This window comes from Lepus europaeus, chromosome 4, assembly GCF_033115175.1.
Source record: "Lepus europaeus isolate LE1 chromosome 4, mLepTim1.pri, whole genome shotgun sequence".
In the NCBI taxonomy this organism is placed as follows: Eukaryota; Metazoa; Chordata; class Mammalia; order Lagomorpha; family Leporidae; genus Lepus; species Lepus europaeus.
In genome coordinates this window covers 40664045-40952402 of record NC_084830.1, presented here as the reverse complement: position 1 = coordinate 40952402, position 288358 = coordinate 40664045, and the positions used below count along the sequence as shown (strand labels likewise).

The window sequence follows — 288358 nt, the reverse complement described above, 5'->3', positions numbered from 1 at the left end:
AACGTAAAGGGGAAATTCAACAGAATTCCCTGAGAACGTAGAAGGCCAAGCAAGCAGTGTTTGCAGTTCCATTTTTTCCCTTTTAAAATTCTACAGGAAAGCCGCCCAAAGACTGCAGCACATTTAGGATCACAACACATTTTAGGTGTGATTTCATGCCCCCTGATATCTGCTACTAATTGTCAGCTATCTTTGACCCATTCCCAAAATGGGAGCAGAAGCATTTTAAAATCTCATTTCTATACTGCTAAAGCAGTAAACTAACTAAATAAATAAATATATAAATAAATAAATCAGACATTTCCGGAGGCCGAAAACTATGAAGGGAGCCAGTGATGAGAGTTTGAGTTTTAATGGCTCACATGGAGAAAACAGTCCAGAGCCCACACAAAGGGAAAAATCGAATCTTATCTTTGCATCAGACTAGCACCCCCAAAAGGTGACACCAATGGTGGGAGAGTTAACCCCCATCCCCCAAATAAAAGATGTGCCGCAGAGGCAGGTGGTGGGGAAGCTTGCCTGGGCTCTTGCCTTCCTTCCTCAAGCACTAAGTCTTACTTCTCCTTTAAGAATTCCCAACCACAGGTTCACCCTCTCATAGGTTTGGGGCTACACTCTCCCCTTCTGTGCAGCCAGACAAACCCAAGCTGCGGGTGTATTTTAATGTACTTCCTGATGCATCCTTAGGGCTGCCGAGGGCCTGGAAATAGCACTGCCAGCTCCTGTGGGGAGATGTGCTCTGGATTCCGGCCTCCTAGAATGAAGTGCTGGGGCAACTGTTTGGCCAAGCAGTTGACAACCGCATCCTATCCTGCAGTGCCCAGGTTCAGTTCCCAGCTCTGGCTCCTGACTCTGGCAAGCACCAGTGATGACTCCAGTAGTTGGGTTCCTGGTACCCACATGGGAGACCTGGGTGGAGTTCCAAGCTCCTGACTCCTGACCTGGACACAATTTGGGGCATTTGGGGAATAACTCAGCAGGTGGAAGACCCAATCTTGCTTTCTAATAAATAAATAAATTTGAAAAATAAAAAAAAGAGTTCAAAGTTCAGTAAGGTTTCACACAGACATGCACCAGGGAAGTAATTCTCTGGAAGGAATCAGCCCAGGAACAAATAAATAAAGACCACAAAGATCACAGATATGGAAATAATCATACGCTGAATATAAAGTCAGAATATGTAATGTATGTAAAGAAATAAGATTGAGGGGCCGGCGCCGTGGCTCACTTGGCTAATCCTCTGCCTGTGGCACCGTCATCCCATATGGGCACCAGGTTCTAGTCCCAGTTACTCCTCTTCCAGTCCAGCTCTCTGCTGTGGCCCAGGAGGGCAGTGGAGGATGGCCCAAGTGCTTGGGTGCCTGCACCCGCATGGGAGACCAGGAGGAAGCACCTGGCTCCTGGCTTCGGATTGGTGCAGTGCGTTGGCCGTGATGGCCATTTGGGGGGTGAACCAATGGAAGGAAGACCTTTCTCTCTGTCTCTCTCTCTCTCTCTCTCTCACTGTCTAACTCTGCCTGTCAAATAAGTTTAAAAAAAAAAAGAAAGAAAGAAAAGAAAACAAGATTGAAGTGATGGTAATGGGTAATGGGGTAATGGGACAAGAGCTTTAAAATGATGGAACTGAAAAGAGGAAATAGAGGTTCTCGACCTACCAAACGTACAGCTGAATTCAGGAATCCTTTAGAAAGCTTGAGCCACCATTTGGACACAGAGGAAGAGGAAATTGTTAAGCTGAAAGGTGCAGTTGAGGAAACTAGAGTCTAGGGTCCTTATCTTAACAGCTAATTCAGACAGGGGACTGTGTACCCAGGACAACGGGACATTATTGTAAGTGATGAAAAGATGACCGCAGACTGTGGCAAAGATGGCTAGAGGCCAAACAAAACTCTGCTTGTCCCCTTGTCCAGAGCACAGGGGCGGGGGCCGGCGTTTTGGCACAGCAGGTGTAGCCACTCCTTGTGACGCTGGCATCCCATATGGGAGTGGGGGTCTGAGTCCCTGCTGCTCTGCCTCATCTCCAGCTCCCTGCTAATGCACCTGGGAAGGCTGTGGAAGATGGCTCAAGTCCCGAGGTCCCTGCCACCCACAGGGGAGACCCAGAAGAAGTTGCTGGCTTCTGGCTTCAGATCAGCCCAGCTCCGGCTGTTGCAGCCATCTAGGGAGTGAACCATCGGATGGAAGACCTCTCTCTCTCTCTCTCTCTTCCCACTCCCCTCTAAAATAAAGAGTTGTCTCCAGCTTGCAGGTGTAGATGCTGATACAACTATAGGAGAGGGCAGAGGTACCAGCGGGAGCAGCCGGAAGTGCGAGGTTACCCAAGAGAGATCAACAGCTCTGAAGGGACGCGGGTGAGAAGGAAGCCCCGGGGAGTAGCACGAGGGGCAGCAGCCTACGTTCCGGCATCACTGCATGGAGAAGAACCACCTGACAACCAGGAACACTCGCCTCACACTGTCGTGAGAGCAGAAACAAACTGCTGCTTTGTTGGAGCCATCATACAACCTGGGGCTGGTTTCACAAGAGGATTTCAAAAAGCTTGTGGAAAATGGAATTAAAAGACAAGTTGGTTTTGGTGCAAAAAAACAGCTGAGATCGTGTGATGAGGAGTCTTCAAAAAGATCATGGAAACACATGTTATGAAAAGTATGCAAATATTTGCACCAAAATGAACCTCTTTTAATTCTATTTTTACGGAAACTTTTTCTTCAATAAAGATTTATTTCTTTAAAAGACAGAGAGAGAGAGAGAGAGAAAAAAAATCTTCCATTGCTGCTTTGCTCCCTAAATAGCCATGGCTGAGCCACACCGAAGCCAGGAGCCAGGAGCTCCATCCAGGTCCCTGACGTGAGTGGCAGGGACCCAAACACTTGGGCCATCTTTCACTGTTTTCCCAGGCACATTAGCAGGGAACTGGACCAGAAACAGAACAGCTGGGATTCAAAACAGCACTTGGATGTGGGAGGCTGGCGTCGCGAGCAGCAGCGTAGCCCACTGCTGCACAACACAGGCCCCCTCCACACACCTCCTCAAGTCCCCTCCTGTGTCACAGCCTGGACTATCCTGACTCAAACACGGTGAGAACGTAGGAAGTTTCTATGATGGCAGAGGGCATGGGAACCTACAGAGAGCAAAGCAGAGGCAGCATGGCGAGCTCCCAGATGGAGCTGGAGGCTTCCCGGTTCCCAAGGCCCCGGGAGGACATTCAGCTGCTAATAATACCATCTGCTTGCAGGGAGAACATGGACAGGACACAAATGCAGCGCCGCTGTTTTTGATGGGGATTTCACACCCGCCCGGATAACCGTACCCGGGGCTTGACTCTTTCGCAGAATGTAGGTACCAATAAGTAGCACAAACCCAGCCTGGTTACTACGAGACCGTGTGTATTAAAAGTCAGCTCCCCCAATGCAGCTTTCAGCCAGGCCCCCCTCCTGCCTGCTAGGAACTAGCAGTTTGCATTGGAGAAAAGTCTACAATGGATGTCAAAATTAAAAACTCATGCTCTCTCTGACCCAGAAATTGAATCAAGAATTGATGTTGCTGGCGCCGTGGCTTAACAAGCTAATCCTCCGCCTTGCGGCGCCAGCACACCAGGTTCTAGTCCCAGTCGGGGTTCCGGATTCTGTCCCGGTTGCCCCTCTTCCAGGCCAGCTCTCTGCTATGGCCCGGGAAGGCAGTGAAGGATGGCCCAAGTCCTTGGGCCCTGCACCCCATAGGAGACCAGGAGAAGCACCTGGCTCCTGGCTTCGGATCAGCGAGATGCGCCGGCCGCAGCGGCCATTGGAGGGTGAACCAACGGCAAAAAGGAAGACCTTTCTCTCTGTCTCTCTCTCACTATCCACTCTGCCTGTCAAAAAAAAAAAAAAAAAATTGATGTTACAGATCTACCTCTCTATGTACACACTTTACCAAGGAATTGTATTGTAATATTTTTCCAGGAGAAGCCTACAAAGCATTCTCAGCATGTGTTAAGACAGGGCTGGTTAAATGAATTATAGTGCAGCCATGTATTAAAATACAAAGCAGCCATTACCAAAAGTAAGGCATTATGGAAAATCACTATGGTGGTTTCCCCAAAAACTAAACGTAGGAGACCTGTATGATCCAGTAATTCCACTTCAGATGTACACCCAGAAGAAGAGAGGTACGGACTCAGATATTTGCACATGTTGCATTTATAACGGCATTGTTCACAAGAGCCAGAAGGTGGAAGCAACCCCAGTATTCACAAATAGACGTATGGATAAACAAAACGTGATAATACAATGGAAGATTATTCGGACTAAGAAAGGAAGGCAATTCTTAAGTATGCTACAATGTGGATGAACCTCGAAGACATTACGCTAGTAAAATAAAAGTCACCAGAAGACAGATACTGTGTGATTCCACCTAGATGAGGTACTTAAAATGCACACACACACACACACACGTGGTTGTATAGGATGAAGTATCCAGGAAAGAACCCACAGGCCCAGGTAGGGAACTGGCTGAGGTATCAGGAGTCACTATTAAATACATATCTTGGGGTTGGCGCTGTGGCATAGTAGGTAAAGCCACCATCTGCAGTGCCGGCATCCCATGTGGGCACCAGTTCTAGTCCCGGCTGCTCCTCTTCCAATCCAGCTCTCTGCTGTGGCCTGGGAAAGCAGTAGAAGATAACCCAAGTCCTTGGGCCCCTGCACCTGTGTGGGAGACCCAGAAGAAACTCCTTGCTCCTGGCTTCGGATAGGCACAGCGCCAGGTGTTGCGGCCATTTGGGGAGTGAACCCGTGGATTGAAGACCCCCTCCCCACCCCCTCCTACCCTTCTGTCTGTGTGTAACTCTGACTTTCAAATAAATAAATAAATCTTTTAAAAAATATATGTATCTTTGTAAGACTTTGAACTATGTGCAGGTATGAAGGATTCAAACATTATTAAAGTCTAATTTTAGCAACACCTTGTGCAGTACCTTGCAGCGCTGGTAGCATCTGGTACAGCAGAGGAGAGAGAGATCAGCTATGCTGACGAAATAAATCAAATAGAGAGAGAGACAGGGGAACCCGTGCTGCTTCTGAAACAGGGCAAATAAATCAAGTTGGCCCCCTGGGAACGACTTTTGGGCAGGCACAGGCATCTCCGGATGATTGATTGGGACTAGGCAGGCATGGGCTCGGGGGCTGGACCTGCTCTAGGGGGCACAGTGGGGCCCTTGGAGGCAGTCCAGCAGGGGAATGGCAGGACGAAAGGGAAGGGCACCAGGGGTTGGCCTCCAGCGCGGGCGCAGGCGTGGGCAGTCGCCTGGGGCTCGGCAGGCTGGGAATAGCACGGAGGAAGCTGGGATAAAGGGGGACAATGAGGGCAGCAGAGTGTGCAGAACGGGCCTGGGGCCAGCGGAAGAGGCAGGTGCAGAAGCAGGTGGAGGGAGACAGTGGAGGACAGGAGGCCGGTTCTTTTTCATCCGAAATCACCCCTCCCCTCTGGAGAGTAGGCGGCTGCAGACCCACCTAGGGAGGCTGTTAAACAATACAGGTTCCCGGGTCCCATCCTGGATCTACTACGTCAGAACTGGAGTGGCAGGAGAGTCAGCCATAATGCACGTGCTTAGAGCTCCTGCACTGCCTGCCCCTGAGGGAGGGCAGGTTTCACTTGTCTCCCTGCTTCTCTGTCCCTCTCTTCCCCAAGACAGTCAAAGTGACCTTTTTTTTTTTCCTTAAAGATTTATTTATTTATTTACTTGAAAGAGTTACAGAGAGGGGGGGGGTCTTCAATCCACTGGTTCACTCCCCAGATGGCCAGGAGCTTCTCTGGGTCTCTCATGTGGGTGCAGGGGCCCACATCTTCTACTGCTTTCCCAGGCCACAGCAGAGAGCTGGATCGAAAGTGGAGCAGCCGGGTCTCGAACCAGTGCCCATCTGAGATGCCGGCACTTCAAGCCAGGGCTTTAACCTGCTGTGCCACAGTGCCAGGCCCCAAAGTGACCTTTTAAAGCTCACGTGAAACATGTCACTCATCTGCTCGAAGCTTTCCCTGTCTTCCCCTCCCCTGCGGTGTAGCATCTTCAATCCTTTCCACAACCCCATATTCTGCTCCCAGCTCCCAGCCCCCAGCTCCCCTATCCCACCCACAATGCACTGGTCTTTAGCACCAGCCTCCCTGCTGTTTCTTGACGGAGGACAGAAGGAACCAAGCATGCTCCGGACTTGGCCCATGCCATGCCTTCTGCACAATGGCTGCTTGCCCACATGCCCCTACACCTTGTCCTCTGACTTCCTGCAGCTCTGTGTCTGTCCCCTCACCACACAGGGGCTCTCGGTTACTCGTCTAAAGCCACATCACCAGCTTCAACACTGCCAGGACTCTCATCTGGCTTTATTTTGGTTCGCGGCACTTGTGACCCTGACATTGTGTGTGTATGAGTTATCTCCCCACACTCAAGCGGAAGCTCCATGGGAGCTGAAACTTTGTTTTGCTCATGGCCACATCCTGGTATCTGGAATACACACCCATATTAGTGCGTTAGTGACATCATAAATGTTTGTTGATTGAATATAAGTGCTTATGCTCTCCCCAAGTGAATCTTGGGCAGCCACTCTGGGGTACAAACTACCAGAGTAGCTATTCTGATGTAAATTCTCAAATATTAAAGTGTAGCCTGTCTCTGCCTATCACAGTTTCCATTGCACATAGGGAGCAGAGAGTACCCGAGTCTGTCCTTTGAAAGCTCAGTGGCCAGCTCTGGGCTCATCAGGGAGTGCAACTTCTGTTCCTTTTGGCCTTCTCTAGGGTTCCCCAAGGCAACCACACATGCCCCGTCCTCATCTGGGTGGCAGCGTGCCTGCCCTGCAGCCCTGGGATGGGAGGTGTGCCACTGCCACCTCCCCTGAGGACACACCAAGGGTTTGCAGCAGACTTCAGAGCTGGCCAAATGCTACTTTCCTGGGTAGTGAAACTCATCTCTGGAGGTTTGTTAGTCTTAGAACTTAGACGACATCCCAGAAGTAACCAAGCAAGGCATGGAGTCATGCTGGATGGCGGTTATGGGGAGAACGAGGTAAATACTGTGTGTGCAAGGAGCTTCATGGTTTATGAAAGACTTGCACATCTCATCCTCCCTCGACCCTCTTAACAGGGTGCAGGCATCAGGGCCTCACTTTGCACCAAAGAAATGGGCTCACAGAAGTAGTCTTCTCCAAAGCGACTCTGCTGGTGAACGAGAGTGTTGAGACTTAACATCTTCTCCATTCAAGGGTTCATACCCCAGATGGCCACAATGGCCAGGACTGAGCCTGCCAAAGCCAGGAGCTTCATTTGGGTCTCCCACATGGGTGGCAGAGGATCAAACACTTGGGCCATCTTCTGCTGCTTTCCTAGGCCATTAGCAGGGAGCTGGATCAGAAGTGGAGCAGCCAGGACATACACTGGCCCCTTTATGGCATGCCAGCATCACAGGAAGTAGCTTTACCCACTACACCACAGTGCTGGCCCCAGAGCACCATGATTCTCAAAGAAGAAATTGAGGTGGGCAGATTGAAGAGTGCTTTCCCAGTTAACAAAATAAAGTAGAAGCAAAAGTGAGCTTTGAACTGAGTTCTAGCTAACTCCAGAGCCAACCTCTTAGCCACAACTTTGTATTTCCTCTACTGAACAGAGTCATAAAGACAAACCATTCAAGTTGCCCAGAAAAGTCCCTCTCTGAACTTCCTCCGTGTCTGAAGTCTTGACCACCTGCCCTTCCCTAGTTCTGTCTTCACACTAAAGTGTAGCTGATCATTTCTAAAGACAGCCGGGCACCTCCATTCATTTCACATCGCATCCATAAGCAAAGTCAGCTGCCATCTCATCTCATTATGTTCCTCTCACTAACAAGTCCCACCCTGCTCTTCCAGGTTCATTCTTGTAGCTTCACCCCTCTCAGCCCCCATTCGCCACCACGGTGTTCACAATCTTCTCTCTCCTTCCACAAGGCCCTTCCCACAGAAGGTGCCCTGGGCTGCCTGCTCCACCTGCCAGATGCGCACTCGCCTCCTTTTAGATGGGGGATGTCTGTTGTGGTCCCCTTGCGACTTTTTTTCAGCACTGCACATTCAGCAAATGGAGAATTTGTCTTATTCACAAGTCTCTGGGCCCGAGGACCCCCACCCTAAGAACTGCACCAAAGGAACCGCACTCAAAAAGCTCTTCACATTTGAACTTGACTTACACATCATGCTCCTAGACTTTCCAAGAATGCCATAAAGGAACGTGATAGATATAATTTTGCCTGTGGGGGAGACATTAACTGCTTTGTCCACAGGGCTGGCTGTGGTAGATATTATCTGAAGATCACCATCATTGATTCTCTCTCCACTTGTATGCACATCCCATTCCATCAAAGTGTAGAGTTCATTTCCCCTCTCCTTGGGGTGCCTTCCTATGGAAGCTCAAGCCGCATGGAAAAGCCACGTGGAGACCAACTGAAGTGTCCTGGTTGACAGTCTCAGCCAAGAGCCAGTGACAGGCAGCTACAAGTGAGCTGTCTTGGATGTTCCAGCCCAGATGACTCTACCACGGCTACCACCACATGCAGAAGAATCTTCAAGTTGAGTCTAGTCAACCCCAAAAGTTTTGGGAGATAAGATAACTTTTAAGCTCCCAAATGTTGCAATGGGTTGCGATAGAGCAATAGATAACTACAACAAGCCACAATGCCTAGAACAGTAGAGAGAACACAGTAGAAATTCAGGATTCAGTTGATAATGAGTGACAGTGCCTTCCGACTTGCAAAACCCTTTCTGAGAAAAGGCTTCCAATGCCCCCGTCTCCCCAGCCAAGCTAATTAGGCCAGATATAAACAGCTGACCTCACCGCAGATCCCAGAACACACAAAGGGCAGAGCTTTGGGAATAGGCAAGAGTGACAACTACAGCTATCAGAGCCTCTAGTGATGATTTTTAATGTGAGTTACACAGCATAAGTGGGTAAGTGGTGGTAGAGTGAAGGGTTGCAATCCACATTCACATAAGCAAAAGCCATGAAGTTGCATTGCTCAGGGAGCCATCAAGGTTAGAGGTAAAAGAATCCACGAAGCAGCAAAGCACAAGGCACAGAGCTGAGATCAGAGGGAGAACAAGCAGGGAGCCGGTCATCTCGAGAAGTGGCAGGGGTGCCTGAGAGTGGCCGAGATACTGTAATGGTAGAGTAGAAGAGTAGAGAGCGAGAGATTTTGCTTCTTAGAGGAAAACCAACTAGGTCAGTTGCTGAAACTAAATTGTATTCTGAAGGAGCAGTTCCTCTTGTGAAAGTCCCAGACATGCAACCGCTCTGTCTTCATTGCTTCCCGTGTAGTCACACAAGGAAACCTGTGCGTGCCAGGGTTCTTTACAGCCTCGAAGGGTCTTTACTGACCTGAAAGGAGGTCTACATCTGTCTGTTACACAGAGCGTGGATGCATGAAGCTTTTTCTTGGAAACTCTGAGATACCAAGAAATGCTCTTGAAGCCCTATGTGCCCGAGAACACTCGATGCATGCTTTGTAGCAGTCAGGACTACACCATATTGTGCTATAATCACAAGTCCCCCACATCTGTATGGCTTACTTCTCTCAAAAACTCTGCTTCCTGTCTGGATAAGCATCTCAGGCAGCTGTCCATCCTCCATGATGGTTCGATGCCACCCTATCAACTTGCACTTTCATGATAAGCAGTGTATAGCAAGCATTCTTGGAACAACTCTCTCACTGACATTGACCTTAACCTGCCAATGGCTGCTCTCTTCAAACACCCATGACCCTTCTCAGGAGCATGCTTACAGAGAACACTGGCGATGGTAGAGCACTGTCCCGCCCAGAAGCAGCTTTCAATGCACAACAGGTAGGAAACTGGTCGATAGGTACCCCAGTCTCAGCTGGAACAACTGTCTCCAAGAGCTCCAAGTCTAGTAGCCAACAGGTTACTGGCTTTCTGATGCACCCTTGGTTGGCTCCCTTGCCTTACCTGCCTGCCTTTGTTGCTATTTCCTCCCAAACTACTCACTTCCAGGTCATCTTTTTTTATGGCTACTGATGTCTATTGTACCAGATGTTAACCCCCCTGTAGCAAAGTTATTAAGACAGTTGGAAATAGTGACTCTTCATAGCAAAGGTGTAACAAAAGCAAATGTTAAGAGAAGTAAAAGATAGAAAATAATTCCAAAGAAAGTATCCAGTAAACATGTAAGCAATCTGAAGATGTAGTGAAATATATGTCAAGTGATTGCATTTCGGCTCAGCCCTCTGCAGGGGATGGGACTAGTGTTGTACAGTAAGGCCACTGAGAAACCCAAATGAGGTGGGGGAAGAGGAGCCTCAACATGGCTTCCCCAAATACCACATGAGCTAAATTCTGAAAGGTTATTGTGTTTTTCAGTGAGGTACTTGGAATTTTGAAATGATTTTTGTGAGGTAACATATTTTTAATTTCCATGAGAGTCAAAGGCTTGGTGCTCCACTAAATAGAGTTCAACAACCAAAGAGTACAAAGACCCTAGTGGGGCGGGAATAAAGGCAAGGGCTACAAAACAATAATCAAACAGAAAGGTGTGGAGAACCAAGGCCTTTCCCAAGCCAAGAGGTAGGGGAAGAGCGCCGAGGAGAATTGCATCCACTACTTTTTCATTAAACATTTATTTATTTATTTGAAAGTCAGAATTACACACAGAGAGAAGGAGAGGCAGAGAGAGAGAGAGAAAGAGAGAGAGAGGTCTTCCATCCGCTTGTTCACTCCCCAGTTGGCTACAACAGCTAGAGCTGAGCCAACCTGAAGCCAGGAGCTTCTTCCAGATCTTGCCATGTGGGTGCTGGAGCCCAAGGACTTGGGCCATCTTGTACTGCTTTCCCAGGCCATAGCAGAGAGCTGGATCAGAAGTGCAGCAGCCAGGACTCGGACCAGTACCCATATGGGATGGCAGCACTGCAGGCGGTGGCTTTACCCGCTACACCACAGTGCCAGCCCCTGCATTCACTATTAAAAGTCCCCATCCAGAAGTAACACAAGTCACTTTGGTCAAAGCGAGTCATCTGTCCGCGTCTGGCTCTAGGACAGTCCACTCGTCCCCACTGTCAGACTGGCTGGGACCAGACGTTGGCGACTCTACCTCTGTGCGTAGAGAGAACAGAAGGAATTCAGCACTCTCGCCCATGACTTCTTTACCTTGACTGAAGTTGTCTTTGATCCCAGAAGGGCTCCCTTCGGGAATGTGATTCTCCCCACCTTAGAGACAGAGCATGCGTATTTCGGGGCACAGGACAGTAAGGTGATCCAGTGTTGCAGTGGATTCATTTCTAAGAGGATTCATTCTGAGAGGAGGAGCGTGGTGGGGGCAAGAGGCACGGAGTCACCACACAGACCCCGGGAGGGAGTCGGGGGAAAGCAGGCCTGAGGCGAGCAGCCCGCAGACTCGTTTATTTCAGTTGCTACAGCTGCTTATATAGCCAAGGCAGCCAATTTGGTCAAGGGGTGGTCTATGCCCTAACCAATCACAGCCTGTTGCCAGGTAGGCTCCAAAGCCATCCAATCACAGCCTGTTGCCAGGTAGGCTCCAAAGCCATCCAATCACAGCCTGTTGCCAGTCAGGCTCTGTTGCCAGGCAGTTTCTGAAACCATCCAATCATGGCCTGTTGTCAGTCAGGCTCTGTTGTCATGTGGTTTCCAAAGCCATCCAATCACGGCCTGTTGCCAGGCAGTTTCTGTTGTCAGCGGCCATCTTGGCATGACCTTCTCACCTTCTCATTCCACCACAATCCAGCAGCTGGAAGGGTGACCATAGGTGTCAAACATGAGCATAACTCAACACAGAGCCAGGCAGCCTGCCCACAGCTGCAGGAGTGCGGTGCTGGGGTAAAGGCACACCATGTAATGGCTGCTGTGCTGCTGAAGAACCAGAGTGACTCCATTTTTAAACAATAAAAAAAGCAGCCTCCGTTTCCCATAGCAGACCCGGGTCCTTGTAAAAGCAGGCATTCAGGCACTCCAGAGATATCAAAGCTTACCAGGGACAGCAAGCTTGGTAGACCAAGGACAGCACAGTAGAGATTGCTGAACAAAGTAACTCCCTGTACCCAGAGCTCCCGTGCTGTAAGCCCCCGCTGTAACTCCCTGTACCCAAAGCTTCCGTGCTGTATGTAACTCTTTTTCCTGCTGACGTAGCCCTTTTTTCCTTTAAAAACTCTCCCAAACAAAGACCGGGGCCTCACTCCTTCCTCCGCTGTGCCGGTTGGTTGGATGGGGGTCCCTGTCGTGGCTTGTACTCCCGAATAAACCTTGCTTTTGCAGTTCGGTGTGATGGACTCTCTGGGGGTCTCTGCGTGGATCTAACGATCTGGGCACAACATATTTTTTGGTGCCCAACACTGCCACCCTCAGTGCAAGCCGAGGAGAGCCCGCCTCTCAGCAGCCCCCGTGACTCCACTCCTTGGTGGCCAGCACCAGACGAATGGCTGTGGAGGTGCAGGAATGAAAGCCTCAGTTCCCGGGCAGGCACACTCTTCACCGAGAAGTGCGAAGACACACCATGCAAACAGGAGAGCTGGGAGATGTGCAAGTCCAAGGCTTAAGAAAAACACGTTACAGTGCTTCCCTCCCCTTCACCGCAGAACTTCTTGAATGCATGTCTAAAGGCATCCATTTCCTACTGCTGTTCTAACAAATGACCATGAACACATTGGCTTTCACCAAAACGTCTCCTTCCACCCTTGGGTCAGTCAGAAGTCCAAGGGCAGGCTCGCTGAACTGCAGGTGAGGTAGCACCCAAGCTGCTGCTGCTTTTTTTTTTTTTTTCTTTCGGAGGCTCTCTGGCAGAACCCACTTCCTGCCCTTTTCCAACGTCTGCAGGCTGCCTCCATTCTTTGGTTCCTGGTCTTGTCCTCACATCTCCAAAGCCAGCAGCACGGCAGGCTTCGAACCTCCTCTGTCATCCCTTTCCTCTCTAAATGCACCGGAAAAGCTGCTCTCCTTTGCAAGACTGGTGTGGTTAGATGTGACCCACCCAGATAATCCAGGATAAGCTCCCCGTGCCTTTAACCACATAGCAAGGTGCATTTTGCCAGGTCAAGTAACCTGTTCACAGCGCCTGGGGAGTAGGAGGTGGATATCTTGGGGTGGTCACTATTCTTCCTATCAAAACACATTAAAAAATTGTGTAAACCCTCACTTTGGTGAACAGCACATTCAGAGTGTAAAGAACAGTTGGCAGAGATGCACACACAGACAGAGCGGCTCCAGATGGAGGAAAACATCCTTGCTAACAATGAAGGGAATGTACATGTCAAACAACTTTGATGCCATCGTATTCCTTATAAGCTAGCAAAAATAAATAACCAGGCTAGAGATCCACTGTGCATGTAGCTTCTGGGAGATAAACAGTTGACGAGGCTGGAAACCGTTCCAGCCTTTCTGACTGCAAGCAGCTTGGCGATAGGTAGAAAGATGTTCACATCTTTTTTTTTTTTTTTTCAAATATCTCATATTTAGGGCTGTTGACCTAAGGAAATGACCACAAAAAGAAAATTTTAGAAGCCATTGATCTAAACAAGCCTTCACAGTTGCATAATTTGTAATAGAGAGAAACTGGAGACAACCCAAATGTCCCAAAATAGAGCTCTGGATGAGCTAACTGTGGCATATTTACAAGATGGACTGTGCCATCATCATTAAAAAGACAGCTTTATGGATTGTGTTGACTCTGGGTTATGTGGGCCTGAAATATTATTAATAAAAGAGCACAGGACAAATGGCAAGTGCATAGCTATTTCAACCACAGAAAAATAAATAGGCTTATACTGTTGTTGATAAAATAAAGACGATGTGGATGTAACAATTTAATGTTGAGGATCTTCTAGAGCATCAAATAGCCAACTTTTTAAAAGGTGAAGGAGAGATTGTGGCAACTGATTTTTTAAAAAGTGATTTAAGGCCAAGTGAAATGTAAACATGCATGTTCATGTATATGAGATGTGTTTATTAAATTGACAGGCACCTACAGTGTATGCATCCAGTGAGGAAAACAGAAGAATAACGGAGGGCACCTGGGCTTAATGAGCATCCAAGAAACCAAAGGGGCATAGGGATTACAGCCCATGCAATCTATTGTTTGTGGAAAATGGAATTAAAAGATAAGTTTATTTCAGTGCAAAAAAGCCTGAAACCCAGGATAGTTTTTTTTTTCATAATACACATCTGCTGTGAATTTTTGAAGATCCCTCATATAAAAGAATTTTTTGTCCAATTCTGTGGAAAAGACTTTACATTTTTAAATTGTGTTTTTAGAAATACTAAATTTTATAAGTACTTGCTAACATTTTGTGAAACATTTTTTAATAGAATTAGGCATTAGGTAATAGTGTGAGATTATTGATGTTTGTTTAAAATGCTGATTGGGGGTATAGGGGCTGGTATTGTGGCATAATGCGTTAAGCCACTTCCTGCGATGCCTGCATTCCATTTGGGCACTGGTTGGAGACTGGCTACTCTGCTTCTGATCCAGCTCCCTGCTAATGCACCTGGGAAAGCAGTGGAAGACGGCCAAGTGCTTGGGGACACACATGCACATGGGAGACCCAGATAAAGCTCCTGGCTGCTGGCTTTGGTCTGGCCCAGCCCTAACCATTGTGGTCCTTATGAAGAATGAGCCAGTGGATGGAAGATCTCTCTCTCTCTCTCTGCAACTCTGCCTTTCAAATAAACAATAAAATCTTTTTTTAAAATGCTGATTTTGGGGGCTGGTGTTGTGGTGCAGTGGGTTAAGCTGCCGACTGTGACACTGGCATCCCATATGGGCGCTGGTTCAAGTCCCAGCTGTTCCACTTCCCATCCAGCTCCCTGCTAATGCACCTGGGAAGGCAGCAGAAGATGGCCCAAGTTTCTTGGGCCCCTGCACCCATGTGAGAGACCCCCAAAGAAGCTCCAGGCTTCTCTATGGCACAATCCTGGCCATTGTGACCATTTGGGGAGTGAACCAGTGGATAGAAGAATCTCTCTCTTCAGAAAAAAAAATGTTGCTTTCTTACTACTGTTTTTTAAAAATGCTCTTTTAAAACACTGGGACTATATAGAAAAGAACAAAGAAGAAAGTACAATGTATCACCTAAAGTCCTAAGAAATAATTATTGTTGACGTTTTATAAGCATCATGTTAGCCAGACTCATCTGGTCACGGTTCAACCAGAGAATCTGTAGGAGACATATGAGGGGACTTCAAAAATTCACCGAAAATTCAAATTCCCTTTTAACCCCATTTCCCCATGGACATTATAAAGCCCCCTTGTGTATTAATAGATTCATTGCACAGAATTGGTTTCACAACCCTGGGGCTGGCTACACAAGTCTGACGTCGGCAGGACAGGCCACCACGAAGGGTGGGGCTAAGGAACTCTGGGGCACAAGTGGAAGCAGCTGGATTTGGGCAGAATTTCTTCTTCAGGAAAACCCCAGCTCTACTCGTAGAGGCCTTTGAGCTGAATCAAGCCCACCCAGGTTACCCAAGAAAGCGTCCCTTACTTAAAGCCAATTGATTAGGACTTTAATCTTATCTAAAGAGATACCTTCACAGCAATGATGAGCATTTGATTGAGTAACTGGGAGTTTAGCCCAATGAAGAGGACATGTCAAAGGACCATCCACCCTGTGTCAACATGATCCTCAAATACACCTCCTCAAGCCATACTTAATCTCCAAATAAAGATAACAACCATCATACTTCTGCCTAGTGTGTACAACTCAAATCAAATTAATACTTTCCCAAATCAATGGATGCCATGTCCTCACCTTTCTCCTGTGATATGCTGCAACTTAAATATTGGATAAAAAGTTAACTATTGGTAATACAGTTTATGTTAGATGATAAGGGGATAAAAGTGAGAATATCTTATTATATAAACATTCATCGGAACATAAAGAAGAAACACAACTACAGTCCTCATTTTTGCAACTGGTACTTATGACTACAGTCCTCCCTTTGTCCTTAGCAAGCACCTCAGCTGAGCATGGTTCTTTACATGGTGGACTGATCCAAGCCTGCACTCCTAAAGGATCTAGGATATTAGTTTTCCACTGACTTTAATGACAGGCATGGTAGTACTAGGGTGTTCAGAGGAATGTCCGGTATTCCAGACACACTCCTCCTTACTTCTGCTATGAAGCAGGGGCCAAGTTTTCACTGGTAGTCCAGATCATCACCCTGGCCTGTAGAGGAATTCTTCTTTCTCTGCTGAGTCAGAGGCACGAGGAGCCCAGAGTGGCCAAGCAGCAATCTCAACCTCCAGGTCAAACAACCACTGTTGTGTATGTTAGTAAAATGGTGCCGTCTTATCTGCAGCACCATCTATGCCCCAGATGCCATCTTGGGCTCTGGCCCCTGTTGTCACCCTGCATAGTCAGCTTCGGTCCTAAACCCAATGGCCCAACCACAAGCATCAGCTCCACCCCGACCATAATAGGATTCACCGCTCCCACTTCCATACCCCCTTCGAGAGCATAACAGGACCTGCTTCCCACACACGTGCTCTCTCTCCTGATCTCTCTCGACTCTCCTCTCTCTCTTCTTCTTCACTCTTTCCCTCTGGCCTGTTGGGTTTCCCCTACCTGACAATAAACCTTTCCCTTAACTCTGGTGTTTGGTGTGTTTGGTGGTGATCTTACAGTACATCTTGATAGGAAGAGTTCACCCTTTGGAACTAAAGCCTCCAGCTCAGCAGAGCTTAAGGAAGTAGGGATGGGAAGCAAACATTTTGCTAGAAGACAATTAGACATTTCTATTTCTCCCCCTTTGACTCCCATTCACTAGCTCTAGCTATGAGAGAAACAGCACCACAATGGCCATGCTGGTGTGGAGTATATACAACAACTTGGAGAACACTGTCCCTACCCTGTCAGGTGCTGCCACTGGCCAGTGCCACAATTGAGCCTTCAAAAGGCCATTCCTCCATCATACCAAGCCAACCAACGAGATGGAGAAAGTGGTAGCCAAATGGTGGTAAATGGTTACCAAAGGCAAGGTAGACTGAGTACTGTAACAGGTACAGAGTCAAGGCGGTAACCAGGAAAGTCTGACTTGCTGAGACTTGCACCTTTGGTGGGCTGAACCTGGTGTCCCATGCTGCTAATGGGGATGAGGGAATGACTGTCAATGGGTACAGGGTTTCTCTTGGGGTGATAAAAATGTCTCCAAGTTAGACAGTGTTATGGCTGCAAAACTTAGTGAATATACTAAAAATTATTGAATTATACATCCTAAAGGAGTAGACTTTATGGTATGAAATTCATGGTATTTGATAATTTATAATGTCTCTACTCTTTAAAATATGCATTCAAATGCATATGTTGTAGAAAGATTTGAAAGTCCATATAATACCAAAACAAAAATTATGTAAAATTCAAAAATGGACAAATGGAAGAGAGAAATACAATTTCAACTTTCAAAAGACTAGTGCTTTGGTACTTAACATCTACCTACTAAGAACAATACACATTAAAGCCATGACCTGCCTACTACAAGGATTAAATATTTATAGATGATCCTTCCCAAGATGTATACAGATGGGGTAAACTGCCTGCTAGCCTTCCACCCTCCTAAACATTCAGTATAGTTAACGGAGAAGATTCCAACAGCGGTCATATCTCAGGAAGAAAAACCTGTGCCTAGGCTGGTTCTGGAAGTGGATGCTGAACCGTGGCTGACCCAGTAGAGAAGATTGAGCCCAGAAATATCAATGGCGCTGACTCTGGTCACACGGCTTTGATAAGAACATCTTGCCTCTCGTGTAGCCTGTTACTAACATACGATGTCCAGCAGTGTCCGTCATGTGTACTCATTGACCCTACGCATGTGCTTCCGTCTCTAGGGGAAGCCATTGAGCAGGTCCCTCCTGCTTCTCCATAACCTAGCCCACCTGGCAGCCCCTGGGGGTGAAGGAACTTCAGCCAGGCTTTCCAAGGGTCATTCTTGAAATAATCTCACAGCATTTCTCACGGAGAGGGCCATGCCCAGGGCCGGGTCACCTCAAGGGCCCTCCTGAAGTCTTCCTTGAAGACCAAAATGGGACTTTCTGGGGCTCCAGAGGCTTTTCTCTCCAGAGAGGCTGAACCATGGCTCCCTGGGATCACTACTCTCTTAGGGCCCTCCCCCTCACTTTCTTCCTCCAGCCAGCAATGCCTTGTGGGAGGCAGCTCTTTAGAGAGAGCCTGCCTGATTGATTTATTTTGATTTCCACCGAGACTACTGTGCTCATGGTTTTGTTTTTTGATTCATTCCCCCTGCACTTCTGCGATACCAAAGCATCTGAGAAGTTCAAGAACATGGTCCTTGTGTCTGTTTAAACAGTGCTTTGTTTCTGAAGGGCCAGCTTAAGTGCAGGAGGAACTACCTGGCTTCCCATCCTAAGAAATCTTCAGGAGAGCTGGTTCCATTTGATAGAACACAAAAGGTGGGCGGGGTAGGTGGCTGGAAAAAGCCAAACCTCCAGGCTTCCAAGCCCTGTTTTCCAGCGTGCACATCCCACTCCGTGCTTTAAATAGCTGCTCTTTGCTGCTTCCACATCCTCGTGATCAGTCCCTGTCAGTGGGAACTGCATTGTGAATTCACACCTGGAATTCCTCAGTTCTGTGACCAGATGAGTGCCTGGACCCTAAAAGATCCAGCTGAAGGAAGTCCAAAGAGCAGAGAGGGAGATAAAATGAAGTGAGAACCAGGGGTTGAGGGGCAGTTTTCTTAGCATCACACAAGGCCTACTGTGAGTTCAACATTCAATACCTTGCATAAAGTTCATCAGTGGACTCCGGGGGCCTCAGCGTCACGCTGGTCCCATGGAATTTACAAGGCACTGTGTTCAGGGTAGGGGTCTGGTTCTACTCAGTCTGAGGGGCCCAGAGGTTGGGCTGTGTTGCACCCAAATCCCCTGAAGACGACTTTTTTGTCACACTCATACATGTCTGTGTGTGTGTGTGCACATGCATACACATATATACCCCCAAACAACCCCAGGATGGGTCCCGATACAGAGAGACAGCCAGAGTGATTTGAAAAGTTCCCTAGGTTACTCTGCTAGATGATCTTATCTGCAACCCAGCCATTGCCCTGGCTGAACACAAAAAAAGCCACAGGAAATCCTTTCCTGCTTGCCCAAAAATGCTGCCTCCCTCAACGTACCAGTTAAAACAGTGAGCACAACTTGAACTGGTTTAAGACAAGGGAAGGTAGTGACTCACTTCAGTGTGGCTCAGGTGCAACACCCAGGACTCATATCCAGGATATGATCCCATTCCCTCTCTGTCCTCAGCGTTGGTTCCAATTTCTGGCCCCATGTGATCGTGGCAGTTTGAGCAACTCCATGCTCTCTCCTTCATGTCTGGCAGGGAGACAGCATGTGTTTCCCCCGGGGTTTCTGCTGACTATTGCATTGCACGTCATTAGCTCAGTCTGAATGAGTCACCATGCCCAAGAGCAGGCAGCCTCACAGCACGTGGTTTTGGTAGCGATCCCCCAGGTTCTTCCTCGAAGGGCTTTACTTAGATCACTAGGAAGGGGAGAAAGGAGCCGACACAGATTTCTCCAAGGCTTCCTATTCTGAGGTTGACACTCAGCAACTCAGCATACCCTGAGTGTTCCCTGGTGGAGGGGGAGCACATGGAGAGAAGGCAGTAGACGGAATCCAGGCCCATGCTTGCTCACAGTGGGCACCCTGGGTTCAGAACCAAGTCAGTCTGAATGGCCCAGGGTTTTCTGGAACGGATTCTATGGAACTCCACCCAGACCTCCTCTTCAGGGCCAATGTATTTATTCCTCAGAATGTCAGCCACTAACAGCTCGCAGCTGCACCCCTCACTGAACATCATCTTCACCCCACAAAGTTATATCTTGCTCCAAATTATGCCCCTTGCGGCTGGCACTGTGGTGTAGTGGGTAAAGCCACCGCCTGTAGTGCCAGCAACCAATATGAGTGCTGGTTCAAGTCCCGGCTGCTCCACTTCTGATCCAGTTCTCTGCTATGGCCTGGGAAAGCAGTAGAAGATGGCCCAAGTGCTTGGGCCCCTGCACCCACGTGGGAGACCTGGAAGAAGCTCCTGGCTCCTGGCTGTTGTGGCCAACTTAGGAGTGAACCAGTGGATGGAAGATTCTCTCTTCTCTCTCTCTGCCTCTCTGTAACTCTGCCTTTCAAATAAATAAATCTTAAAAAAATAATTATGCCCCTTTCTGGAGGGCAGCCCATAGCCCTGACTGGTTGAGGCAAGGCTTTGAAGTCCAGGCCCTTTTGCCTCCATGTGACCCAACTATGGAAGACTTCCTCATCTCTAGGTCTCCTTATAAGGTGCTGCAACCACATTGCTGGTCAGCTTCTCACTCTGTCCAATCCTGCCTTCATCATGTCCTTACAGGAACACATCCAAAAAGCAACCCTTTCAAAAAAAATCCTTCTGCACATAATTCTGTTTTATATTCTGTTTCCAGGGGAATCCAATATAAGAGCTAAATCTTCCACTCGTCCTAAGAAAGTAAATACAATGGAAAAGAAAAGAAGGAATCACTTTAATTTCAGGTTAGCACTGGGTGCAGCTGGACTTTCGTTTTGATTTTAGACAACTTTGTTAGTTTTGAAGAGAAATATTGTGCATGGGGCCTGGAATAGCATAGCTGCCTCTACCAGCTCTTCTTTCACATTTTAGACACTCACAAGTGCTTTCCAGACAGCTAAGAAGTGCTACGTGGAACATTCCAGAAACCAAGTGCTTCTAGACAGCAAAAGGAGAGGTGAGAAGGCAGAGGGTTTTGTAATTCACATGAGTTTTATTACATTAAACTCAAAGAATACTGTGTATGGCCACAAGACATTGATTTCATGGCTGTCTTTTCCCTAGTCGGTTTTATGGCAGCAAATGGAAGTGGATAGGGTATCAGTCAGGATAGGCGAGGTTGTATCCTGACAATAAATGGCTCTCAACACTCCATGGCTTAGGAGTACTTATTCTACGTATCCAGGGAGGGTCGGTTGCTGCTGGGATCCCATTAATTTTCAACTGGGGACTCAGGCTAAGGGAGCAGGCTCAGTCGGGAACACCGCCAGTCATGGTGGGATTGTGAACTATTTATGCTGGTTCTTAGCAGTTTCTGCTCAAAAGTGGCCCACAAAGCAAATCACACAGCCGCTCCCAAGTTCAACTGGTAGGAAGGTTGTGGAGGAGGGCAGAGACTGCAAATTGGAAATTCAGCACCACATTGAACATGCGTGGCTCCCTACCACCATGGACAGTTCCCATGGTTCACAGAGGACCTCTGCCGCAGAGAATCCCCACAGTCCTGGGACAAGTGTATTTTCTACAACCCAGAAACTCCACGCAAATGTGACCACATTTGTACTCATCGAGAGGTGCACCGTTCTGGGGTAAATAACTGATTTTTATCATCTTCCCAAGTAAAAGCAACATTTGAGTCATGGAAAGACACCTGCAACTTCTAATAATACAGATATACTTGAGCTAAAAAGGCTTTCCAATTTATAAGCATTTCAGTAGAATTAGAGTTTCCATAGCCTAAGGCAGACCCACATATATATTTTTTCTGACACTGGAAGATAGATAGATAGATAGATAGATAGATCTTCCAGTGTCAGAAAAATGCCTAAAAGGTGAATCTGACAAGAAGAGGAACATGAAGATCTTTGCCCATGATCCTGTCTTGGCCTTGTCCACTAGAATCAAGGTTCAGCTCCGTCTGCAGCGCTGGCACAATTTGCTTAGCAGCTTCTGGCCTTCGGAGTCCAGCACACTGAGTCTGCACCCTGTCTGCCATTCCCCAGGCTGGAACCTTCAGCAATCTAATCTCCCTGAGCCTGTATCTCCCCATCTGTGAAACGTAGACGGCCATGGCCTTTATTCACGCAGATGGAAGATCTCTCTCCCTCTCCCTCTCCCTCTCCCTCTCCCTCTCCCTCTCCCTCTCCCTCTCCCTCCCTCTCCGCCTCTCCCTCTCCGCCTCTCCCTCTCCGCCTCTCCCCTCTCTGTGTAACTCTATCAAATAAATAAATAAATCTTTAAAAAAACGAATTAACTGTAAAACTTGTTCTCAAACAGTACTTTATACTTTGTGTGTGTATATGTATGCAAATTGGTGAAATCTTTACTTAATACAGAGTTGGTTTTCTGCACATAAATTTAGTTAAAAATGGGCCGGCGCCGTGGCTCAACAGGCTAATCCTCCGCCTTGCGGCGCTGGCACACCAGGTTCTAGTCCCAGTCGGGGCACCGGATTCTGTCCCGGTTGCCCCTCTTTCAGGCCAGCTCTCTGCTGTGGCCAGGGAGTGCAGTGGAGGATGGCCCCAAGTGCTTGGGCCCTGCATCCCATGGGAGACCAGGAGAAGCACCTGGCTCTTGCCGCGGCGGCCATTGGAGGGTGAATCAACAGCAAAGGAAGACCTTTCTCTCTCTCTCTCTCTCTCTCTCTCACTGTCCACTCTGCCTGTCAAAAAAATTTTTTTTAAAGTTAATTAAAAATGAATCTTAATGAAGAATGGGATGGGAGAGGGAGTAGGAAGTGGGAGGGAAGGTACAGGGGGAACTGCTATATTCCTAAAGTTGAATCTATGAAATTTGTATTCATTAAATAAAAGTTTTCTTTAAAAAGAAGAAGAAGATGGTGGCCCCTTGGGCCCCTGCACCTTCATGGAAGACCTGGAAGAAGCTCCTGGCTCCTGGCTTTGGATCAGCTCAGCTCTGGCCACTGTGGTCACTTGGGGAATGAACCAGTGGATGGAAGACCTCTCTCTCTCTCTCTCTCTCTCTCTCTCTGTCTCTACCTCTCTGTGTAACTGTCTTTCAAATAAATAAAATAAATCTTTTTTTAAAAGATTTATTTCTCATTTGAAAGGCTAAGGTAGAGAACGAGCCAGGATCTTTACCTGGGTCTCCCACATGGGTGGCAGGAGCCCAAGAACTTGAGAATCTTCTGCTGCCTTCCCAGGTACATGAGCAGGAATCTAGATTGAAAGCAGAGCAGCCAGGAATGGAACCAGGACTCGAACTGGCACTCATATGGGATACCAGCATTGCTGGCAGCAACTTAACTCCCTGCACCTCACACACCAGCACCAACAGCACACATTTCTGACTTCACAGCGCCTGTGGTCAGCAGTCTGGGCCCTCTTCAAGGCTGCAATCGTGGCATCAACAGCACTGGATTCTCATCCACAGGCTCAGCTAAAGAAGGGTCCACTGCTGGCTCCTGAATGGAAGCTCTGCTCACCTCCTAAAAGCCCCTCACTTCTTCAATTTTAGCGAAAGAGAAGGTCTCTACAGTGAGTCTGCTAGTAAGTTTGTCTTATGGGATGGATGCTGTGGTGCAGCAGGTTAAAGCCAGTTTGAGTCCCGGCTGCTCCACTTCCCATCCAGCTCCCCGTTAATGTGCATAGGAAAGCAGCAGAAGATGGCCCAAGTCCTTAGGCCCCTGCACCCATGTGGGAGACCCAGAAGAAGCTCCTGGCTCCTGGCTTCAGATCAGCTCAACTCCGGCCATTGCAGCCATTTGGGGAGTGAACCATCAGATGGAACCATCTCTCTCTATCTCTACTTCTCTCTTTCAAATAAATAAAATAAATCTGAAAAAGACTGTATTATATAATGTAGCATTATCGGAACAGTGACACTCCACACCTTCATCATATTCTAGGTTGGAAGCAAGTCCAGAGTCTTACCAACACCGAAGGCAGGTATTCCCCAAAACCATGAGTGCCAGGAGTTGGAAATTATGGGTGCTATCTTAGAGTCCACCACATAGCCTGACAATAAATGTCAGCTACTGCTAGATACACAAAAAAGCTGTTGATTACTACATTGAAAAATGTGGAACAAAATATTGGCCATCATCTGTGAAATACAAGCTCAATATGGCGGAAGTATACTATGTCAAGTACTTGAGGTAGTTGAACCACCAAACCAGGAGGGGCAGCTTAAAATTCTTTGGCTCTACTAATGCTTTCAGATTGCAAAACCCATACAGGCATCAGAAAATTGACCCAAATGTAATAATTATAGGAGTTATTAAAGTAGCACAATAATAGTAATCTAAAAGCAGTTCTTTTTAAGCTCCAATTTCATGACCACAGCTTTCACCTCCTCTCCTTGTAACTGGAATCAAATCTCTTCTTTCCATTCCCTCCTTCCTTGAGGACAATGTCAGATGTTAAAGCTCCACTCTCCAGTTCTGTCCCATCATTGTCCCTGGTTTCAACGAAGACTAAGCAAATTCTCCATTCAATATGCTGGCTTCAGAAATCCCTGGACACTCACTCCAACCATCTTTATCTATGGCTCTTCTCTGTATTCTGACCGTGTCTCAAAAATCCTCATCCCATCTTCCCTCAGCAAGGCGTTTGACGCTTTCTGCTCTGTCACACCTTCAATCCAATCTCATCCACTTTCTCCCTCACCCAGGCTTCCAAAGTCTGGATCTCTGCTTTATCTCCTACATCACAGTCTTCCTGTGTCCATGTGTTTGCAAAACAAGCCAGATCCACCTTTTCAAACCCTCTCGCCATTTGACTTTGTTTTATTTTTACTTTTATACTATCACAAAAACAGGTGCACATGGACCGATTCATGTCCATCCTGCCATATGCAGTTCCAATGCCCACTCCTCTCTGTCCTGCAATGGCCCTGGAAGACTGATCCCTGTGGACTGCATCTTCCAGGGGCCCCAGTCAGCTGCCTTCTGGTGGATTCTGATCATGGGAAACACGAATGAGAGATTGGTGGGTGAGCAAAACAGAGAAGTCAAGTCACTACCTAGCACCACACACCCACCCGAGCTCTGACACTGAGACTCTAACATGAAAAATAGGAAAGCCTACCCAGCCTCTTCTCATCTACAAACCAAAAGCCTAGAATCACTAACTGTGCAGTGTCCAATTCTCTAGCTTTCGTGGAGTAAGTGCAGGTACACTGCAGCTGAGGAGCAAGCAAAAGACATTTCTGGGCCCAGACACTATCTCAACACAATTAAAGTCTCTACCACTGGGTGAGGAGCAGAAAACTCCCTCCCACACAAGATCTGCCAAACACACAGGACAGAGTTTGGTTTCTGTGAGGAGGAGAGGCAGGATGACTGAGAGACTCTCCACCCTAAAACCCTCTCACAGAAGACCTAAGACCAGGGCTATACCAGATACCAGAGAAAACACCCTGACCTTTGCCACCAGACTCGCAAGTGCCAAGGAAGAAAGCAACAATAGTCTACCACCAAGGGCGAGGTAAGGGCGTGGGGAGACCCTTCTGTGGAACAGGTGCACGGGGATTTGGAAAGCTCAGGATGAAGGAAAACTCTCTGGCACCATTCTAGAAAGGTTCACACCAGGGGCTTTTGAAGTTGGTGGTAGACAGAACATAACCACGGCAACAGCAGCACCCAAATCCAGCTCAGCTCCTCCCGACTCAACTGACTCATCCTCTCTCACGCACCAGCACCACATACACACACTAATAGCCTCACGGAAGAAATTGCGTACCCATTTCTAGGCACAGCTATGACAGACCTTATGCTCTAGTATTCTGTGTACAATGGACAGCATTCAATAAAAAACCATAAGGCCCACAAGTACACCCACCCAAAAACAAGGAAAAACACACACCGCTGACAGACAAATCAACAGTCCCAGACTAAGAGATGACCCAGGTGTTGGAACCATCAAACAGAGGATATAAATTTAATGTGATGTACATGCTAAATGCTCCAGTGAAAGACTGGATAACATGCACGAAATGTCAGCATGGAGAAAATTCAAGAAGAAACACTTAGAAATTTTAACACACCATAACAAAGGTGAAGAATATTTTCTGTGGTATCGTCAGTAGAACTGATTCAGGCCGGCGCCGTGGCTCAACAGGCTAATCCTCCGCCTTGTGGCGCCGGCACACCGGGTTCTAGTCCCGGTTGGGGCACTGGATTCTATCCCGGTTGCCCCTCTTCCAGGCCAGCTCTCTGCTATGGCCCAGGAAGGCAGTGGAGGATGGCCCAAGTCCTTGAGCCCTGCACCCGCTTGGGAGACCAGGAGAAGCACCTGGCTCCTGGCTTAGGGTCAGCGCAATGCGCCGGCCACAGCGGGCACTGGAGGGTGAACCAACGGCAAAAAGGAAGACCTTTCTCTCTGTCTCTCTCTCTCACTATCCACTCTGCCTGTCAAAAAAAAAAAAAAAAACAAAAAAAACACTGATTCAGTTGAGGAAAAGGGGGAAAAAAGAGCTTAAAGGTAAGTCAGTGACAATTACCTACACAGAAATGTGAGAAGGAAAAAAATGAAACAACGGAACAGAGCATCCAAGGCCAGTGGTCTAGCAGACATGTAATTAAATACCCTGAAGGAGAAGAGAACAAGAATGGAAACGCTTTAAGAGAATGACTGGGGCTGGGACGGCGCTGTGGCACAGCAGGTTAAAGCCCTGGCCTGAAGTGCTGGGATGCTGGTTCGAGACCCAGCTGCTCCACTTCCATCCAGCTCTCTGCTATGGACTGGGAAAGCAGTAGAAAATGGCCCAAGTCCTTGGGCCCCCATACCCACGTGGGAGACCCAGAAGAAGCACCTGGCTTCGGATTAGCTCAGCTCCAGCCATTGCGGCCAATTGGGGGGTGAACCAATGGATGGAAGACTCTCTCTCTCTCCTTCTTTATCTCTCTCTCTCTCTCTCTGCCTCTACTATCTCTGTGTGACTCTGACTTTCAAATAAATAAATATTTTTTTAAAAAGAGAATGAGAATTTTCCAAAATTGATGAAATACGTCAAATCATAGATCTAAAAATCTCAGGGAACCCAAAGAAGATAGACATCTCTCCAAAAGGACAGAGATGCATCATATTGAAATATCAATATGCAAACCACAAAGAGGATATTGAAGGCGGCCAGAGAAAAAGAACAGAATGCACGCAGAGAAACCAAGGTACATTACAGAGAGGTCTTGCCAGACCCCATGCAGGCCAAAAGACAACGGAGACATCTTTAAAGTGCTTAGAGGGGGTAGGCTCTAACTCAGATTTTTACAAGGAGCAAAAATAACTTTCAAACATGGAAGTAAAGAGTTACACAAAGAAACAAAAGCAATCCTGAACACTAAGCGTTAAAAACAAGAAAGAGGCAATCTCTTCCAGCAAAAAGATCATAGAACCTAAACAAGAAGCTACAGTCATGAAAAAGAACTTGACTATGATGTTGCAAGTGACAGGAAAGCTAATGAGTTGATCTGAAAGGTGTCTGCCTCCGTAGACTACCCAGTGAGTGGACGGGAGTGTAGCTTTGGAGTTTAGGAGAGAGAAGGGGCATCTGGGAATCACTGCCATGCGCCTGGGGTGAGCAGTGAACGCGACAGAAACAAGAACTCACTCTGTAAGGGTGACAGAGGAGAAAGAAGCGATCCAGAGCTGGAGCTGCTGTCGAACTCTCCAGAGCTGAGGAGCAAGAGGAGGGCCAGATGAGAGGGCGAGGAGGGCTAACAGTAACTGAGCCTTTAGTCCAGCCAGGCATCGTCCTAGGCACATGACATTCTTATCCTTACCAGTAGTGCTTGGTCCTCCCAAGCAGGTGCTTTAGCCCACACAACAAATGCAGAAACTGAGGCACAGAAGTTGAACGATCCCCCCAGGGCCACAGAACAGGTGGTAGGACCAGGATCCCAAGCCAGAGGTTTGTCCCTTCCCCCTCCTCACCATGTAGCCACCAAGAAGGCAGGCGTGAAGCACCACTGTATTGAGAAGCAGTCCCCTGTCAACCCCGGCAGAAGTCTAAAACCTGGAGAGGAACCAGACACCCCCGACAGAGGTTCCTGATGGAGGACTTCTGGCCTGGCCCGTCCACGAGATACAGGCACTTACGTCCACAGAACGCGTCCAGTCCAGACCCCGGCTCCACACCTGGCTTTCTTCTAAATGACCATGCTAATGCTAAGCCCGTATTTTTCTCATCCACTCGCATAGGTACATACCTCCAGAATTCCCTGACGGAAGAGTACAAGTTACCTAACCCTAGCAGGATGGCATGAGTCATAGAACTTTTAAAAATAGCCTAAGGTATTTCTTTAGTCAGGAGCATAATTTCTCTTGCTCATAGAGAGCAGCATGTGGCTCTGAAACACCGGTTATGAACAGCCAGGGGAGAGTTTACAAGGGGGAAAAGTAAATGATAATAAATTCAGAGTCTGGTCGGTGGCAGGAGGGACAGTCTCTCCACAATGCTCTAACTCAGAAATATTATTTTCTGCCAGAGATGATAGGATCACTGGCTGCGAGCGCAGAACTGCAGAATAAACAGAGGTTCGGCTTGTGTGTCTGTTTTCAGCAGTCCGCAAGGGGAGACGGAGGGCGGGTGTTTCACATACCAGAAATGAGGATGTAGCTTTTAGAGCGTTAGAACAGGGAGCTGAGCTTCTGACAGAGCAGAATTTAAAACTCTCCGGGGTCTATTTTAAACACAGCTACGTCTGAATTGACTAACAGTTTAGGACCCGTTATTACCTCCTATACCAGTCATGTTTTATGGCTTCTCATAATTATTTCAACTCTATTTCACAGTTCTTGAAGGTCACAAACACACGGTAAGTTTATAGATCACACGAGTAAAAATAGGTTCTCTCAATAAAACAACCTGCCACCACAGGAGTCCTTTCTGTGCTACTCTGCACCACATGGCAAAGCGCTTGACCACCTGGCAGAGCAGAGCTCAGTGCATCTGAGACCTTATCTCCATCTGATTAATTATAGATATTTAGCTCCTGAACGTCAAGACCATACTGAATCCTTTAGCTTTTCTTATCAGCAAATAGAAACAGAAAGCAATTCACAAATAGTGCTGAAATCAAGGATTGGAGTGTCTCCTCCAAAACTTCCCTATAAAGACAGATTTCCTTCTGGAAGGCAGACTCATGCTTGTTTACTGCCTTTCTTTGCCAAGAAGGAGCTGTATTACTGTGCTTCCAGGGAAGAGAGGGTTAGGGAAAGGCAATCAACATAAACTGTGGGGCCTGCGCTGTGGCGTAGCAGGTAAAACCGCCGCCTGCTGTGCCAGCATCCCATATGGGCACCGGTTCGAGACCCGGCTGCTCCACTTCCCATCCAGCTCTCTGCTGTGGCCTGGGAAAGCAGTGGAAGATGACCCAAGTCCTTGGGCCCCTGCACCATGGGAGACCCAGAAGGAGCTCCTGGCTCCTGGCCCTGGATCGGTGCAGCTCCGCCGCTGTGGCCATCTGGGGAGTGATCCAGCAGATGGAAGACCTCTCTCTCTCGCTCTCTCTGCCTCTCCTTCTCTGTGTAACTCTTTCAAGTAAATAAATAAATGTAAAACAACAACAACAACAACAGTGAGTCAGCCTCTCTACAAGTCCAAGACAGGGACTCCCTGCTCATTCAATGGCTGGAGCCCTGGGATGGTCACCCCAGACCCAACTGCCACTATCAGGGCTCTGAATTTTTGATATGCTGGATAATAGAAATATTTTCTCTATCTGTCTTGATGGATGAAAGTTTGGGAAACACCGCTTTAGAGTTCTGGGTCTAGCTATTTGTCTTTCATGGGCAGGTGCCTAGGAAAATCCTTCAGAGGCTCTTCAGAGGGCAAAATTTAGAAGATGATGTTTAATGAAAGCAAGCTCAGCCTGGAAAGCCCAGAGCCAAGAGAAGGCAAAGCCAGAGCACCTGCAAAAGAGCACATCACAGCATGACTGCAAACATCTCACAACACCTCAGGAGATACTCAGGCACCAGAGACGTAACAGGCCAACGTGAACTCTTCAATTTGGAAGAACAGGACTTGGAAAACTGGGCTAGAATCCGATTTGAAATCAGTCCATCTCAGCTAGAAGACTTTTGCCAAAATCCTGAGAAGGAGCTGGAAGTTGAGCGAGAACACACCTGCCATGTGCATTACATTCATCATTGACATGGAAGTCAACGCTCTTTTTGTTTTAGCATACTATACATCACTCACCCATAGGTATATTTCTGCTCTCAGCTGGTTCTCTTTGTTGCTTCTAGAGACTAGAGCCTTGAAATACATCTTCATTAACCAGTCCAGAGTAGTGAGCTTTGGGAAGACGCAGCCAAGCACCTGGGCTGCATGTTTTCCGTAAGTGTCAGACCCTCGCCAGCAAGGGTCCAACGCAGTCACGACACGGTCACTGTTCATCGGTTCTCAAGGAACTTTCACTCATGGGGACAGAAGGAAAGTGGGGAGAGGAGAAAAGAGGAGGAGGTGCTGTGGCGGCCGCTCCCCACCCAGATCTCAATGTCCCTTTATATCCCAAGTCCCGTGGAGCATGTGCTCCACAGCCAATAGCAGTTCTCTTATGCTAATGTCGTCCAATCCGATGAAAGGGCACGTGTAGCCTCAGATCGAAAGTTCATCTGTTTCACCTGTTTCTTCCTAGTTGTTTATAGAGTCCATCCTGCCTCAACTTCATCTGTTTCACCTGGTTCCTCCTAGTTGTTAATGCAGAGTCCATTCTGTTTCATCTGTTTCACCTGGTTGTTTTCGTAGGACTTGTGGTCGACCGATTGCTGTAAGCTATGTAGATAAAAAAATGAGGAGGTTCCCACAGGTGGCCAGCCTGCGGTTCCCCACACATAAGGACTTCCCCAAGCCAGATTAGTTGCATTCCCAGTACTTAGCAAGGGATTTCAGGGTTCCTTTGCCTGCAGCTGATAGCAAAGGAGCTATCTAGTTTTTTTTCCAGACTTTCCCCCAAACCCTGGCCCTGGCAGGACTGTTATTGATCTGCTGGATGGTGGCATGCGCTATGCTCTCTGTGATGTTAGTGTCAGCTTCCAGTTCCCAGAGGACCCCTCTTCACTCTCCCAGCAGCCTCGACCAGCTCTTTCCAGAGTCTTGAATGCATCTCCCATCCTGCACTCCCTATAATCCTTGACTGCTAGTAACCTTCCAACATAAAGAAGCCCCAGGGGCCGGCACTGTGGCGTAGTGGGCTAAGCCACTGCCATGACGCCAGAATCCCATAAGGGTGCCGATTTCCCTGCTAATGGCCTAGGAAAAGCAGTGGAAGGTAGCCCAAATGGGAGACCCAGATAAAGCTCCTGGCTCCTGGCTTTGGCCTGGCCCAGCTCTGGCCTTGAAGCCATTAAGGGAGTGAAGCAGTAGATGGAAGATCTCTCTGTAGCTCTTTCAAATTAATAAATAAATCATAAAAATAAATAAAAGCCCTACTATTATATATGAATTAAACCTGTTACTTCTTCTCAGAGAATTTTGTTCTGATCTATAACAGAAGTCCATTCTGTCAAACCCACTCAACATTTTAGAATCTCTCCTTTCCTCCCTCTTTTATATGTTAAATGGTCTCAAATTGAATTATAATTAAGATAAAATTTTATTTTTGCCATCCACTGACTTAACTAACTCCCCGCCCCCTGGATGATAGCGTGGTAGGTACAGAGGCCTGTTCTGCTCACTCTTAGATTACACACTCTGGGGCCGGCGCTATGGTGTAGCAGGTAAAGCCCCCACCTGCAGTGCCAGCAGCCCCTATGGGCACCAGTTCAAGTCCCAGCTGCTCAACTTCCGATCCAGCTCTCTGCAAAAGCAGTAGAGGATGGCCCGAATCTATCAGGTCAGGGAACCAGAAGCAGCTCCTGGTGCCTGGTTTTGGATCTGGACAGCTTCAGCCTTTGCAGCCATGTGGGGGAATGAATTAGCAGAGGGAAGACCTCTCTGTCTCTCTAACTCTGCCTTTCAAATAAATAAATAAATCTTTAAAAAAAAAATTTACAAACTCTCCTGAGGTCCACAAATGGCAAATACAGACCAGTTGTGATTTCAATATTTAGTCCAAACTTCAAACCCGATTTAGCATTAGATATACCAATTACACCTTTCTCCTTCAGTTCAAACCTACTTTCTCAGGGTAGCAAAAAGCTATGTGGTTGGGTTTGTCTCAGGACCATTGTGCACAGTTGGGCAAGCTGGACGCTGGACAGCTCCAAGAGAGTGGGGGAAGGCCACCACTCTCATTCACGGACCCCTCCCTAATTGTCACAAGCGGCTATTTGGTGGGGCACGTCTCGGCTTCTTCCCGCCTCGCCCGCTGCTCCTGAGTCTAACCGCGGGGCAGAGGCCTGGCGTCAGACACAGGAAACAGCTTCCAGGGTCCAGTGCCTCCCTCAGCTAGATGCGCACTCTCTGGGCTGGCTAACAGGCAAGGAGGCTTTGTGTGTGCTCATGCGCAGGGCTAGGGGCCGGCCTAGAGATTCGGCGAGGGTTTCCCTGCCGCTCGGCTGCAGAACCGCAACACGGGTGACGCCAGCTCTCCTCTGTCCAGCAGCTGTCATTTTGCTGGCGATTCGCCCACACATACTCACACTTCCGGGGTGCCTTTCCCTCGGGCCAAAGCCCCCCTGGTCAGAACTCGGGCAGGTTTGGGTCAGCTCTTTCTCCCTGGTCCAGGGAAATCTTTGCAAGTCGACCCCAGCATCCCCTGCGGCCACAGCGCTCGAGGATTCTCCATTGTGGACACAGATACCCCTTTGGTTTTTCAACTGCCAGGAGCGCACACGAGGTCTCCAGAGTCTCCCCTGGCAGTCCCTGCCCCACCCCGGAGGATTGGGGGGCTCACAACAGGACAACGTGTTGCTCCAAAGAAATTCATCCCTTTAGATTCAACAGGAAGACAGCTTTGTGGCTCATGGAGGAGGAAGCTCTGTCCAGAAGCCCAAGGGACCCCTGGGCAGCCAGGCTGAAGGTTGGCCTGGGATGCTCCCAGACACCCACTACACTCCTGGCCCAGAATTTACCTGGGCTAAAGAACCAAGTGTTAAATATATCAAGTTTGCCTGCCTGTGATGCTCTGGCTAGGACCTGTAGAACGGTCTTGTTCCAGAGCTTAGGGAGAAAGGTTCCAGTGTTTCACCACTGTGGTCTCACCAGCTGCGGGTGAGACTCCTATCTGTGAGGATCAGAGGGTGAGGAGAGGGGAAAGGCACAGAAGGGAGAGATGCCTATAATTTACTCCTGTTAACCTCACTCGGACCATAACCAACCTTAGACTTTTAAAAGCCAAGTTACCAAGCAGGATTTAGAGTTAAAACTGATTACCAGGGCCTGCACTGTGGTGCAGTGAGTTAAGACACCCGCAGAGCCAGCATCCCGTAAGAGCACCAGTTCGAGACCTGACTGCTCTGCTTCCAACCCAGCTCCCCGCTAATGCACCTGGGAAGGCAGCAGCTAACAGCTCAAGTGCTCAAATCCCTCATGGGAGACCCAGAATGAATTCCTGGTTCCTGGCGTCAGCCTGGAGCAGCCCCAGCTGTTGCCGGCATCTGGGGAATGAGTCAGCAGCTGGAAGATCTGTCTCTTGGCTCTGCCTCTCTGCACTTCAAATAAAATGAAATGAAAATACAGTTTGTGGACAAATGGAATTAAAACATAGTTTATGTAGGTGCAAAAAGTTTCTGGAATCTGTGCATGGCTTTTGATGCTATGTGTTTTCCATGAACTCTCCAAATACCCTTTGATGCATGGATTTCAAAACTTTGGGGATCAAAATAAACACCCTTTAGTCACATTTCTCTGCAAACATTTTGAAGTAACCTTGTAAATGGAGGAGCCCAGATTCTGCTCCTCTCTGTCTGTATGACCACAGTATCTCGACTGGCCACTATTTTGTTACTCTGCGTAACTCCCACCTCAATACTCTTTTTGACACACCACACACTTTAACCCTAGTCCCTGCCAAGTGCGCCTGTCAACACCTCCATCTGAGCCCTGGCCGTGCATCCCTGCCCCTTCAGCCAGAAGAGGGGCATCAGCCAACCTGCCCCTTCCCAGCCCAGCCCCTCGGCACGAGCGCACAGTCCCACCATCTCCCAGGAAGCTCTCTGGGAAAGATGTGGGCTACAGGATGGAATAAACCCTGTAATTTATTCCTGTCACAGGAAACTTGAATATTAGCTGAAATCACAACAGGAAACCAGTCACTCGGGAGTAATGCAATCAAACAGTCTGCTCAGTCCAAACATACCTGCCGAAGGGAAAACCATCCCAGCTGGCATCCAGTCTCAAGAAATCACCGAGTTCTCTGCATCGCGGGCTGGAGCGCCTGACGTCATGTTTTCAGGACAAAGGCTGGCTTGAGTGCTAAGCATGTCTAACGTGGTCCCAGGGGAAAGGCAGCAGCACCGAGGTCCCACCACAGTGGCCCTCGGCCCAGGAAGGAAGGGTGCCACCTTTGAGATGATATGCACACAGGGGCTGGCGCTGTGGCATAGTGGGTAAAGCTGCCACCTGCAGTGCCAGCATCCCATATGGGCACCAGTTCGAGTCCCATCTGTTCCACTTCCGATCCAGCTCTCTGCTATGGCCTGGGAAAGCAAAAGATGACCCAAGTCCTTAGGCCCCTGAACCCGCATGGGAGACCCCATAGAAGCTCCTGGCTCCTGGCTCTGAATTGGCACAGCTCCAGCCGTTGTGGCCAATAGGGGAGTGAACCAGTAGATGGAAGACCTTTCTCTCTCTGCCTCTCCTTCTCTCTGTATAATTCTTTCAAATAAAATAATTAACTCTTTTTAAAAAAAGGAAATGTGTACAACAACAGCAGCAAAGGATATTAAGCCTGCATAGATAATTAAGGAGAACTGAATTTCACTTGCTCCTAATGCTGTAGGCAGAGGAAAGCTCTCTTGTTTGTTAAGGAAGCGTAAGAAAGTATTTCCAGCTAGATACTAGAAACTAAGATCACTTAGAAATTTATGCTAAAAAATGGCCAGGGGCCAGCATTGTGGCATAGCAAGTAAAGCTGCTGCCTGCAACACCAGCATCTCATATGAGCAACGGTTTGTGTCCCAGCTGCTCCATTTTTGATCCAGTTTCCTGCTAATCACCTGAAAAAAGCAGTGGCAGATGGTCTAAGTGCTTGGGCCCCTGAACCCATGTGGGAGACCCAGAAGAAGCTCCTGATTCCTGGCTTTGGCCTGGCTCAGCCCTGGTCATTGGGCCATGTGAGGACTGAACCAGCAGATGGAAGATATCTGTCTCTCTCTCTCTCTCTCTCTCTCTCTCTCTCTCTCTCTGTGTGTGTGTGTGTGTGTGTCCCTCTCAATCTGTAACTCTGAGTTTCAAATAAATTGCACAGCTGGTCTGCAAGATGAAATAAAGACACAATGAAGAAATCAATCATTAAAGCTGACATAGCAGGAAGCCAATAGCTCAGCCCTAAAGAACTGTTGACATTAAGGTCTCTCTAAGCTAGCGGGACCATTCCAGCGTAGAGTTGGGATGTTAACGCTAGGTAGAAACTTTGGTGCAATAGCACTCACCGTGAGTTTGGGTGCTATGTTATGTGTTCTGCGTGTTTATGCAACAAGTCCATGCTGTTTTTCTTCCCAGCTCAGAGAGAGAAGCTGAAGCACAAAGAAGGCAGGTAACTTGCCACAGTCTCCCAACTGGGAAGTAGTAGCACCAGAATTCGAACCCAACAAAGCCTGTGCTTGTCCACACCTCCCAATGCAGGGTCCCGCATTCCAGCTCCTTTCTGTGGGTTGCACGGGAAGCACAGGCCCAGGGTTTAGAAGATACAGCATCACTGACTGACGCCCCCGGCTCACTGGAAACCTGGGCCCCAGATCTGGAATGTGAAAATGCCCCAACCTGTCTTGTCACCTAACTAAGACAGATGGCTTTGTTTGGGTGTCCAGGACCAGAGGAATTCACTGTGGCACAGCAGCCAGGGATAAGTACATGGCCCCCACCCTCAGCTCCTGGGCCGCAGGGTGAGTGCCACGCGTCTGCCATTTCTCACCATCCCCTCTTCACCGAACAAAGCAAACACAAAGACCTCAGACGAATCTGACCAGCTCAGGCCTCCAGGTACCCACAGAGAAGTGCGGTTTTTGCCAGTTGTTTCATAACAACTTAGGATCCATCCAGGCAAAGGGGCTCTTCCGGTTCCCACTGGTACCCAAATGCAGGTGACACGGCCAGCCTAGACTTTGATCTCAGCACAGCCAGCCAGGGATGCAACTGCCCCAGGGCTCATGCTGGGGGCGTGCATTCTACAGGGCTGAGCGTGGATGTCCTCTGTATGCAGAGGCCTTGCTCCTGCCCAAAACCTTCCTTCTTTAAAATCTACCTCCTACGTTCCTGCAATGAGGGAACAGTCCCTGGGCCGAGACACCAGTGGCTCAAGGGCTCCACCTTGCGGAAGTCTGGGAAATGAGGCCTCGCCAGACGTTTTCTGCATTTCCCAGAGCAGGTGCACCTGAGGAAGCCCAAGGGCAGACAGGGGCTACAGGGGACCCGTGGAGCAGCCAGGTGACATTGTCTCCCTTCCCCAACCTGCCTTTCGCTGCACTATGCCCCAGGGAGGGCAGCAAGCCACAACGGTCCCTGGTTTTCTCCCAGGTCTATGCCAGGCACAAGGAGTTTGGTGCCTCTCAGCTCTACAATTGACAAGACGCTGAAATAATTCTTCCCCTTCAGATAACTAGAAGCAATCAGTTTTGCTAAATTCCCTCATCAGGCCCTCCCCTGCCCAGGGCGACAGACGTGCCTGCCACCCTGCTAGCCCTCTGGCCCTCGCCCGTGGGGCAGGAGCTGCTCCTGCAGCTGCCAGCTCTCACCACCCCCTCCCCAGGCTGCCAGCACTCTGAGGTGGGTTGGGATCCTATACACATCAGAGCCGCCCCAGCATCTTGTTTGGAGGATTCTGGGGAAAGCCATGAGCTTTGCTATTGATTCGAACTGGAACAGAATCCTGGCCCCATCGGTCTCACTCTAAGGGAGGAGTGGCAGCCCTCTGAAGCTACCTCGCATCTGAGGGAAACGTCCTATGGACTCCGCTTGTTTAGTGAGTCCACTCTGCTCCAAGGATGAAGGTCAACTCTGCCTGGTCTATGGCTTCATCACCAGCAGCTAGCACAGTGCCCGGCACCCAGCAGACACAGATGTGGAGGGAAGGAGGGAAACAAGTATATTCCCAGTAGGATTACCCAGAGCCTTAAATGAGAGGACGCGTACACAGGTGGCTCACATGGGCCCTGAATGACGGTTCCAGCTCCAGCTTCTGATTACATGAAACCAGGCTTCACGATTCAGCTAGTTACGACCGTCATTCCTCGTTGAAGATTCCCTGGGCGCCGCTGCTCGTCACGCAGGACAGGGCGCGACAGGAGTAAACAGTGGGCTCCCTCCCTGAAAGTTGCTCGGCTGGGGCCGGCGCTCTGGCACAACGGGCTAAGCCTCTGCCTGCGGCACCAGCATCCCATATGGGTACCAGTTCTAGTCCTGGCTGCTCCTCTTCCAATCCAGGTCTCTGCTATGGCCTGGGAAAGCAGTGGAAGATGGCCCAAGTCCTTGGGCCCCTGCACCCGCATGGGAGACCCGGAAGAAGCTCCTGGCTCCTGGCTTTGGATCAGCCCAGCTGTAGCCATTGTGGCTATTTGGGGAGTGAACCAGCGGATGGAAGATCTCTCTCTGTCTCTCCCTCTCACTGTATGTAACTCTACCTCTCAAATAAATAAAATCTTTAAAAAAAAAAAGTTGCTCAGTTACCATTTCAATAGAGTGTGTGCGACAATGGTCACAAGCACAGGGGGTCATGAGTACAGAGACGAGCCAGGAGAGAAGGCAGGGGAGAAAGCAGGGGAGACCTCTGGGAGGGAAAACGTCTTAGCAAGTTGAAGCCCTGAGGCCCGTTGGCAGAACTGGGGCTCTGGAGCTGAGTGTGTACACCTATGGGACAGGCTTGGAAGAGACTTTTAGTGGCCTCCCAGAGATGGGAACGCGGATCGCATCTGCAAGATGCCTTCAGCTGGTTAGACCCCTGTCTCTCAGAGATCCAACAAAGCATAGTCCAAGTCCTCTGAGACGTTAGGCTCCAAACCCTGAGACCCACACCAAACAGCATAAACTAGAGGCCAGTGCTGCCTCGAGGCTGGAGTTGACGTAGATTCAAGCGAGCGTCACTGTCTCATGCCAGCATGGACCACAGAGATCCCAGAGGGAGAGCAAGGCTGGGGGCATCCAGGCTGTGGGCACCTCACTCCTCAGTAACGATGCTGCCCCTTGGGGACTCGCACTTCAGCTACGCTGCCCTGTCCTCCAGACAGTCTCTCTCCCTGAAGACCTCAGGGGTCACCCGCGGTGCAAAATCCCGATGTCCTCATCACCCAGGGACTCTGCCACTGTGCCTCAACTGCCTTCTCCCATCCTTGTCCACCCCCACACACACACAACATGTTCCAGGTCCCGAATTCCCATGTGCGGCATCTCCTCTGAGCACCACAATGCCCTCTCCTTCCGGACACCTGTTCAAGGACCCACCCCCTCCATCAGTCAGTATGAAATAATATACTGAAGTATCTGAGGCAGATGAACTTGATAAAACAATGAGGTTTGTTTTGGCTTACGGTTTTAGAGGTGCACAGTTGGGAGGTCAAGGGCCTCATCTGGTGATGGCTGGCAGGGCCCCAAGGCAGTCAAAGCATCACAGGGCAAGAGAGAAGGAGTGCACACGTGTGTGTGTGCTGGGCCCTCTCTCCTTATAAGCCACCTGGATTCCAGGAAGGCTCCGCCCACCTCTAAACATGGTGTTTAGTCATATGGGCGCCAGTCCCTGACCCGGCTGCTCCACTTCCAATCCAGCTCCCTGCTAATATGCCTGGGAAACAGAAGATGTCCCAAGTGCCCGGGCCTCTATACCCTTGTGGGAGACACAGGAGAGGCTCTGGGCTCCTGGCTTTGGCCTGGCCCACCCCAAGCTGATACAGCCATTTGGGGAGTGAACCAGCAGATGGAAGATCTCTCTCCCCATCTCTCCCTTTCTCTTTCAAATAAATAAATAAATCTTTTTAAAAATGGTGGGAGGACGCTTCCACCCTCTTAATACTTTGGACAGAAGACTCTGAGGTCTAACTTCCTGCATGACTGGGGAAACAAATCACATTTAAACCACAGCAAACCCCCACCCCACTTCTAACCCAGTGCCCGCAGTCCTCGAATTGCTACTTCCTCCCAATCCATGAGCATCTCTGTATGCCTTAGTATTCAGCCCAGAGTCCATAATTCATCACGGGACCACTAGTAACACTCAGATCAGTAACCAGAACTGCTCCTCATCCGCACCCTAACCCCACATAGACAATTCCAGGGAAACCCCCAGCCCTGGTCTGCCTGGAACAACCCAGTTTTTTCCAGCTTTCACAGCCCCACAGCCACAGCTGCTAGAGAAGTCATAAACAAGGTCAACTGGGTCCATTGTGATCTCCGTCTTCCACGCCTTCTCCCCTCTGCCCCTACACCCACTCTCCAAGGAGTTCAGTCCCAGAAATGGAGGCAGCAGAGGCATGTCTACGTCAGTGCACCAGGCACAGACGTACCCCTCCCACCGGCTTCCTCCTGTTACCTGGAAAACACCCTTCCACCTGTGCTAATGCCCTCACCTGCTCAGGAGGCGTCCATTGCCTGCTCACACCTCTGCTCGGATCTTCACCAAGGCTAGGTACATCTCAGTGAACCCTTACTTGAAGAGATTTGCACAGTCCCAAACTCTTACTTTGGGGCCCTCCAATCAGCCTGCTTTGCCAGCCCTGCTGGATACTGAATTTCTGGAGTCTCTCAGCTCCCTTTTGGTTTTTCTTGCAAGCCAGCCCATTCTTTCTTGGGCTCATTTCTTTCTCGTAATACCTTGATGAGAGCCTCAGTGATTTCCAACCTCTTCATGACAGATGTTCCCCCTCGGATCCGCTCTCCACCCAGGCCAGGAGGTCTACATGTAGGGATTGCTCACATCTGCCTTGCCTAATGGGGATCCCTGGAAGGACAGGGGAAAGAAGACGCTGAGGTATTTATTCCCTAGCTCCTTCTCAGCAAAGCTGCCCCGAGCTTGCTGCTTCCCTCTGACTGAAGCATGCTATGCGGCCACCCTCTCCACAAGTCTCTTCTGGTTGAAGGAACTGCTCCTTAGATCTTAACTCACTGAATGTAGGTACAGGGCCAGCCCTGAGCCTGTAGCCCAGTGTACTACCCCGTCTCTACAGTTCCCTGCTCAGAGATCCCAGACTGTCCTCTGAACCCCTCTCATCTAATTAATTGCTATCCTGATAAACACATGAATATTCTGAATTTTTTCTAGTCACTTTTCCTTCTAGTCCTTCCCCCCCCCCTTTTTTTTTTTTACTTTAAGGGACCAATTTATTTTAACTAGGGTCCTTGAGGTTGCAAATCTTTCAGAGATATCTCTCAGAGATCTTCCACATGCTGGTTCACTCCCCACAAATGGCCACAGCAGCTGGGGCCAAGCCAGCTGAAGCCAGGAGGCAAGTACTCCATCTGGGACTGCCAGGCACATTAACAGGGAGCTGGAATGAAGTGGAGCAACCAGGATTTGAACCGGTGCCCATATGGGATCCCTGCATTGCAGGTGGCCCCTCAAATAAATTTATTTTTAAATATTAAAAAAATATATGTATGTTGCTTTCTATTTCCAATCTTAGGTTCTTGATTTGGGGTCCCTCGATTGTCAAATTTTTCTGCTGACTCTGAGACTATCTCTGTGTGTCCAAAATCCTACAAAGAAGATGATCATCATATCCCTGGGGAATGAGGGTACAGACTGAGAAGAGGAAATGTGGAGAAGTGATTGTGGAGAACTGACAGCAGGACTGTCAGTGTAAAGTAGGCCATCAGGAACTCAGAGGCTCCGAGCTGCCTTATTGCTGGACTTCTCCTCCAACAGCACTTGGCTGCTGGAGTCCAACTATGGAAAAGCTGGACTGCCACATTCCAGAGTTGGGGATTTTCCTACACACAGTAAAATGCAGGTGCAAGAGTGTAGGATATTGATTTAAGTGCTATTACTAGTAGACAAAAAGAGACACAGACTCATAGATTGGGAGAAAGTAGGAGGACTAGGGGTCCTGATGGAGCCAAAGATTCATGGTACAGGGAAGGGTTGAACAAAACTGTACAAGTGTGTGTTTATCTGCACACATACATAGCAAATACTTGTAGGCAGACACTTCAAAAAGTTCTTCGAAGGGCCAGCGCTGTGGCATAGCAGGTAAAGCCACTGCCTGTAGTGCCGGCACCCCATATGGGCACCGATTTGAGTCCTGGCTGCTCCACTTCTGATCCAGCTCCCAGTTGATGGCCTGGGAAGGCAGCAGAGGATGGCCCAAGTCCTTGGGCCCCTGCACCTGCGTGAAGACCTGAAGGAGGCTCCTGGCTCCTGGCTCCAGATTGGCCCAGCTCCAGCCACTGCAGCCAGGTGGGGAGTGAACCAGCAGATAGAAGATTTCTCTCTCCCCCTCCCCTGTCTATAACTCTCAACTAAATAAATATACCTTTTAAAAAAAAGTTCATGGAGGGGCAGACATTTGGCCTGGCAGTAAAGATGCCACTTGAGACACCTGTAGTCCCAGCTCCACTCCCAATTCCAGCTTCCTGCTTGCCAATGCACATCCCAGAAGCAGCAGGTAAGGGCTCCAGTGGTGGCTCCCTGGTGCCCAAGAGAGCCCTGGATTCAGTTCCTAACTCCTGACTTCCACCTGGTCCAGTCCCCCAGCTTGCTCTTGCTCTCTCTCTCTCTCTCTCTCTCTCTATATATATATATATATATACATATATACAATATATATTTATATATAATCTGTCCTTTGGATACATGAAAAGAAAAAAATCATACAAAAACAAAAGTAAAGATAAGGGTTTTTTTTTTTTCATATAAAAAAATTTTAGGGGCCATCATTGTAGTGTAATGGGTTAAACAGCTGCCTTGGATAGTAACTCTGCCTTTCAAATAAATAAATCTTTAAAAAAATTTAAATACATGCATAGTTTTTTCATAACAAATTTTACAAGAGCATTTTAAAGACCCCTTATATATACATTTTTTGATTATGGTAGCTCCCATACTTTTAAGAAACATTTTTGCTCAACGAGGACATAGAAAAAAATGATGTAGCTATGAAATAGTTTATTTCAATATATTAAGCCAAAAATAACAAAACAACTCCTTTCTTTGGATGAAACCCAAATTCTGTACAAGCAAAGTAGGCTTGACTAATTAGATATTTTAACAAAAAAAGCATTTAGCTACATCACACCTAAAAAAGCTTTTCACATATACAGTAGATACCAAATGATTTTGTTAAATAACCAGACATTTGGAAAAATCAAAATGTTGCCTCAAAAGAGTTAAGTACACAAGGTAACAATATTGGGAATCTTTCCTGCACCTAAGAATAAAAAGCCACTCTCAGCCCTCCATTTTTCACACACATCTTCTTTAACAGAACATCTGTATTTGAAAGACTAATTTCTTTCTTCTAAGGCCTCAGGAATATCAGATCCTCCTTCAGATCAGTAGCTGTTTACAAAACAGCAGAACCATTTAAAGGGAAAAGGAAAAAAGAAAAACAAAACATAACAAAAATAGAATAAAAGGAAATGGTGAGGAACCAAGACAACAGATTTCACTTCTGTGTCACCACCCAAGATTCTGCTGGGGAAGATTCCCTGAGGCGGCTGACAGGTCCCTCGGCCGGGTTCAAAACACAATCCCTGCCTATAGGACTGCTGGGCCCTCACGCAGCCCATCCTAGCAGCGTCATCATGGAAAACCAGCTGGGACAGGCAGCCTCCAGCTTCACCTACTAAAAGGAAATGTGGGAATTCTATGACAGTGATTGCTAGAGTGTAAAAATGCAAAATTCTGGATATTAAATAAGTTGTTACACATGTAAACTGCCATGTCTTCTCAATCATCACCTTCTCCATGCACAAAGGAAAAATAAAGCAGAAAGCCCTAGATGCTCCAAAATGCGACAACTATAAAAGTTTCATATATCAGGATCTGGCTAGGATCAGCTTACACTGCAAGAATAATTATTATTGTATATAATTGGACAGAAAAACCCAGCACTGTATCAAGCTACTTTCCCAAGTCCTTCCAGGCCATAATTCTATGAGCTACAATAGAAAAATCTTAGCAAATGGAGTCTATCATGGAACTGTAAGTTCTTATATTTCTATATAATTAACTTAACCTTAGTTACTATAGCAATGATTTAAATATGAGTGCTTTAAAAAGAGAAAACAGTTGTACACATGCTTTTTTTTTCTTTACCTATGAGATAATATTAAAAAGAGATTCCACAGCTGATTAAGAACTAAGAATTACAGTGTCAAACATCATAAATAAATGTGCAGCCTGGAAGCCCAGAAAAGGTAGAGAATACTAAACATAACAAACCAGTGTATTAAAATCCAGTATTTTATATTAAGACATCTTCATCCAAATGCAGTTAGGTTTATCACTACTATAAATAAGCTTCACATTAAGGCACCTGTCATTATCTATGAGACAGATTTAGATTCAAAACAAAAGGAATATGCTCTGTAAAATTTTTCTTCCATTGTGACATTATTACAGACATTGGCAGAGTTGTTTTTTTTTTTTTTTAACATGCTTCTTTTTTTTTTTTATTTGAAAGACAGAGCAAGAAAGATTGACAGACAAATACATCTACCGTCCACTGGTTCATTCACCAAATGCCCACAACAGTCAGGGCTGGACCAGGCCAAAGCCAGGAGCCAGGAACTCAATCCAGCTCTCTAATATGCATGGCAGCAATCTAAGTACTTAAGCCATCATCTGCCGCCCTCCCAGAATAGGCAGTAGCAGGAAGCTGGATCGGAAGCAGAGCAGGGACCTGAACCAGGCGCTCTGATATGGGATGTAGGTATTCTAAGCAGCACCGTAACTGCTGTGCCAAACGCCTGCCCTTGGATATCATCAATTTTAAATGTTAAGTTTTTGTATGGCAGTAGATAAATATCTTCGAACTTATCACCTGGATATAATTCAAAAAGTTTCTGTGTATTTTGATACTTTAAAGTTTCATATACATTAATGCTGATACTATATGATATTCTAATTAATGAGAGAATAGCCAAAAATCAAATCAAGATGGATGGCAAAGAACTAACTAGATAAGACATGACAATCTCAACACAAAATTATACAGCAGGGGCAGTAACTACGAGATCCTGGCCAAGTCCTCTAACTTCTGTGAGCCTCACTCTCTCCATCTGTGATACTGCAACAAGAGCTGTTCTTCAGGTTCATAAGGCTATTGTGAGAGAAAGTGAGATGTAAAAACACCAGCTTAACCGGGAAGCCCTGAACACACAGACGGTGCAATCATACACCAAACAGTGCTGGTGTCTGATATTTTCTCTAATAACTAGGTAGGCTCGCCTTTTGCATTCACTTGAGAATTCCCAGTTTTGATCAATTAGATAATTGCAGAATGAATGAAAAACAAAAACAAAAACAAAAACAAAAAAAAACAAAAAAAAACAAAAAAAACCTCACACCAAGAGAAAACCTCTACATTTTAACTTCCAGAACTTTATAAAGTAGAGTTTGCTGCGAGTGGGGAATCAGTGCTTAATGGGACCTCATCATACTTCCTAAAATTAAAGGGGGACAGACTTCTCAGAAACCTTGGTTCCCGGCCTCCCCTCAGTCTCTTCGAGAGACCCCTGTCACCCTTACCATCTGCTACCCTGCAACGTGCATCGTTCCACTAGAAAAACTCTCTTGGGCCAACAGTGTGGCATAGGGGATAAAGCCACCGCCTGCAGTGAGGGCATCCCACAAAGACACCAGTTTGAGTCCTGACTGTTCCACTTCTGATCCAGCTCCCTGCTTAACAGCCTGGGAAAAGCAACAGAAGATGGCCAAAGTACTTGGGTCCCTGCTATCTACATGGGAGGCCTGGAAGAAGCTCCTGGTTCCTAGCTTCAGCCTGGCCCAGCCTTGGTCATTTGGCCATCTGGGGAGTGAACCAGAGGATGGAAGATCTCTCTCTCTCTCTCTCCCTCTCTCTTTCTCTCTATAACTCTTTCATGTAAATAAATAAATCTTTTAAAAAAATAAAAAGAAAAACTCTCTTATAACAGTATAAAAGAGTTTTAAGGAGATAAACTAAGAAACAAAGCCAAAGCCAATCACAGGCACATTCCTCGGCTTGGCACAAAATTTGGAACAGTTTAATAACCCCTGCCGTGTTCTTTCTTTCTTGGTCCATAAGCCCTTCCTCTATGTATAATGGGTGCCTGACCAGCATTCCCCATCCTATGTTCTGAACAGCATCAGCAGGATAAGATGTTAACAGGTGAAAAGCATATCCGTGTTAAGAAAGTCTGGAATATGCAGGTTGACATATGTTTACTGCAGAATTTCTCAGTCTTTAATGTACTAATTGTACATTGAACTGGAATGGCGCACATAGCATTTGCCAAACTCATTTGACCACTAAATTCCTTTATTTCCCACTAAGTATCCAGAAGGGCTAATAGCTCTGAGAATACTCTTTAGGAAACACTATTCTAGCCGATGCATCCCGGGTCTAAACATCGCAGAGCTAAATCTGCCAATAGTGAACATTTATCATTTCCGAAGAATTATTTTGTTTATAAGGCCAATTGCCACGAAAACCTTATGGATTCTTTGAAAGCATCCTTCCCAAAACAACAGAGAACTAAATTTCCTTCTGGGAAATTCAAAGAAGTTATTTCTCACATTAATGAGAATACCATCCTTTTAAGGAAATTCTTATACTCTTCTCCCAAATATTGAAAATGCAAAAGTCCGCTAAATCTTAGATCTTAGACCTAGAATCACAACTACTTTAAGGAGATAAGAGCACTTTGTCACAACATTACTGTAACTAACACTATTAGTCACCACAATAATGAGAAATGGTGGTGGTTGTGGTATTTTTCCAACTTAATTCTCATATCCACATTGCACATTTAGGACCTCCTATTAGACCCATTTAAAAGATAAAAACACTGAGGTTTACAGAAAAACTGACTTGCCAAGGGTCACACAAAGGAATAAGGACAGGATTTCAAATGCGTATCTGACCCTTCACCCCATGCTGTCAATCACCATACAATGCCATCTTATATTCCGGTGAATACAGGTCACATCCTTGCTGTCACACAGGAAGATCACAAGTGTCTGGATATAAAGCAAACATGACTGAAGTTTGGTTTGGATTTTCTTTTTAAGCAAATCCCCACCCCCTTACGGGAGATATTTCAGGTTTGGTGGGGGAGGGGGGGGGGGAAGCAGAGGGAACCAGAGTTCTGTTTACCAATGATGGATTCAGAGTTTTAAAATAGGAGAGGGTTTTAAAAATCTGCGTCTAAGGTGAAGACATTATCTGTGGTTTCCGCCATAACTGCAAAACGCTGATACTCTGAAACTCGTTTCTCAAAGAAATTTGTTTTCCCTTCTAAAGAAATGTTTTCCATGAAATCAAAAGGATTTTCTGCCTGGAAAACCTGAAAAGAAAAGAGAGATTATTGGACAATCTAAAGAAGCCAAAACGTATCCCACAAGGAGAACAAAGACCACAAAACACGGAGCTCGGTCTCCTGACACCTATCTGGTCACCTACAGGCCTGCATCAGGCCTTCCTGGCACTCAAGGTGGATGTAGTCTACATGACACGGTCACCTACACGGTCACCCCCACAAGAAGCTACACTAGCATCTCGGGTCCTCGAAGAAACAGAATGAAGAGCATTTTGTCAAGAAAAGAAATATTTAATATTAGCCAAACGAAAATGTTTTCACACCGTAAGAAATCCACTAGACCACAGAGACTACATGCATTTTTCATGTTTATTATTATTGGGTAGTCACGGATCTATAATATCGCAAAACATTGAACTACTGACAATGTTCTGTGCTCCTAAATATGCTTCCTCGCTCCCTGGAGAATAATCAACAAACGGTCACTAAGGGGCATGATCATGCTGCCCAGAGTGACCACGTGTCTCCAAACAAATCCAACAAGCTTTCTTACTGCTTCTGGACTCCAGCCGCAGATCTGACGGTACCGCTTGATGGAAACTGTGGAATATTTCAGTGATTAACAGAGGGGCACTGAAAGAGATCTGCTGAATTTACGAGGATCCCAGCAGGAATTATGAACACTCCAGCTAAGAATCTGCTCTAATAACCTGATCTTTAAAATCGCAGAAGATCCAAACAGACACTCCTTCAACGAAGATATACTCACACACAAAGTCAACAGGCACATGAAAAGCTGCTTAATAGTGTTAGCCAGGAGGGAAATGCAAAAGCAAGATCAAATTGTGACGCCACGTACACCCACTGTGGCTATAACAGCTGTCGGTACGAATGTGAAGTTGGGGCCTTCACACACCAGTGGCACTGGAAAATTGTGCAGCCACTTTGGAAGAGTCTGCCTGTTCTTCTAATGATTAAACATGGAGTTACTATATGACCCTGCAATTTCAACTTAGATACGTGCTCAAGAAAAATGAAAACAGCTGCCCACACAAAAACTTGGACACTGAAGTTCATAGCAGCATTATTCATAATAGCTTAAAAGTGGAAATAACCCAAATGTCCAGCAATTGATGAATGCATAAATAAATTTTGGTAGACCCATACAAGAGAATATTATTTAGCCAAAAAAAAAAAAAAAATACTGGGGCTGGGGCCGTCACTGTGGTATAGAGAGTAAAGCTGCTGACTGCGCTGCAGGCATCCCATATGGGTGCCAGTCTATGTCTCGCTTGCTCCACTTCCGATCTAGCTCCCTGGTAATGGGCCTGTGCAGCCACATGGCCTAGTTTTGGCCTGGCCCAGCCCCAGCCACCGCAGCTATTTCAGGAGTACAACAGCAGATGGAAGATCTCTCTGCTGTCTCTGTCTCTCTCTCTCTTAAAAAAATACTAAAACATGTAACAATGTGAATGAGCCCTGAAAACATACTCAAGAAGGAAGAAAGCCACAAAAGACAATGTTATTATATGATTCCTTTTTTTTTTTTTTTTTTTTTTTTTTTTTTTTTTGACAGACAGAGTGGACAGTGAGAGAGAGAGACAGAGAGGAAGGTCTTCCTTTGCCATTGGTTCACCCTCCAATGGCTGCTGCGGCTGGCGCACTGCCGTGCCGATGCATAAGGCAGGAGCCAGGTGCTTCTCCTGGTCTCCCATGGGGTGCAGGGCCCAAGCACTTGGGCCATCCTCCACTGCACTCCCTGGCCACAGCAGAGAGCTGGCCTGGAAGAGGGGCAACCGGGACAGAATCCGGCGCCCCAACCGGGACTAGAACCTGGGGTGCTGGCGCCGCAAGGCGGAGGATTAGCCTATTGAGCCGCAGAGCTGGCCTATATGATTCCATTTTTATGAAATGGAAAATATAAAGACCAGGCAAATCCATAGAGACAAAAATTAGATTAGTGGCTTCCCAGGGACGGGAGGAGTGAAGGGAAAAGAGGAGTGAGTGACAACAGAGAATTTCCTTTCAGAGTGATAAAAATATTCAGAAACAGTTGGTTTACTATGTTCAACAACTTTGTGAACTTTTGTAAAAACCAATGAACTGTACAATTTTACTGGGCAAATTGCATCCTATGTGATTTATTTCTTAATAAAGCTTTAAATATAGGGGCCGGAGCTGTGGTGTAGTGGGTAAAGCTGCCATCTGCAGTGCTGGCATCCCATATGGGTGCTGGTTCGAGTCCCGACTGCTCCACTTCCAATCCAGCACTCTGCTATGGCCTGGGAAAGCAGTGCAAGATGGCTCAAGTCCTTGGGCCCCTGCACCCATGTGGGAGACCTGGAAGAAGCTCCTGGCTCCTGGCTTTGGATCAGCACAGTTCTGGCCGTTGCAGCCATTTGGGGAGTAAACCAGCAGATGGAAGACCTATCTTTTTCTGTCTCTCTCTGCCTCTATTTCTCTCTCTGTGTAACTCCGATTTTCAAATAAATAAATAACTCTTTAAAAAAGCTTTAAATATATATGACTATCTCCAAAAGGAAAAGTTCATACACTGTATATGGCGGAGTTCTGGAACTCAGTGAAATTGTTAGAAACTATGTGTTAAGAAAGACTGAAAATCTGAACTACATTTTACAAGATACAATGGAAAGAGCTCTGGGCCAATAGCCATAGAGTCACTGGATTTCGGAACAGTGGATCTTCCAGAAAAATCAGATCCCAATCATGTGCAGCACAGGCAAGGAAATCAAGAGCAAATTGAATTAAGTAGCTTGTGCCTGAAACATAAGAGCACTCAAATGTACAGTGACTAATCTCAAAGCCAAAGAGAAGCTGATGACATCACTAATGCGACTCCTATTTAAGAATCTGTAAAATTTGAATAATCTGTTTAGTGAAACATATCATAGCAATAATTCTTTTTTTTTTTTTGACAGGCAGTGGATAGTGAGAGAGAGACAGAGAGAAAGGTCTTCCTTTTTGCCGTTGGTTCACCCTCCAATGGCCGCTGCAGCCGGCGCATCGCGCTGATCCGAAGCCAGGAGCCAGGCGCTTCTCCTGGTCTCCCATGCGGGTGCAGGGCCCAAGCACTTGGGCCATCCTCCACTGCACTCCCGGGCCATAGCAGAGAGCTGGCCTGGAAGAGGGGCAGCCGGGATAGAATCCAGCGCCCTGACCGGGACTAGAACCCGGTGTGCCGGCGCTGCAAGGCAGAGGATTAGCCTGTTAAGCCACGGCGCTGGCCTGATTCTTTTCCTAGCTCCTTGGGTTCAAAGTTCAGTTCAAATATTTTAAATTGCCATGTTTTCTTTTTTTTTAACACATTTATTTATTTACTTATTTACTTGAGAGGTCAGAACTTCAGTCAGAGAGAGGAAGAGACAGAGAGAAAGGTCTTCCATCTGCTGGTTCACTCCCCAAACAGCTGCAATAGCTGGAGCTGGGCCAATCTGAAGCCAGGAGTCAGGAGCTTCTTTCAGGCCTCCCACATGGGTGCAGGGCCATCTTCTATTGCTTTCCCAGGCCACAGCAGAGAGTTGGATCAATCCTGTCTTGTTTTCTTACACACACATTCAAGGCCATAAATTGCTGAGGATCTCTCTAACTGTATTCTAAAGGTTCTGATATATAGTAAGGCCACTGTAATTTAGTTTATATTTTCAATAAGTTATATTTTATTTTTAAGCTCATTTGAAAGGTTTTCTCAACTTCTAAGTAGTCTAAATTTGGCAATTTTGCTATGAATTTCTAATTTTATGACATTAAAATAAACCTTTTAAAAATAATAAAAAGTAATAAATAAATAAGTAAAAAATTAATGTTAAAAATTATATGTAAAAAAGTACTGCAAATGCTTTTAGTAAAATATATTTTAGGGGCATTACCTGGCTATAACATTTAATCAGTAGTAACACAGTTATAAAAATCTTACCTTTGAGAATCCAAGTTCCATGAGTAACCTGTCAGCTACAAACTCAATGTACTGCTTCATCAAAATACAGTTCATTCCAATGAGGCCAACCGGCAAGGCTTCTGTTAAAAACTCCTGAAAGGTAAAGAAAAACAGAGCAAAGTATAGAGATAAAAAAATCATAAGTATGCATTTTCCAAATAGAAAGATTGTGCTTTTATTTTCTAAGACACTGATCTTGTTCAAGGAAAGCACTATGGATAAACTGTTTCGATGTGGCTTAAAAATATATGGGATATTACTATGCATATTCTTTCACGTTCTCAAAGAGCCAAAATAAATAGAAACTACCCAATTACTGGATTTTTAAAAATAGTGCATGTAGGACCTGGATTCATTTTTTTTCAGTAGAAAAAGATGTTTTATCTTGAAAAATTTACAAAGATTCACCAAAGTTCATCAGCATGGGGAACATCACTAAGGAAAGGAGTTGAGAAAGTTCAATCAACAAAGATAGGACCAAAATAAACAAACAAAAAAAAGCAGATCTGGGGGCTGGGAGGTAAATGAAACTCCAACTACCCTGAAAGACAGTGATAAAGTGTTAATAGAGGAAAAATAAAACCATATTAATTATTTGGATTTAGTTTTTAAAACAATTAAAGATTCCAAAATATATCTTATGCCATTCCCCCTACCAATATGAAAAACTATGCAGTAAATGTTAAACTATGCAGTGTTTAAAAAAAATATTCTATTTCCAAACTAGTTCTTTAGAATGATTAAAAACACAACCTGAGTAGAGCACCTAGCCCTTTCTAGTCACTAATCCAGTTATTTATTTGTTCTTCTTTTATTAAAAAGATTTATTTATTTATTTGAAAGGCAGAGCTATAGAGAGGCAGAGAGAGAGAAAGAGAAAGAGAATCTTCCATCTGTTGGTTCATTCTCCAATTGGCCAAAAAGCCGGAGCTACACTGATCTGAAGCCAGGAGCCAGGAGCTTCTTCCAGGTCTCCCATGTGAGTGCAGGGGCCCATCGTGGACTTGGGCCATCTTCTATTGTTTTCCTAGGCCATAGAAGAGAGCTGGATGGGAAGTGGAGCAGCTGGGTCTCAAATTGGCGCCCATATGGGATGCTGGCACTGCAGGCAGCGGCTTTACCACTACACCATAGCGCCAGCCCCTACTTATTTGTTCTATAAACATTTTGTGCATGCTTCAGCTAGGTACCTGTTAGGTTACTGAGAATACAAAATAAACAAAAATATCACTGCCCTCTATTAACTAAAAACCTAAAAATGTAAAGATACAATAAAGTTTGTTATGGCATGAAATTTAGATCAACAAGACAGAAAAATAGGCCTGGAACAGATTTTAGTGTACTTAAAACCTTAGTATAATCATAAAATAGACTGACTTATAAAAATTCTCTCAAAAATAAATAAATAAAATATAAAGTTTGGGAAAAAAGGCTGACTTACAAACCAAATTATAAACTGACTTACAGTAACTGCAATACATCATGTATTGGTACTATCAAGGCTAACCACATAAAATTGCCAGTTTCCCCTTTAGTTTCCTCATGGAAAAATAACCCTGCTTGCTCACTGCCCCAACCTGCAAGCAGCAGGCCCACGAGTTTCAGTACCCATCTGGACTTTCACAGAGGTGTCAGCATCGAAAGCTACCAGTTTGTGGTACTGTCATCTGGTATATGCAAGGTACTGGCACCATCTTCATCAGGCAATGGCCTGGATGCGAGGCCACCAGAAAGAAGGCCCAAAGGAAGGTGTTCCTAATTCAGTTCCCTGTGGTACTTTGCTCCTGGGCTCCAGCCCCAAAGCACCAATGACAGTGAGGCTGAGTGTCCTCAGCTCTTGTGAGACTATCGAATGGCCTCGCAGGACTTCCATGGCACTTACTCACATTGTACAAGGTGTGGGTAGCTTCCACACGACAGTCGTGGGATCCAGCTACCAAAAAGGACCAAGGGGCCGGGGCCATGGCCCAGCGGATAAAGCTGAAGCCTGTGGCGCCAGCATCCCATATGGACGCCGGTTCAAGTCCCAGCTGCTTCACTTCCGATCCAGCTCTCTGCTATGGCCTGGGAAAGCAGCAGAAGATGGTCCAAGTGCTTGGGCTTCTGCAACCACCTGGGAGACTGGAAGAAGCTCCTGGCTCCTGGCTTTGGACTGGCACAGCTCTGGCCAATGCAGCCAGTTGGGGAGTGAGCCAGGGGATGCAAGACCTTTCTCTCTCCGCCTCTCAAATAAATAAATAAATAAATCAGGAGGGAGGGAAGGGGGGGGGGGGAGGGAAGAAGGGAGGAAGGAAGAAAGGAAGGAAAAGGCCAAACTCCACCCAAAGAGGAGGAGGCAGCGATGGAGTCTGAGCCAGATGGGGAGGTGGAATGCGACCTGAGCAGCATGGAACTCACCGAGGAGCTGCGCCACACTTCCACCGAGCAGCACAGAGAAGAGCGATGGCGCAGCAGCAGCCAGTCCCGGCACGCACAGACGACTACATGCGCACCAACCACTAACTACGCAACAACCCATGGGTCGGTAGGGTCCCCAACCAAGAGGCCTGGCAAACGGCGCCAGGCCGCAATGCAGCTCCTGTACCAGGGCCCACCGCCAAAATCCGAGCCATGGAGCCTGCGGTGCCACTGAGCAGGAAGCTGCCTGAGCACCGGCCCCGCAGTCCCCGCACGTTCTGAGCCCCGGCCGCAGGGATCCCAGGGAATGCTTTCTGAACAGGGTTCCCCAGTCTCACCCCCTTCCTTTGGAGTAGCCTCTCTTCCACTCAGCTTCTAGACATTCTCGGGGAAAGAGGCATTAGGCTGAGTGCAAGCCGGTTCACCAAAGACCCCGCGGGCCATCAGCGGGGGGCTGTAACCCCAAGGGAGTCAGCAGGAGTATACTGTGGCCAACTGGAGAACTGTTCTCTCCACATAAAGCAATACTTCTACATAACAAGGACTTTTGACATTGTCCTTAACTGTATTCCATTCATTAAAGGGCTTGCCCAGAAAAAAATAAAATAAAATTGCTACAAAATGACAATTACCTGATTAACCTAACACAATGGTACAAATATCAGGGGAAAAACAAACAAAAACATGTTACCTGCAGGGACTTTTCTGCTTACCTGCTCAATTTCGACAGCATCAACGATGATCTCTCTGACCCTCTCTTCTGAAGGCTTATTTACTAAGTACTGAAACATCAGACAAGCAAAGTCACAGTGAAGCCCCTAAAACAGAAAACAAATGGCACTGCCAATGAACTTTTAACCATCCATTTGCACACAATCATGTATAGAACATTATAAAAATTTGTTTCTAGGAATGTGTCATAGAATTTCTTAAAATGAAAGAAGAATTAATAGGGTTAAGAACTTATTTTCTTCAAATATCATTAAATGCCAACCCAATGCCAACAAATCTTGGTTCACCAATATTAAAGAAGAATTAATTTACAAACAAAAACCTACAAACAAAAGCATTTTGAAAAGGAAAACAAAGAAAGAAGAGCCAAAATAAAAACTCATCAATTTTTTAAAAGATTTATTTATTTATTTTTTGAAACTCAGAGTTACAGAGAGAAAAAGAGTGAGTTCTTCCATTCACTGGTTCACTTCTCAGACGGCCACAACAGCCAGCACTGGGCCAGGCTAAAGCAAGGAGCCAGGCGCTTCACCCAGGTCTCACACATGGGTGGCAGAGGCCCAAACACTTGGGCTATCTTCTACTTCTCCCAGGCCATTAGTAGGGAGTTGGATCAGAAGTGGAGCAGCAGGGACATGAACCAGCACCCTGGTAGGATGCCGGTAACCCAGGTGGCAGCTTTACTCATTATACCACAATGCGGGTCCCAAAAACTCATCAATTTTTAAATGCCAAAAAAATTAAAGAATGACTGACAAATATTAGGTAGTATTAAAAGGACAGAGATTTTTTTAAAAGGTCAGAGATTTTAAAAAGATAATATTTATATTAAATAAGAATAGCTCAAGATAAAAATGAATTCAGCACCATCTGAATCCATACACAACAGAAATGGCATCGCAGACAACTCAGCCACAAAGACCCCTGAGAAAAACACAGTGATGCAAATTTAATGAATGCTACAGAACATTAAGTATAGAAAACAGGCCAGGCAGATTCAACCTACGGTAACCAGGTCTCCAAAGCATAGAACAGATGATATAAAGCAGAAAATCAAAAGGACAGAAGAAAATTTTCAAAAATTCAAAACAAAAAAGATAATGAGGCCAGATATAAGGTGATGGGATCCCCAAGAAAATTAACATAGACTCACATCATGGTAGAGTTAATTAATATTTCTGAACTACAAAGAAAAACAAATCCTTTTATAGGTAACCAAAGGGAGGAGTGCAGGAAGTTCAGTTTAAAGGATCACAAGTCAGAATTACTTGGGTTTTTCTAAATGAATTAACAAAAACCAAAAGAGGATTCAAAGAGAAGATCCTCAAATTAAAGATTGTATTGAAAAGATTATTTACCTAAAATTCATTTTAAAGTAACTCTCTTTGAACAGCTAATCCAAAAAAGTTTACTAATGAACCATTTTTCCAAGATTTGTCCCCAGGGTACACTTCAAATTACCAATGGCAGAATGTCAAACAAAGCGCTGAAAGATGTCAAAGAAAGTATTGATTAGAATCAACAGAGAGGAGCCAGTGCTGTGGCGCAGCAGGTAAAGCCACCGCCTGCAGTGCCGGCATTCCCATATGGCCGCCGGTTCAAGTCCCAGCTGCTCCACTTCTGATCCAGCTCTCTGCTATGGCCTGGAAAGCAGTAGAAGATGGCCCAACGCCTTGGGCACTTGCACCTGCGTGAGAGACCCAGTGGAAGCTCCTGGTTCTGGATCAGCACAGCTCCAGCTGTTGCAACCAAAGTGAACCAGTGGATGGAAGATCTCTCTCTCTTTCTCTCTCTCTCTCTCTCTCTCTCTCTCTATCTGCCTCTCCTCTCTCTGTGTAACTCTTGACTTTCAAATAAATAAATAAATCTTTAAAAGAAAAAAAAAAAAAGAATCAACAGAGAGCTACCTAATCCACAGAAAAGGTAGGCATGAATCATTGTTAAATCAATAAATGAATAAAATTAATTTAAGTTTTAAAGAAATTTCAATCAAAACCTCAGTAAGATTGTTTTTGATTCAAAAATCAAACTGGAATAATAATTGAGCAGAACCTTGTAGGAATACTTTAAAAAGGAAAGTTTTGAAATTTATCCTAATAATTATTAAACATGAAACTACAGCAATTAAAATAGTTTGTTACAGCACAAAATATGACAGGCCACGAGGCAGGAGAAATAGCATGTAACAGATTTTAGAACAGTAAGACTTTCACATGGAATAAAGAGGACAGTCCAGGGGCCAGTGTGGTGGTGCAATGGGTTAAGCCTCTGCCTGCAAAGCCAGTACACATATGGCCACCAGTTTGAGTCTTGGCTGCTCCATTTCCAATCCAGCTCCCTGATAATGCACCAGGAAAAGCAACAAAAGATGGCCCAAGTTTTTGGGCCTCTGCACCAACATGGGAGACCTGGATGGAGTTTCTGGCTCCTGGCTTCAGCTTGGCCCAGTGCTGGCTGTTGAAGCCACTTGGGGAGTGAACCAGCATATGGAAGATCTGTGTGTGTGTACATGTGTATGTGTGTCCCTCTCTCTTAGAAATAAGTTGAGGAGTCAAGATCATTAGTACAATCAATGTGAACTGATTGGCTGTAATGGGCTAAACCAATGAGAACAGAAAGGTAAGTTAGACCAAGTCTCTGCTCTGAGGAGCACAGGATCTAGCACAGAGGAGAGCGAGCGAAATGCAATATATAGAATGGGCTAACGAGAGTTTTCATTTTCAATTAGAAACATAAAGGAAAGAGTGGGGAATTTTATCTACTTGTGTCTGAAGAGTTCTGAATTGCCTTTTGTGGGGAAAAGTGAAGGGAAGACAGGAAGGGCACGCGGCAGCAAGCGTGCTGTGCACTGGATGTGTTCTGTCTGCCACGGTTCATGTGCTGGAGGCTGGATGCCCGGTGTGGTGATGTGCAGGTGGTGGAACCTTTGAGAGATGCGGCCTAGTGGAAGGTAATTAGGTCATGGAGTTCCCACACTCATGAATGGATTAGTGCTGTCTGGAGAAGTGGGTCAGGTCTCTGTGACTGAAACAGTTAACTAAAGAGCAGGCTGTGAAACTGTAAAGCCATCCTGCGTGCTTGGCTTCCTCTGCACGTGGCGGTTCCCTTTCTGCTCCTCCACCAAGCCAGGGAGGTCCTTGCTGCAGGGTGGTACCAGGCTGTGTGGACTTCCCAGGCACCAAAATCATAAGCCAAATAAACCTCTTGTAATATATATTACTCGACCTTGAATGTTCTGTTATAGCAACACAAAATGGATTAAGACAGGAAACAATATTTAGTTATTGATGGATGTGGCTGAAAAAGAAAAGAAGTGGAGCCAGTGCACCGGGTAAAGCCACCTCCTGTTAGGCTGGCATCCCATATGAGTGCTGGTGCATATCCTGGCTGCTCCACTTCCAAATTAATGGCCTGAGAAAAGCAGCAGCAGATGGCCCAAGTGCTGGGGCCTCTGACATCCACATGGCAAACCTGGATGAAGTTCCTGGCTTCTGGCTTTGGCCTGGTCCAGCCCTAGCCATTGTGGCCATCTGGGGAGTGAACCAGCAGATGAAGATCTGTCTGTCCCTTTCTCTGTAACTCTTTCAAATACATAAATAAATATTTCCTTTTTTAAAAAAAAAAAAGGACCAATCTATTTTTCTTTCTTTCTTTCTTTTTTTTTTTTTTAGAAACATTCTATTTAGTAAGTACAAATTATATGAGTACATCTTTAGGAATACAGTGATTCTTCCCACCATACCTGCCCTCCTAGCCCTACTTCCTCCTCCCTTTCCCATTTACAGTCTCATTCTCCATTCATTTCCAATTAACTTTATACACAGAAGACCAACCCTATACTAAGTAAAGATTTCAACTATTTGCATGCATACACACACACACACAAATATAAAAACTGCTTGAGAACAAGTTTTACAGTTAAATCTCATAGTATGACTCACTGAGGACAGAGGTCCTGCATGGGGAGTAAGTGCACAGTGATTTCTGTTGTTGGTTTGTCAATTAACACTCCTATGTATGATAACAGTGACCACCCGAGGCTCTTGTCATGAGCTGCCTAGGCTATGGAAGCCTTTTGAGTCCACAAACTCTGTCAGTATTTAGACAGGGCCATACGCAAAGTGGAAGTTCTCTCTTGCCTTCAGAGAAAAGTACATCCTTCTTTGATGGCCCCTTCTTTCCGCTGGGGTCTCAGAGAGATCCTTCCTGGAGGACATTTTTTTTTTTTTTTGGCCACAGTATCTTGGCTTTCCATGAAAGAACCAATCTAAAATGACTCCCAGATTTCAAACTGGATGACTGGATAAAAGAATAATCCCAAGAGACAGGGAAAACAGAAGGAAAAACATGTCTTGGGTTTTACATGGTAAGTTTGATTTCTGAAATACTAGATTTCTTAGGCCTTCCAGGAGAAAAAGTCTAACATGCACTTGGATATACCAATATGGATTTGGAGTTCAGGAAAGAATACCTGGGATAAAGACAAATTTGGGTGGGCCAGCACTGTGACATAACAGGTAAAGCCTCTGCCTGAAGTGCTGGCATCCTATATGGGCACCAGTTCATGTCATAGCTGCTCCACTTCCAGCTCCCTGCTAATGGCCTGGGAAAAGCAGTGGAAGATGGTCCTAGTGCTTGGGCCCCTGCACCCACGTGGGAGACCCAGAGGAAGCTCCTGGCTCCTGACTTTGGCCCGGCCCAGCCCCAGCCACTGCAGCCATTTGGGGAGTGATCCAGTGGATGAAAAATCAATCTCTCTCTCTCTCTCTCCCTCTCCCTCTCCCTCTCCCTTTCCCTCTCTGTGACTCTGACTTTCAAGTAGATAAATAAATCTTTTCTTTTTTTGAAGAAAGACAAATTTGGGAAAGTTGTGAGCATTTAGATAGCAGTTCATTCCATGGGAATAAATAAGATCAGCCAGAAGGTTACACACAGAACAGGAGTGAGGCCAAGGCAGGAATCCAGGAGTACACAGAGAGAGAAGGGTGAGCAGAGGAGACTAAGGAAGAATGGGAAGAGACACAGGAGGAAAATGCAGTGTCTTCAACTTTCTTTTAATTACCAGGATACTTGTATCACCATAAGCATTTTCCAGGGGAAAGATAAATAAATGAACATGAAATATGAATTCAAACATAACAATAACAGAAAAAACACTTCACCCTTACTTCATCTCTGCTGATGAGTTCATTGGAAAAAGTGAGTCCAGGCATCAGACCTCTCTTCTTTAGCCAGAATATAGCAGCAAAAGATCCCGAGAAGAAAATCCCTTCTACAGCAGCAAAGGCCACCACCCTTTCCCCTGGGAGACATGAAATAGTTGCACTTTCTGAAATATCATATATGACAGACATTTGCAGGTTTATAGAGCTTCAGCTTTATTTGCACAATACCACAGCTATTTTGCTAAGAAACAAAATTAGTAAGTTAGTTCCATGGCCAAGAGTCTTCAGAGGAGGCACCGTTCCACCTCTCCCTAACACAGCGGGAAGTGGAGTCCTGGAGACTCGGTGTCTGGGTAACGAATGGCCCTGCATACGCGATGAAAGAAGAGGCTAGCCTGTGTACCACACATGCCTGTGGCTGCAAGGACATACATCTGTGTGTGCATACATACTGTGGGTAAGAGTGGAAAGTAGAAGACAGACTTTACCACAAATGTCTGCTTCTGGGAGGAGGGAAGGTTGCTAAGACTGATTTTTAGAGTCCTATGGTACCCTACAGACTAACTGAAAACATTTAAAAAATATTGCCATGCATCTATAATTGAAAAAATAGATAAACCCAAGCAAAGACATCTATTGGATAAAATGTCTCATCATATAAACAAAAAATGATTGTCTCCTGCTAAACATAGAACGGCCGACTTGAAAGGTTACTCACTGTTAGGAGAACTTAGTAGAAGCCCATCCCCTAAAATGTCTACACTGGCATCATATCTGAACTGCTATCTTTATTAGATGATTATAGTTTAACCCAAAAGTATTTGCATGGCCCTGATGTCACCACACCACACATGCCCAAGATTAGTAGTTTTACTTCTATACATGTAAAAGGAGAGAGTCGGTCTGTATAAGACTGTGAGATAGGCCGGTGCCACGGCTCACTAGGCTAATCCTCCGCCTTGCGGTGCCGGCACACCGGGTTCTAGTCCTGGTTGGGGCTCCAATCCTGTCCTGGTTGCCCCTCTTCCAGGCCAGCTCTCTGCTGTGGCCAGGGAGTGCAGTGGAGGATGGCCCAAGTCCTTGGGCCCTGCACCCCATAGGAGACCAGGAGAAGCACCTGGCTCCTACCATCGGATCAGCACGGTGCGCCGGCCGCAGCGCGCCTACCGCGGCGGCCATTGGAGGGTGAACCAAAGGCAAAAGGAAGACCTTTCTCTCTGTCTCTCTCTCACTGTCCACTCTGCCTGTCAAAAAAAAAAAAAAAGACTGTGAGATAAAGACAGCTTAGTGTGTAAGAGCTACAAACCCTTCACAGATGACATGGAAGTTTGTATCTCAGTAACTGCAGGAACTTAACAAATGTGCCCTGAAGGGGCACAATGGAAACTATACAGTAAGAACTAAACGATAAAAGACATTAAAATCCATTTCTATGGAAACTATAAAATTTTGACGCAGAAACTGAATATAGTTTCTAGAACAAGTATAATTAATTATATTTAAATTTAAAAAGGAAGATGACTAAGTTTAACTATTTCTGGTTATCTCTGAGTAATGCTTTGATTTGTCCTTCTTTTCCCTGATTATTTTAAACCATATCAGATACATAGATTATATCAAATACTTAGTCATTCAAATTGTCTATTAATAGCCAGAAATATAATAAGAATGTTTTATCAACTTAACGTATACCTTACTCTGTTTTCATTTTACTAATAAAACAGTGGATAGTTATAACTGATACATTTCTTGACATGACGGTTATATTCTAGATAATTATCTGTAAGGTAACTAGACTATAATTAAAATAGAAATATTGTGAGAAGCGGAAAAATGCTATTTTAATTGTTCTATGCATTCATGTGAATATTAAACAACAAAAATCATGACAAATAGTTATGGAAGGCTATTCTTTGTTGGAGAGGGTTAAAGAATTACTAAGGGGTAATTTTACACATTTTTTGAGAATAATCCTATATGTGAACTAAAAACAGACTTAAAGTTAACTCATCTAAAAACCATAATAAACGTAATGGTCTCATGACTTGTTTTAGAAAAGGGAAAGATGCACTTTTAAGATACAGCTGCTCTTCACGATGCAAGGCACGAACATTGCATAACAGGTTTTTGGGTTTTTTTTTGCGTTTTCAAATGCAGTTTCATTACATATGGAAAGGTTCAATCTATATAATTGTTTTAAGCTTCTTTAAGGATATTTTAAAATGAAACAGAATGTCTGAATTTTTAAAAACTATGCAAGTATATAATTAAAAATTTTTAGCTCTACAGAGATTGAATCTTCCTGTCACATATACACTTTAAAACAACTAATACTTTTTTCAATGCATATTGTTGGGTTCTCTTTAGCTAAAAACTAAAGAATTCTGGGAGCCTGGATGCAAGGCAAGAGCAGTTGCTTTACTGGATCCTACTTGGTGTAGGAGACGCGGAGAAGTCACCAAAACCGAGAGGCAGAGCCCTAAGCCAGATGCAAGAGCTGCCTTCGTCAGTCCGAGGACAAAGATCTGGCCCCGGAAGGCTGCAGGTGGCCGGACAAAGATCTGGCCCTGGAAGGCTGCAGGTGGCCGGACAAAGATCTGGCCCCGGAAGGCTGCAGGTGGCCGGGGAGGTTCGAGTCTGCTCCTGCTGGGCTGCTTAAAGGAATTATAAACGGCCAAGCGGCCAAGCGAGGTGGTATTTCCACGCTACTGGCGGTGCCACCCCCAATGCGCTCCTCACTCCTTTCCCTTCCCCTTCGTACTCTGTTCCCACATATCCCACTCCCCTAGGTCACTACTTAGAGCGCGTTCTTTCCTCTGAGACCCTGAGTCGGAACCCTCAGCCAGTGTGCCTGGGGACGAAGCAGCAGGAAGGCTAACTGAAGCCCGGTGGCTGCTCGCTGCCTGCGCTCTACCTGTCCTCTCTCTCTTCACCTTGACTTTCTCGGGTGCTGTCACGGAACACCTGCCTCCCGTGCCCCATCGTGGTTTCCCACCAGTGCCCAGCCATGCGAACATTTTCAACACTGGCCTATTTCCCTTCTTTTTTTTTTCTCTCGAGCCCATTTTCCCCAAAGTGTGCTTCCCAAATCATTTATCTGCAAGAGAACCAGTTTAGTGGAAACTGCAGATTCTTCAGCCCCACCTGGATTCTCCAGGGTTTTTCCACAAATTCTCTGGATGATTTTTTTAAAATTTATTTATTTTTATTTGGAAGTCAGAGTTACACAAGAGAGGAGAGGCAGAGAGAGGGAGAGATCTTCCATCCGATGGTTCACTCCCCAATTGGCTGCAATCGCTGGCACTGCACTGATCCAAAGCCAGGAGCCAGGAGCTTCTTCTGTGGGTCTCCCACGTGGGTGCAGGCGCCCAAGGACTTGGGCCATCTTCTACTGCTTTTCCAGGCCATAGCAGAGAGCTGGACTAGAAGAGGAGCAGCCAGGACTAGAACTGGCACCCATATGATATGCCGGCGCTTCAGGCCAGGGGGTTAACTCGCTGTGCCACAGTGCCAGCCCCTCTGAATTATTTCTATGCACACTGAAAACCACTGCGTTTCTCACTCTTGAACTAAAAGCAATGCAAACATATTTCTCCCCTGGTGTACTACACACTGGCCCATACTTGCACGCTGTCACTGGCTCTCTGGTGTGCTCCAGGAGTCCCTGAGTGCCACAGAACAAGATCTGTGAGGTCAAAACTATTTTCGTGGGGCTGGCATTGTGGCACAATAAGTTAAGTTGCCATGTGCCATGCTAGCATCCCGTATTGAATCTCGGTTAGAGTCTTGGCTGTGCTGCTTCTCAGCCTCCAGCTAATGCCCCTGGGAAGGCAGAGGATGAGGCTCAAGTACTTGGACCCCTTACACTCACGTAGGAGACCCACATGGAATTCCTTGCTCTTGGCTGTTGCAGCCATTTGGAGAGTGAAGCTGTAGATGGAAAACCTCTCTCTCGCTCTCACTCTGCCTTTCAAATAAATAAATCTTCCAAAAAATTGTTCATAATAACACTGGAATAGTATTTATTTTACTACCAATCTTGCATGAGTGCACGGTGTTATTTTCCACAGGCTACATTGCAAATCCACAATAATCTGAAAAGCTTAGTAAAAGACTCCTCTCTTTTCTAAGTACATATTTGAGTGAAATCGAATTTTCTTCATGTACTTTAACCAGAATAACATAACTGCAGCAAACTGAATGCAAAAGCAGATAGGATAATCCAGCTTTCTCTATTAAGTCAGCAAAAGCTTTGTGAAAATGTAACAGCATGCTAAGCTCACTTTTTGGAAAATGTAGGGTCTTCAAAAATAAAAATGTATAAGTTATGTTAAAATGTAATGGGCTAGTTATTGTTATTTTAAAGTAAACCAATAACTATTTTAATCTCAGTTTTAATTTCTAATATAGAAATATCAATAGACATAATTTATAAAAATAAAAGTACTTTGGAGTTCTCAGTGACTTTTAACAGTACAAAGAGACTAGAGAATAAAAATTTTGAGATGTGGTTCCCTACATAATGAATCAAACCAGGAAGTAGAGTAAAATTTATGAAACAGATAAGAATGATATATGTACTTATTCAAAGAAATATATCAATATTTTCATTAAGTTTAAATATTTATTGAGCAACTACTATGTAATAAGATACAGTCTTAATCACTTCCTTTAAAAACTGTTATGGGTGGAAGGCATTTGGCTTGATTGGTAAGACACAGCTAGGAATACCTGCATCCCGAATGGAGTATCTGGGTTCAAGTCCAGGCTCCGATTCCAGCTTCCTGCTAATGTGTACCCTGGGAGGCAGCAGTAGATGACTCAAGTAGTAGAGTCCCTGCCACCCACATGGGAGACCTGGATTGAGTTCCTGGCTCCTGGCTTCAGCCCAGCCCACCCTTGCGCCTTGTGGGCTTTGAGAGCAAGTCAACGGATGAAAGCTCTGTCACTTATTCTCCTTCTCTGTTCTCTCTTTATCTCTATAATATAATAAATAAAATATATATTTTAATAATAAGTAAAAATAAATGTTCTTGGATCTCAACACATCTGTAAAGGTGCTTCAATTCAATTTTTGTGTGTGTGTGAAATATAAGCCCGTTATTGCAAAATGTCTCTTGTTCTGGTTGAGTGCACTAATCTTTAGTTTTTTGGAATCTAGATATTTGTCCAACAAAAAAATTAAGATTGACTTATTTAAAATTTCTAAAGAACAAAAAACAAAATAAAACAAAAACCAATGAAAAAAAGAAAAAAAATTTCTAAAATAAATATTCTTAAAATCAGGTACAAACTGAATTGCTACAATACCCCTGATAGATTCTATGTGACTAATATTTACCTGTCATTTTGCATTGATATCTTAACTTTTCAACTTCTGACTTATTAAAAAGAATAGATAAGTGCTTTATTTTACTATCACTTTCTAATTAACTACTATGAATAATGATTCTAAGTAAAAGTGCATATTGAGACATTTGTCTTCTTTTTCCCATTTTAGGACTTGGATTAGTGCTGACAATCATACCATATAAAATAGTATCATATCTCCTGTGGTAAATTTGATGATATATAAATTAGAGAAACATACCAAAAGTAGATTTTCTATCTGCTATCCATCGCAGGGCCCAATCTGCTTTTTTCTTAACATATGGCATTGTTTCAATTGCATTAAATAAAAATTCCCTGCAAAAACAAGAGAATTAAGACAGACAAAGTCACTCACTTGTTTTTCTTTTTGTTTTGTGTTTCCTATTCAACCATTTTAACAATTCAGAGACAATAATTGTAACTCTTTCATATATTATCAGATTTGTAGTTTATTTTTTCATGTCCATTAAATATAGAAATGAAAATGAAATTCAAAATCAGTGACTCAGAAATTATTTAACACAAAACCAACAACGTGAACATTCTGTTTCCAAACAGAATGTGCTAATAAATAATTTTCAAAGATACAATACTGAAGATGAACTAGTTCTATGTAAGTTTTTAACCCAACACATTATTAGGCAATAGAAAATACTATGTTCATAAGTGTCTATATTTAAATAAACTTTTCTTAATATTTAGTTTTGAAATAGATTTTGCTTTTAACATAATAAAACAACAGGATAAACCTTTGTAAATAAGATTCCAGCAATAATACCTTTTCTTGGGATCTCTGATGTAAGTGTCTATTAGCAAACTGTACATCTCTGAGTGGACATTCTCAATGAGGATTTGGAAGCCATAGAAACAGCGAGCCTCTGGAACCTGCACCTCCTGACTAAAGCGCTCCACCTGAGAAAACAAGGAAACAGATACATCCAGTCCTGTGGACTCCCACTGAAGCCTGCGTTAAACTCCACCAGCTAGAATCTGGACATCAGAACGGCAGCAAACAGGTCAGAAAGGCTATGGATCCTCTTAAGCAGTATCTTAAGCAATATTGTTTTTCCATCAACTTTTCACAATGTATTAGTGGGACAATGTATTTGTAAGCAATTAAATGATTTGGTCTCTTGGGTAAAAATACCACCTACAAAACCAAATAAATTTTAGAACATCTACCAAAAATACTGATCTTCCTTTGTAGAATTCATGTTGTCATTTTTTCTCAATAGTAGATAGAGCTATTAAAGCCTCTTCTGGCAGTCCACACAACAGACTCATAGAATGGCAGATGTCCTAAACAGCACTCTGGCCTCAGAATCAGCCCTTTAGGGCATTTGGATCTGGCTGAAAAGCCCATGAGAGCATTTCAGGCATGGAAAGCCAAGACACTGTGGCAAAAAATGTTCTGTATGAAGGATCTCTGTGAGTGAGACCCCAGTGGAAAGAAAGGACCATCAAAGAAGGATGTACTTTTCTCTGAAGGGAGGAGAGAACTTCCACTTTGTTTATGGCCCTGCCTAAATACTGACGGAGTTTGTGGACACAAAAGTCTTCCATAGCCTCAGTAACTCATGTCAAGAGCCTCAGGTGATCACTGATGTCATAAATAAGTTAATTGATAAACCAACAACAGAAATCATTGTGCACTTAATCCCCATGTAGGGTCTCTGTCGTTAATGAGTTGTACTATAAGAATTAACTGTAAAACTTGTTCTCAAACAGTACTTTATACTTTGTGTGTGTGTGAATGCAAATTGTTGAAATCTACTTACTATAGAGTTGGTCTTCTGTATATAAAGTTAATTAAAAACAAATTTTAATGAAGAATGGGATGGGAGAGGGAGTAGGAGGTGGGACAGGAGTAGGGGTGGGAGGGCAGGTGTGGGGGGAGAAGAACCACTACATCCTTAAAGCTGTACCTATGAAATTCATTAAATAAAAGCTTTCTTAATAAATAAATAAATAAAGCCTCTTCTAGTTCAAGACAAAAGTTCTTATATCTCCTGACCAACAACATACAAGTTTTTGAATGGGGAGCTACAATCTAGTATTCTACTACAGAGATCCAGAAGGTTACGTAGGCATGGGTTCTCTATTAGTATCGTTATCTGAGGGTAAACAATCAAACACATGTTCATGCATTGTAAGTAGTTTCAATTAGTACAGTTTATGCTTCATTTTATGATATTCGGCTGGTCAAGTGACAGAAATATGCTTATACATTCCTTTCCTCTGACACTTAATCCTTGAAAATGTTTGGCCTATTCTAAGATATCTTTTCTCAGGGTCAATCTAATTATCCTACGGATATAATTTATGAATGGACTCAAAAATAAAATTTAAAAAAAAAAAAACTTACCAAATTTTCATTTACAATTCCATCACTGGCTGCAAAAAAGGCTAAGACATGAGAGATAAAATATTTCTCATCTGATGTAAGTCTGTTCCAGTGAGGGAGATCCTTTGATAAGTCAACCTGGAATAAGAGATTTTCAAAAATTTTAACTTGCAGTTAAAGTACTTTGAAAATTCACTTTCACTCCAAAATTAAGGAGGGAGAACCCATTACCAGCAAACTGTGAGCAAAAATGTTAACATTACAAAAGAGGGGTCTGCACTGTGGCATAATAGTCTAAGCATCTGCCTGCAGCACTGGCATCCCCTATGGGAACTGGTTAGAGTCCCGGCTGCTCCACTTCTGATCCAGCTCCCTTCTGATGGCCTGAGGAAGCAATAGAAGATGGCCCAAGTGCCTGGGTTCCTGCACTCATGTGGGAGACCCAGAAGAAGCTTCTGGCTCCTGACTTTGGATTAGCCTAGCTCCAGCTGTTGTGGTCATTTGGAGAATGAACCAGTGGATGGCAGACCTCTCTCTCTCTGTCTCTCCCTCTCTCCATCTGTAACTCTGCATCTCAACTAAATAAATAAATCTTAAACACACACACACACACACATACACACATTACAAAAGAACAAAACAAAATAAAAACATTATGTTAATAATAATATATTATAATCAGGATTTTTGCTAAATGAGATTATAGTTAATTTTTCCCAAACTGTGAGATGATGGATATATTAACTTCTTGCACTTTCTTAACCATTTTACTACACACATACACAGGGAGTCTTCAAAAAGTTCAGGAAAAAGGCCGGCGCCGCGGCTCACTAGGCTAATCCTCCGCCTTGCGGCGCCGGCACACCAGGTTCTAGTCCTGGTTGCCCCTCTTCCAGGCCAGCTCTCTGCTGTGGCCAGGGAGTGCAGTGGAGGATGGCTCAAGTCCTTGGGTCCTGCACCCCATGGGAGACCAGGATAGGCACCTGGCTCCTGCCATCGGATCAGTGCGGTGCGCCGGCCGCAGCGCGCCTACCGCGGCGGCCATTGGAGGGTGAACCAGCGGCAAAAGGAAGACCTTTCTCTCTGTCTCTCTCTCACTGTCCACTCTGCCTGTCAAAAAAAAAAAAAAAAAAGTTCAGGAAAAAATACATATTATGAAAAAACTATGTATGGATTTCAAATTTTTATATCAAAATAAGCTTTTCATTTTCCATGAACTCTCTGAAGGTCTCATTGATATGTATCTAATAGCATCATGTTGCAACCCTTAAATATAAATAATAAGATTCAGTTTCTGAAAAAATATTATGAAGGAATCTGAATTTCTGGATAATGGACAAGTTGGCCAGGATGTACTTTAGAGATATTAAAATTAAAAATTAAAATTAAAATTAAAAATTTAGAGATATTAAAATTGTCCTAGTGGAAAAATGAAGGAAAGAACAAGGGCACTTGTAATTTCATTCATGGGGGAATCTGCCCTCATGACCTAATCATTTCCCAACGCCCCTCCTTGAAACATTATTATAGTAAGGATTACGGCTCAATGTATGAATGTTAGGGAGATACAAATATTTAGTCCACAATACTTGTAGATACCACTTTGTATTAGAAAAATTTCTCAACTGTTTCATAGTAACTTCATAAACATTTAAAATATATAATTGTCCTTTGTAATAAATAACTGTGTCCCATTAAGTTCTGTTCTATTAAGAGCTTAAATCAGGCCAGCGCTGTGGAGCAGTAGGTTAATCTGCCACCTGCGGCGCCAGCATCCCATATGAGTGCCGGTTCTAGTCCCCGCTGCTCTTTTTCCAATCTGGCTCTCTGTTATGGCCTGGGAAAGCAGCAGAAGATGGCCAAGCACTTGGGACTCTGTTCCCGCATGGGAGACCAGGAAGAGGCTCCTAGCTTCAGATTGGCCCAGCTTTGGCCGTTGCAGCCATTTGGGGAGTGAACCAGTGGATGGAAGACCTCTTTCTGTCTCTCCCTCTCACTGTAACTCTATCAAATAAATAAATAAACTCTTAAAAACAAAAAAGAGCTTAACTGACATATTCCTGTTTCTTATGCATTATACTCCAATATTAAAATTATAAAGTTCTTACTCTTTAATATTAAGTTTATCTCTTTGAATGCTCAGCTTCAAGTTTTATACTATATTGGTTGTATTCCCTTCTGGAAATGTAAACCTTCACACTCAATCTTCTTGCATCAGAGAAAACACTCAATTCCGCCATCTAAATATCGGTGCCAAACTAGTTTATTATCAGAATCACCTGAGTAAATTTAAAAACAATTAAGAGAAGAAGAAGAAGAAAATACCAAGCCCCAGACCTTTTCTCTTCTGAAGCAGGGTTTCTACTGGTGAGCCATATTTAGGAATTAAACTCAACCACTAATAAAATAATGGACTCTAAAGCTGATGAGATGGGAACTTATACAATTGCTTTAATGAAAAATATGTAGAACTAATAATTTATTTGACTTTCCTTGAAACTACATATTTGAATCTTATTATGAAATTTGTATCAACCTATTTTACTTTTAAAATGAGTGATTCTTAGTAATAGAACATATACTACATTTCCAAATGAGTTTCAAGAAATCCAAGTGCTACAAGTCCCTCTTTAATATGATGAGTGAAAAAGCCACCTGTGTACTCCACTTGTTTTTTGAACCTTGGCTAGCCAAAAACTTTCTGAAAACCACAGACGGTTAGAGGCAGTCAGGTGTGCCAAGCTTTATGACCCAGATTTGAAAACATGAGGTATTGGTTTGGGTTTGGCTTTTCGCTCTATCTGGCAACTCATTTATAACAAAGATGTTGACAATCTAACAATACAATGAATGAAAGATGGGTAAGTGGTGAAATTAGTGTAAAAGAAAAGTTCTAACTGAGTGTTTACTGATTTCTAAGTCAAATCTTCCCCATTCTATGGATAAAATAATATTTGCATTTATTTAGTACTTACTAAGTACCAAGTACCATTGTAAATAACTCATTACAACACAGTGAGCTAGGTACTATTTAGTACAGACTAATTTACTGATGAGATACACGAGGTTAAGCAACACTTCCAATTCCATAGCTAGAGTAAGTGGTACAGCAGGCTTTCACCTAGGCTCCAGATGCTATATTGTTAACAGCTTGTGTTCAAAGTGTAGAATCAATTCAAAGTACAGAATCTCTTGAAAAACAAGCAAATAGATCCACCCACATAGATACATCTACAGACATGCTCACACACACACACACACACACACCCCACACAATCTACAGATCAAGAATGCAATGCAGGCATCATCCATCATATTTAAATATGAAGACAGGGGCCGGTGCTGTGGCTTAGTAGGTTAAGCATCTGCCTGTGGTGCTGGCATCCCATATGGGTGCTGGTTCGAGTCCAGGTTGCACTACTTCCAATCCAACTCACTGCTGATGGCCTGGGAAAGCAGTAGAAGATGGTCCAAGTTCTTGGGTCCCTGCATCTGAGTGGTAGACCTGGAAGAAGCTGCATGGCTCCTGGCTTTGGATTGGCCCAACTCCAGTCACTGCAGCCATTTGGGGAGTGAACCAGTGGATGGAAGACTTTTCTGTCTCTCCCTCTCTCTGTCTGTAACTCTACCTCTCAAGTAAATAATTAAACCTTTTTAAAATATTTTAAAAGTCTGTTTTATAAAAAAAAAAAAGATGAAATAACTATTTGTGTGTTCCGTTAGATTACGGAGCAATCAATCACTTGCATGATCAACTGTCCTCACTAAACAAGCAAACATATTCTAATTTCTTTTGCTCAACTCATTTCCTGGGTAGAACCTGTCACATTGTCAGAAAGCATTCTACAGCTGTCCTGTTAGAGGCATCTGTGCCGGCTATGATGTGGCGACGGCAGGGTCAGATTGGGAGGAGCACTGTGGTTTCTGCCTGGCAGACTCAGGGGGTGACTACGTGCCTGGAAGGGCAAACTCCATGTGCCAGATCCTTCTGTACAACCAGAAGAGTGACTCAATTGAAAGCAGGGCCCTCCAGGCTTTTACTCTTTTTTAACTACAACTGCAATTTTATTCTGCTTATTATAAGTAAAGGCTAGTCTTATTTGGTTATAGCAAATCAGAGGCGCGTTTAAAAACAGAATATGCTCTATAATATATTAGAAGTAAACATCTGGCAAAATGAGATGCCTTTTTTTTTTTTTTTTTTTTTTTGCAGAAAGCAGCATGCTCACAGAAAGCAGTCTAAACCAAAGGCCGGAGAACACTGTCTCAGGAGCGGACATGAATGCCAACGCGGGTCATGCCTCGTACCTCTTCTGCAGTCCAGAAGGATGCCTGTGCTTGCTTATACATTTTCCATATGTCGGGGTACTGGATTGGAAAGATGACGAAGCGGCGAGAACTCTTCTTCAGCAGCGGCTCTTCATCTTCATTGGTATCTGGAGATAACCTCTTTGAAAAGCAAAGTACAAACACCGTGTTATGTGGACTCTTCCTCTTCATGTATACCTACACGTACATCTGGGGAAGTCAGGGAAACAGCGCAGGTTTCAGAGCCAACCTGTCTGAGGTTGACCCTTATGAATATCTGAGGACTGCCTCTTAATAGTGTTTGGATAGTTGGTGACCATAGGGCGTGCCTTCACTTCTCTGAACCTCAGCCATAAAATAATACCTACCTCACAGGTTTCTTCTGAGGATTAGAAGTCCTTTAAGCCTGGTGTATAATAAGCACTCAAAAAATGCTGCAGGGGAAGGCGTTTGGCTTATTAATTAAGATATCGTTACCACATAACAAAGTACCAGGATTCAGTGCCTGGCTCCGGCTCCTGATGCCAGCTTCCTACTGATACAGGGGTGTTTCAATTGACCAGGTCTCTGCCACCCACATGGAAGACCTGGGTTGAGTTCCTGGCTCCTGGCTTTGGCCAGGCTCAGGCCAGGCCATTACTGGCCTTTACGAAGTGAACAAGTAGAAGGGAACTAATTCTCTTTCTCTCTTTTTCTCTCTCCCTCCCTCCTGCCCTCCCTCTGCCTGTCAAAGAAATACATGAAAAATCTTTAAAACACATTATAATAATAATTTTGAGAATAAGTACAAAAATAGACCAGTTAAGTATCATTGTGGGTAAATTTCTAAGTTTACGGACAAAATGACCCCTCAGTGCTTCTCTGACATAGAATGCAAGTATGAGTAGCCTACTGCCACAAGCTACTTGATTTTAACATTTTTCTAAGTTTAATTGAACACTATATTAATTATCTGAACCAACAACCAGCCTTTGCTCATCACGTCCTTTCCGTATAGTTACTCCTATTTCTGGTGGCGTTTTTTTTTTTTTAAGATTTATTCATTTATTTGAAATGCAGAGTTACAAAGAAGCAGAGGCAGAGGCAGAGAGAGACATGGGTTTTCCATCTGCGATTCACTCCCAAATGGTTGCAACAGCTAGTTGGCATTTTAAAGGCTGTTCCTTTATTCAGAGAATCATAATGAGTATTTGATCAATCGATATCTTCTTCACTCACAAAATAATTAGAGAACTACAGTGAGGTACTCAGTGTAACTGAGATGAGCTGGAACTGAAGCTCTAGCTAGACAGCAGAGGTCTATGGTTAACAGAGAATTTCGAACTTGTCTCGGCCCACATTGCTCTTCCATGGATGCCTCTAAACGCTATTATTATCATGTGCAGCATTTGAAGCCCAATCTTCACTTCCTTCTTTTCATTATATTTCGTCACTAAGGATTAGGTATCAGTCATACTGAAAGTTTGGAAAGACATCACAGCACCAAGTACTCTGATCCTGAAGTGAGTGGGGCTTTTTTTAAATTAATTAACTTAGTTTATTTGAAAGGCAGAGAGATATCTCAACTGCTGGTTAACTCACCAAACGACAGCCATGGCTGGCCTAGGCCAGAACCAGGAGCCAGGAACTACATCCTGCTCTCGCACATGGGTAGCAGGGGCCCAGGCACTGGGCCATCTTCTGCTGTGTTTCCAGGTACATTAGCAGAGAGCTGGATAAGAAGCTGAGCAGCCAGGACTGGAACAGCCTCACAAACGATGACCTAACCTGCTGTACCAGTGTCAGGCCCCTTGATAAAGATTTGTTTATTTATTTGAAAGGCAGAGTTACAGAAAGAAGGGGAGAGGCAGAGAGAAGAGAGAGATCCTTCATCTGCTGGTTCACTCCCCAGATGGCAACAATAGGCCATGCTGGGCCAGGCCAAAGCCAGGAGCCAGGAGCTTCATCTGGATAGGAAATGGAATAGCCAGGACATGAACTGGCACCTGTATGGGATGTTGGCATCACAGGCGGTGGCTTTACCCACTACACCACAGCACAGGTCCTGAACAGAGTTTTTAAATGCTGATAAATAATTGATCAGTGTTAAGATCTATGAAATTGCTGGATTAGTATATAAATTAGAATGAAAGTCACATTTGCATATACATTCTTCTTGTTCTATCTTGATAACATGCAAACTAACAGGAAAAGCTGGATTAGAAGAGTATTCTGAAAGTTATTGCTTATTTCACAATATTTAGATAAACGCACAAAAACACATTCTAGCACAATTTCAGGAAGTTCATGCATTCTTCAGCTCTAGGGCTTCCAGGGTACCCTCTGTAGATCTGAGCTAAGAACAAATATTTTCAAAGAAAGAAAATGTGGAAAAAAAGACTTAATGCCATGTGACTTTTTTTTTTTTTTTTAGCAGACTGGAGGCTTTTATTTCTTTGGTCCACAAGATGGTGAGTGGCCCTCCATGTGATATTTTTAAAGAACTGGAAGTAATTTTCTAAATCTGGACTTCATTATAAGTGGGGGACAACAGAAGCAGATAGAACCTGAAAGGTAGCAGACAGCATGTTCTAGTGACTTTTTTTCTAAATGTACTCTGCAGAACCCTTTGGTCCCTCTAATGTCACAAACACCCAGTGAAAATTCACTTCTAAATGTGTTTTTAGAGGCTGGAGCTGTGGCGTAGTAGGTAAAACTGGTGCCTGCAGTGCCAGCAACCCATATGGGCGCTTGCAACCAATCACATCAATTCTTAAACATTTAGTTATTGATTTTCACCTATTTGAAAGGCAGAGCAACAGAGAGATAGGGAGAACAATCTTCCATCTGCAGATTCACTCCTCAAATGACTACAACAGCCAGGGCTGGGCCAGGCCAAAGTCAGGGGTCAGAAACCCAACCTAGGTCTCTGATGTGAGTGGCAGGAACTCAAGCAGTCGTCGTCATTGCTATCTCCAAGGGTCTGCATTGGCATGAAACTGGAGTCTGGAGAGGCAGGTGTGACACTCAGGTACTTGGATATAGGATGCAGGTAGCAACTGGCATCATAACCACTAGGCCAAGTGCCTGCCCTACAATTTGTCTTTAACAACTCACCTTCATTGAGTTTTCTACAGCTCTCTTTGCATACTTATTATATTAGTTTACATGATATCTAATTAAATTACAATAATTACAAGTATAGTTGGTAAAATGTGTAACTGGTATAAATAGGATAGGAAATAAAGACAACTGTTTCTGCTAAAGTATAACTCGAATGGGGTGGGAACAGAAGTATGTGAGTACCCTAGAGAAGCCTTTATTTATTTTTTTTTAAGATTTATTTATTTATTTATTTATTTGAAAGGCAGAGTTACAGAGAGAGATATCTTCAACCTGCTGGCTCACCTCCCAAATGGCTGCAACAGCCAGGGCTGGGCTAGGACAAATCCAGGAGCCAGGAACTCCTCCCCCCACAGGGGTTTCAGGGGCTCAAGTAGTTGGGTCATCTTCATGGCTTTCCCACATGCATGAGCACAGAGCTAGATTGGAAGTGGAGCAGCTGGGACTCAAACTAGTGCCCATATGGGATGCAGACATCACAGGTGACAGCTTAACACACTGCACCACAATGCCGGCCCCTAGAACTAGCTTCTGGCCATAGGTTTTCTAAAACCTATGTGTCTCGGGATATTTTACAGCACTGATACATCAACAGAATAGGTTAGTAGTAAGTTGATTAAAAGAAATGTTTCTAAATATGCAAAGAAAATGCTTGCTATGCTTGATATAAATATTCATCTATTATCTAAAGTGCAATTTAAAACAAAAACAAAACAGGCCCAACATGGAGGCAGTGGCGGCTATAGCAGTGTGATAGGAGCCTCAGGGCACCTGCCCAGAAGTATGTCAGCCCGTCTTGACAAAGTCTTAGGCTCCAAAGAGCTGCCACGAGGTCCCCCTGCCAATGGGGCCAAGCCATCCTGGGCCATGGACATCATCAAGGTGTACCTGCCCAACAAGCAACACATGGTGGTAACTGTCCAGGGTGGCATGAGTGTCTACACCTTTTAGGCCAAGCCCTCAAGTGCGGGGTCTCAGTCAGGACTGCTGTGTGGTCTGCCGACTCATCAAGGAGCAAAAGGCAGCTACCGCCTGGGAAATAGCCATTGCCTCCCTTAGATAGAAGGGAGCTTGTTGTCGAGGTCCTCAAAGACGGCCCGCTGATCAATTTTGTACAGAAGACATACTTCAGCTTGGCATTCTGTGACTCCTGCCTTAAGCTTCTGTCCCATGGTTTCCGAAGCCAAACCTGTGGCTACAAGTTCCACCAGCATTGTTCCTCCAAGGTCCCCACAGTGTGTGTGGACAGGAGTGCCGACAGCTCTACCACAGCACTGATTTGTCTGGAGGCTCCAGGCAGCATGAGGCTCCTTCCAATCAGCCCCTGAATGAGCCGCTCAGGCCCCAGCTCTTGCACCCAGCACCGTGACCCAGAGCATTTCCTCTTCCCTGCCCTGGCCAATGCTCCCCTTCAGCGCCCCTGCTCCATGTCCACTCCCAAGGTCCACATGGTCCACAACACAGCCCCCACGGAGTCTAGCTTCATGCAGCTAGCTTGCTGCTCAGTCACGGCACTGATGCCACTGGTGGTAGAGGTGGTGGTGATAGAGCCCTTGGTGGGAGCCCTAGCTTGGTCAGCATGTCCTCAGGGAGGATGTCCCCACATTCCAAATCACCATCAGGGTGGCGGGAGCAGAAGTCCATGGGCAACAAGAAAAAAGTGAAGAACCTGGAATACTGGGACTCGAGCTATTACCCTCAGTGAGGTGCAGCTGCTGAAGAGGACTGGGATGGGCTCACTGGGCACAGTGTTTTGTGGATGGTGGCATGTGCTCAAGGTGGCCCAGCCCACAACCAAACAGGCCCAGGCCCTCAAGATTGAGATGCAGGTGCTCAGGAAGACACTGCTGTTTGCCGGCTTCACGACCCAACCAGACTTTGCCATCACCACACAGCGGTGCTAGGGCTCCAGTCTCTACCACTACCTACACGTGGCTGCCATGGGCTCTGACATGGTCTAGCTCACTAACATGGCCCGGCAGACTGCCCAGGGCATGGCCTGTCTCCATGCCAAGAACATCATCCACCAAGATCTCAAGTCTAACAGCATCTTCCCACACGAAGGGCTCCCTGTGGTGATCGGACAACTCCAGCCTGGCCTACTGTGCAGACGTGGTGAATCAGGGCCCAGCCCTTGGGGCAGCCCTCAGGCTCCGTGCTGAGGTGATCTGCATGCAGGACCTGAAACCCTACAGCTTCCAGTCAGCCGTCTGTGCCTCCAGGGTCGTACTCCACCAACTCAGGACTGGCTCACTGCCTTACAGCCACATTGGCAGCCATGACCAGATCATCTTTATGGTGGGCCGTGGCTGGAACCTCGGCAAAAATCTCCAGCAACTGCTCCAAGGCCATGCAGCACCTGCTGACTGCCTCAAGTTCCAGCACGAGGAGCGGTGGAACTGCTGCAACAGTCACTCCCCAAGGCTGAGCTGAGTGCCTCCAAACTGTCCTTGCGAGCACCCAGGCTGACAGCTGTTGCCTGCCTCCTCCATGCAGGCTGCCTTGTGCCTTAGGCCCCACCCTCAGCCAGCGAGGGCCAATCTCAGCCTAACACGCAAGGAGCCCTGCCCACCCACCAACCAATCAGTGTGCCTTCTCCACCTTAATACTGTCTCAGGATTCCCCATGCCCCATTCTGGAAGATAAGGAGGCCCCAAAGTGCTCTTCCAGTTCATCTGTTATTGGGGGATTTCCCCCAAAGACTGAGACACCTGCCTTCTCCGTAATTTGTTTTGCTCTTGGCTTTGGAGATACTTGTAAATTTGGGGAGCTCCTCCATCCCCAATGGCTGGGATTTGTGGCAGGGATTCCACTCAGAACCTCTCTGGAATTTGTGCCTGATGTGCCTTCCCCTGGATTTTGAAGCTCCAAGCACACCACGTGGATTTGGGGGTCCCCTTGTGTGTGTGTCCCCTGCCACTCAAGGACTCCCCTCTTTCTTCACCAAGAAACACAGAATTCTGCTGGGCAAAAATAAATAAGTAAATTAATAAAACAATGAGTTCACCAAAATGGTCTCATGATTCCATGGATTGATTTCGTAAACAATGTTATAAACATTAACACTAATAAAATATAAAAAGGTGGGTTTCATCAGTTGGGTTTGGAGAATATCAATTTTGTTCGGTGAATGGGCTCATATGTCAAAGCCCATAGGATGGCCTTGAATGTAAAAATGTGAATTTGGCCATAGCTATTTTCTTATAACCATTTTTGATACATTCTTTACCTCAGTGTCATCATTTTGACAAAAGAAAACAAAAAAGCTTTTTTAAATTTTGGAGTAGATCAAAGTGGCCTACTTTGACATACAACATTTTGGCACCTGATCTCTAGACAATTGGGATCTACTGCAGGGTTTTGATCATGCAAGCAACATAGTCAGATCTGTGTTTAGGATTACTTTTGTCAAAATGTGGCTAGAAATGAAATTATAAGTTCACAAAACAATTAAAAGATTATTGAACAGGGCTGGCGCTGTGGTGTAGCGAGTAAAGCCGCGACCTGCAGTCCCGGCATTTCATATGGGCACCAGTTTGAGTCCTGGCTGCTCCATTTCCGATCCAGCTCTCTGCTATGGCCTAGGAAAGCAGTGGAAGGCGGCCCAAGTGCTGCGCCTGGGTGGGAGGCCCAGAAGAAGCTCCTGGCTCCTGGCCTTAGATCAGCCCAGCTCCAGCCACTGCAGCCATTTGGGGAGTGAACCAGCAGATGGAAGACCTTTCTGTCTCTTCCTCTCTGTCTGTAACTCTACCTCTCAAACAAATAAATAAGGCCTTAAAAAAAAAAAAAAAAGAAAAGAAAAAGATTATTGAATTATCCATCTCTTGCCTGAACTGGGACATCAACAGTAGAAACATATACAAGAAGAGATTGAGTTTAGAAATATTCAGAGTATAATTATTCTTGCTAAAAATTTGGACTGGGGGGAGGCGGTGCTATGGCACAGTGGGTTAAGCTGCCGCCTGAAGCGCCAGCATCCCCTATAGGCACCAGTTCCAGTCCCAGCTGCTCCACTTCCGATCCAGCTCCCTGCTAATGTGCCTGGGAAAGCAGCAGGGATGTTCCAAGTTCTTGGGCCCCTGCACGGAAGAAGTTCCTGGCTCTTGGCTTCAGATCCACACAGCTCTGGCCGTTGCAGCCAACTGGGGAGTGAACCATTGGATGGAAGATCTCTCTCTCTCTCTCTCTCTCTCTCCTCTCTCTCTCTCCTCTCTCTCTCTCTCTCTGCTTCTCCTCTGTGTAATCTTTCAAATAAATAAATAAATCTGTTTTTTTAAAAAAGTTGGATTTGGAACAACATAAGGACAAATTAAGATGTGCTAAATATTTTCAGCTCCAGCCATCAGGTGCACTTGATCATAAGAAAGAAGAGGCACACAGAAGGGTCTTAGTACCTTGAGAATAACAATAAATCAGGAAAAAACTTCTTTCTCACATCAGATGGTAAACAGAATTTGAAGCACCTTCTTCCAGCAACCCAAGATACATCAGCAGGTTACAAACACAAAAGCCCTAAAGCAGTCAGTGTAGCCGGTAAAAATGATAATTTGGCTTCAAGATATCTAGTGTCCAGCAGAAAATACACCACCACAACACAGGAGTGATGGAGACCCCACTGGGGCTGCCAAGGGAAGGGATGGGATTATATAGGGAGAATCCATAGAGAAGCCAGACAACTGCGGATGCAGCCTTAGAGAATGCCAGTGTTTAATTAACAGATAGACAAAGAGCCAGCTGGGGTGAAAACACTGAAATGGGTGCAGGACAAACAAAAGGAAAGGCAGACATGATCTGATTTGGATAAAGCAAAGGGTCAACAGTTTAAAAAAAATTCTGTAAAGTATCTAGATTCTATATATCATTCAGGCTAAGAGATTAGGAATTCATTTTGCAGGCCAACAATTTTCAAACATCTGGGGCCTGGAGACTCATACTCCAATTTGTTCCCCACTCACCCCCAAACCCCAGGTGCCAGTATTCATTGTGGGGCATAGTTTGAAAACCGTTCCTATGGATGGCCATAGAACATTTCTACATAGGAATTAGGATGAGCAGAGGTGGCGCCAGGAAGAATAATCAGACATCTATGAGAAGCTGAATTAGAAAAGAGAAAAACAGCCGGCGCCGTGGCTCAACAGGCTAATCCTCCGCCTAGCGGCGCCGGCACACCGAGTTCTAGTCCCGGTCGGAGCGCCAGATTCTGTCCCAGTCGCCCCTCTTCCAGGCCAGCTCTCTGCTATGGCCCGGGAGTGCAATGGAGGATGGCCCAAGTGCTTGGGCCCTGCACCCCGTGGGAGACCAGGGGAGGCACCTGGCTCCCACCTTCGGATCAGCGCAGTGAACCGGCCGCAGCGCGCTGGCCGGGGTGGCCATTGGAGGGTGAACCAACGGCAAAAAGGAAGACCTTTCTCTCTCTCTCTCTCTCACTGTCCACTCTGCTTGTCAAAAATAAAAAAAAAAGAAAAGAGAACTAGGCTTTGCTAGTGACTATAGCATCAATTTTAGAGCTGCAAAAGGGGACCTGAATAACAACTAGGTTTTGCTAGTGACTACAGCATCAATTTTAGAGCTGCAAAAGGGGACCTGAATTTAAGATGTGGCAATCAGCTTCAAAAAGACTTTGCCAGCTTGAGAAATGGGCCATTTTTTTTTTTTATAGTTATTGAGACCCTTTTGGAAGTTTTTATTGGGGGAATTAACATGGAAGCACTGGTTTAGTGAAGTGAGTTGGCGATGGTAAATAGGATTGGATGACAGGTAATGTAGCCCTGGCAATAAGGAAGCCCCTGGTGACAATCCCCAGCAATAAGGAAACTACTAGTGATGGAAAAGTCCCTGGAGGTGACAATCTGCCTCACCTACATTTCTCCCAGAGTAGAGTTCACGCTGCAGCTGTTATCAGCTCACCCACTGCTCCCTTGCCGTCTCTTAATAAATCTAACTGCTCACTTCTCTCTGTGCTCCACTGCTCTAGTGAACTCTCCTCCCCACTTGCAAAACCGGCCTCAACTGGTCGCTTCCTGCAACAGGTAAGGCTGCAGGTGGAGAGACAGTTAAGTTGCTGCTGTGCAGGTATAAAGTGGTGAAAGACTGAAAGGAAGTTTGCCAGTGGGCATCCCTTCACAACACTCCTGTCCTTTCTAAAACAGTCCTTCAGTTTCTGCCTGGTTTGCAGGCGTCCCAGCAGCATGCCTGGGCATGCCAGGACAATGTGGCATCTTACATGGCTCCTACCTCCCTTCCAGCCCCAATTCCCCACTTCCATCTGTTTGTCTCTCTCTCTCTTCTACTTCCCCCACTTAGTGGAATATTTGTGATGTCACAGTGTACACTATTCATGATGTCATAGTGTACACTATTTGTAGGCCTCATTCTCATTTTCATTCTGAATAAAAGGCCTGCAGCATGGTGGGCCCTGTCAATGTAGTCCTGTGCCTCTGGACCCACAGCCTTCTCTGCTTTTCTGCCCGCAACTGTGGCTGAACCAAACTGCAGGCTCGCTCCACGGGGCTCCTGGCCTGCTCTCTGCCTGGTACAGACCCAACTTAGTTTCTAGACTTCCTTCTCCCCTAAATAAAGCCCTCACTTTCCTGCGTATTTCTCTCACTAAATAGATGTTAAAAAACTGTACCATGTTGCTTGTTTCATTTATAAGCAGCCAATATTTAGAATTCTTATCTAAATATATGGCCGGAACCTTCCAAATTTTCAGTAAACATTCCAATTTCCATTCTTCCATTCCCACCAAATCTGACAAAATTGATGGAATACCATAGAGATACAAGAACTTGATTTTAAATCTGTCTCTTGCTGACTCCTGGGCATGTTATTTAATGTTTCCTGGCCTAAACTTTCTCACCTGCAGAATAGGGGTTATGAATTAGATAAAAATTGTTAATTTTGAGAAAAGCTACAAAAATTTTGAAGAGATCATAAACCCACTTCATGCCCATCTATGGAGTTTCTTAAAAGATGTTTGTTAAGCATTCACATTCAGACCCATCCCAAAAGATTTTGATTTACTAGGTTTGGGGTGTGGACTCAGTAATTTACATTTCTAACAAAGTACTCCAGGTGATTGCGATGCAGATCTCAAATGGAGCCATGCCACCTAAAGTGTGTTTTAAGCACCCTTTAGGACCTCAACTAGCAAGCTTTTGCTCCAGGTGTTCATTATGTAAAATTTATTCTCAGACCAAAATTCTGCCCCAGTCTTTCTGTGTCTGTACCACACTGACGGGGTGGGCGTGTGGGTTAAGTGGCATTGGGTTAAGTAGCACTCCCTATCAGACCACCATCCGTTTGAGCACCTGCTGCTCTGCTGTTCAGCCAGCTCCCTGTTCACGCATCTGGAAGGCAGTAATGAAGGGCACAGTCATCTGGTTCCTGCCACCCATGTGGGAGTCCCGGATGGAATCCCAGGATTCTGGCTTCAGCCAGGCCATTGTGGGCATTTGGGGAGTGTGTCTTTCAAACAGATGAAAATAAATGAACTTTTTTTTTTTTAAAGTTAACTTCTAGGTGTTAAGCCTGAACAGCTGCTGGTGCCTTTAGCACAGACAATCCAAATTTTTCCATTTGAGTGAGGAAATTGGTACTAACTGTACAGTATTTGTATCAAAAGAGGAAGAAACATTTGAGGGGTATGTGCAATTTGTTGATTTGTTACTAAATGTTCACAAAACCAAAAGTAAGTCCAATCAAATCCCAAATCTGGAATTTAAACTTTCTAAACAAGAAATGCAGGGCTCAGCATAAATGCCCAGTCTTCACAGTAATAACTCAGATACCACACAGAGCAACCCGTTGGAGCACAAAGAGCATTTCTCTTGTTCACAAACGGGTTATAAGTATTTGCAAAATAACAGAGTTTGCAAATTACGGAGCAACAGCTTAAGGGGCCATACAGCCCTGGTCTTTACTGTAACTACAGACGTCTCAGAGCCTGGACAAGTGACAGGTTTATCAGGAACCCACAACTGCCGTGGCACTTTGCATAAAGCATTTTACTTATTCTGTGCACTTAGTATCACTTCCACTGTGCAAATGGAGAAAGTGACGCCCCCAAGATTCAAAGTAGCACGACCGGCGCCCAACTGGCCGCCTCACTTTGTTCTTCACGGTGTTAGGATCCGTCCCCTCGGCCACCTCCCCCATCCACCTGTGTCCATTTCCACTCCCTTAGACCATCCCGGTGGACCTGCCACATTCCGCCCTCCTCGCCTCAGTTTCCCGGATCAACGCGGGGTGCGCTGCACCCCGGGGCCTCGGCCTCGGAGCCGAGCGGCCGAGCGGAAACCCGGCTCCCTCCCCGCCGCTCCCCGGGGACGCCTCCCGGGCGCTCCCAACTCCGACCCGGGGCTCCTGAGGACAACCAACAAAAATTCCCTACTGCGTATCCCCAACTTGCAGCTCCCCGCGGCAATTTACAACGGAAGGGCCAGGCGTGACTGCGGGGCGGGGAGAGAAGCGACTGCAACATTTACCTCACCCTGCTCGGGCCTGGCCGCTTCCGGCCTTTCCGGGTCGCCCATCGCGCAGACTCCGCCCGTGCAGCTGCTGCCGAGGGAACTGTGCGCCTCCAGCCACCTCTAACCGTGACAGGACCCAGGTGGCCGCGGGCCCGCCCCGCCCCTCGCGCTAGCCCGGCTGTCCGTCAGCCTATTGCCCAGCTCTGCCTGCACCGGCCTGGCCCCGCCCCCGCAGATCACGCCCCCTCTGCCAAGCAGGCTCCGCCCCCGCCTCAGGGCCCCGCCCACTCCAGCAGGGCCCCGCGCCATTCCACCGAGCCGGCACACCGGCCTCAGGGCCCCGCCCACTCCGGCTGCCCTCCCTTCAGGGCGTCGAGCCCACGTCCTGCGCCTGCGGGGCGCCGGCAGAGCCACACCCACCCCTCCTCAGGGCCACGCCTCCTCGACTCGCCCCGCCCCTCGCCCGAGGCGCTCACCCGGAGCAGGCCGGGCCGGGCCGGGCCGGGCCTGGGGCGGAGGTTCTCCGGCAGCCCGGCGCCGTCACCTGGGACCGGAGCTTCCCCGGCCCGTCCTAGCCCGCCCAGTCCACAGGAGCAGGCGAGGGAGGAGAAAGCGCTGTGGGCGTGGGCGTTAATGCAGGGAAGCCACAGCGTAAAGCAACTCTTGAGGAAGAGAGTCTGGCGCGTTGGCGAGTTCAAGGCCAGAGAGAAGCGGTTGGGGGAGAGTCGATGCGTGATGGGTGCTTGCCAGGAGCAGCGAGGGGGGAATCACCAAATTCAGGAAGATACGTGGAGTTTGTGAACCCGTGGGGCATTGTTTGAACAAGCTAAGGTTTCAGCGATATTTCTTGAGCCCCTCCGAAGTGCCTGGCTTTATGAGGGTTAAGTCTAATCTTCAGGATAGAGTTTCCCTCACGCCGCAGACGCGGGCACCGAGGGCCGGAATGACGCAGACGCCAGAGCCTCCCGGCTACGTGGTGGCGTGGCGAGGGTCCCCGAGTAAGCTGCGCTCCTCAAGGTGACAGTTACTCTCAGGGGGAGTATCTGAAGAGAACTACAACTAAAGGAAACCCAGACTGGCCTCGCAAAGCTGACAGAGATTGGTTTCAGTAGCTCCAAGCGGGAATATTGAGAGACCTTGCCATGACTTGGACATCCGGGGATCTGTTTCGTGGCGTGCCGCCTGAAGAAGAAAGAGAAGAAAAAAAAAAAAGCTTAAGCTTTGCAAATGACTGAAAATTCTTCCTGCAACCGACCCTAGAGTGGGGAGAAAGTTGGCCTTCCTTAAAGCAATTACTAGGGGTCAAATGCTGACTGAAATATTTTGATGTATTAACTTTTAAATTATGGTCACCTACATTTTGTGAGGAACGTCAGTCTCAATGAAATTAGATCATTTCATAGGATGGCAGATGAACTAAGGGCGGCTAATGCCCCAAGCAGCTCAGCAGTCTTTGTTGTGACTCATCTCTATTTCAAGACTCTAAAAAGCTCCTGATGACCTCCCGAGTCCTTTCAGGTTTTCAGTGACATTCGGAGGAGATACAGTCCCCAGCCACTCGTGACAGGTCCAGGCCCTACTGCAAGAGCAGTGCCTGCACAGATGGGTCAAGAGCACTGTGAGGCCACGCTTTACTTCATGTAAATACTAAGATTTCCACCCAAGGAAGAGCTCTGTCTTACGACATAACATACAACCTATTTTGGAGCATGTTTCTGAGCTGCAGCTACATAGATTGTACACACGCCTACATGTGACCACAAGAACATCCCCTCTGGGGCCCAACACTATGGGGCAGTGGATTAAGTCACCATCTGCAATCCCATATCCCTGTCCCAGTTCCACTCCTGGCTGCTCCGGTTCTGATCCAGCTCCTTGTTAATGCCTTTGGGAAAGCAATGGCTGGAGGCTTAGGGATTGTCAGAGTAAGACCAGATTAGTGTGTCTGTTTCATTGATTAGCTGCCTGTCAAATTGGAACCTGAGTTGCTCATTGACAACCCTTGTCATTCACAGAAGACTTTTATTGATTTCTCTTTTGTTTTTAAAGATTTATTTGTTTGAAAGGTAGAGTGGCAGAGGGAGGAAGAAATCTTCTATCCACAGGTTCACTTCCCAAATGCCTCTAACAGTCAGGACTAGGCCAAAGCCAAGAATCAGGTTTACATTTTTTAAATTTTATTTTATTATTTTTTTGACAGACAGAGTGGACAGTGAGAGAGAGAGAGAGACAGAGAGAAAGGTCTTCCTTTTCCGTTGGTTCACTCCCCAAATGGCTGCAGCGGCCAGAGCTGCGCCGATCCGAAGCCAGGAGCCAGGTGCTTCCTCCTTGTCTCCCATGAGGGTGCAGGGTCCAAGCACTTGGGCCATCCTCCACTGCACTCCTGGGCCACAGCAGAGAGCTGGACTGGAAGAAGAGCAACCGGGACAGAACCAGCGCCCCAACCAGGACTAGAACCGGGGGTGCCAGCGCCAGAGGTGGAGGATTAGCCAAGTGAGCCATGGCACTGGCCCAGATGTTTGTTATTGAGAGCAAATGTAAAACACTAAATGTGTAACTGAAAGATCCCTGAGAGTAAGAGGATCCTACAAGTTCATATGGCCTATATGGGCTATTATGTTTTCCAAAATTGGGCACAGCATAATTTCTAATTCTATACAACTCCCATCAAATGGGAGACTCAGGCAAGCATTTGGCACAGTAGGTAAGATGCCACATGGGACACTGACATCTTATATCAAAGTGCCTGAGATTAAGTCCTGGCTCTGCGTTCCAGCTTCCTGCTGATGTGTACCCTGGGAGGCAGCAGGTGGTGACTCAAGTACTTGGGTCATTGGAACCTACATGAGAAACCCAGACTGGATTCTCAGCTCCTAGCCTGCAGCCTGGCCCAGTTCTGGAAGGGCTATTATAGGCATCTGGGGAGTGAACCAGCAAATGGAAGACATCTCCCTTGTGTGCTCTTGCTCTGCTGTTCAGATTAAAAAATAAAAAATATTTTAAAAAGCAGGTAGAGTCTGATATTCACTACACCACAACGCTGGCCCCCTATATTTTTTTTTTTATAAAGCTCTAAGAATAAGGTGTTTAAAACTGATCTTGTTTGCAAATACTTAACAATTTATATGAGTATATAGTCATATATACTATGGTTGTGATACAGGAGTTGAGATAATCATTTGAGATGAGGATTTACCCATTGAATGATATACAACAAGCCAGCAGTAACTTGAAATTACATATTTTCCATCCTTGATTGCTTTCTTAGGTCATTACTTACTACATACATGTCTAAGTAGAATGGAGGCTAGTCCAGTTACTATGGCTGCATAACAAATTATCCCAAGACTTGGTGGCTTAAAACACCCGTTTATTATGGTCACGAATTTTATGGATTTGGAACTTGGCCAGGACACAAGATGGCTTAATTTTGCTCCATGATGTCTGGGGATTTTTTTTCAAATGGAATATAAGAATGGAGCTGAAATCCTCTGAAGGCTCCTTCATTCACACATCTGGAAGTTGATGCTAACTGTTGTTGGGTGCCTCAGTTGCTTTTCACATGGGATTTTGCATGTGGTCTCGTGGTACCTAGATTGCAAGGACATACTTCCCCAGAGAGAGATAACCAGGCAAAATCTCTTATGAACTACACTTGGAAGTCATCTCTTCTGTTTGTCAAGTCTCTCCTGACAGCTCATATTCAAAGGGCTGGGTATCAGACTCTACCTGGTTTTTAATTTTTTTTTTAATTTTTAAATCTGAACAGCACGGCCGGCGCTGTGGCTTAACAGGCTAATCCTCCGCCTTGCGGCGCCGGCACACCGGGTTCTAGTCCCGGTTGGGGCACCGGATTCTATCCCGGTTGCCCCTCTTCCAGGCCAGCTCTCTGCTATGGCCCGGGAGTGCAGTGGAGGATGGCACAAGTGCTTGGGCCCTGCACCCCATGGGAGACCAGGAGAGGCACCTGGCTCCTGGCTTTGGATCAGCGAGATGCGCCAGCCACAGCGGCCATTGGAGGGTGAACCAATGGCAAAAAGGAAGACCTTTCTCTCTGTCTCTCTCACTATCCACTCTGCCTGTCCAAAAAAAAAAAAAAAAAAAAAAAAAAAATCTGAACAGCAGAGCAGGAGCATACTTGCTGCAATGCCAGCATCCCATATGGGAATGTTTCCTGTCTTAGCTGCTCTACTTCCAATCCAGCTCCCTGCTAACACACCTGGGAAAGAAGTAAAGGATGGCTTAAGTACTTGGGCACCTGCTACCTACATGGGATACCCAGATGAAGCTCCTGGCTCCTGTCTGGCCCAGCCCTGGCCATTTGGGGAGTCAACCCAATTGACTTCTCTCTCTCTAACTCAGCCTTTCAAATAAATAAATAAATCTTTAAAAAAGAGGATTGAAAAATACAAATAGGATTATGAAATAGTAAAATTCAAATGACCTTAAGCAATGGATGATGTGGCTTTGCTGAAAGAACATAGCATAAGAGTAGTAACCGTTAATGAAACATGTTCCTTTGCATTCTAGTCACGTAATAGATGACTGTTTTGCAACAATTCTCCTTATATCAGTTGCCTTTCATGAGAAAAAAATGCATCATTTACATATCAAACTTGTCTTATTAACTATCATTAAAAAGAATATTGCTTTGGCCGGTGCCATGGCTTAACAGGCTAATCCTCCGCCTTGCGACGCCGGCACACCGGGTTCTAGTCCTGGTTGGGGCGCCGGACTCTGTCCCGGTTGCCCCTCTTCCAGGCTAGCTCTCTGCTATGGCCCGGGAGTGCAGTGGAGGATGGCACAAGTCCTTGGGTCCTGCACCCCATGGGAGACCAGGAGAGGCACCTGGCTCCTGCCTTCGGATCAGCATGATGCGCCGGCGGTGGCAGCCATTGGAGGGTGAACCAATGGCAAAGGAAGACCTTTCTCTCTGTCTCTCTCTCACTATCCACTCTGTCAAAAAAAAAAAAAAAAAAAAAAAAAAAAAACATCTAAGAGGGGATGGGGTGGGGCAAAAAAGAAAAAAAAAGAATATTGCTTTGACATTAGTGCCATCAGAAAAAGTCATCCAGATAATCCAAGATCTAGGCATTAACAGTCAAAATGAAGTCCTTGCTTCCCGCAACCAGACTGAACCATAGTTTGAACATTACTGATGTAGATGGATCTATACTTAGTGAACCATTCATCTGTCACTTAGGGAAAAGCCACAAACTTGGAGGCAGAGATTAGAACAGGATAATGCAAGCTTGAAATGAGTGACACTGGGGAATCCAAACACATGACTTACCAGTGGTTTGATATGGAGTTTATGACAGGATTCTAGAATGACAAATTTCTAATCAAGAGAGTAGGCATTTAGTAATGCCTTTCATCAATGAACTCTCAGAAGAAACTGATGGGTTCAGTTTTGGGTATGCTGAGATCCTGTTTGTGACACATTCCAACTGGGGGTGTCAAGTACTGTGGTTCCAGAACCTGATCTAGCTCTGACAATCTCTAAGCCATTATTTTACTTTCACAACAAAGCACCTGTCTCAAAAGAATCAGCAAGCAATGCCGATTATTCTTTTTTTGTTTGTTTCAAGTACAACACAAAAACCATTTTCTATCCTTAACCATTTCAGAATAAAGTGATGACCTGTCTAGGTTAAATGCAACAGCAGGGAGGTGAAGACGTTTTCATTTACCCATTACTAGGATAGTAGGTTTTGGTCAGAATAAGATGGTTAAGACTTAGCAATTAAAAGGTGCCAAGCTCCAGGTAAGATAAAATCAACATATGTTCCTGATACAAAGCTGGTTACTGGAATTCTTTCATTCATTCAAATAAATGTTAGCATTATATTGGACACTAGAGAAGGAAAAGAAAGTGACACATAGTAAAGAACTTGTCTAAATCATCTTTGTCAAGGTGGAAGGTGGAGAGAAGCGCCAGAAGAGCTGCTTGGGGAGATGGCTAACCTGGGTTCTGCAGCATTAACTAACCATTGCCAGACAAGCTGCCCTAAGGGCAGTAAGGTCAGAGGGAGCAGTATGTACACAGGTGCCAAGGTGCCGGGCCATAATCCACGAGGGGACTGCAAGTCTTTCACCTTAACAGGGGAGCAGCCACAGGTAATGCTGTAAAGCAAGATTTCAATCATGAATGACCTTATGTTTCATTAGAGTTAGGATTTTATCTTACATACCCATGGGAAGTCAATTTATTTTTTAAACAGGTGAGTGACCTGATAAAATGTACATTTCAGAAAGATAATTCTCTCCCTACCTATTGAAGAGAGCAAAATAAGGCACAGAGAAGCCAGCTTGTAGTTAGTTGTTGAAGTAGTCTAGGTGAGATGGTGGTGACTGGACACAAAGTAGTAGAGAAATTCAAAAGATAAGGATTTAGTAACTATAGGGCTTGATGATTAATTTGAAGGTTGGGGTAAAGAAATTGAGATGATCCCAGGTTTCTGACTTCAGAACCAAAGATTGATTCATGGATGACTTCTGACCCAGGCACCACTCTATGCTCTGTGCTCCAAGAAGTAAACAAGGACAGTTTCTGATGGCCTCTGCTCTTGTAGGAGGTCACTGGGAGAAGTCAGACAATAAACTAGCTTCATGGACCAACGTGGGTAAAAAGTGGGCCTCTGCCTCTCCTCTGAAGCTTTTAGGGAAAAGCCATAGCCAGGCAAGGGCAGGGGCTGTCAGTCTCTTGTTACTATCATACGGGAAGGACTAAAAATTGCATGAAAATCTGGTTCTTTTTCTACTTTGTCACTTAAACCTTCAGCTGCTGTATCTTAAGCTTTTGCCTGCCTTAAATATTCAAAGGTGATTCTTTTAATTTTAAAAATGACATTATCTTTACAGTGCTTATGAAAAGTTTCTATGCAAGAAAACTTACCAAGTCAAGAATCCTAACTTTTCTGTATAGTGCTATACTCCTTCATCACAAATGATATGCCTTTAAGGAATGCATTTTTTTTGACAGAGTTAGACAGTGAGAGAGAGAAAGGTCTTCCTTCTGTTGGTTCACCCCCCAAATGGCTGCTACAGCCGGAGTTGAGCCGATCCGAAGCCAGGAACCAGGTGCTTCCTCCTGGTCTCCCATGTGGGTTCAGGTGCCCAAGCAACTGGGCCATCCTCCACTGCCTTCCCGGGCCACAGCAGAGAACTGGACTGGAAGAGCAACCTGGACTAGAACCTGGTGCCCACATGGGATGCCGGCGCCACAGGCAGGGGATTAACCAAGTGAACCATGGTGCCGGCCCACGGAATGAATTCTTTCATTCAAATACATGGGTGCTTACTTTGTTCATGGCCCTGTATTTCAAGAGACAGAATTTAACATCCTAAACTTTATCATGTATTTTTTTTTTTTTTGACAGGCAGAGTGGACAGTGAGAGAGACAGGTCTTCTTTTGCCGTTGGTTCACCCTCCAATGGACGCTGCGGCCGGCGCACCGTGCTGATCCGAAGCCAGGAGCCAGGTGCTTATCCTGGTCTCCCATGGGGTGCAGGGCCCAAGCACTTGTGCCATCCTCCACTGCACTCCCGGGCCACAGCAGAGAGCTGGCCTGGAAGAGGGGCAACCGGGATAGAATCTGGCGCCCCGATGGGGACTAGAACCCAGTGTGCAGGCACCGTAGGTGGAGGATTAGCCTATTGAGCCGCGGCGCTGGCCTTTATCTAAACTTTGATAGTATCCTTTAAAATGAACTGTGTGCTTCCCTTTTCGGAGTATAACGAACAGTTCTTAGTGGAAGGAGTAACTGTCCCACGTTGAAGTATCAACCTTGGGTACTGTTTTTGAATTAAGTAAGGCTGCTGGCATGTCATCCTAGCCTAGCAGGCACATTGTAGTATCCAGCTTTTTAGACCTGGTAGGACCAAATGTTCCTTCTATTGAAGTTTTTGAGTATTTGCTAGTTTCCTTAATTTCGCTACTTTTAGCTTGTCTTGAAGAACCTGATGATCTAATACTCTTAAGGGACCAGTCTTTCATCTTGAGATAACTGTAACTGCTTTATTTGTCACTCACCCCTTCCCACCACAATTCATTAGTTCCTAGTTGAGTGGACTACTATGATCTGTTTTCATGTGGCAGGGTTTGCCTACATTTAAGGAACAGGAAGCATTTTGTTTACATAGACACTTTCATGGCTCTAACTCCTAATTCTTGGCACACTGAACCAGAACCAAGCTTACCAGATAATAAGACTGCATTTAAACTTCATAAATCGCCAAATTTCATCATATCCATGGAAGAAACGTTTCAGACACAAATTTATGGGGCTGAAAATGATTCCCTGGAGAGATCATACTTGCATCAAACGTTAATCACATAACACCACAACACAAACTGTTAAAGTTCAACTAGGAAAAAAAAAAAAAAAAGATACATTCTGGAAAAGATTCAGGAAACTGAATACTTCACTCATGCAAGATGTTATTTTAGAGCAAGCAGCTCTTTACATTTGATGAGAAAATTGTCAGTTTTTCATTATGCATCACGCCTTTCAAGACCTTTGGACTTTAAGGTTGGGTACCAGAGCTGATTGTAGAACATCCCTGCACCTCTAGAGCCATTACCCTTAGGGAAAAATGATGAAGGGCAAAAATGTTTCACCAATCTTCAGAAATCATTATAAATCACTGCCTTTCCATAATAATGCAGCCAAACACACACTGGGAAATTCTGTCATCAACTCACCTGATTATAATCACACCGTCCACAAAACAGCATAGCCCAATATTTAAGAATGCAAGCTGCAGATGTATAATCTTGAGCAAATTGTTAACCTGTGTGTTTCTTGTCTGAGGATGGTAACAATATTTTCATAGGATAAACGCATAAAAAATGTCTGGCATGTACTTCATGTTGTATGATCATCCATTTTTTTTTTTAATTTTAAGAGCATTACTAGAAGATAATTTGCTTATCAGTAACACAAGGTCTCTTGATATGAATAAACAAGTCACATTTTAAATACATTTCTATGTTAATCAGTGGTGTTTAAAGGTCTATTGAAGGCACTTCCAACTAGTCCCTTTCCAAGAGGAAGAGCCTAACCAAGACTACAGGAAAAACAGGTAACATTTTTCATGTAGTGTAAGAATGGAAACTTTGGCTCTAACAAGTTGCCCAACACAAGGGTTTGTATTCAGGAATAAAAACGAATGCTCTTTGGACAGTGTTTCAGAATCACCTAGGAAGCTGCTTTCAGAATTAAGATTTCTGGCTTTCAAAGGCTGACCAAACCAGAGAGGGAAGCAGAGGATAAGCAGTACTGAAGAATCTCCAAGTCAATCTTAGACAAAAAGAAGCATGGAGAACTGCCTCAATCACTCAATTACTTCCTGTAAACACATTAAAAAAAAAAAAAAAATCCGATCTCTGAGAGGAATGTTATTCAGGCTCAAGCACTGAACAGTAACAATCATTCTTTCAAAAAGTCCTCTGAGGAGGCAGGCCAGAGTTTGGCATAGCGGCTAAGATGCCAGCTGGATTGCTCATATTCAATATCAAAGTGCCAAACTTATATTTATTAAACAAAAGCTTTCCAAAAAAAAAAAAAGACAACAGAAATCAGATCCCCATGATCTGTGGTCACATGAGTTGACTAAAATGCTAGTTCTTTATTTACTTTTAGTGAAATCACTCTATCAATTCAGTCTTACTATTGAATATCAATTGTTTATTGGAAGTTCTAGTAGACTGCGTATTTCTTTGATTTTTACAACAGGAAAATAAAGTATTACTTATAAAAATATATATATAAAAGTGTCTGGATTCAAGTCCCAAGTTTCATTCCCAATTACAGCTTCCTGCTAATATGTACCCTGGGAGACAGCAGGTGATGGTTTGGCTGGCAGGATCCTGCAACCCACGTAAGAAAGTTGAACTGAGTTCCTGGTTCCTTGCTTTGGGCATCTGGGGATTGAACGAGCAGATAGGCACTCTCTCTGTGCCTTTCAAATAAAATTTAAAAAAATAATTTAAAAATATATAACAAATATCCCGCTCGAATCTGCTCAGGCAAGCCATTACACTGGGTACTCTTGATATTCAGAACACTTTAAAAAAAAGGTAGCAAAACTTTGAAAATCTTCAGTAAAGTGTTTCTTGTTCCATCTGTTTTCAATTTCATTAGGTTTAATCACTAAACAAGTCCAAAAGAGAACTTTATTTTACATGACTTTATTGTACATTTAGAACCGTTTTTATTCTTTAAAAAGAAAAAGATTCACTCTGCTTTTAATATTACTAAAAGCATTTTAACCAAAATCTTGATTTAGGAAGACTTAAGACATTGTGCATTATTTTAAATATTTTCATTTTTTCAATAATTATTAAAAATAAGTTCACAATTAGGGTTTCAAATGTCCTAATCATATCTAGTTTGTTCTCCTTTCATATTTTACCAATCTCCTGTGCATACAGAGGTTAAGGTGATATATAAATTTTTATATCTTTCCAACATGAATGCTTATTAGCTCTTACTCTAATTACTATTTCATTTATTCAGAAATAGCATTTAGACATAAAAACCAACGTCTCACTTTGTAAAATAACTTTTGGCTAATTTACATACATCTAATACAGTCTATAAGTTTTAAGTAATACAGTGAGCTTCACCACTATCATTTAGTTTTAAATATTTTTAGTGTCAACAGGGCTGAGATGTGGTTCAGTCTTTTGAAGGATGTTATGTAATAAAATTACGGTACCTTGGAGAATGAAAACTATCCCAAGGCCAGAAGTCTTTTAACAAAGGTACTGAAAGGCAGGAGAGATGCCAGAGATTGTCTCTCCTATTTTTAAGAGGTCACTTAGTTTAAGTCTTAGTGAAGAAAACAGTGTTGTTCCATATATGCCACTGAGGGAAGCTTCTACAACCACAGGATTTGGGGATCTTGGTCCTAGGCTATATAATTAATGGGTATCACAAATGAACCTGTTTCCTAATTATTGAGTATAAGTTAACTTCCTATGCCAAGAAAGGGTCACACTTCACTTCCCCCCATTTGTAAAAAGGAAAGGTGGCCTGGCCAGGTGCCATTCAGGATTCTCTGCTAACTGTAAAATGTGGGCTGATTCCTTGTTTCTTATAGTCCTTGTGTATATAAACTTTCAGTTCTTTAAATCAAAATTTTTATGCACATAACCATGTCAGTGTATTGCCCTTAGTTTAAAAATGTACAACTACATGAATAAAAACTATTGTTCCTTCAATACTACTTGACATTTCTTCTGCAATTTCTTTATTTAAAAAAGTAAATGTAACAAGATACTTAAAAAAGGCTAGATACAAAAGTAGTTAAGCTGCTCACGAACATTTAAAATTTTCCAAAATGTATCTTCAATAATCATGATCTTATAAAACATTTTACAGTTATCAGAAAGTGCCCAGGCTGAGTTTACATAACTGAAATACCTCGGTACAAATGTCTAGTTAGAACTGAAGTGCAGTAACCTCCTGACTGACTGCATTAAAATAGGGATACAAAGAAAAAGAACTGATTGTGATAAAATATTGTGCATTGGCCCCATCATATGTACAAAAAAGTGCCCTCACTTAAATGAACAAATTACATGCAAAATATTAGTGATATCATTTAATGTCCTAGAGCTCAATGCAGCCAAAATCAACCGCAATAAAAGTGGTTTTGATAGGTAAAAGTGATTTCATCTCTAAGATCTGAATGTCAAGAACTTTTTTACAAGTTCCATATACATGATACACAATTGCAGCCAACCACAAATTAAACACCATAAAAAAGTTAAAATGAAAACACAGAACATACTTAATTTTTTATTTTGAAATTCCCTATTCCCTCTATACAAGAACCTTTGCTGAAACACTTTCCACAAAGGCAGCAGTGAATTTTCAGAACATTTTACATTTTTTTTTCTCCCTCAGCAAAAAGATAAATCACAGTGTAAATTATATTGTTCTGCTGTCATCTTTGGCTGGGGTTAGACCCAGAAGTTGTTCACTAGCAAACCATCATAGCCGAATGTTGCTAGTGCTCCCTGGGCCTTTAGGCTACAAACTCAGCAAGGAATGTTTGCATTTAATCTCTTCTGAAGTACCACCAGGAGGGTATGACAGCATTAACTTCCATAAACTTTTATAGACAAATGGAAAAAAATCTACAAAATTAGCTAGTATTATTACACAGCAATACACACTTTTTATACTCTACACAAAACCAAAATTCTTGGTCTTAATGGCGAGTAGCAATTTCTGTTTGAGAATCTGTTTAGAGGAATAGAGTGGGACGTAAAGTCGAGAAATGCAAGTATTTGCAGTGGGAAGATGCTGATCATCTGGTGGTCTTATTGTGATTGAGGGCATAGGCTGAAATCCTTCTTCGCTGGCTGGCAATGATGGGCTTGATGTCCAAAAGTAAACCTAAACAGGAATACAGTAATTACAATTGTGGCTTTTCATAAGCTAACATTCAATCCTTAATTATGGCAACATACTTGTGTACACAGAGCCCTATTCTCAAGTTAAAAGCAACAAGGGGGTATTATTTTGCACTGAGTTAATTTTTGTGTATTAAAAAGGAAATGGATTAATTAGCCCATTTAACACATTTTTTAAAACATAAAGAAAAGGGAGGACACTTAGCATTAAAAGAGAAAAAGTGTTGCATATATAAAATGTTGCATGACTCTCTGTCTCGGGGCTTTAGTCTTCTCATCCATAACACGAGACTGCAGCATATGGTCTCCAGTGGCCTTTGCTGCGGCTAACTCTCAGAGGATATTTGCTGGTGGGGAAAAGGCGCAAGGCCCCCAACAAAGGATAGGGTCCTAGGTTCAAAATTCATATAGCTTATTTATTTATTTATTTATTTTTTGACAGGCAGAGTCCGTTGGTTCACCCCCCAGTGGCTGCTACTTCTGGTGCACCGCGCTGATCCGAAGCCAGGAGCCAGGTGCTTCTCCTGGTCTCCCATGCAGGTGCAGGGCCCAAGCACTTGGGCCATCCTCCACTGCCTTCCCAGGCCATAGCAGAGAGCTGGCCTGGAAGAGGAGCAACTGGGACTGAATCTGGCGCCCCAACCGGGACTAGAACCCGGGGTGCCAGTGCCGCAGGCGGAGGATTAGCCTATTGAGCCGAGGTGCCGGCCCATATAGCTTATATTATTTTCCATTTTATCTCCTAGCAAAATAGCACAGAACCCACTGGTACTACATTGAGATACAAAATATTACAATAGTAACTGAGTGCTGAGAAACATCTACCACACATCAAAAAGCAAGTACTGGCCACACTGAGCTTTACAGCGTTTATTTTGTACAACAGTGAAAATAAAAGATGTTCAATAGGGCAGGCATTTGGCCTGCTGGTTAGGAAACTGCTTTGGACTCCATGTCTTCTGAGTGCCTGGTTCTGCTCCTGATTCCATCCTCCTACCTGGGGACTCAACAGGTAATGGCTCCAGTAACTGGATCTCTACCACCCACCTACATGAGAGACCTGGACTGAGCCCCCACTTCTAGTTTCGGCCTGGCCCAGTCCCGGCAGGCATTTTGGGGAGTAAACCAGTGGATGAGAGCTCTTTGTCTTTTTCTGTCCCTCAAATTAAAAACAAAATAAACAAAAAATACTAAAATAATGTTAGCTTTTATTTTACTTTCTTACTTAAATATAATAATCTAGGATACATATCTTGTAACATTTGTTTCTCTGAATACATGCCATTCCTCACTGATCCACTCCTCCACACATACACGCCCACTCTTTTGTTATAGTAAGATACTATCTCTTAAGGAAAAGCTGTTTTGAATATAATAATTTGTAGTGCACAACTAGATGATGGGGTACATCCAGTTTTCCAAAAAGACTACAAAACCGAATTTATTTGTTGTATCCTGACTCACGTTTATATGGAAAACCTCATCTAAAATACAATAGAAAAAGTATTTCTCCTCAAGTATCAGGGTCTACAAAATCTTCAAAGCACTATAAAAGAGCTGGAAGGCACTCCAGTGATAAAGCCGGACTAATGCATTCTATTTTACAGGAGAAACAAGCTTAGTGCCGTGTTTCTCCAAAGATGAGTATGCTTAACCTGGGTAGAGGCTTACACTGCTGGACCTCCCAGACTTTATGATTATAGAGACTGGAGGGCCTGTCAGCATTTTTATTAGTGAACTATGTTCCCCAGCGGAGAAACAAAACACATAATTCTTATCCAACAACCATGGACACCTATAATTCTCAGGACTGGGAGAACTATTTGGGAAACCCTACCATATTCTAAGGTGCTCAGATGCATCAGGGTAAAACCAAGAATATGCAAAGTACAGCCTCCCAAAGAGGGAAGTACAGTGGGAGGAGCAGCCTCAAGACACATCTGAAGTCCTAATAATAGATTTTTGATAGGAGTTTAATGAGTGATTCTCACAAATTAAAGCTGCTGATAGAGTATTTTAAAGGAGATTTTTTTTTTCCCCGTAAGAGTGAATGGTTAGCAAATTTTTCTTCCAGCAGAAGGCAGAAACTACAGTGAGATTTAACTTAGCCAACCAAACTGAGGATACACTGACTCTTTAAAACAAGGCTTTAGATAGCCAATCATTTCTACTTTTGTCTTTGGCTGGTCTTACATACTATTCATGGGCCATGTCCTAGGAAAACAAGGTGCCCTCATTCTAAGTATTGACCACTTGTAGTAAAACCCCAAATAAGCCCATCAAGCGATCCTGAAACCAATTGGCACTGTTAGGGAATTTAGGAGCCACAAGATTAAGAAAAGCAAATGGTGACTAATTATATCAGACCTACGTGGAGAACAACCTAACTCAAATTACCAGGATGGCTAAGCCAAGAATAAAATCAGATGGCAGCCAGAACTGCTGACAACTTACCTCCACAGTACAGAAATACTGGATGGCTGTTGGAATCAGCTGAAGATTCAGGAATGCTAAAAGCTAGAATTCTCCTCTAAACCCCTCTCTCCCATAATAAGCTTCTGCTTGAACTGAAGGTAAATGGTAACCTGCAAGCTTTGTGCTGACCTACACAAGTAGTTATTTCCCTTCTTTTAAATAAGATGGAAGATCTATCTAGAAATTGGATTTTTATACGTTCTACAAGTGGTCTGGTTTTGATGACTACAAACTTAGGCTGATTAGATAGGGGAAATGCCCCAGGGAGCCATGAAGGACAGGAGTTGTAAGGATTTTCAGGGTTTTCTGAGTAAGCAATGTCCCTGAAATTTCTACAGAGTCTGGAGCAAGCTGACTTTCAAGATTATTAAGAAAGGTTGATTTGAACTTCACAGACTTTTCACTAAGATGAAAGTTTATGTTCTCGGGGCCCAGCAATTCCTGGCTGCTATACTTCTGATCCAGCTCCCTGCTAATGCACCTGAAAAACCAGCAGTAGTCCTTGGGCCCCTGAACCCATGTGGGAGACCCGGATGGAGCTCCTAGCTCCTGGCTTCGGCGTGGCTTGTCCCAGCCCCAGAAGCTGCTGCCACCTGGGGAGCGAACCAGCAGATGGAAGAGCCCCCACCCCCCACCTTTCAAAACACAATAAACTTTTTCTAGTACACATATAAAAATCAAGACATGCTCAGAAATGTTGCAAAGGCTTGCTACGAGTCAAAATAACTGACTACCCAGTAGGTCCTGTTTATTCACAGTTTTACCATGCACAGTTTGTTACCCTCCATCAAGCACAGTTCAAAATTATTAAATAGAAAATAGCAGGAATAAACAATTCCTAAGTTTTAAATTCTGTACTCTTCTGAGTAGCATGGTAAAAATGTCATACTTTCTGATTCCATCCCACCCAAGATGGGAGTGCTCCTTAGTCTAGGGTCTCTACAATGTTTATGCTACTCACCTGTGGTCACTTAGTAGTCAACTTAACATCAAGTAAACTGCTCATTATCACAGTGACTGTATTCAAGGGGCGTTTACTTCACTGAATACTGGCTACAAAGCACCAGAGTGAGGATGCTGCTAATCCACATATGTCAAAGAGACCCATAAAGTGCCTCCTTTAAGTAAAAAAGTCAGTGTTCCAGACTCAAAGGGGAAAAAAAATCATATCCTGAGGTGGTTTAGAGCTACATTAACAACCAATCTTCAACCAGTGAAATTGTAAAGCAAAAACAAATCTATGCTACCTTTACTGCCATACCCCAAACTGCCACAGTTAGGGTTCACTAAGCGCTCAGTTAAGAGGGAAAAGGCAATACATGAGAGGATTCAGTACTACTGGTTGTTTCAGGCAACCAGCGGGGATCATGGAACACACGCTCATGGCCACGAAGAGACTAGGTAAGCTGGTGGCACCATGCGGGACCAAGGACAGCACATTACATATTACATTAACAGCTCACATGCACTTCGTGACTTGGAACTCTAATAATGCTTTGGGTGCTCTGCTACATAGAAAAACAAACACCTCTTTTATTTTGGACTTTTCTACAGTTTCTCCACCCGGAACTATAACAGTTACCAACTCAAATGGCTGTCATACCCAGTATTTTAAAATTCTATATTTTCTTCTACAACTTTTATGGCATTTTTAACTTACAAGATCTTGTCGTTCTGTCATGCTCATCTTCTCTACTATCGACCAGAACCAACGCTTGAATTGCAAGAGCTTTTCAGCATTTTCCCCTAAAAATGAAGAATATAAATTCAATATGCAATATTAGTTGTTGTATCCAATGGGTTAAGCCACTGCCTGCAATGCTGGTGTCCTATATGGGAGCTGGTACTATATGAGTACTGGCTGCTCTACTTCCTATCCAGCTCCCTGCTAATACACCTGGGAAGGCAGCTGAAAATGGCCCACGTCCTTGAGCCCCCGCTCCTGGATGGAGTTGCAGGCTCCTAGCTCTGGCGTGGCCCAGCCCCAGCCACTGCAGCCATTTGGGGATTTAACCAGGAGATGGAAGATATCTTTCTCTTTGTGTCTTCCTCTCTGTAACTCTCTGCCTTTCAAATAAATAAAATTTTTTAAAAAGTACTGCTAACTTGTACCAAAAATAGATATTAAAATGTTACTTAAGTATGGGGGGGTTCTAATTTCTAACATAGGAAATCATGACTTTGCATAATATAAAAAACTCCATTAGTTAATCCTGTCCCAAACTGAGCCAAACACGAAAAATGAGACGCTGGCCTCAAAAATGAAAATCACCTGACTTTAATCCTATCTGTAAATCAGGATTCTTCTCATGACCTTAAGCCACTGCTTCTCAAATTTTATAGTTATAAATCACATGAGATCTTGGAAAAACCCTGACTCTCGTTCATTCACGGAGGCTGGCTAGGGAGCAAAGCCAGAGGTTCTGCATTTCTAAAAGACTCAGAGATGAGGTCTGTGCTGAGTTGAGGATCATACCTGGCAAGGCCTTATGGAGCCTTTTTAGATATTTTATTTTCCATCCTAGGTTTCTGGTTTGTAAATGTGACAAGCTCTTATCAAATAAATAATTGAAAACTACTAAAAAAAAAATACTACAAACGTTATTATACTACAACCCATGTATCGCTAAGCATGAAGGAAAAATTTAAAAATTACCCAATTTCAACTTACTATAATTTGGGTAAAGTTGCTTGTAAAATAGGAAAAATAAGAAGTTGGTACTTTTATGTACGTAGTGATCATTGACTCTAAGTGTAACCCTTTCACAGTGAATGTGGAGCTACTGATGTCTCACTGTATAGTCATTTCTAAAAAGTCTACTCCTTGTCTCAAGGATTTTCAAAAGAAAGAACTGCAACAAGTCAAAGACTGGGACATTATTATCCTAGGAGGATTATCTCTACCTCTTCATTCCTCCTAAATTTGCATGTTCTTTTGTGCTGTCATGTCTCTATACATGAGATTATGATCCAACTGTACAAAACAAACATCATACAATCATACTCTTTGATCAGGGAGTTTAACAGACATGAATGAGGAAGGACCAGTAGCAGAACTGTCACACTGATTAATTTTCCTTAACCAGTATATATAAAATCTTCATACATACTTTGCTCACTGCAAAATTTCTACTTGCACAAAACTAAACTAGATATTAAGACCTAGAATTAAGCAATAAAATAAAAATTAAGAATAGCCTAATACCAGACCATCAGAATACTGCTTTACTTCAATCATTCTTTAAAAAATATACAGCATTTCCCAAGTCTTATGGACAGAGACCAGAAACTCTTTATTTCTTAAGTAAACATTAAAACACATTTCCTACCTGATTCATCATTGAAAGAGGTGAAACTGATGAGCATCTGCACGTTAACTTCACCACAGCCATTCACCAAAAGCCTAAAATCTTCCGCCGTTAAATCTTCTAATGAATTTTTTGGAAGCACATCTAGCAGACCCTTCCTCATTGCCTGAAGAATTTCAAAAATCATCCTTATGTTACAAACGGTACTTTATTTTCCATGGAGCACATATTCATATTGTTAAAGCCTGGTATCTAATCTTAACTGTCTTTAAAAATGTCCTGTATTTTGAATTTCTTTTTAACAGAGTCCAAAGAAAGAAAGAAAGGGACAGAGTGGGAGTGGGAGTACAACGACACATGTGGACGTACCACAAGACATAGTACATGTATTGCAAGTTGAAAAATGACATAGTTGCACATAGTAACAGTTAGTAGTTAACTGAAAAAAATTATGTTAATAATCAAGCTGGCCATTGAATAAGAACAGGTACCATTTGTCAAAAATGTGTTTTTGTACCAGCATCCTAGGAACCTGACAGCAAATCTCTCATATTTAAGCTCAAACTCTACAAGCTTCCTGGGCTTGTAACAGGAATTGTTCCAACTACCTGAACACATTAATTCACTGAACTTTACCCTTACTTTGCAAAGGAGGGAGCCAAGGCACAACGAGTTCAATTTACTAACATCCTACAGCTAGGGGGTGCTGGAACCGTGGTCTGAATTCTGATAGTATGGCTCCGCAGCCTGTGTAGTGATTCCAGCACAGGTAGTAGAAACACTTCACACCACCAACCCTAAATTTACATCAACTTTTTATCCTGGCTGGAGGAAGAGAATAGGTGGCCTGATGCTGCATTTTAGAACCACTTAATTGCCAGGCTGGCCTTTACCTGATGACTAAGAACTTGGTTTTGGCAATACACCTGTTTTGAATGCCTGGAGCAATTAACTATGTTGTGTGAGAGTACCTAGATTATTTATGCAACATGATTTAAAAATGTGCTTTCCATTGGGAGTCTGATATTATAGTAATTATGGCTGGCTGTGCAGGCAGCAAATGCCTATCATTCTAGCTTCCAATTAAAAAACCTGGACCCTGACTCTTAAGTGGACTTCCCTTAGCACAAACACTGTACATGTACACATGTTGCTGTATTTTCTTCTTGAAGAAAGCAGCGTGTTCTTTCTGATACCTCATGTCCTGCCCCTAGAGAACTTTGCAAACCAGTACCTGAGTTCCTCTAAACTCTGCCTAATGTATTTTTCCCCCTGCTGATCTGCTCTGAGGCCTGAGTACTATCAGCAAGTCCCACAAGGCATGAGTGGCAGCAGCAACCCCAGACAGTACTCATTTTGACCCCATAAGCACCCTTTCCAAACTTTTGTTCACCAAAGCTACTTTCTCATGAAGTTAGGGTCAGTAGTCCTTACCTGAAATGCATGGGACAAAGTGTTCAGACTTTGAAATATTTACACAGAGTTTACTGGCTGCACATCCCTAATCAAAAAATCCAAAATCCAAAATGCTCCAAGAGCCAACACTTTGAGCAGACCATGTTGGTCCTCAAACAGTTTTGGATTCCAGAGTCTCCAAATAGGGATGCTCCATTTACAATTTTATTCCAAAGAAAATGAGGACTTGGTTTGGATTCTCAGATCTTGGTATAATTTACATGATAAACAAAGGTAAATAAATCTTGGTTTCAAAATGTTGGCCCTTTACAGAAAAATGGAATACAATGAGCATCAGCTTCCCGAGATCACGGACCACTTACGTGCAACGGCTGCTCTGCAACGACCAGCATCCTGTGCTCTGCGTACTTCCGCACATACTCGTACACGTTCTGGGGAGTGACCGGTGTGTTCACACCATTGGCAATGAGTTCCACCTGGGAAACATTCAGCAGCGCCACTGAAATGCAAGTTTGCCAAAAGAACACTACACTACAGTTCTAAAAGCTATTTCCTAAAAGTTTTAAATCTACAGACCATGCCATGCAAACATTTTAGGCTGAAATAAAATGTCCTCCCTCCTGCCTCTCAATCTGTCTCACTAATTCTTAATCCATCTCTCTCTCGCTTTCTCTCTCTCTGTTCATTTCCTAGTGTTTCATTTTTCTATGTACATATGCATCTGTCTTGCTTGGTTTCTTGGTCCTTATCCAATCCTCCTATATGAGAAAAGCACAATTTATTTTACTACACAATTGGAAAAAAACTGTATTTGCCTTACCTGTCCACCGCCCTCTTCTTTACACAAGTCAATTGCAAATGCCAAATCCATTGCTGAGAAAACAGCATCAGCATCCGAGCTCTGAGAAGCAAGGATCAGCTGCCGCAAACTCTCGTACATCACAGGGTCAAAAAAGGCAAAATCATGCCAATTGACCTAAGAAAACAATCACATAAAACTCAATTATGAAAGAAATATCTTCATTCAAATCATTAGTCAAGTAAACTGTATGACAAAAAATGTTATCTAATTTGAAAACACACAAAGTATTATCTCCTAATAAAAATATAACTACTTTAAAGAAAAAACGCAATAAATTTTTGGCTCTGACAATAACATTCAATTTTGAAAGCATAAAAAGTGTTAATATTTTTTTTTTTTTTTAAATTTTTGACAGGCAGAGTGGACAATGAGAGAGAGACAGAGAGAAAGGTCTTCCTTTGCCGTTGGTTCACCCTCCAATGGCCACCGCAGCCAGCACTGATCCGATGGCAGGAGCCAGGTGCTTATCCTGGTCTCCCATGGGGTGCAGGGCCCAAGGACCTGGGCCATCCTCCACTGCACTCCCGGGCCACAGCAGAGAGCTGGCCTGGAAGAGGGGCAACCAGGATAGAATCGGGTGCCCTGACCGGGACTAGAACCCGGTGTGCCGGCGCCGCAAGGTGGAGGATTAGCCTAGTGAGCCGCGGCGCTGGCCAAAAGTGTTAATATTTTGAAAATATTTGAGGAGAACTGCATACAGTTTATTTATGGAGCACAGACTATATGGAGCTGCTGTCTCTGAACTAGAAACACCTCCAGTTTACTCGACAGTGACTGTGAAATGTGACTGTGAAGTCCAAATGATAAACCAGCTGCTCCAAGGAATTCAGGAAGCTGCTCAAGGTCACATCCCTGGGTTAAACGTAAGCTGTATGTGATTCCATGAGCTAGTCACTAAACCTTGTTAAAGACCCAACACATCAATATTTTTATGTCGCCAAGCTTTGAGTTTCATTCATCTTTTACACAAGACCAGTATGATTGGAACACATGAAGACAATTCAAAATGGTCAGAGTTAAAAAAGGAAAGATATGTATATATGATAATATGATAAGCTTGTATTAAGAGAAAACAATATTCAGCAGTGGGTTTAATTAAAGACCTCTGTCTCTATCTGCCTCTCCTTCTCTCTCCGTGTAACTCTTTCAAAGTAAATAAATAAAACTAAAAAAAGAAAATTAGTAGGTCACAGATTTTTTTTTTTTTTTTTGACAGGCAGAGTGGACAGTGAGAGAGAGAGACAGAGAGAAAGGTCTTCCTTTACCCTTGGTTCACCCTCCAATGGCCGCCGCGGCCGGTGCGCCTGCAGCCAGCGCACCGCACTGATCTGATGGTAGGAACCAGGCTTATCCTGATCTCCCATGGGGTGCAGGGCCCAAGCACTTGGCCCATCCTCCACTGCACTCCCTGGCCACAGCAGAGAGCTGGCCTGGAAGAGGGGCAACCGGGACAGAATCCGGGGCCGCGACCGGGACTAGAACCCGGTGTGCCGGCGCCGCAAGGATTAGTCTATTGAGCCACGGCGCCGGCCAGTAGGTCACAGCTTTAACAATGCTAATTTATATCAGATGTGCAATGTACATTTCTGAAAAGTAATATATAACACCTATCTCATTTTATGTCAACTATAAAAATATTTTTGGAACGTTTGTTTTAAATCAAAAGCTCCATGGGGCCAACAACTGTGACATAGCAGGTAAAGCCGCCACCTACAGTGCTAGCATTCCATATGGGCACCGGTTCGAGTCCCAACTGCTCCACTTCCAATCCAGCTCTTTGCTATGGCCTAGGAAAGATGAAGAAGACGGTCCAAGTCCTTGGGCCCCTGCAACCACGTGGGAAAACCTGGAGGAAGCTCCTGGCTTCGGATCGGGTCAGTTCTGGCTGTTGTTGCAGCCAACTGAGGAGTGAACCAGCAGATAGAAGACCTCCTTCTGCCTCTCCTTTTCTAATTCTTTCAAATAAATAAATAATTCTTTTAAAAAAGAAGCTCCATAATTACCATTACACATTACTTTTAAAGCAAATGCCTCCCTAATAATAAAGAAAGGTATATTTAGTGCATTCTTTTGCCCCTCTGTGTACATTTTACCTAGACAGATTTTAATTAATTATTTGAAAGGTACAGTGACAGAGATTGTCCACCCACTGGTTCACTGCCCAAATGCCCACAATAAACAGAATTATTAGCCCAGGGAAAAACCAGGAGCCAGGAACTCCATCTGGGTCTCCTACAGGATAGCAGGAACCCAACTACTTGGGCCATAATCCACTGTCTCCCAGATGTCTAAGTAGGAAGCTGGATCTAAAGTATGGAGTAGCCAGGACTGAAACCAGACAATTCAATATGCCCCATTTGACATATACTTTGAGGTTGGAATGCTTTTTTTTTTTTTTTTTTTTGACAGCAGAGTTAGACAGTGAGAGAGAGAGAAACAGAGAGAAAGGTCTTCCTTCCGTTGGTTCAATCCCCAAATGGCCCAAATGTGCTGCACTGATCCGAAGCCAGGAGCGGGTGTTTCCTCCTGGTCTCCCATGTAGGTGCAGGGCCCAAGCACTTGGGCCATCCTCCACTGCCTTCCCGGGCCACAGCAGAGAACTGGACTGGAAAAGAAGCAACCGGGACAGAATCTGGCACCCCAACCGGGACTAGAACCCGGGGTACTGATGCCACAGGTGGAGGATTATCCTAATGTGCCGTGGCGCCGGCCATGGAATGCTCTTCTCAATATAATATTAATTCTATCCCACTAGCACCTGTTGTAACTGATAGTAGTGGAAAAAATTTATTGAGCACTTACTCCTTGCCAGACCCTGTGCTGTTTGCTTTACCACTTATGGGGGAAATATGCCTGCAGCATCAAGAAGATTTGTCTGCAAGAGGAGCCAGGACTATTAGACACCTGAACACTCTGCTATGCCATTTCCTCCTATGTAGAGATTTCTCCATGTCAGCAGATGTTTGAAAATTATTTATAATGGCTGTAATGCTTTAAAAGTTAATAGTAAGTCAATGTCATAAACAGGATATTAACATTTGGTTTCAATTTTGTGAGGGTCATCAAAATCACTTACTTTTCTACCAAGCAACACTTTAATGACATGTCTATTCAGTGTGATAGGACACAGCTCATTCTGCAACAGACATAATCCAAGAATCCTAAAAACAAGGAAATAAGAATTAAATCCCAAAATAATTCTAGAATACATATAACCCCACATACATAAATACACATATAATAAACAGAGAAACTCTCCACACCCTCATTTGTAACCAACCAGTATAAAGAATTTTTTAAACATATACTATAGAAAATTCCACACACTACAATTTTTCAAAATTCAAATATCAGATTAGAATTAGTTTACCTCCCAATGTTTCTGAAGCAATTTAGCCTTGCTTCTGTGTTTTTGCCAGGTCTTGGAGTATAAAATCCTCTTTTTCCAGGTTGGTAAAACAAAGGTGCATTGTCATCACCATCATCTGTATCATCTAAGTCCATATCTACCACACTTCGACTAGAGCCATGACGCTTTCGGTTTTCCTATAAACAGTAGCAGAGATTAAGCTCTAAGATTTATTTAGAGGAACCAGCGCTGTGGCATAGCAAGTAAAGTCGCTGCCTGCAGTGCCAGCATCCCATATAGCCGCTGGTTCGAGACACGGCTGCTCTACTTCTGATCCAGCTCTCTGCGATGGCCTGAGAAAGCAGCAGAAGATGGCCCAAGTCCTTGGGCCCCTGTACCCACGTGGAAGACCTGGAGGAAGCTCCTGGCTCCTGGCTTCAGGATCAGCACATTTCTGGCCTTTATAGCCATCTGGGGAGTGAACCAGCAGATGGAAGACCTCTCTCTCTCTGCCTCTCTGTAATATCTGCTCTTCCAAAATAAATAAAATAAATAGATCTTTGAAAAGAAAAAAAGATTAACTTAACAAAATGAAACTTAGGAATTGATTCTCTGAAATTAGTCAGACTGAATGCAGGTAAGCTGAGAAATTCATATTTAAACAAATGTACATGTGTAACACTAATGTTAAACTTTTTTTTAAAGATTTATTTATTTGTTTGAAAGGCAGAGTTACAAAGAGGCAGCAGTAGAGAGACAGAGACACAGAGAGAGGTCTTTCCACCTGATGGTTCACTCCCTAGATGGCTGCAATGACCAGAGCTGAGCTGATCCAAAGGCAGGAGCCTAGAGCTTCCTACAGGTCTCCCAAGCGAGTACAGGGGCCCAAGGACTTGGACCATCTTCTGCTGCTTTCCCAGGCCATAGCAGAGAGCTGAATCAGAATTGGAGCATCCGGGACTCGAACCAACGCCCATATGGGATGCCGGCTCTGCAGGTGGTGGCTTTACCCACTACACCACAGCGCCAGCCGCTAAAGGTAAACTTAAAAAAAAAAAAATTATTTGAAAGAGTTTCAGGGAGCCAGGGGAAGGGAGGAAGAAGGAGCAGGGAGAGGGAGATCTTCCATCCCGATTCACTCCCCAAATGGCCACAATGGCAAGGGCTGGGCCAGGCCACCAAAGTCAGGAGCCTGGAACTCTCCCACATTGGTGGCAGGGGTCCAAGCACTTGGGCTGTCTTCTGCTGCTCTGCCAGGTGTATTAGCAGGAAGATGGATCAGAAGTGGAGCAGCCAGGGCTCAAACAGGATGCCAGCACCACAGGCAGCAGCTTAACCTACTGTGCCACAACGTCAGCTCCTAAAGGTAAAACTTTTAACTCACCCATTGAACTATTATACACAAGCCTGTTCGTGGCTAAGTCTTAAGATCTCTGTTATTTAAATAAATCAGGTTAGTTTCTATCACCTTATCATGTGAAAGATATTTTCACTGGTTGTAGAATTCTGGACTGCCAATTCTTTGAAGCATATTAATGAGGTTCCATAGTCCTTTGGCCTATGATTTTTGACATATTTTTCCATTTATTAGTGTTTACTTTTATCTTATAGAGTGTGAGATCAATTTTTTTATAATTCCAACAAGTGGATCACCTCACAGTTACCATCTATTAGTTCTTTTTCCAGAACAATCGGTCTGTCTTTCCTGGTTCTTTATTTATTTACTAGATAATTTGAGTGAATATTAAGTTGTGAAACTCTGGATCTTTATAAAATGGTATGTTGCGTGTTGATTTGGGGTTGCGGTGGGAAACTTTGGTAGGCAATCAATCTGGTTAGGTTTTAACTGGGAATCTCCCCGTTTCTGAGCAATGGTTTCGATGCTAATTAAGCCTTGAAAACTTCTATCAAGCTCTTTATATCAAGCTCTCAAGCTTTTTACCTATGTAACACAGGGGATGGTCTGAGGCTTCAGTTTTTATTCTCTCCTTAGCTGACGCTGAGTAACAAGCATGACCTTTACCCTCCTGCCTAGAAAGACCCCATCCAGGTCATTTTCCTCTCCATTCACTTCTGCTACCATTCACTTCTCAGAATCCTCAGGCAGTTCCTACATGTATTATGTCCAGAGTGCTTAACTGCAATGAGTGATAAAGACAAGATTTTAAGGATTTGTCCCATTCTTCGCGGGCCTACCCTGTCTTCACCTGTTTCCATGCTGTAGTCACGTGTTTTATTTATAAAGACAGAGCTTCTTCCTAAATCTTATTTGAATTTCTTCATGATCTAAATTCTAAGTGGTCAGTAACAGCACATGTACAAAACATCCCTTACCTGTACCTTTTCTGAGGAGTCTAACAATCCAAGATCCAGGATGCTGTCAGCTCCATTTTCCCTAAACACATACACACAAAAACAAAAAACCAAAAACCAGTATTTTCACATAATTGAAACTTATGGAATCTAGTATGGGTAACAAATGTTAATTTATGACAGTTTGAGAAGCAATGATTTGAACAGCCCTTGTCTTGATTGTCAAGGAACAATTATTTTTTTCCTTAATGAAGATTGGGACTGGGAATGGGAGAGAGAGGAGGAGGTAGGGTGGAAGTCGGAGTGGGAGGGCAGGTATGGTGTATAGAATCACTATATTCTTCAAGTTGTACTTATGAAATTTATGTTCATTAAATAAAAGATTTCTTTGGGAAAAATGCTAATTTAAATTGCTAAGAATTTATAAAATACTTTTCAGTTGTTAAGTTGATATATACTTAAAGTGCTTACTGGTCTCAATGCAATTCCAGGGGCAGAGCAGTCAGTCATATCAATGTTTTTACAAACACCTCTAGATGCTGCTACATGTTTGATCCAAGGTAACAGACTAAAGGCTTTGTGACTTAAAGTAAAGCATCTGAAAATGCGGTTTTCATAGGGGTGCTTTCAGCTCAGAGTGAGCATTGTAGAAAAACGAAAGGTGGCTCAGGAAGCAATGACAAGAGTAATCAAATTCTTCAGTGTATTTAACAATTCTACAGTACTAAGAAATTTACTGTTCAATCCAAAAAGCCAAGTGAAAAGAGTCAATACTGTTTATTAGTTGCTCTCAATGGAAAAAAAAATTTTTTTTGACAGGCAGAGTTACACAGTGAGAGAAAGGTCTTCCTTCCATTGGTTCACCCCCAAAATGGGACTACGGCCGGAGCTGCACTGATCTGAAGCCAGGAGCCAGATGCTTCCTCTTGGTCTCCCATGAGGGTGCAGGGCCCAAGGACCTGGGCCATCCTCCACTGCAGTCCCAGGCCACACCAGAGAGCTGGACTGGAAGAGGAGCAACCAGGACAGAATCTGGCGCCCCAACCGGGACTAGAACCCGGGATGCCAGCGCTGCAGGCGCAGGATTAGCCTAGCGAGCCACGGCGCTGGCCAAAATTCTCCATTTCTAATACGTGGGAAACTGCCTCAGCTGTCTCTTGCACAGATTTTGAGACATCACACTTTGAAAGCACGGAAAGCCTTGCACTTGAGGGTGCAACTGTGAAGACATGGTGAGAAGTGCATAATAAACTGAGCTGGAACGCCTCCCACTGCACACGTTACCGTCCATGAGCAATAATGAGCTCCATGGCCTCATCCACTCGTGCTCGCAGGGAGTCTTCACTTGCTAGAAGCAGAAGCAGCTGAGCTGGGGACAATTCCAACAGCATGCCAGTGATTTTACTTGCAAAGGCCTGTCAAAGATGAACAACTGTTACTTGCCCACTCTTTGGAACCACTGTCTAAATCTACAATATTTTACTCAAAAGAAGAGGAGAAGAAATAAAGAAACTTGGATAACAGCTTCTGAGTCTCGGCGGCCGTTTAAGAAGCTGGAGGCTCGATCACAGAGTGCTCTGGATGTGCGCCGAGTGTACTCTCATTTGCGCTAGTTACAATACCGGCAGGACAAGCCTACTGAAGGTTTTTCTTATCCACGAATAAACAGAGACACACTCAATTTCCACACTTTTTTTTCTTTATCAGAAAGCCATAAATATCCCTTTCATTTAGGGTGGACAACAAAGAGAGGAACAGGGAGGGAAGATGTGAGGAAAAGAAAGATACCTATATTCAGGGCTAAGGACTTAGTCAAAGACATGCAACTTGTTTACCCTCTCTCTTTGGCTATAAAATATGTACACGTAGTTAAGGGCAGTGAAAGACAAAAAACACAACTAGTTTATGTTTCATATTATATGGAAGACACTTCTGGAGGAATGTTCAATATAAATATCTTCCTGCAATATTTTTCAGTAGAAAACTACTGTGTATTCCAGGTACAGCCTGCTAACACACAAATTCTGCTTCAAAGAGAAACAACAGTTTATGTAACTAGGAATACAAATAAATAAAATGTATAGGTAACACTTTAGCATGCAGGAACTTGCTAGAATGGGGACAAGGGAGGGTAGGTAGGGGATACATCAAGCTATACATAGTTTCTTTCTGAACACCACTTCATTCCCTTCTGAGCTTCCTCCTTACTATACAGCTTAACATAGACCTCAACCATGTGACTGATCAGTGGCTCACAATACAAACAAGCAAAACCAAAACCACAACAAAACACACACATTTGAATTCAAAAGCAAGGAAGTACCCTAGCCAGTTAAGAGGTAGCCATGTGCATGGTACATACTGGTTGCATCGCTTGTACCCGGGGATACAGCCTCTCTCCAAGCGCTTGCCGATGGGCTGGCAGAGGATCAGGATCGTCACTGGGATTCCCTTCAGAGGCTGGTCTGAAGGGCCGAGTGTCGATGGAGAGCTGTCTTCTGAAGTCTCTGTAAGAGGAAGACAGCTGTTATGAGTTCACGTCCTGTGACTACAAGGGGACACTGTCAGTACAACTAATAACACAGCTGGAAAACCAGTTTGCCCCAGTTATGGCACCAAGGTGGCAGAATGTCTAAATAGATGATCATTGAGAAATGAAGACTATGTAGATTTTGTCACTTGAAAAATCTATGAGCCAGCGCCGTGGCTTAATAGGCTAATCCTCCGCCTTTCGGCGCCGGCATACCGGGTTCTAGTCCCGGTTGGGGCGCCGGATTCTATCCCGGTTGCCCCTCTTCCAGGCCAGCTCTCTGCTATGGCCCGGGAAGGCAGTGGAGGATGGCCCAAGTGCTTGGGCCCTGCACCCGTATGGGAGACCAGGAGAAGCACCTGGCTCCTGGCTTCGGATCAGCATGATGCGCCGGCCGCAGTGGCCATTGGAGGGTGAACCAACAGCAAAAAGGAAGACCTTTCTCTCTGTTTCTCTCTCTCTCACTATCCACTCTGTCACAAAAAAAAAAAAAAAAAAAAAAAAGAAAAGAAAAAGAAAAAGAAAAAGAAAAAAAAAGAAAAATCTATGAATTTATAAAGTAGTCCTTAAACAATAATTTGATTCTAAGGGAGCAAGACTTCAAAGTACCAGAAATTAAGGTAATTCCTAGAAATCTTAGGCAAAATACAACCCATCCCAAAAATAAAAATCAAAAGATGTTTAAAACAAACTTCGGACAGACTGATGCAAAAGACAGAACATAGCAGACTCACAGATTGAAAATTGCTTTAAGTAGCACTCCGACCTCAGAATCAGTCCTTAAGGCCTTCTGGTCTGGCTGAAAAGCCCGTGATAACACTTCAGGCATGGAAACCCAAGACATTGTGGCAAAAAATATCCTACATGAAGGACACTGGTGCGTGAGAACCCAGTGGAAAGAAATGGCCATCAAAGAAGGAGTTACTTTTCTCTGAAGGGAGGAGGAGAGAATTTCCATTGTGCTTATGGCCTTGTCAAAATACTGATGAAGTTTGTGGAGTCCAAAAAAAAAAAAAAAAAAAAAAGTGGGGGGGGGGGGGCTTCCATAGCCTAGGCAGCTCATGTCAAGAGCCACAGGTGATTACTGATATCATACCTAACAGTGTTAATTATTAAATTAACAACAGGAGTCACTGTGCACTAACTTCCCATGCAAGACCTCTGTCCTCAAAGAGCTGTATTATAATTATGTCTAAGGGCTCCCAAAAGATGTATCATTCTTGGGTGCTTCTTTAAAATCAATTAAGTTTCTTTAAAAAAAAAAAAAAAAAAAGTGAAATTAACTTCAAGATACAATGACTTTGAACAGCCCTTGTCTATACTATTGAGGAACAGCATTTTTGTTGTACAAACTGTTGAACTCTTTACTTAGTATAGAGTTGGTCTTCTGTGTATAAAGTTAAATGAAAATGAATCTTAATGGAGAATGGTACTGGGAATGGGAGAGGGAGGAGGAGGTGGTTGGGAGGGCAGGTACGGTAGTGGGAAGAATCACTATTTATTGTGAAGTTGTACTTAAGAAATGCAAGAAGTCTGTATTCTTTAAATAAAAGATTCTTTGAGGGGAAAAAGGCAGAAATGCAATAAAAACTTTAAGCAATTATAACTTGAGAGGAACAAATAGTACCATTTCAATTGCCTCTGTGTTTTTAAAGCAGAACTTGTATTAGTAATAGTACGTTAAACTATTCTTAGTTACTATACAACTGTCCAAATATTAAAACTTTCATTTTCTAAAAAAAAAAAAAAAAGTCTATAATTGAGACATTCATTTACAGGCCTCCACTTTGGCCAAAGAGCTGGTACTCAAAAGTAAAATGAAATAAAACAAAATAAAAATTACCATACCTATCCCGGTCTCTCCGAGAACCTGCTCGCAAGCCACTACTCCTCCTCATTTCCCTTTCTCTTTCCCTTTCTCGATCTCTCTCTCCTCTGTTCCTTAATCTCTGCATTAAACCTAGAAAAGATGAAACACACACCATGGAGATGAATACAAATACAACTACAGTGCAGAGCATCACTAGGCAAGTAACAGATGGTCACTCAGCATTTGTTAAAGACACCTTTCCTCTTGTCATGTCAAAGTGGTGAAATGATTCATAGCAACTAGAACTGTGCAAGTTTTGTTGTAAGTAATGACATTTCTTCCATGATTAGAGTCATTTAAACATCTTTTAATTGTTGGTTTTGGGCACTAAAGCATTACTGCCACCAGAACATCGGCTATTATTATTTTTACATTGTTAAGCCTAAACCAAGACTATGGTACCCTAAAATAGCACAAAAATATTTCCGAAATAGTATGACTTTCCAGGTTTCCATATTTACATCTGTTAATTTCTTATTATCCTAGGACCACGGAAAGTCAAATGGTGTAATTGACGATGCAGGCCAGAGAGCCCTCCACCATATTTTCACCCTCAACTTTTCAAAAGCTCATTCACACTCGATGGTGGTTCACACTTGTAGAACCCCAACGACATACAGATGCAGCCTTGGTAAAATGCAGGATGCTCTCAGTAGCTCTGTAAGCTTCCTCTCCATTAGTTAACGATATTCATCCACCTGCCGTGCAGACACGCTTCTGTCCCTACTTGACACAAATCACCAGCTATTTCTCCAAAGTTTGTGTTTCTTTTTTTTTAAAGCTGTTATTTATTTATTTGGGAGGTAGAGTTGCAGACAGTGAAAGGGAGAGACAGAAACGAAGGTACTCCATCTGATGGTGCAACTCCCCAGATGGCCTCAACACCTGGAGCGGAGCGAAGAGCAGATCCAAAGCCAGGAGCCAGGAGCTTCTTTCAGGTCTCACACCTGGGTGCAGGGGCCCAAGCACCTGGAACATCCTCCACCGTCCTCCCAGGCCATAGCAGAGACCTGGATCAGAAGAGGAGCAGCTGGGACCTGAACCAGCAGTCCATATGGGATTTGTGTGCCGCAGGCAGAGGCTTAGTCTACTACGCCACAGCGCTGGCCCTCCCACGGTTTTTGTAATCGTCAGACGCTTAAATTTCCTATTCGCAATCTTAAAACTTAGGAAGAGCCCTAATCCCAAAGTTCTGGTTCTCAATGAGATAATGCACTTGCAGAAAAGCACAGTGGGTAAAGTTGCTGCCTGTGAGGCCAGGCTGCCACCCTGTCAGCATCCCATTGAGCACCTCTTTGTGTCCCAGCAGCTACTCTTCTGACCCAGCTCCCTGCTAATGGCCTGGGAAAAACAGGGGAAGATGGCCGCTGCCACCCATGTGGGAGATCCAGAAGAAGCTCCTGGCTCTTGGCTTTGGTCTGGCCTGGCACTGGCTGTCGTAGTCATGTAGAGAGTGAATCAGCAAATGGAAGACCTCTGTCTCTCTCTCTGTAACTCTTTCAAGACAGATAAATAAATCCTTTTTTAAAAACAAAAAAAGAAAAGGAGGAGGGGAAAAGTCTCACTAAGTTACACAGTGAACTTAGTGATGTACTCAATTTAGATTTGGTTGTAGGTTCCTTATCTCACTGGGGACCAAGTACAACTTTGTAAATCATACTCTGAATATACTGTAGAAAACAACATTTTCTTCTGAAATATCTCAATCAATTAAACACAGGAGTAGAACAGATACTGGAATTTTATATCACTACATATCTATATAAACTCCCATCCCTCAAACAGGTATTACTGGGAGAAAACCATATAACTCTAAACATTTATCAAAAGTAGTGCGGTAGTAAAAGAGCAATTGTTATATTGCCCATCATAGGTGGAACAATTAAATCAGTAACCTAGAATAAAACTAGATGAAGATGTAAAGGTTATATTAAAATTTCCCCATCATAAATACATTTAACCATGATTGCACTGATCTGATTAAGGAGGATAATTTTTATGTTGTGTGCAGAGTACTTACTTGTATGAGTACCTTTGTTGGCATTCTGGATACAATCTAAATTTGGCAATTTTTCACTTGACAAAAACGCTTGTGCAATGGCTGTGTAAAAGCTTCGCGCCACACCACTGCCCTCTCCTGGCTCGTCCTTAAATGTTACTTTTACCCTGTGTACAGCCATGGGCGTGGTAGCACATCTGCGGCCGAAGTGGTTGTTAAGCTGCCTCATAGTTTGCTGAATGAGAAGATCTCGATCTCGGTCAACCTATTAAAACACACCAGAAGGCAGTGAATCCGATGTCAAAAGTCACTTTGCGTTATTCTGTATAAAATCTGATCTCATTTTCGCTTTTCTTTGATAAGTAGCTTCTCAGAGGTTTATATGTTCTACAATAAACATCCTTAAAAAGCAAACAAAAGTTCCTGCACTAAATCAGAATTATGGAATTTATTTTAACTCTAACACTTTCTTTCAAAGGTCTACTGGAAGACAGTACTTTGTTCTGTTTGGGGTACATCAGAATAAGGTCCAAATGCATGAAAGATAAAAAAAAAAACCACACACAGAAACAAACCACCAACAGCAACAAAAAACACAACAGCAGCAAATGCCAGAAGATGGATATGAATTCCTTACGGACACACAGACCACCACAGGCATGGTGGTTGGGGATAACAAACTGAGAAAATATTTGCACTTTCTGTAACAAAGACACATGGACACTTCAATCACAAAATAAGTAAGCTAATTTTGGTGTAAAAAAAATTCAAATCACGTATACCAGGCATCTCCAAAATGTTTATGGAAAATGCATATTAGAAAATAACTATTCTTGGATTTCAAGTTTTTTGCACCATGGCAAATTTACCTTTTAATCCCATTTTCCATAAACTTTTTGGAACACCCTCACATGTATTCATCAATGTGTCTATCACCTGAAGACCCAAAAACATTTCCGAAAACCTGAAGAAAGAACAACTTAACAGAAGACGACAAGATATAAAGAGTTCATAGAAAAAGAATAAAAGAAAAATAACTTTTGAGACAAAAAATAATGCTTAATTTATTTGCTCAGAGTAAAAGAAATTCAAGTTAAACCATAATGGCACGTTTCTTTTTATAGGAAAACTTCTGGAGTCAGGGATTTTCATATTGACAGTGAAAATGCAAAATATATAACCACTGTGTATTAGCATCAGCTAATTAATATCTGGCAAAATGACACATGCCCTTTGGTCCAACAATTCCACATCTAGGTATCCATCTCAAAGACACATCAGAAAAAAGAAAAGCACACAGAAGGTTATTCACATCTGTAAGAGTGACTAGAAAGAAAGGCACAAAATGTAGTGTAAGCAACAGCTCTGAAACGAAGGCAGATTCTCGTTTTATGTGGCATTACGGTTTTATCTAGCGTATACTGTTAGGTGGGAAAAACAGGTGGAATAAAATGTATGCTATGTTTACGGGGCATGGACAGAGACAGATAATATGCACCTTGTATTTTTCTAAAGAGGGAGACAGAAATAAACTTTAAGAACTGAAACGGGCCTCAGAATTTGCCTTCTTGTAGAAACAAAATTGCAGATATTTTAAGTTAATTATGGAAGGAAAAAAAACTGTAAAAGAAATCAATCTCTGGCCGGCGCCTGGCTTAACAGGCTAATCCTCCACCTTGCGGCGCCGGCACACCGGGTTCTAGTCCCGGTTGGGGCGCCAGATTCTATCCTGGTTGCCCGTCTTCCAGGCCAGCTCTCTGCTATGGCCCGGGAAGGCAGTGGAGGATGGCCCAAGTGCTTGGGCTCTGCACCCGCATGGGAGACCAGGAGAAGCACCTGGCTCCTGGCTTTGGATCAGCATGATGTGCCGGCCGCAGCGGCCATTGGAGGGTGAACCAACGGCAAAAAAGGAAGACCTTTCTCTCTGTCTCTCTCTCACTATCCACTCTGCCTGTCAAAAAAAAAAAAAGAAAAAGAAAAAGAAAAAGAAATCGATCTCTAAAAACTAAAAGAAAAATGAAATAAATTGTCCCAAATGTATAGTACTGTAGCAAAACACACAAAGAATCTTTTCAAGTGACTTTAAATCAGGGTAATTTGACTGCATTTCTAACTTGATGTGATCAAAAGGACAAGACCAAATCCTATTTCGGAATGCCTGGATTCAAGTCCACCCTCTACCCCCGTTTCTGCTGAAGTGCAACCTGGGAAGCAGTAGGTGAGGGGCTCAAGGACTTAAGTCTCTGCCACCCCTATTAGAATACCAGGAGGTCCAGTTCCTGGATCCAGGTCTGGCCTGGATTTGCCCTGGTTGTTGCTAACGTTTGCGGAGTGAACCAGCAGACTAGATAATCTCTCTGCCGCTCAAAGTAATTAAAAATAGAAAGATTCCAGATCAACAAACAAAAGAACTCTGTGGTCCTAAATCTTGAAATGAAATTATCAAAATATTTAAATCCAAGCATACAGAATTTAAAAAAATGCTAAAACCAAAAAACTCATTTGTCATCTTTAGAGGATGCTAAGGCACTGACTAACAGAGAAAAAGTCACTATTCTAAATTTGGTGATTAATTTTTTTCTTTAAATTTTTAATGGTAAAAACATATCCCTGGCCGGTGCTGTGGCTTAACAGGCTAATCCTCCACCTTGCAGTGCTGGCACACCGGGTTCTAGTCCCGGTTGGGGCGCCAGATTCTATCCCAGTTGCCCCTCTTCCAGGCCAGCTCTCTGCTATGGCCTGGGAAGGCAGTGGAGGATGGCCCAAGTGCTTGGGCCCTGTACCCGCATGGGAGACCAGGAGAAGCACCTGGCTCCTGGCTTCGGATCAGCGCGATGCGCCGGCCGCAGCGGCCATTGAAGGGTGAACCAATGGCAAAAAGGAAGACCTTTCTCTCTGTCTCTCTCTCTTACTATCCACTCTGCCTCTCAAAAAAAAATTTTTTTTGGGAAAAAAAAAAACATATCCCTAAGCAAGATGTATTATTATTCCACATGTTTTAAAATTCATATAAATGGCATATTGTAGGCATAAGAAGAAAATCTAAATACCTTTACCTCTAGTGATAAATCTCTTGACTGCTGGTTTCTCAGTTTTTCCATTTCTCTACGGAATTTTGATTCTTTTACCTCAAAACCACCCAATTCAGTTAGGATCTTTAAAAAAAATGCATGAGAGAATTATTCTCTGAAATATGTTCTTAGCAGGCAGAATACAATTTAAAATACACGAAATACATACTGAGCCAGGTTCTGCTCCAACATCTTCCATGAACACCCTTCCGAAGAGTTCTAAAGAAAGACGCCACCGTCCTAGCAGCATATCATGGGAAATAACCATGCCCATGAAGCTGCACTGGGGCCTGGAAAAAGTTCAAGGGAGAGGAGAAATAATTTAGCCAGTTCCCAGAATTATCTGGCATCTGGTTAATGATACTTATTTTACTTGCTCTTTCAATATCTAAGGTGCTAAGTATTCCAAACCACATTCTCTCTAATGGAGAGCTCTTCCATAGCTTATTTACTTTTGATTTTTACTCCCTTATTCCTTCTGTCCTTTACATCTGGATATGTCTCTAGGCTGTCTCCTGTTTTTATTCTTCATTTTACCTTCCCTTTGTAAAGCCCAACGTTCATTTCTACGTAGGTAATTCTCCTTGGGTTCAAACTTTCTTAAGGAACCAGAATCTCTATTTGTTAAATATATGCATATAGACGATGTTCAATTCAAATGCAAAATGAATAAACCTCAGTATGGCTTCAACAATGACGCTGCCTTCTGAATTTTTTCCACTACTGCCACCTACTCTTACTGCCTGGACTTAAACAAATTGCAACTTTTCACCCCCCTGTTCCTCCAGAGTTTCTTCATCTTTGCAAAACTCCCTTTCCATCATGAAAGCCAACCGTCTACACTCCAGCCACTTTTACCTCACTAGTTGGTACTAGTAAGACCTCTCTACCAGGTCTTCCACCTTGAAGTCTTCTCTCCAATACTACCGCGGCTCAAGCCATAGTACCCTTAGGATGCCTGGGCCACCCTAGTCGACACTTTCCTCTTGCTTTATATGACTGTTAGAAAATGTACACATAGGGCCAGCGCCATGGTTCAACAGGCTAATCCTCCGCCTAGCGGCGCCGGCACACCAGGTTCTAGTCCCGGTTGGGGCACCAGTTCTGTCCTGGTTGCCCCTCTTCCAGGCCAGCTCTCTGCTGTGGCCCGGGAGTACAGTGGAGGATGGCCCAAGTGCTTGGGCCCTGCACCCCATGGGAGACCAGGAGAAGCACCTGGCTCCTGCCATCGGATCAGCATGGTGCGCCAGCCGCAGCGCACCAGCCGCGGCAGCCATTGGAGGGTGAACCAACGGCAAAGGAAGACCTTTCTCTCTGTCTCTCTCTCTCTCATTGTCCACTCTGCCTGTCAAAAATGAAAAAAATAAATAAATAAAAAATAAAAAAAAAAAAGAAAATGTACACATAGTACTACACATAATACTAGAGTACTATGTATATAATATAATACTATAGTACTATACTATATATGTAAATGTACTATGTGTACATTTTCTTCACCCAACTTATTAAATTCTTCTAGGCAAAAAATATTATGGTACCAAAAATTATAAAGCAGTTACGTCAACATATCACTTGCTGATTGTTCATACTGTGCCACAGGATGTATATGCTAACACATTTTTACTGAGTTAACAACGAACCTACCTCTTACACACAACTGCCACCTAATAACCTAGCAAAGGAGCCCAGCTAAGTCTGAGTCGGAAATCTAGCCACTCACATGTTCCCTCCCTTTCCTGAGCAGCTGTCATTCATTGGCCATTTGACATGGATACTTTAAAGTACTGAACACTAAAAACAAAGACAGGGGCTGGTGCTATGGCATAAAGCTGTGGGTAAAGCTGATGCGTGCAGGGCCGGCATCCCATGTGGGCGCTGGTTCAAGTCCCGGCTACTCCACTTCCAGTCCAGCCCTCTGCTATGGCCTAGGAAAGCAGTGGAAGAAGGCCCAAGTGCTTGGGGCCTTGCATCCACATGGGAGTCCCAGAGGAGGCTCCTGGCTCCTGGCTCCAGATTGGTACATATCCAGACGTTGCGGAGAGTGAACCAGCGGATGGAAGACCTCTCTCTCTCTCTCTGCCTCTCTTTTTCCCTCTGTGTTAACTCTTTCAAATAAATAAAATAAATCTTTAAAAAAAAATAAATAAAGACATAGAGAACTTCCTCACAGTGAAAAGAAAATCAGTAAGAAAACAGTCAGAAAATTCCCAAGTCCAGAAAACTAACTCTGCTATTCAAGCATCTGATAAACTAGGAAATCACTTCTACTATGTAAATATAGTTAAAATTTTATAGAAACTTTATAATTTTGTTCTTAGAAGAACATAATAGCTAAAAAGTAAAGAAATAATAAGGAAACTATTTTTACATATCAAATACCTGAAAGATGTCAGAGGCGGCCCCTCACTTTCAGTAAGTCCTATTTCCGCTAGCAAACTGCTTTTTAACTGTGCCGCCAGATCATGAGCTGATGGACCTGGTTTTGAACTCTCCGCTTCTTCCACCAGCATGGTCTGTTCTTCCCCTTCTTTTTTTTGCCGATTTTGCATGTTCATTACATTTTTTAGATTGGCAGCATAAGACATTTTAGTTGGAAGAACCTATGAATTTTCATATTTAAAAGTTATACACTAGAAAATAATAATTAGATTCTGTTTTCAACTTAGTTAACACGCCATTAGAAATTCCATGAAAGTGAAGTAACTCACAGCTCCGTTCTGAAGCAGCAATCTGCTCTAACACCCAATCCAGGTATTCACCACAGTCTCCGAGACCTTGCAAAGGAACCTCTGGACTGCCTGTGGTACTGAAGTCTCTTACCAGTTTCACTACTGTATTCTCCTCTATCACTTACACAATAAAAAATATTCTATAACTGTATCACTTCTATGACTGTTTTTAAAACAGGTTGCTACGTTTTCAACGAAGAATGAAACATTAGAGTGTCATGTTAGGCTCTCAAATACATCTGAAAACTAGATCTGCCACTTCACTAGCTGTGTAACCACCGACACAATCACGTGAAATTTATCATCACTTCAAGGCTCAATTTCTTAACCAGGGAAATATTGCTTTCTGCTCAGAATGCCTGAAAAGGTTCAGACAGCGCCCAGGAGACAGAATTAACATCAATAATTGTTAGTTATTAGTAATACTATTTTATCAATCTACATTCTTGATTCAAATTACTTTAGCAAGTTAGAGCAAAGTTTTAAGCCAAGATTCAATAGCTCAAATATTTATGACGTTTTTATGTATATGAAAACTTAAATTTTTAGCATACACCAATCAACTTGGAAACAGAAAAAGCTGGGAAACTTATTTTATGGATTAAATACCTGACAGAGCTAGTCAATAACAGTGTTGGAATTCCTTTCTTTCACAAGGCAAAAATTTCTGACATTTCCATTATTTTAGTATAATATTCCAAAGTAATGTATATCTGAAAATCTAGATGCTGGGAAAACTGTGCATTTAAAAATGTTATAGTGATGGGGTCAGCACAGTGGCATGGTAGACTAAGCCTTGGCCTATGGTGCTGGCATTACATAGGGGCGCCGGTTTGTGTCCCGGAAGCTCTACTTCCAAACCAACTCTCTGTTTATGGCCTGGGAAAGCAGTGGAAGATGGCCCAAATGCTTGGATCCCTGCACCTGTGTGGGAGACCCGGAAGAAGCTCCTGGCTCCTGGCTTTGGATGGGCCCAGCTCTGGCACTTGTAGCCATTTGGGAATTGAACCAGCACATAAAGACCTTTCTCTTCCTCCCCTTGTCTCTGCAACTCTAACTCTGAAATAAATGAAACCTTAAAAAAATTAACAACAAAAAATGTTATACTGCAAAGACTTTTACTATCTTACCTCAAGGCAGTTTCTGTCTACTGTAACTTCCATTAAGCATTTCCCACTATTGGCAGATGAAGAATAAAGACCCTGACTTGGACGGCCAAAAAGATCCTCCTTTCTTGCATTTGGCTGGAATTTTAACAGAAATATTCTCAATACATTGAGTGTTTAAAAGAAAATACAGTCAATTAGAAAAAACTCTGAAACTAATTTGTTCATTCAATCCACCTGCAACAGATGTGGCTGATCAGCCAAGGGAATGGCTTCAGCCAGAGGCACTTCAAACGGATTTGGGGGTATACACCCAAGGAACGTCATAGAGTCAGAACGTCGGAAAAAAGGATGGTTCTGACCAGTTTCTGCAGGAAGAGAGTCATCATCCTTATCATTCAAAGTAGCACCTAAATGAAGAAAGACAGATAAAATGATTTAAAAAGTTAATTATTAGGGAAACATAAAGGAATCTATTCAACCCAATATTCCTGTCTTTTCTTTCTAAAATTTTAATACCACCCCAAAACAAGCTAATAGTATACATTCTGACAATATTTTAAGTAATAACTCAAAATATAGCAACTTAATATGCTGCAATGATAAATTTTACGTGTAAAATGTACGTTATATGCATCTTACAATGCTTAAAAAATGTAAAACAAAAAAGCAGTAACATATATTCCATGCTATATTAGACAGAGGTTTCCCCTATCCTCTTCTTCATCCCTATAGAGATTCAAACGAGGACACAGTGAGGGTCCTCACTGCTCATGCCGAAAGCAGGAGACGGCCAGGAACTACAATCTGAGCACTGGCTCACCACAGAAAACAAACAGCACTCTCTGGGCGAATCAGACCCCACCAGTAAGCAAGCGCGCTCCCACCAACTCTCTGAATGCAAGGAAATCTGGGCAGGAGTTAGCGTGCAGGCAGACCGGCAGTGAACTAAATGGCTGAGTTCTCAACCAAGAGCGGTAGGGCAGTTCCTCCCCAAGGCTGACTAAAAGTACTGCATGTTTTAAAGACCTTTACACCCCAATTGACGTAATATCTGAGAACTAGGAGTACCTACAGGGGATCACAAAATCTCATGGTATTAAAACTTCGGAAGAAAAACCTGGAGTGTGGAATATTTTCTCTCTCATCACATTAACAGCTTTGAATATTTGGGAGTTATAACCGGTGTTTCTCACCTTCTTAAAGAACTCTATTGTGCAACAATATTAACAAAGGCTTCTCTAAGACTTTATTTAAATTTGGTTCCTACATACTTTACTTATGAGTAAAGGTAAACATAAAACTAAGAGAAACACAAAAGATGAAGTAGTGGGGCCAGTGCTGTGGCACACAGAGTTAAAGCCCCAGCCCGCAGTACTGGCATCCCATATGGGCACTGGTTTGCGTCCCAGCTGCTCCATTTTTGAGCTAGCACCCTGCTAACAAGCGTGGGAAAGCACTGGAAGATGGCTCAAGTCCTTGGGCCCCTGCACCCATGTGGGAAACCCGGAATAAGCTCCTGGCACCTGGTTTTAGATCAGCTCAGCTCCAACAGTTGCAGCCATTTGCAGAGTGAGTCAGTGGTTGGAATACCTCTCTCTCTCTCACTGTCTCTACCTCTCTCTCTCTGTAACTCTTTTAAATCAATAAAACAAATAAAAAGAGGAAATCCTCTCATTTAAAAAAAATGAAGTAGCAAAAAAATCAACTGTTGAAAAGTTTGCAACATTTTTTAAATTCATCCTTAGTTATGAAATATATAATGTAAGAATATATAAGGAAAATGGATAGAAAAGGTAAGAAATGGGATATAGAGAAGAAAAGAGAAATTCCCACCCAGACAGAAAACAATGAAGTTAAAAAGCTTGGAGGGGAAATACTGAGGCAGCCTTTCTTGAAGTAGATTAGCAGATTTTCGTGCACTAACTTTGATTGGTGTCATCGTCATTTTCATGTTCTGAATCTTCATTATCAATACCCAGTTCCAAGAGCTCTCGTGTCCTTTAAAAGACAAATGAGTCATTTTACATGGAGAATTTGTGTAATATGAATAGCAGCAAAGGTAAGGAGAATTACCAGCAAAAAACAAACAAACAAACAAAAAAATCAAAAACAAACACAAAAAAACCCATAGAAATGGTCATTTAAGTAAGTATCTTACCAATTTAAAAGATTATTACCAAAGAGTTGCAGACTCTGGGAATGGTGCTCATGTGGTACAATATAAAATGGAGTCAACAGAAGCAAAAACCAAAAATCATCCAAAAATAGTGAGTGCCTACATTCACTATAATAGAAACGTGATAATCAGGCCAAACTACCTCGAGCATGAAGTTTAACCAACTCTCAGGCTTCCTGTTCTACATGGACTACTTACTGACAGAAAAAGGCAGGATATACTCAGACTAACTTTCCCACATGAAAGTGTTCCTGCACTACTTTTTTTGCAATGCTGTTCTCTTTATTCCAAAAGCTGACAATACAATAATGGAGACACACCCACCAAGGATGTCTTAAATCAACAACACGGCAGGGGCTGGTATTGTGGTGTAGCAGGCAAGGCTACTGCGCGTGACAACGACATCCCATATGGGCACCAAAAAAATGTCCTGGCTGCTTCACTTCCGATCCAGCTCCCCGCTAACGTGCCTGGAAAAGCAGCAAAGGTTGGACCAAGTGCTTCGGCCCCTGCACCCACGTGGGAGACCCAGAGAAGCTCCTGGCTTGATCCTGATCTCGATCTAAAAAAAAAAAAAAAAAATCACAAGTACAGCTACCTTTTGCGTTCCAGCTGAGGTGTATCCAATGTTGTCTGCTGGTTCATTGCTTTAATCCAATAGATAAGGGCTTGGAAGACATAGGCCACATGCTTTAATGAGCAAACATCCAAAACTGGAAGAACATCTGAGTGCTCGTCATTATGCGACCGCATGAGAGAGAGCGCATAATTCAGAAAGTCTCCTCGAGCGGACATCATTCCCTGACGGGCGCTAAGCAATGTGGCACGTCTACAGAACAAAGAAAAGAGAAAGGCAGAATTTTTGCAAATTATATATTTGATAAGAAGTTTATATCCAGAATAAAGAACTCATGAGCCAACAGAGACAAGCCAATTAAAAACTAGAGAAGACTCTAAATAAACATTTCTCCAAAGATATGCAAACTTGCCAGTTAATACATGACAAGATGATCCCTATTATTCATTGCCCATTAGGGAAATGCAAACCAAAACCACACAGAGACCCAGTGTCACACCTCTGCAGGTTGGGCATAATCAAAAATGGACAGCTGCTGAAGATATAGAGAAATCAAAACTCTTAAATGTTATTACAGTGTCCCCTTCTTTGAAAAATAATGTGACAGTGTCTTAGAAGGTTAAATGGAGTTACCACCTGCCTGAGAAGTGAAAATACTTATTCAAGTGGTAGCACTATGCAAATACTGAACAGGCTGAAGTAAGTCAAAAGCCCAGCAACTGACAAATGGATAAACAAAATATGATATAGCTGTACGATGAACTATTAGGAAAGGAATGAGATACTGATGCATGGTAAACATGGTGAACTTAAAACCATTAGATATCTATGTGCAAGAAGCCTGTCACAAAATACCACACAATGTATGATTCCATTTACACAAATGTCCAGAATCCATAGACACAAAGCAGACTAATAGTGCCAAAGGGCAGAGACCAGCGGAAAATGGAGAATGACTGCTACCATTTCTCACAGAGATGAAGAAGATATTCCAAATTGATTAGGATGATAATTACACAGTAAAAAAGTACAGAACTGTACACATGGCATATGAATTATATATCAATATAGCTATCCTAAGAGAGAGGGAGAGAAAAGGCAGGCACACACACGTACACACACATACACACAACTACCAATAAGGATTCAATAAGAGAATTCCCTGTTCTCTGGGGGAGGGATATCCTAAAAGAAACAAGGCTTTCACTTCTGTGTGGAACAGCTTTCTTGGCCGCCTCCTAAACCTGTCTCTAGTTCAGCTATCTCTGCCAAGTATCCAATTTTGCATCCTAGACAGTTCGACCAAATTAAAAGTGTGTCCATTCCACCCTTCTGGTGTTTTCTCTTAACTTTCCTACCTGTTATTCAGAGTCCAGGTCTAAATACAAATATAAATTCTGCCAACTCCTGCCCCATGTCTCATGAAAGGCCCTAAATTCTAGAGAGGATTAAGGCTTCTCTACCCTCCTTCTAGGATTTCACTGCCCTACTTCAGTAACTAACAGCTCTCGTTAGCTCTAAAACAGCCTTAATTTTTCTAAGCACTTTCTAGAGCCTCATCCTTCCTCCTTCATGATCTAACCAAAACAACAAGGCTGCTTAGCCTGAGCCAGAGGGCGAGGTAAATCCTTAAACTTGGGCTTTAGGCACGGGGCCTTTCTACTTTTATGATAGCGCTGTCACTCAAGACGTCAATGTCTGGGTTAAGTGCTAGTTCACTTTATGGATGAAGAGAAAGAAGCTAAGTACCTAAAGGTATATATTTTTAACTATGATTCAATAGCTTGGTGGAGACAGAGGAGAAAACACAAGGGACTTTGCTAATCCCGTATATTTCCTCTTCTTGAGTACCAAGGACATTTATGCTCAGTCATGGTCAAAGTTTTTCTGTGATTTGGACCATTTCAAAAGGAAGGCAGGAGAGGCCTGGGAGATAAATGAGACAAGGAAATGGACCAACAATTTCAAAACTGAAAAGTCTCCACTATCAGAATCTGATAATGGATTGTAAAAGCACAGTTTGGGCTAGAACTTATTTGGCTTCAACTATAGAACAATGTAAAATACTTAATGGGAGGTGCTTACTTCCTCTTTCATAATAGAATGCATCTGTAACAGCACTCAACAAGGTCTAACTCTAGAGTACAAGGGCCATGGTCTAAGCATAAACCTGTTCATGAACAATTTCATACCGTCTGCCTTCAAGGGTTCGTAAACTAGCCTCCTCTCGCGCAGTCATCCTCTCTCTTCGCGCTGAATTCTGAGAAGCGTGAAGAGGATGATTTGGGTGTCCCGGATCACCAGCAGATGCTAATGCAGAACCATAACGTAATTGAGCTTCAGTAGAATCCATAATACTGACCATCCAGTTCCAAGTGGGAATAAGCTTTTCTTCTACATAGTTCTATGAAGACCAAACTAAAATAGTTAAAACTATCCAAATAGAGCTACATTCGATACAGCAGTAGTATGTCAACGTTTGTAATATTTATTCCCATTATACCAGAATTCTCAAAATTATAAGCAAAAGAGTATTCAAATGAATAATTTTTCATCAGCTTCATACCTGCAAGTTTACTGCATCTTGGTAAGTCAGTTTCACAGCTGCTGGAATCTGAGAGTACACTAGGTGGTTATACTTAGGAATAAGGCCCATCAAGTCCGAGATTTGTCTGATGACAATGCTGTAAGCCCTGGCTAAACTGCTTGCAGATGTTAAGTAGCTGCTGGCATTACTAGCTTCCAAGGCAGCTGCTGCAGCTGCGGCACTCGTACTGATGGTACCACTCCGGCGTAAGTTTGAAGGATCAATATAAATCAAACCCGCCGAACTTGCTATAAGGAAAAAGGACAACCACAATGAGTCAGTTGCTAATTGTGTTTCTCTGGCACTGTATAAACTTATGTAAATCTAAATGGTCACATATACACAATGTAATATTACTAAGACATAAAAAAAAAAAAAAAACTAGCATTTGCACAACATGGATAGAATGGAGAGCATTATGTCAGTGTAGTAAGCCAAGCATACAAAGACAAATATCACATGATCTCACTCATATGTGGAATGTAAAAACATAGGTGATCTCACAGAAGTTAAAAACATAATGGTGATTTCCAGAAGTTGGGAAGAGAAGCGGAGGGCGCGGTAAGAAAAGGCTGACTGGCAGGTACCAGGTTACAAGACAGGAATGAGAAGTTCTGGGGTTCTACTGCACAGCAGAATGAATGCAGACACTGTACTGTACATGTCACCATCTAAAACAATACTAGAAGGTAGAATTTTGTAATGTTTTCACTATAAAGAAATGTTAAATGCTTGAAAGGACAAGTATATTTACCCAGATTGGACATGACAAAATGTATACATGTAACAACACAATCACACAGTACCCCATAAATACATACAATTTTTTTTCTGTCTGTTAAATTTTAATAAAAAGTCTGATCAATTGCTAACATGTGGTCAGTGAGTAAAGAAGTTTTCCTAAACCGTACTAATTTAGGTAGGCGTGTGTTGGGGAAGCAATAATTTAACACAATGTTCTCCACCAGGGATGACTTTGTATCCTGCCCCTCTGCCAAATAGGACATGTGGCATGTCTACAGATGACTTTGGACCTCACACTGGCGGGGTCGCAGAGGGGAAGGGAAGGGAGGTGCTACTGACAGCTGGCAGGGAGAAGCTAGGGATGCTGCTTAACATCCTACAGTGCACCAGACAGTCCCCACCAAATAAAAACTACCCAGCCCAAAGCACCAGTACTGGAAACATTGAGAAACCCCGCCATAATAAAATACACATCATTTCTACATTTAAAATAAAACAAAACCACAAGGCACTATTAATTTGTCCTCTTTGTGAACAGGCATGATTATTTTAAAAATGACTTAACTGTGATTATCAAAACCAAGTTTTCAGACTTGCCTGCTGGTGTGGATGTACTGGAAGGGGCTGTGCTGGCTGCTCGCTGATGCTGGGTGTTTCGGACAGCCCACTGCATGGACCGGGGAGCCTGGGCAGCACCATTGGCATGGGAGCTATTCGTGGTTCTTTCTAGCGGTTCGTCAAGCATAAAGGTCTCCTGCTCTATGTCGTCACTCTGACTACTGCTGCTATCGGAATCACTTGAGTCATTTGACTGAGAATCATCTTCAGAAAAAAAGGCAGGAACACTGCTGGCTCCTTTTGAAAACAAAAATCATGGTAAGCCTCTTAGAAATTAAAATGACCATGTAATTCTGGAAAACACGTATGTTAACTAGAATGCCATGTTGTTTTTAATAGTCAAAAAAATTTACCTTTAAAATACTTAAATTGCAAGAGAACTCTTTAAAATGAACTTTAAAATTATTCCATTATTTTAAAACAAAAAAGTTCAAAGGGAAAAACCATTAAAGTACTTTATTTTGGTTTTGCTATCTTTATGCGTATCACACAGAGGACTGAATAATTCATGCTGACACCCTCCCAGCCGCAGCATGAGCAGGAAAGTTGCTAGGGTCAGGCAACACACCTGCTTCTGAGCCTGCAGTTGCTGCAGTGACAACACTTCTGCGACCACTGGCATTGTCTTGGTTGCTATGGTTACTTTCACTGTCACTTTCCGTTTCAGCTGCTGCTAACAAGTCCAGCTCCATGTCACTCCCTAGAAAAATACATTTTAATAATAAGAAGAGAGTAAAAGCACAAAGAAGCTGTGGATCAAGACAGTCTGCTAAGTATACACTGTACAGGTGGGAACCCTGAAGGCAGAGCGTGCGATCAACAATATACTAAAAGTAAGTGAGGGCTCAGCCTGTGCAGAACCACTAAGTAAATTATGAGAGTTCCTGGACTGTTCTCTCCTGCAGAGCCTCTCATATCCGCAAATAAGCGGCCAGGAGACTTCAGCCAGTGGGCAGGACTCTGGACGAAGTCTGCTTGCTCCATTTTCATCTGTTTATACCCTGGGTTTCCAAATGGGGATGTTAAAAACATCTGCTCTGAGTATTTCACAGGAACTTATGTCAAAACAGGCAAATTATAAATTTAAAATATGTGCAGTTTGACTATCATAAGATGGAAAATTCACAAAACTTTTATGTATATACAACACCTGACACGTGTATGGGACAAGGGCAGTGTAAGAAGGGAGTAAAAGTAAAAATTCAAGTAGTTATCACCTGGGTGAGATTATGGGTGATTTCTTTCCCTAACTTCCAAATGCTTCTTAATATGGCAATGATTATTCCTTTTTAAAGATTTATTTGAAAGGTAGATGAGAGAGAGAGAGAGAAAGAGAGACAGAGAGAGGGAGGGAGAGGGAGAAGAGAGGAGAGGAGAAGAGAGGTGAGGAGAGGAGAGTGATATCTTCCATCTGCTGATTCACTTCCCAAATGGCTGCAATGGCATAGACTGAGCCAGACTGAAGCCAGGAGCCCCGAACTCCAACAGGGTCTCCAACGTGGCTGTCGGGGGCCCAAGCCATCCTCTTGGGCCATCTTCTGCTGCTTCTGCAGGCGCATTAGCAGGGAGCTGGATCAGAAGAGGAGCAGCCAAGGCTCAAACTGGCACCTATATAGGATGCAGGTGTGGCAGGTGGCAGTTTAACCTGCTGGGCCACAACGCCAGCCATGGCAATGATTATTTTAGTTTGTAAACGACTTTCAAGGAAAGAGAAAGGCAAGGGAGATTATTATTTTATGTACGTATGTATCTTCTTCCTCCAGTTCTCGACCGGATCCTGCAGAATCTCTGGAGAGAACACAGAGGTGGCTTCCCCGAGACCCGACATACCGTCCTCGTCATGCTCATCATGCTGCCCCTCTGCCTCAGCATTCTCTTCCCCGTGCTCCTCCTGCTCATCATGGTGGTCCTCTTCTCCAGCCACACCTTCCACCACCTCAACCTAAATCCAGAGGCTTATTTGTAGAAGGTCAAAGCACGTAAGAAACCCATATCTCTACCAGTGTTTTGCATAGCAAACTAATAAACCAAAGCACAAAGGTGCCTAACTACAGAGAATTATGAATTAGACATACTAAAGCACTTCTGAGAAGTCTTCATTTGCTATGACAAATTGCCACCAAAAATTTTATCAATTTATCCCAAAGTGTATGATTATCATCCATACACAGAAGCCTAAAATTAGGATAACAATTATACTGGGACAGGGAGAGGTTTACACACACACACACACACACACAAAAACACACTAGCCATTAAAAAATTAGAGTAGCCTCTCTTTCAAATGTTGCACAAAACAATTTTTTTCTCATGAATCACCTCTTCACTGAACTCTTACATAAGTTTGTGCTCTGTTTCCTAATATTCCTTAATCAATAACTACTAACATCATTCTAATATGTATAACCACAAAAAATGTGTGACAAGACTGTAAAAGCTGGATGCAAATGCAAACAGTAGTCATAAGCAACTGTTAATAAAATTCTAGTGATTAACTCTTTCCCACCCAAGGCAATGTTTTCATCTATCCCAGCTGAAACAAACCACCTCTTCCACATCTGCTGACACAATGTCGTCCTGCTCTTCATCCCTGCCCCGAACAGGCTGCGACTGGCTGATGCGCCTCTGCTGCGGGTTCCGGATGATGTAGGACGACTGCGACTGGCTGGAGCTGCAAGGAGCAGGAGGTAATGAGCGCACCGCCGCCGCATCCCAGACACAGCACATCCTCTCGAGCCTCTCAGACTAAGAATTTAGCTCACTTCTTACCTGGGACACATTTGGGAGGCCGCTACTTCAAATCTGGCCTGAGAACTCTTGGAACTCAACTCCAATTCATAATGTCAGAAAACCATGACTCCCAAAAGCAGCCGTTTTACCATGCACACTTAGAAATCTCAGAATTTATGTATTTATTTGAAATGCAAGGTTGCAGAGAGTGGGACAGAGATCTTCCACCTGCTGGTTCACTCACCAAGTGTCCTAAACAGCCAAAGCTGGACCAAGCAAAATCAGGAGCCTAGAACTCCATCCAGTTCTCCCACATGGGTGATAGGAATCCAAGTACTTGAGCTGTCATCGGCTGATACCCACGGTATGCATGAGTAGAAGTGGGATGGGAAGCAGAGTGGCTGGGACTCAAACAAGGCATTAGCATATGGTACGTGGACATCTCAAGGAGCAACTTAATTAAGCTGCTTCACCAAGAAACCGCCCGAAATATTTTTTAAAGAAACAGCTATGCTGGTGATAAAAGAAACAATGGTATGTAGAAGCTTGGGGAGCAAAGAATGGTGCCAAAGACATCTTCTGATGTCTCCCAGGCTAAGGGGTTTCAAGCAGCTAGAGGCTTCAAAGAAGACAGTTTGGGTCTAAGCAGGGTAGGAACTAAGTATCTCCTCTTCTATCACCATCACATACACATGTACATCAATCAAAACATAACTGAAAGGGCAACATGATCAAGAAGCGAAAGAAAAGAAAAATCATGTATCTCAAAAGACTTGCCTATGTCGGGAACAGTTCTCTGCAGAGAACTTCAAACAAGTAGCCTGTACGCTAAGAGTTTAGGACTGTAGATGTGTTATATAGTATGATGAGCACGGGGCTGGTGCTGTGGTGTACAAGGCTAAGCCTCCACCTGCAGTGCTGGCATCCCACAGGGGCACCAGTTTGAGTTCCAGCTGTTCCATTTTTGATCCAGTTCCCTGCTAATGTGCCTGGGAAAGCGGCAGAAGATACCTAAGAGCTCATGCCCCTGCACCTGAGTGGGAGACCTGGAAGAAGCTCCTGGCTTTCGGATTAACTCAGCTCTGGATGTTGCGGCCATCTGGGGAGTGAACCAGCAGATGGAAGATGAATCTCTCTCCACTGTAACTATGCATTTCAAATAAAAAAGAAGGAAAAAAAAGAAAATCTTTCTCTAGATTAGAGTCCAGCCTCTATATTTTTATAGCTACATAATGTTGGACAAGTTATCTAACCTGAGCCTCACTTTCTTGTTAAAAATTAGGATGGGAGCAGGCATTTAGTAGTTAAGCCTACACTTAATATCCAAATATCCAGGTTTGAGTCCTTGGCTCAGGTTGCAGGCTCCAGCTTACTGCTAACTCAGACCCTGGACAGCAGTCACATTGGGCTCAAGTAGTTGGTTTCCTGCCACTCGCACAGAAGACCTGGATTGTCTCCCTGGTTCCTGGCTTCAGCCCAAGCCCAGCCCTGGCTATTGTAGGCATTTGGAGATGACAGTGGATGTGTATGAATTATGAGGAAGATCAGAAGAGCTAATGCATCCATAGTGTCTGGGGAAGTTCTTATTCTTAGCACATATTAAATCCCAGTAACATGAAAGTACGGAGGTAAAGCAGAAACCAATTTATTAACAAGGGTGTTAAGAGTCCTAGGAAAGTAGAAGGAAACAACAGAAGAAGCAACACTGCTACCCAAAAGATTCAAAGGGGTGGCATTGTAATTTCCTGCCTTATGGTTGTCATTTACATTATACAGTAACAAACTGACCCCTAAGCGTTTGGCCATAAAGATACAGGTGTTGTCAATCTGGTATTACAGCATACTATATTTAAAAGAAGAAAGAAAGCAAGCAATGAGGTTACAGAATCCTAAAAGTAAACTTTCTTTTTAGAGTACCATAATAAGAACAGTGCCTTTCAATCATAAAGCAAACTCTTACTATTATCTGTGACCTTAGATAACAAAGACAGCTTCCATCCACTCATTTAATCCTAAGACACTCACAATGGCTGGGGCTGGGCCTCGAGGCAGGAACCTGGAAAGCAAACCTCCCACAAGGCTGGCAGGAATCCAGCTACTTGGGCGGTCACCACTGCCTCCCAGGGTGCACATTAGCAAGAAGCTAGAATCAGGCTGCAGAGTCAGGAATCAAGCAGAAGTACTATGATGTGGGACATGGGCTTGAACACTACGCCAAATGCATCTTCCCCCAATTTCCCATGCTCCCCTACCCTGGTAACCCTTAAAGTGCTTTTACATATTCCCAAGGAAAGTCTCTAGCATTTGCTGCACAAAAGATCAAGTACACTAACCAGATGCTTATGCAAAGGTTTCTATCAGCCACGTGTAGCATTTCCAGGGAACGAGGGCATCGAACTCTGTGGCTATAGAAAGTACCTGCTTGATTGATCAGATGACGGCCGAGGAGGCAGCGGCTCTACGGAGAAGAGCTCCTCGCTGCCTTGCATGGCATCGATGCTGGTGCTGGCCAGAGTGAACGGCGCGGTCGGGCGAGCAATCCCCATCCTGACGGGGACGATGAGGGACTCGGCGACGTTGCACAGCTCCTCCACGGCGTACGGCAGCAGTGCTTGGAATACGCGTTTGCACTTTCCAATTGGCTGTGGAATAAAGTTGCTAGAGCACAAAGGAAACAGAGGAATCATTCATGAATACTTTCACAAACATTATTACGTACACAGAATCTATGTGCAAATAATATAAAAACCAAAATCAAAAAGCACGCCTTACTTTTTCTTTTTGGATGAAGCCATTTCCACACTAAGAATGACAAAAACTCTTGCCACTGAACGCAGAAATCTCATCGTCACAGCGATTGCTTCTTCTCTACGCCCAGGTGTGTATTTGTTTTGGAGCTCTTTCACTAGTGTGCCTAGTAGAGTATCTAAAAGCTTTAGAAAGTTGTAGTAACTCTATTAATGTCCAGATAGGTCAAAGATGTTTACAGACATTCATAAAGTAGAAAGTAAAAGACTTTTTCTTCAATATTAAGATTTCACAATAAAACCTCAAAACAAATTTAACTGAACATCACACCAAGTCAATGATTAAATCACGCAATGTAGCAGTGCTGTGTCCTAGCCACCGCAATCGATATTTACAACAGAAATATAAACCACATCACATCAGAAGATGCTAAGGGCTGGTGTTGCACTACAGTGGGCTAAGCCATGGCTTACATCCCATGTGAGACACAGCTCAAGTCCAGGCCGCTCCACTTCCAATCCAGCTCCCTGCCACCCATGTGGGAGACCCAGATGGAGTTCAGGTTCCTGGCTTCTCCCTTGCCCAACCCCAGCCACTGTGGCCATATGAAGAGTAAAACAGCAGATGGAATGGTCTTTCTTTCCCTCTAACTCTGCTGTTAAAATAAATAAAATAAATCTTTAAAAAAAAAAGGGGGGGGGGGGACAAGAATTTGTTTTACTCTAAGGGATACTTGTCAAAAAGCAAAGTACAAATATTTATGTGAATAAATTCGTAATTCAATCTCAACTGAACCATCATTACCTTCTACCCTCTTTTCTTCCTTTTTTTTTTTTTTTGACAGGCAGAGTGGACAGTGAGAGAGACAGAAAGAAAGGTCTTCCTTTGCCGTTGGTTCACCCTCCAATGGCCGCCGCGGCTGGCGTGCTGCGTGCGGCAGGCGCACCGCGCTGATCCGAAGGCAGGAGTCAGGTGTTTATCCTGGTCTCCCATGTGGGTGCAGGGCCCAAGCACTTGGGCCATCCTCCACTGCACTCCCGGGCCATAGCAGAGAGCTGGCCTGGAAGACGGGCAACCAGGACAGAATCCAGCGCCCCAACCAGGACTAGAACCTGGTGTGCCGGCGCCACTAGGCAGAGGATTAGCCTGTTGAGCCACGGCGCCGGCCTCTACCCTCTTTTCTATAAATGGCTTATCATGCAAACATTAATTATACAGAACACCTAATTTCCTGTTCTGTTTTTTGATTTTTAAAAAATGTTGCTTATAATAACCTTTAGGTTTAAATTGTTACGTTACATTTATTAACTGGTTGGGTGATAATCTGAGTCAATAGCATGTTATTAGTAAATCCATAAAGTACTTCTATTATAAAATTTTACATTATTCCACATGATTTATCTTTCTCAAACTATAAGTCACCTTTTTTTTTCCTTAAAGATTTGATTGATTGATTGATTTAGGAGGCAGAATTGCAAAGAGAGAGACAGAGTGAGAGGCAGAGGCAGAGACAGAGAGGTCTCCCATCTGCTGGTTCATTCCCCAGATGGCCACAACGGCTAGACTGAACCAATCCAAAGCCAGGAGCTCCACCCAGGTCCCCCACGCAGTTGTAGGGGCCCAAGCACTTGGGCCATCTGCCACTACTTTCCCAGGCCATAAGCAGAGAGCTGGATTGGAAGAGGAGCAGCTGGGACGCGAACTGGCGCCCATGTGGGATATGCTGGTGCTACATGTGGAGACTTAGCCCACTATGCCACAGCACTGGCTCCTTTATTACTTCTTGATGTCAGGTTTCTAGGACACTGACATTTTATGGCAACTACATTGTCAAGGTGTTTTCCAAAGAGAGGACCAAATGCAACTGACACTCCATTGGTTTGAGTGCATTCTTTTACCATAACCTCTGAGTATTGAGTTTTATGGTATAAATAAATACCTTTTCTAATTTCAGGGAAAAGAATACCTGAAAAATGAATTTTTTAAAGATATGCGATAAGTTACTATTAATTTGAACAGTACTCCAAAAATTTATATATTGTTGTATTATTAAGATGGTTTAGGATTTGCAAGAAGCTCCTGCTGGCTAACTGAGACATTTACATCACCCTCAAAATTCCAATCCCTCTTCAGAGTTTTTAATCAGTCCTTAGGGGTTTGGATTGGGAAAAAAAAAAAAAAAAAAAAAGATGCTAAGGAAGAAAAACCACCTTTTCATATATTTATTATACAACTCAAAGAACTTACCAAAATATCTGCTGTACACTTGACAATAAGGCAGTGAGTGAAACAGTCCAACCGAATCGTGCCACTTTGCTGATTGAGGTATACTTGTTCTTCTGGCAAAAGATGGCCTATCCTACTGCTGGCACTAAGACTGGAAGGGGGAGGAAAGACAGATTGCAGTGTAAAATCCTTTTGTGTTATGGAAAAATAAGAAATCTGAAAATATTTCAATGAACACCTACGGGTCTTTATTTTCCTGTGACCCAAACATAATCATTGACTTCAAAGCGTTCCAATCCTGTAGAACACGCTCCAATGCAAGCTGGGCAAATCTTGGAGGTTCTAAATCATGATCAGGCATATCTGAATCTGCGAAGAAATGGTGGATAAGTCAGGAAGAAAACGTAGTCCTCGCCGTGAGTGCCTAAGTGCAGCGCAGACTCACCTTCAGGACTAGCTGTCTTCCGGTTCCGATCCTCCCGGATTCGAGGGGGCCTGTACTGGCAGTGCTCCACCGTCTGCCTGGCAACCGTCTGCACTAAAAACAGCAGCAGGTGCTCGCCCCTGCAAACAGGACACGACTGTGATGCAGGGGAAAATGGCACTTTGCATGTAACTTACTTCATGTCTTAAAAACCCCACTTGCGGCATGTACCAATGCCATCTCACTACTCAAAGTGATCAATTTCAGTTCACAATTGATCATAATGATAGGATTAAGAGTCAAAGGGATCACATAAACAAGACTAGTGTCTGCTAATACTAACTGATAGAATTAAAAAGGAGAGAACAATCCAACATGGGAAGCAGGATACACAGCAGACTCATAGAATGGCAGATGTCCTAAACAGCACTCTGGCCTCAGAATCAGCCTTTAAGGTATTCAGGTCTGGCTGAAGAGCCCATGAGAGTATTTTAGGAATGGAAAGCCAAGACACTCTGGGGGGAAAAAAAAAAAAAACCTAAGTGAAAGATCTCTGCGAGTGAGATCCCAGTGGAAAGAACAGGCCATCATAGGAGGAGATTGTCTAAATAAGATCGGAGTTGGCAAATTCAAAAGGCTTCCATAGCCTTGGTAACTCATGACAAGAGCCTAGGGTGATTACTGACACCATAAACAAGAGTGTCAATTTGTTAAGTCAACAACAGGAGTCACTGTGCACTTACTCCTCATGTAGGATCTCTGTCTTTAATGTGTTGTACAATGTGAACTAATGCTATAACTAGTACTCAAACAGTACTTTACACTTTGTGTTTCTGTGTGGGTGTAAACTGTTGAAATCTTTACTTAATGTACACTAAATTGATCTTCTGTATATAGATAATTGAAAATGAATCTTGATGTGAATGGAATGGGAGAGGGAGCAGGAGATGGGAGGGTTGCGGGTGGGAGGGAAGTTATAGAGGGGGAAAAGCCACTGTAATCCATAAGCTGTACTTTGGAAATGTGTATTTATTAAATAAAAGTTAAAAAAAATGCTCAATTCAAGCTGACATTTTCATATAAATTATAAGCAAATAGTAATTTTTCTAAGAAAATAAAGTACTTTCAAAACACTAAAAAAAAAAAGAAAAGAAAACCCCCACTTGCCTGCTGTTGGGCAGAGTGACCAGGTTAGTAGCGGTGAGCAGGCGATAAAGCAGATCAAGACGCGCAGATTTCTGTCCGGCAATTAGAGTTTTACATTTACATTTCTCCCAACAGTCACAGTAAGCTGTTGGTGATGTCCGTTTCAGTCTAGAAAGAATCCATACATAATTACAAAAACAAACTGATGGAACATAACAGATCTACATTGATATTAAAGAAGTGTAACTCTTTAAATTTAGATAAAATTCTGGTTGAGTTTTATATGAGAAGTGTAACTGTTAAGGCAGACACAACAAAAACCAGTACTTAGAGACATAAAGTCAGCAAAGCAACATAAAATTATCTCCCCTAATTCACACATCTCCAGTGCAGGTTCTCTCTCAGACAGACGGTTCTTGCTTGTGGCCTTGGGCAGGACTATGAACACTGCTAAGACAGGATTATCTTGTCCATAATTAACCACCCAAGCTTAGCATCTAGCCTAATCAATAAGAAACAGATTAATCATTTTTAGATGCTTAAAATAAGGAAGACAAAAATATTAGCAAAATTTTTTAACAAAATTATGAATAAGCAACAATGCAAAAACTTTTCTACTTATCTTACATAATTACTTATAGTAAGGTGAAATTCAGAACTTTTTTTTTTTCTTTTGACAGGCAGAGTGGATAGTGAGAGAGAGAGACAGAGACAAAGGTCTTCCTTTTTGCCGTTGGTTCACTCTCCAATGGCCGCTGTGGCCGGTGCATCTCGCTGATCTGAAGCCAGGAGCCAGGTGCTTCTCCTGGTCTCCCATGGGGTGCAGGGCCCAAGCACTTGGGCCATCCTCCACTGCCTTCCTGGGCTACAGCAGAGAGCTGGCCTGGAAGAGGGGCAACCGGGATAGAATCCGGCGGCCCGACTGGGACTAGAACCAGGTGTGCTGGCGCCGCAAGGCGGAGGATTAGCCTGTTAAGCCACGGCGCCGGCCTAGAACATTTTTATAATCTAAATGTACTGCCTATAGTATCTACAGATCTGTGGCCATTTACAGCTGAGATCTCTATCATTGATACGGGGACACTGTTGATCTTAGTGCTTGTGCGTTTTATGACCTCTCAGGCTGTGGAAACTCGCATAATTAGCTATGGTGACTACTGCCAGATGAGCTATGACTGCATTTCCTGGAAGAAGCACAGCAGGCAGAGTGCACACCCATGCACCATGACCCGCATCGTGCTCACAGTCCACACCAGTCTTCTAGAAGACCCTATTCGCAGAGGGCTGAGGCCCTGGCTACAGAACACAAACACACTCTGTGGATGTTTCTCACACAACTAACTGACCCACAATGCATGCTCACCGTCTTAGCACATTGCCCCACTGCTAAACGACAGGAGACTCACAGGACACTTCAAATTGAGAACATGTTTATACATGAACTGACAGAATGAGGCAAACTTGAGAAAACATCAATTTTTTAATTATACAATTACAATATGACAAAACAGAGATTCCATACAGCAAGGGAAATTTAAATGGTTTATAGTATTAGACAAAAAAGCTACAACTGTACTCACTTGCAGTCATGGCCTTTATGACAAACCCTTGCACATTCTGTACAACAGCAAAGCGACTCCAGCAAGCCACAAGTTCGACACTCAAAAATATCCTACAAGCCAAAGAGTTTACTTTTAAAAGAGTATGTTTCAGTCTGTGTGTGTGTCACCACAATAATTCTGGTATTTTCTAAAACAATTCAATTACAACAAAGTAAAATGAATGCACCTTTGAAACCAAGGAGTTATATAAATGTTACCTGAGTATAGCAAACATGTATCTTACAGCACTGCATACCAGGAGGACAAACATAATTTGCACCATCCCCCAAAAAGGTCTACAGTTATAAACCCTTCATCAAGAATTTTGAGGCTGTGTGCTTGGCACAGTGGTTTAAAACACAGCTTAGGATACTTGCATCCAACATCTCAGTGCCTAGGTTTGACCCCCGGCTCCAGCACTGATTCCAGCTGCTAATGCACACCCTGGGAGACAGCAGGTGACAGCCAATGAACTTGGGTCCCTGCCAGCCGAGTGGAAGACAAGGACTGAGTTTTGGGCAGCTGATTCAGCCTGGGACAGCCCTGACTGTTTTGGGCACTTAAGGAGTGAAACAGCAGATGGAAGAACCCTCTCCTTTTATTATCTGCTTCTGTCTTTCAAATAAAATTAAAATACACAAAAATTTAAAATACAATACAGAACCTAGCAATAACTCTATAAAGAAAAAAAAATGTGGTAAAGGTTATAATACCCAGTGAAGATTCCTGATTTACACAATGTGTCATATTTAATTTGGCAATTAAGTTAGAAATTAAATCAAAATTAACAGCAGGGAATGTTATGATGCCATAAAAGGAAATACCAGACTTATAGCAGAACTGAAAACTGTAACTCTAGTGATGGCCAAATGGAAAAATGAAACCTGAAGATGGCACAGAAACAAGGAAATGTAAAGTACTTTACCTGGTTGATGTGCTCTGCTCCAGTCCATGTAAAACTACAGGTGTCATTACAACACAAGACATATAAAGGAGAGTCATCAGGGTTGGTACCCGATGGACAAACCATTCCCATAAACACATCTTCCTCTTTTTCACTTGAGGACACTTCAGCTAAAAAGATTAAGAATACAGCAGTTTATCTGTTAGGAAAGGACTTAATCATGACCATATACTATTTTCCTCAAATAGAAAACTCTTGATATATATGCAGTATAAATCAGAAACTACTATAGATGTAAAAAAAATTGATATACAAAGGTAAAGTCAATGTACAAGGAAACCCAGGCAATTCTGGAGCCAAGTAAGCAAGGCAAAGCCCATATGACGGCAGTACAAACACACCACACATCAGCCATCTGAATCCTTAGCACTGAGCAGTGAGAACTCAAGTTCTAGTTCTAGTTACCAAACTACAATTCATCTCAGAAAAGACTTACTGGGGGCCAGTGCCATGATACAGCAGGTAAAGCTGTCACCTGAGGCACCAGCATCCCATATGGGTGCCAATTAGAGTCCCAGCTCCTCTACTTCTGATCCAACTCTGCTAATATGCCTGGGAAAGCAGTGGAAGATGGCCAAATCCTTGGGGCCCTGCACCTATGTGGGAGACTGGGAAGAAGCTCCTGGATCCTGGCTCTGGCCTGGCCTAACCGTGGCTGTTGCAGCCATTTGGTGAGTGAGCAAGTGAATGCAAGACCTCTCTCTGCCTCTCGCTCTCTCTCTGTAACTCTGCCTTTCAAATAAATAACTACATCTTAAAAAGAAAAGATGTATCAATAATGTTTTTAAAAATAACTACTTACTGGATGGCAGGAACAGATATCCCTTAGTGCTTTCTACCTAGCAGAAATTCCAAGTCAGAAATAACTACAAGACATTTGCCTATTTTTTCTATAAGCTTTTATCACCACCACCAATTAAGCAGAAACAAGGTTCTATCAATAATCCATCTTTTATTTTCAAGGTATTTTAGGCTTTTATAAAAAAAAACTTTCAAAAAATTCTTATCAGTTGTTTTCTGATGGAAAGATGGAAGATACAATATACTTGAGAAAATTATAAACACATGGTGAATTTCACAGACACAAGAATTATCTTGATAATCAGTTTCCAATCAGTTTTATCATTTACATATGGAAATTAACTTGAATAATTACACTACTGCGTGTACAAAAGACAACCTAATCAAACTGAAAAGTAAGCAACGCATTCAGGACTTGAAGTAATTTACCTTTGGCGATTTTCTGGGCTGTTTCTAAGATGGTAATTGCAGCAGGATAAGCTCTGCCACTTACAGCCGACATAAATGGAGTCATCCCTCTTGCATCCCTGAAATGAGAAAAATTGTACAGAAAAATATTAATTACAGGGGTTGGCCTTGTGGTGAAGCAGATTAAGCCACCACCTATGACACCAGCATCCCACACGGGTGTGGCTGGCAGCCCTACTGCTTCCACTTCCAGTCCAGTTCCCTCCTAACACTGGGAGACCCAAGTTAAGCTCCTGGCTTCAGCCCAGCCCAGCTCTGGCTGTTGCAGCTGTTTTGGGAGTGAACTAGCAGATGGAAGATCTGTCTCTCCCTCTTTGTGTAACTCTGTGTTTTAAATAAATAAATCCTTAAATAAATCCATGTATTAATTATTATGTCCCTTTTGATTGTCAGACATAAATATGCATGATGAAACAAAAAACTAAGCTGTTTTAGAGACCCAGCTCTTGCAGCCATTTGGGAAGTGAAGCAGCATATGTAAGATTTCTCTGTCTCTACCTGTCAAATAAATAAAACAAAATGTTTTTTAAAATAAGAGGGATAATTGAAAACAACAACAACAAAAAAACAAACTTGGTTTTAAATTGGAAATTGCATAGAAAATTAATCAATTTTTTAAAAATATCATGTAGGATCTCTGTCCTTAATGTGCTGTACATTTTGATTTAATGCTATAACTAGTACTCAAACAGTATGTTTCACTTTGTGTTTCTATGTGGGTGCAAACTGTTGAAATCTTTACTTAATATATACTAAATTGATCTTCTGTATATAAAGAGAATTGAAAATGAATCTTGATGTGAATGGAAGGGGAGAGGGAGCGGGAAAGGGGAGGGTTGCGGGTGGGAGGGAAGTTATGGGGGGGAGGGAACTATTGTAATCCATAAGCTGTACTTTGGAAATTTATATTCATTAGATAAAAGTTAAAAAAAAAATAAGAGGAAGAAGTGGAAGAGGAGGACAAAGGCAGCATCTCACAGAGTGAAGTAGCCAAGGGCATGCAATACTACATTCCAGTATATTACTTTAAATTCATGTAATTGTCATCCACATATCACTTTATATAACACTAAAAGTCACTAAGCTGAATCTTCCTATTGCGAAGTATATGAAGTCTTACTTAGCAGAGAGGAGTTCCCGTAGATAGGGCTGCAGAACTGCACTGTCACATAACAATTTTAATATAAAATGTGCATTTGCTTTCCGATCCTTGGATTCTACTACAGATGGCTCTGCGGAAGGCCCTGTAAATAAGCAGATCCATTCAGTACCAAAACAAGTGTGAACATGGCAGACTAAAGACTATCCAGATGAATACACCAGGCAAAGAACCACCAGTGAAACTCTAACGTTATTAATAAACTCACTTCCACACAAAGACTATAAATACAGTAACAGTAACACACTGTACAAATCTCAACTCATTTCTAAACCTGTGCATACATACCGCACATTTCCACTGACATACAGAAGGTAATTCAGATAATTACACGCTTTTCAAGCAAAGGAAAGTCTCCTCCAGAAACAGTGCAGATCCACAGAACCCTGTATCCAAAGTGTGTCCTTCTTCCTTCCAAATGCCCAGACAAGAGAGCAGAGACTCTTACCTGGAAGGGTGGAGGTGCTGGGTCCTTGACCAGTGCCAGTTGCTGCTGTGGTAAGAGATCCCACAGCGGGGGCCAGGATAAAATCAATGTCACCATCTTTCAGTAAACAGAACAGCAGGATGCACATCATTATAGGCAACATAGCTCTACCATGTGCTTTTAAATGGCCTTAAGGCTTTGCTCTGCAAGCCAAAGGTCAAACTGGACAGATGCTTAAGTGAACGTCTTTTTCCCAAACTCTAAGAGAAGGAATCCACTAAGCAAATTATTGACTTAACTAAATGTATTCCTAATAAAGGGACTTTCTAGCTTCTTTCCAGGATAAAACAAAACATTTCAGTGAGAGAGGTACCTGATGAAGTTTCTAGAATTTAAATTTTAAAATATAAACTCCTAGTATCAAACTTTTATAAAATAATTTATCATACTACTTCCAAACTTTTCAAATTTCGAAACAGTGCATTAAAGTGTTCCATTTCTTTTCTTTCATAACCTCGCCACTTGGTTAAAAACAAGATGAAACAGATCTTACCAGGATCCATGGCAGGAGGGTCAGGAACCCAGCTAGGGGGAGCAATGGGTGGTGACACTGGATCCTGATGGTCACTGGAGGAGGCGCCAGCTTCATGTCTACCCAGACCAGCAGCTCTCAACGATCGCCTCATCATTTCCCGTAATCTCAAACTAGAAGAACACGGACAGAATCAGAGCTCACTACCACGTGCACATGTAATGACAGGTGTATAGAAACTTCTCATCTGAGAAGATCAAAGTATGTTCTACAAATAGACACTCCAGGCAAGGGAAGTGAAGTACAAATGCCAATTCTGGAATCACAGAATAAGTCAGTGAGGGATAGAAATGAAACTGGGGTTACTATAGCACCCAGTTCAGCAATAAAACCACTTTATTAAGCTCCCACACAAACTTTAAGCACAGGGAACAAAAGTTGCAATGAGGTAAGATTAGAAATAATCTTTCATACAGTACAGACATATGAACAGCTGAACATTAAAACAAAAAGGTTTCTGTCCCCTTTTCAGAATCAGTGAGAATGAAGTTTAATAATAGACATCAGTAAACATACTGATTAGCACAAAACGAAGTTAACCTACCCAATCCCTTTTCTGTGATCTCAAAAACTGAACTAAGATCCGCATCATGAATAGTTTTAAAACAAAGACCAATTTCAATTCTTTTTTATACAAAAAAAAATTTATTTTTCAAACAGTACAACTTTCACCCCCAAGAAATTACTGAATGAAAACTAGAACTTGTAGAATATGTCATTAGATTGTCTGGGCATGTTTTTTCCTTTGCTATTTAAAAAGCACTATTGTACAGTGTGCACATCACTAAAGAGAAAAAAGAAATAAACACACACAGAGAACTTGTTAGGGGAACTAGTAGCTACCCATACGAAAATCTATACCTCTGAATAAAAGCTCACAAAAGCTACAAAATTAGCGTATTTAGAACTAACAGCAATTAAGAGACAGCACATAAGGCAAATCCCTTCACTTAGCCACAATTTTAGAGCTTCTAAATGTGTAAGAACACTCAATTTGAAGGGTTAGACATCACATAAGGGACTGTATTCTCCCATGCAGACTGAATTCTAAAGACATGACATCTTTGATACGTAAGACCTAATATCTTACTAGGTGAGCATAATGTGTGTAAGATTTTATTAACACTTGAATTTCTAGTGGTAATAATCATTAATTAAGCTAAGTGTAAACGTGTTTTCCCATATCAATACACTTTCAATTTTGTAGGAAAAACCTCCTTTATGTATTCACAAAACATCCTCTTAGAGGCTACTTGTAGGAACACATCCATTTCATAAGCCTTAGTTACGATGTACTTTTTGGAATAGAAACACTCTAGAAGATTCTGCAAGGTAAATTTTAATATCTCAAATAATATATTAGCTACTCCAGTACTATTAAAGATACCTACAGATCATTCTTTTATATTATCAATGTCTTCTTTTTCCCATTTGAGAAATCTTGAGTGTAGGAGTTTATAATGTGGACGAGAGCAAGGGAGAGCGATTGCTTCAGTCAAGGTTACTTCCCTGTCCAAAGGTGTCACTCAGAGAAAAAGGGGAGCATCTTACCTGGAACAGCACACCCCACGGTGCCTATTCACACTGTGATGCTCCTATATAGCTCTACTTAACCTCGACACAGACATTTGGTATCCTAATGTGTCATAGTACTCAAAGCACAGAGGGGGGAATAATTGGGAGGCACTCTGAATCACTTGAAAATAAATGCTTACACCAGGGTCCCACAGTCAATGCCTACTGGGTCAGAAAGGTAAAATAAAGGAGTACAGGGTAGACAGGTGTAAGAAATATGGAGTAGTGGCAAATTAGAGGCAAACCTGCTCATGGAAAGGCATTCAAATTAAAGAGTTTGTAACACTACACCGGACAAATCAAACATATGTGGGCTCCTTTCCAACCTCTAACTTAAAGTAGATTAAGAGTAATGAAGATAAATTGAGACCATAGTCTCATCTTGAACTTGCAAGCTCCCAACTTTGTTGCTGTCATGTAGTCAATTCAATATTAAATGAGGGGGTCATTCTTTGTCATTTTAAAAATTGTCCTTAACCTCTTTTCTTCATTAGGTCTTGGGACCATTTTTAAGTACAATGCCCAGCTCCTCATACAGATTCTTAAAAAATAAAAAACAAAAAAACAAAAAAGAAAATTATTCTTCAAGATGCTGTACACAATTCATGAAGATTCACCTGTATCCTCATGGCTGAGGACAATACTGAGGAGATACCACCTTGGCTGCTAAGATTCAGAGTTTTGACATTTCTTCGTATATGCTTGCCTGGAGTCATCGTATTTTCTGACAATATGGAAGAATTCAAGGATGATGTACTTTCCTCTTTGTAAGCACGTTATATCCATGCTACAGAAGCCTTAGAATCCAGTCATGTTCAAACATAACACTGTGACAAAAAAGCGAAGGTCATGTGTCTTCCAGATTAACATCTCTAGAGTACATACACCTGCAATCAGATGCATCAGTCAAGCTCTCCACTCAATCTGCCCTCGGGACTCAGAACTAGTGAGCCACATAACACATCTGCTGAGTCAAATCATCATCGGAAGGCATTTAGCAGTGCTCCATTCAATACTGAAACTGCACCAGCGTGGAGCTTACAGCTCCCGACTCCCAGCCTGCACACTCATCAAGGGGCACCGCCTAGACAATCCATGGTAGGCTAGAGGAGGGTTGCACTCCAGTGAAGCAGAGTCTGTGCACTTCCTACTGCCCGGCGTGGTCATAAGACTCCTGTGCTTTCATCTGTTCAATCGGCAGCCCTGAGTTTGGACTGGGAAAGAGCACTGCAGTGAAATCTTCGGCAAATTCCTCAAAGGAGCTTACTCAGCAAATTATCTCTGTGAGCGACGCATCACCCACTCTCGAAGCTCCTTTTAGTCTTTGCCTTCAAAATACTCCTTATATGAAAAAAAAAGATGGCAGCACTGGCATTGGACCAAGCATATCAGAGTCCAACTTGATTTGCACCTGTAATTTCCCTGAGGAAATGAAATACCTGAAATAATCCAGACACTAATTTCTTGATGATGAATTTAAAGTTGCTTTCCATTTTTGACCACTTTGCCTGCCTACTGATAATTTCCATTTTGTATAGTTTACATTACGTCTTTATATTTTTTTAATTAAAGTTCAGTCACCCATAAAGATAAGAGTTATCAAAAACTTCAGGATGTTTTTGAACCTGGGAAGCTATCAACTTGGAAGCCTTCTTTGTGCCAACTTAAGAATAATAACTTCTAAAGGGAAAGATGAATATGGAACACAAAACAGGCAAGGAGGGTCCTCAGGCAGAATTTACAACCTAGCACATAGCACACATGCGCAGGGCTTCCATGAATGATCAGACAGTAGCAAGGAATTTTGTCTTTCCTCTGTCTACGGCAAGTGTGCTTTTTCCTACAGAGAGAGAATATCCTGAATCATTTATATTCAACAACTAGTGAAACATCTATTAATTTGTAACGTGTTATAAAGGTTTGTGCTTCTCACAACTCAGAAAATTTAAAACACCAAACATTCATAACACACATCACCAGCCTTTCATTTCATCCCAGATGATTAAGAAATCTGAGAAACTGACCTCAATAAGCAATCTGAAAATAAAAGATAGAGGGTCTATCCATTATGATATTACCTGTTCTTCAAAAACTAAAGAATAGCTTTCTAAGAAGCAAGAATAATGATGAACTAAGAACACACTGAAAGAATCAAATTTGAACTACCTGTGTAAGTAATCTCAAATTTTTGAAGAGTTTTAGAGCCTACTGTTCTAGATTTAAATTGAAGTTAGTTATCATCAGGTACTTTTCTCATGGTGTTACTGCAAGAAGCCAAAACCCAAACAAAGAAGGACAACCTAGCAATTCATGCAGAAGATAGGTAAAGAGAGACACTGCTTTCTGTACTTGAGTGGTTTTTTTTCTCCAATTAAACTTTCCTGGTAAAAATCACATTACCTTCGGCTACTTGATGATCCAGCCCGACTACCTGGGCCATTACTTGAAACAACTGATATTGCATTAGCAATGGCCTCAACCGCAGAAAGCCGTTCTGCAAATGTATTTCTTTCAGAGCGCTCTGCTTCTGAAAGAGAAGAGAAAAAATTAGGATCAATTTAAGCTTCATGTACAGGTTTACCAAATGCAGATTTGTACATATACTAGTGCTCTAATTCACATACTAGATAACCAGTTACTTCACTCTTCCTCCTGAGAACCAGACTTAAGACAGCGTGGAGGCCAGCACTGTGCTATAGCGGGTAAAGACTCCACCTACAGTGCTAGAATCCCATATGGCCGCTGGTTCAAGTCCTGGCTCCTCCACTTCCCATCCAGCTTTCAGTTAAGGCCTGGGAATGCAGCAGAAGATGGCCTTGGGTCCCTGAACCCATGTGGGAGACCCGGAGGAAGCTCCTAGATCCTGGTTTCAGATCGGCCCAGCTGCAGCCATTGTAGCCATTTGAGGAGTGAACCAGCAAATGGAAGATACCCCTCTCTATCAAATAAATAAATCTTTTTTTTTTTAAAAAAAAAAAAAGGTCAATTATGACCTTCAATATATGATTTATTTCCTTATTCTACCTTATTTTCCAATCTCCATGGGTCAAAAATAAGATTGAGTACAGTGGGAACTGCTGTTGTAGGACAGTGGGTTATGGGCTAAGCCACAGCTTGGGATGTTTGCATCCCATATCAGAGTGCTGATATGAGTCCCAGCTATTCTACTTCCAATCCAACTTCCTGCTAATGGGCCTGGGAAGCAATGGGTGACGGCTCAAGCAGTTGGGTTCCTGCTATGCATGTGGAGGATTGGGACCAAGTTCTGCCTTCAGGTCCAGCTCTGCTGCTGCAGCCATTTGGTGAGTGAACTAGTGTATGCAAGATCTCTCTGTCACTCTTTCAAATACATAAATGAATCAATAAACTCTAAAAATTAAAATACATAAAAGAATAAGACAATAAAAACACACTGATGAGAAATTCTGTTGCTCCTACACATCCATCCGAACAAGAGTTCAGGCAATTTTACCTTCTGAGAAAGCCAAAATCTGAAAATCTTGCAAAATTACACACCTTCTTTATGGTAACTTGCTCTTCTTTATTTTAGAAATTGACTAAAGCTCTTTTAAGTCTTCCTAATCTTACCCTCTTCTTCTTTAGTTTCCTTATTGCTGGTTGGAAAGCAAACCGATACACAAGCGTGCAGAATGTTCCGGTTCCCGTCACATCTGTGGCTGATGAAGGTCTGCAGCATCTGTAGGTTCTGCTCTAAAAGAAGGGCTTGCTCCAGATTCACAAGGTACTGTCGACAGGCCTCGTAGTCACAGCGGAGAATGTGCTGCATCAAGGTTTGTTTCTGTGCTCAGACAAACGGGGGCGGGGGGAACGCGACAACCTTCAGTGAATTTGAATAGCACATTACGAAAGTTCTCCTTGCCAAGACAATCATATAATCAGCTCTGTACATGAGAAGATGAGATTTCAGGCTGGCCTGGCAAAAGGAGTTCAGCGTGAGGGCCCTTGAAGAACAGCCCAGCAGGAAGGCAGCAGCAATACACAAAGCACCGTGCATAGGAGCGGCTGGAGCTGGCCTTTGGGCCACGGTTTGTCAATCCCTGGTTCTCAACATATAACCACCAAATTAGAATTTCAGAATTCTATTAACACTGCTAGCCAACTAAACAGAGTACAAATTTTATTGCAGGCTTGCCATCATTCTCTTATGCTCTCAAAGGTTACACTATACTTAAGTACATGAAAACCAAACCCCTCAACTTCCCAGGAATCATGACAAAGTGTAATTCCCAAAGGTGAGGGGTACTTACCTGTCAACAGATAAAATATTTATAGAACACACATTAATAAACACATCATTATAAAACATGTCATTAAAGTATTTATAGGACGCATTTGTCAGTTCCAAACATGAGCATACTAAGAAGTTCAAACGTACTTTAAGAACTCAATGTACTAATGATTTATAATATACACTTGCTAATTATAAACTCAAAGCAAGAACTTAAAAAAAAAAAGCAGATAGGAAAAGAGTACTAAAAGAAAAATGCATTTGGGGCCGGCACTATGGTGTAGCAGGTAAAGCAGCTGCCTGCAGTGCCAGAATCCCATATAGGTGCCGATTCCAGTCCTGACTGTTCCACTTCCAATCTAGCTCTCTGCTACGGCCTGAGAGAGCAGCAGAAGATGCCCCAAGTTCTTGGGCCCCTGGTTCCTGGCTTTGGATCAGCACAGCTCTGGCTGTTGTGGCCATCTGGGGAGTGAACCAGTGAATGAAAGACCTCTCTCTATCTCACTTTTTGCCTCTCCTTCTCTAACTGACTTTCAAGTTAAATAAATAAATCTTTAAAAAAAAGAGAGAAAGAAAAATGCATTTGAGGGGCCACTGTGGCGTAGTGGGTAAAGCTGCTGCCTGCAGTGCCAGCATCCCATATGGGCACCGGTTCAAGTCCTCCACTTCCGATCCAGCTCTAGGAAAGCAGTAGAAGATGGCCCAAGTCCTTGGGCCCCTGCACCCACGTGGGAGACCCAGAAGAAGCTCCTGGGTCCTGGTTTCGGATTGGCGCAGCTCCTGCTGTTGCAGCCAATTGGGGAGTGAATCAGTGGATCGAAGACCTCTCTCTGTGTCTCTGCCTCTCCTCTCTCTGTGTAACTCTTTGAAATAAATAAATAAAGCAAGCAAGCAAGCAAGCAAGCAAGCATTTGAATAACTTGTCCTCCCCTCCCGGAAAACTGCCTAAATAAACTCTACCCTCCTGCAGCCTTAATTGAAGGAAGAAATAAAACTGGGTAGGCTTGGGCAGGCGTGCATGCGTGTGTGTTTGTGTGTGTGTGTGCACACCTCCATAAGAAAACATTTCCAGTCCCTACCACATGGGAGTTAGGCCATTTTGGATCTGAACTAACCTAACAGCTCCAGAGTTCATGTGGACCACATGATGCTAACTTTGCAAATCGGGAAATTTATATTTATACAACATTCATAAAGAAGATATGTCAAAGTCTCTCTAAAGAACAAAGGCCCAATATTTTCAAAGGCAACTAAAAGACAGTGTGTTGCACACTGAGACAATCTAGACTATCTTCAGGGTTAGAAGCAGCCATTCTACAGGAAGCTCTCAGCTCCAGCCTACAAGGTGATACATAGATGCTCACACTACAGATAGCAGTATCACTTTTAGCTGGGTTGTGCGCTGTACTTGTCATTTATTCTTACAGCAAAGGGCACAAAGTAAAAAATGTCTTTGCGTCTACTGTGCGCTAAGTATTAGTCTCTGAGGTACACAGATAGACACTCTGGCTGTCTATCCCTACGGGGCTGATTAAGTGCAGGTGTCACACAATCAAATGCCCAACTCTGAAGTAACAAAAATGGGAGGAGGAGGCTGTGGGTAAAACAAGCCCTATGATAAATGGCAACAAAATGACTCAGCAACAAACCACAGGTCATAGGGACTGCAATGAACTTGAGCCAATACAAACCGGTTGGAAAAGCCGGAGTCTAATGTTTTCATGAGGTGGGGATAAGGGGCCTACTTTTACCAGGCCTCATTTTTCACAAGCAACTGAAAATCTGGATTCTAAAATATCAAACTCTATGAAGTTTACGAGTGGAAGACTATTTCTAGGCGTCAAGTTCAGATCATAGTCATCTCCTTGTCCTTGACCCCTACAGTTTGGAACTGTCAGTCTAGATTATAATCAAAGATGTATGAAAATATGTCTACAAACAACAACTCAGGAGCTCTCAGCAACACCGGCAGTCAGTCTACTTTGGGTGCGGCTCCAAACAGGGGCAAGCATTGCTGTGGGGTGCAGACTTGGGAAGTGCCCACATCCCACACCGGAGTGACGGCAGGAGTCTCGCTGTGCTCTCAATTCCAGCTTCCTGCAATGAGCACCCTGGGAGGCAGCAGGTGAGGGCTCAAGCAGTTGGGTCTGTGACATGTATGTGGGAGACCCAGATGGAGTTCCAGGCTCCCAGTCCCAGCTATTACAGACATTTGGGGAGTAAACCTGATGAGATCCACACCCTGGCCTGCCTCACTCTGTCTTTCAAGTAAATCGTTGAAAAGAAGTTTTAATACAAAGTTTACTAACCACCTCTAACCTACTGAAGGGTGTACATCCCTCTACTAAGCTACATTTCCACCCTCTATAGAAAATTCTCCAGTTCCTCACCTCCCATTCTCTGCATACCTCACACTAATCAGGCTTTCATTCCCGCTATCAACAATAATGGAGATAGTGTCAAACCCACGAGTCAGTACTCAGTATCCAGTTTATCCAGTCTTTAGCATCATTTGCCATACCTTGACACATACTCTTCTTTTGGCTTCTAGAATTCCCCCGAGTCCAGCAGTCCTCCAACTCTTATGGATGACCCTTCTTGATCTTTTATGCTGGTTCTCAAAATGTTATCATCCTGACACTTAAATGATTCGAGTATTCTCATGGCTCAGTCCTTGGACCTTTCATCCACAATACTGATGATCTTCAGTATAATTCCTTTAAATAACAGTCCCATGTCTATTTCCCCCTCCTGGCTTTCAGACTCAGATAGCTACCTTTTTCTCTCCCATCTCCTCTTTGGCTCAAAGCCTGAACTTTACAAGTCTAAAACCAACTTTCTGATGCCACCCCCTACTTACTGAACCTTTCCTCACCCCGACAGGCCTCACCTTCAGAAATAGCAACCTTGTTCTCTCAAAATCTTTTGTCTTCTCACTTTCTGTAACTGCCATTACTTCCTGCAGCCATCAGCAAACCCTGTTGGTTCTACCTCCAAAACATATCTAGTGTACCTACAGTGTCATCACTGGGCCAAGTCCACATCAACTCTCACCCACATTATTTTAACAGCTCCCTAACTTGTCTCTGATATTTCACCCTGTCCCCCTAAGTACACCCAGCATGTCATCAGGTACCCTTTTAAAGACCATATCAGTCTTCATTCAAACTGCTCCAACATCTTCCAATGATGAGACCTCTACATTTAATAAATACTCAACTGCAGCACACTAAAAATTAAACTCATCCTCTTCCCTTACCAGTTGTTTCTCCTACTATATTTCCTCTCTAAAATCAACCACCCTCAAGACAAAAGCTTGTTAATTCTTTCATCTATTGGTGATATCCAGTTACCAAGCTTTATAGCATCTATATTCTTAAGATCTCTGAAATTTCTAAGAGTTCAACCTAGATAATTGTTTTTGTCTAACCTGGATCATTCTTACCTGTAAGATCTCTAAATTTCCATTATCCAGTACCTGCTTTTAAAAACCCACCTTTTATATAAAAAAATCTTTTCTAAAAAGCTGATCTTCCCATTTATCTACTTACAATTATACCCCTTTGAGGTTTCAGGGTAAAGTCGGGCTCTTTAGGATTAGCATATAGGTACCCTTCACAGTGCCTCTCTCCAGCCTCATCCACTGCTCCTCACTGACACATAAAATCCCTACTTCTTGAATCTATCAAAAAAATGTACACAATCTCCCAACTCCTTAGAGAGTCACAGACTCCTCCTGATGCCTTGGACAACACCTCCCGTCTTCATCTGCATCTATCATTCAAAGCTCTGTCCATGTAAGCAAAGGCTCAAGGAAGCAGTGATTTACAGCCCTCCCCTTTGTACACCCACAAGTCTCCGTCTTCCACATACAAAATTACATTATACTCACTGGTTTGTTTTTGTTATCCTAACACACTACTAATATTAACTCTCGTAAGGCAAGAAGGGGCAATGAAGGATCTCCTCGAGACTGTTTCCATATGCTTCAGCAGTGTCTTCTAAATCAGAATGCCATGTACTTTCAGAAGTCAAATTACCTCCACGGCCATGATGATGATAGCAGCTTTCTTTTTGATTGTTGAATTGGCAGGCAGATTTATTAAAGAATGCACACCCATCCCAAGACTACTAATAGGCGGAAGATCAAGCCAATCAGGATCTCTTATTCCTCCCATGCAATCTTTAGCCATTGGATAGATGGTACCATTTCCATCTCGAAGAATAATAGGAGATTCCTATACATAATAGAGGGAAATAATAAAGTTTGGCTATATATAAAAACTCTGATTTTCACAATAGTATATTACTTTTCTAAGTAGATACCAATAATAATCATAATACTGATCAAATAAGAAACTTACCATAAGGACCTATTAAATATCCCACATTCTTTAATAGTTTGATAACAAGCAAACCAAATACAAGCTCTAACCTTCACAACAATGACAGTGTTTCCCTAGCATTTCTCTCAAGCAAATATGAGCCTTTACCTGTCCAGCAGTGAAAATGGCGACATTCCTCTCATTCTGACCAAGGAAGGCGATGCTGCTTGTAGGGAAATTATTTTCCTGTTCAGCTTTTCCTGTAGCCAGATCAAAGATACAGTACCGTACCCAATTTCCAGTCTTCAGAACAGCATGCACACCTTGCGTAGGACAGAAGTGATAGGAGCTGTTACACAGTTAGTCACTTGGACGAGTACTGAGCAAACGATCACAGCCCTGGCCACACTGGTAAATCAATTCAGACACACACATTTCCTTCCATAATCTTACACAGGAGGGACAAAAACTGCCACTGCCCAAAACACTTGGTCCTACTCCCATTTACGGCCTGGGTAGTGAGTGTGGTACAGAGCATGGACATTGGTAAAACTTAAATCTTCACCTTTGGAATCTACATTCACTGCTAATATTTCTGTTTTTTCAGGTATACAAAGCTTTTTAGGAGTCCTTTGGAAACAGTCTGGAACTTTTGGTGTTCCTCCAGTTTTGACAACCTGTATGACAAAAAAGAAACTGACTCTTAGTGAACACACTCAAGGAGTCAGCCCCACGTTCACCTGCTCAGTGGCTCTGCGCACCTACCTGCAGTTCATCAATTCTCAGTAACCTGCAATCCTGCAGGAGAGACGAAGGGTCGGCGTCGGGACCGGAGCTGCTCTGACAGTTTGTGTTACTGGATGTCCCTGGAAACTTCACAGCAACATAGGCACCGTCCACTTTTAACACCTAGAAGTACAGGCACATACACTGAGTAGTTAACAACAGCTTATATGAAATCAACATACAACATCTCTGCAATGAACTAGCTTAACTTAAAAGGTATTTAACTCCTTAAGATAATGTTTCTTCAATGATAACCAGGTTGTCAAATTAACCTGGACAGACTCATTAAAGATTTGCTGTCGATGTCTATATTCAGAGAAAAGCGGACTCATGCAGCCAATACAGTCCATGAACGTTTAGCAATCAACTGAAAAATTCAAACATGACCAAGAAGACCTCCCACCTTCCCTCGTTACTAGCCATACTGTGTGACACCGTGTGACAGTTATCAGCACCATCCACTACAGTAAGCAGCAGCCCTCGGTGGCTACTGAGAATCTGAAATTAAGTGAGCGTGGCTGAGAAGGTTTGTGATGTTCTTCCAGTTTAATACATGTAAACAGGCACATATAAACAGGAATCGACACGCAGGGATCTGAGTCCCGCACTCTTTGTCAAAACATCAATACTTCTAATCTTGAGCCAGTGCAAGCTTCTCAGAAGAAAACACTTCACCATAAATTGGACACTGCAGTTAATCAAATGGCATGCTCTACGACAAAGGCCTTTATAAACCATTCGGGATGGCGCTCCTGCCCTTTGCTTTAATTACGTACAGAAGACCATCAAATTTGGGAAACTAAGGAGCATCAGGAAAGACCTTTACTTCGCAGATATCCTACAGCTGTGGTTTACTCGGTACTGCATGGAGAGAAAGTGAAACGAAGGACACTACAGCGATGGCCTCCACCTACTTGGACTCCAGGACAAACCCTCTTCAGGAGGAGAGGGGGAAATGCAATGCTGTGTAACCAACTACTAAGTTCCTTCAGCATTAAGGATAAATCATCAAAAGATTATGTATCTCCATGCAACTTTGCAGTAAACGTGCAATGACTCCACAGTAACACATCTGAGTTCTTGTTATAATAAAAGCCACGCAAGCTCAGGGAGGAACATCGTCTCTTCATCTCTCAGGCACAGAAGAGAGACAGAGCAGAGTTGCATCTGACTCAGGGATGGAACCAAAGAAGCCGCTGAAGCCGATACATACAAAACAGCCCAGGAAGGCAGGGCTCACACCCACTCACCGACCACGAATGCTGGCATAACCAGTATAGCAGCTCCTGCTAGGAATCAGGTCTAAGATATTTGGAACAAACCTTGCCAACGGGAACATTCTTAACATCTTCCACAAAGACGACCTCACGAAGAGACCACTGCTCTTCGTTCACCTTTTCCTCCTCTTTCGGGGCAGGGGTCGACCGGCGGCGTTCTTAGACAACAACAAAATGGTAAGTACCAAAAAGAAAACGTGAAAGAGACTTTATAGATTTCATCTACATATAGGAAATTTGCTCATTTTTAAAGGGATACATAACTGAGGCTTCTAGATAAAAATGTCATGAATGACTGCTTTCTGGAGTTTTATGACCAACTTCTACTTCAAATAAATTCACAGGAAAGAAACTGCAACTGTTAATGCCTTCCTATACTAACATCACTACAAAAAAGAAATACACATGTATTTTGGACTCAAAACTAGGGTGACCAAACCAAGGCTTAAAAAAGAGGACTTGATGGGCTGTTCTGTGTTCTCAAAAACTATCATGTGGGGCTGGCACTGTGGCATAGCAGCTGAAACCACCTCCTACAGTGCCGGCATCCCATATGGGCGCCTGTTCGAGTCCTGGCTGCTCCACTTCAGAGCTAGTTCTCTGCTACGGCCTGGGAAAGCAGTGGAAGATGGCCCAAACCTGCACCCATGTGGAAGACCCAGAAGAAGCTCCTGGCTCCTGGCTTCAGATCAGCCCAGCTCTGGCCGGCCACTGTACCCATTTGGGGAGTGAACCAACAGATGGAAAACCTCTCTCTCTCTGTGCCTCTGCCTCTCTGTAACTCTGCCTTTCAAATAAATAGATCTTAAAACAAACAAACAAACAAACAACTATAATGTAGCTGTTAAAGTTTAAATTTCCTCAGCTGTAAAGTAACGACCCTAGTGGGTGGATTATGGAATAGTGGGTAAAGCCTCTGTCGGCGATCCTGGCAACCCATATGGGCACAAGATAGAGTCTAGGCTGCTCCTCTTCTGATCCAGCACCCTGCTAATGGCCTAGGGAAAGCAGCAGAGGATGTCCAAGTGCTTGGGCCCCTGCCCCCATATGGAAAACCCAGACAGAGTTCTAGCCTTCTGGCTTCAGACTGGTCCAGCCTCAGCTGTTGTGGCATCTGGGGAGTGAACAAGAGGGTGGAAGATCCCCACCCCCACCCCATCTCCTTCTCTCCTTCCCTCTCTCGCTTTTAAAAATAAATAAATAAACTAACTACACTATAAAATAAAAATTTTAGCTCCATGGTACAATAGTTGAGTCTAGGTTTACAAACTCTACAAATCTGAGCACAAGTTGCGGCCATGCTGTAACCAATGTACGTAAGAGTCTCAACAGAGGGGGGCAAGTACTCTACCTAGAGGCAGGTCATTTCCTTCTACCACTGCCATGAAGTTTAGATATTATAGTCAACACTGCATAAACTACTTTTTAACTTAAATAAAGCTGTACAAAAAATCTAGTAGAAACTTATATACAAAGGAATTTTTCAAACGCTAAGAGCTGACTCAAGCAAGAAACAAACTGAACACAGCTCTCGGGCTCTGATTCTGGGCACCGCGAACTTCACATAAAACTTACTGTATGGCATTGAGGCGCTGCTGGCAATGGAGGAGGCATCACTGCACGTGGATGCTGGAGACGGGGGAGGACCCATTTCCGTTTTCACTGGCTCCTGCTTACTTTCAGGCCTGAGAGAAGAAACAAGATTCTCCTTATAATCACAAAAGCAGAGGAAGATGGCCTAGGTACTAGGGCCCTTGCACCCACATGGGAGACCTGGAAGAAGCTCCTGGCTTCATTGTGGCCCTGTCCTGGCCATTGCGGTCATTTGGGGAGTGATCAGCAGATGGAAGAACAATCTCTCTCTTCTCTCTCTGCCTTTCAAATAAAAAAATAAATCTTGGCCGGCGCCGCGGCTCAACAGGTTAATCCTCCGCCTTGCGGCGCCGGCACACCGGGCTCAAGTCCCGGTCGGAGCACCGATTCTGTCCCGGTTGCCCCTCTTCCAGGCCAGCTCTCTGCTGTGGCCAGGGAGTGCAGTGGAGGATGGCCCAAGTGCTTGGGCCCTGCACCCCATGGGAGACCAGGATAAGCACCTGGCTCCTGGCTTCAGGATCAGTGCGGTGCGCCAGCCACAGTGCGCCAGCCACAGTGGCCATTGGAGGGTGAACCAACGGCAAAAAGGAAGACCTTTCTCTCTGTCTCTCTCTCTCTCACTGTCCACTCTGCCTGTCAAAAAATAAAAAATAAATAAATAAAAATAAATCTTAAATATGAAATTACCTATAGCAACTATACAAAATTCAACAAATGGTAAAAAAAAAATTTATCACAAGGCAGCAATTTGTTTTTAGCTAGAAAACTAAATTACAAATTTGCCATTCATTTCATTCTGAAACAAATAATCTGGCATTTTTATTTATTAATTTTTTTTTGAAAGGCAGAGAAAGAGAGAGATCTCATCAGCTGGTTTGCTTCTCATGCCCACAATAGCTAGGGCTGGGTCACACTGAAGCGAGGAGCTCAGAACTCCACCCAGGTCTGTCACGTCAGTGTCAAATCCTTGAGCCATCACCTGCTGCCTCCCAGGATAGGAATTAGCAGGAAGCTGGAACAGGAAGCAGAGCAGGGGCTTGAACCCAGGCACTACGACTTAAGTTGCGGACAACCCAAGTGGCATCTTAACCACCGCCCCAATGCCTTGCTTCACGTTATCTTTTCTATTAAAAACATTTTTAATTACTGATTTTAAATTTACAAAACAAAAATTGTGAGGTGGTACTCTGGAGTTCCCATAAACCCCCACTCCATTTTCCCTTTTCACTTTCCCTATTAGTATATTTGTCACAATTAATGAACTATACCCAGCTTCAGTGATTTTTCTTTTTAAAATATTTATTTATTAGAAAGGCAGGTAGAAAGACAGAGAAACAGAGACGGAGATCTATCACCTACAGTTCACTCCCCAAATTGCCACAATAACCAGGGCTGGGCCAGGCCAAAGCCAGCAGCCAGGCACTCCATCAGGTGGCCCACATGGATGGCAAGGGCCCAAGCACCTGGGTTATTCTCTGCTGCCATCCCAGGTGCATTAACAGGAAGCCAGATCCGGGAAGTGGCTTAACACTGAACCACAATCCCAACCCCTCCATTTTTTTGTTTTTTAAAGCCAAACTCTTTATCCTTCCCATCCCACCCAGCCTCTAGGTTAACAACATTCTGTGTTCAGAATGTTGAACTCTGTTCATTCAGCCAATTTTTGCTTCTCTATGTAAGGGAGTGTTCTCCACATATTTGTCTTTCTGTGTCTCGCTTATGACACTCAACATGACATCTTCCAGTTCTAAGAATTTTGCTGCAAATGACAGGAGTTCATTCTTTTTTAATAACTGAATAATATTCCAGTGTGTGTGTGTGTGTGTGTATGTGTGTATAAAACACATTTTCTTTATCCATTCCTCTGATGATTCACACGTTGGCCAAGTCTGCATCTTGCCTACTGAGAACAGTGCTGCTATACAAACGTGGTGGATCCCACAGCATCTTTTAATATCATTTTCCCATAGACCTTTCAAAGCACCCTCACACAAATATTAAGCAAGCTGAAAATGGCAAAACTTAGCAATTCCCAAATTCTGTCACTGTACACCACTAAGTCTTCCTTTACTAATCCCATACAGATCAAATAAGATACAGATATAAACACACGATTAGTTAGGGTAAAGTACTTACTTCGTTTCCGTAGTTTTGCTAGCTTTTTCCATGCTTTTCAAGCTCTCAGGAGATCTAAGTTGAAATCTACAGCTATCATTCATATTCCAAACTGACTCCATTAAAACACCAACTTTAGGAATTCCAGCGCTAATCGAAAATGCAACTGCTCCAGCATGATAAAGAGGATTATTTCTTAAGCACACCTAGCAAACAAAGAAAATCACCACCAAGTTGAAGTCCCTTTAAACCAAACTAGATTCTTTCAACTGCATGATAATGCAATGCATGCAAGTATTGCTTCCTGTCTTTCCCAGACAGTCTTATAATCAGTAAGGCTGAAAACACTGGCTTAAAGGTCTGTCAAGAAAGTACAGTCCTGAAGTTCATGAGTAGCAATAATTTCAGCTACCTGCTCAAAATTTATCATTAGCTTCAATTACACTTAATTTCCTGTAATCTAAAATTACTCTTTTAAAATTCATGATGCTATTTTATAAGGATTCTACAACTTCTTCTTCTTCTTCTTTTTTTTTTGACAGGCAGAGTGGACAGTGAGAGAGACAGAGAGAAAGGTCTTCCTTTACCGTTGGTTCACCCTCCAACGGCCGCCGCGCTGCAGCAAGCGCACCGCGCTGATCCGAAGCCAGAAGCCAGGTGCTTCTCCTGGTCTCCCATGGGGTGCAGGGCCCAAGGACTTGGGCCATCCTCCTCTGCACTCCCGGGCCATAGCAGAGAGCTGGCCTGGAAGAGGAGCAACCAGGATAGAATCCGGTGCCCCAGCGCCACAAGGCAGAGGATTAGCCTATTGAGCCGCGGCGTTGGCCCCATTTCTATCAATGTTAATTTCCCCCAGAGATTTGTTTTTTACTAAACAAAAGCTTTGTGGATCATATAATTTTTCTTTTAAATGAACAAAGAAAATATATAGACATTACTGTTAGGAATTCTGCCACGGAGTAACTTCAGACCACCCTCTGAAAACCAATTGCCTGTCAAATGGTATTGTCAAACATACCAACCACTGTGCCGTCGGAAGTAGGAACATGATTTCTGGGGATCTCTTGATCTCTCCAATAGCCCAATATTACTGGCATTCTGTTCATTAACAAATTACATTACACTTGACCAGTGGCATATATGAAGGCTATAGTTTTTATTGTGGCTTATAAATACTAGCAACACAAGTAGATAGCAATACATTTAAGCTAGAGTCCCGGCTGCTCCATTTCCAATCCAGCTCCTAATAAAGTTCCTGGGAAAGCAGTGGAAGATGGCTCAAGTCCTTGGGCCCTGCACCATGTGGGAGACCGAAGAAGCTGCAGGATCTGGGATTCCAATCAGCTCCAGCTGCTGCAGTCATTTGGGGGGTGAACCAGCAGAGGGAAGGTATTTCTGCCTCTGCCTTTCAAATAAATAAATAAACATCATAAAAGTGTGCACAGGGCAGGTGGGGGAGTGTGGGTGTTGGCATTGCAGCATAGCGGGTAAAGCCACTGCCAGTGATGCTGTGGATGGAAGACATCTCTATCTCTCCCTTTCAAATAAGTAAAATAAATCTTAAAAAAAGAGAGGGAGAGAGAGGGAGAGAGAGAGAGAGAGAGAGAGAGAGAGAGAGAGAGAGAGAGAGGTCGGCATTGTGGTGTTGTAGGCTATGCCTCCACCTGTGGCACTGGCATCCCATATGGGCGCCGGTTCAAGTCCCCGCTGCTTCACTTCCAATCCTCTGCTAATGGCCTGGAAAAGCAGTGGAAGATGGCCCTAGTGCTTGGGCCGCTGCACCCGCCCGGGAGACCTGGAGGAAGCTCCTGGCTCCTGGCTTTGGATGGACTCAGCTCCAGCCACTGCCACCATTTGTGAAATGAACAAGTGGATGGAACACCTTTCTGTCTCTCCCTCTTTGTCTGTAACTCTACTGCTCAAATAAAATCTTTAAATGTATATGTATGTGTGTGTATACACACACACACATATATCACCCCAATCTGTGAATGTAGATGTAATTGACCAACAGTTCTTTCTGATATTAACACAGGAACATTTTCCTGAAACCTCCAGTTTTCTACAGCTTTAAAACAAAATCTTAGTTCTCCACCCAAGAATTTTAATATGCTTTCACCAATTTAACACCAAATTTTTTTTTTAAGATTTATTTATTTGAAAATCAGAGTTACAGGGGACAGACAGAGATAGTCCATCCTCTGGTTCATTCCCCAAGTGGCTGAAATGGCCAGGGTAGAACCAGACAAAAGCCAGGAGCTTCATCTGGGTCTCCCATGTGGGTGGCAGGGGCCAAAGCACTTGGGCCACTTTCTGCTGCTTTTCCCAGGCCATTAACAGGGAGTTGGATTGGAAGTGGAGTAGCCAGGACTCGAAGCAGCACCATATGGGATGCTGGCACTGCAGGCAGAGGCTTTACCCATATGCCACAGCGCCAGCACCAATACCAAGATCTTTTATTGCAAACTTTTCTTCAGCATGTCTTTGTTTTCTAACGTCTCTTCATACAGTAATGCAATCCCACCTGCTAATAAGGTAGCTGCTATGCCATCCTACTATAATACGAGTCCAGCTGGCAAGAAACTTTGACAACAGAAATTAGGATTTGAACTAAATAGGAAAAGAGAAGCTCCCAGAGGAGAGAAGTAGAGCAGCAGAGGGAAGAGAAAAAAAGTGAGAAGAGGAAAGAGACAGGAGCGTGCAAACAGAGGCACAGTGCAGGTCCTGGGCAACACAGGTCACATAAATAACCAAACCAGCACAAAAATGCAGAAGAGCACAAAGTGACTGAGAACTTGCTAATCAGAAGACCAATAAAAGCAAAAACAAGACAACCGTGAAGGGGACCAAACCCACCAACCAACAACCAGTGCCACAAAGAGGAATATGTACACCTAAGCTGGGTTTGGAAACTACAGCTCAGATAGTAACTAACAAGTTCAGATGCAGGAAACAAATAATACCGCCTTAAAAGTGATGAGAAAAATCCTGAACTCGAAGCACTAAATGAGGAAATTAGCACATTATGCAATGAAAACTAGCAGTTGTCTAACTTTTAATGATTTTGAAATTCTTAAACATTCCTTATAGCAGTTGCTATAACGAATACAGTTGCTATAATGAATACAGCATCAACTTTAATCATGAAGATAAATAATAAACAATAATGACAGTTCTCAGGACTCTTTCTCATCATTGAGTACTATTTAAGTTTCTCAAAATTCTTGTGACTATGTGGGCCACAACTAATTTGAATAATTTGTAAGTTAAAACTGATTAAATGTACTAGTAAAGGTGAGAAATTCTTACACACTTAAGAAACAGAAACCCATATTAATACAAGCAAGTTTTCAGAAAAATAATTTTCAAAAAAATGAGAAAAGTGGCATATTTACATTTTTGCAAATCTAACATCTGATTTAAAAGAAGTAAACAGTCTGCTGTAATCTGTTGTCCATACATTACTGTGACCAAAGTCCCTACAAAGGCCACACAGCCTCACACCGACCAGTAACTGAGAAGACTAGGTGTCAGGGAGCTGGCAGGAGTCTCTAGACACTTTAAGCACTCAGAGTACTACAGAATCACCTTCCATCCCTGCCTATCTTCCTGCTGGATTATGGTATTTTAACTCTTTATTTGAACTTTATTTAGTAGGACCATTAAGCCTTTAACTATAAAGCTAAAAATAATATTCCAAAAACTTAAGTTGAAAAAAAAAAATCTTCCATAACGCATCTTTATGAGATTAAAACTATCTCAGAACCAAAGAAACCAGAAAAACAAAACAAATAACCAGCAACTGGAAGATCCCCATCTCCTGCTTCATATTGACAATCCTTCCCCCAAACCTCAGATGATTCAACTCCCCTGGAGTACCTGTTAAATACACTGAGGTCTAGTCCACGGACCAAACAAAAGAAAACAATCTTTCAGGCAAGGGTAGCTCTAGACTGCATTTGTAAAGTACCAAATGATTCATTTTTATTCTTTTAAAAATGTATTTATTTGAAAGTCAGATTGATACAGAGAGACGGAAAGACAGACAGATCTTCCATCCACTAGTTCACTCCTGAAATGGCTACAATGGCCAGGGCTAAAGCCTAGGCGGAAGCTAGCAGCCAGGAGCTTGTACTGGGTCTGCCACAGGGTTGTAGGAGTCCAGGCACTTGGGCCATCCTCCACTGCTCTCCCAAGCACATTGGCAGGGAGCAGGATCAGAAGTGGAACAGCCGGGACTGCAGACAGCAGTTTAATCCACTATCCCACAGCTCCAGCCCCTTCAAATGATTCTGAAAACCAGACAAACAGAGGAGATGCACCCCACAGGAAACCTAAACAATGGGTCACAATCTATAAAAAGAATGAGGGGCTGCTCCACTTCCAATCCAGCTCCGTGCTAATGGCCTGTGAAAGGCAGTAGAAGGTGGCCCGAGGGCTTGTGCCCCTGCTACCCATGCAGGGAACCCAAATGAAGCTCCTGGGTTCAGCCTGGCTCAGCCCTTGCCACTGCTGCCACTAGGGGATTGAGCCAGTAGATGGAAGACTCCTCTGTAATTCCTTCAAATAAATATAATCTTGGGGGACAAAAAAGCACACATACATTTACGCTACAGGAACGTGGTCCATCAAATGATGCTCATCCATGAAATTACAGATGGAGAAAGTGATTTTTCAGTTTTACTTATTGATTTCATGTGAAAGGCAGAGTGACACAGAAAGAGGAAAAAACAGAGAAGAGAGGGAGATCTCTTCCATCCACTGGTTTACTCCCCAAATGCCCACAATAGCTGGGGCTGGGCCAAATCAAAGTCAGAAGCCACGACTCCCAGGCAGGTGGCAAGAACCCAAACCCAAGGACTTGGGCTATCAAATGCTGCCTTGAAGTGCGAGAGAAGGAACCTGCTGGGGAACTAGAGCAGGACTCCATCCCAAGCACTCTGACATGGGATGCAGGCATCACAAATGGTGACTTGACCCATTGCATCACAATGCTTATGCCAAGAAAATTATTTGAGTGAAATAATGTCCCTTGAGATAATAGGCTTAATTCTAATTACTGACCTGGGTACCAACAGTAATGTTCGGCATTGAGGAAATACCAGCACTGGATTTAGGCTTTTTATTTTTTGCTCTCGCTTTCTCTAACATTTTTTTCCTTTGACTAAAAGGGACTACACCCCTGAAAAGAAAAAACATAAAGTCATCAAATAAGCAGCATATTTAAATGAGTACCTTTAAAAACATATGAAATTACACATATTGTCATTTAAGCCTGTGTAGTATTCGTTCTCTAATGTGTCTGCCACAGAGTATTAAGATGTACAATTACCCTCAATTGAAACTTTGGCATAGGTTTAACAAATAACTGGATACCGTTTTAATAAACCTTTAGAATTAGAATTTATAAAAAAGGTATCAATTGACATCTTTCTTCCAAGTCATATTTTAATAGACCTCCCATATATTACTCTGCAAATACAGACTTAAATTAAGACACCTTCTAATAGTAAAGCTATAATTAAATAAGGCAAACAATTTTCATACAATGAGAAAACAACCTACAACCTATTCAAATTATGTAAAAGCAAAATGTATGATTATGTAGAAGAATAAAAACTAAGAATATCACTCCCAAATACTAACAATCAGTATCTTTGAGTTTTAAGACTCTAGGTAATTTTTTATTCCACTTCATAGTTTTATAAAATATAATAATTACAGTCACTAAGTATGTATTACTTCTATAAATTTACAATTAAGATTTTTTAAATTTACTTTGCTCCAAAATGCAATTTGCCTCTCCGTTAAGCAGTATCTCACGTCTACCACGGACAGCACGTCTGTGCACAGAACATTCCCAGAGAAGAAACCCCCATGCCTACGCACTCACCACCAGTACAAGCTGTTCTCCAGCTGGGCACAGGTGTACAGAGCACAGCCATGTAAAGAAACTATCCGCTCTCCCTGAAGCTCAGAGTACGTCTGAGCAGTATGCTCCAATTTAGAAGCCACAGAACTTAAAGTTTCATCCACCCATGTAGCAACCTGAAAAATAAATTATTAGGTTATTCAAAGGTAACTGACCTTTCTAAAAGGACTTTCTAAAAGGACCTTTCTAAAAGTCAAAACTAGGGCAAGGCATATACACTCAACAGACTAGAAATTTAAAATCTTCTGAGCAAAGGGCTCTAAGGGAAGTATCTTAGACTAGTATGTTCTTAATACACCTAGAATATTTTCTTCATAAAAATAAATCAGAATAGCAATCACTGAAATAATGTCTAGGGCCATCTTTAAGGCATTAGCTAAAGTGAGTATTTCCTCCAACAATTTTGAAATGAGTTTCATAAATTTGTCTTCCAGGTTTCTTTAAAGTTATCTTGCTCCAAAACGAAATTTCCCTCTCTGTAAAGCACTTAGGGACGACCTTCTCCAGTTCATACTCTGCTACTCAAAGCACCTCTCTACACACACACAAGCATTCCCTGCTGAGAAACCTTCCTTGCGGTAAGACCCACCACCACCCGAACTGTGGATTCCGAAGCCTCACTGAAAACTGAGATATACCACTCATAGTCTCTCCCTCTGCATTCCGCAACTTCTTAGCATCCTTGCCTTTCTTATTAGTACCTTACTAAATGGTTTTGCATCTCTTAAAAGGAAAAGCTACTTGTAGCACTGGATTATAGTATAAACTAGCCAACAAAAAAAAATATACACTGAATTAAGTCTACTAAGGCTTGAGACACTTTGTATTTATGGATCTAGTTAGGCGGAAAGAAAAAAAATGAAAATATGGAAAAGGGGCAAGAGTAGAACAAAAATCAAGAATTTAAGCATGAAATGTTACCAATGCAAAGTGTTTCATACCTTGTTACTCTCTGTAGCTACAGTTGCTCTTATGCTATTTGCAGACAGGAGGACTATCTTTTCATTGGTTAACCCCAAAAAGGTCGCTCGGGGATGATGTAATGAAGGATTCTTTGAAAGCATAAAAAAATGATTACTGTTCTGTATGCAGATATGTAGAAGCTACTCAATGCAAGACTGACAGTAAAATACCTGGGCATTTCTGTAAGGCTCCGATTCACTCCACTTCCATTGATAAAGTTCTCCTTTACTACTAACAGCCAGAAGCTCTGAATATAGAGCCCCAATACAGATGAATTTTGTTCCATCCTAAAAAGTAAAAATGACACAATGTTATAAATATAAAAACTGCCAACTCCCTGATCTAGACACACATTGTATTTATTTATTTACAAACAAGGAATGTGCGAGTTTTTAAAAAGATTTATTTTCCTGAAACAGAATAAGAGCGAGGACGATTGATATTTTCCGTCTTCTGGTTCACTTCCAAATGTCCACAACAGCCAGGGATAAGACAAGCCAAAGTCAGGGGCTGGGAGCTCCATATGGGTCCTCCACATGGCTGTCATTTAGGCGGTCATTGCTGCCTCCAGGTGCATCAGCGAGAAGGCAGATCGTACACTGAATAGCCAGAACTCAAATGAGGCCATTCAATATGGGGCGGCTTAGGGGCTGGTGTTGGGAACTGCCACTTGCAAGGCCAGACCCCATAGCAGAGCACTGCTTCTGGCTGCCCTGCTTGCAAGTCCAGCTCCCTGCCAATGCACCTGGAAGGCCATGGAAGATGGCCCACGTTCTTGGGCCCCTGCCACCCACATGGGAAACCAAGATAAAGTTCCTGGCTCCTAGTTTCTACCTGACCAGACCCAGCCCTGAAACCTAGCCTGCCCTCCTGCTTCACAGATCACCACCTCTACTAGTTTTCCTACCACCTGCATGATGATTTCCATCCCCTCCCTCATACCACGTGCACTTCCATTTTCAGTCCCCTTTGTTCACATTATATTCCACCCTCAATCTGAGTGAAGGCACTTACATGCCTAACTCTCCCATCTCCAGACGTAGAGCGAGAGTACCCAATCTGGATGTCTTAAAAAGCACCAACTGTAACAGCAAGGCCTCATCTCCCCCTGCCACAGCGCTCCCGCCTCTGCAGTTCTCTCTTCATGGACGACACCCACCAGGCCTCCCAGGAATAGGAGGCATGGGAAATGGGGGAGCACTCCTCGACTCCTCCTTTGCTCTCTTGAATCCAGTGACTTGGAAACCAGGGCTACATCTGCTTGAGACTGCTGTGAGAGTCTTCCATTCCTCAATCCCCACTGCCCCCGCTATGGCTGAGATCCCTACAATTCCTTTCTTTACAAAGTCATCATTTTCATAACTGACTGGACTCTTCCTAGTCCCACAGTTCTCCCACTATGCTGATAGTGTTCACCTGCTTAACAGTAAACCCAACAAAACAAACCCCCACCAATCTCACCACGCCAGTTCCCTAACGACTCAATTTTGACTTCGTAAGTGCAGAAAATCATCTTGATTCCTTGGCAAGCTTGTCTCATGTCCTTGATAGTCTCGCCCCATCCTACTTCTTCTCCCTACCACAAAACAGGGCTTCTGAACTTATCATTGGTATGCAAACACACGGTGAACGTTCATGGCTAGACCAGCACCTGGGATGCCTAAGCACGCCTTCACGTCTTGGTCACCACACACTTCTACTTAAACATGCTGCCCAGAGGCACGGGTGCCCTTCCTTTTCCCCACTGTGACCCGCCCAAGGCGCTGTACTCACACCCCCGGGCTAGCACATTCTGCTCCACGTAAATGTTCTTGTTCCCCCGAGGTCCTCTGGGAAGCTCTGTATCACATATACACTGCTACATTACCATGGGCTATCCTGGCAGCTGGCACAGAGTAGGAACACACCAACTGACTGCTGAATGAACACATGAAATCTTCAACTCCAACTTCTTCACTAGAGTACAAAACAGAAACCAAACCACCCCAAAAGCAAGCGCTTGACACCCAAGGCCATCTCAGAACTGACTTGCCTATATCCTTCTAGGACAAGTCAGTGTGCCTCAGGGTACACCCTAGATGAGCCACACGGATCCCACTGCTCTTGAAAACACACTATATACAAACATACCAGCCACAAGAAGATAACAGGAAAATCATCTCTTATTTCTTATTTATCCTTGTAAAGGAAACTACACGTAGAGAAATATGAACAAAAGGACTGTATTTTAGCTCACCCACTTCCTTATGTCATAGCAAACAATCCTTTTATTGTTTAAATGAACAATGAAAGGCTGCTTCTCAGCCAGTTGGGCTCACTTCTGTCCAACTAGAGAAAGTGTGGACAGACACGTTTCCTTAATGATCAGGACCTGCAGAGCATTTCATTAAAAAATTAAAAATCAAATAATTAGAAGTTGGATCTAGGCCGGCGCCGTGGCTTAACAGGCTAATCCTCCACCTTGCGGCACCGGCACACCGAGTTCTAGTCCCGGTTGGGGCGCTGGATTCTATCCCAGTTGCCCCTCTTCCAGGCCAGCTCTCTGCTATGGCCCGGGAAGGCAGTGGAGGATGGCCCAAGTCCTTGGGCCCTGCACCCGCATGGGAGACCAGGAGAAGCACCTGGCTCCTGGCTTTGGATCAGCGAGATGCGCCGGCCGCAGCGGCCATTAGAGGGTGAACCAACGGCAAAAAAGGAAGACCTTTCTGTCTGTCTCTCACTATCCACTCTGCCTGTCAAAAAAAAAAAAAAAACAAAAGAAGAAGAAGAAGAAGAAGTTCGATCTAACCAGTAAATTTACAACTGGCTGAATAAACAGGTCATCAACCAAATCAGAAAGTTCTTCCCAATGGGCTAGCACTGTGGTTCAGCAGTTTAAGCTGCTACCTACAATGCCAACATCCCATATGAGTGCTGGTTTAGAGTCCTGGCTGCTCCACTTGTTAAAAATATTTATTAACTGAGGCAGATACTGAGGTATGGAGGGTAAAGCTGCTGGGGGGGGGGGGGGGGTAGAAAAAAGAAAGATGTTAATTAGAAAGGCAGAGTTCCGGGGGAAGAGCGAGAAAGACAGAGAGTTCTATCAGCTGGTTCACTCCCAGATGGCTCAATGGCTGGACCAAAGCCAGCAGCCAGGAGCTTCTTTTGGGTCTCCCACATGAACAGCAGGAGCCGTCAGGCCATTTTCCACCACTGATGCTGTGCTTTCCTAGGAACATCGGCAGCAAACTGAATAGGAGGCGGAGCAGCCAGGATTCCAACCAGTGCCCATAAGGGATGCCGGCATCACAGACGGAGCAATTACCCACTAAGCCACAAGGCCAGCATTAGCTGCTCCATGTTTGATCTGGTTCCCTGGTACTTGGGCCCCTATACCTATGTAGGAGACCTGGATGGAGGTCCAGGCTACTGGATTTACTCTGGCGCAGATCCAGCTACTGCAGCCATTTGAGGAGTGAACCAGCAGATGAAAGATTTTTCTCTTTTTCTGTTAACTTTGAGTTTCAGATAAATAAACAATTCTTTTTATAATGCACATTTTATAAAGATTTATTTATTTGAAAGGCAGAGTTATAGAGAGGCAGAGAGAGAGAGATGTCTTCCATCCACTAGTTCACTCCCCAGATGGCCACAATGGCTGGAGCTGAGCCGATCCAAAGTCAGGAGCCTGGAACTTCTTCTGGGTCTCCCACGTGGGTGCAGGGGCCCAAGGACTTGGGCTATCTTTTGCTTTCCATAGCGGAGAGCTGGATCAGAAGTAGAGCAGCTGGGACTCAAACAGAAGCCCATATGAGATGCTGGCACTGCAGGCAGCAGCTTTACATGCTATGCCACAGCACTGGTCCCAATAAACAAATCTTGAAAGAGAGAGAGACAGACAGACAGATGGAAGGAGGGAGGAGGGAAGGAAGAGATTTATTTACTTATTTGAAAGGCAGAGCAACAAGTAAGGTGGAGCAGAGTGAGTGAGTAAGTAAGGGCACTCCTTCATCCACTCCCCAAATGGCCACAACAGACAGTTCCAGGACAGGAGGAAGCCCAGAGCTGCACAAAGTCTCCCACCTGGGTCATCGTCTGCTGCCTTCCCAGGCACATTAGTAGGAAAGTGGACTGGAAGTACAGCAGCTGAGAATCAAATCAGCACACTGATATGTGATGCTGGCATCACAAGCAGCAGCTTATACCACACCAGCCCCTCTGTTTCCACCTGCAATATTTAACTTAGTTCTTCGTATTCTACTTCTAACACTCATTTTACCACTAATAAGTCACTTTAGCTTCTTTTACCTTGAGGAGGTACGGAGGCGATATGGAGACAGTAAGGAGAGATAGACAGAGAGCACAAGCATTGCCCTATCCACCACTGATGGCTGTTTCACTCCCCCAAAGACCTGCAAAGGGCTAGACAAAGCCAGACCAAAGCCAAGAACCAGGAACTCAATCCAGGTCTCTCATGAGTGGCAGGACACAAGTTACTTGAACCATCACTGCTGCCTCTTAGAGTCTGCATTAGCCAGGATGTTGGAGTCAAGAGCCAGAGCCACCTAAGAAACCCAAGTACTCCTTATGAGACAGGGGCACTTGACCAATAGGCTAAACACCTATTCCCTAGACTCTTTTTCTAAAAATGTTAGGGGTAGGCATTGTGGCACTGGAATCAAACCACTGCTGGGATGCCTGCACCCCACATCAGTACCTACAATGAAATCCTGCCTCCACCTCTGCTTCTGACCCAGCATCCTGCGAATAAGGCGCCTGGGAGGGAACAGATAATGGCTCAGGCACTGAGTCCCTGAGGCCCACACAGGGAATCCGGATGGAGTTCTGGGACCTGGTTTAGCCCTGGTCCAGGCAGTTACAGGAATCTGGAGAGTCAATCACTGGATGGAAGCTCTTCCCAACTCCTTCTCTGTCGTGTTGCTTTTCAAATAAATAAAAATGAGTATATAAACATGAATAAAAACAAATTTTAATATTTATAACATGTCATAGGACACGTGTAGGTAGTAAATATTTACTACAGTGAAGATTAACCTGTTTCACTCCAGTTACTAAGTCACAACAGCACCTATGTTTGAAATCTCAAAACACGTTATTGACAAGAATTGCTGATATACATTTTTCTAGACTAGTTCATCCCACATGTCTGCCACTTTGTATCCTTTAATTATATCTCCCCAATTTCTACCTTTGCACCCCTGCCCGCAGTAAATACCAGTTTTTGTTTTTGGTCTAAGAGTTGTCACAGAGATAGAGGGAGAAACACAGAGATCATCCACTCACTGCTTCCCTCCCCAGATGTCCAACAGCAGGGGCTGGGCCAGGCCAAAGCCAAAAGGGGCTTCTTCCAGGTCTCCCACGTGGGTGGCAGGGGCCCAAGCACCTAGGTCATCTTTGCTGCTTTTGGCAGGCACGTTAGCAGGGAGCTGGATCAGAAGAGGAACAGCCAGGACTTGCACTGGTGCCCACATGGGATGCCAGCATGACAAGCAGAGGCTTTGCCAGCTACACCACAGTGCTGGCCTTGGTAACTACTGTTTTACTCTCTGCATGTTCCCTTATCATCGAGCTTAAGATTTCACATGAGATCGTGTAAAATTTTTCTAGTGCCCGAATGGCACTAGAACCCAAGGTGCCGGCACCGCAGACAGAGGATTAGCCTATTGAGCTGCGGCGCCGGCCAGCACAGTCCCTTTTAAATACTTTTGCTTCTGTAGTATAGCTTTGGGTGTGGTCACAAACACACTACTAGGGACAATGTCCAAGAGCCGTTCCCCATACTTGCTCTTAGGAGTTTGACGGCCTCAGCTGTTATGTTTAGGCCTGTTGTACCTCTTCAGTGGAGTTTTGTGAAAGATGTAAGATAAGGATCCAATTTTATGCTTTTGCATGTGGAAGTCCAGTTTGTCCAGTACCATTTCTGGAAGAGACTATCCTTTCTCAAAAGTGTTCTTTTGTACGCTTGTTCAAAATTCCCATCCACGCTTGGATTCAGTGCTGGGCTCTCTGTTCAGTTTCAATGGTCTATGTGCCTGTTTTTTATGCCAATACCATAATGTTTTGATTATTACTGTTTTTCTTTCTCAGTATCTGGCAACTTTTTGAATGTGTGTGTGGTTCCATAAAAAATTGTAAGACTGCTTTTCCCGTTTCTGTGAAGAATAATACCACTGGAATTTGTTAGAGCCCACATCAAATCAATATAATACTTTGAGTGGTAGGGACATTTTAATTCTTCCAAGTCATGAACATCGTGTCTCCTTCCATTTACTTGTGTCTTCTTCAATTTCTTCCATCGATGTTTTTATATCTTTCCGTGTACAAATCTTTCATCTCCTTGTTTTCATGGATTCCCAAGTCGTTTTTGTTGGTTTTCCTTTTTTGGCAGGGGGCAGGGATATTATAATCATAATGTTTTCTTAATTTCTTTTACATCTAAATTGTTATTCCTATAGAGAAATGCTGCTGCCTTTTGTCTTCAGATTTTGCATTCTAAAACTTTACTGAATTCACTTATTAGTTCTAACAGTTTTCTTATCAAATATTTGGGTTTTCTATAAATTAGATATCATCTGCAAAGAGATAATTTTTACCTCTGTCTTTCCAGTTTGGATGCCTTTGATTTTGTTATGTGTGACTGTTCAAAATTCTAACCCTAGTACTATTTTGGGTAAAAGTGGCAAAAGTGGGAAGGCCTGCTTATTGTCAGATCTTAAAGGAAAATCTTGGGGCCAGCACTATGGCGCAGTGGGTAAAGCCGCCACCTGCAGTGCCGGCATCCCATATGGGCTCCGGTTTGAATCCCAGCTGTTCCACTTCTGATCCAGCTCTCTACTATGGCCTAGGAAAGCAGTAGAAGATGGCCCAGGTCCTTGGGCCGGTGCACCTACGTGGGAGACCTGGAAGAGGCTCCTGGCTCCTCATTTTGGATCAGCACAGCTTTGGCCATTATGGCCAGTTGGGGAGTGAGCCAGCGGATGGAAAACCTCTCTCTCTCTGCATAACTCTGACTTTGAAATAAATAAATCTTAAAAATTTTTAAAAAAATTTTAAATGGTAAAATCTTTATTTTTCTTCTCCTTTTAATTATGATGTTAGCTGGCCAGCGCCACAGCTCATTTGGCTAATCCTCCGCCTGCGGCGCCAGCACCCTGGGTTCTAGTCCCAGTTGGGGCGCTAGATTCTGTCCTGGTTGCTCCTCTTCCAGGCCAGCTCTCTGCTGTGGCCCGGGAGGGCAGTGGGCCCTGCACCCACATAGGAGACCAGGAGGAAGCACCTGGCTCCTGGCTTCAGATCAGGGCAGAGCACCTGCCGTAGCGGCCATTTGAGGGGTGAACCAATGGAAAAAAAAAGGAAGACCTTTCTCTCTCTCTCTCTCTCTCTCTCTCACTGTCTAACTCTGCCTGTCCCCCCCCCCCCCCAAAAAAAAGACGGTAGCTGTGGGTCTTTCATTTTTTTTTAAACCTTAATTAAGTTAAGGTAATTTCTACACCTGTGTTGTTAAAGTTGTTTTTTTTTAAATCAAGAAAGGATGCTAAATATGCTTTTTTTTTTCTTTTTTCTTTTTTTAGCATCAATTGAGAGGATCTTGTGTTCTTTTTCAATCTGTTAATGTGGTATACTAGAGAGACTGATTTGCATCTATCAAGCCTGGCTTGCATGCCAGTGATATGTGTCAATTAGATATGATGTGTAATCTTTTTGATGTGATGCTACATTTGGATTGTTAATTTTCAACTGAGGGTTTTTATATCAATGCCCATCAAACATACTGACTGCAGTTTTCTTTTCTTACAGTGTCTTTGGCTTACATGTCAAAGGTGATGCTGGCCTTGTGAAATGTATTTGGTTTAGATTCTTGTTAGAAGTAGACTGGTAACAAGCACATATATGCTCACATTTACACATAAGGTATTTGACAACATAAACCAAAATTCTATGCTTGGAAAAATAAACCGAAGATGACTGGGGCCAGCGCTGTGGCGCAGTAGGTTAATCCTCCGCCTGCGGTGTTAGCATCCCATGTGGGCGTCAGTTCTAGTCCCGGCTGCCCTTCCTCCAATCCAGCTCTCTGCTGTGGCCTGGGAGAACAGTGGAGGACGGCCCAGGTGCCTGGGCCCCTGCACCCTCATGGGAGACCAGGAAGAAGCACCTGGCTCCTGGCTTCGGATCAGCGCAGCTCTGACCGTTGCGGCCGTTTGGGGAGTGAACCAACAGAAGGAAGACCTTTCTCTCTGTCTCTCCCTCTCACTGTCTGTAACTCTACCTACCTCTCAAATAAATAAATAAAATCTTTAAAAAAAATATTGAAAATTGAAAATGAACTTTGTTAGATAAACTAACTGAACGATTACCTCTTCTTATCAAAGCAGCTGTATTATCAGTTATACCAAGTATAATACAGTCACATGCAAGCCAGAAAAATCAAAGTTGATGTTTTCAGGCAAAACTCTTTGGAAACCAGAATAAACTTGGCTAGTTCAACCATGAACATTCCTGGACATGGAGTTAAGAGAGCAGACTTAGGACACTCCCCTTACTTCTCACTTTGTATATACAGACACACCTGTTTATTTCCTATTACACTGAAATATTACTATAACAAAACATTTTACTAATTAGTATTCTACTCTAAACAAAAGTGGCATGCTCTGTATTTTTCCTCAGTTTGCACTGTATTCACTAATAACAGAGAGCTTCACACACAAAATACAACTGCTGTATAGACCCACTTAGGAACACCCAAACACTCAGATCTACTGGTCCCCTTCACCCCTCCATGACCTGCAGGTACCACCTGTTCTCTCTTCCTAGGGCAAGACTATGCTGATCATTGCTCTTTACCATCACATAAGATTTTATGAAGCTATGAAATTCCAAGTTAATTAGTAGAGAAAAAATGTAAACTATCATCTAGCAATCTGACACACTGAGGATTACAGAAATACACAATTCTGGAAAAATAATTATACAGCCACCAAACTTTTTTAAAAAATCAGATCACAATCCAGGGTATAAATAAATCTACCTTTAAGAATAAATATTGGAGGGGCCGGCACTGTGGTGTAGTGGGTAAAGCCACCACCTGCAGTGCTGGCATCCCATATGGGCACCAGTTCATGTCCCAGCTGTTCCATTTCTGATCCCGCTCTCTGCTATGGCCTGGGAAAGCAGAAGATGGCCCAAGGGCCCTGCACCCATGTCAGAGACCTGGAAGAAGCTCCTGGCTCCTGGCTTCAGATTGGTGCAGCTCTAGGCATTGTGGCCATCTGGGGAGTAAACCAGCGGACGGAAGAACTCTTTCTCTCTTTCCCTATGACTCTCTGAAACTCTGCCTTTCAAATAAATATTGGGGCACTAGTGCTTTGTTACAGTAGGTTATGTTTCTGCCTGCAGCACCAGCATCCAATATGGGTGCTGGTTCGTGTCCTGGCTCTACTATAGGACTGGGAAAGCAGTCCTATAGTAGAGAGTCCTATAGAAAGTTGGCCCAAGTGCTTGGGTCCCTGCACCCAAAGGAAGCTCCTGGGTCCTGGCTTTGGATGGGCTCAGTTACAGCCATTTGGGCAGTGAACCAGTGGAGAGAAGACCTCTCTGTCGTTCCCTATCTCTGTCTATAACTCTACCTCTTAAATAAATAAATCTTTAATTTGAAAGAAAAAAAACTGGAGTCAGCATTGTGGTAGAGCAGATTAAGCCACTGCCTGCAATGCCAGCATCCCATATGAGCACCAGTTTGAGTTCTGGCTGCTCCAATTCAGATCCATCACCCTGCTAAAGTACTTGACATGGGTCCCTACCACCCACGTGTGTGATATGGATGAAGTTCCAGGCTCCTGGTTTTGGTATGGCCCAACTCCAAGTGCTACAGCCATTTGGGGAGTGAACCAGCAAATGGAAGATATCTCTGTTTCTTCCCTCTCGGTAACTCTGCCTTTCAAATAATTATTTTTTAATTTTAAAGGAATATATTAATTTATGACTTATTACTGAAGTAGCACCTTGACAGTAGGGACTCCATTTTGGAGAACCTGAGACTCCATTCTGGGAAGGCGCCCCCCCACACCGTGAGACTCTGGTCTGAAACTATGATCTAAAACAGTAGAACAATAGCAGTCCACTACATCACACCTGGCAGAGCATAGAAACCCCCAGCATGATCGCTCAAGCTTGGAAGTGAGTAGGCTACACCTGGGTTAATGATAAAAATGTAATTTGTCTATGTCCTACATATGATTAAAACCAATACCTGGATTAATGTCAAGATTATAATTGGAATTGTTAAGATTGTAACTGGTATTGTCAAGATTATAATTGATACTAGTTTTGCATAGGTTTAGGTCAGCTTGACCCCAGTAACCATGTATTCCCCCCGATCCTAGCAACCATGTATTCCCCTCCCGATTTTGCGGTTTTTGCCTTTATAAACCCTGTTGCTTTGGGCTTCAGGGTCGAGAGTTCTTTAGGGCATGCGCCCACTCTCCACCGCCGGCAATAAAGGACCATCAAATTTTATCAATGTGTGGAGCTCCTTTGTTTGCACTCGCTCAGGTACAACATTACCATCTGTCTCCTGCCCTAGACTTTAAGTTCCAGGAAGACAGGCTCAGTACCTGGTGTTGGTGACCCACAAAGAGCCAGGAGCTTGGCAGCCATCAAAAATGTATACTTGGAAAAGATATGGTGACGGACCCAGGCTTGGCAACTGTTCTGGGTTCCAACGTGTAAGTCTAAGTTTGATGTTCAAACTGCCCTGAGCAGGGTTCCTAGTGGCTACTTCATTACACCCTCCACTCTCCTGGGGCTGGTTCCTCTGTCAGGTGCATCCTGACATCCTATCTCCCTGCGTTGTCCACCTACCTCTCAGTAAAGCCTTCCTCTCGTCAGGGTTTATTACTTCAACTTACCTTGAGAAACCAACACAGTTCCCATACTGCCTGCTACTTCACGTTCCTTACCCTGTGCCCCTGTACAGTTCTCATGTTGTCCAAAAGCTACCTGAAGGCAAGGCCTTTTTTCCCTTTAAAGCTCTTCACATTCTCTGAGTGTATTGAATCCTGCAAACAAGCACCTAATACTATTTGTTGATGACCATGATAATGTTTAACAGTTTAATTATGCTAAAGCTATTTTATTTCCTGGGACTGAAAATGTTGATGTCTAAATTGCGATCAAGAGGTAACAAAAAGTGTTTTTCACTGATACTATCTTAAATTAGTTTAGTACAAAAAAGGAATATGGAGGACACTTGCCAAAAGTCTGCATAGTGTCAAGATTTGCTAACATGTTGAGTATCTGTCCGAAAACAAACTGCACCTAAAAACACGTTCTTCATGAAAGGCCAACAAAGGCTGTCTGAATCTAACAGACGCAATGATTGGGTCAACATTTGCTAACCTTTTACGGTTCAAACATACTTTCGCTAATCGAAAAAGAGTATCTGATTAAGAAGCCCAAGCTAATATAAGATGACACATTTTTTTTAAAAAAGATTTATTTACTTGAAAGGTGGTATTACAGAGAGAGAGAGAGAGACCGATCTTCCATCTGTTGGTTCACTCCCCAAATGGCCAAAACAGTCAGAGCTGAGCCAATCCGAAGCCAGGAGCCTGGAGCTTCTTCTGGGTCTCCCATGTATGTACAGGGGCCCAACAACACTGGCCCTGGGACTTTTTACTTTATGTTTTTTAAGATTTATTTCAAATTCACAGACAGACAGACAGACAGGCCAACAGAGACACACACAGAGATCTTCTATCTGCTAGTTCACTCCCCAGCGGCCACAATAGCCACAATGGCTGGGCTGGGCCAGGCCAAGGCCAAAAGCCTGGAGCTTATTCTGCATTTCCTACATCAGTGACAGAGGCCCAAGGACTTGGGCCATTGTCCACTGCCTTTTTTAATTTTTTTTTTTTTTTGACAGGCAGAGTGGACAGTGAGAGAGAGAGAAAGGTCTTCCTTTACCGTTGGTTCACCCTCCAATGGCTGCCGCGGCTGGTGCACTGCGGCCGGCGCACCGCGCTGATCCGAAGCCAGGAGCCAGGTGCTTCTCCTGGTCTCCCATGCGGGTGCAGGGCCCAAGGACTTGGGCCATTGTCCACTGCCTTTTTTAATTTTTTTTTTTTTTTGACAGGCAGAGTGGACAGTGAGAGAGAGAGAAAGGTCTTCCTTTACCGTTGGTTCACCCTCCAATGGCTGCCGCGGCTGGTGCACTGCGGCCGGCGCACCGCGCTGATCCGAAGCCAGGAGCCAGGTGCTTCCTCCTGGTCTCCCATGCGGGTGCAGGGCCCAAGGACTTGGGCCATCCTCCACTGCCTTCCCGGGCCACAGCAGAGAGCTGGACTGGAAGAGGAGCAACCGGGACAGAATTCGGTGCCCCAACCAGGACTAGAACCTGGGGTGCTGGCGCCTCAGGTGGAGGATTAGCCTAGTGAGCCACAGCGCCAGCCCCACTGCCTTTTACAGGCCATTTAACAGAGAGATGGATTGGGTAGTGGAACAGCCGAGGACTTGACGGTGTCACGGGTGGTAACTTTACACACTATGCCAGCCCCATGATGGCACTATTAAAACATGATCCATGGGGGGCAGGGGCAGTGCCAACAGCAAAAGTGTTGCGGCGCAGCAGGCTGCTTGCTGTGATGCTGGAATCCAATGTCTTGGCTGCTCCACTCCCAACCCAGCTCCCTGTTATCTGCTAAGAAGACATCCAAGATGGCCCAGGTGCTTGGACCCCTGCTACCCACTTGGGAGACCATGACGGAGCTGCTGTCTCCTGGTTTCAGCCTGGCCCAGCTCAGTTTTTGTGGCCATTTGGGGAGAGAAACAATGGGTGGAAGATCTTCCTGTCTCTCTTGCTATTACAAAATAAATAAATCTTTAAAGCAAAATGAAACAGACTGGGGCTGCCACTGAGGCACAGTGTGGCTAAGGAAGCTGCTTGTAATGCTGGAATCTCAAAGTACTGATTCCAATCTCAGTTGCTCCACTTGCCATTCAGTTTCCTGCGAAGGCAACCAAAGATAGCTCAAGTACTTGAGCCCCTACAACCCATATAGAGACCAGGATAGAGTTCCTGGCTCCTGGCTTTGGCCTGGCCCAGCTCTATGTGGGGGCCATTTGGGTAGTGAATCTGTGATTGGAGGATCTCTGTCTCTCTCTCTCTCTCTCTCTCTCTCTCTCCATCAATCCACCTTTCAAATAAATACATGAATAAACCTTTAAAAAAAATATGGGGCCATCACCTGGGGTACTGGGGAATGCCACTGCCTAAGACAATAGCATCACACACAGCGTCAGTTCAAGTTTCGGCTGCTCCACTTCCAATCCAGCTCCCTGCTAATTTGTCTGGAAAAGCAGCAGAAGATGGCCCAAGTGCTAGGCCCCTGTAACCACATTGGAGGCCAGAAAGAAGTTCCTGACTCCTGGCTCCAATCTGATCCAGCCCTAGCTGTTGCAGCCATTTGGGGAGTAAACCAGAAGATAGAAAAATCTCTTGTTTCTCCCTCTCTAACTGTGCCTTTCAAATGAATAAAAAGAAATCTTAAAGGACAAAAAATATTGCATACTACATGATTTAGGAGTCCTCGACTACTTCCTGCCAATATTAAACAGACCCAGCCCTAACATGATCCAGGCAGGGAAATAGGGAACAATGAACAATGCACCCCCAACCCTCTCTACAAAAGTTAAAAACTTAATGGTTTACATCGCTCCCAAAGCATGAACTAAAAATAAAAGTAAACTCAGGATATTTCAAGTTTTATGGAAATAAGAGAATGCAACCCAGGGGAAGTTTGGCAGCTACCAAAGAAAACAGAATAATCTTTTGATTCCAAAGAGGCTAATTAAAATTCATGTTCCTTCCTGCATTCAAGCTTTCCACATGAACTGAATGCAGAGGAAAATAAAGGAGCTGCATCAAGACTCACAGTAACCGTGGAAACATAAATTGAGAAAGTTAAATAATATCTTCTTTCATTATCCCAAATTCAAGTTCAAGTTCAAAGCAAGAAAGAAATCCTTATCAGATTCTCTTTATCTGCTACAATTAACCTGGACGTTCTAATCTTTTAGCTCATATTTGCTTATAAGAATTTCCTACCCATCTGGCTCCAAAAATAAGGAAAGATAAAGGTACTATTAAAAATGAAAACCACACAGCTTCTTATAGGAGCCTTTGAAGATGAGCTACCGATCACTTAACACAATGAAACATACATACCATCGCTCTTTCATTTATGGCGATGATGGACTCTCATTTAAATATCTGAATCAACGTAACAAGTCCTATACGCTTCCTAAAATCCACTAATTTTTATTCCCCAGGAGCAGAGCACAGCTCTGTTCAGTTGGCTTTGCCTCTCCTAACAATCACAGCAGAAGTGTCTGTCGGAACTGTCATAACATGGGCCAGCTAACTAGTCAAAGAACAAAGTCTCCCTCCAGCCCTGACATTTATGCTGCATCAAGGACCACACACTTGCCCATCTAACTTTCCAAATTTGACAAAATGAACTTCTACCAAGAAATCCAAGTTACTGAATTCATGACGACCAGAAAGCAAGTCCTAGAAGACATGCTGAGGTGTTAGCAAGAACATCCCTGTTTCTGATTTCATTAAGCAGGAGAAAAAGAAACACCAAGGAACACATCTCACTGAGATGACACATGAAACGAAAGATAAAGATGAACTCCTTCTATTTCATAAGAAAACAAAAATATTACTGTATGTCTTTGCTCTTTCTTTTTCTGAATGGTAGTATTAAAAAGTGAGTAAATACAACAGAAACCTTTCAGAAGAGAAAAAGAAGAAAGCTGCCATGAATCCATTTCAATGGAAAGGGTGTAACTTGTTTTCCAAATACCTTATCCGGCCACCACTGCAAATCTTCTCCTAGAGATACTGGACTTTGCACAGGTGTGTTCTTCTTATCCAAGTTTGGCTCTCCTTCCTTGCTGGTAGAGCCCCTCTCATTATCAAATGAGGCTCCATCCAGCCACCTTCGTTCACGTAAACGTAAAACGGATTCACGTTCACGCAACAGCTCAGAGTCTCTCTCTAAGGGAAGAAGGAGAACTGGTATGCAATTGGGTCACACCAGTGGGATAAAAGTAAGCCACTCTCTAGTAAAGACCCTTCAGGATGCAACTAACAGCAGTTTATCTACTCAAAAATTCTATGTAAATGTGTATCTAATAAGGCTGACATGCAACATTCAAAATATTAATCCTTTCAAACAAACTGTGAAAACTGCTTTTAGAGAATTGCTTTATTTTAAACTGAATTTGGAGGTTTTAAAATGGAATTTAAAATTTTTAGATTTCACTAAAAATGTTTACTATAAACATTTTTATTCATACATTAGAAAACGTGCATAAATTGTAATTCTAACACATTAAATACATAGGAGGGTACTTCAGAAGGTTCTGGAAACATAGAATTAAAAAACAATGTGCATTTTTCCATGAACTTTTGGAAGCAATCTATTTTAAGCAAACCAAAAAGAGCATCTGTTAGAAAGTATTGGGTTTGGGGGGAAAATATGCACTCACAGAAGAAAATACAAAAAAAATCAAACCAAAAGTCCAGTAATATAAACTAATTATAAGATATTCAACAATCTGGCCGGCGCCGCGGCTCACTAGGCTAATCCTCCGCCTTGCGGCGCCGGCACACTGGGTTCTAGTCCCGGTCGGGGCGCCGGTTCTGTCCCGGCTGCCCCTCTTCCAGGCCAGCTCTCTGCTGTGGCCAGGGAGTGCAGTGGAGGATGGCTCAAGTGCTTGGGCCCTGCACCCCACGGGAGACCAGGATAGGCACCTGGCTCCCGCCATCGGATCAGCGCGGTGCGCCGGCCGCAGCGGCCACTGGAGGGTGAACCAACGGCAAAAGGAAGACCTTTCTCTCTGTCTCTCTCTCTCTCACTGTCCACTCTGCCTGTCAAAAAATAAAAATAAAATAAAATAAAATTAAAAAAAAAAAGATATTCAACAATCTGAGTCCTCGGTTAGGGTGATTATATATGCAGGATTTTCATATATAAATCATTTAAAATATTTTGAGGAATGAAAAAGATACTGTTTGTTTTTCTTAGGAATCTTTAAAGTTTTAGTTACAAAAATGCTTTTCCTGCAATTGGCCTACAAACTGTCTACAGCCGTTTTTTTCCCCACTTTGTTCATACATAATTTTCCAAGATAAGGAAATTAATATAAATTTTACATGGCTCAAACAATAAAGAATAGAGAAAATATTTAGGTGAAACATATAAGCAGCCACATATGGAGGTCAAAAGTACAAGTATCAACTATTTCAAATGATTAAAATTGAAAATAATGCCTATAATACACAAACTTAGGAAAAGAAAAAGGGAGAAAATTAAGGAGTTACTTTTATTAAATACTGAAAATTTGAAAAAGCAATACTAGATAAATTTTAGGCAATTAAGTATGCCTTTATTTTACAATCTTTATAACTCAACTGTGTTCAAAACATTTAAAGATCGCCATCAAACTGTTATTTTAAAACTGGTTTTTAAATTCTGATTTTAAGTACTTATGTACTTGCAATGAGGTTTTAATTGAATATAGAATGTCTTCTAGTTTATTAGTGATCCCTAAGTAGTTGGCTTTTGTTATTTGAATCAAGCAATTTTATATTCTGGAAAGTGAAAATACTGGCTTAAAGTTCGAATGCAAACTAAAGCTATACCAACACAGCAAGGTTGGTTTCAATGATTTCTACCACCTCCTACAATGTTCACTTTGTTGAGGAGTTTAAACTTTTGAAAATAGCATTTTAATAAACTAACCACTCTATACATTTAAAATTGGTCACTCATTCTAGTAAGTTCTTCAGATTTGATTCTAACCGTGATTGAAAATGAACAGAACTGTTTTGCTCAAACTAAGGAGACTTGTTTTCTGAATGCTGCATGTCACTATAAAGTAGAATTCTGCTTTTAGTTCAGAATCCATATTCCTAATTAAAAATACAGTTCAGTAAGTCACAAGCCTTGATTATGTATCTATTTCACAATGTGAATAAATAAGATCATCTATACAGTACTACTGTGGCTCTTCAAAATTAGAACAAGTGTTAATGCCAAAGCACCCCAAAACACTAATAAGTGATCATTTAATCTACTATTTTATTAGAAGCTCAAATACAGTCAATCTACCACTATCTTTCATACAGCCAGTCAGTGGTCAAAGAAATAAATACAAAATTACCTCGAGATGATCCCAGCCTGGACAGTGACGAACGACGAAAAGATGGGTAACCAAAATAGCTGATGTCTTCAGAAAACATGGCATCCGCATCAATAATGACACTTGGGTGGGCAGAGTGAATGTCAGCATCAAGCAGAGACATCAGATCCTCTACAAACAAACACACACAGGTAAACACGGCAGCTCCAAGAGTCCATCAAAGAGCTCAAAACATTAGAACACAATCACGTCAGGGGCTGACAGTACACACACAAAAAGAAACAACTACTTCAGAAATAAAATTAACATAAATTGTAAGGAACTTCAATTTACTACCAGTGTCAGGGCTACTTATTAATTAAAAAAAAAAAAAAAGATTACCTTATCTATTACATCATAGAGATGATAAGAGTCAAAACCCTTAAAACAGTAAAGCAATTACATATTTTCAGAAATAAGGGCATCAAAGAACAACAGTCTAAAGTTACCTGAAACTCCATTACACAATCATGGATTTATTGGGACCAAGCACAAGTCCAGTGAGAAAAAAAGTGTCTTCGTTTTCTCTTAAATGAAGCTTTACAATTAAACCAAGCAATTCTATAATGAGAAATATCTACCACCTTAGAAATAGTGGTCAGAAACTTAACTGTGGTCAGAAACTAAACTGCAAATTACAATTTCATCTGCAGTCAGAAGTCTATATGAGAATCACAGTGTGTGTGTGTGTGTGTGTGTTGGGGGGCGGGGGGAGCACCAACCTCCAGGCAAGTAAGATTCACTGGCTGTATCATCACCATCGTCTCCATCCTCATCGTCCCGGCTAAGTAAATTATTTACAGCAAGGTTTACATCAAGATTTGTTCGCTGAAGTTCCCGAATGATGACACTTCTGGATTTGCCTTGTAAAACAACTTGGGCCTGAAATAAAAAACAAAGGAGAGAGCCGGCACTGTGGCATAGTGGGTAAAGCCACTGCCTGCTAGTGCTCACATCTCATTTGGGCATGGTTCAGGCTGCACCACTTCCAAGTCCACTCTCTGCTACGGCCTGGGAAAGCAGAAGATGGTCCAAATCCTTGCGCCTCTGCATCCACATGGGAGACCTGGAAGAAGCTCTTGGCTCCTGGCTTCAGATCAGCCCAACTAAAGCCATTGTGGCCATTTGGGGAGTGAACCCGCGGATGGAAAACAACTCTGTCTACCCGTTGCCTCCCTGTAACTCTGCCTTCCAAATAAATAAATAAATCTTAAAAAAAAAAAAGGGGGGGGGGAGCACTATGCTAATTTTCTATTGAGTAAATTCAAAACCAGCTTTCCGGGATCAATACAGAAAATCAGTATCTCTCAATTCATGGTGAGTCATGCCTGCCACCCACCACGTTCACCTAAGGCTCAGGCCACGCGTTCTGCAAACCCGTACCTGTGAGATCAGCTCCTCGGGAATGACAGACGCTGGGATAACCGGCTGAGGCTGGCTGCCCAAGAGCCCAGAGCCTCGGTCCCGACCCGTCCGGATGACTCGAGTCTGTCGGCGGGAGTCCCGAGCTCCAGCTGAAGACCTGCCAGAGGATCCTCCTCCACTGCCACCCACTCCAGAACTCCAGCGGCTTCTAGATAGCAAAGAAGTTATAATAGTCAGTATTTTAAACAATCACTCTGCAAAACACCACTTTGGGCCTCATTTTCATTCTTTTAAGCTAAGATAAAGCTGACATACTATTTTACAATAGGGCTTTGACAAAAGCAAAAATAGAATCAAGCTTTAAAATAACACTGTCTCAATTTTTTCACTTTTAGAAAGATAAATACAATGCTTTTACATTATCTTAAAAGCTCCACAGCCACAGCTTTAAAATGAACACATCTCACCTCTGCATGAAGCACTCATCCGACTTAACTACCAACATTCTGCTGCTACGCAAAATTCAAACTCAGAGCTCACAATTCAAACTGCTTTGCACAGAATAAAATGCTCATTTACAAAGATGGTATTTCATTAATATTTACCAGTATTAACTACTTTAATCAAAGGGAAACTACCATTTAAAACAGGTTCACTACATTTTTTTCTTAAATATGAACAAATATGCAAAGGGAATGCCATCTGCATCTTAACTTATTGTCCCAAAGATGGCAACTGACAAGTTTCAAATCAAACTGCTTTTCCGCATTAAATCACATCTTAGAGAAAATGATCACACAAATCACTTCAGCCTTTAAATTGGGACAGTGCCACTTATCTTCCAAGTAAATCCATTACTTAACAGATTATTCAACCTAGAGAGAGACACTTTACTCCCAGCTTCCACAGCATGTACCTAAGGCTGAAACCTTCCACATGTGATTGCAGTTACTTTTAATTTGATTATCTAAATATGTTTTCTTTATAGAGTCTTGAAAATAACAACCAATAACAATTCTCCAACCAGTATACAACAAACCTTCTGGTTTATCTTCTTACTTTACTGGTTCAATGGCTACCTAAATAATCTAAAATTTTCTAAAACACCTTTCTTAGTAAAAGGAGAAAAGAAAAAGTATGTAATCCTTTGTGAAGGCCTTCTGTCACAAAGACAAATACTAAAGGATTCCCCTTACATGAGGCATCTAAAAAAGTCAGATTCATAGCAATCACAAAATAGGATGGTGGCTCCAGGGCCTAAAGCGGGAGGAGGAAAGGCGAACTGTTTTTCAGTGGGTATAGATTCATATTTGCAAGAAGCAAAAGTTCAACAAATATGCGACTATATAAATGGTTAAAATAGTGAACTGTACTTTTACCACAATTAAATAAAAATTTTAAATATGCAGTAAAAATTATGGTACCTAATAAAACACTATTCTAGAAATTTTCAAGTTATACGTATTAAGACAATTATGCAACAGAAAACAACATAGGATGAAAGAAACAAACAGGAATTCAAATCGGCTTTGGCACTTCTCATGATAGTCGCCTGTAAGTTGTACAACCTAGTTCTTGCAGGTGGAACTACTCTTTGGAATGCTTCAACATCCAAAAGCTAAATATACTACTTCAACTTGAAAACAGGAAACGCCACACTAAAGAGTTCTGAAAAGATACAACTGGGGTGACCATATATCACAGTATGCCTGGGACAGATAGCCAGTTTAAGTCTATTTCCTGAACTTAATTTCACTCAAAAATGCCCCCAAGTTTGAACAATAAATACATGGTCAACATAGATAAAAGTGAAGACTTGACATTTCCACCAAGGAATATGTGTCATTTTTGCTCCAAGAAAAGAAATACTAGAAAGCCTGATCAGATTTAAATGCTACCCAAGTAACATATCTATTCCTGGCCAGAGAGTACAGGCATCACAAACTCAAATCTCCATGAGAGACAGAAGCACAAACAAAGGCAGCCACAACAACAGGGTAGAGGGGAGAATGTCTGCCCATCAAAAACACTCAAATTCTTCTCTTTAAGCTCTGCTTGTTTTAATCCATTACAAGACCACCATCGTCAGTTTGCAATCTTTGCTACACAAATCTCAAAATGAATTTAGTTGAAAGAAAATTGTCAAAATATCTCTGGCTTTGCCCATTTGATTGTTATTGTAAAACGTTTTTTTCCACTCACCTTCTATGCAGTGTTTCTGCTATCGGAAGCCAAACGACCTACAAAGCCACATACCTGAACACTGTGTTCCTAAACATTCCTCTACAGCTCACTATCTGAAGACTCCTGTGTTAAACAGATAGTATTAACAGAGGCTCTTGGTGGCCACTGAAGACAACTACTGCAATCAGTGCTTCCCTTTATAATTCTAATGGGATATATAATGGTTTTTCTTTATTTCACAGGCAGAGACAAACACACACACACACACAAGGACAGGCAGACAGAGAGCTCCTATTTGCAAGTTCGCTCTCCAAATATCCACAACAGTCCATGCTAGGATAAGGTGGAAGCTGGTAGCTGGGAACTCAATTCAGGTTAGGGACAGGGACTCAATTACTTAAGCCATCCATCACCTGCTTCCCAGGGGCTGCACTGGCAGGAAGCTGGAATCAGGGGCCAGAGTCAAGAGTTGAAGCTAAGCATTCAGATGGGGGACACCAGGCTTCTTAACCATGTGGCCACTGCATACCCTGAGATAAATATCTTTTAATGCTGAACTAAAAACACAGGGAAAACCAAATACTACTTTGTTTTGCTTATCAGATTAATGCTACAATTCTGAGCTTATTACATAACACTCAAGGTACAGAGTGACTCACAATCAACTGAGCAAATCACACCTAGCACGGAATTAGTCCACAGCTTACAAACATAAACCCAATGGGTCAAGTCCTGCCTGTATACCTGGTTGGTCTGCGAAGTACATGTCATCAAAACAAAGAAAAAGCTGAGAAACTGACACAGTCAAGAGGAACCTAAAGAGAAATGATGAGTAAGTGTAATGGGATCCTAGATGGCATCCTGGGAAGGAAAAAATGGAAACCAGGTTTAAAAAAAATAAAATAAAGAAATATAAGTGCCCGGTGACTTCAGGTAACGTGCATGTGTAAATGGGGCTAGTGTTGTGGGGCACTGTGTTAGGCCACCGTCTGTGCCACCGGCATCCCGTGTCAGAGCACTGGTCAATTCCTGGCTGCCCTGCTTCCAATCCAGCTCCCTGATAACGCACATGGGCAAACAGCAGAATGGACTGAGTATGTGGGCCCTTGCCACCTACTTGGGAGACCAGGATGGAGTTCCAGGCTCTTGGCTTCAGCCTGGCCAAGCCCAGGGCCAGTGCAGCCATTTGGGTAATGAATCAGCAGATGAAAAGATTCTTTCTCCCTCTCTATGCCTTTCAACTATATAAAACAAATCTTTAAAACAATAATACTGTAGAGTAATGTATAGATATTCCATTCATTGAAATAAAAGTACCATACTAATATAAAATGTTGATACTAGCAAAAACTAGATACAGGGTACATGGGAGATTTTCAGTACTCGGTAATGTTTCAGTAAATCTGCAACTATCCTAAAATAGAAGTTTATTTTAGAAACAGACATACACAAAGCATGCATGTATACACACACACATTACATGTATGACTAACAAGTGTGACTATATAAATATGCATATTTATTTCCATGAAAACATTAATTACAACCAACATTTAAGCAAGAGATTACACAAAAAATTGCCTATTTGCAGCTTTGCTTGTTTGGTTTTTTTCCTTTTTTAATTTCTAGCATATTTTCTTAAAAGGTACAGAGGTATACAGGTTTGATGTGGATTTGTCAACAACTGCCCAGTGTGGCAACAATCAGTCTATCAGCTGTCTCCTTGGGGCATCCTCCTGCTTACCATATCACCCCATAACCAACCTCAACTATCTGTAATTTCCAAGTACCTGCTTGGCCTTCGCAGTGCAAATCCTGTACTAATTACTAGGTCCTGTGATTAATTAGCTCCTGTACTAATTAAAGGCATGAGCTCAAATCAAAGAAAAGAAAATCAAATCAAAGAAAAGTAATTTATATACATCACCTATTACTTCGAGTGATGAGAAATTACAAAGGCGACTTTAGATATTAACAGCTCCATTTTAACCTAATTATTAATAACTCCTGCTCTTCAAATAAATGTGGTACTCTTATCCTTCACGTGGTTTGCAAAAACATGCTTATGAGATTTTTGAAATATCTCCCAGGATGAATTTGATAATTATTACATTATTAAAGAAGAAAACAGCAGTGGCTAGAAATCTTTAGCACACAACCCTGCAGTTAGCAAAATCCCCAAAGGGAAAACACTAAGACTGCCAAATATTCCGAAGAATGCTGGAGTCAAACTACATGCTCAGCTCTCAATTACCCATGGTGACAGAGGACAGAAATCCTACCAATTATTCCAAAACCTTTAAATACAGACTAGTCGCCCCAATTCAGAATAACTCTTTCAAAGTAAGCAATGGGTGGGGATAAAAGTCTGTGGGAGGACCAGCGCTGTGATGTAGCAGGTAAAGCCACTGCCTCCAATGCTGGCATCCAATATAGCCCACTGGTTTGAGTCCCGGCTGCTCCTCTTCTGATCCAGCTCCTGGCTTCGGATTGGCCCGGCTCCCACTGTTATGGCCATCTGGGGGAGGGAACCAGTGGATGGAAGATCTCTCTCTCTCTGCCTTTCAAACAAATAAATGAACGAATCTTAAAAAATAAAGTCTGTGGGAAAAGTCTCTTTCATATACGACTGTATCTGGTACATTTGTGTTTAAAGAGTCCACTTTTGGGATTCAAGATATACCTATCCTAGATTTTCTAATACAAATTTCTTCAAGTTTAATATAATCGATGCAGAATAATTGGGGTACGGACCACTGTATAAATAAGAAAAAAGAAAATTTGTCATGAAGGCAAACATTTGACTCTAAAATTTCTTGATTCACTTGGTAACAATTTCACCATCAACAAATAGAATTTTCATGGAACCCAATCAATCAAGCTATAAGTGCTCACACTATTTAATTTCTGCAAATCAAGCTAATAGCTAAGAAATGACATCCTGCCTTACAAAGCACTCTGACGTTTCTCAATATTACAATTCATAAACACAGCATTAAAGATCTGTTCTGATGTATGGATGAGAGGGGGAGCAGGAAAAGACAGAAAGAACAAGGGGAGTGTGACAAAGTGTGAGTATGGGAGATTCATAACACGATGAGTCCCTCTGTATTTTAGTTTTTTGAAGATTATTCATTTATTTCAAAGTTTCCATTGCTGCATTTAAGACAGTTTCACATTCTACTATAAAAGGTTATATTCAGGTTTGATAAGATAAAAAAATTTAAATCTAGGGGTCACGGGCAGACATTTGGTGTAGCAACATAGATTCCTGCATCCCATATCAGAGTGCCTGGGGTGGAGTTTCCACTCTGTTTCCAATCCAGCTTCCTGCTGGGGCACACCCTGCGATGAAGCAGCTGATGACTCTGGTACTGGATCTCAGCCATCCACATAGAAGACCCAGTCTGAGCTCTGGCTATTGTGAACACTGTGCATCCCGTGATCAGATCATGTGGGGAGTGAACCAGCAGACAGAAGATCTCGATGTGCCTGTCTCTCTGCCATTCAAATAAGTAACTCTTTTTTTTTTTTTTTTTTTTTTTGCCAGGCAGAGTTAGACAGTGAGAGAGAGACAGACAGAGAGAAAGGGCTTCCTTCTGTTGGTTCACTCCCCAGATGGCCAATCCGAAGCCAGGAGCCAGGAGCTTCCTCCTGGTTTCCCATGCAGGTGCAGGGGCCCAAGCACTTGGGCCATCCTCCACTGCCTTCCCATCCTCCACTGCCTTCCCAGGGAGCTGGACTGGAAGAGGAGCACCTGGGACAGAATCGATGCCCCAACTGGGACTAGAACCTGGGGTGCCAGCGCCACGGGCAGAAGATTAGCCTAGTGAGCCGCAAATAAATAACTTTTAAATATAGCCAAAATAAATCTAGGTATTAACAGTAATGGGTCATAAACCACAGAATAAAACAAATATGCATTGAGACTAATGACACAAACTATGAAATAGGTCTGACGCTGTGGCATAGCGAGTTAGGCCACTACCTGGAGCACTCGCATCCCATAAGGGAACCAATTCAAGTCCCAGCTGCTCCACTTCAGATCCAGGTCCCTGCTAATGAGCCTGGGAAAGCAGTAGAAGATGGCCCAGGCACTTGGGGTACCCACATAGAAGACCCAGAAGAAGCTCCTGGCTCTTGGTATCAGCTTGGCCCATCCCTGGTCACTGCGACCATTTGGGGGCAAATCAAAGGATGAAAGACCTCCCTCACTCCCTCTCGCCCTCCCTCTCTCTTTCTCTGTCCCTCTCCCTCTCCCTCTCTCCCTCCTTCCCTCCCTCTCTCCCCCCCCGCCGTGTGTGTGTGTGTGTGGGTGTGTGTTTCCTCTTCTCTCTGTAACTCATTTCAAATAAAATAAATAAATCTTTTTTTTAAAAAAATGGAATAAGAATCAGAAAACAAAGTTGTTTCTTACAGTCAAATGCCAATTAATGGGTAGAAAGGAAATTTTCTTTTAAATTATCATTTGGCCAACACAACAGTAAATGATTCAGACAAAAAAAAAAAAATCTAAAGCCAATGAGTAAAAGTACGATGAGAAACAGGACATTACACAATGCCAGTCCTACTTCAATGATATTCCTGTCAAAAACACATCAACTAAGCTTAATCAGGAGGAATCGACAGATATATCCAAACATTCTACAAAATAATAATCAATTTTTCAAACTCCTAAGGGTCTGGAAAGACAAAAAAGGACTGAAAAACGGTCCCAAATTGGAGGCAACTAAAGAAACATGACAACTAAATGCAGCAGGGACCCTGGACTGAGTTCTGGACCAGAGGAAGTGGACCAGGGGCGCAAATGGCAAAACTGCAACCACCTCTGTAGACTAAGCACTGAGCAGCGTGAATGTCCTGGTTTTAACAATACAGTTACATAAGATGTTGCCATCTGAGGACGCTGGCCGAAAAGAAGACAGGAGTGCTAATGTTTTGGACCATTATTTCAAAATGAGAAGCTAGATTTAAAAAAAAAAAAAAAAAAAAAAGAGTATAAAGATAGTAAAAAATGCCACTACTGAAACTGATAAAACAGAACCAGGGATCAGACAACTTTTACTATAAAAGGCCAAACAGATCATACACTGGGATTTGGAAGCTAAGCAGTGTGGGGCCACTACTTATCTCTGCCTCGGGAGCAGAGAAGCAGCCACAGACGGAGCGTGGCTGCATTTCAGAGCAAACACGAGGGGCTGGACTCGGCCCAAAGCTTATACTCTGCTGACTCGTGAACCAAACAAAAACTGAGAAAGTTGCCTTCAAGTATTATTTTACACAGCATGATAGGTAACAGTTATTCTCTCTTAAGTATAATCAGATTTTCCCAGGTTCATCAAATACAAATCTTCATTTGCTACCACATTTTCATGAGGCCATTTAAAGTAGACATGACATTTTCATGAAGGCCAGAGCTATATTTAATGAGCTACAGGATACAGTCACCCTAGTGACCTTCCTCACAACCCAAATTAATTTCAGCATAAGAACACAAAAGCAAACAAAGAAAGTACTCTGGGATACCAATCTTTTAATCCAACTTTCATAGATCAATTCATAATCTCCACAAAAAAACTTCCTTCGTTATATTTTGAAATCATTTCAACTGCTTCTAGTTATCTTCCTAATCATCCTTTAAACACATACTTTGACTGGATTAGCATTAGTTATAATCATTCATTAACAAGGTATTTTCAGAAAATATGGCCATTCGAGGATCACAGTATACAAGGAATAAAAACATCTGGCTTGAACGTTGTGTATGGTTTCTTTAGTTTGCCAGTTTATAACCTTTAGCTAAGTTTTTTCATCTAAGTTTTGAAAGGTGATCAAAGATGGGATTATTTAAAATTTTAAATGAGATGCATAGCATGACAAGGGACATGGTAAACCTATTTTTCATCAATTTATGTACTTGAAAGGTAGTTACGGGGGGAGGAGTGATAGAGATCTTCCATTCCCCAAATGGCCACAAGAGCCGGGGCTGGGGCAGCCAAAGCCATGAGCCTGGAACTTCATCTAAGACGCCACATGAGTGGCAGAGGCCCAAGCACTTGGGCCATCTTCTGCTGCTCTCCCAGGTGCACTAGCAGGGAGCAGCCGAAACTAAAACCAGTACCCAGATGAGATGACCCAACCTTGGCCCCATGACATTCATTCATTTAAAGAGGCAGAGACAAACAGAGCTTCTATCTGCTGGTTCACTGCCCAGATGCCCACCACCTAATAACCAGGAATTCAACCCGGGTCTTCCACATGAGTGGCGGTGACTATGAACTACTTCCTTGAGGGTCTGCACAATCAGGAAGCTGCGACCAGGAGTACAGGCAGGACTAGGGCATCCAGCTCAATGCTAGGTCAAATATCTACCTCTATACATTTTTTTAAAGTTCAAGCACCTCGATTAGTCATAATTACTCTATATGCATTAATTTTTGTAAGACCTTGTGATCTTTAGTTTTTTTTAAGATTTATTTTTATTGCGGCCAGCACTGTGGCACAGCAGGTAAAGCCACCACCTGCAGTGCCGTCATCCCATATGGGCATCGATTCTAGTCCTGGCTGCTCCTCTTCTGATCCAGCGCTCTGCTACGGCCTGGGAAAGCAGTAAAAGATGGCCCAAGTTCTTGGGCCCCTACAACCATGTGGGAGAGCCAGAAGAAGCTCCTGGTTCCTGGCTTTGGATTGGCTCAACTCTGGCCACTGTGACCATTTAGGGAGAGAACCAGCAGATGGAAGACCTCTCTCTCTCTCTCTCTTTCTCTCTGCCTCTGCCTCTCTGTAACTCTGCTTTTCAAACAAATAAATCTTTTAAAAATAAATAAATAAAATATATATTATATTTATCTGAAAGGCGGTTAGAGAGAGAGGTAGAGATACAGAGAGAGAAAGGTCATCCAGCCACTGGTTCACTCTCTAAATGTCTGCAATGACCAGGGCTGGGCCAGGAGCCAAAAGCTTCACGTAGGTCTCCCACCTGGGCATAAGGGCCCAAGCACTTTGGCCTTCGTCTGCTGCTTTCTCAGGCACCTTAGCAGGGAGCTGGACTGGAAGCGGGGCAGCCAGGACTTGAACTGGTGCCCATTTGGGATGCCAGCGCAGCAGGCCGGGGCTTTAACCCTCTGCAATAGCACAGCCCCTGTGGGTTCTTTATCATGGCAGCTCACTGTGAGCACCAAGTGCTCCCTGCCCAGAGTTCAGCGGAGTTGCCTCACCCTAGCCCTTGCTAAGCCTAATCAATCAGAAGAAAGCACTCTCACAGAACAACAGCACAGACTGAACAGTGGCCAAGACTTACCCCAGGGTGTTGCCTGCCAACCTGCCCAGAGTCTCAGAACCTGAGAGAAACCACGGGGAGTCGCTTGTCCTACCAGGCCTCGAAGTCCTCCCAGCCCCCGAGTTGCTGTTCAACTTTGACCTAAGGAAAAAAAAAAGAGGTGGAGTAATCACAAACAGCATCAAACTGCATAGAAACAAACCTGGACTTTCACATTTCAAATGCAAATAAATGTTAAAGCGTAACATTTTTCTAATAGAGTTTTAAAATTTATCATATTTTCCTTTAAAAAAAAAAAAACAGCCAACTAAGACATATCAAACAATATTAAGCATCCTTTTTCACATATTATAATTTTTAAGGATCAAAAACATTTTAAATGCACTTATTAAAGTAGCAATTACATTTGTATTTAATCTTGGTCCATTTAGTCACACACAAATTGTATGTTTGATTTTTATTTTTCAATTTTTGAAGCCAGAATGTTGAGAGATAGAGATTTTCCATTCACTGGTTCACTCCCCTGAAATGGCCACATCAGAGGCTGGGCCAGGCTGGGTCTCCCACATGGATGGCAGGGGCCCAAAGCACTGAGACCATCATCCACTACCTTCCCTGGGACATTAGCAGAGAGCCTGACAGGAAACCACGTGGCTGGTACTCCAACACAGGATGCCAGCAACACAGGGCTGGCTCCTTATGACCAAAATTCTTAAAAGATCTCTGTTGCTTTCAAATTGAGTTAATGACTTGGAAACATTAAAGGGAAGAAAACATGATCTATAAAATCATTTCAGTCCAGCAGCATATCTAACTCAGGACCTATGAAATACATATTATTATTCTTCTAGGAACCTGTTTCTGTTACGTGATAATTCATTCCTCTGCTACTTTTAATGTTAACGTTAATGTTTTGGCTGCAAAGCATTGACTGTTTAAAAATTAGTATCATGGGACCAGCATTACTGTGTACCGGGTTCAGTCCTTGCCTACAACACTCGTTTGATTCCCAGGCACTCCACTTCTGATCCAGTTCCCCTCTAATGCTCTTGGGAAAGCAGTGGAAGATGGCCTAAGTACTTGGGCCTTTGCACCTGCATGGAGACAAGGATGAAGTTCCTGGCTTTGGCCTTGTCCATTTGGCAAGCGAACTAGCAAATGGAAAGATCTCTCTCTTTCTATCTTACCTCCTCTCACTGTTTAACTCTGTCTCTCAAATATATAAATAAATCTTTTTTTTTTTTAAAGAAAAAAGTTTAAATTCGAACTACAAACTAGCCATTTCACTCTATTTTAATCATTTCATTTCCTGCCATGATTTTTATTTGAGGGCTACCAAAGCAAAACTTAAATATAATACATTCTGAGAGCTGGGTGCATGCTGCATTAAATAGAAAAGGTCAATGTCTTACCCATCAGTATTATCAGGTTTACCCAATTCCAATCTGTCTGGCTGTACTGAAAAACCGATCCTGCAAACTCTACCATCCTAAAAGCAAGGGACATAAAAGAAATTCTCAAAGTAAACGTGTGTATTAAAATGTGACTTTATTCAAACAATCAGATTCTGAGCATATCACTGTCAATTCAGAAAACAACAAATAAGGTCCCTTCTAGAAGGTACTCACACCTCAGCTGGGGAAACAGGACACACATTAGCAAGAAACCACCAGATAATAATTTGTAACATCTCAACCTGACAGGACTCACAAAGAAAGTAACAGGTGCCTCTTCCTTCTGTTACTGCCTAGTTTCAAGTACTAGGAAATCACTTAGCTTCCTCTGAGCCAGGGAATACACACAAGAAAAGAGAACTGGGAGATAATGAAAAGAACTCTTAGCAGTAGCTGCTGTTTTCCTTGGTTACAAAAGAAGTATGGCACAGTTGTACTGTAACTGTTCTCCCCCCCCCCCCCCAACCCAGCCCCCATTTCTCTACCTTAGAGCAGATAACTTACCTCAAGAAGAAAGGCAGCATGATTTGGTCCCACCACACACTGTTTAATAGTAGCCTGTTCCAATACATTCAAAGGGGGGTGGCTGAGGAGTAAGAAGAAGTAAAATTATTTTTAAATGAGAGATATGTCATTACTTGTTTAAAAATCCAATTAAAAAAAAACAGCTGGTAAAATCTATTTTTATAAAACTAGTGTTTATGTATTTTTAAAGCAACAATTGAATAACAATTACAATATCCCCCTAAATCCCTGGGCTCCCTGTTATGTCAGATTTTTAATTCATTATGATGAAACCATATCCACATGAACTCAATTCATAAAAGGTTGACAGATTAAATGATTCTTAACCTGATCATAATCATGTTCATATTAATCATATTGGGTCACTGTCAGTTCTTTTTCCTAATAAGGCAAAATTCAGTCTTTGAAAGAAATTAAGTTATCTTAAAGCTCTTACCTGTTTAAATTATATTTATTCAGTTTCTCTGAAACTTCCCGTAACCTTTAAAAACAAAACAAAACATTAATAAACCACATGTACAGATCTTTTGTAAATAAAATAGTTCCTACACATACCTGTATCATTTTTTTTGGTGATTTTCAAATATGAGCACACAAAAAAATTGCATGGAAAAATTTTTTTTAAATATTCTCTTTCACTTCTGTCCTAAAAAGGTCAGAAGCTAATTGCAGTTTATTTTCCTTACCACCCCCAATAACAATTTCAGTAGTAACAATATTAATCCCACTTTACAGATGAGGAAAAAGGCTTCTGAAGTGTGCACCCATGGAAAGCTCATTTATAAGAAATGTGCTATCTATACCAAAAGAGACTTCTAAACAGACATGGACATCATAAAATGAAAACACTCAAGTAACACAGGTCTATTAAGAACTTAACAGAATGGGGTAGGCAAAATCCAAAAGCCAAATTACTTGGCAAGTTGTTTACAGGCCTTATGATACCAAACTAAAATCTCAACAGGTTACACACAGAGAACTATCAACTTGCTGTCTCTCACGATGTAGCTGCTTCCCTCATTCTTAAACACTCTTGAACAGAGAAGACTAAATCAGCCTGGGCACTTAGTCAGCCTAAGAAATAGCTGTATAATGTTAACATGTAAGCAAATGTAGATATTTAAGAGTCCAAACAACTACCTGATCTTTAAAAACTTTTACAGAATGCCACGAATTCTGCTCTCTAGGGTGACAGAAGGAATGAAATAAAATTTCAATCATCTGTACTGACATTGAAGTGCCCACATACTCCAAAAATAAATCATGGCAAAGCCAGTTTATATGATTTGCGGCAGTTTGTAAATCCTAATCTACTGGCAAATAATCCAATTATGTCAGTAAGAGAGATTCTAAATCAGTGCCAGTCGTCCTTTAGCCTTACCCTTAAATTCTACCCCCCTGCTCACCACTGAGAGGCATTTTTCAATCATGCACAGTAACTATCCAGTACCAAATCACACAAAATAGGTAGCTTTCTTTTTTTTTTTTTTTTTTTTTTTTTGACAGACAGAGTGGACAGTGAGAGAGAGAGACAGAGAGAAAGGTCTTCCTTTTGCCGTTGGTTCACCCTCCAATGGCCGCCGCGGTAGCTTTCTAATGATACTTTATTCATCTCCCAAGAAAACTAATACTAGCTGATGATATTTTTTCTCAATCCCAAAACAGCATCTGATCACATGTGATTCGGCCTCACTAAAAGCACACGCTTTCGTTTTCATGGCCTGGTGCTGCGTTTACTTTCCTGGGCCCTGGGAAGTCAAGCCTTTCGCTGCATTCCTCCTTTACGAAGCAGCCTCCTGTGTCCCACGACAACATACAATCTGCTCGGAGCACTGCCTCATGAACTCACTGCTGGAAAGACCAGAAGCAGGACACTGGGAGCAGCAGGAGCTCACTCTCCCAGGCCACGTTTACCCCAAGTTAACTCATGGAAACTTCTGCCAGGCTAGCGCTACAGCAGGAGAAAAGGCTAAGAAAGAAAGGCTTTGCTTCTGACACTCTGAGAAGACAATCTGTCCTATGACATAAACCTAACCTCACTCCTTTTCCTTTTGTATTGGCTCAAAACTGTCTCTGGACAATGTTTACAAAATATCCAGTGTTGAAGTGAAATACAAGTTGTCAAAGACCTTTTCAAAACTGTACAATAAATGAAACTAAAAATTAAATGCTGCTTCCATGGCTCCAAATGTCACTCCATGTAGATGTTATTCAAAATCTTTTGAGAATATAAAAAATGCTATAAAATATTTAATTATCCAAGAACTTAAAGGCCTATTTCAGGCTACTAAGGAGATAATGGAAATTGTTCCTACTATCAATTAAATTTTTCCAATCTTAAATGCATTTAGCCTAGTGATTAAGACATCTGCAGGGCTGGCGCTGTGGCTCACTTGGTTAATCCTCTGCCTGCGGCGTCAGCATCCCATATGGGCACCAGGTTCTAGTTCTGGTTGCTCCTCTTCTAGGCCAGCTCTCTGCTATGGCCCGGGAGGGCAGTGGAGGATGGCCCAGGTGCTTGGGCCCTGCACCCGCATGGAATACCAGGAGGAAGCACCTGGCTCCTGGCTTCGGATCAGCATAGCGCCGGCTGTTGCGGCCATTTGGGGAATGAACCAACGGAAGGAAGACCTTTCTCTCTGTCTCTCTCTCTCTCTCACTGTCTATATCTCTATCTGTCAAGACAAAAAAAAAAAAAAAAGACACCTGCATCCCACAGCAGAAGGCCTGTGTCTGATTCCTGCTCCAACTTCGGATTCCAGCTTCCTCCTAATGCAGACCTCAGCAGGCAGCAGATAGTGTCCTGTAACTGGGTTCTGCTACCCGCGTGGAAGATCTAGATTGTGATACTGATTCCTGTCTTTCCACATTGGTATAGCCCTGGCCATAGCCAGCATTTGGGAAGTGAACCAGCAGACATAAGGGCTTGGGCTCTCTCTCAATTTAATCAATTTTAATTAGTTACTCATTGTTAGGTTCCTTTTTTTTTTTTTTTTTTTTTTTTTTTTTAATTTATTTGAAAGAGTTACAGAGAGAGGAAGACACAGGTCTTCCATCCGCTGGTTCACTCCCTAAATGGCTACAATGGCCAGAGCTGAGCCAATCTGAAGTCCCAGGAGCCAAGAGCTGCTTCTGGGTTTCCCACATAAGCGCAGGGGTCCAAGGCCTTGGGCCATCTCCTACTGCTTTCCCAGACCACGGCAGAGAGCTGGATTGGAAGTGGAGCAGCCAGGACTAGAACCGACGTCCATATGGGATGCCAGCACTTCAGACCGGGGCTTTAACCTACTGCGCCACAGCTGGGCTGATCCGAAGCCAGAAGCTTCTGGCTCTCCCACATAGGCGCAGAGGCCCAAGCACTTGGGCCATCTTCTGCTGCTTTCTCAGGCGCATTAGCAGAAAGCTGGATCAAAACTGGAGCAGTGGGTACATGAACCAACACCCACAGGGGATGTCAACATTGAATACAGCAGCTTAACCTACTGCGCCACAGCTCATCTTCTAACAGGGCTCACGTATATGGGTAAGAACTATCTGTCACCTATGGTTCTAGCCCATTCTGAAATACTTATGAATGTAAGCAAGGCAAACATATCAGTGGAGGATACATATGTCTATATAGAAACAGCACTTAATGCCATGGCTTATCTATCTCACAATCTGAAACTTCAGTCTATATTTTACATAGACACTTAGAAATTTTCCCAAATATCAATTAAAGAAAAATTCTTAAATTCAGTTCTCAAGTTTATACAAAATGTATCATTCTTTCAAATGTCAAGACAGTTATCTTGACTATACCAGCCCCTTATTAATTACTTGACACAGATACAGATAATGGTGACAAAGACATTTTCAAGCAAGAAAAATTAACTATACTTAAGGAATATTTGGTTTTCTTTTCCATAGAAGACACACAAATCACAGAATGACCATCCAAATGCACGGAGTCACTGAATGCCATCTACTTTAGAGGATCTTTGCCTAAAAGCTTACAAATTTTTAAAGTGATTAACTCTATGTCCTCTCAGCAATATTAACAAAATATTTCCCTCCTTCTAAAATAAAAGGAAACCCAAGTTAGAGCTAACCAAATTTCATTTCTGACAAATTCTTTCCATGTGGTTACGATGGAAAACAATTTGAAGAGTACAGCATAACACACAAAGCAATCTCCTAACTCAGCATTTCATCTCTCAAGGGCAGACAAGCAAGCCTTTGTGAAGTAGCTGTAACACACAGTGGACAGGTTAGCAATAAGCTCTGACAACGCTGGTACTCCTGCATCAAAGACTGATGCTCCATTCCAGGGAATAACCTATTTTACTCCTTTCAATGCACGGATCACTTTGTAGATCCAGATACTGTAATTTTTTTCAAAGCACAGTAGGATGCGAGCAAACTAATGTGACTAGAAAGTAAAACCAAGTGTAACAGTACTGGGGGAAGCTCACATTATTTCTTTGCTGCTCTTGAAACCCCCTATAATTTCAAGCTCAATTTCCCCAAACCTCACATGAGAACTCTAAGTTAGTTCATCCTCGCACTGATCCTCAGCCAGCGACAGCACTCACGGCAGACTCCTCAGTTCTCCAACCCCCTGCTTGCACGTGCTTGCCACAGCTGCTGTTCAGACTCGCCCCCTTCAGTGGATTAAATCTGATGGATCTTTCATGCTGAATTTCTTTACAAACAAAATTAAGGTATACCTGCATCTCCAAAAGGCTTCAATTATCAAGGACAGAAAACCAATTCTGACATCCCACCGTCTCCCAGGTGATGGTTTCCACCTATCTGGAACCAGGTATACCTCCTCATGTTTCTGTCTGTCTTTATTTTATTTTATTTTTTTGACAGGCAGAGTGGACAGTGAGAGAGAGACAGAGAGAAAGGTCTTCCTTTGCTGTTGGTTCACCCTCCAATGGCTGCTGCAGCCAGCGCACCGCACTAATCCGAAGGCAGGAGTCAGGTGCTTCTCCTGGTCTCCCATGCGGGTGCAGGGCCCAAGCACTTGGGCCATCCTCCACTGCACTCCCGGGCCACAGCAGAGAGCTGGCCTGGAAGAGGGGCAACCGGGACAGAATCCGGCGCCCCAACCAGGACCAGAACCCGGTGTGCCGACACCACAGGCAGGGGATTAGGCTAGTGAGCCACGGCGCCGGCCTCCTCATGTTTCTAATGGCGAAAGTGGCACCATTAGCAGTCAGTACATTTCCTTCAGCACTTATTTCATACCCGGTTCAAATACTATCTCCTCTCTGAATCTGTCCTGGTAGTCCTAATTTTCTTCCTACAAAATTCTACAGTGTTTCTCTCATTTAGTATCTTTCCTATCTAGCCATTTACATTTCTGTCTGCAGGGACACAGACTCTAAGTAATTAAACACAGCATAAAACTTGCAAATCTTCTACCATACCACTTTTTAAAATTTTTTCTACCATTCCACCCTTTAGAAGAATCTATTTACCTATTTCCTTATTTAAAAAGCACAGCTACAGAAAGAGACAGAGATCTCCAATCCATTGGTTCACTCCCCAAATGGCCCCAAAGGCTGGGACTGAGCCAAGCCAAAGCCAGGAGCCAGGAACTTCTTCCAAGTCTACTCCATAGGTGTAGATGTCTTGACACTTGGGCCATCTTCCACTGCTTTCCCAGGCACTTCAGCAGGGAGCTGGATCAGAAGTGGAGCAGCAGAGACTTGAACCAGTGCCCTTAAGGGATGCCGGCATCCCAGGTGGCAGCTTAACGTGCTGCACCACGACCCTGGCCCCTCCACTTCCGTGGCTATGGTTCCAACACCAAAAAATATATATTACTCATACAAAATCACTTCAGAGGCAGCAAAAAAAAAATTTTTTTTAAAGATTTTGATTTGAGAGGTGGAGTTACAGGGAGAGGGAGAGACAGAAAGAGGTCTTCCATCTGCTGGTTCACTCCCCAAATGGCCACAAAGGCCAGAGCTGGGCAGATCCGAAGTCTGGAGCCTCTCCTAGGTCTCCCACGTGGGTGCCAGGCCCAAGAACTTGGGCCACCTGCCACTGCTTTCCCAGGTCATATCAGAGCTGGATTGGAAGAGCAATAGCCGGGACACAAACTAGTGCCCACATGGGATGCCGGTGCCACAGGCAGAGGCTTAGCCCACTACAACACAGGGCTGGCCCTGACAGCAAAGATTTCTGATCCTAACCTCAACTAGCTCCCCAAGTCTTCCTTCTCACCCCAGAGGGAAAATCAAGAAAGAATCACGAGAACATACGCATTTCTTTTAGGACAGTTGCCCATACAACACATAAGCAGATGACTTACATAGGAAAAAAAACAAAAAACAAAAAACATTCAGGGGACCAGAACTGTGGTGTAACAGGTAAAGCCACCGCCTGCTGTGCTGGCATCCCATATGGGCACCAGTTCCAGACTCTCTCTCTCTCTGTAATTCTTTCAAATAAACAAATGAATTTTTAAAAAAATTCAGCAACTCAGCCCTTACTCAAAAATCCTATTAATGAACTGCTTGTAATAGCACACCAGCCTCTGAATACGCACCCACACATGGTAACAGTTTTTACCTATCCACATCTTATTTTAGAGTAGAGAGCTTAATAATCCATACAACAATTAACAGAAAATGGTCAGTAAAACTTAGGTATCACACATACTAAACCAAAGACTCCAGCAAGAAATGTGTTAAAACTCAACTCACCTCTCATCATTCATGTAAGAAGCCAGGTATTCTCCAAATACATACATAGTGCACATTAAAAATCTCTGTCCAGGGCCCAGCCTTGTGGTGCAGCAGGTTAAGCCACCACCTGGGACTCTGGCATCGCTATGAGCACCTTGTCAAATCTCAGCTGTTTCACTACCCAGCTCCCTGCTGCTAATGATATGGGAGAGTAGTGGAGGATGGCCTCAGTGATTGGGCCCTTGCCACCCACATTGGATACCCAGACGAAGTTCGGGTCCTGGCTTCAGCCTAGCCCAGTCCCAGCTGTGTCAGCCATCTGGGGAGTGAGCCAGCGGATGAACAATCTCTCTGTTTCTCCCTCTCTCTCCGCATGACTCTTCAAATAACTCTTATAAATAAATGAATGAATGAATGAATGAATGAATCTGTGCCCAGGAGCATCCATTTGGTACAGAGGCTAAGACTCTGCATAAGTCTACTGCTTCACTATCAGAGTGCCTGGGTTCAAGTCCCAGCTTCACTTCTGATTCCAGTTTACTACTAATATACATCCTGGAAGTCTCAAGCACATACCTGCCAACTACCGGGCAAAACAGGACTGATTTCTCAGTACCTGGATTTAATCTGGTCTGGCCTCGGTTGTTGAGGGCATTTGGGTAGTGAACCAGTAGATGCAAGATCTGTCTCTTTCAAATAAATTTTTTTGAAATGATAAAAATAAAAATCTGTACCCTGAAACGTTCTGGTACAAGAAATATCAAAGAAAGATTTCTGCAGGCCAGTGTTGCGGCGAAGCGGGTAAAGGTGCCACCTGCAACATCAGCATCAAACATGTGTACCATTTCAAGTCTGGCTGCTCCACTTCTGGTCCAGCTCCTGCTAATACACCTGAGAAAGCAGCAGAAGATGGCCTAAGCACTTGGAACCCTGCTACCCATGTAAGAGATCTGGATGAAGCTCCTGGCTGCAGCCTGACCCATCCCTGCTATTGCAGCCATCTGGAGAATGAACCAGTGAATGGAAACGTAGTGCTCTCTTTCTGTCTCTCTCCCTCTCCTCTCTAACTCTGCCTTTCAAATAAATAAAGCAAATCTTTAAAAAAGAAAAAAGAAAAAGAAATATTTCTGTCTGAGGCTGGCACTGTGGCGCAGTAGGGTAAGCCACTGTCTGCAGCGCCTGCATCCCACATGGGCTTTGGCCTGGCCCAGCTCTGGCCGTTGCGGCCATCTGGGGAGTGAACCAGTGGATGGACAATCTCTGTCTCTCTCTGTAACTCTAACCACCAAATAAATATAAGAAAAAAAATTTCTGTCATTTTCCCAAAAGATTTAGGCTCTAAATCATAAAACCTGTAACTCTAAAAGCAGTGAAACTGCATAAACACGTCACACTGCTCTGGGGGGAAGTGGGGAAGCATCTCCCAGAGATGGTAGAGACAGGCACCAAATCCATCCCTGACCACAGAACACGGTCCCACAGCATCACACACCTTCCTAAGCACAGTCAGTCCTCAACTTTGTTTCACAACTATCACACCACACTATACACACTAGACGCCACCTCTTAACTCGCCCCTTCACGTGCCAGCTGTTTGATACTGACATCAGTACATTCCAACTATCACATGGTGGTCCCACCTGCAGCTGCTCTAACTGGGGAAAAGGCTGCACTTTGGGTACAGCTGGAAAGGGGGTTTTAAGTGCTTGTTTATTTGTGCCAGCATCTGGGGGGCTCGTCTCCATGCCACTGATCCCCACCCAGCAAACTGAGAACCCAGAGGGTTCCAACCCCAAATCCCTTCTCCTGGTCCTGGAGCAAGCCAGTGGCAAGCCACCTGAACAAGGTCACAGGGAAGCACCTTTTGCGAGTCTTTGGTAAGATGCAAGAGCCCAACAGTCTTCACCTCCTCATGCTGCACTGTGGGCTGACCGTATACTCGGTGTTGGGCTGGAGATGGCAGAGAAAAGCCTGGAAAAATTGCTCCTACAGCAGTAGCAGAAGGCGGTGGCCTCAACCCAGCCCAATTCCATTCTATTCTCTTCTCTCCTCTCCTCCCCAGCCTGATTCCATTCTCTCCTCCCCTCTCCTCCTCTCTTCTCTCTCTCTCTCTCTCCCCCCCTCTCCCCCTCTCCCCCCACCCCCACCCCCACCCCATTGGCTGCAGGTGAGAATGGGGGTCTGGCTGCCCTGAGACTCATACCAGCCTTCCCGGTGCAAGAAGCACACACACTCCATCTCTGTGTGGATGAAAACTAAGCCCGAAAAGTGAATTCAGCCACTCCATTGTCAGACATCTTTTAAAGATCTGTATTATACTGCTTATATCTGAATTTAACCTTGATCACTAGTTCTCCAACTCTGGGATTTCACAGATCAGTAAATGGGAGTGGAGACAGAAAAAAATGAGTGCTGTGAGGGCCCTCCCCTCCTGTGAAGAAGTCAGGGCACACCTTACATGTGATGTTCCAGAAGAACCAGACGCAAGGGAACCATGGCCAAGGAGGTCTATATGCCGGAGCACAGAGCAGGCCGGCAAGAACACAACTCAGCTAAGCCGCGGAGGGCCACAGTCTCTCAGGCCTTCAGTCTGCTGGAACGAACAATTTGCATGCAGACATTTCTCCCGAGTTGGCTGGCTCACTCACTCAAGTTTCAGTGGGTTACTTTGTGTTGAATAAATTCGTAACCAGGGGGAAAAAAGACTATTGGAATGAAACTAAAAATACTACCAGAAGTAAAACAAAGATCTGTGCTTTAAGAGAGCAGACACCAACATTTTCTTTATTAATCTCCTATAGGAAGATTTTCTCTAAAAGTCTATCAGAATCTCTGGTGAAAATCCATAAAATATTCTTATTTATTTATTTATTTAAAAAGCAGAGTTAGAGAGAGATCTTCTACCTGCTGGCTCACTCCCCCAAATGGCCACAATAGCCAGGGCTGGCTAAATCCAGGAACCAAGCACTCCATCCAGGTCTCCCATGAGAATGGCAAGAACCCATGTACTTGGCCCATTATCATCTGTTTCCAAGCTGCATTAGAGGTAGGATGCAGGGTGGGGGACGGAGCGCAGGACATGCGCGTGTCCTCTCCTTCGTCCACCGCTGCCGCTCCTGGTGCTGCTTGTGTGCTGCGGCCCTGGGTATCTCTTTGTGAAGTGGCAGCTGAGGAGACTCCAGTGCTCGCCATGGCCGACGAAAAGCCCAAGGAAGGAGTCAAGACTGAGAAGAACGGTCACACTCACTGGAAGGTGGCGGGGCAGGATGGTTCTGCGGTGCAGCTTAAGATTAAGAGGCATACACCACTGAGTGAGCTAATGAAAGCCTACTGAAACGACAGTTTGTCAATGAGGCAGATCAGATTCCGATGTGAGGGGCAGCCAATCAATGAATCAGCCACCCCGGCACGGCTGGAAATGGAGGAGGCGGATAGCACGGATGCTTCCCAGCAGCAGCCGGGCGCCGTCTCCTGAAAAGGGAGCCCGCTGTTTTACCCCAGAGCTCTGTCCCAGCAGACCGAGCACTCTCAACTAGAAGACTGCATGGCTCCCAGCACATGCTGACTTCTGCAGCACAGTGTTCTCTGTTCTCTCACGGCCCCTTGCCCATTCCTCTATGTACACTAAGTAACTGGTGGATGTGCACAAGCATATTGCACGTTTTCTTCGCTGGTTTTTTGTTTTTTAAACTAAATGGTCAATGGCATCTTTTGGCTGACATCAAATGGCGATGGAATGAGGAAGAATACTGGTTCTATGAAAATATCCCCTGTCCCCATTAGTGGCATGCTCATTCAACTCTTATTTTTACACTCCAGTAACTTATTTTGCTCTCACTGTCATAACAAAAAAAATCAATAAAATAAAAATCCTTGCATACCTTGTCTGATTGGAGAATTTTAATATTTTTCATTTATCATTCTAAAACCAAGGACAATTTTATAACTATTATGTATGTAGCTGTTACATGTATGGCAATCTGTCTTTAAGTAGGGTAAATTACTCTTTTTTTTTTCTTTTTAAGATTAATCTACTTGAAAGTCAGAGTTAAACAGAGAGAAAAGAAAAGGCAGAGAGAGAGGTCTTCCACCTGCTGGTTCACTCCCCAATTGGCTGCCACAGCTGGAGCTGTGCCGATCAGAAGGCAGGAGCCAGGAGGTTCTTCCAGGTCTCCCATGTGGATGCAGGGACTCAAGAACTTGGGCCATCTTCCACTGCTTTCCCAGGCCGTAGCAGAGAGCTGGCTTGGAAGTGGAGCAGCCAGGACTTGATCCATCACCCATATGGGATGCCGGCACTGCAGGTGGCAACTTTCCCTGCTATACCACAGCCAGCCCCGGTAAATTACTCTTTAAAAGGGCAAAATACTCTTTCAAAAAAATGCATCCTTGGGGGGTGGTGCTCTAGCGTAGCGGGTAAAGCTGCCACCTGCAGTACCAGCATCCCATAAGGATGCCGGTTTGAATCCTGGCTGCTCCAGTTCCAGTCTAGTTCTGCACTATGGCCTAGGAAAACATCGAATGGTCCAAGGCCATGGGCTTCTACATCCATGCGGGAGACCTGGAAGAAGCCCTTGGCTCCTGGCTTCAATACCGGCTTCAAGATCTGGCCGTCCATTGCAGCCATTTGGGGAATGAACCAGCAAATGGAAGATTTCTCTCTCTGCCTCTGTCTTTCAAATAAGTAAATCTTTTTTTTTTTTTTTTTTTTTTTTTAAATTTTTGACAGGCAGAGTGGACAGTGAGAGAGAGAGAAAGAGAGAAAGGTCTTCCTTTTGTGGTTGGTTCACCCTCCAATGGCCGCCGTGGTAGCGCGCTGCGGCCGGCGCACCGCGCTGATCCGATGGCAGGAGCCAGGTGCTTCTCTCCTGGTCTCCCATGAGGTGCAGGGCCCAAGGACTTGGGCCATCCTCCACTGCACTCCCTGGCCACAGCAGAGAGCTGGCCTGGAAGAGGGGCAACCGGGACAGGATCGGTGCCCCGACCGGGACTAGAACCCGGTGTGCTGGCGCCGCAAGGCGGAGGATTAGCCTATCAAATAAGTAAATCTTAAAAAAAAAAAAAAATCCTAAATAGTTTTCCCTTCAAGTCAAGCATTTTGTTGTTTAAATAAACTTCTAATAAATAAACTAAAAAAAAAAAAAAAAAAACAGAAAATAAGAAACAGAGGTGGGTCTTTATCCTAGGCACTCTGATAGTGGATACAGGTGGCCCAAGTCCTTGAGCCCCTGCAAACCACGTGGGAGACCAGGAAGAAGCTCCTGGCTCCTGGCTTTGGATCGGCGCAGCTCCAGCCATTGTGGCCAACTGAGGAGTGAACCATCAGATGGAAGACCTCTCTCTCTCTCTCTCTCTCTCTCTCTTTTTAACTCTGACTTCAAAAAATAACTACTTATATAAAAAAATATTTGCTAGGGGGACTGTTTTACAAACAGGGAGCTGTTTTTGCAAACCGCTTTGTTATTGTGATTGATATATACTATTTGGACTGTCAGCTCTGTCTTTGCATCCAATCAGTCACAGTATGCTGTTTCATTAGTCTATCAAGCAAAGTCAGTCGTAAACGGGACAGGCTGTCAGACAAGGGAGGGATTTTTAAATATCCTTTTCAAATAATTGGGGACATTTTTTGATATTACACCAAAACCTGAGAAGTAATAGTCTCTTAAAGGTTGGGAGCGATTCGGAATCTGAAACCTATCACTGAGCTTTGAATAACTCCTTTACCCATGTAAGATTGTATAATAGCACTTACTGGTCATTTGGAAAATACTGATGTACTTACTTTTTGTAGATCTTCAAATTCACATTAGATAAATTTTTTAAAGATTTTATTTATTTATTGGAGAGGAAGAGACAGAGAGAGGTCTTCCATCTGCTGGTTCACTCCCCAAATGACCACAATGGCCGGAGCTGGGCCAATCTGAAGCCAGGAAACAAGAGCTTCTTCTAGGTCTCCCACATGGGCACAGGGGCCTAAGCACTTGGACCATCTTCCACTGCTTTCCCAGTTCATAAGCAGAGAGCTGGATCGGAAGAGGAACAGCCAGGACATGAACTGGCATCCATATGGGATGCCAGCACCGCACGCAGAGCCTTAGCCCACCACACCACAGCGCTGACCCTCACATTTGATAATGTTAATATCAACCTGCAGCACTAAATTCAGTGATGGATACAAGTATCTCACTTCACTCAGTAAACACCCAAGTTTGATAACCAGTCTGCCAGTCACTCTTTCAAATAAAAGTGGTTATCACTGGGTAGGCTATTGGCACAGTGGCTAAGATGCCATTTGGGATGCCCAGATCCCATGCCAGAGTACCTGGGCTCAAGCCCCAGCTCCGCTTATGGCCCCTTCCTGCGAACAGGCACCCCAAAGAGGTAGCAGGTGATAGCTCAATTATCTGGAAGCCTGCCACCCATGTAGGATATGCAGACTGTGTCCAGCTCCTGGAATCAGCCTGGCCCAGCCCCAAGCAGTTGGAATCTGGGGAACAAACCAGCAGATGGAAGATCTCTTTTCCTTTCAAATAATATCCATAAATTTTTTTAAAAAACATAATTGTTTCCCCTGTCTCTACCATTCTCTGTAACTTTCAAATAAATAAAATAGATCTTTAAAAAAATATATAAAAAAAAAAAAAAGAAATGTTCTGAAAAGTATGATAGAGGGGGCCGGCGCCGTGGCACAGTAGGTTAATCCTCTGCCTGCAACGCCGGCATCCCATATGGGCGCCATGGGTGCCGGTTCTAGTCCCAGCTGCTCCTCTCCCAATCCAGCTGTCTGCTGTGGTCTGGGAAAGCAGCAGAAGATGGCCCAAGTCCTTGGGCCCCCGCACTCGCGTGGCAAGATCGGGAGGAAGCTCCTGGCTCCTGGCTTCGGATCAGCGCAGCTCCGGCCGTTGTGGCCATTTGGGGAGTGAACCAGCGGACAGAAGACCTTTCTCTTTGTCTCTCTCTCACTGTCTGTAACTCCACCTCTCAAATAAATAAATAAAATATTTTAAAAAAAAGTATGATAAAGAAAAAGCTACATTATACTTATAATTTCTTCCGCAACCTAGAAAATATTCCCGTTAGATATACCTATACAGAATCTTAAATAATATGGTTCCTAATAAAATAAAAAGACCAAATCCCAAACTACTGTGCCATGTGAAACATAACACCTCTGAGAAACCAAATGCCAAGCACAAAAATAATGACTCCTTTTCCTTTAAAGCAAAATTAATCATCTGATTTTCAGCTCCTTTCAAAGCATTGGAAAAGGCAAAGAATATACACGCCAAATGGAAAAGATAAAACCTATATCCTTTATACAACAACTGCTTTGGATATTTTCTAAGACTGTCTCATCTAATTTCATTTTTTTTAAATTTTATTTTATTTCTTTGATAGGTAGAGTTACAGACAGTAAGAGAGAGAGATAGAGAGAAAGGTCTTCCTTCCATTGGTTCACTCCCCAAATGGCTGCTACGTACAGCACCACGCTGATCCAAAGCCAGGAGCCAGGCGCTTCCTCCTGGTCTCCCATGGGGTGCAGGGCCCAAGCTCTTGGGCCATCCTACACTGCCCTCCTGGGCCACAGCAGAGAGCTGGAATGTAAGAGGGGCAACCAGGACAGAACCGACGCCTCAACCGGGACTAGAACCCTGAGTACCAGCTCTAACCTCCCAGATCTGAAAGCATTCTTAATCTGTTAAATGGAGATAAAACCGCTTGTCCGGTTGTGCTGCTTCTATAAGGATTAGAGATAATGTACCTTGGAAAGAGCTAAGCACTTAAATGCCCAATAAATGGCAGACATTATCAATGTTATTGAGCTATACTCTCCATCCTTGGATAGCCTGCTTCAAATCTGCCAAGTTCCGGATTGAACTTGTTGGCAAAGTAAATAGGGTTCGATTTGAATCCTGAGGCCCGAGGGGAACCTGAGCCTCCAAAGAACAACTCTGGGAAGTCTAGGGAGCAGAAACCTCTACGGGCTCTAGAGCTCTGCTGCTTGTGCATGACTTTTGACTCCACAATGGGAGATTTCTTCTCTCACTCTTCCAGAAGCAGCCTATACTCCAGACATCTCCAGCTTCTCACAATTCACTAAGCAAATTATATCTGAAAACTATTCTCTTATTTATCTAACACACCAATCCCCTCGGCCTAGAATGACCACGTGCCCTGTGCCTTCTGCACACTCTCAGCAGCAATAGCCTGCCTCCCATGTTTTGGTCATCAAAGACCCCAAGAACCCACCATCAAGTGTCTCCAATTCTTTGTCTTATAATAAAAACTCAACATATGGCAACTCAACTCAGTCCCTGCCAATACTGACCAAGTAATGTTTCATCCCATCCCAATGTCTTTCATCTTGCCACTTTATTTAAAAAAAAAAAAAAAAAAAGGCACTTGGTTTTAAATTTTTATTCATTCACTCATTTGAGCCAATGGAGTGCGAGCATGCACTGCATCCTCCGCTTCAATCTCCAAATGCCTGCAATACCAGGACTGGGCTGGGAAAAGCCAGCAGCTGGGAATTCAGCCCAGGTCTCCCAAGTGGGTGGCAGGGACTCAAGTACTTGAGCCATCACTACTGCCTGCAGTGCCAGCATCCCAAATGGGCACCGCTTCAAGTCCCGGCTGCTCCACTTCCAACCCAGTTCCCTGCTGGTGTGCTGGGAAAGCAGCAGAAGATGGCCCAAGCGCTTGGGCCCCTTCACCCACATGTGCAATCCAGATGATCCTGACTTCCACCTGGCCTAGCCCCAGCCATTGCAGCCGTTTGGAGAGTGAACCAGCGGGTGGAAGATCTCTCCTTCTCTGTGTGTCTCTTCCGCTCTCTGTATAACTGTGACTTTCAAATAAATACATAAATAAATCTTTTATTAAAAAAAAATATTTTCAAATCAGAAAGTAGGAAAGACGTCTAAAATTTTTTATCACTCATATGTGGAAACTTGGTTGGAGACTGACCAGAAGCACACTGGGGACACCAGGCCTAACTGTGAAGCACCGTGGCGGGACTGTGGCCTAGTAGTTAGGCCACAGCAGGGATGCCCACAGCCTCTACCAGAGCGCCTGGGGTCGAGTGCCCCACCCCCAGCCCAGTTCCTTGCACGTGCACATCCCTGGAGGCAACAGGAAATGGCTCAAGCAGTTGGGTCCCCACCACACCCATGGGAGACTTGGACTGAGTGCCAGCCAGAACCCTCAGGCCAATGTAAGCATTTGGGGAGTACAACCAGGACAGGAGCACCCTCTTCTTTCTGCTTCCTCCCCAAAAAAAAAAAATTAAAAATAAAAAAAAAGAAAGAAAGATAAAACCGTAAACCAGATGCCAAAATGACTGTAACAAGCAAAAATGTCTGACAAAGTAGAATTCCCTTGGAGTTAGATGAGTCAGTGAGGGCTAGGGCTTCAGGAGTCAAGATTTCAAAATGAGCCTTCATCATCTTGGGAAAATGAGATTCCAGGGAAAAAATGGTAATTATCTAATAAAAAAAAAAAAAAAAAAAAAAACAGTCTCTTAATCCTAAAAGTGAGTCTTCTCTAAAACACTTCAAAGCACCAAAGGGAGAATTCAAAGATGTGAAATTGAATTTTCTCGTAAGTCATCTACAAGAGAGATGGTGCCAGAGTACTCTGCTCATCAAAATTTAACTGCAAGAACAACTAAGACACAGGCTATCTACCACCTTCCTGTGGTCAAAATTATTATTTCTGGAATCAAAATCTCCCTTCAAACAAGGCTGAACTAGTAACTACAACAGTCTATTTAAAGACAGCTGATATGACAAAAATAGTAAAAAGGAATGGTCAGCATGCTTCCCAAATGCAGCTTCACGCCCAGCAGAGCAGAGGACACAGGGCACAGACCCACAGCCCTACCACTTGGCTGCTGCTGTGATATGCAACCACACAGGTGGGCACAGCTGCAGGACCCTCAGGAACGAGAAAACCGTGAAATCTTCTGTCCAGCAACCCCTTATTAGACATTGTAGAAATTAAAAGAAAACAGTTCAATGGGCCCTGTGGCTCACTTGGTTAATCCTCCACCCGCGGCGCCAACATCCCATATGGGCGCTGGGTTCTGGTCCCGGTTGCTCCTCTTCCAGTCCAGCTCTCTGCTGTAGCCCGGGAAGGCAGTGGAGGATGGCCCAAGTGCTTGGGCCCCTGCACCCACATGGGAGACCGGGAGGAGGCACCTGGCTCCTGGGTTCGGATCGGTGCAGCGCCAGCCGTAGCGGCCATTAGGGGGGTGAACCAACGGAAGGAAGACCTCTCTCTCTCTCTCTCTCTCACTGTCTAACTCTGTCAAAAAAAAAAAATATACAAAAAAAAAAAAAACAGTTCAAAAAAGGTGATGAAAGGGGGACCATGCTGTGGCACAATGGGTTAAGCAGCCACTTGCCACACCGTTTCAGATCCAGCTCCTGCTAATGTGCCTGGGAAGGCAGGAAAGGATGGCCCAAGTCCTTATCCTGCCATCCACATGGGAAACCAAGGTGGAGTTCTGGGCTCCTGGCTTTGGCCCGGCACAGTCTCATCTATTGCAGGCATTTGGGGAGTGAATGAAGGATCTATATCTGTCAGTATGTCTGTCTGTCTGTCTCTTTCTCTCTCTGTGTCACTCTGCTTTTCAAATAATTTTTTTTTAAAAAAAGGTTATCCTGCCGGCACCGTGGCTTAACAGGCTAATCCTCCACCTTGCGGCGGCGGCACACCAGGTTCTAGTCCCGGTTGGGGCACCGGATTCTATCCCGGTTGCCCCTCTTCCAGGCCAGCTCTCTGCTATGGCCCGGGAAGGCAGTGGAGGATGGCCCAAGTCCTTGGGCCCTGCACCCCATGGGAGACCAGGAGAAGCACCTGGCTCCTGGCTTCGGATCAGCGCGGTGCGCCGGCCGCAGCGGCCATTGGAGGATGAACCAATGGCAAAAAGGAAGACCTTCCTCTCTGTCTCTCTCTCTCACTATCCACTCTGCCTGTCAAAAGAAAAAAAAAAAAAGGTTATAAAGTGGGACTGACACCCCCTATGGATGCCAGTTTGAGTCCTGGCTGCTCCACTTCCAATCCAGCTCTCTTATTAATGCTGCTGGGAAAGCAGCAGAAGATGGTCCAAGTCCTTGGGCCTCTGCACCTATGTGGGAAACCCAGAAGAAACTCCTAGCTCCCGACTGGCCCAGCTCTAGCCATTGCAGCCTCTCTCTAACTCTGCTTTCAAATAAATAAGTCATTAAAAAAAAAAATTATAAAAGAAAACCCAAGTTCTGATTACAATTTTTTTGAAGTTTTTTTAAAACCTGAAGACCAATGTAAGTGTCCCAAAATTAAATCTCAAGTAAGGCTTGAATGCATTTTAGAAAGTTATTAGAACCGTACATTCTGGGATACTTTCAGGAGGAAAACGCAGGTTACTAGGAAGTCCACAGTAGGCTTTGAGCATGGCAAGAATCACATCTCACACATACACAAAGGCACAGAAAAGATGAATAATTTTCATGTATAGGACTTCTTAATAAGAAGTATGTGTTTATTTCCACATTACCTCCTATAACCCCACTAAAATGGCAACAAATTTGAAAAGATAATAAACAAATGAATTTTAACGTTGCAAGGACAAAGAGAAAGAGAGGAGACTAGACATCCAAGCAAAGGGTGCCAACCAAATTCTGGAAGCTGGCCAGCAGGGAGGGAAGTGACCAATGACTTAGCAGATAAACTAAAACCTAAGGCCCACAGGGGAGGCCAAAAATGAATACGGCAATTTCTGGGAATGGGAGACAGATATCTCAAAACCTGGGGCAACCCCAAACAGAAAGACTTGGAAGTCTACGTAAGGAACAAGCAGTTAATTTCAGATCCCCACTCTCCAAGGAGACTGGGCCTCTCAGCCTCTAACAAAAGACTTCCTACTTAGCAAAATTCAACCAGAATGGCTTGAGAAGGCACTGGGATGGGGAGGAGAAAGGTATCAGGTATCAGAAGAAAAAGTGAAAGCTGTCCACTGAAATGCAGAATCGATCAGCCCACATCCCAGAATGCTTGCACTCACTCCACCCAGGATTACTCTCTCAGAAAACTGGCCCAACAGGAGGGAAAAAAAATCTTCGGGGCCAGCACTGTGGCACAGAGCTTAAAGCCTCCACCTGAAGCGCCACCATCCCATACGGGCTGCTCCACTTCTGATCCAGCTCTCTGTTGTGACCTGGGAAAGCAATGGAAGATGGCCCAGGCTCTTGGGCCCTGCACCCATGTAAGAGACCTGGAAGAAGCTCCTGGCTCCTGGCTCCTGGCTTCAGACCAGCCCAGCTTCTACCGCTGCAGTCATTTAGGGAGTGAATCAGCAGATGGAAAATCAATCAGCATCTCTCCCCCTCCATCTCTAACTGCCTTTCAAATAAATAAATTGTTAAAAAAAAATCTTCAACAGAGTATAAAACAAAGTAACAGAAAACACAGGAAAAAATAAGAAAATCAGGGTAGCAATGGAGGTGTCAAGTAACCAACTAATAGAAGGTCCACAAAAAGAAAAAAAATGGATGAGAGAAGGAAGCATTAATAATAATATATGTGGGGCAGGAGCCGTGGCTCACTTGGTTAATCCTCCGCTTGAGGCGCCGCATCCCGTATGGGCGCCAGGTTTTAGTCCCGGTTGCTCCTCTTCCAGTCCAGCTCTCTGCTGTGGCCTGGGATAGCAGTGGAGGATGGCCCAAGTGTTTGGGTCCCTGCACCCGCATGGGAGACCAGGAAGAAGCACCTGGCACCTGGCTCCTGGCTTGGGATCAGCACAGCTCTGGCCATTGCGGCCATTTGGGGAGTGAACCAGCGGAGGGGGGACCTTTCTCTGTCTCTCTCTCTGTTTGTAAACTCTTTCAAATAAATAATAAAAAATAATAATAATACAATACACAATATAGACATGAATGATATGAACTTTTATAATAAACAGTTCCACCACGGGGCCAGCACTGTGGGGCAGTGGATTGAGCTGGCACTGTGCCAGCACCCCATGTGGGCACCAGTTCAAATCCTGGTTGCTCTATTTTAAACCTAGCTCCATGCTGGTGTAACTAGGAAAGCTGCAGAAGATGGCCCAAATGCTTGGGCCCCTGCAGCCATGGGAGAGACCTATATGTAGCTCCTGGCTCCTGGCTCCTTCGGTCTGGAACAGTCCTGGCCATTGAGACCATCTGGAGAATAAACCAGAAGATAGAAGACCTCTCTGTAACTCTGCCTTTCATAAAAAATAAAATAGGGGCTGCCACTGCAGCATAGTGGGCTAAGCCTCCGCCCATGGCACTGGCATCCCATATGGGCACTGGGTCAAGTTCCAGCTGCTCCACTTCTGATTCAGCTCTCTGCTATGGCCTGGGAAAGCAGTGGAAGATGGTGCAAGTGCTCTGGCCCCTGCACCCACATGGGAGACCCAAAAGAAGCTCCTGGCTCCTGGCTCCAGACTGGCCCAGCTTTGGCCATTTGGGGAGTAAACTAGCAGATGGAAGATATCTCTCCCTGCCTCCACTTCTCTGTAATTCTGACTTTCAAATAAATAAATAGAAGAAATCTTCACCACTCAAAAAAAAAAAAAAAAGAAAATCCAACAAGTGCCAAGGACTACAACACAAAGAATAAGACAAGGGTCAACACCATGGTACATCAACATGAAATTTCTCATCACTAGGGATGGAAGGAGGGGGCGATATCAGGCACAACAGGATCAGGAATCAAAATGGCATTGAACTCAAAAGTAATACTGGGGCCAGCGCCATGGCTCACTTGGCTAATCCTCAGCCTGAGGCGCCAGCAACACGGGTTCTAGTCCCGGTTGCTCCTCTTCCAGGCCAGCTCTCTGCTGTGGCCCGGGAAGGCAGCAGAGGATGGCCCAAGTGCTTGGGTCCCTGCACCCGCATGGGAGACCCGGAAGAAGCTCCTGACTCCTGATCAGCACAGTTGTAGCCAACTGGGGAGTGAACCATCAGATGGAAGCCCCCCTCCCCACCTCTCCTCTTTCTGTGTAGCTCTTTCAAATAAATAATTTTTTTAAAAAAAGCAACAAAGTAGCATATCAGGGATTGGCATGTCACACACTGAGTTAAGCTGCTAGCTGGGATGCCGGCAGCCCATATCAGAGTGCCTGGGCTCAAATTCCAGCTCCACTCTCCATTCCAGCTTTCTGCTAATGTGTACCCTGGAAGGCAGCAGGTGATGGCCCAAGTAGCTGGACCCTTAACTAGCTGGACCCAGTCTGAACTACTAGCTCCTGGCTTTCAGCTGGTCCATCCTAGGGTCTTGCATTTGGGAAGTAAACCAGCAAATATGAGATCTTTCAGATAAATAAAAAAATGTTTAAAACTTTAGATGTAAATATATGTCTTCTTCCTATTCATCACAACAGCAAGCTACTCTTTTTAAAAAAAGATTTATTTATTTGGATGTCAGGGCTGGGGGCAGGTGGAATGGGGTAGGGGTAGGGATTTTCCATCTGCTAGTTCACTCCCCAGATGGCCACAACAGCCAGGGCTGTGCCTGGCTGAAGCCAGGAGCTTTATCCAGGTCTTCCACGCGGCTGCAGGGGCCCAAGCACAGGGCCATATTCCACTGCTTTCCCAGGCACACTAACAGGGAGCTGGAAGTGAGCAGCCAAGCCTCAGACCAGCACCCATAGGGGATGCTGGTGTCACAGGCAGTGGGCAGGCGGCAGCAGCTTAACCTGCGTCACAATGCCATCCCCCAGGCTACACATTTATTCAAAAAGAGTTTTGGGTTCTTCTTTTGGAACTGACTTTAAGGTTTTTTTTTTTTTTGAAAGCCACTGCACATTCAGTACCTAGTACAATGCCTGGCACACAGTAGCCGTGCAAATGATTAAAAACATATTCACAGCAATTGTAAACCCTAGTCATTTCAGACAGATGTGCCTCTAAAACAAAAAAGAAATCATTCAGTCCTCAAGTTGTCTGATCAAATGGACAAGGGAGCCAAGCAGTTCTTATCTGTGACACTGTGAAATACATACTTGCTCTTTGTCCCATTTCAAGGCATACAACTCTTGAAATACTTGGGAAAGTGTCTTATTCTATGCAGTCCCTAGTTAGCTTTAGGATGAGAACTAATCACTGGAAATACCAAGGCAGGAGTAGAAGGCGGGCTTTTAGCCCTACCCATCAATCTCCAGGGAGGGGTAAGATGAAGGTTAAATTGATCACCAATGGCCAAGAATTTAATCAGTCATGTAATGTAGCCTTCCTAAAAGCCCAACAGCCAAGTCTGGGCCAGGCCCAACGCAGGAACCAGAACTCCATGGCGGTCTCCTACATAGGTGGCAGGATCCCAAGTCATCATCCCCTGCTTTGCCAAGTACCTTAGCTCAGAGAAGCCACGACTGGAACTGGCACTGTTATAGCTTGTGAGCAGCTGAACCCACAGAGCCTTCCAAGAAGGTAAACAACAAGGCCACAACCTGCAAGGATGCATACCCCAATCCCACAGCTCGTGTGCTCAAACCCCTCCGGATCTCGCCCTATGTATCTCTTCATCTGGCTGGTCCCCTCTCCCCTATTTAAAATATCCTTTACAATAAACTACAAATGTCTGTCTGGCCCTATAAGCCACTCAGGCAAATTAATCAAACTTCCTGAGGGGGTGAGGGGAACTCCAGCTTGTAGCCTGCCAGTAGGGAGGCGAGGAAAGCCCCAAACCTGCAGGATCTGATGTTGTCTCCAGGGAGGTGTCAAAATGGAATTGACTTAGAGGACACCACTGCTGTCTCCTTCAGAACCCAGCCCCTGCTGGCAGGGAGAAGTCCCCACTCCTCTAGCAGTCAGGGTCTTCTCCGTTCATCACCATGGTGTGAGAGCAGAGGAAAGTGTTTTCTCCCAACTCATTATCCAAAGAAAATACTATTTCACATGACGTACCCTGTGACAGCACGGTCTTAGCAGAGAACTTAATCACTAGCCCACATTTCAATCTTTAAGTCTCAGGACACAGCAAATATTCACATTTCCTAACGAATATACCCAATCAACCACCTGACTATACAAGCAACACTAGTGATGGCAAAGAAACACATTCATATCGGCTCCTGGGTGCTCACTGTGGGGGTGGAGGGAAGTTCAATACTTCTGCCTGGAAATACTACGTTCCTTAGTAGTTACAAGTCCAGAAAGTTCATTATGTCTAAAGCCAAAACGTCAAGTCTTCACTGTTCCTATTTTCAAATACAACGGTACTTCCAAAGCTCATAAAATATAGAAAAGTTTACTTTGACTCAAAAAATTCAGAATATACATTCCCCATGAACTTCCTGAGATACTCTCACACATGTTAACAATCTTCTGCAACACCCCTGGAACCTTCATCTCTCTGTGGCTGTGGTCATTTTTTAAATACTGTAACTCCTCTGACAGTCCCCCCGTCAAGAGGCAGCGTCCAGTCACTGTCCTTGATTGCCGGCTGGCCTGTGACTTGCTTCTCCAAGAGAGGAGGCGGCAGAAGTCTGCTGCGTGACCTCAAAGGCCAGCTCACAAGAAGGCACTCCACCCGGCTCTCCCTTCCCAGGCCTTTCAAACTCAGCTGCCCCAGAAGGAAGCCTTCCACCAGAGAAAGCACACAGAGGACCTCCAGCTTCCCAGCCTCTGGCTGAGTGAGGCTTCCTTCCGGATGAACCCAGTTACCACCAATTTCCACTCCCAAGAAGCACTGAGCCAGCCCAGGACTCTGAGATCATAATAAATGAGCATCGTCTTTCCCCTCAAGCTCAGGGTGGTTTACTGCCTAGCAATAAAAAAGTCAGCATGAGGATCAAAGAAGACCTTAACACAGTCTTGTGCTCTGGGTCTATAGGTTACAAATTCTTTGATATATTTATGTTAATAAAGCCTCATTTATGACTCCTCTTTGATACATCCTGATTAACTCTTTTTAGTAGTGCTATAAAACAAACACAACTTTATATAAATCTTCACCTGCAAGCTTCCTTGGACATTTATTACAAATATCTTATTTACAAAACCAACCACAGATTCATCTTCACAGCAAATCTTTGCCCAAAATAAAAGATAACCTTAAGAGTCATCAACAGAAAAGCCACATTTTTATACATCCTAGTGACGAACGTAACACTGACAAGCCAACTCTCCAGTCACATCCAGTAACACTCACTGATACATGCTCTCACTTCCTCAGCCCTGCAAGTCAGGAGCCTGCCTAAAGAAACAAAAGCTGACATGGCCAAACCCCTCACCAACCACTGATCTCTCAGAAAAATGCTCTGCAAACATCCTCGCGAGCTTAAGTACAAAACCTGGCCAATCACTTCCACATCCTTTATGGTCAAGCTAAGGCGACCTTAGAGTTTTAGCCAACAATATAACGCAAACCAATGCAAAATATTTGCAAATCCCACAGAAGGTGCAAGACTTCATGAGCTAGGCATTGAAATTCCTCAAAACACACATACATACCTCTGACAAATGATAATATCATGCCTAGAACTAAAGGTTACTGAAAATTTTAACACAATTCTGCTTTGACATAGATTGATCTGAGTATCAAATAACTATGGCCCTTTTTAAGATTATTTACTAGAAAGGCAAATGAGAGACAGAGACAAAGATAGAGTGAGCCATTTTCTACCACCTCATTCACTCCCCAAATGACCACAACAGGCAGCGCTGAGCCAGGCCAAAGCCAGGATCCTGGAACTCCATCCAGGTCCCCCAGAATCATGGCAAGAACCTAAGCATTTGGGATATCTTCTGCTACTTTTCCAGGCACGAGCTGGATCAGAAACACAGCAACTGGGACTTGAACCCATCCTCTGATGTGGGGTACCAGCTTTACATGCAGCAGCTTGATCCACTGTGCCACAATACTGGTCCTACAGATTTTTGGGGGGCAAAAAAAAAAAAATGACACCATGATAAAATTAAATGAGAACAGCCAGCACCGCGGCTCACTAGGCTAATCCTCCGCCTTGCGCTGCCGGCACACCGGGTTCTAGTCCCACCGGGGCGCCGGATTCTGTCCCGGTTGCCCCTCTTCCAGTCCAGCTCTCTGCTGTGGCCAGGGAGTGCAGTGGAGGATGGCCCAAGTGCTTGGGCCCTGCACCCACATGGGAAACCAGGAGAAGCACCTGGCTCCTGGCTTCAGATCAGCGCGCGGTGCGCCAGCCGCAGCGCGCCGGCCGCGCCGGCCATTGGAGGGTGAACCAACGGCAAAAGGAAGACCTTTCTCTCTCTCTCTCTCTCTCTCTCTCTCTCTCACTGTCCACTCTGCCTGTCCAAAAAAAAAAAAAATGAGAACAAATGCAGTGTGAACCCTGAATTCTGACTTTAAAAGGCACCCTATTACAGATATATTGAGAACAGGTGGAGGAAAAAATGACAAATGACTACTAGATATTAAGAAATTTTTATTTCTTTAAGTGCTTCATATTTAGGAGACATGAGCACATGTATTTAAAGATGAAATATCGGGCCCGGCATTGCGGTGCAGCAGGTTAAAAGCCCCAGCCTGCAGCGCTGGCATCCCATATAGGCACCGGTTTGAATCCAGCTGCTTGACTTCCAATCCACCTCCCTGCTAATGCACCTGGGAAAGCAACAGAAGATGGCCCAAGTCTTTGGGTCCCTGCACCTTCAAGGGAGACCTGGAAGAGGCTCCTGGTTCCTTACTTTGGATCTGCTCAGCTCTGGCCACTGCAACCGTCTGGGGAGTGAACCAGTGCCCATGCTTGCTCGCTTGCTCGCTCGCACTCTCTCACCCTCTCTCTGTAACCTTGTCTTTCAAGTAAATATAATAAATATTAAAAAATCAAAATGAAATACTACAATGTCTACAAGTTCAAAAGTTACTTACAAATATTTTTCAAATGACAAAATGTTAATTACTAGATCTAAGACATAATGAGGTAAATCACTATTCACTCTTTCAATTTTTCTGCATGTTTTGAAAATGTTTAAAATGGAAAGAAAGAGAAAAAGAGATAAATAAAAGTCAACCTCACCAAAGAAATACAAACACCCACAAATACAAACACACAGATCAAGGACCACCATTTTCAGAGGACCTCCTAACACAAAATATGGACAGGTGGGAAAAAGGCAAGGGAACTTATAATGTGCTACGTCCCTCAATGTTATGGGGACTAATATTACATGAAGGGAAAAATTCAAACAATTTAATCATTCTTTATTCTTCTCTTAAAATAAATTATTTATTTATTTACTTGAAAGGCAGAGTTAGAGAGAGAGGGAGGGAGGGAGGGAGAGAGAGAGAAAGAGAAAGAGATCTTCCATCCACTGGTCATTCCCACAAATGGCCACAATGGCAGGAGCTGGGGCCAATCCAAAACCAGGAGCCAGGAGCTTCTTCCGGGTGTCCCATGTATGAGTGCAGAGGCCTAAGTTCCTTGGGCCATCTTCTACTGCTTCTCAAGCACATCAGCAGGGAGCTGATCAGAAGTGCAGCACTCGGAACTCAGACAGGTGCCCATATGGGATACTGGTATGCACCAGCCCCATTTATATTTACTTATTTCAACACAGTTATAAGAACTAATTTTTACTGAAATATTTTGCTTGCTTTTGAAGTCCAAACCGACTTAATAAGAATATATACTAAGGGGCTGGCATTCTGCCTAAAACAATGGCATCCCCAATCCAGTGCTGGTTGCAGTGTCATGAGATCCTGCTCCCTGATAATATGAGCACCTGTGAAAGCAGTGAAGGATGGCCCAAGTGCCTGGGCCCCTGCCACCCATGCGGGAGACCCCGATGGAGTTCTGGGCTCCTGGCTTTGGTTTGGACCAGTCCCAGTCATTGTGGCCATTTGGGCTGGGAAGCAGCGGATGAGATCAATCCAAAGGCAGGAGCGGGGGCAACACTGCTGCACAGCAGGTTAAGCCACCACCTGTGACGCCAGCATCTCCTGAGTGATCTTTCAAGTCTCCACTGCTCTACTTCTGATCCAGATCCCTGCCGACGCTAGGAAAGCAGCGGAAGATGGTCCAAGTGCTTGGGCCCCTGCCACCCACATAGAAGACCCAGACGGGAATTCTAGGCTCCTGGCTTTGGCCTGGCCCAGCCCCAGCTGTTGCGGCCATTTGGAGAATGAAGTCTCTCCCTCTGTCTCTTTAATTCTGTCTTTCAAATAAATAAATCTTTAACTTAAAAAAAAAAAATGCACTAATTTACTGAGGTACTAAGGATGCAAAGACAACACTGAGCCTGATCTCAAAGGTCACCTCCCAGCTCTTCCAGACGGCACCAACAGGCTCATAGCAAAGGAAGAGCCCTGGGGCCAGCACTGCGGCACAGCAGGTGAAGGTGCCTGCAGCAGAGGCATCCCATATGGGCACCGGTTCAACCCTGATCCATTTCCGATCCAGCTCCCTGCTAATGCACTTGGGAAAGCAGTGGGAGATGGCCGAAGACCTCTGCACCCTCCTCATGGGACACTCGGATGAAGCTGGCTCTGGAAAACCAGCAAATGGAAGCTATCTCTCTCTGCCTTTGCCTGTCTATGTAACTCTTTCAAATAAATTCATTTAGAAAAAAAAGCAGCCCTGAACCAGAAATGAGAACATAATAAATCATTTATTTAGAGATATTACAAACAGTTCAGTCAGGTTTCCCATTTATTTGTAACCGATTACAATTGTTTGTAAGACTACATTTCAAGTAGATGAAATACATGGATATTAAACACTACATAAATTTTAAAAAAGCATTTATGCAAAAGAAACGTGTCAGCAGAATGTGAGCTCTACAGAGGTAGGAATTTTTGCCTCTCTTCTTCTTTGATGTAGCCCAAGTATCTGGTCCAAAACAAGCCCTCAATAAGGGGCCAGTGCTGTGGTGCAGCGGGTTAACGCCCTGGCCTGAAGCGCCGGCATCCCATATGAGCGCCGGTTTGAGACCCAGCTGCTCCACTTCTGGTCCAGCTTTCTGCTATGGCCTGGGAGGGCAGAGGAGGATGGTCCAAGTCCTTGGGACCCTGCACCCACGTGGAAGACTGGGAAGAAGTTCCTGGCTCCTATCAGTGCAGCTCTGGCCGTTGCGGCCAATTGGGGAGTGAACCATCGGATGGAAGACCTCTCTCTCTCTCTCTCTCTCTCTCTCTCTCTCTTCCTTTCCTCTCTCTGTGTAGCTCTGACTTTCAACTAAATGAATAAATCTTTAAAAAAAAAAAAAAACAACCTCAATAAACACTTGCTAACACTGAACAACTGAAACTTTTTTAAAAGATTTATTTAAAAGACAGGGTAATAGAGAGAAAGACAAAGATTAAGATTTTCTATCTGCTAGTTCACTCCCCAAATGCCTACAACAGCCAAGCTGGGACAGGCTGAAGTCACAAGCCAGGTACTCCATCAGGATCTCTCACATGAGCTGCAGGGACCCAAGTACTTGAGCCATCAACTATTATCTCCCAGGTGCACTGGCAGGAAGCTGGATCAAAAGTGGAGCAGGGGCCGGCTCTGTGGCATAGTGGGTAAAGCCACCAACTGTAGTGATGACATACCATATGGGTGCTAGTTCGAGTCCCTGATGCTAAACTTCCAGCTCCCTGCTAATGCCCTTGGAAAAGCAGCGGACTATTGCCTACATGCTTGGACCTCTGCCCCCATGAAACAGACCTGGAGGAAGTTCCTGATTCCTGGCTTTGGTCTGATCCAGCCCTAGCTGTTGCAAACATTTGAGACATGAACCTGCAGATGGAAGATCTGTCTGTCTGTCTCTGTTGCGCTCTTTAAAAATATTTATTATATTGCCAGCGCCATGGCTTAACAGGCTAATCCTCCGCCTTACAGCCCCGGCACACCGGGTTCTAGTCCCGGTTGGGGCGCCGGATTCTGTCCCAGTTGCCCCCTTCCAGGCCAGCTCTCTGCTATGGCCCGGGAAGGCAGTGGAGGATGGCCCAAGTGCTTGGGCCCTGCACCCGCATGGGAGACCAGGAGAAGCACCTGGCTCCTGCCTTCGGATCAGCGAGATGCACCGGCCGCAGCGGCCATTGGAGGGTGAACCAACGGCAAAAAGGAAGACCTTTCTCTCTGTCTCTCTCTCTCACTATCCACTCTGCCTGTCAAATATATATATGTGTGTGTGTGTGTGTATGTATATATGTGTATATATATATTATTTATTTATTTGAAAGTCAAAGTTACAGAGAGAGAGGGAGAGACACAGAGAGAAATCCTCCATCCTACTGGTTCACTCCGCAAATGAATGCAACGACTGGGGCAGGGCCAGGCAGAAGCCAGGAGCTTCTTCCTTGTCTCCCACGTGGGTGCAGGGGCCCAAGCACCTTCTACTGCTTTCCCTGGTGCATCAGCAGGGAGCTGGATAGGAAGTGAAGCAGCCCGGACTTGAACTGGCATTCAAATAGTATACTGCCATAACAAGCAGTGACTCTACCCACTGTCCCATAAAGCCAGCCCCCTCCCCACTCCCCTCTCTCTGTCTCTCCCATCCTCTCTGTAACTCTTTAAAATAAAGTAAGTCAATCTAACAGAATAAACCTTAGACAAAGAATTTCAGCTCAGGTGAGAAGTGTTTTTTTTTTTGGGGGGGGGGGACTTAATGAAATTAAATCACTATTATTTATTCAAAGCTTTTCATGTTCCTATTTTAGATGAATATCTAACTAAACTAAAACACTCCCCTAGGAATTTATTCTTTCTCTATTAAAATAATACTCTAAATTAATGACATATAAAATACTGAATCATAAAGAGGGGCCAGTGTTGTGGCTCAGTGGATTAAGACACCACCTGTAACACCAGCATCCCATTTGAGTGCCAGTTCAAGTCCTGGCTGCTCTACTTGAGATCCAGCTTCCTGCTAACATGCATGGGAAAGCAGCAAAAGATCACTCAAATACTTGGGCTCCTGCCACCTACATGCAAGACCCAGATGGAGTTCTTGGCACCTGACCCAGACCATCATGGCCATTTGGGGAGTGAACCAGAGGATCAAAGATCTGTCTCTCCAATCTCTCTAACTCTGACTTTCAAATAAATACTTTAAAAAAATAGGAAACTATTTAATGGCTTCAAGTATATATATATATATATATACACACACACACACACACACACACGAAGATACACAGTATGTGCATATATTAATAAAGAACCAATATAGGGGCTGGTGCTGTGGCACAGCAGGTTAAAGCCCCAGCCTGCAGCACCAGCATCCCATACAGGCGCCAGTTCAAGTCCCGGCTACTCCACTTCCACTCCAGCTCTCTGTTATGGTCTGGGAAAACAAAAGATGGCCCAAGTTCTCAGGTCCCTGTATTCGTGTGGGAGACCCCAAAGACACTACTGGCTCCTAGCTTCAGATCAGCTCAGCTGTGGCCATTGCAGTCATTTGGGGAGTGAACCAGTGGAGGAAGATCTCTTTCTGCCTCTCTAACTCTGCCTTTCAAATACATAAAATAAAATCTTTGGAAAAAAAAAAACTACATTTACATGATGTATATTAGAGGAAGAACTTCCTGTACCTTTTCTAAACAGAAAGTTACAGGGGCCGGGCTTGTGGCACAGTGGGTTAAGCTGGTACCTGCAATGCAGAAATCCCACAGAGTCTCTGCTTCCAATCCAGCTCTCTGCTAATGGGCCTGAGAAAGCAGCAGATGGCCTCCTGTACCCAAGTGGGAGACCTGGATGGAGTTCCAGGCTTTAAAAAATTTTTATTTATTTGGAAGACAGTTACAGAGAGAGAGACAGAGAGGTCGGTCTTCCATCCGCTGGTTCACTCCCCAGATGGCTGCAATGGCCGGAGCTGCACCGATCTGCAGCCAGGAGCCAGGAGCTTCTTCCAGGTTTCCCACATGGGTGCAGGGGCCCAAGGACTTGGGTCATCTTCTACTGCTATCTAAGGCCACAACAGAGAGCTGGATTGGAAGAGGAGCAGCCGGATCAAATGGGATGCCAGCGTTTCAGGCCAGGGCATTCACCTGTTGCGCCACAGCATCAGCCCCAGGACTTCCAGGCTGGACTAGCCCTGGCTATTGTGGCCATTTGGGGAGAGAAGCAGTGGATAGACAGTATCTCAATATCTAGGTCTCTATTTCTCTGTCACTGCCTTTCAAATAATAATAAAATCTTTGAAAAGAGAAAAAAAAATAAAGCTGAGTTAATGTAGGGTCTAGCTTTTGCCATTTAACTAAACACTCCAACCCTCAATTTTCCCAGCACCAGGCAAGCATTGTGCCACAGCAGGTTAAGTCGCTGTTTGGAATGACACTAGCTAGCATCCCCTATGAGTGCCAGTACTAGTCCCAGCTGCTCCACTTCCGATCCAGCTCCCCGCTAATGCACATGGGAATGCAGAGGAAGATGGTCCAAGTGCTTGGGCCCCTACCACCCATGAGGGACACCTGGATGGAGTGTTTGGCTCCTAGCTTCAGTCTGGTGCAGACCTGGCTGTTCTGGCCATTTGGGATACCATAGAAGAGGTATCTCTACCTTCTTTTTCTGTCTCCATCTCCATCTCCATCTCCCTTTCCCTCTCCCTCTCTCTCTGCTCCCCATGCCTCCTTCCTTCCTCTCCCTTCTCTGTCCCTCTGCTTTCCAAATATTTTTTTTAAGTTTCTCCAGCTGCAAAATAAAACCCTAAAATCTCCCTTTGTGTTTTGAAGAATAACTCAAAAATGACTTTCTACTCAGCAGTGCCCAGGCACAGGTAATCAATTATTACAGAAAGGTAACAGGTGCCTTGGAAAACAGTTTCTCACTGGTCACTTGCTAGTTTTAGGACGTCCTAAACAGACTTCCCAAAGAGAAGAGTCACAGTCTCAACCCACCAAAAAATCAAACACTGCAAACCCCAGGAGGTAAGGGACATTTGTACTGTCTGTGTGCTTTTCCTTTGAGCACACTATTTCCAATGAGCTTGTGCCACACAAAACCTTCCTGCACTAAATTTTTATGGGAAAGTGTCATTAAAAGAGACGGTAATTGAGCTAAATTCATGCAGGTCAAATTAAAGCCACCAGCCTTAGTAGTTTAAAATAAAAAGGGAAAAACAGAACAAAACAAATAAAAACAGAACTATGAAACATGGTGGGAAGAGTTTAGACAGAACTATTTTGTGCCCCCTACTCCTCAATACCTATTAGGAGTACAGAAAGGGCAGAAGAACAGGTTTGAGGCAGGAAGTAACGATCAAACCTTGAAATTGCAGAGTGGGTTAATTACCATATGTCAAATACACCTCATAAAGCAGCATCCCATAGTCACACAGACTCAACTTCCGGACATCAAATGCAGCTCATCTCACAAATGAGTAAAGTGAGACTCACGGCAGGAAAATGACTTATGACTTGCCCAAGATTACACGATCGCTGATGGAAGGACCAGGCCTCTCATGTTCAACTCTACTCTTTGCAGTTCTCAGAGTCATGGCCTACTGCACACCTTTCCGACACACAGAAACACTCCCATACTCGGTTAAGAATTGCACTGTGATAAACATTTTTACTGTCTGAATAAGTGAATATCATACTTGACAGGCACTTGACACAACAACTATGGTAAAACAAATCTTTCAAAGATAAATATTTATTATAAAACATGAAAATATTAAAGATACATCTTAATTTAGAAACGTATTTGTGCTATTTCATATCACTTTAGAGTCTCAGACTAAGTGTGATACAAAATTCTACATCCATTAACACAGTTCACATCACATGAATATATATATATATATATTATACTTCGCATGATTATGTGTGGATATATATATATCTCCACACATAATCTTGAAATAGTTACTAGCAATCCACCACATGAAATTTCGTGACACTTTAGTCTCACAATAGACATCTCTGTGCTAAGTCATCCTGGCCGCACTTAAGGAGGTCATGGGGTTCAGCTCGGCCTGTGCACAAGGAGCAAACACTGAGGTGCAGAAGCTCTTCGAAGCACCCCCCACCCTTGCCAACTCCCAAAGTCCACTCTCTTCAAGCATTACATCAAAGCCCTGGGACGAGGCCACCTTTTTTCCCAGCCGCAGGAGCCATAACTTCTTGTCTTCTTATCCCTGGATGGAATCTTTTGCAAACAAAAAGCAAATTAAAAAAAAATAAAAATAAAAACACAGCAGCTATATATATGTAAACTGTTCTTATTCCGTGCAAGAGAGCCAAACAATTTTTTTAAAGACTTATTTATTTATTTATTTATTTATATGAAAGCCACAGTTTACACAGAGGGAAAGAAGATAGAGAGGGACAGACAGAGCAATCTTCCATCCACTGGTTCACCTCCAATTGGCTGCAACGGCAAGAGCAGGGCCGGTCCAAAGCCAGAAGCTTCCTTCACATTCCCCATGCAGGTGGCAAGGGCCAAGCATTGTGTCATCTTCCGCTGCCTTTCCCAGGCACATCAGCAGAGAGCTGGACTCGAAATGGAGCAGCCAGGACTTGAACCAGCGTCCTTAAAATTAGTCAATGTTGCAGGCAGCGGGTTTCATCTGCTACACCACAGTGCTGGTCAAAACTATTTTAAAACTTGTATCAACACAGGGGGCCAGCATTGTGACATAGCTGCTACCTACAACGTCAGCAGCCCATATGGGGGCCAGTTTATGTTCCAGATGCTTCACTTCTGATCATGCTTTGTGCTATGGCCTGGGAAAGCAGCAGAGGATGGTCCAAGTGGCAAGGCCCCTGCACCCATGTGGGAGACCTGGATAAAGCTCCTGGTTTCAGCCGGCTCAGCCCTGGCCATTGCTGTCACACGGGGCATGAACCAGCAGATGGAAGATCTCCCTCTCCCTCTCCCTCTCATTCTGTCATTCCCTCTCTGTATAACACTTTCAAATAAATAAAAAATCTTTAATAAAAAAAAAAAAACTATCAGCATCAAATACAGGCACCTATGATGAAGCCCTGGCTGCTGACAGCATCTTCAATGCCCATAAACCAAAATTCATTAGCCTAAGAGAATTCAAGCCTCCACTGGAAATTCCAGTCTCCACCCCCTGTAAACTCGTCTTCAAAGTCCATCCCAAGGGCACCCAGATTCAACCACTGTACCCTTCGTCCCTGGTCACTAATATCATCAGTATTTAAGTGTATATTTACATGTCCCTTTCCCTAGCAAGCTGCAAGTTCAATGAACATCAACTTTGTATCTTAATGTACACAACTTAGTAAAGTATTTATTGAATTGAGTAAAATAATTAAATTTCTTTTTCCATCCCCTTTGTTCAAGTTTTTCCATTTATCAACAAAATTAGGAAAAAGAAACTAGAAAACCACACACACAGTTCTTTTTCTCCCTCTGAGCCCATTCAGTATCACAAAAACCCTTTTCCTTACCACAATCCCAAGAGCACAGAAATGGAGAGAAAAAAATCTAAATGATCTCATCTAACTCTGTTATAAACGATTTCCATAAAGGTCACACGGTCAGGGTCAGACAGAAAAACAAATCCCAGATCTCACTACTCCCAATCTATATTCTGTTCACCATCACAGAGCAGCCCACAGGGACAGACTGACGGAAAGTTAATAACTGCAGAGTGTAAATCTCAACCATCTAACATCACCGCTTAGGGGCAGGCATTTGGACCAGCAGTTCCAGACACACACATCTATCCAAGTGCCTGGGTTTGATACCCGGCTCCTGACTCCAGCTTCCTGCCGATGCACACCTGGGAGGCAGCAGGTGGCTGTGTCCCCACCAACCTGTGGAAAATCTGGATTAGTCCCGACTCTGGTATTTGCAGGGTGAACCAGCAGATGGGCTCTCTGACTCTTGTCTCTCTGCTGCTCAAATAATTATTTTTTAAAAAATACTTTCTAAAAATATCAAGTTTTCTTTAAATTTGTGTCTTCCAAATTTCTCTTCTATATGAATAAACAATTTTCAAAAACACGTATGGGAAAAATGTTCCTTTCTATGTCTAGTACTTTGACAAGGATGCCAAAATTATCTGGCAGAATTAAGATGTGACCATTGGAGGAAACTGGGGGAGGGTACACAGGACCGCTCTACTGTTTTTGCAAACTCGATTGAGTCTGTAACTACTTCCAAATAGAAAGTCAGAGAAACAATTCATGGCATACTCATCTTATGTCACTCTCTGAGCCCACTAATCTATACCATCACTCTTCTCTAAACTTTCCAAGTTAAAAAAAAAATTTCCAAACACTTTTTAACCCAAAGTTCCAGGAAGGATTGGTGCAGCAAGCGAGGCCAGCTACCCCCGGCCTAGCACAAAGTCTGTACCTGAGCAGCACACAAGCATTTGCTGAGCAAGGACTACGACGCTAACACTGCTCTCAAGCTCGGAGCAGGCAACAGCAGGGCACGCAACATTTGCAAAGGCCAAACCGGACTACCTCTGGAATGATCCTCACAGTTTGCTACTGGTCTATGAACCAACATTCACATGTGCTTGAAAAGCTGTCCTGAGGAGGATGTGCTACTTATGTAACAAACTGAATTATTTTCAATTCCACGGTAAAAACAAAAATAGTCTACCCTCACACCTTCTCTCTTAGTAGGGTAAAAGATTTCCTAGCATTTTAGTTTTGCCTGAATGCACACAGATCCACGCATGCATGCGTACATACCCTCACAAAATCAAGGGGCAGGAAAACAGCCTATTCTCTGACAGCTATGGAACCTGTAATCTAAAGAGGAAAGAAGCCTTATTTGCTGTTATCAATTAAACTCAAGACAAAGCAACGCAGATGAGAGCTTGCTGCACAGAGGTCTTCAAGTTCTGGTGCTCCCGAGGATGTTGGCCACAGACACCATGAGATTTAAATCAAGTACTCTCCGACCTGGGAACAGCCGCCACAATAAATAATGTTACTACTATTTGGTTAGGTTTTGTTACTTACAGAAGTGCAATATTACTATCGGAAAAAACCTGCACTAAAAAAATGTAGTTAAACTTTCATGCCACCCCGAAAATTGCCATTACCTCTCAAGAATGCCCGAGGATTTCCCAAAGGAAGACTGAATCTTCTTGTCAACGGAGCAGGCTTCTCAGACTCAGAGAAGTGAGAGGTCCAGAGGAGCAAAGCGCCATACAAACTGCCTTAAGAGCGCCCACCACTCAGGTCCATTCTGGAGGTAGCACGGCCGCCCACCACGTACTGACTCCCGTCTCTGGGATGACACTCCTGTCCACGTGCTGTGGCTTTCAGCTCTCGCAGAACGCTGAGCGGCTGCCAACACAATCCGTCCACGCCACCTCTGACCCGGGACCGTCAACTGCAGACTTCTGCTGCAGGACACTCACTCCTGGTTCTGCACCCGCTCAGCAATACCGATAACGATAACGGAATCCTAACAGGGAATGCCAGCAACTCGCATCCACCCTCCTGCTGGCAACTACAGAAGGAAGAGCAAAACCGTTCCCATATTCCCCGACAAGAACAACCACAGAAACACAAAAGGTAGCACTGTCCAAGCACCAAGAACCCTCTCTCCTTCAACTGCTCTACACAGACTAAGCAGAGCACCTGAGAAGTCTAAGAATGTAAGTCCTTTAGGAAAACATCAGTGGGTTTCTTGGAGTAGATTAAACACCACCAGAAACAAGAGCATATTAAGAAAATGAACACTTGAGTTAGACATGCCCATAATTCAATAAAAATCACTTGATAGGTGCTTACTTTAAAGGTTTCAAGAGGGTTTCTGGATGCAGGCAATGACCGCATTAGCTCGACAAGTTCAATCACTTTTGGACAAAAAACAAAGCTACTACTACCACATGAGAGATCAGATAATCAACTGCACAAGCCCAATACCTCTACCCCCAAAGCCTTTTATTAAAAAAAAAAAAAAAAGGGGGGGGGGGGGCAGCGCTATGGCACAGCAGGTTAGAGCCCTGGCCTGAAGCGCCAGCATCCCATATGGGCGCTGCTTCTAGTCCCAGCTGCTCTACTTCTGATCCAGCTCTCTGCTATGGAAAGCAGTAGAAGATGACCCAAGTGCACATGGCCCCTGCACCTATGTGGGAGACCCAGAAGAAGCTCCTGGCTTCGGATCAGCACAGCTCTGGCTGTTGGGGCCATCTAGGGAGTGAACCGGCGGATGGAAGACCTCTCTCTGTCTCCACCTCTCTCTGTAACTCTTTCAAAGAACTAAAATAAATCTTAAAAAAAAAAAAAAAAAAAACCTGTTTTTATCATTTAGAACTTTTTTTTAAAAGATTTATTTATTTGAAAGATTACACAGAGAAAGGAGACACAGAGAGAAAAGGAGAGGCAGAGAGAGAGAGAAAGGTCTTCCATCCACTGGTTCACTCCCCAAATGGCCGCAATGACCAGCACTGTGCCAATCTGAAGCCAGGAGCCAGGTGCTTCTTCCTGGTCTCCCACGTGAGTGCAGGGGCAAAAGGACTTGGGCCATCCTACACTGCTATCCCAGGCCACAGCAAGAGCTAGACTGCAAGAGGAGCAACCGGGACTAGAACTGGCGCCCATATGGGATGCAGGTGCCACAGGTGGAGGATTAACCTACTGCGCCACAGCATCAACCCCTCTAATTTAGTTTATTATTATTTTTTTTTTTTTGGACAGGCAGAGTGGACAGTGAGAGAGAGAGAGAGAAAGGTCTTCCTTTTGCCGTTGGTTCACCCTCCAATGGCCGCCGCACCGCGCTGATCCGAAGCCAGGAGCCAGGTGCTTCTTCCCAGTCTCCCACGTGGGTGCAGGGGCCCAAGGACTTGGGCCATCCTCCACTGCTCTCCCAGGCCATAGCAGAGAGCTGGATCGGAAGAGGAGCAGCCAGAACTTGAACCGGCGCCTATATGGGATGCTGGCACCACAGGCATTATTAACCTACTGCACCACGGACGGCACCAGCCCCAACTCCTCCACTTCTGACCCACTTCCTGCTTATGCACCTGGGAGGCAGCAGATGATGGCCCAAGCCACCCATATGGGAGACCCAGACTGAGTTCCTAGCTTCTGCCTGGTGCTTTGTCTCTCTGAACTCTGCCTTTCAAATCAATGGTAATTAAATCTTTATAGGGGAAAAAAAAAAGGCTTAAGAGTAATAATATTCAAGGGAAAACGTGCAAATCAACTACAAAAATAATTCAACACTTCATAATCACAGTGAGCCAGAAGTAATCAATTCTGTGTTCTTAACCAGATGTACAATAAAATGAGGAGAAAAAAGATGTTAAGTTCATCCTCCTGCAACACAAAACTTTTCCCTTCAATATGCAGTGTAAGAGCTACGCGAGTGTCAATCTGACAGTCTTCAGTGGTTAAACTCCTGTGGAGACTATTTCCTAAACAACCTTGCTGTTAGCGGAAAAAAAATCCTGACCGTTCCTGATTTCATCCCAGTATCCTAGCTGTGCTCCGTGCACCATGTAATTCCCTTCCAAGTGTCTGCTTACTGCTGGGTCTACGACTTAGCCACTGGTTTCTCTATTGAAAAAACTGAACTGCCCTTGCTTGTTTTCATTTTCAATTTTATGTTTGGCTGTTTTGTACTGTTTTTAATCCTTAAGCAGCTTCATTTAATCACTTTAGTTAACTGTAACTGTACTTTTCCAATTCAGTGTTTCTGGGTTTTTAAGTAACAATTTCAATAATTAAGTAGTGAGATTTCCCATTGATTTGAAGACATGAATACTCTATCCCACACAGCCTAAATACTTGAAAATTTTGTTAAACACTTCCTCATGGTGCAACACTCCTAAAGTTCAGGCAGCTTTCAACTACTACAACCTCTACCCACCACATCTTTGCTTGGCTCCACATACTCTCTGGCATACTTTTGCCTCCTACTGAAAGGGCAACGATATGGCTGAGGTTTTTCCCTTCTTTTTATCTTTTACTTATTTGAAAGGCAGAGTTACAGAGAGAGATCTTCCATCTACGGGTTCACTCCCCCAAATGGCAATGGCCAGGGTTACGCCAACCCAAAGCCAGGAGCCAGGAGCTTCTTCTGGGTCTTCCATGTGGGTGCTTCCCCAGGCACATGAGCAGAGGGAGCTGGATCGAAGTGGAGCAGCCAGCACAAGAAACAGCGCCCATGCCGGTGTTCCAGGTGACAGCTTTACCTGCTACGCCACGACAATGGCTCTCTGGCTGAGTTTTTAAAAACCAAAAGTTTCTGGCCGGCGCCATGGCTCACTAGGCTAATCCTCCACCTGTGGCACCAGCACTCCGGGTTCTAGTCCCGGTTGCTCCTCTTCCAGTCCACCTCTCTGCTGTGGCCCACTTGAGTTGGGGCCAGCGTTGTGGCACCGCCTGTGATGCCAGCATCCCCTGTGAGTGCATTTTGAGTCCCAGCTGCTCCACTTCAATCCAGCTCCCTGCTAAAGCACCTGGGAAAGCAGCAGCAGATGGCCCAAGTACATGGGCTCCTGCACCCACGGGGGAGACCTGGAAGAAGCTCCTGGCTCCTGGCTCCTGGCTCCAGCCCCAGCCCCAGCCATTGCAGCCGTCTGAGGAGTGAACTAGTGGATGGAAAACTCTGTCTCTTCCTTTAATTCTTTCAAATAAATATTTTATTACAATTTGCTTGTACTGTTCTTCATAAAAGTCATTTCCACTAACTTTTCCATCTTTATGCAGTGAAGATAATCTGCAACAGGGCTTCTCAACCTCAACACAACCGACCTTAGGGCTGACTGGGTAGCTCTCTACTGCAGGGGGCTATCCTGCGCACTGCAGGATACCGAGTACCATCTCCAGCCTCTACCAGTTCCAAGTCAACTGCAAAGCCACACCTGCCACAACTGAAGAGCAATCCACACAGGGAGCAGCAGCTAAGCCACCTGCTGGGGTTGGGCTCCATATCGGAGTACCTGGGTTCAAGTCCAGGCTCTGCTCTCCATTACAGCTTCCTGCTAATGCACACCCTGGGAGCTAGCACATGATGGGTGGCTCAAGTATGTGGGTCCCTGACACCTACATAGGTGACCATGGGTTCTGGACTCCTGGCTTCTGCCGGGCCCAGCCTCAGCTCTTGGGGGCATTTGGAGAGTGAACTTGAAGTTGGAGCTCTGTCAGCCTTTCAAATAAAATATGGAAAAAAAATTTTTTAAAAACTTCAGACACTACCAAATACCTCCTGGAGACAAAATCACCCTCAGATGATTTTCAACCATGAATTGAAGACTAGAAGTCTGGATTCCACACTCTATGCTGAAATAGTCTAGCACAAACTAAAAGATAGTGTTTCCACAGCAGCCACACTATAATATTTGTGTTTTCTCATCTACTATCTCAAGCGGTCCTCTCTGTCCTGGAGGTGGGCACCACGCCTAACTCACAGCCTGAGGTGGAGGCTGGGTGAGCAGCAGCAAGGGAGCTGCTAAGAGGTTAAATGACTTGCCCACCAGCACCTGGCTTCAAACTCCTATTTACTGTCTTACCTTGGTAAGCCTTACAGCACACACAGGAATAAGTCCTACAGAAAAAATGCTTTGATATAAAAACCTCAATCAAGACTTTGATGACTGCACACTACATCACAATGCCAAAAGGCAAAGCTCCCAGGACAATCTGCACCCCAACAACGAGGAGTAGCAGGACAGGGCCAAGGCATGCCCTATCCACGTGAGAAAGGCCTCCTCACTTCACACTGGGATGGGGCTAAGAGAGCCAGAAAAGGCAGAGGGCAATCTGGGGTCTTGGAACAAGGAGCTGGGGGGTTGGGGGTGGGGGGACGGAGACCAAGGCTCTAAGATAGATGGGTGCTCCAAGGCTGAGGTGCCTGAGCCAGCAGATATATTCTGGAATGCAGGCCATGTGGAATAATGGAAAAGAGCAATAAACCTTAAAAAAAAAAAAATCAAAAGACCCATCACGTGGCCCTCAGCTGTCTGTCAGGAGCTCGCCATGTACGCTGGGATCCATTCCAGAAGTCTCTGGGCCTGTGTCTTTGACTCCCTAGTGCAAAGCCTGGCCTACAGGACTTCTCAGGCACTTCCCACTCCCCGCCCCTCAGTCTCCACAAGCAGAACCCAGTACTTGGAATGTTTCGCTGCTTCCCTGAGACGATGATTTAGGAAAGAACAAAGTACCGAACTCAAGAAATTCACTGCAAAGGAATCAAAATGTCAGGCAAGTCTCCCAGTGGCTGAACAGTTTCAACTCAACTCAGTGAATGACTGAGGGCCACACCCTGGGCTCTCTGACCTCTCCTCTCCTGGCTGCCACAGCCATCCCCTCGTGTACATTCATCAGCTTCATTCATGCATCCTCATTACCATTAACAAGTCTGAAGACACAAATTAAAAAACAAAAATATGATACGCATTGTTATGTTTCACATATTTACAAAGTTTGAGGAGCCGGCACTGTGGCACTGTGGCATAGCGGGTAAAGCCATCTGCAATGCCAGCATCTCACACAGAGCACTGGCTGCTCCACTTCTGAACCACTTCCCTGCTAACGGCCTAGAAAAAGCATCAGAGGATGGCCCAAGCCTTTCGGCCCCTGCTACCCGTCTGGGAGACCTAGATGAAGCTCGTGGCTCCTGGCTTCTGCCTGGCTCAGCCCTTGCTGTTGAGATCATCTGGGGAATGAATCAACCGATGAAAGCTCTCTCCCCCTGCAACTCTTTCAAATAAATAAATATTAGAAAAAAAAAAAAACATTTTAACATACAGGACTACTATTAAAGTGAAGAAAATGGGATTGGGTATTGGAAGAAAACTCATTTAGGGAAGAAGATAGTGATGATTAAGGCCCTAAAATCTTTCCTGAGCATGGCCGGCACTGTGGCTTAACAGGCTAATCCTCCGCCTTGCGGCGCCAGCACACCGGGTTCTAGTCCCGGTTGGGGCGCCGGATTCTATCCCGGTTGCCCCTCTTCCAGGCCAGCTCTCTGCTATGGCCCGGGAAGGCAGTGGAGGATGGCCCAAGCCCTTGGGCCCTACACCCCATGGGAGACCAGGAGAAGCTCCTGCCTTTGGATCAGCGCGATGCGCCGTTCACAGCGGTCATTGGAGGGTGAACCAACGGCAAAAAGGAAGACCTTTCTCTCTCTCTCTCTCACTGTCCACGCTGCCTGTCAAAAAAAAAAAAAAAATCTTTCCTGAGCAAATTATCTGTAGTACCACACTGCCTACTTTTACTGCTTTTAGCGCAAAGAACTTTCCACTCGAAACTATCATTTATCATTCCGTTTGTGACCCTCACATTTCTCGTATTAAAATGACGGAATGTGGCCGGCACTGTGGCACAACAGGCCCCATGTGAGCCCCAACTGCCCAACTTCCTATCCAGCTCCCTGTTCATGCTCCTGGGAAAGCAGCAGCAGATCCTTCACGTGGTTGGGCCCCTGCACCCTCGTGGGAGCCCAGAAGAAGCTCCTGGCTCCTGGCTTCAGCCTGGCCCAGCCCCAGCTGCTGGGGTCATTTGGGGAGTGAACCAGCGGATGGAGATCTCCCTGTCTCTTGTTCTTTCTGCAACTCGGCTTTTCAAATAAATAAATATGTTCAAATAAATAAATAAAATCAGAGTCGCACATTCTTTTCTAGTATCAAAACCCACTAAAACATGGCAAATTTTTTTTCTGAAGATGAACATATTCTGGACTGCTGCCTCTGGTCTAAAAACAAATCTCATGCACTATCTTTGGCTTATTATTTTAAACCAGAAATGCCAAGAGGACCTTTCCTTTTGAAGGGGAGGCACAGAACAGCTTTCTCGCTGAAAGTCGGGGTGCCTAGCTGTCCTAAATGCAGGCCACTGGCAGCTACCAGATACAGCTCCACATCCCCAAAAGTGCCTATCTGTTCAGGGAAATCTACCACCGTGTTGTACACGCTACAGTCTAACTCAAATCCACTTGTCTTCTCCTTTAGCTCACTGAAAAAATTCTTAATATTGTATTCTGACCCTGTAAGAATAAAAAGTAAAGCTAATTTTTTCTTATTTCTTTATACTAGAAGAAAAGTAGCTTCAAAAGGATTCATTACTTGTAAATTTCTCAAATATGTGACGCCAAAGAAATGTGCAAAAACAAATCAAAGGGCCCCATACACTGCAAAATAGGTTCTGATTTGCGCAGTCAATTGAGTACGTTAGGACTCTCGGTAAACAAAGTTAGGACCAATGCAGAAAACATGCCCTACTTCTCTCCTGCTCTCAGTGCAATTTTCTAAGTTAGGTTATGGACAAGCTGGAACAACTGGGTCTATGAATGACGGCAGACCTACCCTCACTACTGGCCTGGTTCTAAAATGTACAGAAAGTCCCCGAGCCTGCAAAAGATCTGTAATGGAAGAATCACAGCAAAATGTTAAATAATTGATAGAGGCTGTTCCAGTGTTGAGAAGGAAGTACATGCAAACTCCCAGTGGTTACATTTTCAGAAAGTTTCACAAACACATGACACACAATATGGCTACGGCGAAGAGTGGACGAGCCCGAGTCCAGTGCCACAAACTAAGCGGACCGCTGGGGACCGAGAGGCTGCGTGCCCCACCTGGGGTGACTGGGCAACATCGCAACCAGCGAGTTGGGCCTCTCCCTCCCTCCGGGAAGCACATGACAAGCCGGGCGACAGGCACCCTAAGTCACCCGGTCACTTAGCAAAAACGGAGTCTAACTTCTAACGCGGGGCCAGACGGCCTAGCGGGGGAGCCGGGGATCCTGCACACGTCGGGGCCCCCGCGAGGCCTGAACCCCGGACTCCAAGGCACGCTTTCATGGAGGCCTCCCTCGGCCTCCCCGGAGCGTCTTCCTGCCACAGCGAGGCAACTTTTCCTGCCTCATGTCGGCTCGCGCGGCGCGTGTGGCCCTGCAATCCAATACCCTAAACCGGCCAGCGGCGCCGGAGGACGCAGGAGAGGAGTCTGAACCCCAACGGCCTCTACGAGAAAGACAGAAAATCACTCCTCCGCCGCCCGGAGCAGAGCCAGCCCAGAAATTCCCGGCGCCGCCAGCTGCGCACCCCGGAGTTTCCCGGTGACCCGCCACGCACGGCTCTCAGCTGTCAGATTACAACTCGGGGGAAAGCGGGCCACAAAGCGCGCACGCCGGGGGCCGGGGGCCGGGGCCGGGGGCCGGGGGCCGGGCGGCCCGCACCGTGTCAAAGGCACGGGAACCCGAGCCACTTCCCGCCCCCGCCCCCACGCAGCCCCTCCCGGGCCGGGCGGACCTCGCGGCAGGGGCTCAGATTTAATAATAATAACAATAATCATGGCGCTTCCGGCCGTCCCCGCCCGCGATCCGCCGGGGTCCTCCCCGGGGGCCCCCGGCCCCGCGTCCCCTCTTCCCTCTCTTTCTCACCTCCACCCTCCCCCATCCGCATTGTCTGTCTCAATTCAACTTTGACTAATATGGATTCCTCGGGGCCCGGGCCCCGGCGGCAATCCCAGCCCGGCCCCCCGCCCCCCGGAGGGGTGGGGGCGGAGGAACCGGCGCCCCCCACCCCCGGCCCCGCCGAGCCCCACGCGCTCCTCGCCGGGAGGGGGAGGGGGCTTGCGGCGCGCTCCGCCGTCCACGCCGCGCGCGCCCCCAGCCCCCCGGGTCGAGAAGTTGACGGCGGACGGGGTCCTGGCGGAGGGGAGGGGGCAGCGAGGACCCCCCCCCCCGACACACACACGCACACCCACCCCGGAGGCCGGCGCGTAAACACGGGCGCCGCCGGCTCGGCCCGTGGGGGAGGGGCGCGGCAGGAGGCGCCCCTCCCCCGCCCGTGGCCCGCCGGCCCTATTACCTGTCATTGAGCTGGTCCTCGGTGCCCGGCAGCGGGTGAACCACGAAATGGATGGACGTCATGGCGCTTCCTTCTCGTCCTCTTCCCGAGGACGGCCCCCTCCTGCTCTCGCCCGCCCCCCCCGGACCCCCGTCCCCTCCCCAAAACGCGCCGCCGCCGCCGCCGCCTCCCAGTCCCCAAATGGAGGGAAGCCGAGGCGCAGGGGCCGCCGCCGCCTCCCTGCCGGGCGTGCGTCCGCGGCCCGGCAGCCCGGCGGGGCGGACCGAGGCGCCACCCGCTCCCCCGGCGACAGCGCCAGGGAGTGCGAGGCCGGCGGCCGGGACCCCGGGGCGCGCCGCCGCCAGCGGCAGCCGGGCGTCGGGGAAAGGGGCGGCTGGGGAGGGCGGAGAGCGGCAGGCTGCGGGGACGCTGTGGTACCGGGCGGCGGCCGGGGTCCGGATTAGGGGAGGTGGGGAGGGACAGAAGCCCGCACCGCGCGTCACAGGCGAGGAGCCGCCGCCGCCGCCGCCGCCGCCATCTTCACTTCTGCCCCAGTTTCTCCGTCTCGCAGGCTCCGCTCCCGAGCGGCGGGGGAGGGGCGGCCGGGGGGGGGAGGAGGAGGAGGAGGCGGAGGGAGGAGACCGGCGGGCGGGGGCACGGCTGCGAGGGGCGGGGCTCCGGGAAACGGGCGCTCAGGCCCTTTCGATTGGGCGGCTCAACGTCGTCGGGCCACGGCGCTGTAAGGCGCGCGCCGATTGGTCCGTTCGGCCCCCGAGCCCAGCCCCCGGGCGGGGGCGGTGGGATGGCTCGGGGAAGCGAGTGTTCCGGCGAGCACGTGTTAGGGAAGGCGGCGGCGCGGGGCGAGCCCGCCGGGGCGGGGCGTGAGGGGAAGCGGGTGTCCCCGAGGAGGAGGGGGAGGGAGGCAGAGGCGGGGGTGCCGCTCCTGGTGTCCCCCGGGGCCAGCCCTCATTGTGTCAGCGCCCTCAGGGGCTTTCTGTTGTCATTTCTCCTCCCGCTCCCGCCGCTGTATTTAAAGTGGAAGTGCGGACTTGGCCGAGGGGCGAGGGCGACCCAGCCTTTCGGTGGAGAGGTAAGGTCGTTAGCTAAGGGCCTCTCGCAAGTGAGTAGATCGCGGAGCCCACTTGCAGCGACTCCCTTGATCGGCCTGGTGTCCCCCCTTTCCCCAGCGCCATCACCCGTGCACGATGTGGAAATTTCCACTGGTTGCCCGAGTTACGTGATTCATGATTCTTTGTATTCCTTGTAAATGGGAGATGATACTCTTGTATACCTATTGTACCCTGGAGTTCTGCAACTCCTGGTGGCAGATTCTCAAATGGATCTATGGGGTTATTTCCAGGAAACCAAGTTCATGGCTTTCTTCTCAAAGGTTTCTCCGACTTCAGAAAATCAAGTAACCTCTTTCAAAGGGAAACCCAGGAACATAAAGCCTCTTCTCCGGTGTGAGTGGATGTTGGCAACCGCAGGGGTTGTGTAAAAAGTTCTTATGGAAGGGTGAATGTCGCTTTTCCTCTATTAATGCCTTGCACCTGCACTTTTTGCTTAAGGTCTTTTGATCAAAAATACATGAAGATGTATTTATAAATCAGGATAAACTAGGTACCCCTGAGACAGATAATAGGACACTTTTGTAGGTCACCAGCTGCAAGGTTGGCCCAGATTAGTTCAGACTGAAACGAGATTTCAAGGCCACCGCTTATTAGTAATGAAGTCCGTGCAAATCCTGGGGAAGCAAGACCAATGGGCATTGCTAGTTTTCCAGCCGGAAAGACCTGGATGTGAGTCGTCTTTTCTGCTGCTTAAAGATGTGGTCCTGGTTAGATTATTTAAGCTATCATAGCTACTTTTTTCTCCTTTGATAAATATCCCACAGTAACAGATCTATACAAGGTCAGGGTGAGGTCTAAGTAAGGTAATGAATGTCAGGGACATTGTAGTTAGAGCAAACGGAAGCTTCTATTTGTCGCATGCTCACTGTGCGCGACTTGATACACCTATGTCCTTTAATACTTAAGTCCTACTATAAGGTAAATACTATGATCTCTGCTGTATAGATAGCCCCGGGTCTCAAACACTTTACCTAGGTGCTGCTGAGAGTTAAAGCCATGTCTTCTGACTCGTAATTCCAGCGCTCTTCCCACTATACCGCAGTTGCCATCTAGAAGTGAATAATTTAGAAGGAACAGACTATTCAAAGCTAACAGGAAGAAAAAAAGATAAATGCAATAAGCGTGCAATGGAAGTAAAAGGAAGTAATTCCAGCCAAGAGAATAAAGAAAAGTCATGTACGCTGAGCTTTCAGGAATGTTCTGAGCAAGCAGAAGATCTGGTTTAAACCTAGTGTTTTGAATTGCCCCCTCAACAACTACAGCATGCCCGTGCCTTGCCTCGTTTTCCTTCCTTCCAGATCTGGGCGTCTCTTCATTAGCATCCACCCACCTACTTCCAACTTGACTTTCCCACTGCAGGGTTCCTGGAACTGAGGCTTTCCCTCCTCACTGAAGGTTGATCTCCCTCTAAGCCGCCCATTCAGACTGCCTGTGTGTTCTGGGGTGTTTTTGTTTTGTTTTGTTATGATTTACGTATTTGAAAGTCAGAGTTACACAGAGAGAGGAAGAGACAGAAATCTTCCATCTGCTGGTTCACTCCCCAAATGATCACAGCTACCAGCGCTGGGCAGACTGAAGCCAATAGCCAGGAGCTTCATCCAGGTATCCCACGTGGGTAGCAGGGGCCCAAGGACTTGGGCCATCTTCCGCTGCTCTTCCCAGGCCATTAGCAGGGAGCTGGATTGAAAGTAGAGCAACCAGGGGCCGGCGCTGTGGCTCACTTGGTTAATCCTCCATCTGCAGTGCCGGCATCCCATATGGGTGCTGAGTTCTAGTCCCGGTTGCTCCTCTTCCACTCCAGCTCTCTGCTATGGCCAGGGAAGGCAGTGGAGGATGGCTGAAGTGCTTGGGCGCCTGCACCTGCATGGGAGACCAGGAGGAAGCACCTGGCTCCCGGCTTCGGATCAGCATAGCTCCGGCCGTAGCAGCCATTTTGGGGTTGAACCAACGAAAGGAAGATTTTTTTTCTCTGTCTCTCCCTCTCACTAACTCTGTCAAATAATAATAAAAGAAAGTAGAGCAACCGGGACAGGAACCAGCGCCGACAAGGGATGCGAGTGTTGCAGGCAGCTGCTTAACCCGCTACAACACAATGTTGGCCCCTGCATATCTGGTCTTTGACTGACAACCATCTTGGCATTGCAACCATTTTTTAATTTTTGTCCTAGGTGGCATGTTAGGGAGAATTTCCATCTCCCAGGACTCTTACCATTTTGGTGGAGCTAGGAGAATAAACAGTGTCAACGTGCAATACAAACCTAGAGAAAGAGGCAGGGAATTCCTTTCCAATAATTTGGACTAATTCTCCCTTTGAAGACAACTATAAACATTAGACAAAATATTTCTTTAAGTTTGCTAAAAGGCACAGGAAAGCCAGCACGATAATCATGAATTACCAAACCAAGATCCACAGCATGAATGAGACTCAGGGAAGGGAGTCCTGCATTTGGAGCCGCTATATTCCCTAAATGCCAACTGCAGAAAGACAAAGTGAGAAATCAAGCGGTTGAGCCAGTCCTCTGACCTGCACCTAGAGCTGAGACAGCAGGTGTTGATGTCTGGGCTCCCCAGAACAGCAGAGAGTGCTAATGCACCCCTCTTTGTGTTGTACACCGAAAGACTACATCCCTGCAGTATGCCATGTCTTAGAGCTAGCTTCCCCAAAGTTAGACCTAAAGACAGGATTTAGCTATAAATGCTGTCGTACGGATTACAAGAAGTGCTATATGGGAATGGAGAAATAAGATGGGAAAAGAAGAAAACCCAATAAAAGGCTGATGAATGTCTCACCATCATGGGCAATTGGAGCTCAATCCCACTGGGAACCCTGAGGGATGACGAGAGGTTAGCCTGGGAGGTAGCCTACTAGGGAGGAAGGACGGTGGAGATACTCAGCCACCAACTCCATCTCTCCGTCACTGTGGGTTCTTCCAAGGTTGCTCATCCCCTGCCACTTCAAGTCCTCCCTAGCTGAGGGCAAATCACGCTCCTACAGCCAAACAACAGGCTCAAGAGTTTCAAGAACATGTAGACAACTAGAATTTGTCAATTTACAATTAAAAGAATTTCACAAATAAAAGCAAATGAAAGGAAAAGAAGTGTGAGACATTTTTAGCAGCCAACCCATACTAAAAGAAATGATCAGAATAGTTTTCAGGCAAAAGGAAAATGTTTCCCCAATATAAACTCAAATCCCCTTCTACAAACAAAACTCCAGGACAAGATAACCTCAGGGTTGAATTTTATCAGTTAAGAAATATATGTCAATCTTATATCATAAGCTCTTAAGGCAAATAGGGACAGAGTTACCACCATCCACTCATTTAATGAGACCAGCATGTCTTTGCCAAAAAAATCTGATAGAGTAGCAGGTGGCCTACCAGTAAGATGCTGCCTAGGACTGGGATGCCTGGGTCAGTACCTGGTTCTAGTTCCTGATTCCAGCTGCCTGCTAATATGGTCCCTGAGAGGCAGTGGTGATGGCTCAAATGATTAAGTTCCTGCCATCCACCTGGTAGACATTGGTTAAGTTCCTGGCTTTGTCCTGGCCCAGCCCTGGCCACTGCAGGCATTTGGGGAACGAACCAGCAATTGCGAGCTCTCTGGCTCTGTCTCTCTACTTCTCAGATAAATAACTTTTTAAAAAATGCAACAGACATTAGAAAGGAAAAGTACACAAATATAAATAGAAAAATCTTAAATACTAGCAAAACAAACTCAATAGCATGTAACAAGGATAGTACCTCATAACCAAGTTGAATGATTTGACATGAAAAAATCAACATAATTCACCATATTAACAGATAAAGGAGAGGCCAGTGTTGTGGAGCAGTAGGTTAAGCTTCCGCATACAAAGCCAGCATCTCATATGAACACCGGTTATAGTCCAGGCTGTTCCACTTACTAACCAGTGCCCTGCTAATGTACCTGGGGAAGCCATCGGGTGGAAGATGGCCAAGTCCTTGGGCCCCTGCCACCCGTGTGGGAGACCCGAAGAAGCTCCTGGCTGCTGACTTGGGCCTGGCCCAACCCCAGCAGTTGTGGCCACTTGGGAAGTGAACCAGCAGATGGAAGACCTCTCTCTCACTGTAACTCTTTCTTTCTTTCTTCCTTTCTTCCTTTCTTTCTTTCTTTCTTTCTTTCTTTTTTAAGAGAGTTTATTGGGGGAAACCTGACAGACTGGAGGGAAGGGGCAAAGAAGGAAAAGAGGGAGAAGGAGAGCAGAGAGAGAGAGGTCAGGACATGGAGAGAAAGAGCAACTCTGCCTTTCAAATAAATTTTTTTTAAAAAAAGATAAAGGAGAAAATTCATCAAATCATCTCAACAGAGAAATAAAAAGCATGTGAGAACCTTTTATAACCATTCTTAACAAATAAATATCAGCAAACTATGAATAGAAGGGAACTTCTGCTGGCGCCGTGGCTTAACAGGCTAATCCTCCACCTTGCGGCGCCGGCACACCGGGTTCTAGTCCCGGTTGGGGCGCCGGATTCTATCCCGGTTGCCCCTCTTCCAGGCCAGCTCTCTGCTATGGCCCGGGAAGGCAGTGGAGGATGGCCCAAGCCCTTGGGCCCCTGCACCCCATGGGAGACTAGGAGAAGCACCTGGCTCCTGGCTTCGGATCAGCGAGATGCGCCGGCCGCAGCGGCCATTGGAGGGTGAACCAACGGCAAAAAGGAAGACCTTTCTCTCTGTCTCTCTCTCTCTCTCTCACTGTCCACTCTGCCTGTCAAAAAAAAAAAAAAAAAAGGGGGAACTTCCTTAATTTGATAACAGATATTTATAAAAACCCTACTGCCAGCCTCTTTGTAATGGTGAAATGTTGAAAATTTCCCCTTGAGATTAGAAGCAAGGATGTCTGTTCTCACCATTCCTTTTCAATATTATACAAGGGTTCTAGCCCAGGCAGAAAGAGAGCAAAGATATTTAAATTGAAGGATTCATTTGCTGAGACTGCTGCCAGAGTTGACAGAGGGGCAGCTCCTAGTGCTCAGTGGTCAAAGCTCCAGGGCTTTCTGGAGGCCAGAGTGGCCACGTAAGAGCTGCTGGCCTGGAAGGTCATTCTCACACATTGTGAGGACTTACCATTTCCGGTAACTTGTACTGAACTAAGCTGAAGACCAGGCACGACTCGGCCTTCCTCCAAAAATACATGGATACTAACCCACACCTGCGTCCCCAGCAATTCCAGGCTCCCATGATACGGACTTAAGGGTCTTGATTCACTTGCAGTGGACATTGACAAGCAGCCAACATCCGACCCAGACAAGGTTTATTGAGACTTGTGCTTGAGCACAAGGGAGACAGCGTGTAGGGAAAAGATTCCACAGACTGGGTCCCCGAAAGGAGCTGAACAGGGCTTTTATCAGGTTGGGGAGGCATGGCCGCTGCCTCTTGGTCCCCAGCTTGCTCCCCCTCAGCACATGTCCCTGCCGTTTGCACCCCACTCACTGTTCTGCACAGGGGCAGGCAGTTGCTTCTTTTGCACACGACCCACTCAAAATGACAGTGTTGCTCAGGAAGATTGTATGTTCCTCATCCTGGGCTGTTCTGGGCATTGCAAAGGGTTGGGGACATTTGGGGATCTCTTGTGGTTAGGGTCTGGATTGGTTTGGAGCTGGGTGGAATGGCGGGTGGCCCAGATGGGTACTGCGGGGCTCGCTCGAGTGGGTCCTGTTTCTACCTGTCTCAGCCAGGCACATGCTCAGGCAGACTGTGAAGTAGCCACAGACACGCTGCTCTCCAGGATCAGCCATGGCCAGGACACCCTGGAGCACCTGAAGGTTGCAAAAGATTCCCCTTGAATGCATTTTTTAAAAAGATTTATTTATGGGGCTGGCGCCGTGACATAATGGGTAAAGCTGCTGCCTGCAGTACCAACATCCTATATGGGCACTGGTTCGAGTCCCGGCTGCCCTACTTCCTATACAGCTCTCTGCTATGGCCTGGAAAAGTAGTGGAAGGTGGCCAAGTCCTTGGGCTCCTGCACCCACATGGGAGACCTGGAAGAGGCTCCTGGATCTTGTCTTTTGGATTGGCCCAGCTCCGGCAGTTTCGGCCATTTGTGGAGTGAAGCCACGATGAAAGACCTCTCTCTCTCTCTCTCCCCCTCACTCTCTCTGCCTCTCTGTATTTATTTATTTATTTAAAAGGCAGAGCAACAGAAAGGGGGAAAGAGATAGAGGAAGATCTTCTATCTGCTGGTTCACCTCCAAACGCCTGCTGAAATCAGAAACAAGGAAATCCAGTGGGGTCTCCCACATGGGTAGTAGGGACTCAAGCACTTGAAGGATCATCTGCTGCTTCCCAGGCACATTAGCAGAGATTTGGATCAGAAGTAGAATAGAAGAAAAAAAAAATGTAGCCAGGAATTGAACCAGCACTCCAATATAAGATGTGGGTATCCTAAGTTGTGGCTTAACCCACTGTGCTTGCCACAGAAAATGAAAAAAAAATTTAAAACATTTAAAATAATATAAATGACCTAATATCTAAGGACAAGCCTGATAGAAGATATAAGGCCTCCACGGAGAGAGCTTTAAGACATCCTTGAAGAAATCAAAGGTGATCTAAATGAGTGAAGGCAGAGACCATATCCGTGACCTGGTAGATGACCGTGTGAAATTGTCAAGACTCTCTAAACTGCTCACAGATCTAGTACCATCTCAACCAAAATCTAACACTTCTCCACCCCAGAACTTCACAGGTTTTCTTCAGACTTACATGGACACGTGAGGAGAGACCCAGGGATAAGTGAAATGGAATAGAGGTCAGACACAGACCAAAGTGTAAGGAACACTTAGGAAAGTGTAATGACTTACCAGAACCTAAGCCTGCCGGAGCAATCTGGAAAGAAGGTGCTGCAATAAATCGTGCTGGTATGGTTGAATTGTTTTCATCAAACTTATCCCTTACCCATATTATGCACAAATATCTACCTAAGCCATAGATCTAAATGTAAAAGCAAATAATAAAATCTCCAAGATAATATATAAGGATACATATATTCACTTAGGATAAGGAAAAACTTCCTAAACTGGACATAAAAGTTCTAATCATAAATAGAAAGATTGCTATAATAGAGTACATTAAAAATAAGATCTTCTATTCATCAGAAACACTCAAAGAGATTGAAAAAAATAGGCCACAGAATGAGAGAAGATATTTGCAATACATACTATTGACAAGACTCATTCCAAGACTGTTTTTTAACTTCCTAGAAATTCCAAAGAGAAATAACGAAATTTTTTTTAAAAAAAGAGGGATAGGGAGCAAAAGTATTCTACCAAAAATACATGCAAATAACCAATAAACATTTGAAAAGGTGCTCAACCTCACTGGTTATCAGGGGAAAGCAAATTAAAGCCACAATGAGATACTACTACCTACCTTCTGGATGACTATAATCAAACAGACTGACAAAGATAAGTATTGGCAAGGATGTGGAACAATAAATCTTACAATTGGTGAGCGCTTAAACTGAAACAATTACCTTGGAGAACATTGTCATTTTCAACTAAAATGGAGAGGCACGCTTCTAGCAATTCCACTCCAAGGCATGTACCAACCTCATGTATATACATGTTCTGTGTGCCAAGGAACAAGGAAAAGATTGGTCATTAGCAGCATTAGCTGGAAAAGCCCCAAACTGAAAATAATCCAAATAACCATCAGATATGGTTATGCAAAATAATACCACACAGGAAAAAAACACATGAATGAGCTACAGCTGCTTGCAAAACTGGACTGAATCTCACGAAAATCACGTTGAGTCAAAGAAGCCAGAAGTGGTACAATTCCATTGAAGTCAGCTTTGAACACTTGTAAAGTGCAACTCCATTAGGGATGCATGTGTAGGTAGTAAAACTAAGAGAAGCAATCAGGGAGTTACCTTACAGGGTAGCAGATGCTTTCTGGAGGAGGAAGTGTTGATTGGGCAATAGCACCAGAACAGCCACTGGAGGCTGACGGTGTCCTTTTTCTTAACCTGGCTGGTTACAGGCTGTTTGTTATCATTCATTTGGTTCTACACTTTAATTTTGTGTGTTTTTCTACATGAGTGCTAAATGTTACAGTAAAATTATTTTTTGTTTAAAAAAAAAAGAGTGGCCCTACCTCAGACCATATTGAAGTAGTAAGTCAAAATGAATTGTTCCTATACATGACAGAACTAATTTTTTTAAAGATTTACTTATTTATTTATTTATTTGAGAGGCATAGTTATGGTGAGAGGGAAAGACAGAGAGAAAGGTCTTCCATCTGCTGGTTCACTCCCCACATGGCCACACTGCTGGGCCGATTTGAAGCCAGGAGCCAGGAGCTTCTTCCTGGTCTCCCACGTGGGTGCAGGGGCCCAAGGACTTGGGCCATCCTCCACTGCTTTCCCAGGCCATAGCAGAGAGCTGGATTGGAAGAATAGCATCTGGAACTTAAACCAGAGCCCATGTGGAATGCTGGCACAGCAGGCATAGGCTTATTATTATTATTATTTTAATTTATTTCACAGGTAGAGTTACAGGCAGTGAGAGAGACGGAGAGAAAGGTCTTCCGTCCATTGGTTCACCCCCCAAATGGCTGCTACGGCCGGCACTGGGTCGATCCGAAGCCAGGAGCCAGGTGCTTCCTCCTGGTCTCCCATGCAGGTGCAGGGCCCAAGCACTTGGGCCATCCTCCACTGCCCTCCTGGGCCACAACAGAGAGCTGGCCTGGAAGAGGAGCAACCGGGACTAGAACTGGCGCCCATATGGGATGCCGGTGCCACAGGCGGAGGATTAACCAAGTAAGCCATGGCACTGGTGCCAGCGCCGGCCCCAGCCCCAGGCTTATTATTATTATCCTAACCTACACCACAGTGCCAGCACCCTTAATTGTTTTTCATCTGCTTAAAAGGCAGAAAGATAGAGAGACAGGTCTTATACAGCTTTGCAGAGGTAAGGAAGTGGGAGCGGCAAATCCCTTTAGGGTAGGGGTGGAGCTGACGCTTGTGATTGGACTATTGGGTCACTTGACTTCTAGTAAGCCAGGCTGGGTTTAGGAAGATGGCACCATTTTACTAACATAAATTATATCTGATAAGGGACTTGCATCTAAAAAATATAAAGGACTCTTGCAACTCAACAATAAAGGACAAACAATCCAATTTTTGAATGGACAAAAGGGAAAGCAGGGGCTGAGCGTGAGCTTCAGTTTGTGAGAGCAGGGCAGAGGAGGGGTTTGTGAAGAGGCACCGATACTAACGAGAATGGGAAAGAAGTCGGCAATTTCACTCTGGACTGCTCTACCCGAGACTGCGGTCTACAGGCAAGTTTTGAAGGTGAAAAATTAAGGATTATCATAAATGCAGGCAAGGCTTTAAAGTCAGATAAATTATACACTCGAGTGCCAAATAAAGTAAAAAACAAAACAAACAAACAAACAAAAAAACTAGGTGGGCCCAGGAGGGGAGGGGAGCAGAATGCAAAGATTGTAAATGGACATTCCTAAAAATAAAGTATACCAATGGCCAATACGCACATGTAAAGATGCTTAACCTCTTAGAGATGCTAGTCAAACCCATAGTGAGATACTAGCTCTCATCCTAGTATGACTGAAAAAGAAGAAAGGACAAGAACAAGCACTGACAAGGAGCTGGAAAAAATAAAACTTTCTTACGTCGTTGGTGGGATTGTCAAATGGAGCAGCCGTTTTGGAAACCGGCTTTCCAATGGACAGATCAGAGGGTTTCTCAAAAAGTAAAACTGAGTTACCATGAGACCATTCCTAAACGTGTGTATGAGACTGAAAACGGACAGACCTTCAAAACCCTTTGCATACATATTCATAGTAGTGTTAGTCATGATAGATGTAAAAAGGGAAAGAATGACATCTGTAGAAACTATCACCATACTTAGTAGTCTTCCCAGAGGGAAATAGTAAAAAAAATTTTATGAGGGTAAGTTGATCTTTTGAAATTATTTTTTCACTAAAATGGATTTTGTCTTCTTTATTTCCTAAACCAGTGATTCTGTTCTCTCTGTTTTTAAAATAATGGAACAGGAACCTACAAAAACTTTTTTATAGAGAATTTGACCAAGTCATTGATAAATTTAAATGTAGATAGATGCAGTATACCTGTCTCTCTCTGTGTGTGTGTGTGTGTGTATATATATATATATATAAATGCTTTCAAATGTACATGTACATGTATTATATATACTTTCTGCCCAAGTGCAAAATTAATAATATTATCTTTCTTTAAGCCAAAAAAAAGAATATGGAAAGATCCAAATTCCAATTAACAGATAGTTATATGTGATCTAGTCATAGGATGCAATATGATTTGCCATAAAAAAGAATGAAGTACTGATGTGCATTGCATGTGAATCTTGCAAACAAGATGGGAGGAATTGGGGGAGGAAGGAAAAGAAGTATGGGTATGCTCTTAAAATTGCATCTATGAAATACATGAAATGTGTTCTCTTTATAGTAACCAAAAAGTTAAAAAAAGAAAACATTATGATAAAGGAAAAACAGCAGCCGTAAAAAGTCAAATATTGTATGATTCCAGTTATGTGATGTGTTCAGAACAGGCAAGTCCATGGAGACAGAAAGCAGATTAGCAGTTTCCAAGGCCTGGGATGGGTGGGAAATGGAAAGTGGCTTTTAACGAGCGTGTGGTTTTTTTTAAGGGATGGTGAAAATATTCTGGAATTAGAGAGTACTGATGGTTGTGCAAATATACTGAAAACCACTGAATTCTACACTATAAATGGGTTAGTTTTATGCTTGTGAAATTTTATCTCAATAAATGTGTTATTTCATTAAAGGGGAAATAGTTATACTAATTTATACTCCTACTACTGAGTTCAGGTAGCTATATATAATTTTTAATTAAGTAAGCTTGTTACTACCTTTTCATTGCATTTTTTTTTTAAACAGTCTCTAGCATTCAGCCAAAGAATGAGTCCTTTAGTGACTACTATACACCAAGCACTAAGTCCTGGAGACAGATACAATGGAAGGGTATGGTTGGGCCCTCACGGGGCTTACAGTCCAATGGCAAGAGGTAAGAAGAGCTGGGGTTACAGAAGCTTCAACAAGAGGTTGAGGCACTTGGCCAAAGTCACACAGACAGTAGCACTGTCATTATGGAAAGCAAGATCAAGTCCCATAGGACTGGTCATTTCGTCTAGTGTCCTCATTTCATGGAAGAGGCTTGGGGACGTGGGTGACACATGTCTGTTACACACTGCCACAAATATGCAAGCAGCTCAAGTTTGGGAGCCCAAGGAGTCTCTAGTGAACTCCTGATGTCAATCCACAAAAGACTTCTTTGCACTGCCTGGTGGCTCTTGGCCACTTATGGTACCCTCAGAAAGGGAAAAAACCTCCAGGATACATTACCGACGGTCCATTGCTATTTGCCACATGCTAGGCACTGTGCCACAGGCTAGGAAGCCGGCAGTGAGCAAGGCAGGGACAGATTTTGCCCGGTGGCTGCACGGAGTCTGGTGGCTCCCAAATGCCAGCTTGACAGGTGTTTTGGTAGCTACTTAAGACTCATTTTTGGGCTGGCGCCGCGGCTCACTAGGCTAATCCTCCGCCTTGCGGCGCCGGCACACCGGGTTCTAGTCCTGGTTGGGGCACCGGAATCTGTCCTGGTTGCCCCTCTTCCAGGCCAGCTCTCTGCTGTGGCCAGGGAGTGCAGTGGAGGATGGCCCAAGTGCTTGGGTCCTGCACCCCATGGGAGACCAGGAGAAGCACCTGGCTCCTGCCATCAGATCAGCGCGGTGCGCCGGCCGCAGCGCGCCAACCGCGGCGGCCATTGGAGGGTGAACCAACGGCAAAAGGAAGACCTTTCTCGCTGTCTCTCTCTCTCACTGTCCACTCTGCCTGTCAAAAAAAAAAAAAAAAAAAAGACTCATTTTTGGAGATGAAAACAGATCTCCGAATCCCTTCCTGCTGCTGTGATTCCGCTGATGTGGAGTCAGTCTAGCAATCTGTTTTCTTCACTCTCTGCTGCTGATTCTGGTGAGCAACCAAGCTTGGGAGCCACAGACCCAGTGGACCCCACAACATGGCTTTATGAGCAAAGCAAGCTCAGAAGAGACTTACCCCGGGGCTGGTGTTGTGGAATAGTGGGTTAAGCTGCTGCCTGCAATGCCAGCATCCCATATGGGCACTGGTTCAAGTCCCAGATACTCCACTCCGACTTAGCTCTCTGCTAATGACCTGGAAAACAGCAGAAGATGGCCCCAATGTTTTGGTCCCTATGCTCATGTGGGCGACCTGGATGAAGCTCCTAGCTCCTGGCTCCTCGCTTTGGTCTGGCCCAACTCTGGGCCATTTGGGGAGTGAACCAGTGGGTGGAAGAGACAGAGTTATCTTTAAAAAAAAAAAAAGAGAGAGATTTATTTTTTATATATTTGAAAGGCAGAGTTACAGAGAGAGGGAAAACAGAGTGGGAGAGAGAGATCGATCTTCCATCTGTTGGTTCACTCCCCAGAGGCTACAATGGCCAGGGCTGGGCTAGGCCAAAGCCAGGAGCCTGGAACTCTGACCAAGTCTCCCACATGGGTGCAGGGACCCAAGGACTTGGGCCATCTTCTGTTGCCTTCCCAGGTGTACTAATAGGGAGCAGGATTGGCAGTGGAACAGCCAGGACTCAAACCTGCACCTACATGGAATGTCAGCATTGCAGGCCATGGCTTAACCTTCTGCACCACAATGCTGGCCCAATACTTGCACATTTTTTTAAAAAAGATTTATTCATTTATTTGAAAGGGAGAGTTACAGAGAGAAAAAGGGAACAGAGAGTCTTGCATCCACTGGTTCACTCCCCAATTGGCCACCATGGCCAGAACTGGGCCAATCTATAGCCAGGAGCCAGGAGCCAGTAGCAGGGCCCAAGCACTTGGATCTTCTTCTGCTGAGAGCTGGATGGGAATGGAGCACCTGGGACTCAAGCTGTCATCCAAATGGGATACTAGCACTGCTGGCGAAGGCTTTACCCCCCCATGCCACTGCACTGACCCCAATTTGCACATTTTTTATCTTCAGTAACAATAATTTGACATGGTTCAGGTTTATAAAGAAGAGTTGGGAAGAGGTTAAGTCCATTCTCCCCAGGTTAAAAAGGAAACCTGACTTCATAAAATGGATATGATTTGAACATGAGAATACAGGTCAAAACCTTTCAGAAAGGTATGGTGGGAGCGCCATCTCTAAGGAGAAACTGCAAGAGAAGCAGGAGAGAAGGGGAGGGACACTGATAGTGCAGAGACGGGTGCCGCACTGTGTTAGGAGCTGCGAGGCTCAGGAAAGACACGCAGTGTGCAATCACTATTCTTAGCAGTTTTACACTTTAGTTAAAGACACAACAAGCTGTGAACAATAAGAAAGCAAGTACTCACTTTCACACAAAGATTCATACCCACTGCCCCCAAACAGCCTTCTCCCTGGTCACACCTTTGCCACAAGCCACACACTCTGAGTTCCTGATTGCAATGCCATCTCCTGTATGATGTTACAGTGGAACCGTGTTTTTTTTTTTTAAGATTTATTTTATTTATTTGAAAGGCAGAGTTACAGATATGCAGAGGCAGAGAGAGGTTTTCCATCCACTGGTTCACTCCCCAGATGGCCTCTACAGCAGGAGCTGGGCTGATCCAAAGCCAAGAGCCTGGAGCTTCTTCCAACTCTCATGTGGGTGCAGGGGCCCAAGCACTTGGGCCATCCTCTGCTGCTTTCCCAGGTGCATTAGCAGGGAAATCTCTCTTTCTCTCTTGCTCGCTCTCATATTCTCTCTGTCTCTTCCTCTCCATGTATAACTCTTTCAAAATAAATAAATACATTTCTTAAAAATTTAATAAGGATGTATTTACTTGAAAGGCAGAGTTACAGAGAGAGAGAAAGGAGGAGACAGAAACAGAGAGAGATTCTGTTTGCTGGTTCACTCCCCAGATGACTACAATGGCCAGGGCTGGGCCAGGCCAAAATAAGGAGCCAGGAGCTTCATCCATGCCTCCCACCCGGGTAACAGAGGCCCAAGCACTTGGACCATCTTCCACTGCTTTTCCCAGGCCATTTGCGTGGATTTAGATTGGAAGTGGAGCAGCTGGGAGTTGAACTGGCGCCCATATGGGTTGCCAGTTTTGCAGGCGGCAGGTTTACCTGTTACACCAAAAGATGCTGGCCCCATAAATCAATCTTTTTTTTTTTTTTTAATCAACAAATGAGGAAAGATTGGCTTTGGAGCCCTTCCTTCATTGGTTCAAATTCCCATGCATATTGAAATCACTAGTGCTTTGTTTCAAAGGTATAGACAGAAAGAGCAAAAGGCCATAAACTTTTTTTTTTTTTTTTGACAGGCAGAGTGGATAGTGAGAGAGAAGGCCATACATTTATCTCCAGTGTTTCCATATCTCAATTTTGCTCTCTTTTCTCTACATCTACAGTGAGGAAAAGGTCAATGATTGAACTGGGGACATGAAAGACTAAACTGAACAGGGTACAGTAGACATGGGTAGCCTGGGGAGACTGGGGTCCATGGTGCGAATGGCAGGGTTAGTGGGGTTTGAGTATTTGCCTGACTGTTCAGTGCCATCTTGATTACCATCAAAAATGCTAAGCAATTTGCTAGGGCATGGGCTTGATTTCTGTCACCTTTCCATAAGAAGTACCCCTGGTCCTTTTTGCCGGAACCACCATCTGGCCAGTAATTCCCCAAGATGAAGAACACAATGGGAGCGAGGGGAGGCGCCGGATACGCGTTCTCGGGCCTTTTAGAAAGCATGGAGCTGTGCCTTTGGCCACACACATGCACATCTACAAGGAAGGTGACACTGTAGACATCAAGGGAACGGGAACTATTCACAAAGGGATGCCCCATAAAGGGTACCATGGCAAAACTGGAAGAGGTGCAGTGTTACCCAGCATGCTGTCTGCACTGTGGCAAACACACAAGTTCAGGTAAGATCTCACCGAAACAACACATGTGCATATTGAACATACTAAGAGCCAAGATAGCTCCCTGAAATGTGGGAAGGAAAATGATCAGAAAGAGAAGGCAGCCAGAGAGCAAGGCACCTGGGCTCAACTGAGGCACCAGCCTCTCCACCCAGAGAAGCCCCCTTTGTCAGAACCCACTGAAAGGAGCCGCAGCTGCTGGAACCCATTCCCTGTGAATGCAAGGCTTGGTGAGTGTAAAAAATAAAATAAATAAAAGACCCCTGGATTGTAAAAGAGAGAGAGAGACAAACCTGGGAATGATGAGTGGGGAAATAGGAGACCATTTAGACCATTATACTATTTATACCAACCAAAGCAGTCTCCCAAGCTTGGATCTTCGAACCACCATGAAGGCACTAGGAAGACATGCGCAGAAGCAGTGTGAATGAACAAATGTGACAAATGAACAGAAGGTGGTCAAGGAGGGCTAAGGTTTTGTGTGTTTGCCCACACCCACAGTCACCCATGCACCCCCCTCCCAGTGTGCAGGCCCCACCCACGCTGAACAGTCTGCAGGGTCCTGGAAGGCAGACCTCTTTTCACTGCCTCAGAGCTTCTACTCCTGTGGGGCCACTGGGTGGAGGACAGAGATCTGGTATTTACTCCCCAGCTCCCTCCCTCCTGGGCCTGCATTCTTGCCTGCTGGACTGGAAGTCTCAGCTGTGGCTCACCTTGCGTTCTGGTAACCGCTCCCTCCCCTTCCCTTTCTTCTTCTTCCTCTTCCTCTTCTTTTTTAAAAGATCTATTTATTTTTGTGAAAGTCAGAGTTACACAGAGAGGAGAGGAAGAGCGAGAGCGAGAGAGAGAGAGAGAGAGAAAGAGAAAGGTCTTCCATCCGCTGGTTCACTCCCCAGTTGGCCGCAACGGCCAGAGCTATGCCGATCGGAAGCCAGGAGCCAGGAGCTTCTTTCGGGTCTCCCACGTGGGTGCAGGGGCCCAAGGACTTGGGCCATCTTCCACTGCTTTCCCAGGCCATGGCAGAGAGCTGGATCTGAAGAGGAGCAGCCAGGACTAGAACCCACGTGGGATGCCGGCGCTTCAGGCCAGGGCGTTAACCCATGGCGCCACAGCGCTGGCCCCTCCCTTTCTTTCTTGAAGCAAGCTGGTGACAGGGGCTTCCAGCTCTGGGCAGTCCCTGACTGCTTAGCCAGTCTCGGTGGGTTCTCTGAATAGTGTGCAATCACACCTTTCCAGAGTGCCAGCTGGTTTCGGGCAGGTCCCTGGCCATGACATGCTCCAGACTCCAGCCCATCCCTGTCCACCGGCCACACTCTTTTCTAAAATCCTCTCTCATTTCCCCTCTTGCCTCTCTGCCTCATTCTGCAGAACCAAGCTCCTAACCCTTTTCCTTGCCAGTTCTTTGGGTGCTGGGAAAATGGCGCAGTCTTATCTATGGCGCGATCTACGCCCTGACACCATCCTAGGCTCTGGCCCCCCGCCGCCATTGCTGGAAGCCAGGTGGCCACATGGCCCAACCACCGATGTCAGCTCCACCCCCTTCCTAATGGGATTCGCTGTTCCTACTTCCCTGCACCCCCCCCCCCAAAGTTTTAAAAGGACCTGTTCCTGAACACGTGGCATTCTCTCTCCTCTCCTCTCTTCTCTCTGCTCTCCCCTCCATCTTCTCTCCTCTCTCTCTCCTCTTGCTCACTGTCTTCCTCTCCATCTCCTAAACTCTGTCTCCTTCTCCCTCTTTTCCTTCTTTACCCCCTCCCTCCAGACTGTCGGGTCTCCTCTGCTATGTTTTGTGGCGGCCTTACATTGGGTACTCACCTGGGTCATTGCAATTAACCTACCAGAAAGTGATGTACCCCAGGACAATGTTTCTTTTTTTTTCTTTTTTTAAGGATTTATTTATTATTTTATTTATTTGAATGGCAGAGTTACAGAGAGAGGTAGCGACAGAGAGAGAGGTCTTCCATCCAATGGTTCACTCCCCAGATGGCCGCAACAGCCAGAGCTGCGCTGATCCGAAGCCAGGAGCTTCTTCCGGGTCTCCCATGTGGGTGCAGGGGCCCAAGGACCTGGGCCAGAAGTGGAGCAGCTGGGATTGGAACTGGCACCCATCTGGGATACCGGCGCTTCAGGCCAAGGCTTTAACCCACTGCACCATAGTGCCAGCCACGGCAATGTTTCTTAATCTTAACAAGATGACAATAAAATACCCTTTGACAATAAAATGCTTTTACTGAATTTCATCCATAGTAAATGTTATGTCAACCAATGTGGTGTGTCCAGGGCAGCTTTGTGAGCCAGGCCCCTCCTACTCATTTTAATGTGTTCAGCACAAGGGGTTCCCTCCCTCCCTAAGTCCTGATTAACCTTAGGAGAGGTCATCTCAATTTTTACAAATTATTTTTATTCTAAATGAGTCTGCAAAAATTTGAATTGAAAAAGAGTTGGGTGTCTTTCCTATGAAATATACTGTCTAAGGTAGTCTTCTTTTTTAATATTTATTTTTATTTATTTGAAAGGCAGAGCTATCAAGGGAGAGAGACAGAGACAGAGAGATCTTTCATCCATTGTTTCACTCCCTGTTAGTAAAATAGTATGGTCTTACCTTTGGCGCCATCTTAGGCTCTGGTCCAGTCGCCATGTTGTACAATAAGCTTCATTCTAAGCCCAGCCTGGCTTACTAGAAGTCAGGTGACTAAATGGCCCAATCACAAGCGTCAGCTCCACCCACTCCCACCTCCTTATCTCCACAAAGCTGTTTAAGACCTATTCTCCCAGTACAGGCTGCTGTTCTCTCTGTGCTCGGGGAAGCAGCCTGTCTGGTTCCCCCACCCAACAATGAGCTTTTCCCCTTACTCCAGTGTTTGGTGTGTTTTGTGGTGGCCTTTCCTTTCACTTCCTAAATGGCCACAATGGCCAGGGCTGGGCCAGGCCAAGGCTAGGAGCCAGGAGCTTCTTCCGGGTCTCCCATGTGGGTACAGGGGCCCAAGCACTTGGGCCATCTTCCACTGCTTTCCCAGGCACAGTAGCAGAGAGCTGAATAGGAAGTGAAGCAGCCAGGATTCAAACCTGTGTCGATGTGGGATATTAGCATTGCAGGTGGTAGCTTAACCCACTATACCGCTGCACTGGCCCTGGTAGGGGTGGTGGTCTCTTTGTTTCCAAAATTAATTGTAGCTGAAATGCAATTTTTTAAAAAAGATTTATTTATTTTTTTTTGAAAGGCAGAATTACAGAGAGGGAGAGATCATCCGTCTGCTGGTTCACTTGCCCCAATGGAAGCTGGGAGCCAAGAACTTCTTCCAGGTGCCCTACATGAGTGTCAGGGGCCCAACCGCTTGGGCCAAATTCTACTTTCCCAGGCACAATAGAAGTGAACTGGATCAGAAATGGAGCAGCTGAGACTTGAACCATTGATACACTTACCATATGGGATGCTAGCATTGTAGGCGGTGGCTTAACCTGCTATGCCACAACTCCATCCCCTGGAATAAAATATTTAACTTGGGAGATTTGTGGTGGGATTTACTGTGTAAGAAGAATATTCACCAAGTTTGGAACTCTTGTTCATATTTCAGATGTGAGAATCAGATCCTGTGAAGAAAGAAGAAAAAGAAGAAAGAATAGAGAAACTGTATGCACATTTCCAGGACTCTTGAGGGTGTCACAAGTATAGAGGAGCAGGAGTTGTGATTCAGCAGGTTAAGCCATTGCCTGCAATGCCGCCATCCTATATGGGCACTGGTTTGAGTTCCGGCTGCTCCACTTCCGATCCACTTGGGAAAGCAGCAGAGAATGGCCCATGTGCTTTGCTCCATGCACCCATGTGGGAGACTCTGATGAAGTTTCTAGCTTCTAGCTTTGGTCTGGCTCAGCACTGGGTGTTGTGACCATTTGGGGAGTGAACCAGTAGATGGAAGATCTCTCTCTCTCTCTTTCTCTCTCTCTGTGTGTGTGTCTCCCTCTCTAACTCTGCCTTTCAATAAATAAATAAATATTTTTTAAAATCTTAAAAAATAAGTACAACAAATTCAGCGTAAGGATCTTAATTGGCCTTATTTGTGACCTATAATCAGGCACTGCTTTATTCCATAAGCAAGAACAAGTATTTCAAAGAGCTGAGCAAAGGAGCTTGGTTTTATAGACAAAGAACGGGACAAGAAAGCAGAAACAGAGAACAAAGACAAAACTGGAAATTTCCAAATTACTTCTCTTGTGAAACTGGGATCAGGAGACAGAACAATAGAAAACTACTTGATTGGTTGCCATCAGGTTTGTTGTTTATAAGGATTGGATTTGGGGAACTTCATTATCACAAGGCTAGAGGCCGGTCTGGCAAATTTGGCTGTTATCTCTCCAAACCTGATCTCTCAGATAACAATTCATCTTGAATTTGGTGACTTGGAATGTCCGTGTGATTTACTCCATATTGATTTTAAGTCTGTCTGAGTTTGGTAGGAATTCGGTACAAAACAATGACTTCCTGTAACTTTAATTTATTGGGGGTTAAACATCAGAAAAAATTTCCTACCGTAAACTCCTTTCACTGTTGGCTAAACACAAAAAAACATCCTTTTTTAAATTTTTCAAAAAATATATTTGTCTTAGTTAGCCGGGAACAGAATCCAGGTCTCTCAGATCAGTGGCAGGAACCCAATGACTTCAGCCACCTCAGCTACGTACTAGGGCCGGCATTAGCAGCAAACTGGAGGCAGGAACTGGGGCCAGGGGTCAAACCCAGGCACTCCAAGGATGTGGGCTGCAGGCATCCTAACCAGTGTCTTAACCACTAGGCCAAATGCTTGCTCCAACAAGTATACTTTAAGATGTGTAACTGCTCCCAAGAAAGCAAGAAGACTCTCTGAAGGTGAAAAATCAATGATGGAGCTGAACACCAGAGAAAGAAGGCTGGGATGAGGCTATGTGCCCCCCGCCTCCCCCACCAAGGTAATCAGGGCACTTGGGATTTGAATGACCACAAGGGGACAGTAGAGCTGGCAGAGAGCTGGGGCAGTCTGCTGGCAGGTGTACACGTTGACGGGTTGCATCCTTGGGGAAGAGAAGAGCTAGGAAGCACCGCCCAGTTGCACAAGGCAGCAGGTCTGTTTCAGCTCAGGCTTTGGGGGGCACAAAGGTCACAGCTGATGACTTCTCAACACAACTTGTCCTCCCTCCAGTTTGGAGCTCATTGCATTCTGTGATTTGCAAATATTCAAGCTCAGCTATTAGCATGGAGTGTGGTTTTAGGTCAATGGCACACCAGGGACTCTGGCAGGAGCAGGCTCAGGCACACACATGCTGGTGCACGCTCACGGGCACATACACACACACACATTTCTGAAAAACATCTTCAACCCAGGTTGTACAGGGATTTTCCTGATAAAAAGCCTGCTGAAGATGAGATTACAATGAAAATTCAACATGCACACTTCACCCCAACCAGAAAAAATACAATCAAATCCACACTTTGACATAAGAAATTTCAAAGCACTGAAGAGTGTGTGAAAGAACAGTTTGCTAAGGAACAACATTTAGACAGTAAAAACAGCAACAGAAACCAGAAACTAATGGAATAATATTTTGTGCTGAGAGAAAATAGCTGCTAACCTAGAAATTATCAGAAAAACTGTGAACAGATACTTCTGGAATATGAGTGAGCTCACCATCCAGACAGCCTCACTGTAGGGCTCCCAAGAGTGATTTGCTTCAAAGGACATTGAAGTGGGGCCGGGGTAGCACTGAAGAAACAATGGAGAGAGGCAGTGTGGTGGCATAGTGGTTAAGCCGCCACCTGCGGGTCCGGCATCCCATCCTGGAGCGCTGGTTCAAGTCCCAGTTGCTCTGCTTCTGATCCATCTCCCTGCTAACACTCCTAGGAAGGCAGAGGAACGTGACTCAAATACTTGGGCCCCTGCCACTCATCCAGACTCCTGTCTTTGGCCTGGACCGACCCACCACCCCCAACCCATATTGTAGAAGATGGAAGATCTCTTTTTCTGTTTCTCCCTGTTACCCTGCCTTTTTTTTTTTTTTTTTTTGACAGGCAGAGTGGACAGTGAGAAAGAGACAGAGAAAGGTCTTCCTTTGCCGTTGGTTCACCCTCCAATGGCTGTCGCGGTAGGCGCGCTGCGGCCGGCGCACCGCGCTGATCCGATGGCAGGAGCCAGGTGCTTCTCCTGGTCTCGCATGGGGTGCAGGGCCCAAGCACTTGGGCCATCCTCCACTGCCTTCCCGGGCCACAGCAGAGAGCTGGCCTGGAAGAGGGGCAACCGGGACAGGATCGGTGCCCCGACCGGGACTAGAACCCGGTGTGCCGGCGCCGCAAGGCGGAGGATTAGCCTAGTGAGCCACGACGCCGGCCTACCCTGCCTTTCAAATAAACAAAATAGATCTCGGAGCCAGCATTTTGGTGTAGCAAGTAAAGGTGCCGTGTGTGATGCCAGCATCCCAGCAGTTCCAGCTGTTCACTTCTGATCCAGCTCCCTGCTAATGCACTTGGGAAAGCAGTAGAAGATGGCCCAAGTTCTTCTGGGTAAAGCTCTTGGCTCCTGGCTTCAGCCTGTCCTAGCTCCAGCTGTTGCAGCCATTTTGGAGAACGAACAAGTGGATCTCTCTCTCTCTCTCTCTCTCTCTCTTCCTCTCTCTCTTCCTCTCCCTCTCCCTCTCCCTCTCTCTCTCTGAAATTCTGCCTTTCAAATTAAAAACAAACAAAAAGATCTTAAAAAAATAGAAATAATATAGTAGAAATCAGTAAACTTATGGACAAATCCAAACAAGAACTGATGACATAAAGCAAGGAACCATCTTAACAACTCAGCCGAGGAGAGTAAAACACAAGGCCTGTCTACAGAACTGTCTGAGTGAGGACAGATGGGTAGAGTGAAGTCCCCCAACAACCTATGATGGTGTGACAGAGGCCTAACAACAGTGGTTAGCTTACACTGTCGGGTCATGCATACTTCATTAAAGATGTAAGAGTTTGGGCAGGCAGTTGGCTAGCAGTTAAGATACGGGTTAAGACACCAGCTAAGGTACCTATGTCAGAGTACCTGGGTTGGATGCCTGGCGTCTACTCTTCTGATTTCAGTTTCCTGCTGACGTAGACCCTGGGAGGCCACAGTGATGGCCCAAGTCATTGGGTTCCTGCCACCCACATGGGAGATCTGGATTGAGTTCCCTGCTCCCAGCTTTAACCTGACACTGCCCCAGCCATTGAAAGCTTTTTGGAGTAACAAGAGGATGTGAGCTCTCTGTCTCTTAGCCTTTCTCTGTCTTTCTTTGCCTCTTAAAAAAAAATTAAGGGTAGGCCGGCGCCACGGCTCACTTGGCTAATCCTCCACCTGTGGCACTGATACCCTGGGTTCTAGTCCCAGTTGGGGCGCCGGATTCTGTCCGGTTGCTCCTCTTCCAGTCCAGCTCTCTACTGTGGCCCGGGAGGGCAGTGGAGGATGGCCCAGGTGCTTGGGCCCTGCACCTGCATGGGAGACTGGGGGGGAGGCGCCTGGCTCCTGGTTTTGGATTGGCACAGTGCGCCAGCTGTGGCGGCCATTTGGGGAGTGGGTCAGCAGAGGGAGGACCTTTCTCTCTGTCTCTCTCTGTCTAACTCTGCCTGTCAAAAAAAATTAAGGGTATACACTAAAATAACAGAAATCGAATGAATGACTCCTAAACCAGAAAAGGGAAAATGAATGGTGGTCTCAGAGCCAATGTCCTAATTCTGCTAGGGCCGATCTAGAAGGATTTTCCCACCCACATGGGCCAGTGCCCATGTGGAAGTCCAGGCTAGGAAGAGGGGAGACATTCTTACATAACAAAAGAAAGCTGGGGCCAGCGCCGTGGCTTAACAGGCTAATCCTCCGCCTTGCGGCGCCGGCACACCAGGTTCTAGTCCCGGTTGGGGCGCCGGATTCTATCCCAGTTGCCCCTCTTCCAGGCCAGCTCTCTGCTATGGCCTGGGAAGGCAGTGGAGGATGGCCCAAGTGCTTAGGCCCTGCACCCGCAAGGGAGACCAGGAGAAGCACCTGGCTCCTGGCTTCGGATCAGCGCGGTGCGCCGGCCGCAGCGGTCATTGGAGGGTGAACCAACGGCAAAAAGGAAGACCTTTCTCTCTGTCTCTCCCTCTCACTATCCACTCAGCCCGTCTCAAAACAAAACAAACAAACAAACAAAAAACAAAGGAAAGCTGGGCCTCTGAGAGTGGAGACACAAATGTTTGCACTCCGGGGTTAAATGTGGAATGATTGGAACATTTCATAGGTAAAGTTATCTTTTTTTTATTTTAATTTTAATTTTTTATTTTTTGACAGGCAGAGTGGACAGTGAGAGAGAGACAGAGAGAAAGGTCTTCCTTTGCCATTGGTTCACCCTCCAATGGCCGCCGCAGTTGGCGCGCTGCGGCCGGCACACCGCGCTGATCCGATGGCAGGAGCCAGGTGCTTATCCTGGTCTCCCATGGGGTGCAGGGCCCAAGCACTTGGGCCATCCTCCACTGCCTTCCCAGGCCACAGCAGAGAGCTGGCCTGGAAGCAGGGGCAACCGGGATAGAATCCGGCACCCCAACCAGGACTAGAACCTGGTGTGCTGGCGCCGCAAGGTGGAGGATTAGCCTGTTAAGCCATGGTGCCGGCCTCTACTGTTTTTCAAGTGCTAGACCAACTCAGCAAATCATCCAGCAAACCCACCTCCTGTGCAACTTTGCATTCAGACTTAGCAAGAGTGGAAATTCCTGAGGCAGCTCCACCTCCCTGCCCTCCCCTTCCTCCCCACCAAGTCCATCCCGCAGCCCTACTGTGAGTAGAAAAGCGGAAATCCAAAGGTCATACCCACAGTCAGGGCGTGGTCAGTCAACTCACTAAAATCTCCATGCGTGCACTGGAAATCAAGTTCACAGGTCCAGAGCGTATTTTCAGGTTCAAACCGCACAGGGAAAGCCAAGTAAGAACACAGCCTTAGTCATGCAGCCCTCTCTAGGTCTGCTTTGTTAACTTTGTCCATGGCATCCTTGGGCCCCGTCTACACTCTGACTAATAACAATCGTAGGCTAGGTCATTTGTAGTCCATTTAGCACTTGATTTATTGCTTTTTCTAATGAGACATTTTACAACCCATGGAAGTGATTATCAATAGAATCTTAACCTCTGTAAGCCTCCATTTCCTCACTGTGTTGTAGAGATGATTATATGTCCTGCACTTGGTATACATTATTTCACATATATCACCTGACACTTAATAGGTGCTCAATTAACACGTCCTCCCTCTTGGGGTCGTCTAGAGATGGTCTGCAAGCTGAATCCACATTGTGTGCGAGTTTTGTTTGACATTCAGGCTTTGCTTGTTTGAAATCAATTTGCTAAATTAAAATTAGAAAACATAATACCAAATTCCAGTATCCAAAATCACATCAACAGTTCTGAAGATCCCATCACCCACATTCCCGTATCCCAAGAAGGCTGCCCTCTTCCAATGGAATGTGGCCTCCTACTTGGTCCCTGTCTCCATAATTCCTTTTGTTCTCACCTCAGGCCACCCTCCCCTGCAGGCATATGATTTTTGTTGCAATTCTAATCTTTTATTGCCTGTAAAATCATTTCCCACAAATTCAATACTTATGGCAATACAGTCTGATTTAAGTGCATATTAAGTCATAAAATGTCAAAAACTGAATCCCCCCACTTGGCATTGTGCTTCATTTTCATCTCATTAACAAGGTGGCACTATCAAATGTTTCCCCCTAAGTATTAATAACTAATCCATAACTTACCCAAGTTGCCATTGATGTGAAATTACTCTAAATTTTGTTTCTAGATGTTCCTGCCTTTGTTTCCTATTAGTGAAAAATTACCTCCTCATCATATCCTGCTTCAAATTATATAGCATCACAAGACAGCCTCTGAAAGCATAATTGTTTGAACAGCCTTGCTCTTCAGCAACTCTAATAACCTTCCAAAATATAGTGTAATCAGAGAATTAGCTCTTACATCTTGTGGTTAGTGTTTGCTTGAACCAAAAAACATAATTCCTTCTGGGCTTTCCGTTCCGATGAATTTTTATTGGTTAGTTATTTCATTTAATTTTTTTTTTATCACCCGTACAGCTCTGTAGCTCCTCTTACACAATTATCTGCTTATAATTGCTTTCATGAAAGAAGACGTGTAACTGGCGTCTAATTTTACACTGCTGGCCTGCTTGCTTTGTTTTAAGCCAGAGCTTGGCAGACTTCGTAGAACAAAATGAAACCTTGCCCTAAAACGTTTAATACTTGGATGGCAAAATACACTTGGTCTTCGCTCTACTAAAAGTCTCTGTGCTAACGTTCTAACGCAATGGAGCACTGGGACAGAGTACACCCAACTGTTCCTCAAAGGGTGAGCTCAGATCATTTAAAATGAATCCGCCACCCATGATCAGAGAAAAATTTCTCGAGGATTCCTCAGAAGCACATGGCGAGTTGTCATGACCCTGCTCAGGGTAGAAGGCAGTATTTTAGAAGTCATTGACGGGGCAGATGACTGGCAAAGTGGGTAAGAAACAGCTTGACACACCCACATCGCGTCTTGCAGTGCCTACTTCGAGTCCCCACTCCTCTGCTTCCACTCTAACTTCCTGGTAATGCCCACCCTGGGAGGTGGCACATAGATGATGAGACAAGTACCTGGCTCCCTGCCAGCCACGCGGGATATGTGGATTGGGTTCCAGGCTCCCCTGAGCCTGGCCCAGCCCCGGCTATTGTGGGCACGTGGGCAGTGAACCGGCAGATAGCTCTTTCTCCCTCACCTTTTCTCTGCCTTTCAAATAAAGTGAAAGTAGACAAATTAAAAACATATGTGATTGAATATTATTTGATCTCTTTTTTAAAAAGATTTATTTATTTATTTGAAAAGCAGAGTTACAGACAGAGAGAGGCAGAGGCAGAGAGAGTGAGAGAGTGGTCTTCCAACCACTGGTTCACTCCTCAGTTGGCCACAATGGCCAGAGCTGCATCGATCCGAAGCCAGGAGCAGGAGCTTCTTCCAGGTTTCCCATGTGGATGCAGAAGCTCAAGCACTTGGGCCATCCTCCGTTGCTTTCCCAGGCCATAGCAGAGAGCCGGATCGGAAGTGGAGCAGCCGAGACTTGAACCGGCACTCATATGGGATGCCGGCACTGCAGGCGGGGGTTTACCTGCTACACCATAGTGCTGGCCCCTTGAACTTACTTTTGAGCATGCTGTTTACCTACAGTCTAGTTAATGATTAAAAGTTAATGATTAAAAGTCTTATTTTATTTATTAGTTTCATTTTTTAACATTTTGCCATTTTTGCTTCAAATGTAAACATTATGTACATACAGATATATGCCATTTTTTCTTGAAAACAGAGATATTAATATCACAGTGTGAGGGATTCATGGCAATGATCACAAAGTGGGGGAAGAAGAAAATTATGTGGTATGATTCAAGGATGTGATATTTATAGCTAGATACCAAATGACATGACATCCACACAATATTTATACTCATCATATATATATGTATATATATATATACTCACCATATATATGTATATATATATATGTATGTATATATAAACTTCTACAAATAAGAGAAAACATGTGACATTTGTCTTTCTGGACTTGGCTTATTTAACTTAGCATAATGATCTCCAGCTCCATCCATTTTGTTGCAAATGTTAATGATTAAAATGTTCAAAGGTCTTTCCCTATTGCCTCTGAAAATTCTATTTTTTAAAAGAAGTATTTATTTATTTGAAACTCAGAATTACAGAGAGAGAGAGAGAGATTTTTTCCATCTGCTGATTCACTCTCCAGATGGTTGCAACAGCTGAGACTTGGCCAGGCACCAGGAGCTTCTTCCAGGTCTCCCACATGGGTGCAGGGGCCCAAGCATTTGGACCACCCTCTGCTGCTTTCCCAGGAGCATTAGCAGGGAGCTGGATCTGAAATGGAGCAACTGGGACAAGAACTGGTGCTCATATGGGATGCCAGCAGTGCAGGTGGCAGCTTTACCCACTACACCACAACACCGGCCCCTTAAAATTCTTATTTTGTGCTTTCTTAATTTTTCACTTCCCTCCTACAATTTCCCCTTTGGTTCTCTCAACTTTCTCTCCATGAAAACTACACTGATCCTGCCAGGTTTTCTGGCTCCTTCTCATTGGATGGCAATACAATACCCAACAAAATAACATATCCATTATTCATTAAAATGTGGAAATAAGTGTTTGCTGTATTACAAAATACACTTTCCTAAGGCAGTTGCTTGCTATTAATAACCTTTTAATTATATATGACACTGGTTTTTTTTTTTTTTTTTTTTTTTGGACAGGTGAAGTAGTCATTAAAAAATCAGAAATGGGACATGCGTGGGACCTAGCAGTGGCCGTGCTCGGTAGGATGCCTGCACCCCACACTGGAGGGCCTGGGTTCAATTCCCAGCTCCACTCCTGACTCCAGCCTGCTGTCAACGCAGGCCCTGGGAGGCAGCAGGCGATTGCTCAGGGGCTGAGTTCCTACCACCCACGTGGGAAACTGGGCTGAGCCCCTTAGCCTGCTACCCCGCGAGTCCGGCCCGGATGGAGCTCAGGGCTCCTGGCTCTGGTCTTGGCCCAGCCCAGCTGCTGCAGGCATCTGAGGAGTGAAATTAGCAGGTGGAAGTGCTCTCTCTGTGTGTGTCTATCTCCATCTCTGTTTCTCTCCTGCTGCCTCTTAAATGAATGAAAAAAATAAAGAGGAAGAAAGAGCTAGGAAGCTGAGCTGGTAGTAGACTCACAGTGGGACAGTCCTTTGAGCTTTCGGCACACTGCCTCCCGTAAACACCAGCCCATTTTACACCTTTTGTCCTGCTTTTCTTACCCAAAGCTTCTCTGTTTGTAGCCCTGAGACAGTAAAACCTGAGATGCTTAAGAGAGGAGTGTGTCTGTCATATACTTCCATCAAACAGATATAATACACATATAGCAAGAGCACAGATAACATTAAAGCAGTAATCGGGAAGCTCTGAGTACCTTTTAAAGGTATAATTTATGTATAATTTAAAAATGTTTTGAGAGGCAGAGAGGAGAGAAACTGAAAGAGCAAACAGGATCCCATCCCTTGGCTCACCCCTAAATGGGCTGCAATGGCCGTGGCTGGGCCGGGGCTGAAGCCGGGAGTTGAATCAATGCAGGCTCCCACATGTAGCAGGAACCCAGTTCCCGGAGCCATCACAGCTGACCCTGAGGGGCTACAGTGGCAGGAAGCTGGAGTCAGGATGAGCTAAGCAGCAGAGGTGAATCCGGGTACTCTGACGTGGAACAGCAGTGGCATGGCCCCTAGGCTGAATGCCTGCCTCACCCATTTGTGCATCTGAGGCAAATAAGGACATCTGGTGTTTTACTGCTAGGTCTTGTTTGCCTTTTTTCCTAACTCCTTTTGAAATCTCCTCTGATATCAGACTCCCTTCAAGAGATCTATCAAAATCTCGCTGATTAATGACCAAATAAGAATGAACACCATTGCTTTCTTTTCTGAACTGTGTATTTTTATTTTTATTTTTATTTTTATTTTTATTTTTTTTTTGACAGGCAGAGTGGACAGTGAGAGAGAGAGACAGAGAGAAAGGTCTTCCTTTTGCCGTTGGTTCACCCTCCAATGGCCGCCGCGGTAGCGCGCTGCGGGCGGCGCACCGCGCTGATCCTATGGCAGGAGCCAGGTGCTTCTCCTGGTCTCCCATGGGGTGCAGGACCCAAGGACTTGGGCCATCCTCCACTGCACTCCCTAGCCACAGCAGAGAGCTGGCCTGGAAGAGGGGCAACCGGGACAGGATCGGTGCCCCGACTGGGACTAGAACCCGGTGTGCCGGCGCCGCAAGGCGGAGGATTAGCCTGTTGAGCCACGGCGCCGGCCCTTTTTATTTTTATTTTAAAAAATTTTTATAATTTAAATTTTAAAAAATTTAAAAATTAAAAAATTATTTAAATTTTTTAAAAAAATTTTTAAATTTTAAAGATTTTTATTTTAAAAATCTGGGGAAAGGCATTTCGCCTGGTATTTATTTATTTATTTATTTGTTTGAAAGGCAGAGTTACAGAGAGGCAAAGGCAGAGAGAGAGAGAGAGAAAGTCTTCCATCCTCTGGTTGACTCCCAGATGGCCACAATGGCTGGAGCTGGGCTGATCCAAAGCCAGGAGCCAGGAGCGTCTTCCCGGTCTCCCACATGGGTTCAGTGGCCCAAGCACTTGGGCCATCTTCCACTGCTTTCCCAGGCCACAGCAGACAGCTGGATTGGAAGAGGAGCAGCCGGGACTAGAACCAGCGCCCACATGGGATGCCGGCACTGCAGGCAGCGGCTTTAGCAGCTACCCCTCAGCACTGGCCCCTTGCCTCGGATTTAAAGCTTCCATGTCCCACATTGGAGTGCCTGGGTTTGATTCCTGACTTCCAATTCCAGCTTCCTGCTAATGCGCACCCCGGGAGGCAGCAGGCGAGGGCTCAGGTGGTTCAGGTCCATCCTACCCATATGGAAAACCAGGATTGAGTTCCTGGCTCCTGGCCCTGAGCTCAGCCCTGGCCACTGTCAGCATCTGGGGAGTGAACCAGTGGTTGGAAGCTTTTTCTGCCTTTCAGATAAGTCAATTAATTTAAAGTTAATTAATTTATTATTTATTATAAATTACAATTTATAAATTATTATAGATTATAAATTATTAATTTACTTTATTTAAAACCCAGGCTTCTGCCTTAGTGGGTACCATTTAGTGTATTACCAGTGTATTATTCCATCTTTGTCCCCCAAAGTACCTGAGTATTGTTACTCATACAGGAAAACAGTTGCTGTGGGTGCTGGAACATGAGTGAAACTGACATGGGGAGGCTTGGATCCCTTGGTGAATGCCTCATTTGAGTCCTGGCTCTGCTCCTCCGGCCAACTTGCCACCCACGAGGAAGACCTGGATTGAGTTTCTGGCTCCTGTCTTTTGGCCTGGCCCAACCTGCACTATTGTAGAGAAAGAACCACTGGCTGGTAAATCTCTCTGTCTTTGCCTTTCAAATGTGTTTTCAAAAACTTAAGTCTAAAAGTATAAAGAAAGGTTTATTTCAGTTGATGACTTTGGAGGTTCACAGTCCAATCTTGGGAGGCCTCATCCATTCAGGCAGCTGGTGCGGCCAGAGTATGGCAGAGTGAACCACATGGTGACCCGGGAAGCAGAGATGGAGACAGACAGCAGAGTCTTCCTTATAGAGACACCAAGATTCAACCCTGGGCTCCACCCCAGCAATCGAATCCAATCTAATCCTCTACACAGTCCCCTCACACACACACACCTCACCTACAGACATCACAACTGGATTAAGTCTCTACCCTTGATCCATTAAAAATTAATATAAGGCTTTGGGGACTGGGGCCGGCGCAGAGGCGTAGCGGGTAAAGCAGCCACCAGCAGTGCTGGCATCCCATATGGGCACCAGTTCAAGTCCACTTCTGATCCAGCTCTCTGCTATGGCCTGGGAAAGCAGCGGAAGATGGCCCAAGTCCTTGGGCCCCTGTACCCAATTGGGAGATCCGGAAGAAGCTCCTAGTTCCTGGCGCTCCGGATCAGCGCAGTTCCAGCCATTGCAGCCATTTGGGGAGTGAACCAGATGGAAGATCTCTCTCTCTCTCTCTCTCTCTCTGCCTCTGTTTCTGCCTCTCTGTAACCCTACCATTCAAATAAATAAATAAATCTTAAAAAAAGAGAGAAAGAGAGAGAGAGCGAGAGAGAGAGAGGGAGGGAGGGAGGGAGGGAGGAAGGAAGGAAGAAAGAAGGAAAAGTGCATGTCTCCACTTATTAAAAAAAAAAAAGACTTTGGGGACCAAGCCCCTAACACATGGGCCTTTGAGGAACACCCAAACTAATGTTCAAACTACAGCATTTGATTTCTGGATGGATTGCATAAGTATAATGTCAGGACAGGGAGAGGAACGGGGAAGTGGTAGAGACGGGAGGCACTGCTGGGAGCCTACCCAGCATTCCAGAGAAAGCAACGACGATGCCTCTCAAGTAAGCTATGTCAGTGCTGAACCATGTCATTGTTCCACTTGTCTGTGGAAAGGCAAAAACACTCCATTTTTCATGGCAAAATATTAAAACAAAGAACTAGGGAGACTGCTGGCATCTCAGCTGAGATGCCAGTGGAGCTGGCCTCGGCCTCAGCAGCCGTCTGGCCTGTGTCCCTGCGTGCAGTCACTTGTTCCAGTCACCAGCTGCATGCTGTCGCAAGGCGTGGCGCACACATTCGTTTCTTGCTATTGTGCTCCTTTAGCGGTCTAATTTTTCAACTTGTTGTTAGTTGTCTATGAGTTTTGTTTGTTTTGGAACTGTGATTATATTGTCAAAACAAAAGTCCATTATTATCATTTACAAAATGTATTAATATTTCATTGGAAATTGAAGAATGGTACAATGGTGATAGCATGCAAGAAAGGGCTTTATCATCAGCAATAGTTAATCCGAATTCATCTATTGGCAAGAAAATGATTTAGGTTTCACGTGGGACCCGACAAATGGTCTGAAGTTCATGTAACTATGTGACGGACAGGATCAATGTACATTCACCCAGAGATTACAAAAGGGCTTAGGAAAATTGCCAAGCTTTAAGGAAACGGTGTCAGCGGCTGGAATCTGGATGACAAAGCCTGCAGTTTTCTGTTCCGCATGCTTCTTATTCCCTCCCACTTAAAAACATCAATCATGAAGAATTTCTGGGGGCTAAGCTGATTTAAAAAACTTTCAGAAAGCATATGATAGTTGAAGTATATTTTCAAATATTACATCCTGAGAGTGCATATTGATTTTTCTGATATAAGCACTGCTAATAAATTACCTTCACTTATTCAAGTGGAGAAGAGTAAACTATACCTGACATTCCTAAGTGAATGTATTTTATTTTTCTTGGCAAATGGTATTTACTGCAGGAGTTTGTGTCATCTGTACATGAAAGTGACTTTCCGTGTCCATAAGCTGATTTTTAGAAATATACAAATTCAGGCTGGTGCCGTGGCTTAACAGGCTAATCCTCCACCTTACGGCGCCGGCACACCGGGTTCTAGTCCTGGTTGGGGCGCCGGATTCTATCCCGGTTGCCCCTCTTCCAGGCCAGCTCTCTGCTATGGCCCGGGAAGGCAGTGGAGGATGGCCCAAGTGCTTAGGCCCTGCACCCGCATGGGAGACCAGGAGAAGTGCCTGGCTCCTGGCTTCGGATCAGCGAGATGCGCTGGCCGCAGCGGCCATTGGAGGGTGAACCAACGGCAACAAGGAAGACCTTTCTCTCTGTCTCTCTCTCTCTCTCTCACTGTCCACTCTGCCTGTCAAAAAAAAAAAAAAAAAAGAAAAGAAAAGAAATATACAAATTCATAACCACTGGCCTGATAAAACAGGATAGTTGTAGGATGTCAGAAATAAGATAATTTTCCTCAGCTTACTCAAGACCATTTTGTCCAAAGACTGACAGTACAAAGAAAAACCAATTGATTTATGCAAGAGCCACAGAAACATCAAAGGCTACTTCTGAAGAGGAAGGCTGGTTCTGCTGAGGAGGACTTGCCCAAGTGTAGCTCTCCATGGATACAGAACCCTCTGCCGAAAAGCAGAGTCCACGTCAATGACATACAAGATGCAGCCTACAGCACCGATGTTCCCACCACTGGAAGTCGACAAAGCTACCGTGGGGTAAGCAAGAAGACCCAAGACTGCTTCCCCAAGTGTCCCCGCCATGCCTGTCCTCAGCCAATGAATCCAGAAAGAAATGAAAGAACATCACAGATCTCTCAAGATTTTCAAGTCTTGGCATTCTGCTACTGATGTATCTGAAAATGCTGGCAATGTTTTTATAAATGTAAAAGTGTAAAACATTGGAATCAATGTATTTCTGTTTTAAACCTGTAAAATTGGCCATCACAGTTCTTTTTTTGTATATTTTTCTATTTTTATTTTATTTTTAAAAATACGCCAGTTTGAAGTTCCTTTCTGTTTTTTTTTTAATATTTTAATTATTTATTTGAGAGGTAGAGTTACAGATAGACAGAGGCAGAGAGAGAGAAAGAGAGAGAGAGAGGTCTTCCATCCGCTGGTTCACTCCCCAAATGACCACAACGGCTGGAGTTGCGTCAATCTGAAGCCAGGAGCCTCTTCCAAGTCTCCCACATGGGTGCAGGGGCCCAAGCACTTGGGCCATCTTCTAGAGAAGCAGCCGGGACTAGAACTGGTGCCCATATGGGATGCCAGCGCCATGGCGCTGGCCCCCCTTTCTGCTTTTTTTTTTTTTTAATTATTTATTTGGAAGGCAGTGTTTATAGAGAGAGCGACAGAGACAGAGACACACAGAGAGACATCTTCCATCTGCTGGTTCACTCCCCAAATGTTGCAACAGCTGGGGCTGAGCCAATCTGAAGCCAAGAGCCAGGAGCTTCCTCTGGATCTCCCTCTTGGGTTCAGGGTCTCAAGTACTTGGCCCATCATCCACTGCCTTCTCAGGTACACCAGCAGGAAGCTGGATGGGAAGTGGAACAGCCAGGACTTGAACTGGCGCCCATATAGGATGCTGGCATTGTAGCCAGCAGCTTAACCTGCCCTGCCACAGCCCCAGTCCCATCACAGTTGTTAATCAGTAGTGAGGAACTTTTAGAGATTATTGAAAAACTCTTTTGGTACTGGCTCTTTAATTATACAGATACCCAGAGAATGGAACAGTTTGCTAGTGTGGATTTCCCAATTTGACTTTACGCTCGCTTAAATTGTCTTTATTACATGATAAGTATGAATGTGGTTGGTGATATCTAGTTGTCACTGTTGTCATTTTAAGGCTTCTAGAATAACTTACCATTGAATAGAATTAAATAAAATATACTCTATCATTCTGGATGCACATATCTTTGATTTTGTTGTACCTAGCAAAAATTAGAGAGCGTTGCAAAAAAGAAGGTACCGTATGACCAACTCTTCTCACCCTTTGGTCTGCTTTAGTTGTGAAATGCAATTGGATACTAAGCCTTGGGGCTTTGATAAGGCAAGATTCTGACAACGCAAACCTGAGGCCAACAAACCCGAAAGAGCACCTGATATGTCTGCATCCTAAAATACATTTTGGACAGTGTGGAGTCATGAGAATTCTGTTTTGGAAAGACTGCGTTCTTATCAAATGGAGCCAGCCCAAATTTAGAGTCCTATTTTGAAGCATCTTGCAAGATTGTTCATCTTATTACCTGGCCAAACCATCTCCATGTGATTGGAGAGAAGTTCATGAAGCCAAAAGTCTTGTTAATATAATGTTTTCTTTTTAAAGATTTATTTATTTATTTATTTGAAAGACATAGTTACAGAGAGACAGAAGCAGGGAGAGAGGCCTTCCATCCACTGGTTCACTCCCCAAATGGCCACACTGTTTGGAGCTGGGCTGATCTGAAGTCAGGTGCCAGAAGCTTCTGGGTCTCCCACATGGGTGCAGGGGCCCAAGCACTTGGGCCATCTTTAACTGCTTTCCCAGGCCATAGCAGAGAGCTGGATCAGAGGTAGAGCAGCAGGGCCGGTGCTGTGGTGTAGCGGGTACAGCCGCCGCCTACAGTGCTGGCACCCAGCTGCTCCTCTTCGGATCCAGCTCTCTGCTATGGCCTGGGAAAGCAATAGAAAATGGCCCAAATCCTTGGGCCTCTGCCCCTGTCTGGGAAACCCAGCAGAATCTCATGGCTCCTGGCTTCAGATTGGCACAGCTCTGGCTGTTGTGGCCATCTGGGGAATGAACCAGTGGAGAGAAGACCTCTCTCTCTCGATCTCTCTCTCTCTCTGCCTCTCTGTAACTCTGCCTTTCAAATAAAATAAATAAATACTTAAAAAAAGAAAAAAAGGGCCGGCGCTGTGGCTTAACAGGCTAATCCTCCGCCTTGTGGCGCCGGCACACCAGGTTCTAGTCCTGGTTTGGGCGCCGGATTCTATCCCGGTTGCCCCTCTTCCAGGCCAGCTCTCTGCTATGGCCCGGGAGTGCAGTGGAGGATGGCCCAAGTGCTTGTGCCCTGTACCCACATGGGAGACCAGGAGAAGCACCTGGCTCCTGCCATCGGATCAGCGTGATGCGCCGGCCGCAGCGGCCATTGGAGGGTGAACCAACAGCAAAAAGGAAGACCTTTCTCTCTGTCTCTCTCTCTCTCTCACTATCCACTCTGCCTGTCAAAAAGAAAAAAAGAAGAAGTGGAGCAGCCGGGACTCAAATCGGTGCCCATATGGGATGCTGGCACTACAGGCAGTTGCTTTACCCACTATGCCACAGTGCCCCCACCCTTTTTAAAAGATTTATTTATTTATTTGAAAATCAGAATTACAGAGAGAGGGAGGGAGAGACAAAGAGAGATTGTCCATGCACTGGTTCTCTCCTCAAATGGCCACCAATGGCCAGGGCTGGGCCAGGCCAGAGCCAGGAGCCAGGAGTTTCATCTGGGTCTCCCATGTGGGTGCAGGGCCCCAGCACTTAGACCATCTTGTACTGCTTTCCCAGGTGCATTAGCAGGGAGCTGGATTAGAAGTGAAGCAGGCGGAACTTGAACCTGCACCCACACGAGATGCTGCGCTGAACCCACTGCCTCACAGCCACGGCCCCCATCTGGGAACTGAAGCAGAGGGAGACTACTGCCGTGGCTGTCGTTACTGCACAGTAATGTTCCTTATATTCTGAGTCAGATCTTCAGAAATCGAAACCTTTCTAGATGGCATGGAAGGAACAAAATGAGAAGTTTTCCTCTGACTTCTGGGTTGTGCGCATTATTTGCATAACAACCAATACATGGGAAAAGCTGGTGTTTTCTGAGCTCATTTTTGAACATGTAGATACCACTCATTGCTTTAAAACTCTGAAAAGCCTGTGACAGGCAAACCTGGATGGAAAGAAAACTCCTGGATGAGCCCCTGGGAGACGCCCCTGCAAAGCTGGGCAGCCCATCCAGTCACATGCGTTATAGAAGAAACTGGCTCTGCCTGTCGGCCAGCGCCGAAGACCCCGTGAACAGCCTTGTGTCGTGCTGCAAGCGTTCTTGACCGCCTCCAAGGCATGGCCTTGAGACACAGGTCTTTCCAGAGGTCCTGCCGAATAACAGGAGCAGAACACTAGCAACCGCAGTCAGACGGACCATCCAGTGGTTCTTGAACTTGCGGCCCAGCTGGTGTGCGTACTTCCGAGAAAAAGGAAAGGAAAGCCCACTCTCCAGGTCATTGTGCTGGGAGTGGTTCACTCGGTGCTTGGTTTTTTAGGCAGTCTCGCTCGTGCCGAATGCGGTAAATCTTCAGTTCAAGGCCCCGGAGTCAACCAGTGTAGTTTCCTGGGGAAAAACAAAAACAAAAACAAAAACTCCACGCTCCTTTGGCCAAGACCCCGTACTTGGAAGAATAACAAAGCTCTCAAGTCTCCATCACGAAGCAAACGCTTTTCCAGGCTGGAACGGAGAGTGACAAAGACGCTTTCTTGATTTCTTTGTGGTCAGAAAGCAGCAGGGACCTGGGAACCCAGAGAATCCTCTGGCGTGTTGCTCCTGCCCAGTCTTCCGGTGGGAAGCGGACCTGCCATGCCTTCCTGCTGACAGAGAGCGGTGAGGAACCTGCCAATGCAGGGTGCGGTGCCTTGGAGCGAAGGGAATCCGACTTGAAGACTTGTGATCCCCGTCTCAGCCCATCTGTAACTGGCCAATGGGACGCTGATCCCATTTGAGTCAGGCATCCAACACTCATTTCCAACCAAAGTGAAAGTCAATTGTATGATAATGATAATGTTTCTCTTATTTTTTTCAAAACCCACACAAGTATTAAATAAAAGGGAGAGCATCTTTTTTGTTGTTGTTGGAATTGCTTTTGAGCAGATTTAAAACTTACCGTTTGTTTTGTTCTGGACATAATTTTATTGAAATGCCTTTGGAACTATTTAATCTACTTAAAAATTTTCAAGAAGTGGGCATTAGTTTTTTGCTTGAAAAATCAAATTAGAAAAATGTGACTTTTTTTTGGTAATTCCCTCTTCTAAGTCAATGAAATAAATTGTATACACAATTTTATTTTATTTTTTAAAGATTTTGTTTATTTGAGAGGTAGAGTTACAGACAGTGAGAGGGAGAGACAGAGAGAAAGGTCTTCCGACAGTTGGTTCACTCCCCAAATGGCTGCAATGAACGGAGCTGTGCCAATCCGAAGCCAGGAGCCAGGTGCTTCTTCCCACGTGGGTGCAGGGGCCCAAGGACTTGGCCATCTTCCACTGCTTTCCCAGGCTATAGAAGAGAGCTAGATTAGAAGAGGAGCAGCTGGGACTAGAACCGGCGCCCATATGGGATGCCGGCACCGCAGGTGGAGGATTAACCTACTGCGCCACAGCGCCGGCCCCCACAAAATTTTATATAGGAGTGTTTATGCGCATTTTTTCTGGCAATGAAGTCTATAACTCTTGCCTTTTCTTTTTAAAGACTTATTTATTTGAAAAGCAGAATGGCAGAGAAGAAAGAACGAGAGAGAAAGAATTTTTCTTCTGCTGGTTCACTCCCCCAAAGGCCTCCAATAACCAGGTCTGGGCCAGGCCTAAGCCAGGAGTCAGGAACTCCATCTGGATCTCCCTCATGGGTGGCAGGGGCCCAAGCACCTGGCCATCTTCCACTGCCTTCCAAGGCACATCAGTAAGAAGCTGCATTGGAAGCAGCGGCGACTGTAACATGGGATCCAGCAATCACAGTGGTGGCTTAATCCTCTGTGCTACCATACCTGTAGCTTTCAGTAGAAGCTCAGCATGGCTTAGGACTCGAAAATCTGGGGGGCCATTGCTGTGGCATAGTGGATTAAGCCACCAATTTACTGGCATCCCATATGGGTACCAGTTCCAGTCCCAGCTGCTCCACTTCCAAACCAGCTTCCTACTAGTGGCCCAGAAAAGCAGTGGAAGATGGCCCGAATGCCCTGCCACCCCCATGGGAAACCTGGATGGAGTTCCTCGTTCCTGGCTTCGGCCTGGCCCAGCCCCTGCTGTTGTGGCTGTTTGAGGAGTGAACCAGCAGATGGAAGATCTCTCTCTGTGTCTCTCTCTGTAATTCTTTCATATAAATAAATAAATATTTTAAAAAATCTTCTGAACCACAGATATAACTAAAAATCATGGTAAGAAGGAAGAAAGAAATTAGCTTCTGTGTGTGAAAGGGGCCTAAGGAAAACAAAGCCCCATGGACAGGATTGTAGTATTTTACAGTATTTTATACTACAAAGTCCTGACCACACCCAGCTAACTTTAGAGGTGGTCTCAGCCTTCCTTCCATGAAAACCCCCCAGGAGAACCCTCTCTGCCTGGTGCCTGGCGGGCTACCAGCCTGGCAGCACTGAGTAAGAGAACCTTGCTAGGAACCCCACCACTTTCACACACAGGAAGCCGCTGGTCCAGGAAAAGAGGCTGGGGTTGGGGGAGTGGCTCTCACACCCATAGAAACCCCAGCTGGAATGGACGCACTCCCGCATTAAACCTTGCTGCCTTGCTTACTGCTGCTCTCTGCCTCATGGCTGAAGGTCTTTTTCCAGTGGAAGACAAGGAGTTCTATTCCAGCCATTTCCACTAAAAATTACATTCCAGTGTTCAGAATCTAAGTAAAAGTCAGATTGCCTTGTTTTCAAATCCCTGGGTAGACGCGCTGATGTGCCCCATCTACTTTCCCCAACGCCAAACCTCACTCCACGTCCCCTCCTGGCATCTGGAGTTCTCGATGTTAGGTTGTGTGTTTTCACCAGTGACTGTGGAACTTAGACCAAATTGGGGTTAGGTGACCTTAGGTTTTTCATTCTTTCTTTTTATGTAGCACGAAGGATAACTTGTTAATGAGAGCAAAAGACAGGCAAGATGTCCAGCTCTATTCGTTTGTTTTTTAATGAAGAGTGATGGACAGAGGTAGGGACTTCGAAACCAGTATTTGTAAGGCTTATTCATCATACAGATAATGACACAGTGCTTCTCTCTCAGATACTATTGAAGCAAGCTCAATATATATATATGTATATATGTATGTGTATATATATATATAACTCTCTATATATAACTTCTTTGATATATATAACTATATACATACATATATATATATATATATATATATATACATATATAACTTCTTCAATTCCCTGTGTAAAAAAAAAACTATATAATGCAAGACAGCCTCTTCTTGAGCATGAAGGCACCACTACTCACATACTGCCCATGGGACAGGTTCTTTGAGGTATTCTTTTAAGGTTGGGAGAGAGACCATTCAGTGCCCACCTAACAACTGCTGTTCGCTGGAGATTTGCACAGGCGGGATTTACCCACGGCCTAGAACAGGAAACCCAAATGGCCTCCATGAGGATTTTATCCATGGTCACAGCCTCAACAGCATAGCCCTGTCCGATTGAGGGAACATTGTCCATAGAAAGTACTCTTTGTGGCAAGGATAACGTTTAACTTTGCTTAGTTCTCTAATTCCTCAGATGTCTGTCCCCAGCATCTACCCCAATCATCACTCTTGTGCAATATTGCTTCCATCCAAGTATACTGTAGGGATCCTTATATCTAATTCTGCTACCTTCTAAGCCTGAGAAATTTTTGCTCTGCTGTTTGTATCTGGCGGCAAGTGATAATTGCACATTTTTAGGAACCAGGCCTAAAGTTGCATGTGAGTATTCTATTGGCCAGCACATATTCTCCTGGGCAGAACACAGCCATAACGGCGCCGCCTGGATGCAAAGCGGCAATTAAATGTAGCCTGTGGGTGTGCCAAGGAGGAGAGACCACAGGAGCTGGGGAGGACTGGCTGCTCTCTGCCAAAGGCCATGCTTAGGGTAACCAAATGTCTGTTTCATTCTTTCTTACACACAAAGAATGCTGCCCCATCCCCTTACAAAGATGACCAATCCCAAGTCCCAGCCGGTTACTACAATGCACTCAGAAGGCGGGATCTGCAAGGTCACGTGCACAAGTCCTCTCCAGCAGGTCTGCGTGTGGCTCCCTGTGCGCAAAGGCAGCACCCGCACCACCCTGCAGGGGCAGCACCCCCTTCAATGCCGCACCCTGGGCATCTCATTTGCCTCACTCTATCCCAGTCCCACGTCCTGCACCCACTAACAGGAGATGGTGGAAGCAGAGCTGCTGCATTAATCACTCACATTTGGATGAGCAAATAGAACACACACACAGCAGTCAGTGATTAGAAGAAATCTGGAAACTCGCTCGGCATTCACACCCTCTGCTTGGCTCCAGTCCCATTCTCCGGGAGCAGCTGTCTATGGCTTCCTGTGGCCCCTGCACTGCACTCTGGCATGGTCTTCATGGCACATCATCTTCCTTGGCCATCGTGGAAGTGTATAGTTGGAAGGATGCCATCCTTGAGAGCAAGATGAGAGGCTAAAAGCTTGGACTGTCCAAGCTTTTTCAGTCTGGGTTCCTGGATTCAAAAATTCTGCAGGCTTCTCATCTCTTTGCTTCCAATCAGTTCCACGTGCAGGTGACCTTACCCCCAGCTCCTTCCTGCACAGTGTGCAAGCCTGCCTTGTTTTTGCTGTGCTCATTCCCCTCGACCTCACTCCTCTTCTGTGTCTCTTTCAGCTCAATGGTGGCTACCTCCAAACCATTAGGCCTGGGTTGGAAGGCCACACCCCAATCAGCTCTCGGATGCGAGGCTGAGCCACTTTGCTCCACTGGGAAATTTTCTTAGGAGTTTGTTACACAGAACCCCATCCATCCTTGTGTCTTCCAGTTTGGAATCTAAGAGAAGCTGAGTTTTCCAACTCTGCACAACTGTGATTTTCTGGACTTTATTGATTCCCTTTCACTCTTGCTTGTAAATTAGGCAACGTTTCCCTGTCCCCATCTCTTTCTTGCAATAGCCTGTCAAACACACCCAGCGACAACCAACACACATGGCTAAGGGGCTGTTTTCCTCATGTCTCCTCACAGAGCCCCATAATCAGTAGGCGCAGGTGACCATCTTGGCACATTTCTGCCACTGTAGTCCAGGGATTTCCAGCCATGCACCTGCTGCATCTGTTTCCTACTGCCAAGGGACACATTGTGGTGTTTTGTTTTGTTTTCTAATCACATGTTCAGTACTGAGTTCTGTGTTAGGTGGAATGAGAAATTCTGGTTACTGCTTCACAAATAGTTCTAAAATCTCACAGCTCTGACCTGACAAAGAATTTCTTGCTGACATCACAGCCTGACCCGGGCGAGCAGAGGAGCTATGCAGACACTAGCCTCTCCTCCTACCTGGGTTGCAGACTCAGCCCTGGATCCTCTACGTTTGGAGAATATGAATTGGGGAGTGAACCAGCGAGTGGAAGACCTCTCTCTCTCTCTCTCTCTCTCTCTCTCTCTGCCTCTCCTCTCTCTGTGTAACTCTGACTTTCAAGTAAAATAAATAAATCTTTAAAAAAAATGTCACCAGCATCATCTGTCCCACTGCCCCACCCTCCGTTCCAAGTCCAGCACCACCTTAAAAAAAAAAGTCTTTATTTATTTGAAAGGCAGAATTACAGGGAGAGACAAAGAGAGAGATCTTTCATCTGCTGGTTCACTCCCCCAGATAGCTACAATGACTGGGGCTGGGCAGAAGCTGGGAGGCAGGAGCCTCATCCGGGTCTCCCATGTGGGTGGCAGGGACCCAGGCACTTGGGCCATCGTCTACAGCTTTTCCAGGCGCATTAGCAGGGGACTGGATCAGAAGTGGAGCAGGTGATATTTGAACCACTGCCCACATGGGGTGCAGGCATCTCAGGCAGCAGCTTAACCCACTGCAGAACAACAACACCAACCCCTAATCTTTCATTTTTTTAAAATATTTATTTTATTTACTTGAAAGACAGAGTTACAGAGAGAGGTAGAGACAGAGAGGAAGAGGTCTTCCATCCACTGGACCACTCCCCAAATGGCCACAACAGCTGGAGCTGAGCCGGTCGGTAGCCAGGAGCTTCTTCTGGGTCGCCTCTGTGGTTGCAGGGACCATATTCTGCTGCTTTTCCCAGCAACATTAGCAGGGAGCCGGATTGGAAGCGGAGCAGCCAGGACTTGAACTGGTGCCCACAGGGGATGCCGGTGCTGCAGACTGGGACTTTAATCCGCTCCTCCAAAGTGCAGGACCCAAACTTTCATTTTAAAGCAGAGCACTCTCAGCAGATATTTTTTTGATTTTGGTCAATTTCAGAGACAATGGCATGGTCCTTGGTCCCTGGGTGCCGTGGCAAGTGGGTACCCTCAAATTATGGATCTTTCATATTGTTTTAGGTAGGTTATTATGCTAAAGGCTTACAACTGAGTCAGACTTTAGAATGAATATCCTCATATTCAAGGATTTATTTCTCCATCTTTTGGGAGGAAAATGAGATACGGGGGCTCGGTCACCCTAATCTCTGCTAACTTCAGGGAGATTGGCACTTCCTACAGCTTTCACCCAGCCAGCAGGCAAATGGGATGCGATACATCTCCACATTTATATTTTCCCTGCCAAGGGCATGCTATTTGCTTGGACTTGTGGTCTCTTCGCCGTGATATTTATTCTGCATTTATTCCTCAGGTTCCATGGCAGAGTTAATCATTCCTGGAATCCGAACATTAAGCCTGCTGCTGATTCGGATCACACTTATTTGGAGCCACCTGGGAAGAAGAGAAGGCTTCCTTAAGGGCCTTCCTCAAAGGAATAGTCATCAAATGCAAAAATTCTCACCATCCTGATGAGTGACAGCACAAGGTAAATGAGGCATTGGGGTGGCCACCCGCAGATACTACCATCAATTTTGACTACTGTCAGTCCTGAGACAGGAATTGTTATTTGCCCTCCATATACATTCTCTTTTGCTTTCTCACGAATAGAACAAAGTAGCCCATGACCCTCGGAATAAATGCTACTCTCCCAGGCATCCTAGCCAAGCACTGCAGCCCGCAGCGGCTCAGGTAGAGAGAAAGGGCTGTCCCCTATTTCTCGAAGGTGTCACTCTAGGAAAAGGCTGTGTCCTGCTTGTCTCCGAGCGGCCGCACGGAAGCCAAATATTGAGGGTGCAAGGATTCAGAAGGAGCTGGATGGCCCTTCCAAGTTTAACGTGAGAAAGATAGAAATTACTATCTCGTTTTAGCCACTGCCACTGTGAGCTTTCTGTCCCTGGTGGCGGGGTCTACTCCTAACTGCTAAAGGTCCCCTGCTTTAGAAGGAAAGTCCTGGACCAGGCAGAAGTGCTCTTTTCTCCTTTCTAAAGAAGAGTCTGGATGCACGCGTGGTTGGAATGGGGAGATTAGACACAAGGCCTTTCGATGCCATCAGTGACCTATTACTGGCTGAGGTCTATTTAGAACTCTGCCTTCGAGGGAGAAGTTTCTTCTCTTATTGTTTAGTAATGAATTACTGACAACCGAAAGTCAGTTCTACCTGTGGAGCATCCTGGTAAACCTGGTCGCCACTCTCCAAAGACCCACATTGCCAAAGATGGAAGGAATATATGAGACTAAAATATCATCAGATTTGAAGCTTATCATACATTTGCATCAGCTTAAAAAAAATAGGAACTATAAGTCCTAGGGGGAGGATGGAAGTCTGGCTGTCAGAGAGTGATGGGCACAGATTTGGGGGAATGGTCAGTGAAGACGGAAGCCTTGGCCCCTGCAGGCACAGAGCCCAGGTGCCAGCTTGAGATGCGCGTGACTCACTCTGCCCAGAACAAGGTCAGTTGCTCAGCTCCTCCGCTGATGGGGATCTGCTCAGTGTCATCTCCACTGGAGGAGTCGACAGGAAACTTCAACTGGAGAGGATTCCTGGCCCCAGAGGTCCTGCAGGACCACCCAGAATAGCTGGCTCCACTGATCAGCAACCTCCCTCGGTCCCATGGGTTTCATTCTTTCTCTTGTTAGCCAGAGTGTAGATTTTGTTCATTTTCTCAAATGGCTGTAAGACGTGTGCTTCTGGCAAGACGGCGTAGACATCTTTTCCTCTTTTCCCACAGAGCACAACTGAAAACCCTGAACACTGCAAAAACAAACATAGGAAACCCTACATGGGGACGGCACTGTGGTGTACTAGGTTCAGCCTCTGCCTGTGGGGCCAGCATCCCATATGGGCGCCAGTTCCAGTCCGGGCTGCTCTATTTCCAACCCACCTCTCTGCTATGGCCTGGGAAAGCAGTAGAAGATGGCCCAAGTCCTTGGGCCCCTGCACCCACGTGGGAGACCAGGGAGAAGCTCCTGGTTTCAGATCAGCCCAGCTCCGGCCATTGCAGCCATTTGGGGAGTGAACCAGCAGATAGAAGACCTCTCTCTCTCTCTCTCTCTCTTTCCCTCTGTCTTTCACCCTGCTTCTCAAATAAATTAATTAATTTAAAAAAAAAAAAAGAAACTCTACACTCTGCTGGTGGAGAGAAGGCAGAGCAGCTAAGGACATCCTTGAGACACAAGGAACAGCATGGTAATGACTTTCATGAGGGTTTCTTTTTCTTCTTTTTTTAAAAGATTTGTTTACTTGTTTTGGAAAGTCAATGTTAGGGAGAGAAGGAGAGAACAGAGAAATATCTTTCATTCACTGGTTCACTCTGCATATGGCTGATATGGCCAGGGCTGGACGAGGCTGAAGCCAGGAGCCAGGAGTTTCATCCAGGTCTCCTCGTGGGTGCAGGGGCCCAGGCAGTTGGGCCATCTTCTGCTACTTTATCCAGGTCATTAGCAGGGAGCTGGATTGGGAGTGGAGCAGCCGGGACATCAACCGGTGCCCATGTGGGATGCCGGCATCACAAATGGCAGCGTTACCTGTGAAGAACCCCAACCTGAATTTTCTTTTCACCTCTTAAATCTTAGACTTGGAGAGGAACAAGCCAGCAACCTAGAAATGCCAACTAAGGACAAAACAAAAAAGCCTGCACTTACCAGTCAAAGGATTAGAAAGGGGGCATCCTAGCAAAAACTTAAAACTTTTATTGAAAATCACTCTACTGTAGTCAAACACTACAGAAAGAGAGCTGTGGTCCCCACCCCCTCCAATGATAGCAAAGGTTGAGTAGCATCTAGATGTCTGTTCTCATGAGGCTGGAGTGAAATGGAAGTGTGGTATAAAAAGGCAGAATAGTAGGGTGAGACTTGGACCCCTTGGGCCAGGGTTGTGGTACAGTGGGTTAACCCTCTGCCTGCAGTGTTGGCATCCCCTGTGAGTACTGGTTCCAGTCCAAGCTGCTCCACTTCCAATCCAGCTCTCTGCTATGGCCCAAGAAAGCAGTAGAAGATGTCCGAAGTGCTCGGGCCCCTGCACCGCGTGGGAGACCCAGAGGAGAAGCTCCTGGCTTCAGCTCGGCCCAGCTCTGGCCATCGTGGCCATTTGGAGAGTGAACCAGCAGATGGAAGATATCACTCCCTGTTTCTCTCTCTCCCTTTTTCTCTCTCTCTGTAACTCTGCCTTTCAAATAAATTAGTAAATATTTAAAAAATACATTAGACTGAATGGAAATAAAATGAGCCTACCAAAATTTGTAGGTCACAGCTAAACCAGTGCTGAAAGGAAAAATCTAGAACACTAGGAGGGGAAATCTCAAATCAACTCCTGCCCTGCAAACCTAGGAAAGAAAAAGCCCCAACAGCCGCACCTTACACAAGAAGCAACTCAGAGTGGGTCACGGGCTTAAACACAAACAGTAGGAAAGTATGGTGCTAAGAGGAGGGGCGGATAAAGCAGAGTGGGAGAAAATATTAGCAAAGTATACATCTGAGGACAGTAGAGAAAACCAAACAGCCCACTTAGGAAACTGGCAACAGACAGGAACAGACGTTTCACCGAAGAGGAATTAAAAATGGGGAATACTCACAGGAGAGGATGTTCACTGTTACTATCCATCAGGCAAGAGCAAATTCAAACCACCGTGTGATGTCACTGCACGCTTAGCAAAATGATTAACACGTAAAGTGACCACATCCAAAGATATGGAGAAACCGAGTCATTCACACACGGCTGATGAGAAAGCAAAATTGTATGCACACTGGAAACCAGTTTTACAGTTGCTTAAAGAGCTGAACATGTGACCCAGCAATGTCACTCCTGGGCATTTGGCCCAAAGAAATGAAACTCACATTAACAGAACATTGCAATGACTATTTTTAAGACTGATTTATTTATTTTGAGGGGGGAGGAGAGAGATCTGTCTGCTGGCTCAAAGCTGGACCAGGCTGAAACCAGGAGCTTCATCTGGGTCTCCCATGGGGTGCAGGGGCCCAAGGACTTGGGCCATCTTCTACTGCTTTCCCAGGCACATTAGCAGGAAGCTGGATCGGAAGTGGAGCACTCAGGAGATGAACTGGTGCTCTGCTGTGGGATGCCGGCACCCCAGGGAGTAAGTAGCTTAGCTCACTGTGCCACAGCACCAGTGAATATGTATTGCAGCTTTGTTCCTAGTAGCCAGCAACTGCAAACCAGCCAGATGTCTTCCAGAAGGAGAGTGGTTAAACATGTGGTACTATATCCATTAGTACTCAGCAATAAAAAGGAGTG

General features: G+C 44.6%; 2 protein-coding genes and 2 pseudogenes across 4 annotated transcripts; 2 read left to right on the top strand and 2 right to left on the bottom strand.

The window, feature by feature from the left end:
* Positions 1-41919: 41919 nt before the first annotated feature.
* On the bottom strand, positions 41920-82281 carry RRM2B (ribonucleotide reductase regulatory TP53 inducible subunit M2B). Of its 3 annotated transcripts, none has more exons than XM_062188162.1 (9): positions 82154-82281; positions 70566-70706; positions 66279-66395; positions 64692-64825; positions 64134-64228; positions 58547-58680; positions 53360-53464; positions 50229-50342; positions 41920-46321 (listed from the first exon to the last, which is right to left on the bottom strand). In XM_062188162.1, exons 1-9 carry the CDS (start codon positions 82199-82201, stop codon positions 46169-46171), a joined length of 1041 nt encoding a protein of 346 aa, XP_062044146.1. In that variant the 5' UTR covers positions 82202-82281; the 3' UTR covers positions 41920-46168. The 3 variants fall into 3 exon arrangements, with proteins under 3 accessions (XP_062044146.1, XP_062044148.1, XP_062044147.1); XM_062188164.1 differs by having other exon boundaries at positions 82159-82281; XM_062188163.1 differs by lacking the exon at positions 41920-46321 and adding an exon at positions 46534-46894.
* Positions 74451-76180, top strand: LOC133758160 (serine/threonine-protein kinase A-Raf-like; annotated as a pseudogene).
* Positions 82282-93809: 11528 nt separating the features above from the next.
* Positions 93810-240930, bottom strand: UBR5 (ubiquitin protein ligase E3 component n-recognin 5). Its single transcript, XM_062188161.1, has 59 exons — positions 240821-240930; positions 196899-196943; positions 196442-196523; positions 195896-195972; positions 194505-194624; positions 185039-185228; positions 184378-184537; positions 183638-183787; positions 181273-181484; positions 166576-166692; positions 166384-166494; positions 165404-165558; positions 164575-164692; positions 159532-159716; positions 157378-157487; positions 155848-155960; positions 154505-154648; positions 154305-154416; positions 153908-154062; positions 153455-153652; positions 148754-148964; positions 147566-147692; positions 143552-143703; positions 143020-143115; positions 142533-142656; positions 141374-141471; positions 140105-140253; positions 139159-139250; positions 137600-137746; positions 136454-136572; positions 136251-136377; positions 136030-136159; positions 133807-133967; positions 133453-133692; positions 130852-130975; positions 130135-130246; positions 128873-129004; positions 128284-128541; positions 126922-127190; positions 126548-126759; positions 124377-124607; positions 123527-123600; positions 121837-122009; positions 121624-121737; positions 120144-120364; positions 117931-118051; positions 117747-117845; positions 114712-114955; positions 112670-112781; positions 110654-110798; positions 109576-109706; positions 108313-108373; positions 106000-106175; positions 105706-105790; positions 102588-102743; positions 102130-102243; positions 100373-100517; positions 98704-98789; positions 93810-94551 (listed from the first exon to the last, which is right to left on the bottom strand). Exons 1-59 carry the CDS (start codon positions 240880-240882, stop codon positions 94339-94341), a joined length of 8397 nt encoding a protein of 2798 aa, XP_062044145.1. The 5' UTR covers positions 240883-240930; the 3' UTR covers positions 93810-94338.
* LOC133758159 (small ubiquitin-related modifier 2-like) lies at positions 206336-206620 on the top strand (annotated as a pseudogene).
* Positions 240931-288358: the final 47428 nt, after the last annotated feature.

Bases quoted from the DNA above. Each gene is read 5' to 3' on its own strand.
- UBR5 (XM_062188161.1), bottom strand. From the start codon at position 240,882: ATGACGTCCATCCATTTCGTGGTTCACCCGCTGCCGGGCACCGAGGAC. The intron at 166,693-181,272 runs GTATTTGGAAAA...TTTACTTTTTAG, and splicing joins TGCAGTGGTGGCCGGATAAG to GATGGAACAAAATTCATCTG. The intron at 141,472-142,532 runs GTAAGACTTCAT...TTCTCATTTCAG, and splicing joins CGGGAACTCCTCTCTGCTAA to GGATGCAAGAGGGATGACTC.
- RRM2B (XM_062188162.1), bottom strand. From the start codon at position 82,201: ATGGGCGACCCGGAAAGGCCGGAAGCGGCCAGGCCCGAGCAGGGTGAG. The intron at 58,681-64,133 runs GTATGTTTCTCT...CATGTCTCCCAG, and splicing joins AGATAGAAAATCTACTTTTG to GGGAAAGGGTGGTGGCCTTT. The intron at 50,343-53,359 runs GTAAGCAGAAAA...TTTACCTTTCAG, and splicing joins ATGCTGTCGAAATTGAGCAG to GAGTTTTTAACAGAAGCCTT.